This window comes from Canis lupus, chromosome 28 (assembly GCF_003254725.2).
Source record: "Canis lupus dingo isolate Sandy chromosome 28, ASM325472v2, whole genome shotgun sequence".
NCBI lineage: Eukaryota > Metazoa > Chordata > Mammalia > Carnivora > Canidae > Canis > Canis lupus.
In genome coordinates, this window is record NC_064270.1 from 30,343,050 (window position 1) to 30,602,769 (window position 259,720).

The window sequence follows — 259,720 nt, forward strand, 5'->3', positions numbered from 1 at the left end:
ATATTCTCAGACCATAATGCCTTGAAATTAGAACTAAATCACAACAAGAAGTTTGGAAGGACCTCAAACACGTGGAGGTTAAGGACCATCCTGCTAAAAGATGAAAGGGTCAATCAGGAAATTAAGGAAGAATTAAAAAGATTCATGGAAACTAATGAGAATGAAGATACAACCGTTCAAAATCTTTGGGATGCAGCAAAAGCAGTCCTAAGGGGGAAATACATCGCAATACAAGCATCCATTCAAAAACTGGAAAGAACTCAAATACAAAAGCTAACCTTACACATAAAGGAGCTAGAGAAAAAACAGCAAATAGATCCTACACCCAAGAGAAGAAGGGAGTTAATAAAGATTCGAGCAGAACTCAACGAAATCGAGACCAGAAGAACTGTGGAACAGATCAACAGAACCAGGAGTTGGTTCTTTGAAAGAATTAATAAGATAGATAAACCATTAGCCAGCCTTATTAAAAAGAAGAGAGAGAAGACTCAAATTAATAAAATCATGAATGAGAAAGGAGAGAGATCACTACCAACACCAAGGAAATACAAACGATTTTAAAAACATATTATGAACAGCTATACGCCAATAAATTAGGCAATCTAGAAGAAATGGACGCATTCCTGGAAAGCCACAAACTACCAAAACTGGAACAGGAAGAAATAGAAAACCTTAACAGGCCAATAACCAGGGAGGAAATTGAAGCAGTCATCAAAAACCTCCCAAGACACAAGAGTCCAGGGCCAGATGGCTTCCCAGGGGAATTTTATCAAACGTTTAAAGAAGAAACCATACCTATTCTCCTAAAGCTGTTTGGAAAGATAGAAAGCGATGGAGTACTTCCAAATTCGTTCTATGAGGCCAGCATCACCTTAATTCCAAAACCAGACAAAGACCCCACCAAAAAGGAGAATTACAGACCAATATCCCTGATGAACATGGATGCAAAAATTCTCAACAAGATACTAGCCAATAGGATCCAACAATACATTAAGAAAATTATTCACCATGACCAAGTAGGATTTATCCCTGGGACACAAGGCTGGTTCAACACCCGTAAAACAATCAATGTGATTCATCATATCAGCAAGAGAAAAACCAAGAACCATATGATCCTCTCATTAGATGCAGGGTTTTATGTCTGAGTATCTGGGAGGAGATAGGGCAGAGATCAGGAAGCTTAGACGTGCTGTTTGAAGGGAAGGCAACGAGCTGGGCTTGCATAGATCAAGTTTAAGGGCTGAGGAAACATTGGGAACAACTGTCACTGGGTTTCTAGGGAAGATCTAAGGCAGTGGGAGTGAACTAGGAGTGAACTGGGAGAGTCCAGTGAGAATGATTAGGTCCATGGTCAGACCTAAGGTAGAAACGCCTTCCTGTAAAAAGCAGGGCAGGGAAATTGAATAATAATGTGAAGGAGAGAAACGGTGCAAAGAGGTAGGAAACCAGCTAGCAGAAGAGGAGAAAATTTCCAGAAGCATGCACACGTGTGTGCACGCATATGTGTAAATTCTTCCAAATGCCGCTGAAAGACTCAGGAGGGTAATGGTGGAAAGTGGGTTTTTGAATTGAAGTTTGGGAGATCTCGGGGGCTGTCTTTGGGGAGCTCAGTTGCAGAGGGTGAGATAGGGAGAAGCCAGATTAAAAGCATTGAGAGAGAGTTGTAAGTCTCCTTTGGAAAGTATTTTTTTCTTATCTTTCCCTTTAAAAATGTCTTCCATTTTACAATATCATTAAAAAAAATCTGAGTAGCATATTGCAATGACAAAACCAGGCAATATAATATCCTAAATGTGAATAAGTGCACTTTAGTAGATTTGGGAGACTGTTTAATGTACTGGAGAATTATTTTTCAGGCATTCCATGCGGTCCAAATTGGGTTAATGTGCCCCTGAAAAGTAAATCAGTTACTCCTCGTTGACTAGTCAGGTTAGACCAACTGTTCCTGAAACCTTAGGACACATTAGCTGCCTAGATACTGTTTTTCATAATGTGTGTTTATTGGATCAGCACTCTATAAATCCTGAATTTTCAGCCAAATAGCTCTTCACAGCAGCAAAAATATACCATAACTTATAAGTGGTCATTAGTTTGATAAAAGATATTGAGTGCCCTGTCTTGTGAAAGCAATTTTTGATGTAAGAGTAGCATCAGTGAACAGCCTTCAATGTCCCATGGCTCACACACCAGAAGACATTTGTGTCTTGTAATTGTCGGCCTGTCAATTAGCAGCAATGCCTTCTTCAAGGAGGCATATTTTGTGGTTAACAGAGTGTACCTTTCTTTCCAGGCCATAGGAAAAAAAATCTAATTATGGGATTCTTGAGCCTCTGGTAAAAAAAAAATCAGAGAGAGACGTATTTTTTCCCCTTCTAATTTTGTTCTGATCTCTATATAAGTGAGATCTTTGAGGTTTTATGAACATATTTGGTATAGTGATAATATTAGGTAACCTTCATTCCTGATCCTCCTCCATTCCAGTCCTCAAGTTTATAAAGCAGCTGCAGTTTTAACTCAGAAATGCAGGGGAAAAAGTTCAAAGAGGCAGGGGAAGATGTGAAGAAATAGGATTGAAATGGTCCCTACATTCTAGCCATTGGACCTGGCAAGGCTGGCAGTGCAGGTGAAGGATGGAAGTTTAGTCTCTAGTTCTTCACACCTCTTCCAAGTGAACCCTCTTCTCCCACCAAGAACTTGGTTCCATATGGTTTCCTCCCCTGGAGTGGATTATCTGGCATGAACTGTTGAATGCCCTCACAGCAGAAGTCCAATCATTGAATGTGTGGTCCTGTATTTATGCTTTAAAAAAAAGAAGGTGTTGTCCTCCAAAGACTGAACTCAGATAAGGGGATTTTAGTCTGTAAAGAAACCCTTTCTTGGGGGTGGGGTACAATTTAGAGGGCTCTTCTCTAATGAGAATATGTCAAATCCATCTATGGATATGAGTCCTTTCCTACTTTCTAGCACTTGCTTACATTGGATGTTGGAAGGAGAGAAGAAGGATGTGTGTTTCAGAGAGAAATTTGTCTTATTAAATGGGGTAGAGTAGAATTAAAACCATAAAAGAAGACCCACAGTTATAATTTGCTTTCTTTGTCCTGATTTCAACAATGTTGTACAAGTTTGATTAGACTCTTCCTTGAATTCCCATTTAGTTCTTAGGAGAGAATGTCTTAGTGAGATATGTCTAGTGGTTTGCTGGTAAATGTTCAGCAACCACCTCCCCTTCCCCCCAAAAAAAGTGCTTCTGTCAATTTCTATTATGTAAATACTTCCTCTATGACTGATTTCAACCTACCACTGAGATATCACTGAATGAAGAGATGGGAAAAGCACACATTCATCTCTTAAGAGCCAGTGCAAACTGGTTCTAGTCCACTACTGGGTATATGGCTTCTACTGCAGGTCTCAATGATGGAAGGAATGTTTGCAAATATCCTAGAGAGGAATCTCATGGTCCTAGATATTCTCAAAAGATAGAAATGTAGCTTTTTTTGATAAACATGATCTAAATTGCTAAGGGTTGTTGAAAATAAAGCATAAAACATAAGGTTATCAGCATAGCTCAGATATTTTCAATTTTATGATGACCATAAAATACCAAAGAATGATATTTAATCATTAATTTAATTGGTTTAATTTTTCACAGGGTTTCACCATCTCCTTAGTCACACCTAACCATTCATATTGCCCGACCATATCTTCCTTCTGCCTTCCATGCCTTTGTACTCAATTTCCCTTTTGCTTGGAATGCCTCTCCTTTCCCTTTCCCCTTGCCACCTAGAAGCCTGTGCTCATCCTTCAAGACCAGCTCAGGTGTCACCTCTTCCTGTAATTCTAGCCTCAGTGGGCCAACTTATTCTTTTTTTTCTTGGTATTCCCATCACACCTTCATCTTATTGCATTGTAATAGTTAATCTTTGTCTTTCCCACTGGCCTGTGAACTTCTTGGGGCTGGAGGTTGGGCCCTTCAAGGACCCATGATAAGTAAGGCCTGGCATGATGTCGGCTTTGTCTGCTTCTCCAGCCTCAGCTCGTGCCCTGATCTCCCACACTCTCATCATTCTGGGCATTTTGGACTTTTCTTATCTTATACATGCCATGCTTTCCTCAACTCTGGGCCTTGCTCCATATTGCCACCTGCACCTGGGATCAGCTTCTCCCTTGCTTTTATTCAGCTCACAGCTGCTTATCTCTAGGTCTCTGTTTTCAGGAAGGCCTTCCTACTTTCTCAGACTAAATGAGGTCTCCTGGATAGATGTTCTTGTAGCAATCTGTTCTTCTCATCACTGCATCCAACACACTGGCGGGCATTTAACGTTGGTCTTTCCTGCTAGACTTGCAACAGCATGAGGACAAGAACCTGTCTCTTTCATCTTTTTTTTTTTTTTTTTTCAAGCCTAACATATCTTAGGAGCCCTGGTACTTGCTGAATGATTGATTGCTGGAAAAATATCCAGTTTGGCTACCTGAGAATAAGAAGCTAAGAAGTAACTTGAACATCCAAGGAAGATCCAAAAGTAAAAGTTAAATTAGGAAGGCAACTTTGTCAGTGGAGAATTGGTGAATCATGTCTATGAGACAAATTTATTTAATTACCTGGTGTGACTGCTTCATTTGCAATGATTATTCATTCACCGAGCTGGCTAAATTATGCTTTTATCATTCACCACCTCGTTCTATTACCCTAGAGATCAGCGATGTAGATCTCTTGTGTGTTCATAAGAATGAATTAAACCGCCCTTCTAATATAACACAAGCCTTTGTGCATGGAACGTTTGTTCAGTTACTCTCTCCACCCTGGAGGCCGTTCTGGAAAAAGGAGAGCAGGCACTTACCTTGCTTTCTTACGTATTTTCTTTGTGAGTTGAAGATTGATGTCTGGACTCCCCTCCTTTGGTTGTTCCATTTAAGTAGTAAGGAAAAGATTCAAGGCACTGAATGTAAATTCAAATATAAAATTTTGACATTCTTTCCTCTGAGAGCAGGGCTGCTCTTAGATGTTAGGAGCCCATGGGCTTTGCACATAAGGGGTGGCATTTTCTGAAGTTATGCCCTTTGCATTCTGTACCCGCCTTTGCAAGCACCTGTCTCTGCACAGATAGTGATGGTTGTGCATCTTGAACCTGGCCCCTCCAGGTCCGTAGTAGTACCACGGCTTGATTTGGAAAAGGTAGAAAGTGTCACATTATACAAACTTGGAATTAGAGGAAAGCTTAACTGTTTCTCAGTCCCAGCGCCAATCTGTGGGATGAGTCTCCTGCATTTCTGGCTCTTGACTCTCACCCATTGGAAGCTAGGCCAAACCGTCAACAGACTTTGCACCACTGAAATGCTCTAACACTTTTGTGTCTTAGCTGCCTCCAGTAGCTTATTAATTCCAGTAGTTCTTCAGAATAATACACATCTTTTCTTGGCTGTTCTCTCTTTGAATCAGTGAGAAGTTTTATTGATCCCCATTTGTCCTTGGGGGCCTCTGAATAAGGTCACAGGGGAGTACATTGCTTTCCCCCATTCTTAAATTTAACTAACTACTCTGAACCCTTCCAGAACTTTACATGTACCCTTATTATAGTTCTAATGCAATGTGATTTGGCTCCCTAGGGGACATTGTCAATTTTGGGAGACATTTTTGGTCGTCACAGCTGGGGAGGCACTAATGGCACACAGTGCATAGGAGCCAGGGATGCCGCTAAATATCCTACAATACACAGGGCAGCCCCTACAACAAGAATGATCTGACCCAGAGCATCAGCAATGCTGAGGCTGAGAAAGCCAGCTCTAATGTTAGGTCATGGATGTGTCAAACCATAGTTTAGCAAGCACATGAATATGAACATAGCAGCAGAGCTGCTTCTAAGCACGTGGAGTGTCCAGTGCCTAGCACAGAGCTGAGTGCCCATGGCATCCTTGGGGATGTTTTCAGTGAGACACAATCACTGCCTTCTGGGATTCCACAGTCACAGGTATGACTTGATCTGTTCTTCTGATCCTACCAAGACAGCAATGTGAATCTTTTGGAACTGATGTTTTCCCAAATTTTTCAATGTTAGTTACTTCTCATGCCTATGGAAAAGGAAATAAGCTATTTTTTTGTGCAAAAATGAGGAAAACAAGGCAAAATAGCTTTTTTTTTCTTTTGTTAGTAAAGATGTTGAGTTTTGGGGTACCTGAGTGGTTTGGTTGGTTAAGCAGCTGACTCTTGATTTTGGCTCAGGTCATGATCTCAGGGTCCTAGGACTGAGCCCCATGTGATGTGGGGCTCTGTGCTCAGTGGGGAGTCTGCTCAGAGATTCTTTCCCTCTGTCCTTCTCTCTACTTGTGCTCTCGCTTTTAAATAAATAAATCTTTAAAAAAAATGACTGAGTTTTTACAAGTCAGTAAAACTGAATAATCTTGTTACAGAAATCTATATTTCCACTGTGCAAGCACTTTCTTTCTTTCTATTTCCAAGACTTCCAGAAGCTTTTGTTTGATAAGACACAAACACACTGTTGTTGGAGTGTTTGGGATTCTTGTAGGGCCTTGTCTTGTCCTCTCAGAGAGATGGGGGTGGCCCATGTCTGTAGATCATGCTAGAAGAGTAAAGAGAAGAGTGTGATGCAAAGCTGTTATTCTGCTCGGGTCGATGTTAAAAAATGTTACAGAGGGACTGCAGAGTGCAGAGAATAGGAAGGTCTTACAGGGGTTTAGGTTTAAGAGTTACTCTGCATTCAAAAAAATAATTAATGTGGTGGTGTTATTTTATTGCTTTTGGAAACTTAGCTGGCAATGTGACGGTTGACAACATTTCATCACTTGCTCACCAATTGGATTAGAGATCAAATTAAATTTTCCATGTGCTAAAATGATAATGCTTCCCTGGCCAGGAAATTCTAGGTTTCCAAGAGTATCAAGTCTTATGTTCTGCATTTCCTTTGTGACAGTCAGGTATAAACATATTACTCTTATGTTGGAGATGTTGGGCTAGCTCCTATCTTTCAGGTGAGGGAAGGGGAAGGTGAGGATACGGTGACTCACCTGAGGCAATGATCCCTGGCTGGAGCCATCTCATGCTTTGTGGGATTGATGAGAAGAAATGAGAGAGTGGTTGAAGAAATATACTGTCATGAGCACTTCTATTAGTATGGTTTTCCCAGAAAAGGTAATCTGATGGGAGGTGGGGTACAAAGGAAGTCAGGGGTTTTGTGGGTTTTGTGTGATGATTAGGTCAGATTTATTATTTTTATAACAGCTTTATTGAGATATAACTCACATATTATATAATTTGACCCTTTAAAATGTACAATTCAGGGGTGCCTGAGGTGTCTCAGTTCGTTAAAATGTACAATTCAGGGGTGCCTGAGGTGTCTCAGTTCGTTAAGCATCCAACTCTCGATCTTGGCTCAGGTCGTGATCTCAGGGATCATGTGTTGAATAAATGGCTTCATCTTTGCATCCAGGGAGCACTCATCAGGCCCCTGGGGATTTTGGCCCATCAGGGTCATGAGACTGAGTCCCACTTTGGGTGCTGTAGGGAGTCTGCTTGAGGATTCTCTCTTTCCTTCTCCCTCTGCCCCTCCCCCTTGCTTGTGGTCTCTCTCTCTCTCTCTCTCAATAAATAAATAAATCTTAAAAAAATAAAATATACAATCCAGTGGGTTTTAGTCTGTACACAGAAGTACGCAACCATCATCATTGTCAATTTTAGAACGTTTTCATCAACCTAAAAAGAAACCCTGTATCCTTAAGTCAATATCCTGTATCCACTCAACCCCTCAACCTCTCAGCACCTGGAAACCACTCATCTAATCTACTTTCTGTCTTTATTTTGCTTATTGAGGGCAACTCATTTAAATGGAATCATATAATATGTGGCCTTTTGAGTCTGGCTTTTTTCACTTTACGCGATGTTTTCGATGTTGATCCGTATTGTGGCATGGATCAGTACTTTGCCCTTTTTTTTATAACCCCCAAATATTCTATTGTATGGATATACCATATTCTGTTTATCATTCATCAGTTGTATGCGAATCACTTAGCAAAATCCCCAGGGGCCTGATGAGTGCTCCCTGGATGCAAGGATGAAGCCATTTATTCAACACATATGTATGGATGATCCAGGTGGTAGCAGTTGGGGATTTTGAAGTAAACAAAGCAAAGCTTTTACTTTTCTGGGAATGAACAGGGCGCTGTGAGATAGACAGGAGACAAATAAACATGTGATATGGCAAGTGCTATGAAGAACATAAGGCAGGGAAGGAGGACCAAACTTGACAGGGTCACGATTTTACGCATGAAAGTAGGTTCCTTTTCTGTACATTGCCCCAGCACCCCCCAGGGAAGTGGTGGCACAGCTGGGAGAGAAGCCAGGTCTCCTGTTTCCTGAGTGGTAACTCTGACACCATAAGATTTTTTAAAAAAGATTTTATTTATTTATTCATGAGAGACACAAAGAGAAAGGCAGAGACACAGGCAGAGGGAGAAGCAGGCTCCTTGTAGGGAGCCCAATGCAGGACTCGATCTCAGGACCTTGGGATCATGACCTGAGCCAGAGACAGATGCTCAACCATTGAGCCACTCAGGCATCCTCAGAATTTATTTTTTAATTTCATAGTTTTTTATTGATGGCATTTATCCCATGGTTTAACATGTTAATTATACTGTAACAAACATGGGTTTAATATTAAACTTTTCCTTATTATCCAAATTTATCACAGTCCACTTCAGTAAATATAAAAATATATGCTTAATACTTTGTGCAATACAGGTTTTTGGTCCAAACAAACTGGATCAGAAAAGGCAATAAATTCACTTTAAGAATTCTCTCTCTTTTTTAAGATTTTCAAATGGATTTAGGCAACTTTGAATAATGGGATTTACATAATAAAATCTGAGACAAGACTAAACAAAGAACAGACAAATTTTCTAACACAAGATTAAAATTTCAAGTTCACAGATTTTTGTTATACCAAAAAAGCACAGAAACAAAATTGTATTTACACAAGTTTCATAATAAAATAATGAAAAAGGCAAGACAGGTGATCGGCAGGAGATGAAAATATAGAAATAGCATATAATTATTAAATGGAGAACGCACTAGATCTAATAAGTCCTTAGCATGGTTCATTCCATCAGGCTTCCTCTATCAGAAAATTTTAGTGCACAATACACCCAACTCACTCACTTCACACATACACCAGCACAAACTCGGAGAGCAGTCTGGGCCGTATTTCTATGCTTTAAATACAATTTCAGCTGTCCCGGAGAAGGTGCTTTCTTCTCTCATTCTCTTCTCCACCTATATTCTTTTTTTGCTTTGTTTCATTTTAAAAGAGTTTTTGTTTGAGAGAGAGAGAGAGAGAGCATGAGACGCAGGGGGAGAAGCAGACTCCCTGTTGAGCAGGACCCAGAAATCATGACCTGAGCCAAAGGCAGTCGCTCAGCCAACTGAACCCCTAGATGCTCCCCCCCCTCAGCTCTATATTCTGAACTATAAATATTATACACAAAATACTCCCTGTAATTTTGCCATTTGGTGTTTTTGTGGTCATTGAATATTTCCTTTTTGTAATCAATGGGGTTTAATTTTTATCCACGGACTGTGAAGGAAGCTTGCTTATGGGGCTTCCTATGGAACTGGCCTTCCTAAGGGCCTGGGGGGTGCCTGGTGCTGCAGGAGCCCGCCTCACACCTGCATGCACAGGAACCTAGCTGCCTACTGCCTGCACTGAGCGTGCCTACATGGCACAGACTTGCCAAGCAACACTCACCCACATGCCTCAACGGATGCTCCTTTCCCTTTAGCTCTCTTACCTTTCAAGGCCAGCAGTCTGGTTTTTAAGAATGAGAATGGGACTTCACAAAAACTATGAGGAATGATTGGCTGCAAGCAGGGAGTTTTCAAAAAAGTGATGATTTCTTCTCTATTTTAGAAACGTGTGTCTGAGCTAACTATCACTAAGGGGTTGAAGCCCACTTAGGAGGAAGCCACTTTGTCACCATAGCATCCCTTTTCATGAAATTATCTCTACCTCCTGGCTGTCTAGGGCAGAGTCCCTGGGTCTTCATCTTGTACCACAGCCTTTAGGACTGAGGGGATGTGGTAGCTGACATTTGGAACCACCGACAAGACCTCCCTCCTTTTTTTTTTTTTTCCTAAGACCTCCCTCCTGTCAGTGGAGTCAAACTGAGGGCTCTGCTTGGTGGGTATAAAATGCAGTGGAGAGACTTTCTGCTCTTGCCTTGGAGGCCGCACACTTTCTAGAAAACAACACTCCATGGGGTAAGTTTCTGTCCAAGTAAGACCTGCTTTCTGCCTTGGGAGTAAGAGTGGAGCTCACAGAAAATGTGACTTCTTAGTCTCCGTGGGCATTTTCTTCTTATCTAACTAGTTAGGGTCCTCGAATGGGAAAGTAAAACTGTCTATTAGCAGTCTATAACTGAAGATCATGCTCTGGAAAGGGATATACCCCTAACAAAAAGAAATAAAATCAGCATACTTATAATAATTGGCATTGCCACTATTACTGCTAAAGCACTCAGGTTGATAAAAGTCTATTTACTAAAATTGTGTATTGCAACAATCTTTATTTTTAGTTTAGTTTTATTTAAATGAAAAATATGTAGGTTACCCATGAACATTGTTTTTTTTTTTAAGATTTTATTTATTTATTCATGACAGACACAGAGAGAGAGGCAAAAGCACAGGCAGAGGGAGAAGCAGGCTCCCTGCGGGGAGCCCTGTGTGGGACTCGATCCCAGGACCTGGGATCATGACATGAGCTGAAGGCAGATGCTCAACTGCTAAGCCACCCAGGTGCCCCCCATGTACATTGTTTTTAAGAAAAATCCAAACAGTACAGATGAAAAATAAGCAATGAAAAGTAATTCTCCCTGTCGCCTCTGATTGTCAGTTCCCCTCTAAACACAAATGGAGTTCTGTGTGTATTGTTCAAAAGGTATTTGATGCATTTTCAATACTATAGCAGTTTCTGAATGAGAGCTTGTAAATAGTATGCAACCAGCCAGTCCTGGACCATCCCTGTTCTTTAGCTCAGCACTCTATCTCTGGAAGCTTCTGTCTTTTCCTCCCTACTAAGACTGTTAGCATCAAATGAGATAATTCTTACAAATTCTAGGCAGTGCTCAGTAAGTGGTGGCTATAGTAAAGATTTCTTATCATCTATCCATTAAATTAGGATATCCAGATAAAATACAGGACTCTCAGTTAAATAATGATTTCTTAAAGTATGAGTATATCCCAAATATTACATGGGACATACTTATACTAAAAATTTTTTGTCATTTATCTGCAAGTCTAACTTAATTGATTTTTCTGTATTTTTATTTGTTAACTCTGGAAACCATATACTAAATGCCAAAATCTGAACCAGGGTATGTGGAGAAAAGCATTCTAGAATGTTGGAGTATTAGCATGAGAGGAGCACTCTGGTCCGATGCCCCCAGTTTACATGCTAGAAGGCCCATCCTCAGCACTCTGAGTTCTAAGCACCCTACCCAGATTCTTAACTACAAAAGCAGTATGAAAGTAGAAGATTCTGTTCCAGATTCTAATCTCAAGCCCAATCTATTGCCACCTACGTTCGTGCATTCTCTGCTTTTCTCTGTCCTTCCCCACCCCACATCCTTCCTTTGAAAGTCAGAAGCAAGAAAGAGTCTTCAGTCATGGCAGTGGCATTACTATGGTGAGGGAAGGGCAGTGAAGTGTGAGGAAGTCCATTAGCATGACCTGGGCGACTTGATGGGTGTTATGATGAGTTGGGTGGGCATGGGAGGATAGGAGGCAAAATATTTACCCATTGACAAATGTCTGGACACAAAGGGACATTCTTGGTCAGTCTTCCAGGGTTTATTGAACTCAGGACTGTCTCTGACAGTTAATATTTGGATCCACCTCAGTGGCATTCTCCCCTTCTTTATCTCAGATAGAATAAAATATGAATTGTTGAAGAATGTTACCCGTTGAGAGGAGGAAGAGGAAGTATTTGACAGCAGTAGATAACTCAGCTTATCCCTCTCTTAAAAGCGTATTGTGATTATGGTTTCAGGAATAATATGGACATAGGTAAACATCTTGAAATGGGAAAAATGTAAGTAAATTTCCCTTTTCTAAGAATACACTAACCTATAATTTAGATTTTGAAGTGTTCCAGGGGTCCGATTTTAATGAGAAGGCCATTCTCTTTCTTGTGCTGTCTGCCTCTATCTCACTCTTGATCTCCATTCCCTCTGCAAGGCCTTCCTTTCCTCTCCCTCACTCCACCTGAGTCATTTCTGGAGCACCTCTGGGATTTCCAAGCTTCAGTTTTCATACAGCCCAAGAGAAATTCATGTCATTGCATTGAATGTGGGATATTCTTACCAAGTGGCAGCCCAGGGAGACAGACAGTAGTAGGGAAAAATGATTTGGAGACTGTTGTCTTCCTCATTCTCTCCTGTAGAGAGGACACCAATGGTCGCCCAATGGAAGCTGTCATAATGAATATATCTATGACCAGAGGGAAAATGTTTTCTCAGCAAGTGGCTGCCCCAGTTGCCTGGGAGGTACATTGATGAGGTGGAATAAGAAGAGAGGTCTGATTTAGAGCATGAAACAGAAAGTAACGCTAAAAGACATTTCATGACACTAAGAAGTCTGAGAATGTTCAGCAAAATTAGATTTTGTAAATCATTTTGAAAGCTAACTTGTTTTTTGAGACATTTGAGGTTTTTCTTCCTACTTTCTTTAAATTATAATGATCAAATTGATCATTATAATGATAAATTATAATGATAAATTATAATGATCTTGGAGAAATTCTTTCTATACAATGATTAATGAAATACCAAGGTCAGTTTGGGCTTTTAAAACAGCTTTGAAATTTTGGGGGTGGGTTTATTTCACTCTTTACATCAGACTTTTTTAAGAATGAATAAGAAGGAAAGAATTCCTTTTAGGAATGGTAGATGCAAAGATGATGCAAAGTGAAAAATGCAGTGAAATATAACCTGTCTTTGTGAATTCTGGAAGAAAAATATGACTGATCAGCATGGGATTGATATGTAATAAAGCTTCTAAAGGCCTTTAGGTGAGGAAGACATAAGAATCATTGGCCTGGAATATTATCATCAGTAAGTTCGGAGTTTAATGAAGTGAAACATGGTCTTCACTTGAAGTGAAACATGGCCAGTTAATTAATCTTTGTTATACTCAGTAAATTTAACTATTGCCAAGTTGTGATTTCCTTCTGCAAAAAAGCAGAACAAAGTTTGATGATCTTGCTCTCTAATTTATTCTTTTTCTTAAATATTTATTTATTTATTATTTTAGAGAGAGAGAGAGAGAAAGAGAGAGAGCGAGAGCGGGGGTCAGGGCAGAAGGAGAGGGAAGGAGAGAATCTCCAACAGGCTCCTCTGATGTGGGGCTTGATCCCGCAACCCTGAGATCATGATCTGAACTGAGATCAAAAGACAGCTGTTTAACAAACTCAGCCACCCAGGTGCCCCCTAATTTATTTTAGATTAAAAAATAAAATCAAGTGGAGAGCATTTTTTTTTTGCATATTAGTTATTAGCAAAGCAGAGAAAGTGTATGCATATTAATAACAAACTTATTTATTTGTTTCCAAGTGATAACTACTAGTTATGTGGCTGCCAATATATCATTGAAAGAATAAACAAGAGTTATGTAAAGGAGTTATGAGCTACTTTTTTTTTCTTTTTAGTTATGAGCTACTTTATGTGATAAGACATGAGCTACCAATTCCTTGTAAATGTGGGATACAGAGATTATGGGTTGGGCATATTTCTGTTTCATTACAGTAATTTAGGTATAGTTGCATTAGGTCCAAATGTTTTTACTTTAAAACTTGTAAAAATATCTAACTTGTATACCAACATGATTTAAATCCAGCATACATAATTTTCCTTGACTTCTTAGAAATGTTTGCTTTTTAAAATTAATCTTCAAAATACATAAAATAAAGAAGCTGATTTAAGTTAAAGAGAAGAAAAACTATTAGTGAGAGATGATGAAAAGCTGAAGAATATTTGTATGTTGTCTACCTGGATCCTTTGGCATTTGTAACAATTATTTTAAAGTTTATGTCTGACAATTTCACTTGCTAGCTTATTTCTCTATGTCTAGTGACTATTTGTCTTTTGTTCATGGATCACATTTTCTTGCTTCTTTGTGTGTATTGCATTTAAAAAAAATGTATTCTAGATATTTTGTGTAAAAAGAACAGTAGAGACCAAAGTAAATACAATTTACCCCCAGAAAAGGGCCTCCTTTGTTGTTTTGGGTTTCTAGAATGGGATGGTTGAGTCAATTTCACCTGTACTTGAGCCAAGTCTGGGCTTTTTTGCAACTTTGATTTAGTTCACCACTTGTTTTAAATATTTTGAGAGCAGGACTAGGGCATTCTCTTTTCTAGGTCTTGGGACCGGACCACTGTTGAGATTCGGAGATCTCTATGTTTACTATATAGCTGACCTGCTCACTTTCCTAGTTGTAGGAGCATTCTCTCTGTTTTATAATTCAGTCCAAGTGCTTCTAGATAGCTCACTTTCTTCTCCAGCACTACCCTAGGCATTTTGCACCTAGGGAGATTTCTTTCTGCTTTAGGGAGATTTCTCCCAGTTTCTCTTTCCTGCCCCCAGCTCTTTCTAATGGAAAACAATTTAGGTCTTGGATTGCCTTTTCTATGCTACTCTGTTCTTATTCCCACCTTTCAGGGATTGGCCCTCTTGCCTTGTGTGCCTTGAGGGAAATATATCTCAGTACTCTTCTGCCCCCAGCTTTTGGTGTACTGCCCTGAGTATACCACTCACTAAAGACCTGTGTAAAAGAATGGGTAGGTTGATGCAGACCTGCTTTGGGGCTAGGGCTCCTGGAATTCTAATCTGTCATTCTGGTTTACACATGCCTGTTAGAAGTTCATTCAAAGTTTGGCCGGTTCCCCCTTTTCCTATCCTTGTAGGATTCATTTTTCTCTCGCTGCTCAGCCAGAGAGGGGAGCAGCCATGGGTTTCTTTCTTATCTGAAAGGCTGGTCATTATCTAGAGTCAAAGTTTAGTTCACTATGTGTTGATAGCTTATCCATCTAGTTTGGTTGTTAGACAAAGAGTAATGGTTTCTTACAACTTTCTACATAGCATCTAGAAGCAGAACAGCTCAATATTATCTTCAAATATACCAAATAAATTCCCACCTTGACCTCTTAGAATGTTTTGGTATCTGTGTTTAATGTTTCTTCTTTTTTTCCTATTAACATACTAGGGGATTTTGTGGAACCAGGTTAAGTCCCATCTCTTCGGTGAAGCTTCACCTAATTACTTAGGGCAGTGTCACTCTCAACTCTGAACTCCTTTAGTATCTAATGTCTGTAGAACTCCCTTGGCATTGAAAACATGTAACTGTGCATTGCAAGTTATTTTGCCAGAATATGTCCTGTTTCTCACCCAGCAAGTCCCCATTTTGAAAAGTTGGGCATATTCACAACAGCAGAATTATTTGACTTACAGTCTCATTGATTTAGCCCTCAAATGAAAATGCACTAGCCACTACTTAGTAGAAGCCAAGAAGAGCAGTAGAAATCGAAGAGGACTGATAAAAAAAACTTGTCCTTTGAAAAAGGAAAGGAAAGGGTGAATCTGGAGAACAAAAAACTATGTATTTTATCATCAGTTGTTCCTAAGAGCATGGTAAAAATCGGAACAAAGTTATTAATTTAACATGCAATCAACGGAGATTGCAGGAAACAACAAAGCAAGCGATGTGGTTCTGTGGAAAGCAAGCCAGCCTGGTCTATTTCATTTCCTTTGGAAATAATGGCCAGTCACAGAGACAAAGAGAAGAGATGAGTATAATGTATTCGGAGTTAGTAATATTCTCTCCCTTTAATTCTTTGTGAATCTAATGAAGAGGTTGTGACAGAGGTTGAGAATGAAAAGTCCCCATACTCTTAAAAAAAAAAAAGACTGACAGTTTTATAGCCTTGGTAACCAGTAAACACCAGAACTGACTTTAAATCAATCAACAACTCGCTTCAGTGAGCATATCTCTAAAAGCCAACCAATCAGTGACAACCTTATGCTATGAAAGTCAGTCAATTGACAATGGGCTCACCTCAGTGAGCATACTTCTTGGACTGATGTCAATCCACTCCAGCATCTGCAACCAGCTCACATTTCTAAGGCTGACATCTTCTTACTCTTACATCTTCCCCAAACTATGGAAGATCAATAGTTAGCTTTACTCAATGAAGTCTCATGTGATTAGCATTAGTCTCCCTTACATAAGTAGGTAATAAATTCAGCATTCTAGATTCAGATTTTAAATGATGGGTCTCATCCTTTGACGTCCTTTCTCAGGTTCTACTAAAATAATGTTGAAGATCTTCACTTGGCAGCCATTCCATGGGTTCCTTGGGCCTAAGACATATTTATTGGGCCATGTGTGCTCAAATTTTGTTTGTCCTTTGCATTTGCTGCCAGGTAAGTCTGTCTTCACAATAATTTGGTTTCTAACACATTTCAGTGTTCTTTTGCTCAATTAATTTTATCCTACGATTTGTAACCAATCTCTGACTTATTTCAGTTAACTTTGGTTACTGATTTTATTTTGATATTCTATGATTTGTATCTTAGGATTTATTTAAAAAATTAATTTAAGAAAATGAGACCTTTGGTTTGTAGGCACATAATTTGTTTTAAAAAGTCAGACTTAATGGTGCTGGCACAAAAATAGACACATAGGTCAATGGAAACAAATTGAGCCCAGAAATAAACCCATGAATATATGGTCAATTAATCTATGACAAAAGAATCAATAATATAGAATGGGAAAAAGACAGTTTCATCAACAAATAGTATTGGGAAAACTGGACAGCTATATGCAAAAGAAAATCGGACCACTTTCTTATACTATACACAAAAATAAACTCAAAGTGAATTAGAGACCTAAATACAAGCCCTGAAACCATAAATTCCTAGAAGAAAACATAGGCAGTAATCTCTGACATTACCAATAGCAACATTTTTCTAGATATGTCTCCTTTGGTAAGGAAACAAAAGCAAAATTAAATTATTGGGACTACACAGAATACAAAGCTTTTGTACAATGAAGGAAATAAACAAAACAAAAAGATAATCCACCAAATGGGAAAAGATATTTGAAAATGATATATCCAAAAAGGGGTTAATATAAAAAATATATAAGAAACTCATATAACTTAACACCAAAAAGACAAATAACCAAATAGAAAAATAGGCAGAAGACATGAATAGATATTTTTCTAAGGAAGACATACAGATGACCAACTGTTACATGAAAAGATGCCTAATCATCAGGGACATGCAAATCAAAACAACAATGAGTATCACCTCACATCTGTCAGAGTGACTAAAATTGAAAATAAGAAATAATGAGTGTTGGCAAGGATGTGGAGAAAAATAACCCCCATATACCACTGATTGGAATGCAAGCTGGTATAGCCACTGTAGAAAACAATATGGAGATTGCTCAAAAAATTAAAAATAGAATTATTATATGACATAGTAATTCCACTACAGACTTTTTAACCAAAGAAAATGAAAACACTAATTTGAAAAGATATATATGCCCCTATTGTTGTGTGTGTGTGCATATACACACACACACACACACACGCACAGTAGAACATTACTCAGCCATAAAAAATAATGAAAGCTTTTCATTTGCAAGAACATAGATGGATCTAGAGGGTATAATGCTAAGTTGAAATAAGTCAGTGGGGGAAAGACAAATACCATATGATTTCACTCATATGTACAATTTAAGAAACAAAACAAACAAAGAAAAAAAGAGACACAAATAAAAAATGAGACTCTTAACTATAGAAAACAAGCTGGTAGGAGTGGGTGGGTGAAGTAGGGAAAGGGGATTAAGAGTATGCTTATTATGATGAGCAGTGAGTACTGGATAGAATTGTTGAATCATTGTACACCTGAAACTAATACAACACTGTTGTTAATTATACTGGAATAAAAAAACACTTCAGATTTAAGTATATGTATGAAATCATAGGCAGTCTTAGGTTGTATTTGCACTATTTCATAAATATTTTTGTCATTGATATGCTTCTTCCATTGATTGTGTTACTTTTGCAATTGTTTGACTATTTTTACAGTAATGTCTAATGTGTTTTTGTTACTTCCTGGATTGTCTTGTGTCCATTGAATACATAAAGATTTGCTCCACAGAGAATGGGCATGAGTCCAGGCCCAATAAGTTTCCTATCCAATCCAAGCCAACCTTGAAAACAAATGTTAGAGGTCTCTTTGATCCGTGGGCCAGTTTGTGCAATGGTGATTAAACTTTGCCTTGGAAATCCTTAAGCATCTTCATAAAGATGCTATCAATTGGTGATCACTTAGTTTATATTCCGGCATCAATAATGATAAGGTAGTTATTGTATGAGCTCTTCCTAGGCCTCTTCCTCACTAATCTATGTTGAAGTTTCACACCTCTTTTTTTTTCACACACCTCAGAGAAATGTTTTATTATTTATATTTTATTTATTTATTTTTATTTTTTTATATTTTATTTAAATTCAATTCACCAACATATAGTATAATACCCAGTGCTCATCTCTCATGTGCCCTCCATAATGCCCATCACCCAGTTACCCTAAAAGTTTCCCTCTTTTTGAGAAGAGCTGGTTTCCTACATGAAACTGCTCTGTAATCATAACTTTTGCACGTACCATGGTAAATGGCAAACATATTTCTGATTTAGAATAACAATGGTCATTTGGGGAAACTTTTGACATGTCAGTATTAATACATAAGAACTCTAGAAAAATGAAGAAATAATAATAACATTCAAAGTTTTAAGGGTCAGCTTCTTTAAAATCAATAAAGCCAAGGAGCCCACACAACAGAATGCTGAGATTATTCTCTCTCAAAGAAGCTCTAGATCGCTCTCCTATTCAGGACAGGTGGGACCCATCCTCCTGACACGTCCTGATCTCTGTGTTATCTTCAGCACTGACCTTACAGTCTTTTTCTTCCTTCTGTTCTTTCCCCTGGCCCCCTAAATGAGTTATCCTTTCCTTTAGGCTTTCTTAGGAAAAGAACATTCACATTTTATCACATTATGAAATTCCTAAACCAAAAGATTAATGTATAGAAGCTGAATTTAAACCATGGTATAGAGCTGAATTAAGGACTATAATTAAACAGTTTTTTTAAAAAAAGATTTTTATCTGTTCATGAGAGACACAGAGAGAAAGAGAGGCAGAGACATAGGCAGAGGGAGAAGCAGGCTCCCTGCAGGGAGCCTGATGCAGGACTCTATCCCAGGACCCCGGGATCATGCCCTGAGCCAAAGGCAGATGCTCAACCACTGACCCACCCAAGTGCCCCTATAATTAAACAGTTTCAAACCTTAGTGCAACAGATAGAAATTTACTACAGAATTTGAGATTTTATTAGGTACTTGCTGTTCTGGACAATCAGATCTGTATCAACCAGTTCAGTTGATTGTTAGCCTCCTCAGATGGGGAAAATGTGAAAACACGGGCCAGGAAAGACAAGGAGAGAATTTAAATAACCTGGGGGTGTTTATGTATATATGTATGTATGTAACCTTTACACTCAAAGTGGGGCTCAAATTCACAACCCTGAGATTGAGTCGCCTGTTCTTCCAGCTGAGCCAGCCCCTTGGGGTAGATAATTTAATAGCGGCTTTGGGAGGGCAAGAAAAGTAGGCAGCATATTCCATTAGGTCATGGCAAATGCCTCCAAAAGGAGATTTGACAAAAATTCAAAATTGCAAACCAAATGAGGGTGAATTAATAGGAAACTTAAAATATAGATTCCAGGACATCTTCAGGCACAGTTCTGGCTGGACCCAGTGACCCAAGTAAAGAGAGCCTTGTCCTCCCTCTTTGTAAATGGATTTAGACCCAAAATAAAGGATTTAGTCATAAATAAATTGGAATGGATAACTGCCAGTTTAAAAGATCTCCTACATATGGCTGAACATCTTAGAGAATAAACAAGCTAAAATTGAAAACAAATTTCTGGATCTCCAGGTACAATAATTGAAATAAGGACAAAAAACAGGACTGAGAGTTGATGAATAAAGATACCCGTAGGGATTTGCCAGCAGAAGGGCAATTAGAAGAACCAATGTTCCATATTAGCCAAGGAACAAAAGCTCAAACATGGTGCCACCCGAGGGAAACATTAGCGCCCACATTTCTTCTCCTTCCTCTAAACCTCCATGGGGAATTATCTAAGGATTTCAAGATCAAAATCAGCTTTCTTGTTAATACAGTTACCACTAACTGTATCTACCATTGATTCTACTGCTGTAGAACATCAAATGCCCCAGAGTGCAATGTTAAAGTCTGAAAAGCACTCATGGTGCAGAGGAGATGGTGGGTGACACTGCTGGGGCTTTAGCTGGAGCCAACGTGGTGGCACCAAACTGTTTAGCAGTCGTATTCTTCGCTGTCACGCATGCTGCTAGAAAAAAGGTCATTTTCCCTTGAGTCTGTACTTAAGTGGAAGTAAGAATGATAAATTTTATCAGATCTCAGCCCTGACTACACATCTGTTTAATATTCAGTGTGACAAAATGAGAAGCATGCATTTTTGCAGTTCTGCTGAAGTAGAATGGTTGTTTCAGGAAATGCCTGCGCATGACTGAGCTGTGAGTTAACTTAGCTGCTTTTTGGGGGGAACATCATATGTAATTAAAAGAAATAACTGGTAGAGAAGCTGTAGTATTTTGACTTGGGCATTTGGTATATATTTGCTCAAAAACAAACTAAAGGAGTTTGTTTCTTAAGGGAAAATGAACAGAATTTTCTATCAGTGACAAAATTTCAGTTTTCAAGCAAAAATTAGAATTTGGGAAAAGATGTATCTGTCACCTTGAGCTTGCCAGCTTCCCGAAACTTACAGACTTTTTTTTTTTTTTTTCTTTTTTTTTTTCTTACAGACTTTTCTGATGGGATTGGTGGAGATATTAGTGAATGTGATTTTTTTTTTTGGTATTGTATGATTAAATGTGCTAACATTTGTAATATCTGTATTACTCAGTGAACCAATGTTTTCCAAATTACCAATACATGAAATGACAAGATCATGTATAAGTAAAATATTCATTCAACATTTGAATAGATCAATGAGTTTTAATGCAGGAGAGTATGAAAAGTTTATTGATATGGTGTCAGATTACACTGCAATTAACCTTTAAGAAACTACCACTTTTTAAGTTTGGTATATCAAAAAAGAAAGCCCACAATTATATGAAATTTTTCTTCATATACTTTAAGTTTTTTTGTATACTTTAACGTCATATACTTTAAGTTTCATATACTTTAACCTCATATACTTTGAGTTTTTTAAGTAAGAAAAACCAGATTTTCTTCATATACGTTAACTAAAACAACATATTGCAGCAAATTGAATGAAGATGCAGATGTGAGAATACAATGGTCTTCTAACATGCGAGTCATTAAAGAGTTTGCAAAAGTGACAACTAATACCACCCTTCCTTTTTTTTTAAATAAAGACTTTATTTATTTATTTATTTATTTATTTATTTATTTATTTATTGAGCAGTGGGAGGGGCACAGAGTGAGGGAGAGAGAAAATCCCAAGTAGGCTCCATGCCTAGCGAGGAGCTTGATGTGGGGCTCAATCTCATGACGCTGAGCTGAAAATCAGGAGTCAGACGCTTAAGCAACTGAGCAGCCCAGGAGCCTCCTAATGCCACTCTTCTTAAATGTTTTTGTCTTGTAAAATAGTTATTTTTTTCTTGAAAGTAAATTATTTCTATTAATATGTAATGAATTCATTACTGCTATTTTAAATCAACACGTAAATATTTATAAAATTGCTCAGTTTTAATTTGTAATGCAATAAATACCAATGGATATAATTCACATAAGCATAAGGTCTTTGGGGTCCTTGATATTCCTTAAGAATTTAAAAGTTTTGAGAACCAAAAGTTTGAGACAAATTCAAAGACAAAACCAGAATGAAGTGGTATTAATCAAAGACTAAAAATCAGACTTCACAAACAAACTTAGTCTTAGGAGGCCTCAGCAACAGTGTTGAGGGTCTGGACAACCCATGGTGGTCTCTCATGCAGCTTTGGCTCAAGAAGGACCCAAATGGAGAATCTGCAAACTTTCTACTGCCAGGAAAAGATTTAGAGTTTTATATTGTTGCTGGGAAGAGGACACTACATCTAGTTTTAAATCTGTTTAATCGGTTGGTTTCAGTCATAAAGCTATGATCAACTGAATACCAAACTGAATCTAAACCAGTCTGGTCAATGATACCTTGCTCTGGTGACTACACCTCAAAGAGTCAATTAGCGACAGTCTTATACTTTAAAAGTCAGCCAAGTGGTGGTGGATTCACCGCAGTAGACACAACTCCAAGGCTGACACGAATCTTCCTCTATGGCTTTAATCAACACAAAACATTTCTGTGGCCCACAGCGACCCACTTGTGCCTTGGTAAAACCAACACCAAAAACACTGCTGCAAACCATTCTGGCACATGCTGCTAAGGCTGATGTCATCTCACAGGTTTTCAAAGTAGGCTGGGAACAGATTGATGTCCCCATTTTGCAGAGAAGACAAAAATTAAAGCTAAAGAATATAATTATTTCTATGGACTCTCTTGGCACTTGGGGTATATCAACTTAAAAAACAAAATACAATTAAACTTAAATGGCCAATTGACACAAACGGTTCTGAGACTGTTCTTCCCCCAATGATTAAGACTAGGGTGGCAGGTATTGGGGATAATGTTCATTTAGCCTTCTGAACTTTCTGGGCAGACTTGGTAACCTTGCCAGATCCAGCTTCCTTCTTGTCCACTGCTTCGATTACACCCACAGTTAACTGTCTCATGTCACGAAGAAGGAAATGGCTCTGAGGAGGACAGTCCTTGAGAAAAGCTCTCGCCATACATAGATTTGCCAGGAATCATATTAACAATGGCAGCATTGCCTGATCTCATTGTAAAAGCTTCAGAAGGAAAGGAGAATGTTTTGTGGACCATTTGGGTTTTTTGCGTGTGGCAGTTTTAAGTTATTAGTTTTTAAAATCAGTGCTTTTTGATGGAAACAACTTGACCAAAAATCTGTCACAGAATTTAAGACCGATTAAAAACAAGTTTAATGAGAAAAATAGCAATAAAAATCCTGAAATACACCAGTTTGGTTTTTTTTTTTTTTTTGATAGTTGCAATTGACTTTTTCACTGAGAAATTTCTTTTTTTTTAAAAAAAGGTTTTATTTATTTGAGGGAGGATAGAGAGAGAGCAAGCATGAGTGGGGGGAGGGTCAGAGGGAGAGGAAGAAGCAGGCTTCTTGCTGAGCAGGGAGTCTGATACAGGGCTCCATCTCAGGACTCTGGGATCATGATCTGAGCCGAAGGCAGATGCTTAACTGACTGAGTCACCCAGGCCCCTAGAAATTTCTGATCCATTCTATTATTTCCCTTAAATTTCTGGTTTCATCATCTTTTCCCCTTGAATATCTTTCATTTCTTGCTTGCACAAATATTTCCGGCAATTAACTTTGGAATGCAGCCTCTTTATACACAGAAATTCAATATTATTTTATTTTTATTTTTCTAGTTTTTTGGATTTCATTTACCAACTTTGCTCTATAACTCTTGTCATTGTCTCTTCCCAATAGCAATAGCATGCTTATCTAAGAAAGACATTAATTACTAAAATACTTATGATCAATTCGTTATAATCTCAGGATGTTCTTTAGAAAGTAAATCAAACTCTATAAAAGAAGCAAGGAAAGGATTCTTTGTACTAACAAAAGCCATAATTCATTGTCTTCAGATTGCCTTATGAGTGTATCATTATACAAGTAGGAAGCAGAAAAATACCAAGGGTAGCCACCTGTGTTTGAGATCTGATCCTGTTCAGAGCATCCAATACAATCCTATTAAGGCTTAAAGATCATGAACTTTTACTGTCTGGTAGAACTAGATGAAAAATTATGGAAAAAATTATTGCAATATTAAAAGCTACTTATTTGGTTCCATACTTTGGATAGATAGAATTCTGTTGTGATTGATTTTGGAAACAGGATGGAGGATAATACAAAATGCCTGAACATTTCATAAAACCTAGTAACTTTTAAACCCTGGAAGCATATGGTCTTTTTAAAAAAAGATTTTATTTATTTGAGAGAGAGAGCGAGCACTCATGTGCTTAAGAGAACAAGTGGGGGGGATGAGAGGCAGAGGGAGGGGGAGAAGCAGACTCCCCACTGAGCGGGAAGCCTAATGCTGGGCTCCATTCCAGACCTCTGAGATCATGACCTGAGCTGACGAACTGACTGAGCCACCAGGCGCCCTAGAAGATATGGTCTTGAACTTGTATTACAAAAACTAGTAACTGTGCATCTCAGGCAGGACTATTCAGTGGTTTCCATATGTTATAACCCTCTTTTCCTGGTTGAGAGCCTGAAGATCATATTATTGCTTGTGTTTGTGACTCAATTAAGTGTCCATCATTGGCTTCTTAGTTCAACATCTTCCATATTCTTGGAGGAAGATGCTGATTCATTCTCCTGAGAGAAGAATATATAAAAAGTATAAATAATTCCACATTCTCCAGTGGAAACTGGCACTTCCTTCTTCTATGTTGATTTAATGTCAGGACAATAGAGACATTTGGGCCATAATCTGTTCTCAGGTATTCCTAATAGCTGTGGTCTTTCAATGGCCATTAAGCATTTATGGTTGTTTATTAGACTGCTGTGCCCGTTCCATTCTCTATACACATGATATATTTCCAGTTGAGGACTTAAGTCTCTAAAGTATGGGATCAATCTGGTTCCTACTGACGAAGGCTCTGATTCCTAGATCTCAGAATACAGCATTAAGTCACATGGCCAGGGTCCAGGACTCTTGTCTTCCTCCATGTGATCCCTGCTGGCATATTCCAGTCTGGTAACTTGGTTCCGTCTTGTCCCATATGTCCATGTCTCTGATAGCTGTTTTCTTCTGGTGGTTCTATATAATGGTATTATATGCAGAAAGGTACAAGGTGCTTTTCTATGCATTGTCTAATTTTGTTAACTTGCTATGTGCCTAATTTTGAGTTTCGAGTAGGGTATTAAGAAGGAGGGATAAAAAGATGAGGACAACAGTCTCTGCTCTTAAAGAGCTGAATTTAGGAGATACACATATAAATGACACCCCATTCAAAGAGCACAGAACACTAATAGTAGATATAAAAACCAACGCAGGGGAGATCCCTGGGTGGCTCAGCGGTTTGGCGCCTGCCTTTGGCCTGGGGTGTGATCCTGGAGTCCCGGGATCGAGTCCCACATTGGGCTCCCTGCATGGAGCCTGCTTCTCCTTCTGCCTCTCTCTCTTTTCCTCTCTGTGTCTCTCATTAATAAACAAATATAAAAAAATCTTTAAAAAAAACCAATGCAGGTTTTTTATATATTAATTGTAATTATTATAATCAACACCCCCAGTTTCTGGGCAAGAGATGGGCTGCTTTTCTAAGATCATGGAGCTTATACAGGTCAGAGTTGGAACTTGAACCAAAGCCCCTGACTTCAGTATCCCCTTTGCTCTAACAGTGAAGTCCTCAGGTTTTCTGATCTTCTCTGTCAGGGAGAGCAACTTTCAACTCCAGATCCTGGGTGTGCCTGGTTTTCTGCTTCCAAACTGATGCTAACTGGGGGCTTCCACTTACTGCCAGAGTCTTTTGTCACCGGGCTCCGCCTTACTAGAAAGACACACCTAGATGCTGCAGGAACTTGCCAATGAATTGGCCTGGTTCTTTATTTTCCTGAAACTACAGAGCCATTTGGTTGGTTTCTACCTGGGGATTCCAGTTGCTGCTCCCATAGTGGCCTTCCCTTTCTTATTCAGGAGCTTAGATGCAGGCTATGCAATGTTTTTTTTTCTTCAATACCAGGTCCAGAGTATAGCTCCAAGTAGCTCTGCATTGGGAACTCTTTAGGACCACCTTGGTGTTGATCACAAATTTGACAGAGGACAGATCTTCAAGGGCTTCCTGAATTGCCTGGAAACCCCACTCAGTGTTTCATCTGAAACAGCTCCTTCAGGGTCCAGTCTATGGTACAAGGGTCAATTTTATATTTTGGGTTGTAAGTAAAGAAAACCAAACTCAAATTGCTTAAGCATACAAGACATACATTAGCTCTCATAACCTGCAAGTCCAGGAGTGCATCTACCTTCAGGTCTGGTTGGGTCCAGAGGCTTAAATAGTTACTAGGAATTGTTCTCCCACCCCTTAGACTAGCTCTTCCACATGATGGGTGAGATGGCCATCCACAGCCTGGAGACGCACATCCTGTTGGCTTAGTGATCCCCAAAGACACAATCTTCCCCTACAGCACCAGCAGCAACATTCCAGGGAAAACCAATTGCCCCAACTTGAGTTCATGTCACCAATTGTGGTGAGGTGGGTTGGGAGGGGCTGTATCACAGTGGGTTCCACCCAGAAAGGGGCGGTGGGGCGTTAGTACTAGAAGGAGGAGGCAGTGGGGCTGGAGAGACAAAGATACAGGGGTTATCTCTGTAGCTGGCATCCACAGGGGAGCGCTCAAACACAAATCTGAGGGCCCCCGTGTGGGAGAATCATCATTCTCCTTGGTAGGGCCTGAACTCAGTTTTTGAAAAGAGCACAAGTCCCAGATTTTAGTTCACCTATTTTCTTGCCTGATCCTCCTTCCCAACGGATAGGTCTCAGGGACACGTATGGGGTAGCATATAAGATTCAGGAATAGTCTGGGGTGCCTGAAAATCCCCCAAGATTGATATGCAAACAAAATCCTAGCACCGACTGCAGATTACATTTGTAACTTTATCTCTACTATGCCTCTACCACAGCCTATTCTAGAATGACTTCACAGAATGTGAAGTAAATGAAATTTTTTTAAGGAAATAACCCAAGTGTGGTAAAACAGGCACTTCCCTTATTTTGCAAAGAAATAAGATCCTGTCATTCACTTGATCTATCCATGAGGAATTCCTTTGTATTTCATTGTGCAAGATACTGGTTTCACTTGGATTTTAAAATTTATATGCTTTCCAACATTCATTTTGTAGCGGGATGAGTACAGGGCTCACGGTTGCAATCTGCCAGCAATTTCTTCCCTCCATTGTTTGTTATTAACTTGATGCTTTTAAATAAGGAAGATCCTGCAGAAGCTGCCCCTCTGTGGTTTAATTCAACACTGACAAATAATACGGACATCATTGAGAGGGCCTGATGGCTCTCACCTGGTCAAGACCAGCATTGGAAAACACAGGTGCTGGCAGGAGATGTTTCTCTAGATTGGTTAACCTCACTGCCTAGGAGTGCAAAGTGAGATCCTGGTGCCAGTAGGATCTGGCGTTGAGTTCTATGAAACGAACAAATGCAGAAGGGTTTTGTGATGGGAAAGTCTCTGTGGTCTCCAGTGTCCTCTCTGCTGTTTCCACCTTCCCATCTGGGCGTGTCAGGATCTAATTGCATAATCCTGCCTCCAACTTCCTAATTAGGGGGTGGGAAGGTTTCTCAAGAATTCTTGGAAGTGAGGGAAATGGGAAGTAAATGCTAACTTTCAGGGGGCCAGCAGCGTAATTGGGAGTGGTGTATTCCCATGAAGAAAGTTCTGCTTAGGTCTTCAGTGTAGGCTTCCTGGTTAAATTTAAGATGTTTTCAGGGTAAGAAAGAGCTCACTGTGGTCTGAAGACTTGCTTCCACGTTAGCCCTTCAGCGCCAGCACCAACGGCAATGATAAACAAACACACCACTGTTTGCTGGAGTTCACTCTGCACCTGGCACTCTGCCGGGCATGAAGAGTTCATTATTTTTCAACCTTGCTTTGCATAGCTAATGCCAGGGGGTCTCTTCACCTTCACCCGCCTCAAAATGTCTGCAGAAAGAGGGAAAGGACAAGTTAACGTAACCAAAGAGGAATCACCTTTTACTGAGCAGCTATGCTGTCCTGGGCACTGTGCCAGTTCATGGGTCCTCCGGTCCACACAGCGACACTGAGAACTGATGTTATTATTCTCTTTTAATAGAAGAAGAAACCAAAGCTCAGCCAGCTGGAGTCACCTTGTCCAAGGTCAAACAGCTGTCCAGCTCCACGTGCAAACCCAAGCTTGTCCGGATGTGCAGCCCTCCTTCCTTCCGTTGTTGTGCATCTCCAAGGGGTCCACGGGGCTAAGCACCACTGCGTCTATGACTAATCACAGTATTGCTGTCAGGACTATTCTTGATCAGCTGTGCAGATGCACATTCCTTTGTGCTAACAAGTAAAGGGCCAATGGCTTGTTGGTACAGTTACTCTAGCCATCATTTGGGGGGAATGTTTTTGGTGGCTAAGGAATAGCGGTGATGTGGGACATCTCTGGACTTCCCTCTGCAGTGATTTCTCCCCCTGTTGTGACCTCCATTAAAAGGATCTCAAACATGCTGAAGGGACTCTGGAGCTTCAAAATTGAGAGGTTACGATTCAAGGCACTTGGATCAGGCACTGTCCCCATCAGGTTGTCATTGGAAGGGAGAAAAAGGATATGTGGAATGGCTGGCTGGGGAGAGGTGGCTATCCTTCCAAAGCGCTCTCTACCTTTGGACCCAGTCTGAGTAACTGGGTCAGTTTTTCCTTCCCTCATCTGTGTTTCTGCCTCAGTGCAGAGCTATCTCTGATCGCCGATTAAACACAGGGCTGTGTTCACTGTCACTGTCTTTCTCCCCGAGAAGACAGTGACTCTCCTGTCTTCTCCCAGCCCTTCCCTAAGACCTCCCTACTCCCCTCTGCTCAGGCTTGAGATGACCTCATCTTCTCACTGTTACTAGATCTGCTCCTTTTACCTATTTTCAAGTTCAAAGCACCTCTGCACAATCTTTCATGAAATCCCAAGTGAAGGAGTTGGTATGATCCTCTGCTTGGAAACTTCTTCAGGCTGCCCACCTCACTTTGAATAGTCTCAGCTCCTTACCATAGTCCATACCTCTCCTGACCTGGCTGCTACCCCTGCAGAGCTCATCTTATTTTCCTTCCATCCTAGCCATCCTGCCCTTCTTACAAACCCTCCCATCTTGACCTTGCTCTTTCTTCTTGTGGCTTCTGCCTTCAAGATGTTTACTTCTCACATTTCACTTCTTAGCCTTAAGATAACCACCTCGAGGAGGCCGGCTTTTAATCCAAAGGAGCCCCACAATCATCTGCTGCCCTATCATATCCCCCTATTTAATTTATTAATAATACTTACGAATATTGAAACTTATTCCATTCCTGTATCTGCCTTACACCCGTGAGCAGCACACTGTAGCCAGGGCCAAGTACAATGCCTGGCATGTGCTAAAGCTCCAATAAATATTTTCTTGAAGCAATAGTCAAAGAGGTGCCTGGAAGACAGTAGGTTTTCAGTGTATGTTGTTGGATAAATGATTACATCTCTTTCTAAAATCATAGCCCTGGATACCCAGAGGCCAGAGATTCCCTAACAAAGCGGACATAGATCAAAAGAATCTTGAGAACCACACATTTAGGACCTCTTTCTCCTTCAAGTCAGAGAGGTTCTGTGATACCAGAATCTCCTGAGTTTACTGGACCCAGCTTCTAAGTTTTGAATTATCCTGAGAGCAAGTGTGATGAGCCCAAACACTTCCAATGAGAAGGAATTAAGAGGGGGCCCCCTTAATTTTTAGGCAACCTGACTGTCAGAGAGCTGACCTCAACAATCCATTTGCTGTCCTGGGTCAAGGGATGATGCCAGCTGATCGCTGGGACTCTGAGTCGGTAAATTTGTGTTTCCTCATCCACACTTTGGTCATTGACATATATTACTTGAGTTTCACTCTGTATCTCCATTTACTTAATTTTGCCTAAAGTGAGGTAGACATGAGTGAGTTCACTTTGAAGGCGTGGAAGCCATCTGTTAAACACAGAAGGCTTGGATTCATAAATCTTTCTGATTGCTTGACTAGAACAGGATTTCCTTTGAAAATTCGTTCCCCCCTTAAAGTCTTTTTCCCAAGTCAATGCGTTTTGAAGCCACTGTCATGCTATTATGCTGGTTAGTTGTTTCTGATCAGTTGTCCACATGGGAATTATTTAGAACATATGTTCTTATTACTGGCATAAGTGAAGGACGTTTTTAAAAAGAACCCAAGGGAATGCAAATACAAAATCTTGCATTTGGTATAAAACTTTTATTCTTGTTAAATTCATGCCAACAGGGAATAGCTCACAAGTCGATCAATGCCAGACTGAAATCTTCCCTTTAGGATTTTGTGGTCTTGGTCTTTAAAACATTTTTTTTTATTGATAGACCAGCACATGTCAAAAGCACCTGTTATCATCAGCACTCACACGTAGCACTGGATAATTCATCAGCGCTCAGATGCTCAGTCTACTTCATTGCCCCTCTGGAGCTGATTTGGGAATTCTGGCACAAAGGAAAGAACAGAACATGAGGTGATAGAGACTCTTGGCTTCAGTTTATTTTCATTTGTGAAATTGGAGTGGCCCCATATCCACCCTTGCAACACAAGGCCAGGCTGAGATAACATACTTAAGTGCACGTTGATATAAATGGAATATGCTAACACATTGTTAATAACTTTTTTTTTGAATGGGAAAACCTGGGCATTTAAAAAATATTTATTTAGGGACGCCTGGGTGGCTCAGCTGTTGAGTTTCTCCCATTGGCTCAGGGCATGATCCTGGGGTCCTGGAATAGGGTGCAACATCAGACTCCCTGGGGGAGCCTGCTTCTGTCTTTCTCTCTCTGCCTATGTGTCTGGCTCTCTCTCTGTGTCTCTCATGAATAAATAAATAAAATCTTAAAAAACGAAAAAGAAAAAGGCTTGCCAACACTAAGTGGGGCAAATTGGATTCCGGCTAGAATGGCATTAGCCAATTGCAAGGACTAAACTTTGCTTCTGGGGGGAAGGACTAGCAAGGGTTAGGGTCAATATAGAGATGGCGGCACTAGAAGGGGAGTCCTTGATGGTACTCTCACAAGTTTGCATGGATTACTGGGGACTTTGGGTAAGTGGCTTGGCCATTCTGTAAAATGTTATAAACATGTTAGTCGGTGGTCTTGGTCTCTACTCCTGAAACCAAAGACAATGCTGGTGAGAACCCACGGAATCCATGTGCCCTTGCAAAGATCCTAGAGAATGTGTGTTGAGCCTTAAATGACACCCAGCTCCATAGTGTCACTCCACATGCAGACCTCTCTTTCTATTGCCAAGATGTACCTTGACTCTATTTCTGTGTTTCTAGCTCTCTCCTGGGTATTCCCACCCGGAGGTAATGCTATGACCCTGCACATAGCACAATCAAACCCAGAATAACTATCTGTCATCTGCCCTCCACAGAGAGCTTTTTCTCCTAAATCCTTATTTCCATCCATGGCATCACCCAGTTCAGCCAGCATCTGACTCGAAGCCCCCTGTCTGACTGTTGTTTTCCTTGCTTTTTTTCTTTTCATTTGGCCATTCTCTGATTTTTCCGTCCCAGAGAGCCCTCCTATGTCACCCTAGATCTCTTTTCTTAGACTTGGACAAATAAACTGCCACCCAAATTTCTTTTCTCAGGGTAACATCACCCTCCCTAGTTTGGCATTCAAGATCCTACCTAATTGGGCTCTCTCATCGATTCAATCCGACCTCCCACTGCTCCCTTAAAGTTCTTAACTCTAACCAGCCGAACTGGCCTCCTCCCCACTCACCGAACACACAGTGATTTCTTCTTTCTCCTCCAAGATTTCTCGCCTGCTGTCCTTTCCCCTGCAATAATTCCCACTTCTCCAGCCCTGGCCCTGCAGCTCCAAAGCCCGTCCACTCTTCAAAGTCCAGCTCAAACAGAACCAGCCAGGGAGGCTTCCTCGATGTCTTGTACTGGAAGCTTGGTCTCCCTTGCGTGGTGCCAGGGAAGCAGATGCTCTGGAGGCAGGCAGACCAGGGCTTGAACTCTGCCTCTGCTATGACAAGCTTGGGCCTATGAGCCTCAGTTTCCACCTCTCTACAACGAAGATGATAATACCTATGTAGGATTCTTATGAGATGGTGTTCACCGTTTCTAGAACAGGGCCTAGTACGTCTGTGTAGCCTGATGAGCGAGCACTTCATCCTCTCCATCCTCTGGGTATTCTTGTTTGGCAGCCTCTGCACTGGCACGTATACACCAGGCTTGAGTTTACGGTTATTCTGGAGAGGCGTCATTAAGGGGAATTCAAATTCTGGCTCTGTTGCTTGTGAGCTGTGTGGTTTGAGGTAAGTTACTTTCCCTCTCTGTGCTTTAGGTTTTTGATCTGTAAAATGGGGATCATAATAAGAGTACTGACATCACAGGGTTATGTAATGTAATGTCATATAATCACCTAATACATAGGTTTGTCAAACATTTTTTTTTTTTTGGTAAAGAGCCAGCTAGTGAATATTTTAGGCTTCATATGGATCATATGGTTTCTGTCACTACCACTCAATACTCAACACTGCCGTTGCATTGAGAAGGCAGCCAGAGACAATACATAGATGAGTGGGTGTGGCTGTGTCCCATAAAACTTTATTTACAAAAACAGGTGGTGGGCTGTGGTGTGCCAACCCCTTTGTTAATATATATGCTGCTCAGAATGGAGCCAGTACTCAATAACTGTTAGTGGTCATTATTATTGTGGAGTGTGTTACATTTGCTTTATTTGCTTGAAAGTCTTAAGAGCAAGTTTTATGGCTCATTCAACATAATCCGTGTGGTCAGCAGAATAACAGCTCCCCCCAAAGATGCCCATGTCCTAATGCCTAGTACCTGTGATTATGTTAGGTTATATATTATCCTAGTGAGTTTGAACTGCAAAAAACAAAAAGATCATGGGCTGGGTGGCTTGAACAACAAACATTTACTTCTCACAGTTCTGGAGGCCGGGAGCCCAAGATAAGGGTGCCAACGTGATCAGGTCCCACTAAGGATCTGCTTCTGGGTTGCAGACTACTGATTGCTCATTGTATCCTCACATGGTAGAGGCGTCAAGAGAGCTCTCTGGCCGCTTCATATAAGGGCACTCATCTCATTTATCAGGGCTCCACTCTATGACCCAATCAGCCCCCGAAGTCCCCACGTCCAAATGTCATCACATTGGGGGTTAGGACTTCAACACATGAATTTTGCAGGATGGGTATGGGAGGGCACATTCAGTCCATAACACAAGACAAAGGGAATTAATGTTGCAGATGGAATTAGTTTGTTGATCAGCTGACCTTAAAATTGGAGGATTTTCTTGGATTGTTTATAATCACATGGGTCCTTAGAAGAAAAAGGAAGAGGCAAAAGAGAATCAGAGAGACAGGGTCTGTTTCGTGTTTCTGGCTTTGTGGATGGAGGAGTGGGGCCATGAGCCAGGGCATGTGGGAAACTTCTATTAGCTGGAGAAGTCAAGGCAACGGATTCTCCCCAGAATCTCCAGGTAGGAGTGCACTCTGCTGACAATTTGACCTTAGCCATGGGAGACCTATGTGGGATTTCTGATAAGCAGAACCTTAAGATAATGAATCTGTGTTGTTCTAAGTCCTGCAATTGTTATAATTTGTTATAGGGGGAGTAGAAAATTGATATAATCTCCAGTGCTCCTGGTGCAGAGAGCACACCCTAACCATTTGTTGAAGGGATATACTTACTCCTGTCTCGTGTCTGGGCTAAGAAGTGCTTTGACAACAAGTACTCCTGTCATAAACACTGATAGGCTTATCAGGCATTTATCGTCAGCTGTCTATCACCGTGTCATTGCGGAACAGTAAATAATTATTGACTCCTCACAGCACTCCAGACAGAGTCTGCTCTGGGACATTCATTTTCCTTTTTTTCCCCCTCTGTTCAATTTCCATTTCATAAATTATTTTTACTAACCTCTTCCCAGGACACCATTTGAAATGTTGTTATGTAATACTTCATCTCTCCCCAGACTTAGTGATTTACCAGAAAATTACTTTTCCCTCTCCTCTCCATTTCTATGCTGTGTTTTAATTGTGCAAAAATGGAATTTGTTGATTTTTGAAGTTGCCTTGTCTATTCTGAATCCGTTTGTCTCTGCTCTTCCCTGTTGCCAAATGTGAGCACTTTTCTACCCTTCTGGAAGTTTTTCCCAACCTCTTTTCCCTGATTCCCAGAAGAGGATCACTGGTACCATCCCCTGAGTTCTTGGAGAGCAGGTGTAACGATGTTTCTTAATTTTGCTTTGGCTTAACAAAGACTAGAGTTCCCCAGGAGACAGAATCTGGTCTTACTTGGAGCTGTTTGGATATTAATGGTTCCTCCTGATTCTCACTAAATTGGCTCTTGTAACAGCAAAAGGTTGGAACACCTCTTCTCTGCTATTGACTGAAATGTAGGTATCCTGAAAGGGCACTTACTCCTGGGGCTGTTGTATCAGCTGCACGACACATGCATCTTTAGCTACAGTGAGGCACCTGCGAGTGGTTACCAAAAGGAAAAGGCTGCTCCCCGCTCCTCAAAATGTGCAGACACTAGTGAGGAATAGATTTCTACATGCAAAAGGGTTGCTCCTCTTCTCTTCCCAGATTGTAGCTATATCACATTCTTCAGCCTCTGCTGGAAGGTAAGGGCGACCACACAGCTGAAGTCTAGCCAAGGAATTAGAGTGGATATGATATGGGGGGTCTCCTTCCGGCCTGGACATGACAACCCCAGTATGCTCCCCCACGTCCTTCTCCCTTGCAGGCTGGCTGGACTGGACATGACCCCCAGGGTGACCTCAGCAGCCAGGTGCTGCAGAGGGCACAGCAGGGCTGTGTGGAGGAAGATGGTCCCGCCGTCCACTTCCCCTGCCCAGGACTTCCCCTGCCCAGGACTGTCACTCGAACAAGCCATAAAGCCCACTGCGTTGCTTTAGTATGTTAGTTGGCATTACCCTAAGGAATGTATTAGGTAAGGCATTTTGAGATGGTAAAAGTGACATGTTAAATTTTTAATAGTTTTATGTTAGTTTCCATGTTTAAGAGGAAGATAAATCTGGCACGCCAAAATCATGATTTCATGCATGTTATTTTAGGGCCTGGCTAAAGTAGGTATTTAAGTTCAGAAAGGGAGAACTCGGGGAAAAAAAAAGGTAATACGGGTATTGTGTAGCAGAGTGTCTGGCCAACGGTGGCTGACGGAGCGGTGCCTGGGGAGGCAGGGGGCTGTTGTCACACCTGTGTCTACAGTTCCGGGGACTTGTGCCAAATTGTTTCTTCAGTTTGGGCCTTAGGTTAGTTAATACATTTGGACACTTCCAGGGGTTCAGGTGTTTATTGCTTTTTTCTTGATACTTGGTCCCTTTGCAGTGATTTTCACTTATAAATAAAAAAATGATCATAAAAGAACAAATACCTTCTTATATTTTCCTCCTGCGGAGCTGCGGGGGTGGGACTTCTGAGTTGTCAATGTCCCCTCCTCTCTTTTGGGCCTCAGGTACAGCTCTGAGTTGTGTTCTTCACTGTGACTGTTGTAGACACTGCCACTGTCCGTGTTGGAAGGGCCTGCATGCTCCCACGCCTGCCTCCCCCCTCTCCCTCCCCCCTCCCCCCATTCCTTCCCATCTAGGCACTGGCTCTCACAGATTTATATATGTGATAGATTTAGATGTATCCTTGGAAATATTTAATATTATTTTGTATATGTTTTGGTTTACCTAAATGCTACCATGTCATAAATTCCGTGCTGTTGCTCACCTTTTTTCTTCAATGCTATTTGTTTGCGATCTATTTTGGTGCCAAATGGGCATCTTATTCACTGCTGGTTTCTTCAGCATAGCGTTCCATATCACGTCTTTCTATATTTCTCTTAACCATCTCCCCAAATCGTAGGTGTTGCAGAGCTGCATGTCCTTTAGTTACATGATCTAGGGCAAGAAAGAGCCTGGGCTCTGCCTTACAGAGAAGACCAGCCTTTCTTTCAGCCAGGATAAAGTGGGGCTGGCTGTGTGCTGCCTTCACCCCTAGGTTTTCATCTCTGCCTTTTGTTTGTTTCTTGTCTCCTCTGTGTTCTCAGGGATGACCCTGGGTTGTCCAGAGTGTTCTTGTGGAGGTCTGCAATCATTTCGATGGGCTTCTGGGGGACATTAGAAGTACTCTGATTCGTTGGCCAAGACTAGTGGAGGATTTGCAGTATTCTCTAAAGGCCCGTCTATAGAGGAACATCAATACTGGCACATGCTTGATACATGCAGCTACAATACCCACCATTTAGCCCTTTAAGTATTACCTTAACTTCCCTGGCATGAAGCGGTTCCTAATTCTACTGAAGCAATAGAGGTTGAATTAGTTGGGCTGAAAGGGTTGCTTGCAGGAATACAGTTTAGAAGGTGAGACGTCTTGGCCAACTGCATCATTAGATATTTAACACGTGATTCCATTTATTCTTCCAATAGCTCTGTGGGCAGGTATTCTCTCCTTTTTATCAATGAATACATTACATATCTGAGCGGTAGCAAAAACAAACGAGTGTGGGCATTTCAGAAGAGTTCAGGATATGTCACCTGGGATTGTCAGAGTTTGTTCCTTAAGACAAATGGATTGAATCTTAGAATGTGGTTTCTGATCGGTTGGTGGTAGTTGCATGGAAAGTTGTGTTGAATGGATTTGGAAATTGTAAACAGTTGGGTTTGGAACATCTGCTATCGGCATGTGGGAGAGACAAAGCAATGACTGTGCCACCTTTCTGCTCTGCAGTTGTAATTTTTATTTATAATCACAGCAGTGTAAGTTGGTGCTGAAAGCCCTGGACAGTGGTTAACATGATCTGAAAATGAAAATATTTCACATGAAATACTGAAAGCCTGAAAAATCATCTAGGCCCTAAAGTCTATAATTTGAAATCAAACTGTTCCATATCAAATTTCTTTAATTAAAAAATTTCTATTTGCCCAGTCTGCTTCTCTGAGCTCAGAAATAGGAAAGGCATTATTTTTGTGAGCTAGTAATTATAGGCTCTGGGTTGAAGCCCTCTGTAAATTCAGAGTCTACTTGACTGTATTTCATTTAGCCATGCCCTGGATCTGACAACAGATGCTTCTCAGCAAAATGGCAGAAATGGGGTTTTGTAGAAATGAACATAAAAGAGATAGAACAGAATTTCCAGTATTAAAATAGTAGAAGCAGTTAGAAAAGTAGAAAGCATAAAGACAAATGTTTTATTTATAATTTTATCAGCTGCCTTTATAAATATAAATTTAAATTTATAAATATAAAACATTTATGTTTATAAACATAAAACATAAATAATAGAAACCGAAAAGTAGAGAAGCAGAAACAGGAGAACTTTTGGCTTGTATTTGTGATCCTTTCTCAGGAAATCCTTATTTTCTAGATCTCGCAGAATGAGCCTCTTGCTTCAATAGTGGGCTTAAGTCAATGGGAGGTTGAAAGCCGAGGCCAATTGTTTAGAAAAGCCAAGAGTGCTGATTTTATACCACAGGCTGGAGAAGTCAGCTCTGTGCTCTGGCTGGAGAGGAAGGTAAATCTCTGCATGCAAGATTTCACACTGATGCAGTAATTTCTGGAGCAGAAGTGTCCAGGATTGGGACTGTGGTCTTTCAGGTACCAATGATGAAGTCTCTGGGTTGATGGATAGGGTCCACTAGAGGGGGGCTGCCCACAGGCTCTGAGTGACATGCAGGGCTCTTGCCAAGAGAGAACACATTGGTAAGGACAACTATTTTATATTAATTGAATGGTTCATTTATTTAGCATTCAACAGTGAGTTATTGAGTCCTTAGGGAATGTCAGGCACTGAGCTATGTGTTGGGATTCATTAGGGAGTAAGATAGATGCATTCCTGCCCTCCTGGAGGTTACCCTTTGAATAGGGAAAAGACAAAACAAACCAAGAAAGAAATGACTGGGCCATTTTCAGTTGCAGTGGAAATGACCACAAGGGTGGGGGTGTGTGCAAAGCCGGAATGGACAGAAGCACACCTTCTGTGTGGGAGACAATGCTAGAGGAGACCATTTGAATCTGGCAGTGGGAAGAGCAGGGAGCCAGATGAAAAACACATGGAAAATTTGCAAACCAGTTATAAGAAAAACTCGTGCATTTGGATAACTCTAGGGAATATTATGGAGGCAGCAGCAGTCTTTGGAGGTAGCAGACTGAGCTTCTAACCCATGTTGGCCATTTATTCTCTCTGTGGTCTTGGAAACATGACAGTCTCTCAGAGCCTCATTTTGTAGGGAGTCAAGAGATTAGAGGTAATGATGTAGGTTCTTAACCTAGTCCCTGGAGGTGCAGCTCTCAGCTCTGGATGCTCATTAGAACACCCAAGAAGCCTTTCAACATCCCAATGCCAGGGCTGCTATCAGGCCAATTATAGCAAAATGTTTACAGGCAGGGCCGAGGCACCGGGGATTGTAAAAGCTCTCTCCAGGTGATTCCAACATGCAGCTGGGGCTGAGAGCAGCTGGTTGAGCTCTCGGCACTCACTCTACAGCACCGAAGCACCTATACCTAGGATTTGAAAATCTGGAAGTGCTCAAATCTTCCCAAATCCTGAATTCTGCTTTATCTCTCAGTCCCTCCTGGCTTCTGGTCAGTTGATCCACTGGTCAGTTGATGTACAGTGTTCACACTGAGAATTCCCAAAGAAACTTTTTAATGAAGTATAATATGCACACATACCCTTAAGTGTAGCTTGAACAAATGTCATGGAGTGAACACACCTGTGGAACCAGCACCAAGGCCAAGAATCAGGGCATTATTGTTCCCCTAGGAGGACTTGGCAGTAATTACCTCTACCACACCCTATCCTCAAGGCACCTCCATGTTGTAGGGTATATCAGAATTCTCCTCCCTCTTAAGGCTGAATAATATTCTGTTGAATGTACATACCACATTTTGTTTGCCCATTTATTTGTTGAGAGGCATTTTGGATACTTCCAGTTCTTGGCTATTATGAATAATGATGCTGTGAATATGGGCATGCAAATATCTTTTTTAAGATGTGGATTTCAATTCTTTTGGATATATACCCAGAAGTAGGATTGCTGGATCATAGGGTAGTTCTATTTTTAATTTTTTAAAAAAGATTTTATTTATGTATTTGACACACAGAGAGAGCACAAACCGGAGAAGCAGCAGGCAGAGGGAGAGGGAGAAGCAGGCTCCCTGCTCAGCAGGGAGCCCAATGTGGGGACTCTATCCCAAGACCCTGAGATCATGACCTGAGCTGACAGCAGACGCTTAACCGACTGAGCCACCCAGGTGTCCCTATTTTTAATTTTTTGAGGAACCTCCATACTGTTTTCCACAGGGGATGCAACAATTTATCTCCCCACCAACAGTGCACAAGGGCTTCTAATTTCTCCACATCTTTGTCAGCACTTATTATTTTCTGGTTCTTGATAGTAGCCATCCTAATGGGTGTGATGTATTGATTTCTTTTGAAAAGCACACATTTCTGCCTGGCTTCAGTGCCCTCAGGCTTCACCTAGATGCCTCCTGTGTTGGATGGAAGAGGAGGGCAACTGATGACCAATGCGGCGATGTCCAGAGTGGCCACCCGAATGGGTGATGGCAGAGCTGACATTCAGCCAATGGCGGGTTTTAAAAGATGAGAGAATGCACAGAAAACTCTGTTGAGTGGCTTGGAATTGACTGCGTTACATGTTTGTGCTCAAGTTTTAAAAAATCTGCCACAGGGGAGCATCGTCAGGCAGAAACAAAAATTATCAAGCTGAGAGGCTGTTAATTCTGTATTGATGGTACGTTTCAAGGTTTAATGATATTTTTCAAATATTTATTGGGATCACATTTTTGTAGAATACAAGACAAGAAAGAGCTGCAGATTGGTTGGTATTGAGTGTGTCTGCCTGAGCCCCCAAAATGAGGAGTATTTAGTGAACGTATTTTTTCCCCCACTTACAAAAATGTATTAGCTTAGGCTGTCTTAACAAAATACCATAGACTAGGTGGCTTCAACAGAAGACAATTGTTTTCTCACAATTTTGGAAGCTGGGAAGTCCAAAATCAAGATGCCAGCTAATCTGGGTCCTGGTGAGAGCTCTGTTCCTGGCTTGCGGACGGCTGCCTTCTTGCTGTGCACTCACAGGGCGGAGAGTGAGCTCTGGTGTCTCTTCTTCTTCTGATGAGGCTGGTGCCCAATTGGATTAGGGCCTCACCCTTATCACCCCAGTTACCTTTTATTCCCTCCTCATTGGTCCCTATCTCCAAATAGAGTTACACTAGGGGTTAGGACTTCAACATATGAATATTTTTTTTCGAGGGGAACATAATTCAGTTCATAGCAAAAGGGAATAAAGGCTTTTCATAAAGAACCTAAACATTACAGAAATAAATAATGTAGAAAGTGAAAACCCCTTGTACTTATATCCTCCATATGAAACCACTGGCTAATAGTTGGTGTATGTTCTTCCAAATATCATTTATGTGTGTGTACTAACAGTTTTTGAAAACACGCACTTAAATGCTGAACATCAATGTGGTTTTTAATGACTCTGCTTTTTACTGTGACTTCCCGGAGAGAGAACTCTGCAGTCTGCTTTTCCTGTAAGAATCAAAGACTAATGCCACAACCAGGGTCACAGGAGGCTCAGCCAGAAGAAAGCCCTGAGTGAACCCAAACATGAAAGACAGTCTGAGGAAGAGAGACTAATGCACACATCAGCTGAGATTCTGCTCTCTTGAAATTCCTAGGCTTGCTCCTCTGCTTTCAGAAATAATTGTTGAGCTGATAATACATTTTCTCATGCTGGCCTCTCTCCTGCTCAGGAGCAGGCATGTGATAGACTTGCACAACGCCCACTTGAGGGACCTGGTTCTACCCAACAAGCACTTATAAACCAAGAGCCACTCACAAAGGAGAGTTCCCATAAACACTCTGCCTCATTTTGCAGATGCACCTGCCCATGACCTGGATGTGATCCTCCCACCTGCCCTGCCTTGTTTTAATACTTTTGTTCTCTGGTTCTCCTGTCCGTGTTGATGTCCTATTCATGTATACAGGCGATTCTTGTTATTAATGGAATTCATGGTTTATAAAGTTGCTGTGAATTAGCAAATACTGAACCGTGGTTCCTAGAAGAAATATAGGGTTAGGTTCCTGTGAGCCTCAGGTCACAAGACTTTTGTCAACCAATTGATATATAACTTTGTTTTATGTGTGTTTCTTTTTAAAGACAACTATGTAATATATACTGTTGATTAAGTAACACTCAACTCACTTTACCTCATGCCTGAAGGCAGCTTTTATCTGCCACCTGTATTTTCTCTGTAAGGCACACCACCACTTTCTTGCCCTTAGAAATGCTAGATGGTGCTTCAGCACTATAATGTATGACATTTTAAACAGTGAAATCACAATAAAAAGCACAAAAATGTAAAAAAAAAAAAAAGTGCATTAAATGGGCCGTAGTGAGAACTGCAGCAAGGGGACAGAGGGGAGCCTCATGCTAGGAGCATGCATGTCAGGTGACTCAATTTTTTTGCTGCTTTGTACATGCCTGGAATAATCACAAAAGTGATTAGAATAATCACAACAGTGCTGCAATGATTTGGGGGTTACAAGTAAATTTTAGCAAGTAGGTGAATTCACATATGGGAATCTGCAAATGAATCTTGCAATGTATGGCCAGCTCAGGAATGGGGAGACCTTTGAAGAGTAGCATGTGGAAACAAGGAATTCTAGCCTCAGAGGAGGATTCCCGGTGGTGACCTGGGAATCAGGCTGGCTCTGCCCCCAGTTAGCTGTGTGATGATGGGCAAACCCAATGTCTACTATGAGCCTTTGTCTCCTCCTTTATAAGCATGGGTTTGACTTAAGTCTAAGATGCCTTTTGCCTCTAAAGTTTGGTACTTCTGAGTTCTACTCTCAGGTAGAAACCAAATGGGTATAATGTGGATCACTGTGTTCACCTGCTGCTTTGAGTTAAAGAAATAATCACCTTTCTGTCCATGTCAACCCTGTGGCATTGTGTTTTCTCACATCAAGATCTTGGGCTTCAAAATAAAGTGCAGAAAAGGCTTTTCATACCTTGATGTGTAAAAAAATATCCCAGCTTGCAATTGCATCAAGAGCAAAGTGACAAACAAGACTTTGTCATATGGAAAGAACATACAATTCTAGAGCCCAGGGTGCCTTTTCCAAGAGGAGGAGCAATTGAAGGTGTTTTTAGCATGAATTCAGGTTAACATAATCAATAGAGATGAGTAGCATGGTTAGCTCTTCACAGTGGAATAGATGTAATTTTGCTCAGCAGGTGAAATGGTAAGAAAACCTGACAATGCTTTCAGAGGGAAGATATTCAAGAGTAGAACCACAATGCCATGTTTATTGTGAAGTGAAATGATTTTTTAGAGGAATTAATGACTACCCAGCATGTGAATATTCAGCCAATAATTTTTAATTAGAGTGGGACATGTTATAACACAAGTTTATTAAATTATTAGTTGACTAAAATATTATGCAGTTGAAATTTCCACTTTTCCTTTTTATAGCTATGAGGAAAGGTGTCAGAGGGTTGGGATGGAAGGGAAGGTGACCCTTCCAGGTAGGCAGGTGAGAAAGCCACCAAGGAATATCCTGAAACTCATGCTTTCTACCATGTTTTTAATTAAGTTGGCCCAGTTCCCATTGAAAGGTGAAGAAAATCCATTAATGTGTTAAGGTGCTTTATTTTTCTTCTCAAATCAGAACCCCATTTGTCACTGCCAGATAAGAAGTGAAAAGGTCATCTTCTCACTTTGAAATTTCTGAATCATTTAATAGCTAATTTGTACTGCTAATTACTACCTTTCACTTCTGTAATTATTTTGAATTATTGTCCTCCTGCTATTATTAATGGGTAGAGCAGGGGACAATAAAATTTGGCTCCAAGTTCCAATTGGTTAGCCTGGCAACTGAGCCACTTCAAAGTGACTGGCAGAGAAAAATTTGCCATCGAACTCAGCTTTGCTGGGTTGGTGACAAAAAATCAACAGCTGAAACGTTATTTGCATTTCCCCAATCTGGAACTACTTTTCATTAATATTTTGTGTGGAGACTCTTTTTTTTTTTGGCTGAGCACCAGCAATAATGAAGTTAAGCACACTTCCCCTGCTATTCTAATTGCTTTTGTAGTCCCTAGATATATCTGGGGCTTAATCAACTATCCACAGACCTTCCGGAATCAGCTCACCAGCCACGTGGCCAGAGTGCTTAGGAGAAATCCTGGTCAAAAGCTGAGAACTAATTAGATGACATCTTGGGAAGAATTTCAATGTTATGTTTCTGGAATGAAATTTCTGTGAACATAGCCCTCTTGGCCTGGATTTTAAGGCAATTTGGTGAAATTTTCTGGATTGACCTTAGACAGACAATCACGTTGGTAGGATATAAAAGGTACCAGAAAGGTTTTCCTGTCTCAGATTTCTCCCAAGCAATAGCTAGAGAGTCTAGATTCATTCTTTAAAATCCAAGGCTCTTTTTTTTTTTTTAAGATTTTATTTTATTTATTAATGAGAGGGACAGAGAGAGAGAGAGAGAGAGAGAGAGAGAGAGAGAGAGGCAGAGGGAAAAGCAGGCTCCATGCAGGGAGCCTGATGTGGGACTCGATCCTAGGTCTCCAGGATCAGGCCTGGGCTGAAGGCGGCACTAAACCACTGGGCCACCAGGGCTGCCCGGCTCTTTTGGTTCTTAAAATGCCCTGTTTATGAGAAGATATCACCAGGAAGCCCAGCATCGTAAACATTTATCAACTCCCACCTCATCAAGGCTTCCAGTTTGGATAGGGATGGGGAGGCCCCTGATGGGGAAACAGTTGGGAAACAAACTTATCTTGCTCTGTAATTTTGCCAGGGTAAACCCTTCTCATAACATTAATTTTTTTAAATTGGTGCACTTTCTACATTATATAGATTCATTGATTTTATTCAAATAGATTGAGGTGGCTACTGCTAGATGTAAGTGGAAGAAATGGTGTAGATCTGCCAGGTGGAGGTTTGGAAGTGTAGAATTTGAGAAGTACAGCTTGGATTGCCTTAGAAATGATGGCTGAAGGGTTAACATGGTACCAGGTTCGTTTGCTATGGAATAGAAGTGACAGCAGCAGAGAGCATAATATCTTCGTTTTCCAGCATTAATGATTACCATCTGTCAGCTGTGGAGAGACCTCACAGCATTGTGGAATAAGTATAGGGTTTGAGATAATAAATATAATAGCTACCATTTATTATGCTATTGCTTCTGAGTTCTTGCTGTGCTCAGTTTTGTTGTTGTTGTTGTTTTTTTTTTTTACATGCATCATCTCATTCCCCTGTCTGATGGAGGTATCATGATGATTCGATCCTACAGATGAGGTACTCAACCAAATTCTACATCGTCATGTGGCTAGGAAATGGCAGGGTTCCTGGACTCAAATTTCAGACTCAAGTTTGTCTCCAGAGCCTACGTTCCTTAACATTATGCTGCTATTTTGAAGGACCCAGAAAGTTCTTTCTCTGGGTAACAGGAAAAGGAATAGTTATATTGTAAGTAATAAAAAGAAGGCTTGTGCAGATCAAAAAAAACCAACAAATGTTGAGGAATGAAGGGCCTGAATTTGTTGCTGCTGTGACTACAGGTCCAAGTATCTGACCTTGGTCTCCTCCTGCCCCCCACCCCCTGCTGGGTGCCTCTAGTGCCCCCATCGGTGACTGTTCTCCATCCCATTCTTCATCTGGCTAATCCATGGGGTTCAGTCCCACCTGCTGCCAGAGAGACCCCCACCACAAGGGCTTAGTTATAGAAGTAAGAGAAAGATAACCCCTTCCACCTGGTCTTCTAGTGTGTTATTCCCACAACATGATCTGATCCCAGGTGTGTGCATGGTGTGCTGGGAAGTCAGGTTTCGTGAGTGAAGGCCTTCAAAAACTGAACTGCTGTGTCCTATTTCTTTTAAAATATTAATCAACAGACTATTTTTTAGAGAAATGTTAGACTTCTAGAAAGTACAGAGCTGAAAGTACAGAGTTTCCATATCACCTCCCCCAACTCGGCCCTAGTCTTCCCTACTGGTAACATCTTGTGATAGCCTGGTACGTATATCAATATATTACCAATATCGACATATTATTAACTAAAGTCAGTAGTTGACATTAGGGCTCACTCTATCTTGTAGTTCTAGGGGTTTCGACAAATGTAAAATGATCCCTATAAAAATGGCTATTCCCAAATAGTACAGTCTCACTGCCTTCAAAATCCCCTGTGCTCCCCTAATTTTTCCTTCCTCCTCCCAAACCCCTGGGAACCACTGATGTTTTTACTGTCTATAGTTTTGCCTTTTCCAGAATGTCATATAGTTGGAATCATACAGTATGTCGCCTTTTCAGACTGATTTCTTAAACTTAGCAATATACATTTTGAGGTTCCTTCAGAACTTTTTGTGGCTTGACAGCTCATTTTTATCATGAAATAATATTCCATCGCATGGATATATCTCAGTTTGTTTGTCCATCCACCCGTTAAAGGACGTCTTTGTTGCTTGGCATTTATGAATTAGGCTGCTACAAACATTTGAGTGCAGGTTCTTGTGTGGACCTCAGTTGCAACTCATTTGGGTAAATACCAATGAGCAAGACAGCTGGATTGTATGGCAAGAGTATGTATAGCTTTGTAAAAACTGCCAAATTGTTTTCCAAACTGTCTGTACCACTTCGCATTCCCACCCACAATGAATGAGAGTTCCTGTTGCTCTGCATTCTTGCCAGCCTCTGTTGTGGCCAGTGTGTTGGATTTTGGTTGTTCTAATTATAATTAGCATGTAGCTGTATCTTATTACAGTTTTAATTTGCAACTCCCTGATGACACAGGATGTGGAGCATCTTTTCATATCTTTATTTGCCATCTGTATATCTTTCTTGGAGAGATGTCCAGATCTTTTGCCCATCTTTTAACTGTTTATTTTCATTTTCTTATTTTTGAATTTTAAGAGTTCTTTGTGTATCTTGGAAGCTGGCCTTTTTTAAGGTGTGTGTTTTGCAAATATCCTCCCTCTGTCTCTGGTTTGTATTTTCATTCTTTCAATGGTCCTACTTTTTCCAAGATGTCTCTCTGGGTGCAATATCTAGTGACTGCTTTCAAGAAAGCACTGGCTTTCTTTTTTCTGTCTTTTATTTATTCTTTATAGCTGTGTATCACTTTTTAATTTTTTCTTCCAAATTTTCATTTAAATTCTAGTTGGCTAACATATAGTGTAATATTGATTTCAGGAGTAGAATTTAGTGATTCATCACTTACATAACATGTGCTCATCATAACAGGTGCCTTCCTTAATGCTCACCCCCCACCCACCTCCCCTCCATCAACCCTCAGTTTGTTCTCTATTGTTAACGGTCTCTTATGGTTTGTTTCCCTTTCTCAAAAAAGCACTAACTTTAACATTCTTTTTCTCTACATCCTCCTTGGCAGAGCTGCATCTGTTTTGAGATTTCTAGTAGGTGTTGTATTTCATAAGCAATATTGTGGTCAGTTTCTTGTATGCAGAAGGAGAGTTTAGGAGTCCAAATTAACTGATCCAACACCAACTGGTTGAATGTCTGCAGTGTGTGCTGCTCCCAGGAGGGCACTGGGCGATGGTGGTGAGCAAGGCACACACAGACTCGTCATCTTGGGGAACTTAGAGTCAAGTGGGAGACAAAGTGAAGCAATTGCAGCCTGGCGTGGAGAGGAAAATGGAAAGGGAAGGTGTTCTAGGGGTGCACAGAGCATGGACTCCTGACCAAGCCCAGGGTTTCAGAAAAGGCTTTGCACAAAAGTTTCAGGCTACAGAGGTCACTAGGTTTTTGAAAACTAGGGAAGGTAATGGAATTTGCCTTAAATTTCCCTTAAATTTCTTTAAAAATTCTACTTTAGGATTCTTTAGGGCTGATCCTAAATCAGTGGTTCTCAAACATCCTACGTTTGGGAATCCTCTGGGAAGCTCTTAACAATTATCCATGCCAAAAAAAAAATTACCCTTGCCAAGCCCCATGCCAGCCTGCTTAAATCAGTCTCTGGGGGTGGTGCCTGGGCCCCCGGCATTTGTTCAAAGCTCCTAAGACAGTCTGATGCATAGTCAGGGTTGGAAATCATTGCCCTGAAGGGAGGGGATCTTTGCCAGACACTCCACCTCTATTTTTGTGATAACCTTGTGTTTTTAAGTTCAGGCAGGCTCTGTATATGTATGTATATATACATATGCATGTAGACATATGTTTCTGGGTATACAAACCAATTGTGCTAAACAGGGTGTATTTGCATGCTAGATGAGAGTGTATCCTGCAGATGAGAATGCACCACACTTCCTTGTTTTCTTTGCTAGAGCTCATAGCCAAATCTGCATTTAGAATTAGATTCACTGCAGGGCTCATGGCTGCAGCACACCTGTGTTTTGATGGCTTGCCTACTCTGGCATGGGTCTTCTGTTCTCATTTATATTTTCTCTGGTTCTGGCTTTTGTTGGTGTTATACTTTATTTTAAAATTTTTACCAAAAATTTCATTTGGTATTATATTGTGTTGTAAATCTCTTTCATATCATTTATGGAAAATGAGGTTTGATTTGAGTAAAGAAATAGAGTAAGTTTCATAGCATCATGCCAGGCTTCTGGTAATGACTTAATAAATGTTTATGATTGAGTCGATGTGAAAACATTTTTGTCGAGTTTCCAAAGTTAGGAAGGTATGAGATAGCGTGAAGCCCAGCCACCTGTCATTACACCCCCTTTCCACATGTCTTAAGGAAGCCCTGGCCCTGCCTTTGACCTATAATGACCAAAACCCACAGGTGCTGAGGAGAGGGCTAATGAGAAATCTCTTCTAACTGATGCTCCATGCCCACCATCCAGGTAGAGAGACCAGCTAGACAGTGAAATGCATATAACTGGGAGACTAAAGCTCAACTTGGCCTTTATAAGAATTTCTAATGGGAACTTTCTGCTGATGCCAGGTTCCAATGGCTGCCTCCACCAGCCTGGAGCTCTGCGGTTCCTGTAGAGGCTGACACTTTTGAATTGATTAGTGGCTTAGAATTTTGGCTTGTTCAAAGACCAGGGTGCACTGCTGTGACTGGAGTCTGGGTGGGACAGGATCACAAGGAGTAACACATGGGTCATGGGCCAGGTAACCAGAGTCTGTGCTCAGGACAGGTGGGCATATGAGGTACTTTTGAACATAAAAGAGGGGGGATTATTATCAGTGGTGCCTGGAAAACAGGCTTAAATCATGTGACCATACTGTATAGGTCATGAATGCCTCTGGAAGATACTTTTGGCTTGATGAGCCATTGTCTATATAAACCTGCCACTTTTTGACAGGACCTCACCTACACTGCACATGTGTTTAGGGACTTTGCCTTGATGGCTGGTCTTGGAGGGGTACCTAGGTGTGTCTAGGTAAGCAAGATGTGCTCCTGCTCTTGAGGGGACAAATTGTGTATTCAGGACCTTGCAGTGGGACATGTTTCAGGATAGCACAATGACAGAGTGAAGGTATGCACAGAGGAAGATAATCAAGTTTTTTTTTTTTTTAGTGCAATGGAATAAAATACATGTTCCAAAATTTTATTTTATTTTTATTTTTTAAAGATTTTATTTATTTATTCATGTGAGAGAGAGAGAGAGAGAGAGAGAGAGAGAGGCAGAGACACAGGCAGAGGGCGAAGCAGGCTCCATGCAGGGAGCCCGATGTGGGACTCAATCCCGGGACTCTAAGATCATGCCTTGGGCTGAAGGCAGGTGCTAAGCCACTGAGCCACCCAGGGAACCCTGTTTCAAAATTTTAATATTTTAAAATTACACAAGTCACAAAAATACATTTTTATTGCCAAAACGTATAAAATAGTATTGAGAATGCAAATCGAAAATCTTGACTTTGCTGTCCCTCTCCTTCTCCTATCTCAGACCCCTCCTGAGGGGATTGGTGCGAGGACTGCCAGTCCTTTTCTCCTGTTTTTTTTTTTTTTTTTCCTTAAGGATTTTATTTATTTATTCATGAGAGACACAGAAAGAGAGAATGGCAGAGACATAGGCAGAGGGAGAAGCAGTCTCCCTATAGGGAGCCCAATGCAGGACTCAATCCCAGAACCCTGGGATCACACCCTGAGCCAAAAGCAGATAGATGCTCAACTGCTGAGCCACCCAGGTGTCCCCTTTTCTCTGGGTTTAAAGGTGGGGGACAGTGTCAGTGGTTGAGTGTGTAGACTCTAGAGTCAGGCCAACCAGGTTCAAATTCTGCCTCTGCCAGTTGCCAGTGATAGGACCTGAACTTAGAAATGTCTCAGATTTTTCCAACTGTTAAATAAATGCGGAACTAATATACTTTTCTCATAAGATTGCTGCAACTGTCTAATGAGAGAGATGAGGTAAAACTTACGAAGAGCTCAATACAATGGTGGCTGTGGCTATTGTTACAGAAAATTTCCAGACGAGTTTGTGGGATCATGAATTGGGGTGGGTTTTTTTTTTTTTTTCTGTTAAACTCATCCAATGTTTATTGAACAGTGAACCGTTGCCAATACTGCTGGATCCTACAACTCACTCACGACTCATTCACTCAGATCCCTCTCCCGGCCACCCGAGATGGAAGCCAGAAGCAGGACCACCCCGAAGGCCTAATGCCGGGGAGTAGCCAGGGGGCTGGGGGATGCGGGGAGGTGGGGAAGGGTGGGGAGGGGAAGGAGCAAGGCAGGTGGGGTGCAGAGCTACACTCCTGGAGGCTGCATGCGCGCACACACACAAACACACACACACACACACACACACAGAAGCAAAGACCAGGGGCATCAGTTGCTGCCCCTACGTGGCAGTCGCGGGGACATCAGGGAAAGAGGAGAAGAGGGCAGGATTTGAGACATGCCAAATCTGTGGAATTGAGTGATGTAGCTACCATTCAGGTGTGTGGGTGTGGGTGTGATCTGATGGCCACACTGTTGTCTTTTTTTTTTTTTTTTTGAGAAAAGGAACTCAGAAGCAGGTGGGGAGTCACCAGAAGGGAAAGGGATGGAGTCAGGGAATCTGATTTCAGACATTATAAGCTGGATATACCTGAGATGGTCAGGTGGAAAGTTCTAGAAGGCAGTTAAATATTCGGCTTTGAAGGCCAAGAGAGGGTCAGGTCTGGAAATGGGATTTTTAGCACTTTTCTAAGTAATTTACATGTAAATAGAAAATGGCATGGAAGAGTGAGATATTTCAATTTCTGTCAAAGTCATGGATTCAACAGTATTATCATGAAAACTCATCTTTAGGTGGAAGGCAATACACAGATGGCTTTATATGCAGCTAATCCGGGCAAACTCTCAAACGTACTCTAACAATATATGGGCAGCTAGTGACTGGCACCACACGTAAGATGATGTCAAAGTGCTGTTGACTCACCTTGATCAAAGAGTGTGAATATTGATAAGTCATGTGGCTTACAGTTTTCAAGTAAGTCTATATGTTTTTGTGTTATCTTACGTTGATATTTGACTAATAAGTGGGAAGCCACTTATTATTGGAAACTGACCAGTGTAAGAATTAACACAGAATATGTGCTATTGGTTCTTATATCCAAAATATTTATATTTGAGGTTTGAGTCTCCAATTTGGGTTGGTGAAATGGACAAAATTATGATATTTTTTGCCTTATGTGTTGCTGATGGGAGTAATACCAGGCAACACCATGGTTTTAATGTTACTGCTCAATTGAGGAGTATGATTAGAGCAAGACTATATCTGTATGTATACATGCCCCTATCTCTGTTATAATGGAATATGTATTATAGATAATATTATATTATGATGTTGTAATTATAGAACTGTAAGTTATAAGTTATAGTTAAATATTATATAATTATATATAATCATTACAATGTATTATATCACATATAATAATTATATAATAGATAACACAGAATAATATATGCAATATATTATATAAAAAATACATACGCCAGTTACAGCATCCTCTCTTTGGACCTTCAGATTAGGGGTTGTAACAGCTCAGCTGCTATGACACTATTCCTTTGGTTGTCTTAGCCACACCTCTGCAAGTAGTACCTTTGTAAATAAACCCATCTCAAATTATCCTATTTTAAGAATGCTCTTTCCTTGTGGGACGTTCTCCTCCTGGCGTGATTTTGGAGCCAATTTCCTTTCTGTGGAGTTTTGCCAAGGAAAGAGAAGAGGACGGTGTCTTTGGATGAACTCAGGACCCCCACGAGGTGCTCGTCTTTTCTGGACCTTGTGATGAGTCAGATACCAGGGTTGCTTTACCAGGTTTTCACACTGGGAGGGTCTGTCTCTGGAGGGCAGGACTTTGTGGGACCAAGGATGCAGTAGTGGGCAGAAAAGCCAAGCCTGGGAGAAGCCCTGATCACCAGCTGCAGACTGGAGCCACTCCAGGCAAAGGAAGAGCCACAGGGTGTGAATTAGGGTTTGGTCATGGCAGCTGCCCAGGCATTTACTGAGTCGTTTTTTGGGTTGTGTCCTGCAGTCCCTCCCGGTGACACAGATTTGGGCTGCCTTTGTTTCTGTGTTTGATGCTGGGTAGAAAGTCATTTTTTTTGTTCTCTCATCTTCTCTCAAGAGGATTGTCTTTAATCTGGGTCGCAGTGACAGTATTTCCCCCCAGAACTTTTTGGACAGTAACTTCAAAGTCAAATGTAAGTCCAGCTCCTGCTCCTGGAGCTGGGAGGAGCTCCGTGGTTGTCAGTCTTTGCCTACTGGCAGAACTGCTGGGGAGCTTCTAGAAACTCCCATCTGGGTTGATCCAGTGCAGAAGTTCCAAGGCACCTAAGAACGTGATCCCCTTAGTTCCCACCACTCTGGAAATCTGCAGAAATCTTAGGTGTAGCTTTGGATTTGACATGATTTGCAAGTAGAAAAACCCCAGCTTGCATGTGGGTCCAATCCCCCCATTTTACAGATGGGGAGACTGAGAGCCGACTGATGTGAATGAGATCACATGCTTGGACTCATGTCACAGCTTGGACCGGGGACTAGGACTTCCAGCTCCAATCCGGCCTCCTGGAGGTGTCTCAGAATTGGTGACACTAGAGGTGAGACCTGGCGAGGAGGACATCAGGCACTTTTGGAGCTCAACTTAGTTCTCCTTGGCCCAATGGATGGAATCTGCTCTCGGGGTTGCACAAAGGAAGAGGGGAACGGAATTCTTCTACTCCTAGTGCAGGTGCCCTGTGCAGATGGGGTCACCTCCCTCGTAGCCACACACACCATGGAAAGCAGCAAAAGGCCGCAAAATGGGTGGAAATGGTTCTGAAACCACCTCCATTGCATTCCTCTCACCTCTTAAAATGTATGTCATTGCTGTCTGAGAATTCTCCTTTCTAGCAACTTCTCGGGCATGTTACCAAGCAAAGCAGTACCTTTGGGGAAATAAAAAACCACCTTTGAATTAAACCTTTTGACTATATATACATATATATATTTATTTATTTTTAAAAGAATAGCAGTTCACTGGCTAACACTATGCATTTGATGAGTGAATTTTATACTGTTAATGAGGTGAGTCAGAAGAGCTATTTTTAAAAAGGGGTTAGTTATGAATATGATATGCATATTTTTGGAGATAAAAAGGCCTTATTTCTATAAAAAATTGAAATGGGAAGGGACGAGGCAGAAATGCTGATAACCCCCAGGACTCCTGATGGGGACTAAATGTTACTGCCGGTGGCAGAAAATTTAATGAGTCTGAAATAAAAATAATTTCGTTGCTTCCTGGACAGAGACCAGAGAGCATGGAAGCTCCATGGGCCACTGTGAGATTTGTCATTTAGTTGTAACCGATTTCCATAAATGGGATTTAGAGCTGGATTTTATATATTAAAAATTGAGTGCTATGGATAAAGAGCAGTTCTAATTTCAATTACTTGGGCCTTTGTGGTCCGTGCGGTGAATATTTAGCGGCTGAGCACGCAGTGGTTTCACAGGTGCTGTAAGTGTTCCCTCAACTTGCCCGCTGGGCCCCTGGGGACCCTTTTCCTTCTGGTTGTAAACCTTGTTTAGAATACAACTCTCCCGTCGTCCCCAAAGTTTGGTGTTTTGGGTCACCGAGGCTGTCATGTTCTGTGACTTGGTTGTGGCAAAGATACCTCTTGGCGGCCTGAGATGAGGAGGGAGATGTGGTGCTTCTGGGTGCTTCCCATTAAATAGGGTATTTTTCCAGGAATGTATATGCCCCTGTCCACTGTTTCATTATCTGAGCAAGCTTTAAAAAATAAAAACAAAAAGAAAACAAAACAAACAAACAAAACCTCTCATGCAAATAGTTTTAGCATTTTTCTGATTGTAGAAATAATGCTTATTGCAAACATTATATATATTATATATTTTACCACCTGTAAAATGTATATTTAAAGAAACAGCCATGGAGGCACCTGGCTGGCTCAGGAGGTTAAGTGTCTGCCTTTGGGGGCAGGTCATGGTCCGAGGGTTCTGGGATTGAGACCTGCATGAGGCTCCCTGCTCAGCGAGGAGACTGCTTCTCCCTCTCCCTTTGCCCCTCCCCTCTGCTCATATTCCCTTGCTCACCCTCTTGCTCTCTTTTAAATAAATAAATAAATAAATAAATAAATAGATAGATAGATAGATAGATAAATAAATAAATAAAATCTTAAAAAAAGATAACCATGAACACTCCACCCAAAGATGTCTTCTGTTCATATAATATTTTGATGGAGGGGCATCCAGGAGTCGTTTTTATGCTTAAAGATATCCAACTCTACACATATATATTTAGAGATAAACATGGTGCCACACCATAAATGTACTTTTAAAACCTGCTCTTTCTATTTAACAACACGTTGTGGACATACTTTGTTAATGCTAGGATTTTTTTAAATGCCTGTGTTGTATTTCATTGTATTGATCTTCTGTAATTTATTGAATCAGCATCTTATTGGTGGACATTTGGGTGATTTTCAGTTTGTCATTATTAAAAACGGCCCTGAAATATTTATACTCATACCCTGCATCCTTATAGATGTCCTCAGGACAAGTTCCTAACAGGTGAATTTTTGGGAAATAGTAAGCGATCTTTGAAGCTTCTAAAATGTACTGGCTCATCCACTTGCCCCACAATCTTTTAAATCTTTGCCCAGGAAGGTGGGAACTCATTATTTTAATTTGGGTCCCTTAATAGTTAAAGTTTTTGTTTTCTCCTCTTGTATTTATTCTTTGTTTACAAGAAGATCAGCTCATGCAAGTTGAGACTGTCATCTGCCCATTTTCCATCTCCTGTTCCTAGGCGAGTGTTTGAGACATAGAAGCAGCTCCAATATGTTGAACGTTGAATGAATTATCTTTCCTCTCCTTGACTCATTTTCCCCCCTTAAAGGTGCTTGTCTTTTTATCATTGCTTTTGAAGAGCTTTTTATATAGATATTAGCTTTTTGTCATAAGAAGTGCAAATATTTTTCCCAGGTGGCTCTTTATGTTTTAACTTTGAGAATTTTTGTTTTACACGTGGAATTTTTTGCCCAGGGTCACTGTATCAATATTTTCTTTAGCTTTACCCTTCCTGTTCAGCTTGAGAAAGGGCTTTCTCGGTCTAGAGTGGTAAAACTGCAACCTTGATTTTTTTATTCTAGTTAGTTTTAATCATTTCATTTCAACTTTTAGGTCGTTAATTCATCTGAATGTGTTTTGATGAAATATAGGGATTTACCTTGAATTTTTTTCTTCTCCCAAATGATTTACCAGTTGTCCCAGTAATCTCATCTTTCCCCCCACGGTTGTAAGATTTTTGCAGACAGGGAGCTGGGGAGAAGGAACTAACATTTATTGGGGGACTGCAGTTTCCCAGACATGGGCTACCTGCTCTGTATAACAGTTCTGATGGAACCCTGCAAGGTGGAAGTCACCTCCAATTTGCGGACCAGCAGGTAGAGGCTTAGAGAGCCAAGAAGTTTGACCAGAGTCCGTGAACTCAGGCCCGCAGGCCCCCAACCCCTTGCTCTTTCAATGGCATTCTGCTGCCCTTTCCATCCAGCCTCTGTGTATCTCAGAGCCCAACCTGAGTTCCACCCAGTAGTGGGGTTGCAGGCATTTAATTTGCTAACGCCAGACCTTGCTAAGGCAATAAAAAATGAAATTCTTGAGTTAAGAAGTTTAGCGAAAAGTAGTATTTTGGTGGAGAAAGCAAAGGTATATTTATAGCCTCCTTTCTATTCCTAATAGCTGAGCATATTTTTCTCAGCTCCTGGACTTGGAGTTTCCAAAGAAAGGTGCAGCAGGTAGAAGCAGAGAGTATACATTTTAAGCACTTACACGGAAGGAAGGTTATAGTGTGGGAAATAAGGATAATGAATGGTATTTAAGATGTGCAAAAGGCATTCAAAGTCATAAATGTTTGGTGATTTTAGGATGGCAAGCATTATTATTTTATTGTTAAGACACAATTTGCTCTGTTAAGCTGAGGTCCGGCACTAAAAGTGATAAAGTTATTAAAGAAGGCTGCTTTGTTCAGTAGCTAGCTGGGCTTTGTGTGTAGTTTTGAGGCAACAGCAGTATTTTACCATAATGCTGTTTCTGAATCGTGAGCTAAATATGAATAATCATTTGAGCATACTTTTCATGATGCCAAGAATTTAAATTCTGCAACAGTGTTCATCACTGACAAGGCGGCACGCTAACACCTAGAACAATGTAAAACAATTGTGCATTTTTAGAAGCTTGTATTTATGCATATTGGCACATGAATCTGCATTTTTATGTTCATTTATTTTATTAGGCCACAGTTAATCTGAAACAAACTTGGACAAAATAACAAAGATTTTGTATTTTATAAAGCTAAAATATAATATGTGATATATTTTGTTTTCATAATTATAAATAAATGTTTCAAAAATAAATAAGAATAAATATGATGTAATAGATAATAGAAAACAAATGCTACATAAGTCACAAATATACTCTCTATTACATATATTCTGTAATTATTATAGATTATATGAAATATATTATCAATAATACATTTGGGAATTGAAAGATGGCACGATGTCATCTTTTTTTAAGATTTTTATTTATTCATGAGAGATAGAGAGAAAGAGAGGTAGAGACACAGGCAGAGGGAGAAGCAGGCTCCCTATGGGGAGCATGATGCAGGACCCTGGATCAGGCCTTGAGCCAAAGGCAGACAGTCAAGTGCTGAGCCACCCAGGTGTCCCATCATATTTTGTATATATTCTCTCCTGGTGCTGCTGGCTTGCTTGTACATTTTCTTCCCAGTGTCTTTTTTTTTTTTTTAAAGATTTATTTATTTATTTGGGGGGGAGAGAGAGACAAAGAGAGGGGGGGGGGAGAGAGCGGGGGGAGGGGCAGAGGGAGAGGGAGCCAAGCCAACTCTCCACTGAGTGAGGAGCCCAATGCCAGACTCAATCCCAGGACTTGAGATCATGACCTGAGCTGAAATCAAGAGTTGGACGCTTTAAAAGACTGAACCACCCTGATGCCCCTTTATGGTGTCTTTCTAAGAGCATACACCTTCATTCTGAAGACGTTTATCATTTGTTTTCTTTGTAAATGCCTTCTATGTTCCAAAAATTGGTTGGCTATACCAAGATTCTGAAGATTTTCCTCCTATATTTTCTTCTAAAAGTTTTATGGATTACCTTTTACCTTCAGGTCTCTGATCCATTTCAAATTAATGACTGTGTATTGTGGGAGGTATATGTTAAAGTTCATTTTTTTCCATAGGGTTATCAAATTGTTCCTGTGCTATTTGTTCAAAGATTCTATTTCCCCATTAAATTACCTTGGAGCCTTTACCAAAAACAAAAAAAAAAAAAAAAAAAAAAGAAAAAGAAAAAGAAAAAAAAAGTTATATGTATGTGCAGCTCCATTTCTAGAGACTGTATTTTGTCTCCTAGGTATGTCTTCTATTCTCTGAGTCTGGTACCACATCTTAATTACTGTAGCTTTATAATAAATTTTGAAATCAGGTAGGGCAAGATCTCCAAATTTAACCTTCTTTTTAAAATTGTTTTGGCTATTCTTGGTATCTCTACATAAATTTTTTTTTAATAATTAAGAGATTTTATTCTAGTAGCTATAATTACAGTGCTTGTTTGTCGAAATGAAAACTGAAAGCAAGTATACAAAACAGTTGATTACTAATCGTGTATTGAAAGCAGTAAGAGGTTCCACGACACCAAATAAACCAGTTCTGAGAACTTCCCCAAGATAAAGTTGAACAGCTCCAGCTTCTTCAGTGTTTACCAAAATACAAAAGAAGACAGTAGAGGTTGTTGTTTCGATGGCAGATCTGACCCTTGCAGGCTGAGGGAGTGAAAGCACATGTAGACAGGGGCTCCTGGGGCTCGGGGCTGAGGCCCTGGGATGACTGGCCTGCCCGCCCGCACTCCTGCTGGTGAGACCCCAGGTGGCCCAGAGGAAGCCAGAGTGCCCACACTGCCTCCAGGGAGGCTTGGGTCCCTCCAAGGGGTCCGTGAGCGGTAATGCAGCCCCCAGCCCATCTCCTGGGCGGCCGTGTAAGCACAAGTACAAGCACAAACACTAGGGGGATACAGGATGACCCGAGACAAGAGCGATCACAGGGACCCTATTGTGACCATGCAGAATGGACTGTGGCTGGTTCTGCCCCGTCTCATGTTCCCAATGGGAAATGGCCCACTGGTGGACTGGACTCTGGCCGCCCCTGCAGAACCTACACTAGGCACATATCTCCCTTCTGTGTGTTCAGGTGTTCTCCTTTTCTTGTATTTGTAACGATTTTAAAAATGCACTGAGTTTGGGTTAAAAATCAACCACCAAAATGGATCTCAACATAGACCTAATGCCCAGAGGAGGCCGTGCCAGGCTGGTCCCACACAGCGACTCCCGGAGGCCCCGTGTGCCCAAATCCCTTCTCAGTATTGAACGGTGGGTTGATTCTCTTTGTACAATAGGAAAAGCTGAGTAATATTGCATAGGAGTACCAGAAACTGCCTCGTTGGGAACACAAAACTATTTACATTAAATAAAAACCCGGCTGCAGGCTGCGTCTGCACATTTACAGCGTGGTGGAGCACACTGTGACCGACCGTGGAGACAGCTTCTGGCACTCACACCACAGGAGAGCAAAGCAGGGTGGAAGGAGGGAGTGAGGGCAGGGGGCGCGGAGCGGGTTGGACAGCCAGGCCAGTCCCTCATAGAGCCCATCCCCGCTGGTGGCACAGGTGGCCTGAATGCACCAGTTCCTGTGGCGCAGGGAGTGCAGCCCCAGCTTGTCCGTGATCTCAGCCACATCTGTGGCCTTCGGGAGGTCCTGCTTGTTGGCAAGCACCAACAGGACGGCATCCCTGAGCTCATCCTCCGCCAGCATCCTCATGAGCTCCTCACGGGCCTTGTTCACACGCTCCCGGTCATTGCTGTCAACTACAAAGATGAGACCTCATGTATTCTGGAAGTAGTGGCACCACAGAGGCCGGATCTTGTCCTGGCCACCCACATCCCACACGGTGAAGCTGATGTTCTTGTGCTCCATGGTCTCCACGTTGAAGCCTATGGTGGGAATGGTGGTCACCATCTCCCCCAGCTTTAGTTTGTACAGGATAGTGGTCTTCCCTGCAGCATCCAGGCCCACCATGAGAATGAGCATTTCTTTTTTTTTTTGCCAAAAAGGCCCTTGAAGAGGTTAGCGAAGATATTTCCCGTGCTGTAGACTGGTGGGAGCAACACTGGCCAGAGAAACCCTCGGTGGCCGCAGCGAGGCTACTGCTCCGAGCCAGGTGTTGGTTTTGCTCCCACCTCTACATACATTTTTGAAGCAGCTTGTTGATTTGTATAAAAATGCAGTCTGGTATTTCTATTTTATTGTGTTCATTCTGTAGACCAGTTTGAGAGAATTGATATCTTAACAGCATGGAGACTTTAAATTCATGAACACGGTGTATTTCTCCATTTAAGACTTATTTAGTTTTTCTCACCAATATTTTTGAAATTTCAGTATATGGGTCTTGTATATCTTTGTTTAGATTTATTCCTAAGTATCTTATGTATTTGATGTCGCATACAAATGGTATTTTTAAAAATTTCATTCTCAATTGTTTTTTGCTTATATCTAAAAATAGAAATGATTTGTATATGTCAATCTTATATTCTGGGGCCTTATTATATTTATTCACTCTAATGATTTTTTTTCATTCTAATGATTTTTAAATAAATTTCTTAGAAGTTTTCTGTATATATATATAGTAATTATATATATAATTATATATATGACATATATATATATATATAATTATGTTGTCTATAAATTATGACAGTTAAATTTTTCCCTTTCCAATCCTTTGCCTTTTATTTTTTTATTTTGGTCTTATTGCATGGTTAGAACTTTCAGCACAAAACTGGATAGAAGTGGTAAGAGCAGGGGTGCCTGGGCGGCTATTGGTTGTATTGACTCTTGGTTTCAGCTCAGGTCATGATCTCAGGATCCTGGGATTGCCTGTGTCAGCCTCCATGCTCAGTGTGGAGTCTGCTTGAGGATTCTCTCTCCCTCTCCCCCTTCCCCTGCTTATGTGCTCTCTCTCAAATAAACACATCATTAAAAAAAAGAAGAAGAAATGGTGAGAGCAGACACCCTTACCTTGCTCCTAATCTTAGGAGGAAAGCACTTATCATTTTGTCATTAAATATGATGTCAGTTGTAGGTTTTGTAATATTCTTTATTCCACTGAGGAAGTTCTATTTGTAGTTTGCCAAGAATTTTAATCATGAATGGTTGTTCAATTTTGTCCAATTTATTTTCTGTTAGTATTGAAACAATCATATTATTTTTCATCTTTGTTTTGTAAATACAATGAATTATACTGGTTGATTTTCAAATATTGAATTAATATTGCATTCCTGGAATGTACTCTACCTTGCTGTGATACTGTCCCTTTCATTAATTGCTGAGTTTTTCCCTTCCAACATTCTGTTGAGGGATTTTGCGTTTTGTTCATGAGAGATATTGGTCTGTTGTTATTTTTTCTTGTAATGTGTATGTCGGGATTTGGTATCAGGTTTATGCTGGCTTCATAAAATGAGCTGGGAAGCATTTTCTACAATTCTGTGTTCTGAGAGAATTTGTGTAAGATGGACATTATTTTTTTCTTAAGGTTTGACCATGTCTGGGAAGAACACGAACGACTCTTGCTCATGACTAGGAATAAAGTTGCCGAATCTCCACTGGGCATTGACAATGAGACTGGTGGATCAGAGGCAGGTTATTACCTACAGTACAGCAAAAAGCAGGAGAATTCCCTGCCTCAAGGGAATGTGGTGATATGGTGCCATCAGAGGGTGGTTATGCATGTGTGAGTTGTGCTGTAGCTGAGAAACCCAGGACCTAGAGCTCAGCACCTTCTTTTAGCAACCAAATAAGCTGGTCTTCCTTTTCTGGGGAGAGAGTAGGCCCATGGTAGTTACTCTGTGGTTGCTTTGTCCTATGTTAACTGCCCATGTGAGGGGCACAGACCCTCTCAGTGTTAGGGGATGATCAGGTCTTCACGTTGGCATGATCACCAAGGACATGCAGGGATGCAGCATGCAGGCTGCCTTTTCAGCAAAATCATCTGGGCATGAGGTTTTCTTTACAAGAAAGTTTTTGGTTATAGGCTCAACTTCTTTAATAGATATTGAGCTTTTCTGATTTTTAAATTTCTTCTTGAATCAGCTCTGGTAATTTGTGTCATTTAAGGAACTTACCTATTTCATGTAAGTTGCCAACTTTTATTAGCGAAGTATTCATGATATTTCTTTTGTATTCTTTTGATATCTGTAGGGCCTATTGTCATTTCTGAGAGTAATAACTTGTGTTTTGTTTTTAAAATTTATTAGTTTTGCAAAGAGTTTATGAAGCTTGTTGACTTTTTTCCAAGATCAAACTTTTGACTGTATTAAATTTCTCTACTTTTCTAGACTATTTTTTATTTTACTGATTTCTGCTTTTACCTTTATTCTTAGCTTGTGTTTAATAAGTTATTTTTCTAGCTTCATAGTGTAGAAACTTCAGTCTCTGCTTTTAAATCTTTTTTCTTTTTTTCTAGGATAGGCACTTAAAAAAAAGATTTTATTTATTTATTCATAAGAATACACAGAGAGGAGAGAGAGAGAGAGGCAGAGACACAAGCTGAGGGAGAAGCAGGCTCCAGGCAGGGAGACTGACATGGGACTCGATCCCGGGTCTCCAGGATCATGCCCTGGGCTGAAGGTGGCGCTAAACCTCTGAGCCACCCAGGCTGCTCTAGGATAGGCACTTAAACAATAGTTTCCCTCTAAGCCAGTATATCCCACAAATTTTGATATTTTGTGTTTTTATTACTATTAAGTTGAAACACTTTCTAATTCCCTTGTGCCTTCTTTGATTCATGGATCATACAGCAGTATATTATTTAATTTCCAAATATCTGGAGTTTTATATTTATATTAATTTTATTTATTTTTGTTAATTTCTAATTTAATTTCATTAGGGGTAGAAAACTAAGATGTTAACCTGTTGAAATTTATTGAAACTCATTTTACTCTGGAGTACATTCTCTGTGCACTTGTAAAGAATGTATATATATTTTAAGATTTTATTTATTTATTCATGAGAGACACAGAAAAAGAGGCAGAGACATAGGCAGAGAGAGAAGCAGGCTTGCTGCAGGGAGTCTGGTGCAGGACTTGATCTCAGGGTCCTGGGATCAGGACCTGAGCCAAAGGCAGATGCTCAACCACTGAGCCTGCCAGGTGCCCCCCAAAATGTATATTTTGATGTTGGTTTTGGTGTTCTAGATATCAATAAATCCGATTGGCTTATAGTATGGTTCAAACCTTGTCTGTCCTTAGTGAATTTGTATTTACTTGTTCTATCAATTACTAAGAAACATATCAAAACCTCCAATTATGATTGTGGGTTTGTCTTTTCTCTTTTGGTTCTGTCACTTTTTGCTTCATATATTTTGAAGCTCTGCTCTTTGGTGCATTCATGTTTAGGATTGCAGTTCTACTTCATGCAGTGATTCCCTTATTGTTATAAAATCTCTCTATGTCTTGGGATATTTTATTCCCTGGAGTTTGTATTGTTTGATAATAATACAGGTACATCAGCTTTGTTTTGTTGCTGTTTGCATGGTATATTATTTTCTATCCTTATACTATCATCTTGTGTCTTTATTCTTATGTTCATAATAATTAACAATATCACTTTAAAAAATTATTTGAGACCGAGCAAGAGAGAGAGAAAGCACACAAGCAGGGGGAGTGGCAGGCAGAAGGAGAAGGAGAAGCACACTCCTTGCTGAGCAGAGAGGCTGACATGGGGCTCGATCACGACCTGAACCAAAGGCAGCTGTTTAGCCGACTGAGCCACCCAGGTGCCCCAATAATATCACTTTTAAAACATTATTTTTATTTTTAAAGATTTTTATTTATTTATTTAAGAGAGCGAGGGAGAGAACATGAGCAGGGTGGAGGGGCAGACTCCTGGCTGAGCCCAACACAGGGATCATGACCTGAGCTGAATGCAGATGCTTAACTGACTGAGTCACCCAGATGCTCAGATAATATTGCTTTTTGTATACTCTCTGTCATTTCTGGATTTTATTCCTTAGTTACTTTTTTTCCTGCCTCTTTTGGGGAGTAACAAATATTTTTTAGTGTTCTCTCTTATTTCCTATAGTGACTTCTTGGCTATATTTTTTATTGTTTATATTATATTTTGTGGTTGCTCTGGGGCCAACAATACGCATCCTTACCTGATCTAAGCCTGGGTGCTAATATTGTTCCACTTCCTACTTCAGTTTTTACACTCTCCATTTCCTACTTCACCTTTTCCACCCAACAAACCTAAGGACTTTAAAACACTTTAATTTCTTTTACCCACAGCCTTTCCTTTGTGCTCCAGTGGTCATACATTTCACTTTTTCATAATTATGATCCACAGCTTACAATGTTTTTATTTACTTTAAGCCATCCTTTTAGGACTTTTAAAGGGATCAAGAGAAGAGAAACACAGCCTTTTATGTTTATCCAGAAATTTGCCTTTGCTGGTATCTGCACTTCTTCCTGCACTTGACACCCATTTCTCTTCAGTCTGAAGAACACCCTCTAGCCTTCCTCCTAATGCAGGTTGCTAGCAATGAATTCCCTCAACTTGAAAAAAAAATGGAAGTGTGTTCATTTACTCTAATGTTTGAAGGTTGTTTTCTGTGGGTATAAAATTCTCAGTTGACACTTTATTTTCTTTCAGACTTTCCAGGTTGTTTGTCATGATACTGAGTTTATGCAGGACTATTTGTCTATACTCTTCTTTTTCCCAGGCTGGTTCTCCCACATGTGCATGTTCTTTGTCTGGTTTCTCTGCATTCTCCCTGTTTGGTGTGCAATTCTTTGCCCTCCTGGCTTCCTGCTCTTCTGTGCTGATTCCTATCTTGTTACTACTCATCTATACCTGAACATCTCTTTCTTTTCCACATCTCTACTGAAGAATAGTTGGGTGTGGTAGTGGCAGTGACCCAGGAGTCAACTTCAGAAATTACTTTAGGATGATTCTCTTACGTAGACACCACACTCTGTTAAGTTTTCTGTCCAAGGGACATGTTTCTTTTCTATTTTTGACATTTAGGGGAAACTGTACTTGTGATGGAGACCCTCAGTCATAAGCCTTCTGGGTCATGACGTGGATGGACTTTCCCGCCTTCTCCCTCTCCTTTCTCAGCCCTCTGGAAGAAGCACCCTTGGCCAAGAGGCTGGGTCACAGACAAACAGTACATCACATCCTTCTTCAGCTCTCACTTCACTGCTGTTCTGTACTGGCCTAGTAAGCATCTACAGGAATATCATTCCTTGCTTCACACAAGCCTCACCAGGCTCTTTCCATCTTGGTGTTCAATAGGTGAATCTTTCAGTAAATAACATTTTTCAGGAGGCTTGTGTCCTGCTATGGATCTAAGGTGTTATGTATTAACTCATAGAGTTCTGTTTCATTTTGGCCTATAATTTACAATATTTGATAGCTTTTATTCAAATTTTGTGTTTTGGGGTTATAGCCATTACTGTATTTCATTGACAATGAGTTTTTTGTTCTTTAAAAAATATGTATATATAATGTATATATGTAATGTATATGTATATAATGTATATGTGTATATATAATATGTATGTATATTTTGTAGGTTTCTATGTGAGTTATAAAGAACAAAAAAAACCCTTCCTTTATCATATCCAACTGAGAATCCACACACTGTTTCAAATGGCTTTCATCTAATTGGTTGATGTAGATAACTTTGATAAATAAAATGCCAGGGGAAAGGGCAAATCTGTAGAAGCTTCTGAAATGAAGAATTTAACTCTATGTAACTTTGTTATTTGGCCAGGATTATCTGTCTCTCATTCTAAAATTTGCATTGTGACAATTCTAACTATAATCAGTTCTCAATAAAAAGTGTTACTCATGCTCCATTTTATTTATTCAGAAGATATTTATTTAGCACTAACTATATGTCAAGCACTGTGCTTTGTGCTACTTCAAAAGGGCAGTATCAGGTTGGGGAATGTCTGGATAATCTTTACAAATGAAAGTAGCGACTCAAGGTGATGGTCTATAGTACCTTGTGTAGAGTTGACTCTCAGCACACATATGACAGATTAATGTATATATTTCAGTTATCAGTTTTGGGCCATGAAGGATGATATCTTCCATTGTCCTTGGGGTTCTCACTCACCATTCATAGTCTGATGCTAAGACCTTATTTTCACTTGATCATATTTTGAGTTAATTTCTGAATTTTGAACTTCTTGACACTGCCTTAAAATAATAGAAATGGCACACTCCTAGAGACTCAGGGGAATCCAATACAGCTTTAAGATTGATGACAAGGGGACAGAAAGACTTCTGAATAGATGCTAAATGACTTATGTAAATAAGTGTTTATAAGCTCTTGACAGTTTTGCATGGTGAGATGGGTAGCATAGGGACTCCTTCTCAGCCATTTCATCTTAGCTCATTTATCCTTTTGCCAGTCTTGTTTTTGCATACTTTCATTTGTTTTCATTATTTCTTCTGGATGCTTTCCATATGAGTCTTAAACTTTTTGCTCCAAACTTTGTTGATACCCCCCTGATAATAATCTGAACTCAATCAGAACCCAAGTGAAACATATACTCCACATTCAAAGGGGAGAAAAATCAGATTCTGGGGATGCAGTTGGCTCCTAAACAAAATACTGAATCATTTCCCCAAAAGGGGAAGGTAAACAAGTCACTTAAAACCTTTAAATGGGGCAGCCCTGCTGGCTCACCAGTTTAATGCCGCCTTCAGCCCAGGGCCTGATCCTGGAGACCCAGGATCGAGTCCCACATCAGGCTCCCTGCATGGAGCCTGCTTCTCCCTCTGCCTAAGTCTCTTCCTCTCTCTCTCTCTCTCTCTCTCTCTCTCTCTGTGTTCTCATGAATAAATAAATAAAATCTTAAAAAAAAACCCTTTAAATGGGTAGCTCAGCTTTCCATTAAGCAGACTGTACATGTGAAGTGGGAGATAAGAGAACCTGGAGCAGTATATCTTGAGATGTGTCACTGATTTGAGTTAAATGGAGAGGTGGGATGCTGTTTACCCTCCCAGTGAAGAGGCGGTGTGGTGAATGCTTGGCTGTTTAGAACACGGAAAGGCTTATGAGTTTTTCTACACTAGGAGGTAAGGTGAATGCTTAAAATGGCCGATGTAAAGCCTAGCCAATTACAGAACCCAAAAGTGAGCAGCTCTGGTCCTCTGGTCTGTTGCATTTGGAAGAAGAGCTGACAATTAAACTGTCAGGCCAGGCAGATGACACACTGAAATTTAAAGCTGCATCAGTCAAAAATATAATATTTATAACCAACCAAATTTGAAAGAACATTGTTAGGCCTAAAATATCTGAACATGTAATCTCTCAGCACAGAGAACAGACTTGATAGGATCTCATCAGACAGCTAATGAGTATTTGAAAAATAGAATAGGAACACGAGCGTGGTCAGGAGTGATTTGAGCCTAAGTTGCAATGTGGAAAGGAGAACTTTTGGATGCTCACATAAGCCAAATGTTTTGGAGAAGCAGCAGTTGCATATATTAAGAGGATCAGTGATATTTTCTTGAAATGTAGCAAGTCACAGGGAGTCCTCTCCAAGCTACATACTGCAAGACTTCATCCAGGATTTGAAGGAGCCCTTTCCAACCAGATTTGATTTGATTTTTAAAGATTTTATTTTTTTATTTGAGAGAGATTTTGAAAGAGAGCATGAGTGGAGGTGGAGGTGGGGGGAGAGGGAGAAGCAGATGCTTCACTGAGCAGGAAGCCCGACATGGGGCTCAATCCCAGGATTCCAGGATTGTGACCTGAGCTGAAGGCAGAGAAAGCAGATGCTTAACCCACTGAGCCACCCAGGTGCCCTTCCAACTGGATTTTAAATTCCATGAGGAACATGGTAACTGGCCTTCTCTAAATGAATGCTCAGGTTTTTCCTTTTGGCCTTCTGGAGCTGCCAGACTTGATTTTCTTGTTTCTGATTTGCCCATTTTACATGACTTCATTGAGAACCTTCTTGCATTAAAATGGCAAAGATATTCAAATCCTGAACAAATGTCACTTGGGCATGCAGGGCAGGTCTTCCATAGATTATTGGTAATAACTTAAATTTCAAAATGAGTGCTGCAAGCTTAAGGGGACTTATGCTGCACTTGACCTCTGAAGAGCTCTCATTTTATGAGGTCTCCTGGTCCCTGAGATGCCTGAAGATAGCACAATTTTCATAGTTATAAAAAAAAAAAAGGTTTGTACCTAAGCCTGGGGTGGATTTGAGTTTTCTCAGAGGTAAATTTCAGAAAGAACTCTTTCCATCCTTTTTTCCTCTGTTCTCAGGAAGAACCCTTGCAACTTGATTCTTCAGGTAGGATGTGCTACACCAGGAAATCAGCAGTGGATATGAGTTTTGCTGGCCCTGGTCCCATGTTTTCCTACTGATTATCAAGGATGCTGAGGGCAGATGGCCAAGGAATCTGATGTTGGGACTGAAAGGGGGCTTGGAGACAAATAGTCTGAACAAGTGCTTGGGATACGAGATCATTTTGCTCCATTGTGTTTAAGATTTCATTACTGTGTTAAGCTTGGAATCACATCTGTGGCTTTACATTAGCTCAGAGAATTACTGTCATCTTGCAATGGAATAGTTTTTTTTTTTTTTTTTTTTTAAACAAATGCCCCTAATAAATCTCTTAGCAGGTACTCTAGCAATGGAAATCTTATTTGAAAAATCATCTCAATGAAATCTGGAGCTTAATATGTATTGGAATTATCTATTGATTTCACTATACACTGATAATCTTTTTCCTACTTTTCATAATAAAGCTAAATACAATTGTTTAGTTAAAAGTTCTCTTTCTTTACATTAGGTTTAAATTAAAAAAAAGTTTTCTAATATTTGCATCTACAAAAGCAGTGTTTTTCATAATTTCTTTAGCTTCCCTAGCTGCTGACAATCTGTCTCTCTGCATAGTGCTGGAAGGCTTTCAGGCCTGGTGTCTGATTTGAGGTTGACAAGGAACCTTGACCTTGGCAGCCACAACAGAGTGGGTTTATGGAAAATTCTAGATACTGTAATAGTCAGGATCTATTTCATTTTTATTCCTATTTCCATTCCAGTGACTACAATTACTCATCTTTCTTAAAAATGAAGACATTCCCATAAAAAAATCCTAGAATATGATAATGTATAGACATAGCCTTGGCAATAAATTAAGTGGAAAATGTGAAGACTCAGGCAAAAATTTGGCTTCTGTATTAGTCAGGGTTTTCCGGAGAAAATAGAACCAATAGGATGGATCGATCTGTCTATCTATCTATCTATCTATCTATCTATCTATCTATCTATCTATCATGAAGGTTTGGCCCAAGAGATTATGGAGGCCGAGAAATCCTACAGTCTGCCATCTGTAAGCTGGAGTCCTAGGAAACCTGGTGGTATAAATCTTAGTCTGAGGGTGGGAGAAGATAAGACATCCAGTTCAACAGTGAGGCAGAAAAGGGGGGAATTCTTCCTTTTGTTCTATTCAGGCCTTCAAAGGATTCGATACCCACCCACACTGGGGAGCACAATCTACTTTACTGAGTCCAGCCATTTAAATGCTAATCTCATCTGGAAATACTCTTATAGACCCATCCAGAAATAATGTTTACTGGGGGCATCCCATGGCCAGTCAAGTTGGCAGATGAAATTAACCATCATAGCATCTTTTCGATAGTCTAAAATAGCATTTTTTGATTTCATTTTTTTTCTTTTATAACCTACCATCAGCCTCTGTTAGTATTGAATTTCTATTACATGGTAACTGGCAAAGCCTTGCTACTTATATCAGGTGGATCATAATGAAGAGTTGGTCTCTTAAAAATTGGTTCTAGGTTATGTGCACCAGGCATAAAAAGAAATAAAGCACTGAATACTTATCCAGTTAATTAGGTCATTGTGGACAGCCAATGTGAATAATCTAATATGGTGCTGAGGCAGAGGGCGAAGGAGTTTAAGGGTTCCTGGGATCAAAAAAGAGGCAGCCACCTCAGTGACCTCAGTGTAAAGGCACATTTCAAGTCCTCCCATATGCCTCATCCAGCAGGTTTATTTGGCTGAAGATTTAGGTCAGCCAAGTCCTGGGAAATGAGAAAAGGTTTTTGGACCAGGATGGATTCCCTTAAAGGAGCCAGGAATCCTCGATGCTGATAACTCACATTTGTTCTCTGAACATCTTATCTTGGTTTTGTAGCCTGGAAGGAATTTAACTGTCTCCTTCCTGCCCATCCTAATCTCATATCCCTTTTTTATTTGAGACCCATTGCCCTGGGCAGGTGCTCAACTTTATTTGCCCACTTGGATTCTGACTTACTTCTCCAGGAAGATTGTTGATGTGTGTGTGTGTGTATGTGTGTGTGTGTGTGTGGTGTATACATGCCCCTTGTTAGGGCCATTTGTCTATTTGCTGACCTGCTAATTTAGCCCTCCTAATTTTCCTTATTTCTCAATTCCCTGTTTTTGTACCTTCCAGGCATCCTAAGATTCCAGGGGAGATAATGGGAAAGGTGAGCAGCTGTGTGAGATTATGACAGCCCTCCCATGCCAATGTCCTTTAAAGTACTTCCACTCTTGGCAAGGCAAGGGTCTGAACCATCTTTCTCTTTTCTAATTGGACATACTTCCTTCTCTATCCCCAGGACTTATGTCTTAACTCATAGTCACTGGATATGTGGCCGAAGTGAGACACTCCAAGCAAAGTGTGAGTTTTAAACAGAGAAAACTTCATCCCTCCATTGCTGGAGACAAGCCACTGAGTCCCTGTCCTGTCTGATGAGGAGCAGGTGCAGAAGAAGCTGCTCTAATCAAAGCTAAATGCACACATCTTACTGAAACCTGAGTTTGCTGTGCTTTATAATACCTTAGTTTGATGGTAAATGCAAATGATAAATAGACCATTATATGCACTTCATTAAAAAGTGTGTTTTAGCTCAGTCATAACTGATGATAATGGAGTGCCAGCTGAACACTAAATGGTAATACACGATTGAACTGGAGAGTCTCCAGCTGTCTCCATGATATTCTGGATACAATAGAAAATAGATTAGATTATCCCCAGAGCATGCTAGGACTCTACACTAAGAGCTCTTTGTTGAGATATATGATAATATCCCTGGAATGGTGTGGAGAACATCTTGGTTTGATGATGTGTTAATGTTGAAATATGCATGGATGTTGATTTTTTTTGAAGAAGATGTTATTTACTTATTTATTTTAGAGAGAATGAGAGAGAGAGAGAGATAATGCACGCACACAAGTAGGGGGAAGAGCAGAGGAGGAGGGACAAGCAGACTACCTGCTGAGCACGGATCCCAATGCAGAGCTTCGTCGCAGGACACTGAGATCATGACCTGAGCCAAAATCAAGAGTTGGATGCTCAACCAATTGAATCACCAAGGTGCCCTGGATGTTAATTTTGATGGTGTTTTATGAGGCATCAATGCTATGGGGTTTTACCATTTTCCTATGAACCATTCCTTGGTATAGTTAATTTCTGTTGGAGATTTTAGTGATTTGATTAGAAGTTTAGAAGATGAGATTAGATAATCATCAAAAAAGATGATACTATAGTGCCAACATTAAGGTATGGAGGATAGGGATCAGAATTATTTGAGTTTGAAAGGCAGCCCTACCACTTTTTTTGTTGTGTGATATTAAACTTTAGGCTCCTCTGCTGTGAAATTGGGATAATAGTAGAACCTTCCTCCTCTAGCTGTCATGAACATGAAATTAGACAATGACTCATTCCTATAATGATTGAAATAGCCAGATGAACTGTACCTCCAGAAATGGATTCTTCTAGTCTATCTAAATATGAGGGAAGTGAATAGAGGCACTGGTCATTTAAATCTAGGGAGACTTTACAAATGGTTTTCATGTCCCAAATGATGTCCAATGTGGTTGAAGGTGATCATAACAACTTCAGACTCAGTGAGTTTTTGGACTGTAGACTCAACTGTTTTTGCTCATGCTCACATTGCCAGGACTTAGCACAGTGCTTGGCATATAGTAGCCATGAAAAATATTTGTCTCTCTGCTCTCAGTTTTGCCTTCTTCCCAACTTTCCTTTACTCTTCTTCCCAGAGTTTTCTTTCCAAATATGGATTTAAACCTGTCTTTTACTTGCATACAGAAATGAAAAGAGAGGTTCCCTCTTTTTAAAATTATTTTTTATTTTTTCTATTGGAGTTCAATTTGCCAACATATAGCATAACACCCAGTGCTCATCCCATCACGTGCCCCCCTCAGTGCCCGTCACCCACTCACGCCCACCCCCCACCCATCTCCCTTTGCACCACCCCTTGTTCATTTCCCAGAGTTAGGTGTCTCTCATGTTCTGTCTCCCTGTCTGATATTTCCCACTCATTTTATCTCCTTTTCCCTTTATTCCCTTTCACTATTTTTTATATTCCCCAAATGAATGAGACCATATAATGTTTGTCCTTCTCTGATTGACTTATTTCACTCAGCATAATACTCTCCAGTTCTATCCACATCGAAGCAAATGGTGGGTATTTGTTGTTTCTAATGGCTGAGGAATATTCCATTGTATACATAGACCACAGCTTCTTTATCCATTCATCTTTCATTGGACACCGAGGCTCCCTCCACAGTTTGGCTATTGTGGACATTGCTGCTATAAACATTGGTATCCCGGTGTTTCACTGCATCTGTATCTTTGGGGTAAATCCCCAGCAGTGTAATTGCTGGGTCGTAGGGAAGTTCTATTTTTAACTCTTTGAGGAACCTCCACAGTTTCCAGAGTGGCTGCACCAGTTCCCATTCCCACCAACAGTGCCAGAGGGTTCCCCTTTCTCCACATCCTCTTGTTAACTTTCCCCATTCTCACTGGTGTGAGGTGGTATCTCATTGTGGTTTTGATTTGTATTTCCCTGATGGCCAGTGACGCAGAGCATTTTCTCATGTGCTTGTTGGCGGTCTCTTCAATCAAAGGTTCCCTCTTTACTGGGAGCATCAACAATTTGGAGAATCTCAGTCTAGACCTGCCAGGGCCCTGCCCATTGGTGGAGCAGAAAGCAAGAAAATCAAGGGCTCTAGCCAGGGTCCCAGCAGGAAATGGACAGTACAACCCAACAGGAGCAATTTGAGAAGAATTCAACCAATGGATTATATGTAAAGGTATATGGAATGGACTTAGGGAAACCAGTGAGGGATAAGACAGTACTCCAGGCTGCTGTCACCATCCCTATACCTAAATAGGCAAGGAGGGGACAGTTCCTGGAACCTGGGAGCACCTCCTGATGGGAGCCATGGCCTTTGGCTGCAGAACCTGACTGGGGGAGTAGCTGAGAAATAACCTCCCTGATCAATCTCATTTTCTTTCTGCTTTAATCTCCTACTGGTGACTCCCCCTGGGACCAGGCCAACCAGAAGCCAGAGTGCCATGCAGAGGTAACACAGCCCAGAGCTGGGCGGGAAAGGGTGGATATGGGGCTGGAAGAGCCAAACACGAGATACCCAGCATCTTATGGAAGTAAGTTTGCCATCTTGAACCTCACAGAATGAACTCCTCTCAATGGAGAACAGAAAAGCATGCTGGGCAAACAAAAACTAAGGGAATCTTCATTCTCCACATTGAGAAGAAGCTGGAACCAACGTCCGTTGACATTGAGCCTTATTTTCTTCTCCTATGGTTTCCTGAGGTTTAGAGCTTGTTGTTGCTGTGACCACCGACACCATATTTTATCAAAACCTTTCAAAACTTACACCTGAAACTATATATGCCTGGCTTTTAAGTGTCTATAAATAGTTTCTTTAATTTGAGCATTCCTTACAAATCTGAGGACATTTTTAGTTATTTTTCTTCTACCTCCTATAGGTAATTTATCTTATGTAGTATTTAAAAATTACCTATAGAATGCCATGGCTCTTAGATCAGTCTCAAATGAATCTCTGGGTATACTTTTATATCTCTGGTGTTAGATTTATACTTTTCCCATTGGGTCCTTGCATATCCTCTTCTATAAAGTTTTCAGGTCACAACTGATGGGCTTTTATAGATATTCAATTCACTCAATCAATTTCACCTTGTGTAGAGAGAATTAGTCTTCTGAGTTTTCTGACATTAGCAATACATAAAAATCCTATAACAAAGTATGCTCTCATCTCTTTGAAAATGAGTAATGAGGCATGACAATTTCTTTCTGAAGCAATAATCAAGAAAAAGAGCCCTGCATTTAATTCATTATGTGAACCCATAGAAAGAGCAAAGGAAAAATAAATATTTTCACCCATTTGAGTCAACTTCAAGCCTAAAATTATAGGTTCTTGCTACTTGGACTTAATTGCTGTGACAAAGAAGCACAAGTTGCTGTGATCAGATCTCTCATGGAATACAAAAGCACGAATCCTTGACATTTTGGAGAGTAATATAATATAATCATCTTTGCCTTAACCTGAACTGATTTTCTTTCATAGTGTTTTTTTTCTTTTTTTAATATTAGAAATGAAGACAAACCCAAACCTCAGGAAATTTAAGTGAAAGTCCTGTTACTGAAAGATTGTCTGTAATAGGTGAGAAGAACTTAGGTCATACCATTTTGCAGTACTCAAATTTATAATAAGTAGTGAATATTCTTATGAACATCAGGATTTGGTTAATTTGAAAGTTGCACACTTTCTTAATACCCCCAATTTAAATGTCAGTCTTTGTTATCAGCATCAGTATGGTGGTTGGAACTGGGTGGGTCTCAGAAACAGTCGCAGGTTGAGGAGAAGAAAGGCCCCCTTACAGGGTCATGAATAACACTCCAAGGAGGGGCAGCAAGGAGTGTGGACAGTGGTGTGGGGAGTGGAGTTAGTCTCTCCTTGCCCCCTCCAAGTCTGTCCCAAGAGAACCTGCTTTTGCATCTTGGGGTCCTTTTCTGACTCTATCCTTGTTTTTAATGTCAGAGTTTCATTCTTTTTTAAGCTTTATAAAAATTGTGAAATAGTTCAAGCATGCAGAAAATTTCAGAAAATAAATGCATGTGCCTACCACACAACTCTCTCAAATATTATGATTTACCATAGTTGCTTCAGGATGTTTTTCTTTTATTAAGAGAAAAAGCCTCATTGTATGCCTGGTGTGGGGTGGGTATGTGGAGAGAGTAGGGCAGGACTTCTCTCCCCTACTCCTAAGGCTTTTTACTCCTGTAAGGGGCTTTTTCCTGCTCTTGTCATTATTATTACTTTGGGGCTCAGCCAGCCCATGATCTTAACCACCCCATACCTCTTGGATGCCATCTGCCAACTCCTGGTCAATCGTGAGGCTGAGCATTATTCATTTATTTTTGGCAATTCAGGCTTTTCCCGGGTTGTCTTTTCTCCTTATTGATTTGTAAGGATAAAGAATCTTTAATCCTTCTGTGTGATAGGTGATAGATATTGATCCTTCGTCAGTGAAACAAGCTGCAAATATCTTCAGCTGCAGTTCGCCTTCTAACTTTATAGCATCTTTTCTTACCAAGACCTTTAAAGTTGCAGAGTGCTTAATTATACCAATCTTTCCTTTTATGGCTTCTTGTCTGCGTGTTCCTTCACAGGCTAGTGAGGGAAAGGCAACAAAGGTGCTGAGGCCGAGACCATGGTTGGGTCTTTCCGGGCTTGGGTCAGTGGGCTCACCTAGTGGCAGGAGCAGAGGGGTGAGCTCCATGCTGTCCTCAGAGCCCGGGCCTGCCAGGCATCAAGCTCCCAGCTCTCTGGCCACCTGCTCTGGGTCCCCAGCACCCCAGTCTGCTGGGCACGTGAGCACAGGAGTGGCTTGGGGGTCAAGCTTGTCCTTTGGGGGGTCCCTATGCTGTGCAGCCAATAAACTAACAGGCAGGCTGCACTTTTGGAAGCAATAAGAAAGTTGGATTCAAATGTCCTTGGGAAAAAGCCTTTATAAAATGCAGCCAAAGAATCTATACTGACAATATGACTTTGCAAGGCAATCCTAAGAAATCCATTTATGTAATCAGAGCATGAGCTCTCTCCTTGTCCCAAGCAGCTCCAAGCTCGATTCAGTCTGCACAGTGAATCGAGAATCCCACAGCCTCAATTTACTGCTTGCAGCCGAGGCCAAGGCCATTTTTCTCTCTTCAGAAGCATTCATATGGCCTTAATATTGCAGAGGTGAGGGGCTTTCTCTGCTCCCCCTGCCTGGTGGTGGATCTGTGTCAAAGCAGAGATTTCATCTCTTATCAGCTGCATGTCCCCACAGGCCCAGCATAGGCCTGGGGTGGGCACGTCGCAGCTGGCAGCCCCGCCTCTGGTCAAGCTTCCTGTTGCATTTAAGAGGACAAGTGGCTCCTTGGTGTTTGTAAATAATATGTGGCCTTGGGAATTGGTGGGACGCTCTGTTCTGTATGTGAATGCTGCCAGCAGTGTGACCTGATCAGAGACAATTTGAGCCCGGGAATAAGGGGTGATCTCTATAGTCACACCCTGTAATTTGATTTTGGTTTTCAACAGGTAAGAGGACCCTAACATTGCTTTATTTATCTTTTTAAGAAATTATTATTAGCTGATGTATGGGTGACCTGATGGAAACAAACCTAAAAGCGGGTGCTGGTATCGAATGTAGCAGAAGGAATGGGACAACATGGGACAAATAAGGACACATCGAGGAAGGCCAAAGTAGCAAGCCAAGGAGGCATCCATTCAACTAGCATTTGTTTCTGGAACTTTCAGCTAAGTTATCTCACTGGCTTCTTAAAGGAACTGACCTTTATTGAGAGCCTTGTACCTGCCACCTACCTCCCACTTACTCTCCTCCAGCCCTCCAACAGCCCGGTGAAGGAGCAGATGTGGTTCCATTTTTAAGATAAACTTTTAGAGCAGTTGTAGATTTCTAGGAAAATCACTAAGATAGTGCAGAGAGAGCCTATGCACCCCAGACCTAGTTTCTGCTATTGCTAACATCTGACATTAGTATGGTACGCTTATCACAATAAACGAATCAATAGTGATCTATTATTGGGATGCCTGGGTGCTTCAGTCGGTTAAATGCCTGCCTTCTGCTCAGTTCATGATCTCAAGGTCCTGGGACCCAGCCCTGTGTCGGCTCTGCAATTAGCAGGGAGTCTGCTTGAGATTCTCTCCCTCTTCCTCTGCCCTCCCTCTCGCTCACTGCTCACTTGCGTGCGTGCACTCTCTCTCTCTCAAACAAATACATACGCACATACATAAAATCTTTTAAAAAATATTGTTGTATTATTTATTATTATTATTTTATTATTGACCAAGGTCCATACTCTACTCAGATTTCCTTAGTTTTTTACTCAATGCCCCTTTTCTGTTCCAGGATCACATGCAAGACACCACATTACATTTAACCATCATATCCAGTTTAGGCTCTTTTTGGCTATGATAGTTTCTCAGATTCTCCTTGTTTCTGACATTAATGGATTTGAGGAGTATTGGTCATATATTTTTAGAATGTGCCCCTCAATTGCAGACGGTATGTTTGTCTGATGTTTTCCTCATGATTATAGGTTTTTGGGTGGAAGACCACCCAGGTAAAAGGCTGTTCTCATCATGTTGTATCAAGGGCACTTCCTTTTGCTGACAAAGAAACTGAGGCAGAGAGGGGGCAGTGGCCTGCCCAGGCCTCCAGGAAGGTCCAGAACCCATTTGAACCTGGCTTTGTCTGGTCCTTTTACTCCATGACCTTGTTCTCTTGCAGGGCTCGAGAGGGGCATCGAGATTCCAGGAAGGTGGTCCCCTCCCTCAAATAGCTACCTCTTCCCATGCTGAGCCCTTGCTTCTTCATCTAGCCACTATAGGTGTTTCAAGTCTGTGAAGGAGGTGGAAGGGTGGGGAGGTGTGTCCTAAGTGGGGATGGGGTGACCCGGCCAACTGAAGAACCCAGATGTCCCCTCTGCCCTTAGTGAGGGCCCACCCCACCTTCAATGGTGTTTGAGATTAAAATGTTTATTTCCTTCAGGTTTTCTTTGTTTTTTTTTTTTTAAGATTTTATTTATTCATTAATGAGAGAGAGAGAGAGAGAGAGAGGCAGAGACACAGGCAGAGGGAGAAGCAGGCTCCAAGCAGGAAGACCAATGTGGGACTCGATCCCAGGTCTCCAGGATCATGCACTGGGCTGAAGGCTAAACCACTGAGCCACCCGGGCTGCCCTCCTTCAGGTTTTCAATTAACTTGATACACTTACAATCATAGTCTGACAGAGTTAATAGCCAAGGCAATGTCTTCCTACTACCAGTCATCTGGCAGGAGGAGTTCTGGATCAACTTTCTAGGCTGCTAGGATTCAGCTATGACTTTGAGAATCAGCTACAATGACTTCTAGTCTGTCTCTCTTCTTTCTAAGTTTCCAGTTCTTGAGAAAAACCATTAAACTGGCTTGACTTTGATAAGCTCCAAACAAGTGGCAGAGTCAAATGGCACAAACATAGCCTCTGGGGGCCCATCCTGTATACTGGGACCAGAGAGGGTTGGGGAATTGCTCTATGCTTACGTTTCTGATGTACAAATAATGGTTTTCAGAGCATCATCCCTGGACCAGCTGCATCAGTATCATCTGGAAACTTGATAGAATTACAAATTTATCTGCCCTGTTCCAGGCCTGCTATGTTTCAAACTCTGGGGGATGGGATCCAGATGTAGACATCATCGTGCTTAGCCTGTATTTGACTTTTTCATTTCGTGTCCCTGGATATTGCAAATAGAGTCTCCTTCAAGGCAGGTGCTCGGAGCCTTTGCGTTAGTAGATGTGCTGTTAGGGTGTGCTTGGTTGGCAGGAGTCCAGCCCTGCTATCTGCTCTGCTCCTTCCCATTCCCTCCTGGCAGGTAGCTGACAGTTTTTACTTGATAAGAACAAAAACTAAGCCAGAGCCCCACGGTCTACTTAAATCCTACTTGGGATGGTATGTAGGTCATATCTTTTCCAGTTATGGAAGGACCGAAACAAAGGACTTAAAATTTGTCAGGCCCCAAAGGGATTTTTCCACCCATGAATCTGAAAACTCCAGGAATTGGTTCTCATTTTAGGAGAATCTGGAGCACGGTGCTCAAATGATGTCACCAGTGCCCCTGCCTCTAATTTCCTTTTGTGCAAATTTCTCCTTCTGACAATTCCCTCCATGTGAAGATCCCCAGCAACTTCAGGCTTATATATTCGTCTGGCTTACGATCTCAAGGAAAGAAAGCTCCTAATGCTGCCTAAATCCACACTAGTCTTCTGGTCAAGCATCTCTGATTGGGTCTGTTTGGATTATGTGACCTTCCCTGGGACCATCACTGTCTCCAGGAGCTATACCCCCTATGTGGTGGATGTGGGACCTCCTGCTTGACAACTATGGAACCATGCCCACTGGAAGTGAGTTAGAACCAGTGGTGTCCTAAATGTCTACCAGCCCACACTGCTGAAGGGAAATGGAAAACCCTAATTTGTGTCATTGGCTGATTTCCACAGTGTAGTTGTTCTTACTGTGGCTGATTTCAAGTTACCAACATGGTATCACTGAAGGTGGGTTGGGAAGAAATGCACTACAGCACGGTGTTGTTATAGATCATTTTCTCTAGGCAGATACCTAGAGATCATTTTCTCTAGGCAGATGTAAACCACCTCAAAAGCAAAGATAATGAATTGCAAACTGTAGTAAAATAATTAGGAAGTGATGAGTTTGGAGGTACTGTTGCCTTTGTTTTTCCATAATTTGTTCAATTGTGAATCTACATAAGTTAGTTTTTCAATAATAGCAGTGTTTAACAACTAGCTCACAGAACTGGAAATTTAACGGTCACCTCTCTCAAGCTGGTACAAGCCAGGTCCAGCACACCACTGGTCATAACCCAAGAGAGCAGATAAAGAATGGTGTGACAACTCTACTAGCCATTTTTTCCCCTTCTTCCAGATGGGGACAATGTCAGATTTCCTCCTGGCAGGTGACTCATCAAGGTCAATGTGTATTAATAATTTAGCGCCCCCAGGTCCTTATAGATACCCTGGCCTGTAGCCAAGTGGAGCTCAGGTGTGAGAATACAGCATCAGTAGCTTTTGGGCATAAGGTACAGTTCAACATAAATTTCTCAGCAGAGAGAGACAGCATTACTTTATTTAAGTCTTAAATGCATTTCACAAAGTTTGAACTAAGCAGAAACCTAGTCTCTTGCTAGTGCCTAGCTCATCAGAATGATGAAAGTTGCCAAGATTTTCACTTATAAAAATTCACATGTGGAGGAAGGAGTATTGAACTTGTGCCTGCTAATCTTCTCATTGTTGGCAGTCTTGCTCTTCTTGAATTTACGGGGAAGGTGCAACACTTCATATCTCCTGTTTACTCCACCCCTCAAGCTTCCTCCCGCTTAGAGGGGCTGAGGCCAGAGGCCAGGAAACCAGTGGGAAGCTACTGCATTAGTCTCTGCAAAACACAACAGGGCCTGAACTTGAGCATGCCAGAGTGGATGGAGAAAGGTGCCGGATGACAGGCTGGGTCAGAGCAATGACCTAGTGACCTACCTTCTAGCCAGAAGAGAGCACAGGACACAGATTCGCATGCTTAAAAGAAGTAGATCATGTGAGTATGAATGTACTCTGTATTCCAATAAATTTAACACATTTCTTGGAAAAAGCTACTTACCAAGAAGAACTTAAATTATTTCATGATACAAATCAGATCCTCTCCAGCCCCATCCCCTGCCTCCCATGCAGCATAAAAATTTCACTTGTACATCAGGTAATGTATAAGATTTAGAGATGCAAAAAAAAAAAAAAAAAAAAAAAAAAAAAAAAGAATGAAGCACTATTTTACTGGGGATATTTTCAGTAGGTAAAATTAAGAGAGTTAAAGAACTAATGCATACATAGTATGTGGTATATCTCAGTAAATATAGGACCACTTGCAGATGATTTATTATCTACAAGATACCTGGTAAAGGTCAACAGTAGACATTAAATCAAAGAAAACGTGTGATCAAAGAAAACTCCTAGGGCAGCTTGCTTAAAAAAGAGTATTAATGTAACAAAGCTGTGTTATTTTCCCTTGAATTGGCTGAAAGCATCAAACCATTTCTTCTATGGAAATTGAATCACCTCTTCATCTAGAGAACAAAGTGGTCAGACAGGGACCAAACTCAGGTATAAACTCAGAAAGGGCACTGAGTGTTTCTGCCAGAAGCAACACGGCTCCAGCTAAATCATGGTCGCATGATCTCTATTAAAGAGAAGTAAAAGGACAAAAGAATAATCCTTTAGTGCCTTTGAGAAACTGTTGAAAGTCTTTCTAATGTCAATCAAAAGCCCTGCAATGTACGTCACTGTACGCCACCAGCAAACACCCTTCCAGTGCACCCTAGAACAATCTTTATAAAGTGAAACCTTCTTGGGAATATGGAAATGTACCAGCAATATCTAACATACCAATAACTGAATTTTTAAAAAATGGCAGGTACATCTTTCCTTGGATCTTATTTCTAATACGTTAATGAATTAGTGTCAATTTGTTTATGTTCAGATTTGGCTTTGGGGTTCTAGGAAATTCTGCTTCTGCAGAGACCAGGTAGGATATTAGAGCTCCTTCTTTGGTTATGCCGCAGCTATTACTGGTTGCCACTGGCTGGATACCAAGTTTTATAAGCATTTTCTATGGGAGATATCTCATATATGTGGTAACTGGGTCCCAGAGAAGTCAGGTAACCCCTGAGTCAAGAATTGATGGCTTTGGGCTTTGAACTCACATGGATCACCCTAGAATTTGTCCTCATAATTACTACCTTATATATATTATACCTTGGTTTATACTACCTTATATACTAGTAAATAATAATAATACCTAACATAAATGGTGTACTTTATAGTTTGCAGAGTGCTTTGCCAAAGACGCTCAAATTTGAGCATAATTCCGTGACTGTGGTGATTTAGAATTAATTGCTGTAGCACTCATTTTAATTGTTAACTTCACTTCATCCCTGGGGGAGAAGGTGAAATGATTGGGCTCCAGAGTGAAGGGTGTGTGTATACTCACCCTGGGATGACAGGATTTTGGTGGGGCTCTCTGTGTCTCTTCCCTTATTCCTGTAAAGCTACCTCTCTTGATATCACACCCAGCTCTTAGGCATCCAATTGCTGGCTGACTGCTCTACTGTTTTCAGCATTGCCCTGGGGCATTGGTTGCCCCACATCTGTTCCAACTTAATTAGGCCAGGGCTAGTTTTGGAGGCCAACCTTTGAGGTTTGTTCTGTCCCCTGTAGGCTCTTCTTAGCTGCTTCTTTCCTTGGTTCTCTCTGATGAAGTGGCCGGCCTGTGCTTTAGCTTGTTTTCCTTAATTAAGAGGAGCTATCATCCCTCTCTTATTTTCATAGGATCAACATCTCCTTTGTTTCCAAGATGACCCTTAGGCTCAAACTTTCCCTTCAAATAAGGTCGGTTCCTTTGAGGACTGCCCCCCCCACTCCCCATTCCTTGCCCTTGCTGCCCCCTCCGCCCAGGCAAATTCTCTGAGTCACACTCCAGGCACTGGGTGGGCAGGAGCTCCTAGTCTTCTTGGCTTCCCTCTGTCAGCATGGAGCCTCTGCTCTCTGAGTGGGCTGAGTAAGGGCAATGGGGGCCCCACTATTCTTGCCCGATGAGCCCTGAATAGTGTCCATCCTATGAGCAGGGGATTTGTGGAGGAAAGAAAGACCCTGATCTTTTGACTGAACTCACCAGGAATTTAGCCTCTTCAGTTGGAATTGGAGAGGATGAGAAATGCTGGCAACCTGCTCCCCCTAGTGAGCTGTACCCTTGTTTAGAAGCTAAGGGGGAGGGGGAGTTCTCTTTTTGGCCACAGTGGACCAGAGTGGATGGGTTGGAGTAGGAGCTGAGATGGTGGGGGAAGAAAAAGGGTTATGGCTCAAGTACTATGGTCTTTTACAGTTCTTAGTAAGTTCCAGTAGATTTTCTTGAATAAATGTTTATTTGCTACATGCTCCTAAAACAATTTTCAGAGATTTTAAATAGTTGTCTGTTTTTAAAATAGTTTTTCACCGGTTACACTTATTTCACCAGGAAGCAGGTCTACAGAGTTCCTCACTTTGCTGTCCTGGAAGTGGGACTCCCCAGTACTACTCTTGTCATGAGCATTTTATAGATGAGAAATCTGAGGCACAGAGAGGTTAAGTGACTTGCCTAAAGTTACACAGTAAATGGCAAAGCTGGACTGCAAGACCATGCAGTCCAACTCATAAGTGGGCACTGGGCTGAAAGCAAGGAAATTTCTCCAGGAGATGGGACACCCATATCTTCAGGTGGAGGAGAGGCTTGAGAGCGAGTAATACATGGAAACTGTACTGAAACCTTTGCCCACTCCCCCAGCACATCTGTGTGTTGAGGCCTGTGTCACATCAGGCTGACTTCCTTTGATCAGCCTGAGGCATCCTGAGGGAGGCCATGTGCATTCGTTTCTAGCAGGCTTTTCTTTTCTTTCTTTTTTTTTTTAATTTGAGATTTATTTATTTTTATTTATTTATTTTTTAAAATAAATTTATTTTTTATTGGTGTCCAATTTACCAACATACAGAATAACACCCAGTGCTCATCCATCAAATGCCCCCCTCAGTGCCCGTCACCCATTCACCCCCACCCCCCGCCCTCCTCCCCTTCCACCACCCCTAGTTCGTTTCCCAGAGTTAGGAGTCCTTATGTTCTGTCTTCCTTTCTGATATTTCCCACACATTTCTTCTCCCTTCCCTTATATTCCCTTTCACTATTATTTATATTCCCCAAATGAATGAGAACATATAATGTTTGTCCTTCTCCGATTGACTTACTTCACTCAGCATAATACCCTCCAGTTCCATCCACGTTGAAGCAAATGGTGGGTATTTGTCGTTTCTAATGGCTGAGGAATATCCCATTGTATACATAAACCACATCTTCTCTATCCATTCATCTTTTGATGGACACCGGGGCTCCTTCCACAGTTTGGCTATCGTGGCCATTGCTGCTATAAACATCGGGGTGCAGGTGTCCTGGCGTTTCATTGCATCTGTATCTTTGGGGTAAATCCCCAACAGTTCAATTGCTGGGTCGTAGGGCAGGTCTATTTTTAACTCTTTGAGGAACCTCCACACAGTTTCCAGAGTGGCTGCACCAGTTTCCATTCCCACCAACAGTGCCAGAGGGTTCCCCTTTCTCCACATCCTCTCCAACATTTGCTGTTTCATGTCTTAACTTTCCCCATTCTCACTGGTGTGAGGTGGTATCTCATTGTGGTTTTGATTTGTATTTCCCTGATGGCCAGTGATGCAGAGCATTTTCTCATGTGCTTGTTGGCCATGTCTATGTCTTCCTCTGTGAGATTTCTGTTCATGTCTTTTGCCCATTTCATGATTGGATTGTTTGTTTCTTTGGTGTTGAGTTTAATAAGTTCTTTATAGATCTTGGAAACTAGCCCTTTATCTGATATGTCTAGCAGGCTTTTCTTTAACTGACATCTTTGTCTCTGCAGTCAGGGATTCGGGCTGAACAAAAGCTGGTTTGGTTCAGGTACATGCAGGCCTTCATTGACACTCCTCCTGAGATACCTCCCACTCTGGCCACTTCCTAGGGCTGGCCTCAGACTTGTCTCTGGTCACCAAAAATGTCCCATCATGTGCCCTCCTCCCTCCCTCCCTCCCTCCAGGCTCACAGCCTCCTAAGGAGAAAGCTTCAGATCCCATCACCTGAGCTATAAGTACCCTGTGAGTCCTAGTACCCCCCTGGAGATCCAAAGCTTTTCCCCAATGACATGAGGCCAGCAGTGAGAATTTCAAACCATAGCAACTGCTGGAAAAGTCTTTTGGGGTGGGTAGAACTCTGTGGCATCATCCTGCCTTTCAAATCATACATGGCCTATTTTGCAGAGCTGTTTAGATACCTAATAGCCACCTTAGCAATGTTGAGCTCTTGAACTTCAGCCCCAAACCTGTTCTACCAGGTTTCCTTCTACCCTTCACACCTCCCTCTACCACTTGCCAATCCATCGACCATCTCCTCTAAAACATGTCTCGCATCTCCTCCTTCCCTCCGCTGCTGACCCCATCCCCACCATCGTGCTTCCAGAAAACCAGTCACCACCTAACTGGTCTCTCCACTTAATACACTTTTGCCCCTCCCCCATCCATTCTCTACCCAGCTGCTAATCATTAAAAAAAAGTGAATCAGGCACATCTCCCCTGCTTACAAGCCTTTCACAGCTTCTCATAGCCCTTAGAACAAGATCTCAACTTTTTTTTTTAAGATTTTATTTATTTATTCATGAGAGATACACAGAGAGAGGTAGAGACACAGGCAGAGGGAGAAGCAGGCTCCATGCAGGGAGCCCAATGTGGGACTCGATCCCGAGTCTCCAGGGTCACACCCTGGGCTGAAGGCGGCACTAAACCACTGAGCCACCTGGGCTACCCAAGAGCTCAACTTCTTAATGGCTAGCAAAGCTTGTGGACTCTGGGCCCTGGCCTCCCTCCAGCCTGGGCCAGCCCTCTTTCCTCGCTGTGCCATCTTGCTCTCCTCTGGCCACACTGGCCTTCTTTTAGCACCTGTGCCAGTGCCAAGGCCTTTGCATGCTTTGCTCCCCCTGCTTGTGAGGTAGGCAGAGGGGCTTCCAGAGACAACCTCTTCCTAGTCCCCAAACCTGTGAGATGTTTTTTGGATGGCAACAGGTGTTATTAATGCAGATGTTATTAATAACAGGTGTTATTAAATGTTTTGTATTTAAAACAGTGGCCTCTCTCATCCAGGTGGGTGCAATATAATCACGTGAGCCCTTAATAGCAGAGAACCATGTGGAGTTGGGGGTAGAAGGGATGTAGTATGAGGTGGAGATGATCATCGTGTGCAGACCCCATGTTCTGCTGCTGGCTTAAAGCTGGAAGGGGCAACAGGATGAGCTGAGAGGGGCTGAGCACTAGTGAAAAGAAGGGAACTCGGCCCTCTAAGCACAAGCAAGAAAGTTCTGCCACCAACCAGAATGAGCTTAGAGGCTCATTCGCCCCCGGAGGCTTTAGATAAAGCTCAGCCAGCTGATGCCTGGATTTTGGCCTCGTGAGATCGAAGCGGAGAAGCCAGTAGACGCCTTGGATTCTGACCTACAGAACTGTGAGATGGTAACTTAGCATTGTTTTGAGCTGCTAAATGTGTGGTCATTTGAACAGCAGCAATAGAAAACTCAGTTTTCTGGAATGTTCTCTTCCTATTTTCTGGAGGTAACCCCTTCTCATGCTTTAGGGCACAACCATTCTCTGATAAACTTATCTAGTGTGGGTGCACCTGTTTCATGCCCCCCTACTCCTTTTCTCCCTAACGTTTTAATCACATTTGGCCTTTTGAGAGGCAGTTTGGTACAGGAGAGCTCGTGTGGTGCCACGCAGCGCCCTCCTAGGTAGGCTCTGGAGCTGCAGGGCTCAAACCCTAGCTCATCCTATTTGCTACTTGTTTGACCTTGGTTTGAGTTATTCACCTTTCTATGCCTTGGTTTTTCCCATTTGTAAAATGGGCATAACACTAGCCCAGAGGGTTGCTGTGAGGATTGCAGGAGGGAAAATCTGCAAAGCATGTCCAACAATACTTAGGACACAACAGGCTCCAATCACTGTAGTTACTGTGTGTCTGATGGCCTTCTAGACCTGGGGTGTGACAAACCTACTTAGCCTGCAGGTCAAATCCAGCCACCACATAAAGCTTTATATGCCTGTTCATTTACATACTGTCTTCATTTACATATAGCACGTCCAGGTCCAGACCTGAGTAGTTGTGACCATGTGGCCTAGAAAGCCTAAGTTCTTCTTCTCTGACCTTGAACTGAGCCGGGAGGGTTGGGGCCACGTGTCTTGTTCATCTCTGCGTTCTCCGTCCTCAGCACACTACCAGGCACACAGTGGGTGCTTAGTGCTAGGGGCAGAGTGATGACTGGGGTGGGGGGTGGGGCTGGCGTGCTAATCCAGTATTCCCCAGCCAGGTGTGAAAGAACCTGAGCTGTGCAAATCTCCCCCCCCCCCCCCCCCGAAACCAGCCAATCGTGGCAGGAGAGCTGGTTAGGGCCTCGCTGACGCCTAGGTGGTCTCTAGGCTTTGGCAGCAAGCACCGTCCCTACTTTCTAAATTAAAGCCGCTCTGTTGCTCCTAGTTAATAAGCTCTGTGTCCCTCGGCCGTTCATCTCCAGGATCCCTACCTGAGTTTCTGGGACGTTTCACAACGTCAAACTGGCCAAGTCCTAAATCGGTGGGAGTCCTGGAACATGAAGCTTTAATGAAACTCTGATAAGAGCTTTCAGTTGCCTGTTCAAGAGCTTTAAATCGCCCCTGTAGAGGCCCAAAGATAGCACCTGCCTTTGACCTGTGCTGCTGGAAGGGTGTCGCGTCTGAAGCTTCCCTCAGTCCCACCCCCCGCTCCGTGCAGCTGTGTTTTATGGGGCTGGTCGCCTGCCACCCAGCAGGGTCCGTTCAGGTTTCTATTCTCGTGCTCTTTCATTTTCCCCTGGAGCTTGGAGAGTTTTTAATGATCAAGTATATTCGACTCGCAGGGAAATCAGGTTAGAGACGGAGAAACCGCGGTTACTTAATTGAGTTGTTTGCCACCAGGATCTGTGGGTTCAACAACAGCCCCGTTGGTTTGAGGGGGTGGAGGCTGGCAAGGCCCCTTCTCAAGCATTCCCTCAGCTGATGCCAGAAAGGCTTCCCCTGCTTAATAATGATCTTGCATTATTCATTGTCTATTTATTTGTTAATAATGCTGATCTATAATAAGGCTTCACATCTTTCACTTCTAGAAATGTCTGCTCACACACAGATGGGTGCTGTCAAATACTGGTAACCACCCATGAGCCTCGGCTTTTCACTGAGCACACGCATTGCTTGGAAGGCAGATCACGTAGATAAATTAGGCATCACTTCCTCTGAGAAGCTGTTCCTTGTTCTCATGCCCCCCACTCCTCGGTGTGTCCTCACTATTTGCTCCTGTGTTTATTATTGTCTAGGGAGATTGCTCTTTAAAGATTCTTGGCATAACCCAGGGCGAGGTGTTTTAGAGTGTCCGCTTCTGGCCTGGCCCTGACAATAACTTGCGGTGTGACTTCAGGCATGTTGCTTTACGTCTCTGTGCTTTGGTTTCCATATATTTACAGCCTGTATGGCTTTTAGGACAAACGAAATAATTTTTGTATACCTTTCACATACACGTGCTGTTCTTCCGTATAATTTTATGTTGAATTAAGAAACATGATCAAGTATGCAGGAGGAGCTAATTTCCAACCATTAAAAAATGGTAAAAACCATTTTTTAGCTGTGGATCATATGAAAACAGTAAAAGGGGACACCTGGGAGGGTCGGTGGTTGAGCAGCTGCCTTCAGCTCAGGGCGTGATCCCGGGGTCCTGGGATTGAGTCCCACATCAGGCTCCCAGTAGGGAGCCTGCTTATGTCTCTGCCTCTCTGTGTTTCTCAGGAATAAATAAATAAAATCTTCAACCGAACAAAACAGTACAAGGCCAGATTTGCTGCATAGTCTGTAGTTTGCTGATTCCTAGTCATGGAGATGTTGGGATTGTGTTTTTACTGTCATATGAGATTTATATATACATTTCTATATACGTAAATCTCAACATGTACATGTTTGTTGGAATTTGGTATTAGCGCTAACTTTGAAGAAATAACTGGGAATTTTTGTCATCTATTTCTGTACTGTCCAAACTTCAAGCAGATATTGCTTATAAGGTTTACTAGAACTTGCCTATTAAACATATTAAGCCTAGAGTATATTTTAGAGTATACCTTTGACTACTCTCTGTTATAGTTGCTACCAGCAATTTGTGATAACTTGAATTTAAATTACAATTAAATAAAAATTCAACTCCTCAGTTGTACTTGTTAGTTAGCAATATATCAATTACTCAATAGTGGCTTGTGGCCAGTGGCTAACCCTTGACAGTGCATGTAGAGAATAGTTCCATCTTTGCAGAAAGTTCCATTGCACAGTCTTAGAAAATTATCATTTTAATTGGGTTTCCCAGTTTTTGGCATATAATTATGGAGTATTAAAAAAATCTATTGAATCTATTTAGGTGGCGTTGTTCCTTTTTGTGTGCTTAATGTTTATTTCTATCTTCTCTCTTTGCCAGTCACAAATGCCAAGTTTCTTTTCTCTTTTTTTAAAAAGATTTTATTTGATAGCACCAGCAGGAGGTGAGGGGAGGGGCAGAGGCAGAGGGAGAAGCAGACTTGCTGCTGAGCCCAATGTGGGGCTCAATCCCAGATTCCCAGGATCATGACCTGAGCTGAAGGCAGACACTTAACTGACTGAGCCACCCAGGCAGCCTGGGAATGCCAGGTTTCTTTACTGACTTTCTCAAAGAATGTTTGGTTTTATTGACTACTTAAAACATTTAATTCATATTTTAATTTTTAATATGACTCTTTTAGAATTTGGCTTATTTGGTTCTTCTTTTAATCTAGTTTCTTGAATCAAGTGCTTTGTTTTCTTTCATTCTTTCCTGGTTTCTTTTTTTTTTTTTTTAATTAAACTTTTTTTTTTTTTTTTTTTTTTTTTACGATAGTCACAGAGAGAGAGAGGGGCAGAGACAGAAGCAGGCTCCATGCACCAGGGAGCCCGATGTGGGATTCGATCCCCGGTCTCCAGGATTGCGCCCTGGGCCAAAGGCAGGCGCCAAACCGCTGCGCCACCCAGGGATCCCCTCTTTCCTGGTTTCTAATAAATAGTAGGAACTAATAAGCTAGGAACATTCCTTAATTTGTCTGCATGCTATGGACTTTGATATGTAGTGTTTATACTCCCATTCATTTCTAAATAGTTTGTAATTTCAGTTCAGTCTCTTTAACCAGGAATCCTTTAAAAGGTTTGAATAGTCTAAGAATAATTTGTTTTTGTCATTAATATTGTATTTATGGTCTGGCAAAGTAGTTTGTATAAATGTCAATTTGGAGAAAAAATGTTTTCATGGTTTCTATTGGTGGCCTGTTGTCACCTAACAAATTGCCCCCATACCTTAGTAGCTTAAAACATTTGTTATCTCTGTTTCTGAGTGAGGGTCAGAAACCTAGAAAGAGCTCAGATGAGCAGTTCTATATAAGGGTCTCATGAGGTTCCAACCAGGTGTTGACAGAACTCCAGACGTCTGAAGATTTGGCTGGAGATGGAACAGGAACTTCCATGGTTCATTCACTAGGCTGTTGGCAGGAGGCCCTCTGCGCCACCCCATACACAACCTTTTCTCACCTAGTGTGAGTCCAATGCCATCACATCTACCTTATCCTGTTCATTAAAAGGAAATCTTCTATTGTATTCACTAGAAGGGAATCACTAAGTCCAACCAGTATTTAGTGGAAGGGGACCACAGAAAGGCAGGATTCTAGGGAGATGAGGGTCACTGCGACTCATCTTGGAGGCCGCCTGCCATAGCCAGGTAAACATTCAATTTTGGATATTCCTAAGGTTTGAAAAGAACTTTTATTTTGGTCTCTGTTGGGATGTGTTCTGTGTAGGTCTGTTGGCTCCAACTTGTGTTAAATCCTCAAAATTATTTCTCATTTTGCTGGCTGTATCAGTTGATTTTGGTCTAGGATGAATATTTACCTTGTGGTACCTTTGAGAAGATTGTGCATTCCAGAAATGTTAGTGAGGTGAGTTGTTAGCTAGTATTATTCAAGTGTTTTCCATTCTTCCTGAGTTTCTATACTGCCCCCACCCCCACCCCTGAACAACCACAGAATGAGGAATGGCAAATTCTCTAACTAGGATGGTGGATTTATTTCTTCCTTTAGTTCTGTCCACTTCTGCTGAATGTGTTTTGAAGCACTATTATTACATGTGTCACATTTAGAATTCTTGATGAACTGACTGCCTTATCATATGAAATGATTCTCATTTCCCTTGTAATATTCCTTGTCTGCTCTGGCTGATTCTTTTGATCACCGTTTGCATGCCATATCTTTTTCCATCTTGTTATTTTCTACCTGTCTGCATTTCAAAAATTTAAATTCTGTCTCTTAAAGCATGTAGCTGGAGCTTGCTTTTTTTTTTTTTAAATCCAAACTGATGATTTTTGCCTTTTAATTGTAAAGTTTAAGATCAGTTGACTTTTAGAAACAGATATATTGAAATCTCATACTGATGATTGCTTTTTTTTTTTCTTTAACAAATTTTGTGCATCTTTCAAAGCTAAATAGTTATACACCTTTTGAATTAGAAATTACATTTTGTTCCAGGTTCCAGGGTAATGGTTTGTTTTTCTTTCCTATAGAAGTCTGGCTGTCCAGGCCTGGTATGGTGGCTCTGTAAAGTCAGGAGGGACCTAGGCTCCATCTGGCTTTCTGCTCCACCAGCTCAGGATGTGACCTACCATCATCTCTTGAACACAAGATAGTTGCTGGAGCTCCACCCATTACACCCAGTGCAGAAGGGAAACGGCAAGGGACTAAAGAGAACAACCAACATATTAACCTCACCTAATGACTTTCATTTAAATGTCATTGCTGGGAATCCCTGGGTGGCTCAGTGGTTTAGCACCTGCCTTCGGCCCAGGGTGTGATCCTGGAGTGCTGGGATTGATTCCCATGTCGGGCTCCCGGTATGGAGCCTGCTTCTCCCTCTGCCTGTGTCTCTGCCTCTCTCTCTCTCTTTCTATCATGAATAAATAAATAAGATCTCTTTAAAAAAAAAAATGTCATTGCCTAAAATGTGGCCACTGTAGCCACACAGTCAGGAAGTGAATTTTAAGGTCAGGAAATAAATGTTAAGGGCTGGGTATATGATAAGTGATTTCTTTTCCTCCTTTGCTGTTTCACCATACACTTTCATGGACCTACCTTTAAAAAAATAGAACTTCATGTATTTAAGGAATTCTGTACATTTTTTTACTTGGATGTTTTACTTCCACTGGTTTGATCTAACCTAATCAATCATGTCGAGATTTGTGTGGTCTTTCAGGTTTTTTTCTTGCTGTAGTAAAAGAAGTTTATACAACATATATTTAATCATTTTATATAGGAGTTATTAAATTTTATATAACTTTTATATAACTTGCATCGAGTTGTAATACCAAGATTATGTAGATCTCCTCCACATCTCTGGTCTATCTGCTTCTAGCCTCGAGGTCTACACTGGGAGCTGGCCAAGACCTGTCCCCAGTTGGGTTTTAATTCAATCTGGTACTGTTTCTCAGAGAAATTGGCTGTAAAGATACATGCTTTGGAATATTGCTGAGATTATGATGCATTTCTATCTGTATTATTGTCTGTCAATGTCCTCTACTAACTACTTAAATTACAAAATTGGGTAGTTTCCCCTTGTAAAATTTTTCAAGTGTTTTCCATGGGTTAAAAATGGTGGGTTCTTCAAGAGAAGGTAAAATAAGGCCTGACCTTCTATGGCATGATCTCCAAGGCAAGGTATCTCGGTTCATATGCCAGCACCCATTTTTCAGTCTAGAATGTATTGGGGAAGCAGGGGGCAGAGGGGAGGCCAGCATCCTTCCTATAGGGGCCCTTTAACAGTGGCAGTGATCATAGCAATCTTGCTTGAGGGATGCCTTGGGTTGCTCTGACACCAGGAACCTCTGACATACCACGCATGGGACACCACCTGGGAGTTGGGGGTGGGGAAGGAGGTGGATTTTCTTGGTAATGGACCTCTCTCTTTAGTTCCCGAGGACTCTCCTTTGGAATATCGCTTAACCCACTGGAAACAATTTGGATTGCAAAATTTAGGAAACATCCTATTGAGGCCATACAGTGCCTGTCAGTTGGCAAACAGGCCTTCTCTGAATAAACCCAGGTGACTGGAGGAAACATATGCCATCCCTAGCAAAGGATTCTCGGGTTCTCTCTCCCTGTTCTTCCTGATAGACCCAGGTTATGTAGCCATACCCGAGGGGCTTCTCCCTCATTTCCTGGGTTGATGGCTATAATTGGATAGCCAGTGGTCTTTTATCAGTCTACCTCAGGATGGGAACTTTAAGGAATATTCCCAAGTAACTGCTGAAACTCCTTTGTTTTGGGGAAATTCCCGGTCTTCTCCAGCCTGACATGGACTGCCCAGTCCCCCTTGTTAGCAGGGAAAACATGGTGTCTGCTCATCTGAGCTGACGAGGCTTAGAACCTGGAACCCTCTTTCTTCTGCCTTCTAGCAGCACCCCTCCTCTTCCGCCTCCCCCTCTGTTTCTCCATGACCTTGGATGCAGCCTGCATAACTGACTTCTATACCATCCTTGGTGTCTTCAGCACCACTGGCTCCTCCTCCTCCCCTTGCTATCCAGGAGCAAGAAGAGCACCCCCTGGACTTAACACTGCCCACTCTGGATTTCCCTATCAGTGTCTGAAGTAAAAATTAACCATGGGGAACAAACTGACTTTTAAAGTGGATCCAGGTGGAACATAGTTCATATTTAAACTAGTTTAGTTTGTTGCTTTAAGTTAGACCAGTCTTTAAAGTTATCAGCATTAAATGTGAAACTTATTCTACCAAGATCTACTGCAGGTCAAATAAGCCCATATTCTCTCTGTTGCAATTTGTTAGTAAAAAGATGACTCAAATGATGGTTGTCTGTCTCTAAGTTTTCCTGGGTAATTGTTAAGGTTGTTTCCAAAGTCTTTGGTAACCTGAAACTTTTTCTTGGATGATAAATGGGATCGAATTCACTGGACAGAAGTCTTTCAGAAGTAGGATGAAGAGCTAATGCATTGATTACTGAACAAAGATTTGTGCTTTTGGCTTCTTATTGCAGAGAAACTAAGGATATTTGAGTCTGATGGAAAACCTGCTTTGTGCTTTGCCATCTAAAGAATTCTGGTGTAGAAGTTCACATTGGTTACCTAGCTTTCACTAGAGACTAAGTTTTCTAAGAGTTAAAATTCTGCTAAATGTTATTAAGACTGATTAAAAATAAGGGAAGCAACACTATGTGTAAGAAAGATCTAAGGAGGGACGCCTGGGTGGCCCAGTGGTTGGGCAGTTGCCTTTGGCTCAGGTCACGATCCCAGGATCTGGGATCCAGTGTCGCATCAGGCTCCTACGAGGAGCCTGCTTCTTCCTGTGCCTGTGTCTCTGCCTCTCTTTCTCTGTGTCTCTCATGAATAAATAAATCTTAAAAAAAAAAAAAAAAAAAAAAAAGGAATGGGAATACATCTTTGTTGAAGGTAAAAGAAGGTAATTTTGTCCTAAATAAGACTGGCTGTTTGGAGAGAAAGGACTTGGGATAAAATCTGAATGCAAAGGAAAGTTGTAGAAGGTTTGTTGTAGGGAAATCTTTGGAAAGGAATTTTATGTGGTTAGAACAGACTAAGATTAAAGTGAAGGGATTCTAAAAGTATGTTGGTATAAGATTGAAATCCTGCTTTTCTCTGTTAAAGACAAAGCTTTCTTGAATTATTGGTCTACTTTTGATAAGAAAATGTAAACAAAGTTTTTTTTTTTTTCCCCCCTCTTTTGTTTGCCCAGAACACTACTTTCTGTTTTGTCTTTATCAGGTCTCTGATCACTTAGCTTCATTGATATGGAGTTCTTTTTTTTTTTTTTTTAAGATTTATTTATTTATGAGAGACACAGAGAGGCAGACTCCCCATGGGAACCTCGATGTGGGATTTGATCCCAGGACTCTAGGATCACGACCTGAGCCAAAGGCAGATGCTCAACCACTGAGCCACCCAGGTGCCCCAGCACTGAGAAGTTCTCTTTTTTGAGAAGTTCTAACTGAATTTTGCTAAGAACTGTATAACCCTACATATTTGCCTGTGGAATCTCTTATTGTCACTTTGGTTAAATAAAAATGAATTTTATAATAATCTGTAATCCTATTCAGGCATGTGCTATAACTTTGAGGTGTTTTTTGTTTTGTCTTGTTTTGTTTTAAACAAACCTCCCAAGATTTCAGTCGTAAATGAAGTCTCTGACTCATTAGGTCTTTTTATAGGGTATGTTAAGTTAGTCTGGAAGCATTATTAAATAATAAGCCTTAGTTGTATTGCTTGGGTAAACACTATAACTACTCTAGAGATGATTTGCAATTCCTAAAGTTTTAATATTTTCTAATATAAGGTTATCACTTAATCTTTTGATGATTGAAAAGTTATGTGTCACAGAAATAACTGAATTTCCTTGTCAATTGTTTCATAACGACCCCTCCTATCAGCTCGTTAACAGGGTCCATGGTCCATTTCTGAGTTCTTGTCATTTATAATTGCTCTTATTCTCTAGCAAAATGAGTTTCATCTTCAAGGAGATTCATATAAAGGACTTTAGAACAAATACAGGTATTTGATATCTTGAAGATCAAAAGAAAAATGGGTAAAAATTTCCAGAACTAACTAAAGCTGCATTCAAACTGAACAAGAATAGTAATTTGGGATTAAGTGAATTGGGAAAAATGAGTTGTGTTTTGTTTTGTTTGTGACTCTAGTTTGAAACCTTTCTGGTTCCTTAATGTTTGTTCTTCCAGATTAAGGAAATTTTCTCTTAAGATAAAGTACTTTCTCTTAAGATAAAGAACTGTGATAAAGTATTCATTTGTGAACAAATTGAAGCATTTAACTTTTCTCTCTACCTGAACCCTCTGAAATTCAAAAGGTCTCAGTAAGTATTCTTTCTTCCATGGCAAGCAGAGTCCTTTGCATAAGTTCAATAAGAATCGGTTCTGCTTGTAACAGGACACCATTAGAAACTGGTTATTCTGTATGTTAGTAAATTGAACACCAATAAAAAATAAATTAAAAAAAAATAAAAATAAAAAAAATAAATAAACACACACACACACACACACACACAAAAAAAAAAAAAAAAAAAAAAGAAACTGGTTATTTTACCAAGGCTTGACTGCAACTCCTATTTGAGAGAGAGAGATGTGTAGACTCAGATGTGACCAACAGCTTTAAAGAAGTTAGGTTGACTTTATGAAACCTGGAGCCATAAAGCGACTTGGAACTGTTGGGCTGATATTACTTAGAGTTCTCAGCAACCTCACCAGGGGAGTAAAGAATGTCACTTCCTGGCAGGTGCAGGAACCTCAGGATATATTGGGGGGTGACGGAAGAGGAATCCACCCCACCCACATCTATAGGTATTGTAGGCATGTCTGCTGGCAAGCATTTGGCTTGGCCTCTGGCCTGGAGAATTTACTCAAAGTTCAATCTAAATTGCTTATAAAAAGTTCCAGCAAAGATGATTTGAAAAGATCTGTATGGTCAACTGCTCTTCTTGCTGAACTATAAGCATAGCAGTTGTAATAATTAGGCCTAATGTAAATAGGCCAAGTTTGTTAAAACTGCACTTGTTTCACAAATTAGTCCTGATTTGGCTGTCTCCGATTTAAAATGAGGGTTATAGAGAGAAAATGTTTCAATAACACATCTTTGTAGATAATTTTAATACTACTATAAACTAGACTAGATCCTGAATTCCAGTTTCCTCAAATATTTGGCTATTGCTCTCCAACTAAGGTTTCCAGTCTTATTCCATTCTCTTGACTTAGTCATTAAAAACTAAAACTGCCTTTTTCCCTAAAGCCCTAAACAACTGATGCTGGGCAACAGGGAAATTGCCCCAAGAAGTTTACCTCAATAGCTCATGTTAGATAGTTGTCTTGTTTCTTACTCTGTAGGTATAATAACAGGACCCCATGGGCATAGAGTTAAACAACTGGAAAATTGGGTCGATTCCCCAATGACCGTATAATTCAACTAGAACCTTGACCAATTCTGTGTAGCTGGGCTGATGAAGATTTTCCTTAAAAATCAGGGCATACCACACCCCATAGGGTTAACTATGGACTTGTGGAGATAATGGATGACTCCACTTTCTTCCTATTTGGATTTAATGATGCACTTGGGTATGCCCTTATCCCTTGAGACAAGTCTTCTCCCACTTGCCAGTGATTTCCTCCTTAATTAGTGTACTCTTAAGGCTAGACTTCAAACACAGAGGGCTTCTTGAAGTTTTTATCCCTAAAGCATATTTATTCCAGAAGCTACCTCTGAGTGCAAAACTGTGAATAGGGGTTTTAGTCAAGCATACAAGGACTACCTTTAATTAAGCCTGACATGCAGTCACCCACAAATAAAAAGGTGGCCCTCCAAAACTGAATAGCCCTTGATAATCCTGACTGCAGTTCAAGGAGACCTAGTCTTAGATGGCTGACTCTAATGGGACCCATGGCTATGTGGCTCTAACTTGTGTCCATAACTTTCCTCAGGCTGGATAGGCTGCTGTACTCTGGGCTTTGCCTAGATGCATGGACACATTATTAAAACCATTACCAACCAGCCAATCATCCATACTTGGAACAATGGTGGACACATGTTGTGTTACATTGGTATAACCACCTAGCATCCATCTTTGTTCCCTCTTTGAGACTGAAGATGTTTGGCCCATGAAGGCTCTTAGTAAGAACATGGTCAAAGCCCTAAATGACACGCAAAATAGCATTTCTTTATTAAATACTGAAGTAACACAAATATAGAAAGCAATTTTACAAAATAGAATGGCAGTAGATGTTTTAACTACTGTACACGGTGAAATGTGTACTATCATAAAAATGTGTATACCTTCCAGACTATCACAAAAATATTTCTGGGTTTCTGACCTGAATACTCAAAATCGGTGCTTTAAATAATCGCTCTTTCCTTCAGTGATTGCTTTCCCTTTCTGGACTAGAAGAAAGTCATGGTTAACTATTGAAGGCCTTTTATTCAGGCTTCTTTGTCATAATAATATTAACCTTACTTTGTTGTCATTTCTGGGGTCTCCCTGCCTGGTGCCCAGACCTCTTCACTGCCATAACTTCCTGCTGACAGATGATTCTTTCCACTCAAGGGGGTTCATATATGTTGTCTGTGTTGGGTTCAGCTGCCTCTGCCTTTTGTAACTAACTCCCTTATACGTTCCCCAACTGACCAATGGTGACCCACAGGTAGGGACATCTCTATACCCTTATTCAGCAGGAGGACGTTACAGAAGGTGACACCTTCTACCCTCAGCAACCTTAAAGATTTAACGATCCTAACTGTTGTGGGGGGGGGGGGGGAGAAGAATGACATGGGAAACCAAGGCAGAGGGAAGTGTAGATAGGATTTAAATGTCCTTATAACCAGCAGCCCATTGACAAATATTTGAGGCAGGCAGAGTATAATGCTCCTCCAGGAAGTTCCCAACTGTCTCAATGTTAATGCCTCACTAGATGGAAAAACAACCTTGGTTTGACAACAGCAAGGCCTTCTCCTTCAGCATATGAAAATCCTTTTGGAACTTCTCTTATCTTTCCTTCCCCTGACCTCAAAGATATAATCAGTTGCTCCTCACAATCCTGGGACAGCAGCTCCTTCTGCCAATAGGTTCTGTCCTCAATCTATAATAAAACCACCATTTTGCACCAAGAATTCTTTTTCGGCCAGTGGCTCCAGACCCCACCCACCTCACCTACATTTCAAAACTATATCTGGTGTGTTGTAATATTTTAACTAGTGTTCAAAGCAGAAGAGCATTAAGTGTAAGTGTGGTGTGAAGTTAATATTCTTTTAAATTAGAACAAAATCACATGGGACCAAGAGTATGAACTTCCCTCTTCCTTAGTTTTACTCAGGCTGTATTTGCTAAAACCTGCTCTCAGATCCCTCTGCTAATAAGGGTGACTGCCGTCTGTTTTTCTTCTTTATAAACAAAAGTTTTGTGTGAGAGTGCTGCTGTAGACCTTGTTGGAAGTGGATGGGCAAAGTGAATGCTGGTGGCACTGGAGGCTCCTTTCCTATAAGTTGGAAGGGTTCTGCTCCCCACTCTGGCTGAGTTCTTAGTGCTGGGCTTACAACATGGCAGCCAGCTTATGCTTGGCTTTTAGATCTAGAAGGGAATGATAAGTCCAGTTTATTTTAAAATCTTTCTCTTAATATGAACAACAACCACCCCTTCCCCCAACAACTAAAATGTCACCAACAAATGAAGTTGAAATGGCTCAGAGGAAATGGACCTACTTCAGTAGAAGATTGTGTGAGTCACTGACTTAGGGACTCTCAGCTCCAAATTCAGACCTTTTACCTTCCCTGTAAAGATGGATCTGGATCCTTTAAGTTTTTTTTTTTTTTTTTTTTAGCCAGCCAACACTGACAGAGACTGTCCACAGTGGCTGCTGGAGAGCCTTTGCAGGAGGAAAGGATTTTGCCCCCTGGATCTGGTGAGCTTGCTTGGCAGGCTCCTGTAGCACGCACAGCTTTCTCCAGCATCCACGAAGCTTCTGCAGCGTTGGCAGCTTCTGCAGCTCAGCTCAGTAGCACACAGCAGCAGGGGGGCTTCCCAGGTGTCCCCCTTGGGAGGTTTTGTAGCCGAGGGGCTTGGACTCTGCCACTAGTCTGCAGCCAGCAGCTTCCCCAGCACCTGGTGCTGGCACAGGGGTGCCTCTGGCGAGAACAGGTTTTCCCAGCACCCTAGCAGCCACCCCCCCATGTCTCCCCTGCCACCATTCAGCTACAGCTCTGCCCTTCCTGACAAGGTTGGATCTCAGCCCTTGGGGGAGCTGGGGAGAATGCTTCTGTCTCCTCTCCAGGGGTTGTGGCTCCTCCTTACATCTGCTATGCCTGTTTTCTTAATAAATTTATTTTATTTTTTATTTTTAAAATATTTTATTGGTGTTCAATTTGTCAACATATAGAATAACACCCAGAACTCATCCCGTCAAGTGCCCCCCTCAGTGCCCGCCACCCAGTCACCCCCACCCCCCACCCACCTCCCCTTCTACCACCCCTAGTTCGTTTCCCAGAATTAGGAGTCTCTCATGTTCTGTCTCCCTTTCTGATATTTCCCACTCATTTTTTCTCCTTTCCCCTTTGTTCCCTTGCACTATTTTTTTATATTCCCCAAATGAATGAGACCATATAATGTTTGTCCTTCTCCGATTGACTTACTTCACTCAGCATAATACCCTCCAGTTCCATCCACGTCGAAGCAAATGGTGGGTATTTGTCGTTTCTAATGGCTGAGGAATATTCCATTGTATACATAAACCACATCTTCTCTATCCATTCATCTTTTGATGGACACCGGGGCTCCTTCCACAGTTTGGCTGTTGTGGACATTGCTGCTAGAAACATCGGGGTGCAGGTGTCCCGGTGTTTCATTGCATCTGAATCTTTGGGGTAAATCCCCAACAGTTCAATTGCTGGGTCATAGGGCAGATCTATTTTTAACTCTTTGAGGAATCTCCACACAGTTTTCCAGAGTGGCTGCACCAGTTTCCATTCCCACCAACAGTGCCAGAGGGTTCCCCTTTCTCCACATCCTCTCCAACATTTGTGGTTTCCTGCCTTGTTAATTTTCCCCATTCTCACTGGTGTGAGGTGGTATCTCATTGTGGTTTTGATTTGTATTTCCCTGATGGCCAGTGATGCAGAGCATTTTCTCATGTGCTTGTTGGCCATGTCTATGTCTTCCTCTGTGAGATTTCTCTTCATGTCTTTTGCCCACTTCATGATTGGATTGTTTGTTTCTTTGGTGTTGAGTTTAATAAGTTCTTTATAGATCTTGGAAACTCTTTATCTGATAGGTCATTTGCAAATATCTTCTCCCATTCTGTAGGTTGTCTTTGAGTTTTGTTGACTGTATCCTTTGCTGTGCAAAAGCTTGATGAAGTCCCAACAGTTCATTTTTGCTTTTGTTTCTTTTGCCTTCGTGGATGTATCTTGCAAGAAGTTACTGTGGCCGAGTTCAAAAAGGGTGTTGCCTCCTCTAGGATTTTGATGGAATCCTGTCTCACATTTAGATCTTTCATCCATTTTGAGTTTATCTTTGTGTCTGGTGCAAGAGAGTGGTCTAGTTTCATTCTTCTGCATGTGGATGTCCAATTTTCCCAGCACCATTTATTGAAGATACTGTCTTTTTTTCCAGTGGATAGTCTTTCCTCCTTTGTCGAATACTGGCACAAGAACAGACACATAGATCAATGGAACAGAATAGAGAATCCAGAAGTGCCCGTTTTCTTTAAGCTGCCTTTCGCTTCTTATTGGCTGGTCCCTTGGAAATCCAATTGCTTTTATTGTTACCATTTATTTATTTAGATTTTATTTATTTATTCATGAGAGACCTAGAGAGAAGCAGAGACACAGGCAGAGGGAGTAGCAGGCTCCATGCAGGGAGCCCGACGGGGGACTTGATCCCGGGTCTACAGGATCAGGCCCTGGGCTGAAGGCAGTGCTAAACTGCTGAGCCACCCGGGCTGCCCCATATTGTTACCTTTTAACATTAACCTTTTATTGTTGAAATTACTGTATGATTTCCTCTTCCCTGATTCTACTGCTTTGGAAATCTTCCTAGTTAGATGATTAATCCCTGATCATTGTGCAACAGATTTCTGGGAAGTTGAAAAGGGAAGAAAACAATGACAAGAGCATGGAATGGGAGGGAAACAAAGAACCGGGCCTCTTTCTTTCTCAAAGTCACTGTTTCTGATTTCGGGTCATTTGTCACAGGATGTTGTTAGTCACTTTTATTGAATTCTGATCTGCAGTTGAAACCAAACAAAGGACCAGCGAAAGATCTGTCCCTGGATTCCACCCTCCGCTCTCTGCTTACCTCTCCTGAGCTGTCCTCGTCGCTCCCAAACTTCTGTCTCTAGCTCTGATTATTCTCCTAGGTCTCCCAGCCCCACATCATGAGCCTCCTGTTGGCAGTTGCAAAGTAGACTATAAAACTGTGATCTCCGTTCAAGTCCCTACTCTGCCACTCCTGAAGGTGACCTTGGCCTCTGTTCTCCCACCTGTAAAAAAAGGGATGCTGGGCTTCTCTCCTGGAGCTTCCTTGATGATTGCATGGGCTAATATGCACAAAGGGCGGAGAATGTAGTTGGCCCATGGTGAGCTTTGAATAAATGAGTGCTTTATTGCTGGACATTTTTCTTCTAAAATTTGCAATCATCATATTTACTCTGCTTGAATCTGAACTGTGTTGATTAATGACCCCAGTCATCTGGGTCTAAAAATACAGTGTCTGCTTTCTTCCTGTCTCTGTCCTCCCTATCCAATCTGTCTCCAAACCAGAACATTCCTTCTTTTCAGGATCTCTTAAACACCTCCTTCCTCCTAGCCCCTTTGTCACTGCTTTGGCTTACGCATGATCTACTTTAGTAGAGTTCTATCATTCTCCCCCCTCCACCCATCCTGTATTTCATGTCCCCACCCCTGCATTTTGTACAGTATAGGAACATTACTCCTTCTAAATCCTGACTAAATCCTCCTAAATTCCTTTGCTCAGCCATCTGCTTTCTTGCAGTTGTCTCCAGGACACTACCCAGACTCCAGCATGGTGTGAAGTGTCCTTCATTCTCTTGTGTTGACTTGTAGCTCTAGTCCCTTTTCCACCAAAGTTTCACTCCAGGTAAAGCTCTTTGTTCTGTTCTCCATATCATTGTACTTTTTGTTTTCCTTATTCCCTTTCTCTCCAATGAAGCTTGAAAACCTCTCTCCAGTTCCTGCCCTTTCCTATTCCTGCCCATCCTGTCATATCCAACCATACCCACCTCCCTTCTGACAACCTTGGAGGAAAAGGATCATTTATCCCGTATGCCGCTTTCTGTGGGTATCTTTTTCCACAGCTTCCTTATTTTCCCAAGTTTCACTGAGCATTCAGCAAAGATTTTACAGACCTCTGGCAGCAGAGACAGCTTTTCAATTTTGTTGTCATTCTGCAGTGCCTCACCCATTCTAGGTGTGCTGTACAAATTAGGTTGAATTAAAATTTCCTCTGTATCACATTGAATTTTAACCATTGATTGAAAGTCATTCCCCTCAGTATATATTAATTAGGTAATTTTACCTGCTGTCCTTCAAGCAATACCCATTACTACAAGTTGTGGAAGAAAATGAAATGTGAAACTGGGAAAATTGTACCTGTTTTTGTTTTCCCTTTACAAGTTAGGGAAAGGTAGCCAACATTGGAAGCATTTTAGTCTGAATCGCAGCACACCTGGGCACTAGAAGGCAGAACTTGGAAATCCCTGGTGTTAGGTACAGATTTTTAAAAAGTAATAAAAAAGGAGGGATCCTTAATTGCAGAAAACCTATTTAAAGTTATGAGGTAAAATGAAATGGTGCCAAAGAATTTTGGACTTGTGGTAGCAGAATCCTTTACATTCCTAATGAGACAGTAGGGAAGTTGTGTCTAGAGGGCTTTACATTTGCATCCAATAAACCATTGACTTGAGGGCGTTCTACATCTAGAAAGTTCCCATTTGTAAACATGAACATAATCACTGGCAAATGAGAAGCATCTTGAGCAATATTCCTGTAGACAGGAGGAAAGGACCCTGGGTTCCTGCTGGCTGTGAACACAGTGCAATGAAAAGTATTCTTAGTCATTATTTCAAAACAGATAAAGCCTGGGGTAAATCCCACCTCTATCAGGCCCTTGGATTTACTCTTAGGCTGGCAGACCGTGTGGATCTTCAACTTCCTAAAGGGACAGAAAGGTACCTGTGGTGATTTTGATTAATGAAATAACACCAGGTAATTTCCAAATTGAGTTTCATTAGAGGCTTAAAATTTTCATAGGGAAGTCTAGACTTGAGTGATTATTTTGCAAATCTAAATTACTTACTTTTTGTTTTAAATGGCTTCTGTGCTCAGTACGTACCAATGATGATGCTGACAACTGAGTTTAGAAAAGTTTTAAAATTACACAGATATTTGATAAAAAGTGGGGCACTCCAGAGGCCTCTGAGTGGCTCAGTCATTATGCCTCTGACTCTTGATTTCAGCTCAGGTCTTCATCTCAGGGTCATGAGTTCAAGCCCTGTGTTGGGCTCCATGCTGGGTGCAGAGCCTACTTAAAAAACTTTTTTAAAAGTGGGGCACTCCAGTGGAAATCCCAGCATGTAGCATTTGTTTACTGGACTAGGGCCATCTCTTTGGTGCTGGGAGGCAGCTGGAGCATCTACCACCATGATGAGCCCCCTTCACTTTCACCAGAGGAAGAGACCCAGATTCTTTCATGTATTACCATTGAACTTTATACCTGTGGGTATTGGAATTATGAATGGCATGGCAAGACTTATAAAAGTCTTACTAAAAACCTGATGACCAAGGAGAAGATATCTCTAGCAGGCATTTGAATTTTTTTCAAGTATGGATACGTTGATCATAGTCATGAAATTCAAGCATACGCGTTGTCAAAGATGGCTTTTGGAATAGGACTTAGGCTCATTAAATAGATAAAACAAGTAAAATATACACCGAAAACACCTAAAGCACTCATAAAATGCAATCTTATTGCTAGGGATATTCAAGGAAAGGCTCCTGCAGGATATGTTTGGTTCTAGGACTCTGGTGCTCAGCCCTGTCCTGTAACCTTTTCATCCCTTAGCTATGTAGGGTGAAGCTATTACTTTATAACAACTCATTATTTTATCTGCCCATTTGATACAGAGCTGAGCACTAGAGATAGAGGACTAAAAGGAGTTCTTCCCAGAAGAATATGGTTATGGGGACCAGTCACTAGAGTACAGTGAACTAAACACTAAAGAGGAGACATGTACCAAGAGCCATGGAGTATAGAGAAGGGAGGTGAATCAGAGAGGGGCTCCCAAAGGAGATGACACTTACGGAGGCGATGTTAAGTCAGTGACGGCCTGAGGACTTCTATGAAATTAGCTTAAAATTAAGTAAAAGCTACAGAGATTTATAGAATCACCTGGAAAGACTTTAGAGGTTATTTCTTTATTTTACAAATGGGGAAAGTAACTCATAGCCACTTATCCAAGGTCACATAACCACTCCCTCTTAGATCTCTACTGAGACTTTTCTCTCTAAATTCTATGCTTAGGAATCCAATAAAATGACATCTGTTCTCTCAACAGCTCTATTTCACTACCAAATATTTTCTTTGTAGAAGAAAATAACTAAATTCAGTAAGCATTATGGACAGAAAACAAATGTAGTCTTGGGTTGTATATTAGTTTTCTCTTGTTGCTGTAACAAATTACCACGGACTGGGTAATAACATAAATCTATTCTCCCATGGTTCTGGAGTGCAGAAATCAAGGTATCTGTGGGGCCATGCTCCCTCTTAAACTCTACACTCTTCATTTTTCTAGCTTTTCTGTGACTCTAGGCATTCCTTGGCTATATTGCTCTAATCACTTCTACCATCTTCACCTTACCTCTTCTGTGTGTAGAATACCCTCTGCCTCTCACTTATAAATACTCTGGTGATGGCACTTAGGCCGCTCACATGATCTGGGATAAACTCATCTCAAAGTTCTTAATTCCTTAATTTCATCAACCTCTGTGAAGACCCTTATTCCAACTACATTAACACTCCCAGGTTCTGGGCTTTAGGATGTGAATATATCTTTGTGAGTCCTTCTTCATATCTCATAGGGTGCCTTAGTGGTTGTGTGTGGGGGAGTAGTGTGAGAACAATGCAGGTGCTAGTTCTACTCTCTTTTCCTCAAGCCTAGACATCAGCATGATTTATACATTCACTTCTGAGCCCCACAAACTTGAAGAACAAGGAGAACCTGGGGATCATTCAGAAGTAAATAGGATGGTAAAGGGCCTTTCCAGGAAAGGACAATGGGACATTTAGTAGGGAGAAGTGAAGGCTCAAGGCAGCAGGATGGGGCACATGAGTGGAAATACTGAATGCAGGTTGAGGGATGACCTCTGTGAGTGAGGCTGGAAAGTGGCCCGTGGCCTTTGTGTTTTTGCCGAAGTGGCCTTGTGAGGTAGAGTCCAGAGGAGAAGTTGGAGGAATGGACTTTGAGATTCCCTTTGGTCTCTGGTTCCTGTGATTCCAGAGGGTTTTCATCCATTAGGGAGCTCAGCTCATCACCTTAGTTTCAGGACAGGGACTGCATGCTGGCAACTTTTGGATGCAAAGGTATTTTCACCTGTTCTGGGAGAGTTATGGAGCCATCACAAATTGAGAAGAGAAAAGCAACAGTATTCAACATATTTTTTGCAAAAGTCTGTGACCATTTAAATAGGTGTATTCACTGAAGAAAGGACTCCAACATGAAAGCATTAAATACATGAGGAAGTGCTTCTGTACTAAGAACTGCCTATGGCCAAAAATGATTTTTCTAGCATCACTGGAGAAGTTTTAAAAGAATGCTCTCCTGAGAGCATAAACACTTTCAAATAACTATAGAATAATTTACTGAAAACCTATAACTAGACATAAAAATACAACTATATAAAACTATATGTAACTATATATATGTGTGCACATACTTTTTGCTCTAAAGATCCTCAATGTAGGTCTTTTGTACTGAAAGCTGCACAGATGTTTCTGCGCATCTATCTTCTCCAAATAGAATGACTCATTCGCCATGTGCCTGGCACTTGGTAGGTCATGGTGTCCCCTGTAGCAATAATTTGGAACCATTTCTGTGTTGTCATTCTGGCCACAGATTGGAGGACAATGGGGAAGTAAGAGGTCTTGGATCTTGGCTAAGAGACTGTTTCTGAGTGCCCCTGGTCTTGGTCTAGAGGCCAATTTCCTGTCCCCAGCTGACTGCATATTTGTGTGGTTGTATTGGATGAGATTGGAATTTTAGCTGTGGAGAGATGAACAGAGAGAGGAGCAGCTGTCAGCAGTGGGTAGACGGTCTCCTAGGATTACCTGGGTGTCCAGCAGTGTTCCAGCAGCATTACTATATCTGCACAAGAGTCACCCACCCCTGGAAAAGGTGTAATCTCTGAGCCCAAGGAGTCCAACTCATTTATTTGCTGAACTTCTTAGTGAAGGATTGCCCACTTTCAGGTAAGTAAATAAAGTCTAAATGTACAGCCTGAGCTTTTCCTAAGTGTACTCAGCCTTTCCTGAGCACACCTTCAAGTGAGAGAACACTACCATCACCCCAGAGATTGTTTTGGTCTCCTCCAGTTCCTGGACACCAAGAGTGATCAGTTTTTTGACTTTCTGACAGAGTATATTAGAACAATCTTACCTGTTTTTGTACATTATATAGATGGAATCATGCCCTAGGCACTCTTGGTTGTCTGGCTTTTCTGCCCGTGTATGCTGTGACATTCAACTGTGTTCTAGTGGCTGTTTGCACATTCTCCTGCAGAAGAGGAATCCAGTGGTGAGTATACCACAATTTATCCTTTCTATTATTGATGGAGTGGTCAATTTCTCTGTTGATGGCCAAGTACTGTTCGTTCTACTCTTTGGGTTGTCTCCGGTTTGGGGGATATTACAAAAACTATAAACATTCTTGCACATGGTAAATGTCTATACACATATCTGTTGGCTACATACTGAAGAGAGAACTTGCTGCCATGGTGTAGGACTATGGTCACCTTTAGTAGACATGGGGGCCTTACAGGGAGACCCCTCAGCAACACTAAATGTAAAGGATGTGAGGACAAAAAGTAAGTTTGATGAACTAACTGCATTCTTTTCCTTTCTTCTTGCACAGAGCTTTCCATCCTTTCTGCTGCTCTGATTTTTGGGCACTTACACACTGTGTCAGGGGCTGGACATGCAGTCATCTTGTTCAATCTTCATGATAATCCTAGGACTCTGGTACTACTTCAAATTTCTATTTTACAGATGAGAAAGCTGAGGCTGCTAATGACAGAGCCAGATTCAAATTTCACTATTAACTCATGTATATGCTACTTTAAAAAACCCCATGAGTTTAATTCCTTAAGACAGTCCAGGGGGAATAAGCCAGTGGGTTGTCATCTGTATACTTTCCTCCCTCCATTCTTAGACGTGTTTATGTAAAGATGAAATAGGATTAGATCAGTAATTAAGGCACATGTCAATTTTTAAAGAGAATTAAAACCATGACGTGAGCCCATTGGGACTTTTCTATCAGTCTATTTTCTTTCCAGCCACCATCCAGTTTTCTACAAACACTTTAGGATGATGGACATTTAATTATCACACCAATTTTATTGCTCAACAGTGCATGGGTGAAAGGGAGCCTTCACCTGCCCTTTGCACCTTTTAGCAAATTTGCCTTATGGTGTTTTGAGCTGGGAAGTGAAAAGATAATTACCTATCTAATAGAGTTTATAAGAATGAGTGCAAATATTTCAATGGCCTGTTTATGAAACAGGCCACTGAGATTTCAGGAGTCAGGGAAAAGTCACACTTTCCTTAATGCAATTAAAGTAGAATTATGCTTTAAGCTTGTTTTCTGTTAAAAGTTTATAAAATTTAACAGGTTGTAGTATCCTGCAATGTATCATACTGCATAGTAGCACCCAGATATTACTTACAAATGGAATGTATGTAATTTAAAAAGGTCGCCGGGGTTTATAGGAGAATCTTATGATAGTATAGTCCAGTTAATGGACTGCCTGGGTATGGTATAACCCAATCAGAAGAATGTCTCATTTGGCAGATGTGATCTAATTCCCTGGCCAAGAAACAGTTGTGGGCCTGCTGTATACAAAGCCCTATACTGGGAGCCCTGGAGTCTAGAAAGTGAAGAAGAAACAATCTCTTCCTTTAGGAGCTCATATTGCCTTTAGAAAGATAGGTGTGCAAACAACTAAAAGTAATATGAGGTACAAGAGTGTTGTACTAATGGAATCCTAAGGATGTTAGAATTTCTGCCCTTCCAGCACCCCTTTCCAGGGGAAAATGCCCCACTTGCATGGGTAGGGTTTTCTAGCAACAGATCTTGAGAAAAGAGTGTGACTGCAGGTAGTTCATTTTGGAAGGTGATCCTAGGACCCTGCAAGGAAGTAGGAAGAGAGACCTGGAAGGCAGCCAGTAAAGGGTGTTATTAAGCAAATAAATGATTCTGCTGGGCAGGTCTGGGACAGTGTGATAAACAGCCTGCATCATTATCCCAACAGAGCTCTAGAGCTGGGCTAGTTACTATTAGTCATTGGTTGAAAGTTTTGATGGGGTACCAGTTCCCCAGCACATCTGACCTTCTCTATGAGGCAGCCAGAGAAAGCTCTCAGGACAGTGCTTTAGGTGCTGGCAATAGGGCACCATTGGATTGGTGTGCAAAGGAATGGTGGGAGGAAGGGAAATGAGCAGGGTGTCCCCAGCAGATGGGCTTGTCTTAGGACACCAGTCAGTGGTGTACCTAACCTAGGAAGAGGCAACATTGGTGGGGTGAGAAAATGGGCTTCTCTCGGAATGTGAATAAGTGGCAGAGACCTGTTGAGGTGGCACTGGACATTAGTCTTCCAGAAGGGTGGGAGCTAGAGTAGGGACCACAAAAAAGATAGAAGGCTAGGAGAAGGTAGAATGTGGGCAGAGAGAAGAGCTTTGCTGAGAATGTCAGTCTATGGAGGGAAGCAAGTGATGGAGGAGAGAGAAGTAGAAGGGACATGGGGAGAGTCCAGGAGATCTTGGGGAGCCAGCAGCCTTGAATCCCCAGTTGATGGCTTGAGTCTTCATGTGGCTTGGCTGCCCTTTATTTCTTGTCCTAAGAAGCTGTGAGACTGAAAACAGTGTCCCCTGGTGCACATCTCCTTTACCTAAGCTACCTGGGGAGGGTTTCTGTTTTTTGTAGCTGGTCAGTCTCTAACTAGAACCATAGTGCCAACGCTGCCAGCACAAGGAGTGGACTGGAAATGATGTTTGTCAGTGTCTGACATCTTGTAAGTAGTCAATAAATGTTGTCATAATTTGATATCCTTATCTAAGAATTATGGTCTAAGAGTAGCTAGCTATTCCAGGAGGATGTAGAATGAATAGGATACTGTTGTTACTCAAATGAGAGCCTGAACTATTAGTGTGACTGAGAAGGAGGGAATGAGTTTGTTTTAGGATTACTGGATTGGGAGGAACAGAAAACCCAATTCAAATTAACTTAAAATATAGAGAGATCTAGGTAATCTAAGTGGAGTCCAGCGGGAAGCCTTCAGGCAAGGCTTGATCTATCAACAGTGTCACCTGGCTCCCTTTTCATATTTCCAATCTTCTTCAGGTGGGTTTCCTCCTAGACTGGCTGCCCATGAGGTCACAGGATGATCACTGGCAGTAACCAGTGGATAAGTGTTCTCTTATCCATCTAACAGGAGAGAAAGCATTCATTTCAGTAGTTCCCATGGAACACTGAGAATATTCCTTTCCCTGGTGCTTTCATCAAACATCTCACATTTCATTGGTCTGAACTGGATCTTGTGCTCACTGTTTATACTCCTTCCTGGGGCTGGTGGTGGCCAAATCCACCTAACTGAACAGCATGATTGGGAAATTCAGGGTCCTGTTGGGAAGGGGAAAGTGAGGAAGGGGAGGGTGGTGGGATCACAAACCATTCCAGGAGTTAAGACACATTTCCGAAGGATCCTCATGAGTATGACATGGGAACAGATTGGCTGGGAGGGAAGTGAGAGAGAGGTGGAAGACAAAATGCAAGTTTCCAGCATGGGCATCTGGTAAACAGATAGGTTATTGACTGATGATAAAAACAGGACAGGTTTTGTGGAGAGCAAGTAGGGAACAGGCTACTTTGTTTAACTTTAAATGTATTGATTTCTAGTTATCAATTGATCACTCTCCTTGGTCACAAAATATCAGATTAATTTTAATCAATGGAATGGACATACAAACCACCCTGAAGAAGTGCTTTGTATCACTTTTGAAGTAGAAATCATAAATATATGAAGAGATGAGGTGTTCATGTGCTTTCTATTTCAAGCTTTCAAGGGCTTGCAATTTTAGAGCGAGTGTCCATTGGCACCTTAGCGTGGTGTTCCTCAGGGGCTTTTTGGCTTGCTCCTGTCAGGATTGTGCACACATTCTCTGAAAGGCTCAGGCTTTACAGAGATAGCAGGAACAGAATAGGTCCTCTGGGCGGATCTGTCCCCACAGTGAGCATTCCCTCTATGCCAATGGAGCTTTGGTATGGGGCTTTTGAAAACTGAGTGCTTAATGTGTTCTCATAAATCCTTATGTGGCACCTGAATGGTCTGAAAAACAGATTCTGCTTTGTAAAGGACCAGAGAATATATTTTTTTCAGTAGGTTGAAGTCCAAGGACATTGGACTCAAGTCATGCGGGGCAAAGAGCCCTGAACTAGGAATCTGAAGTCCTGACTGTAGCCCTGGTTTTACCACTGACCAGCTTACTGGTTTGGGCAAGACAGACGAGCTCTCTATGCCCCACTTTTACTGCAACACAGCAGCAACGAACTGGATTTCTACCGTATTCTATCTCTCAAGTGTGAAGGTCTATAATTCTAGTGCTTTTCTTAGACATAAAAACCTCACCTAGGAGAAGGTGAGTGATAAGTAAATGGGAGATATGGGCTGTTTGACACATATACCACCAAAAAAGAATGAAAGGGCAATATGGAAAGACATAGCCCTTATGTTCTTGGTAAGTTAATAGCACAGCAAAATTACCATGTCTGTATCTATCTAGACATAAATAGATTCATCAGCCAGCTGCTAATGGGTCTGAAACAAATTTTCAAAATTGCGTACCTGAGAAGCATGTTATTTCTGAGGACACGGAAAGGTGCTCATTACGAAACAGTGATGGAGGAATTATTACTAGTATGAAGTCCATCTCAGAGACCACACTTTTTTTTTTAAGATTTTATTTATTTATTCATGAGAGACACAGAGAGAGTGAGAATGAGAGAGAGAGAGAGGCAGAGACATAGGCAGAGGGAGAAGTGGGCTCCATGCAGGGAGCCCCACGGGGGACTCGATCCTGGGACTCCAGGATCATGCCCTGGGCCAAAGGCAGAGCTAAACCACTGAGCCACCCGGGCTGCCCAGAGACCACACTTTGATGCAATGTGCTTACAAGGCTCTTGTTAAATCACTCAGATTTCAGGTGTTATGTAGAAAACAGTCTCTTAAGTTGTTTCTTCCTCCCTGTTTTTTGATTATAATATGGCTCCTGAATGGCTAATCTTCCCTGGGGAGAGTCTCTCATTACATACCCAACTTGAATGTTATGCAGATGGGTATAAGATAGTTAATGGAAAAAACATAGGTTGCCACACCCTTGGGCATGATTAATCGAATAACACTAAAGACATTGTTGAGTTCATGAGTTCATGAGGTTATGTATAATTTGGATGTTCATTCTTGCCAACAACAAAAGATATAGAAAGTAGAACTCTTCTCAGGCGGTATAGCTGGTTGAGATCAGAAGCATGCATTCTGCAAAGCTCGCATTCGCAGTATCAGTAGTTCTAGACATCCTTGCAGTTGTTAGGTGAAATGAGGATGCTAAAAACTAGAGAAAATTCAGTTCATGATGATTTTGTACTTGAAGCCTAAACTCTGAGCAACTGAAGTCAAGACAGCGCATTCCTGACAGCTATCATGAAAAGCCCAGTCTGAGGAAGAAACCATTGGAGCATTGACCAGACTGATGATGTAGATCTTTTTCTTTCACTCATTCACTCATTTATCCAATTTGATGCATTCAGACGTACTAGGTTTGAGTTTTCCCTACCACGTTCAGAGGGAGATGACACATAGCTATAAAACAGCTACTACCCTTTGGTGAGGGCATGTCCAATGGCACAATGGCGTCCAAGCTTCTTGAGAGTTTATCCTAGGCTAAGCCATGTGATTTCCATTTCTCAAAAAAGGGGCAGAAACTTACAGAGTCCTAATTGCTTGTCCCAAATCACACAATTAGAAAGCTGGCAAAGCCAGGTATTTTTTTAAAAAGGCTTTTTGTAACATTCTTTAACAAGATTTTTATTCATGAGAGACAGAGACAGCAGACTCCCTGCGGGGAGCCTGATGCGGAACTCAATCCCAGGACCCCAGAATGACGCCCTGAGCTGAAGGTAGATGCTCAACCACTGAGCCACCCAGGCGTCCCTGTAACATTTTATTATAGAAAATTCCAATTCTCACAAAAGGAGAGAAATAACCCACGTTATTTATATAACCCATATATTGATACTAATGTGGTGTCACTCAGCTACAGCAATGATCAGGTTATCTTGTTTTATTTATACCTACCATTGGATTATTTTGGTAGCAAATACCATTTCATATATAAATATTTCAATGTGTCTCTAGAAGATAAGGGCTTCAAAATCCCTCTAATCCTATCTCCCCCCATTAACAGTAATTTCTTATCAGCAAAGGTCTAGCATATGGAGTCCCCATTGTCTCATACTTTAAACTTTTGTTTAAATCAATCTCTAACAGGGTCACATATTGCAGTAAATTGATGTCTCTTGTCTACTTTAATTCATGGTTTTCTCTTTTATAAATTGTTGAAGAAACCTATAGAATTTCACTTGTGTATTTCTCTTATTTTCTTCCCACAGGGAGCCACTTTCAAGAATTATTTAGTCTAAGATCTTTTCATGCCTTACATATACACATATACAAAATATGTGCATTTTATGTGTAAATGTGTATGCCTTGACAATCTCTGTGTGTTGGAGGATACAGATCCATATAATTCTTTTTAAAAATTTTTTAAAATTTTATTACTATTATTTTTTTTACATTTAAAAAAATTTAAATTCAATTTGCCAATGTATAGTGTAACACCCAGTGCTCATCCCATCGAGTTCCCATCTAATCCTTCTAGGTGCTCTATGGTAATTCCATGGGGTGAGGTCCTATGCTACAGTGTATTCCAGTGAGGCACATTTGAAAAAATTTTTTTTTTAATATCTCTAACTCTGGCTATGGAGCATAGTGGGCAGGCTCAAAATCTTTCTGTTCTGTTGTCATGGAAGTAATAGAAATAATAACTGTTAGAATTTGTAGAGGGCTTGATTTCTTTACTAAATAATTCTATACTAAATATTTTCATAACCCTTTTCTTGTAGAACTTTGTAACTTAATTAAAAATATTTCTCTTACTCATTGGAAAGTAGGTTTGGTATAGGAATGAAAATTCTATTTTGGAATTATTATTACTCCAATCTATTTTAAAGCATTTGTCTGCCCAGCTTCCAGGGGCAATATTAGCAAGAGTACTATTGGTGGGGCCCTCTTGTGAGAAAACTGTATTGTCACCCAGGAGCATGGAGGGCAATGGGTCAGGCAGTGAGAAGTATGAGCCAGAATCAAGGGGACAGAGGCAAAGGTTGGTCATTTTGGTAAGAGTCAAGGAAGGAAATAGCTCGCCCTTGGTGATTATAAAGACGCAGGAAAGTTTATCATTTCAGAAGCCCAAACTGGGAAACTGAGGCCGGCCCTGCCTCTCTTCTACTCTTACTGTAGAACTGTACCCCCATTGTAATCCCCATAACCCAGAGTCTCCGATGCTATCACCAAGATCCTGACAGTACCTTCCATGTGCTAAGAAGAACAAGAGAAGTCAGTCTAAATTACTGAAAACTCTGAATGGCATCCTACTAATATAATAATGTAATAGATTGAACCAGATGAGATGGTAATATGTCTATTTTTGACCTACAAAAATGCCAAATTTGGGGGCATCTGGGTGGCTCAGTGTGTTGAGCATCTGCCTTTGGCTCTGGTCATGATCCCAGGTCTTGATCTCAGGGTTGGGAGTTCAAGCCTGGAGTTGGGCTCTATGTTGGGTGTGGAGCCTACTTAAAAAGTTAAAAAAAAAAAAAAAATCTGTATTGCCCTTTAAAGAAATTACCATGGTATCATTATATTGTACACCCAAAGCTAAAAAAGTCTCCCACTGCATATTAACTATACTGGAATTAAAATAAGATTAAAAAAAAAAAGAAACTGCCATAGACAAAAATCATTTAAATCAAACTCCCCCAACAGTTGATGGGAATATAAGAGCATTTTAAAAAAATTCTTTTGAATAGACAAAATTCTTGAAAATGATGGAAGTATGCTAAGTGGAGTAGTATTCAGACTTTTTTAGAGACATGATTAAAAATGTTTCAGATGATGATAATGTTGAGGCCTGAAATTGCAGAAGAGGTGAGAGGCAGTTGATGTGAAAATGGGACTTGTGTATCAGAACACATTTATGTCTTAATGACGTCTCACAGGTAGTGTGAGAAAATCTACCAGCCTATTGTACTTTTTTTTTTTTTCTTTTCTTTCAGGTTCTGGTTTCCAAGAGCTGTTTTTATCCTTCTATAGACCCTTTAAGTCTATCTTATGTATATGGAGTAGCCTCAATCCCCTGACTTCGTCTCTTTCCCTTTCGACCTATTGTCTATGCTACAGTCAGAATGACTTTAAAATACAGTTCTGATCACACTACTCCCTGGTGATGAGGCTTATCCATACCCACACAATAAGGCCTAAAGCCTTAATATCTGAATCCAGGCTTTTCATCCTTTGCAGTAGAGAGGTATGAAAGAGCCTGGTCTCCAGAGCCAGACGGCCTGTAGTGTACGCGTGAAGAGCTGAGGAAAGTGCTGCACACAAGGAACACTTAGCTATGAGGATGATCTGGCTCTGGCATATTTCCCATCTCCTTTCCATCCTCAACCCCTCATGTCATCTGTCTTTCTAAGCACTCTCTAGACACTGAGTATTTATTACTCACCCCTCACGACAACCCACAGAACTGAGTTTTTAAAATCAACTCCTATTTATAGTGAGCTCTGGGGCTCATATTGTATTGGGATCAGTTGGTACCCTTTTAAAAATGCTGATGCCTCATCACACACCTATTGATTGTGGTGTAATTGGTTTGGAGAGGGACTCAGGCATTGGTTTTTATTTTTTTAAGCCTCTGATTGATGCTAATATGTGGGTAGAGATGCAGCATTCTGGGTTACTTTAGAGAACTGGCCCAGTTCTTTTTCCCTCTGTTGGACTTCTGGGAAGAGAAGTTCTAAAGTCTTGTTCTGAACATGACCTGTATTATCCTCCACTTGATATTTTGTAGGTCAAATCCTTAATGTAGGAAATGAGTCTGAGTTTTCATTTTCCTCTGGGTCTTTGGAGGGAGGCATGGGTAACAAAAAATGTAGTTTCTTACCATGTCCTTCAAGAAAAAGTCTGGCTATTTTTCTTTCCTGAGAATTTCAGGGTCTCTGAGAAAGATAGTTGAACTTATGAAAAGCAGCAGTTCAGGAGAAGGAGAGATTGGACTTGTCCCTTGGGAACAGAAGACTGTGTTGTGTGGGTGCTCTACCCTGGAGTTACTGTCCTTCATCTCCAGCCACGTGAGAGCCGATGGTGTCCTGTGGTTCTAAGCTTTGGGAAGGTTGCTGACATAAGAGCCTTGTGCTCAGGGGGGGGCCTTGTGAAATTAAGATGCCAATTCTGCTTGGAAAATGCAGTTAAGATACTCTGTATATCCAAAATAAGATTCCCCAAGTCAACAAATTGTTTTTCTTTCAACTGTAAGATTTATTATTTTATAAAAAAAGTTGAAACAGGGACATGCAATGATGATTACTTACTGTATCTGAAAGAGAAATTACATTGTTTTCAAGTTTATATCAAGAGAAGTTGATTCTCTTTGTGTGTGTGAAACCGTTAGGGATTATAGTTTTGGCATGGTAAAGAATATTTTCTTACTGTGTTGACTATTCACGTTAAAAAATTACCATAAACTATGAATAAACATTAACGGAGATGTTAGAATGTTATCCTTTCAAATCCTCAGGGTGTATTTGTGGAAAGCTGATTATTTTAACCCACCTTAATAAGTTCTAATTCTTCTAATAAAACAAAGGTGTTGAGAAAGAGTGGCTCGAGACAAGTTTTAAATAAATGAATCAGCTTTCTGTGAATGTTTTAATAGATAGTTTTGTGGGGTTCAAATTTTAATAGTGTTCTAGTGCCACTATGGATTTCTTTTCCCTCATTAAGACACTTTGATTTTTATAAAGCTTATTGGAGAGGTTTGTAGAGCGGAGAGACACACAACTTATATTGATGTGTCTATATAGGTAGAGGCATTAAAAGTGGCTACCAGGTGTAGAGATAGCTGAATTTTGGGTGCCCAGCCATCTGCATTATCAGCTATGCAATTTAGGCCTGGGTGGACACATTTGATCTGAAAGGTTCTCCATGACCTATTTTGTAGTGATTGTTTTGTTTTGTTTAATCTTTTTTTTAGCGAAGTTGACAATTATTCTTAGGTGGGTAGCAATCACTTTTTTTTAAATAATAAATTTATTTTTTTATTGGTGTTCAATTTGCCAACATACAGCATAACACCCAGTGCTCATCCCGTCAAGTGCCCCCCTCAGTGCCCGTCACCCATTCACCCGCCCCCCCCCGCCCTCCTCCCCTTCCATCACCCCTAGTTTGTTTCCCAGAGTTAGGAGTCTTTATGTTCTGTCTCCCTTTCTGATATTTTCCTACCCATTTCTTCTCCATTCCCTTCTATTCCCTTTCACTATTATTTATATTCCCCAAATGAATGAGAACATATAATGTTTGTCCTTCTCCGATCGACTCATTTCACTCAGCATAATACCATATGCCTCTTGTGTTTCAGTGAGTTAGTATTTTACCACCATCAGATTGGGGTCAGTTTTATTTCAACTTAATGGCAAAAGCAGAGTGGTTGGTTACCTGAATCCCCCTGAAAGACATAAGACACTCAAGGAAGAACAGTTTGGCAAATATATTCTTCACATGCCATAAACAGGGATCCAAAAAAGTATATCTCCCTCCTGCCCAGTGACTAATGTGCTTGCCAGCAAAGATTGTCTCAGGATGGGGCTCTTGTATTTCTATCATAAATTATACTTCTCTTGGTAACCTTTTTCATACCAGACTTCTTTTTTTTTTTTAAAGGCCAAACACCTAATCGAGGCACTCTTTCCACCTTAATTACCTTAAGATGGTAGTTACAATAGCATCTAGAATTTCCTTCTAGAATTTTCCAATCTTTAATCAGTAGGGTAGAAATAAGTGTTTAATGATATTTTTAATAGAAAACTTGGTTCCTAACCATTAGCTTTTTGAGAGTTTCTTTGGTTTCTCCATGCTTCACAGAGTTTCTGGGGTCTTTAAGGCACCTAACAGGTGTTTGTTAAATGAACAAATCTTTTTGCCTGGCTTAAATCATAGGAAAAAAATAACTTTAAAAAAATTTTTATTACTTGACAGAGAGAACACAAGTAGGCAGAGTGACAGGCAGTGGAGTGGGAGAAGCTGGCTCCTCGCTGAGCAGAGAGCCCAATGGGCTCCATCCCAGGATCCTGGGATCATGACCCAAGCCAAAGGCAGATGTTTAATTGAGCCACCCAGGTGCCCAAAAAATAACTTTTTAAAAGCAAAAAATAGAAGTGGGATGGAAGTGTTATAAATATGGGGATTTTCTTTTATCTGCAGCATGATACAATCTGTGGTAGAAAATGTGAGGCAGGTCCTATATGATTCCTTGCTCCTTCTTCCCACCCTGTTTTTTCAAAGTCATGCCCTTTAAATTCTTTGGTAAAGAAGGAAATTGTAACCATTAGTTAGAAGTTGACCTATTCATCCCCTTTAGAAGTGCTCCTGTGAAATACAGACATGTGATTAGTTCACTGGTTCAGATTTAGCATGTGTCAGATCATGTTCCCTAGACAGAAAGAGCCTAAGAATGTGGCAGTTGCCTAGGGTTTGTTGTGTTCCTGTGAGAGGTATTGTGCTCTGTAATGGCATTGTGGGAACCACAGGGAGGAGAAGGGAGGTTACTTTCTGCCTTTCAATGGCAAATTTTTAGACCTCTCCATTTTTTTAAAAGATTTTATTTATTTATTCATGAGAGACACAGAGAGAGGGGCAGAGACATAGGCAGAGGGAGAAGCAGGTTCCCTGCTGGGACCCTGATGTGGGGCTCGATTCCAGGACTCTAGGATCATGACCTGAGCCAAAGACAAATGCTCAACCACTAAGCCACCCATGTGGCTCAACCTCTACTTTTTAGAACAAGCAAAATTCCTTATAAGGACTATCTAAGCTATTTTAACCCTAGAACTTTGTATTAGTTGTCTAACCTATCTGGATTGAAATTTCTTAGTTTCTATGAGAGATATGTTTATATGGCTACATTAAATATTGTCAAAATTAATGCTTAAGTAGTTTAGAAATATGAATTTTTGTAAAAAAGACACGAACTCATTACATTTAAAACTCAGAAAAATATACAGATGCAAGGTAAAAAATTCTTGCCACCTAGAGATAACCAGCTTTTAAAAATATTTGAACATATGTATACACAGAGTGACAGATGAGCAAAAATGGCTTGGGAAAAATTGGATTATAGTACATTTGCTTTTCATTAACAGACTATTAAATTACAATTGTTTGAATTTAATTGAAGAAAAATAAGTGAAATAAAATGAAAGGATTGCTGGATTTTAGAAAGATGTCTCTGTGCCGCTGTTGGTGAGATTCTTATTGCTCTCCATTGTATCCTGCAATACCGTGTCTAAAGCAGTGACCTTACAGATGTTTGTTGAAAGAGTGTATGAATATGTTTCTGTATTGTTTTTTGAGAATTGATTTTTTTCTCAAGACAATAATTCAGCCTTGCGTGGCTTTGAACTCGAGGTTGATTTTGTGTTTGTTCATGGTTTATTATTTCTTTTGTGAACAGTTATGGAGACCTTATTTCTCAGGCACCATGCAAAGGACTGGAATGCATGTTAACATGTCCCCTCCATCCTCGTGTGATTTATTCCTAGATCCCCAAACTCCTGCTAGACCTGCCTCTGCCCCTCTTCCACCTCAGCTGTGGTTGCCCGGCCCCGCAGTCTGGTACTCTGGCCACGCTGACTTCCAGTCTTCTTAAATCCTTCTCCCTTGAGGCTTTCAAGTAGGTTACTCTTTTCTTGGCATGCTCTTCCTTATCTTCTTGCTGAGAGTGAGGCTTAACTATTTGCATCAGCACGACTGGGTGCCTAAGTATTTGGTTAGGCATTATTCTGAGTGTGTCTGTGACACTTGAATCAGTAGACAGAGTAAAGCAGGACTGCCCTCCCCAATGTAGGTGAGTGTCCTCCAATTCATTGAGAGACTGAATAGAACAAAGATCAAATAAGGTAACATTCACTCGCTCTATCTTCTTGTTGGGACATTGATCTTTTTCTACCTTTGAACCTGGATGTGAACTTATGCCATTGGTTCTCCCAGGTCCCCAGCTTGTCAACTGCAGATCTTGGGACTTCTCAGCCTCCATCACTGCATGAACCAATTGCTTATAATAAATTTCTTTGTCTATGTCCATAGATCTATAGTTAGATACATAAATTTATATATAGATATATATATATTGCATATGTATTTTCTTCTTCTCTGGAGAATCCAAATATACCCAGCTTCTCTCAATCCCTCCTTTAACTTAAACATTTTTTCCTGAGGGAAGCCTTCTAGAACAAACCAAATCTCTTTGTGGTACACCTTGTACTTTTTGTGTATAGGGTTTTCACAATGTATAATTGCACAATTGTTTATGCGGTCATTCCATTGTCTTTCTCCCTAACTACATGCCATGTGGGCAGGATGCCAGGGTCCTCACATTGTAGTCCCAATGCTCAGTGAGGCTTGGCCATGAGGTAGCTACTCAAACGTTTTATTTTCTAAAACACATGAGAGTTAGATAAAACGTGGTTCTTATCCTCCAAGAACTTATACTCTGCTGAGATCAATGAATTAATTATTGTAGCAGATGTGAAAAGTGCTAGAAGAGATGTGTATTTGTAGATATTGTGGATTGGGTAATTTGGGTGTTTGAAGGATAGCTAGGGAGGTGCTGGATAATGAAGTGTTTGTGTGGAAGTGGAGGTAGAAGTTGTGTTGGGGGGAGACATGGGATGAGATCATGCAGAGCGAAAGCACTCTGGCCAGAGCCACTGTGTGAAAATGCTCAAAAGCACTGAATATGTCAGGGGTCTGCAGGTCATTCAGCACTGCTGCAGCCAAAGTCAGGGAGTTCAAAGGGATGAAGGTAAAGAGGATCATGGGGCAGAATATGATAGACTTTAAATGCTCCTGGAAACTTATGCTTCATAATAAAAATGTTTCCAAATGGAAAAGAATCCTTGCATTTAGGAAAAAAAAATATGCATAGCATAAGAAATTTATTTATAGGTTACAACAGGTCACTTCATTTGTCTCACTAAAAATTAAATTAATTTCTTATAATGTCAAGTTTTATTTTGGTATTTATATGAAGCCATGGAAGTAACACTTGTTATAAAAATTAAAACCATAATTAAACCTGTGGGTGATGGATTTAAAATTAAATGTAGGGAACTTAATAGAGAGCTAACCTGGATGCCTAGATAAAAGAAGAAAGGAGAAGGTAAAGATCTCTAATTTTTTTCATGTAGGACTTTTAAGAAAAAAGTTTCCCTTTTGTGTCAAATTAGACTCTTTCTGGTGATAATTTAGAGGATTCTATTCTTGGAAAAATGGAATAGTTGGATTAGAGATTCATAAGAGGAAACTTGTTGTAGGGAGGGACATTACCTAAGAAAATGATGACATGTAGTGTGTGCTTGCAGCTTATTACTTCTAACAGGTGGACTGTTAAGCTATACTTGTTCTGTTTATGGAGAAAGTTTCTTGAAAATACTAAATTGCTTCCCTGTTAGAGTTTCTGACACTAACATTCTCTTAGGAAATAGATTTTCAACCTGTCTTTGCCAATAACTAAGGTAGTAAAACCAGGGAACATAATCAATTTCTGGGCCCCACACTCAGACTTTGGGTTCAGAAGATCTATGATGGAGCCCAGGAATAAATTTTTTAAAAAGATTTATCTATTTATTAGAGCGGGGAACAGGGTGGGGGTGGGGGGTGGAGAGAGAGAGAGAAAGAGAGAGGGAGAGAGGAAATTCCCAGCAGACTTCTTGCTGAGTGTGGAGCCTGATGCCGAGATCAATCCCAGGACCCTGAGACCATGACCCAAGCTGAAATCAAGTCAGACGCTCAACAACTGAGCCACCCAGGTACTCCCAGGAATCAATTTGTTAAAAGCTCCTGACTGGGGGCTTGATGCCTTAATCTTAAACTATAGGATAGGAGAAAAAGTCTCAGTGCCATGCAGGACAGAAGTCTGTGCAATGCTGGGAGCCAAGAAATGGGGTATGAGAAGTTCCACTGACCTGCCTGTGGAAGGAACAAGAAATTAGGGGCTATGTATGGAGTGATAGAAGGAAAATAATCTACTATGAGAATGTGGACACTGACCAGAACATTAGGACTCCCGTGAAAAATGATGTCACTTAAAGATAAGCTCCCCATGTAAAAAAATTAAAAGCTCACATGAGAAAGCACCATGAAGGAGGAAAATTATCACCCTGGGAATTTACATCATAAGAACTAGAGATAGTAGCACAATAAGATATCAAGAAGACAAAAGAAGAGCTAGAAAACAAGGCACGAACAGGACAGGAGGATAAGTGAATAGACAAATTTGAAAAGGAACTGAATAGAAAGGATAGAAACCATTACAGGTAGAAAAAGTCCCTCAAATGAGGAGTCTAAGTATAGATTAGACACAACTACAAGAGATTGGCTTACCTGGGAGAAAGATCTGAGAAAATTATCCAAGATGTAGCACAGAGAGGAAAAGAAAATATGAAAGAGAAATTAGAAGACATAAAAGCAGAGATTGAAGGAGTACATGGAGTCTCCAGTAGGAAAAGAAAACTCACAGGCAGATGTCATACATAGGGAAATGGCCGAACATGAATATCCAACAGAAATCCTAGATGCTGCCAGAGATAACACATAGATTATCCACAAAGACTGACTATAAACTGTGATGGTAGGATTCTCATCAGAAATAAGATGCCAGAAGACCACAGAATGATGGCTTCCTAATGGTGAACATGACACTCAATTAGAATTTTATACCCAAACTATTCAGGAGAGATGATTGAAAAAAAGACACATATAAACCTACAGAGCCTGAGAGTTTGTCTCTTGCAGACCCGGTGGATAGGGATGCCTGACAGATGTTTCCCTCTTGCTGAAGCACAACACAGAAGGAAAGAAAAGGATGCAAGAAAAACTTGATGGGGATTTTGTTAAGAATGTTAGCACTTCTAAAAAAAAAAAAAAAAAAAAAGAATGTTAGCACTTCTAAATAGAAGTTGACTTAGGAAAGACCAATTTAAATGGGTTTTAAAACCAAGTGAATTCAAGAGCAGGCTATGGTAACAAATACAGGAAAGAAAAAAGAGCCTTGGTAGTTAGGAATTATTCCAACCTTGTATTAATGTAAGCAGGATTCTTATTAACTTATTAACTTTAGATCTGTCTAAATGTTTATGGAAAATATGAGTAGCCACAAAGAGAATAAAAATGGGAAGCATGACTTCTAAACCAGTATGTTTAAAGAGACAAAACTCAATAGAAGACCAAAAAAAAAGTAGCAAAGAAAAATCAAGGTAAGTAAACACAATATAAGATTGTAGAAACGTTATGTTATTATTCACAACAATTGTAAAATTCTTGATTCAAAGACAGCCTCAAAAGTCATGAAGTTAAAAAGAATACAGCTTAAGAGATATATCAAAAATACAATGACCATTTCAATGAAAATAAATGAAATGCATCTTTATGTATCATGGATAAATTTAGAATAAATGTTCAGTAAAAAAAATATGTACAGCACTATATGTATATTTTAAAACTCAAAACCTAAAATAATATGATATGTTAGGGACATACACATTTATACTAAAAATCTAAAAATACATATGAGAAGGGAACATACCATCTTCAAGATAATAGTTGTCTTGGGAGAGAAGCAGAAACTATGGAGGGATGTAAAGCATACTTGAAACGTATCTACTGTAAATGTACTGATTTTTCATGTAAAAAAAAAAAATCCTGAGAAAAACCTGGAAAAGGGGACAAAGTGTAAGTGATCAGTGCTGGGAAGTTGATTACATATACTGCACTTCTGTATGTTTGAAATGACCAGGGATATTTCAAAGCTCTAGAGTGATTCTTTTGTGCTACTAGTTTGGGAATGAGTAGGACCAATGACCCTGTGTCCTTTTCCAGTTCAAATCTTGTTCAAGTCCACATGTTATTTGAAAAGTGCCTTGTTGGTGCTTATGTAGACCCAACTGTCTGTTCCTGGAGAAGCTAATAAGGATAGGGCCACAGAACTGCTGAAGACTTAAAGGGAGCAATTTAATCGTGGGCTGTCATGTTGAATTGGTGGCTTCTGCTTGAGCCATCTGTTCCAGTCATAGTGCGTTGAATCCCATCCTGCGTGCTTGGCAGGGTCTCCTTCCCATCATTATCCTTCAAAGAGCTCCAGATTGGAATTTTAAAAAATTTCAAATTGGATGTGAGGGAGAAATCGGTGGGTGAAAGGCTCTAGATGACATGTTTTCACCCCTGGCATTTTGCATGGGGAAGAGTAGGGGGTGTGTAAAAGTATATAATTAGATGGCACTTCAAAATTTTGTCCAATAGAGCTCTGTGGGCAATTCCCCCCCTCCCCCAACCAGAATTATCTCCATTTCTTGCCAATGTGTTCTTTTCAGTTACTCTTAATATCCAATCCAGAATTAGAAATGGAGAAAATAATTGGGTCGGCTCATTTTTGCTTTGCCAATGCAGGTGTTTCCCAACAACATGTTTTTCATGGTGCTGCCCAGTTCTTAATAGCAAGCCTAAGCACTGTGCAATTATTGTGAAAGGAGATGATAAAGCAGTGCCTGTTTTTGTTCAGAGAGGGTGCTTTCATCACAGCTGTTGTACGTAACATCGTTGGGGAGCTGATGGATTTCCATATCTGCTTTGAAGGCCTTTGACAAACTCCCCTGCACATCAGGAGTGAGAAGGATCTGGATGTTTGAGATAAGCAGAGCTTCAGGTTGCCTTATTTTTGAAGTCTTGCTCTAGCCAGATATGGCCATACTCCTAGAAAGTAGTATGACCCTAATCTTAAGTATTTCAAGACAGCCTTGATTTGACAGGATCTGTCCCATGGTTCTTTTAGTACTCGACAGATGATGGTCGTTTTAAGTATAATTCTTTCCAAAATGGAATCAACCACCTTCAGTGATAGACCTATCATTTTGTGTTCTGGTGATCTATCTGCCTCTCCCATTATATTGATAACAGAGATTGTGTCTTGTTTGTCCCTATTTTCCTAGGACCCTAGCACAGTACTTGGTACATAATCGGTATTAGTAGATATTTTTGAGTGGACGAATTAAGCCTTAATTTTAGACACTCATGAAAGGGAGGTGGTTAGGATGCCCTGATCTATTACGGGTTACCATGGTTACATAGTTAGTGCTGGCAAATAACTTCAGAAAATATACAAATTTTACTAATCACAGTAAGAATTTGAGTGTTTTTGAGCTAGTAAGATAAGGTTTTAGAGGCCATGCAGGGTATAGAGGAGACCTCTTCCCTCTCCCACAGGGAAGATAAGACTTAAATAAAAACAAGAGTAATGAAGTGATGCTAATTGGGAATGTTGACAAGAATGCTTCAAAAGGCTAGAAGGTGATAGGAGTATTGGGCTAGTTCAAAATAAGTTGGTATCATCTCTTTAGGTACTGCAAGTTGGAGTTTCAGGTGGACAAGAAGTGGCATTCCTTTTTCCCCATTTACATTGTAAAAATATTTTATTGTGAATATGAACACTTTTATATGACCACAAGGCAATGATTATCTCAAAAATTTAAGATGGCACACAAAAATATTATCTAGTATAACATCCATATTTCTAGTTGCCCAATAATGTCCTTTATAGCTGACTTTCCCCCCCCCATATATTATATTTATTTATTATGTTTCTATAGTTTCCTTTAATCTAGAACAGTTCCCTTAGTGTTCATGACAGGATACTTGGGAAGTCCTGACCTGGGTGTCTTGTAGAATATCCATAAACTGGATTGGTCTATGTGTTTCCTTATGATCTAATAAAATTAAACATTTTTCCTAAGACCTCCATGCAGGTGATATGTCCTTCCTATTGCATCACATCAAGAGGCACAAGCCAGAATTTTGTCCCAGTGGTAGTAATGGCAAATTCTCTCACTTAGTTCTAGTATGCCTCTCTAGATTACTGCATTGTAAGAATTCCCTAATGAATTCATAATCTGCGGGGTAGTGCTTTGAGACTATCTGAATATCTTGTCCTCGATGAGCTTTACCTGATAAATTTTACAAAAGGATGTTAGCGTTCACAGATGATCCTAATTGCCTAAATCAATTATTACATCAGTGGTGGAAAAACAGTGATTTTCTAATTCTTCCTTTTACATTTCCCAGTTGACATTGTTCAATAAAGATCTCTCTCACTAATTTTTTAAGTAGTAGTTTGGATTAATGGGTTTGTTTTTAAAAACCATGTCATTATTCTTTTTACTCAATTTGTTTCAAATTTGGCCAATGGAACCCTTAGAACTGATTCTAGTGTTCTTTAGATATGCCTTCATTCTTTAGGCATTTCCTGGTTATTTTTTGCCCAGCAGGATGGTCTAGGCTCATCTTATACTCTCCCTGTCCCAGATATGGAATCAGCTATTTCTCCAAGGAGCCCTGGCTCCTTTTTTTTTTTTTTTTTTTTTGAGAATAATATTTAGAACAAGAACTGGACACCAGGTATGCTTATTGCTGCTAAGGTGTATTTGATTCTAGACCCTTTCAGTGGACAGAGCTAGGGGAAAAATGTTTATTTTAACTCATGAGCTTGTATTGATACCTCTACTTCAAGAAGACTACCATAGAGGGCTTTTTCACTGTCACTCAATATTTCCCTTCTCCTTTTGATAACTGGTCTTATCGCAAGTCACTATTTATGAATTTGTTCTATCTTTTTTAAAAAAGATTTTATTTCGTTGAGAGATAGAAAGAGAGAGAGTGTGCACGAGAGAGCGCATGAGAAGGGGGATGGGCAGAGGGAGAAACTGACTTCCCACTGAGCAGGAAGCCTGATGCAGGGCTCTATCCAGGGACTCCAGGATCTTGACCTGAACCCAAGGCAGATGTCCAACTGACCCAGGCACCCCATAGTTTCAGGATTATTATGCTAATATCACTGCCTTTGACAAACCACCAACTAAAGTCCAAGACTTTGGGGCAATTCTTTTTGTTCTTAAAATGTATCCTAAATCTGTGCAAAGGATTGTGCTATAAAAAAATTGAATTAATTCCTTATCTTTTCTATATGGCATTGTTGTCAACTTGATACACAGTTATATTAATGTGTGTCTGTGTTCAGTTTTATAATTTGTTTTTCATTCTGTTTAATATTAGTTTTGAAAAAGAAAAACAGCTATATAATTCAAAAGTCAAAACTACACAAAAGGTATAGTTAGAAGTCTCCTTGCCATCTTTATTCTTTCTAGAACTCTATTCCTGCTCTCCCCCTAGATAACTTTTATTAGATTTTGAGCAATCCTTGTGTTTGTGAAAAATGAAGTAAAATGCATACATGTGTTCATGTATGTGTGCATTATTTTCCTTTACTGTTATGCAAAAATGATGCTAAGTAATTATTTTGAACTTCACATTTTTCTTTTTTAAGATTTTATTTATTTATTCATGAGACACACAGAGAGAGAGGCAGGTTCCATGCAGGGACTCCATCCTGGGTCTCCAGGATCACGCCCTGGGCTGAAGGCGGCACTAAACTGCTGAGCCACTGGGGCAGCCCAAACTTCACATTTTTCATTTAATAATACATTCTGGAAGTTATTCCATATCATTTTGTAGAGATCTTCCTCATTTTTTTTCAAGGGCTAATATTACTGTTATGTATATGTACCATAGTTTATGAAACCAGTGTTCTGTGAATAAGCATTTGAACTGTTTCCAATATTTTGCTATGTCAAACAACACAGCAGTAAATAAGTTGTGTGTATGCAGTTTCTCACTTGTAGAGGTGGCTACTCAGTGTAAATTCTAGAAGTGAGATTTCTGGTAAAAAAGTTACTCACTTGATTTCTGAGTCAATTTGAAATAGAGAAATCAAGCAGTTTTAAACGAAAATGTCAGCTCCATCATTCTTAGAGCAGTTGAAAAGCCATGGCTTTGGTCCTTTCTATTGCAAATCCCCAAGTTGGCAGACTTAATCATCTAGTCCAGCTCATTCTGGAAAACTGTGGATTGGTCCCTGTGGGCAAAGTTTCTACTGCTAAGCCTACAGCTTTGCCCAGAGGAGACCAAAGCACTTAACACACTGCAGGAAGGCGATGCTAAGGGAAAGCAAAGAAGCAGAACCACAACACCCAAGTCTTTATTCCAACCTCACCCATCAATGAAGCACCTCCTCCTCCCATAGATAGGGAAGGTGAAGATCAGAGAGAGGAAGACGGTGTTACTCTGACAGATTTCCTTCTATGTGGAAACAGGGAGAGAGAGAGCGAGAAAGAGGAAAGTCTTCCTTCTTTCCCAATACCCTCTAGCATCAGAGTCCTTTAGGTGGACTCTGGTAGAGTGAATGAATGCTAGGAACATCTGAAGGATGGATAAAAATGAGTAAAACCTAGGAAGCATAGAGACTGCTATTCACATACTCAGTTGAATGGCCTAAGAAGCTCTGTGCCAATTTCCCTCTGTTTGCCCAGGTGGTATAATTAAAATGTAAAATTCTCTGCCATAATGGCACCTGTAGGGTGGGGATGGGACATCTTCATGGACACCACCATGCTGGAGGTTTAGTTCTTTGCTTGCATGTCATGTGCTACCATGATCTCAGGGAGGATTTATCATGGTACCCATGGGTTCTAACTGAAAATTTCCTGCATAGGTGGGTGGGAGGTGGGTAGGAGGGGAGCACTATTCCTTCTTGTCTATAGAGTGTTGCTGAGGCATTTTGGATGCTGGTGTGGGGGAGGGGGTGATGGTGGTGGCATTTGGGGTTTAAATTCTCCAGAGGCTGTTTGGCAAATAGCTATGGCTTTTAAATATTTTGTATAAAGGAGGGCAGTGCTTTAACTTGTCACAGTCACACTAGTACATTGAAAAATATACTCCAAAAAAGTTTAAAGAAAACATTTCCATGTTTTCTTTTAGATGATTAAAAATTAAACATTTTCAATAATGTTTCATTGCAAATATGAAAAATTCATACCTGGAACCTGATGATAAGATTTTGGGCTTTTTTGAAGTTTTATTTTGAAATAGAGGAATTTTTTCTTACTCATGTGGTAAACATTGAAACCCTAGAGAAATGTGTAAAGGAGAAAGTGGGAATTCTCCATAGTCCTGCACTATGGAGACCATCTTCTTTATAGTTTGGTTAGAGCCCTCCAGCTTTTTGTCTATTTTCTTGCTAGTTATTTTTTTTTCTTACAGTTGGATTGTTCAGTCGAGTTCCTTTTTCTTGGATTATAGGTACCAATAAACTCCTTTTCTCTCCTAACCTCATTTGGATTGTGTTTCTTGCTACTTATACTCAAAATTATCTTTACTGATACATATTTCTATGCTAATAAAATTTCTATGCTATGTCTGTTTTCCTCGGTAGATTTTCTTAATATATAAACTCCTATTTTAAAAATCTATGATTTGTATTTTGAAGTTTTGACTTTAGACAATGAGGCAATAAGTAGTTTTATATACTCACACAGTTGTTGAATAGATCTCTAGAGAAAAAGCTAGTAGAAAAGTAAAAAGGTTCAGACATTTTGGGGATAGATTATATCAAATTACCAAAGAAGAAAATGGCACCAATTTATGTTCTATCAATAGGGCAGAGAGTGCCTGTGTCTTCCCAGCTAGATGGTAGTTTAAATCTTTGCAAATAGAATAATAATAATAATAATAATAATTAATAATAATAATAATAAATAATGTTTTATAGTTTTTACTTATATTTTAAAATTCTGGAAGAATACCTTTTAACATACTTATTACATATAGTGGGACAAAGACAAAATGATAGCAGATTTCTTGTTGAAAATGATACAAACTAGAAGACCATGGAACAATATCTTAAAGTACTGAGAGAAAAACCAACAACCCAGAATTCTTTTTCCATTGAAACTCTACTGGGCTTTTTTGGTTATCATATAAATCGGTAGGCTGATTCAATGCAATTCCAATAAAAATGTTAATAGGCTTGATTTTTAAAGGAACTGACAAGTGGATCTCAAATTCATATGGCAATGCAGTGTCTGGCATAATTAAAACAACTTTATTGAACAAAGTTGGAGGACTTACACTATCTGACTTCAAGTCTTATTCTAAAGCTATAGTGATCAGGGCAGTGTGGCATTGGGATATACAAATGAATGGAATAGAACAGGGTCTAGTAATAACCTATGTGTAGATGGTCAACTTATTTTTTGATAAAGCTACAAAGGCAATTTAATGAAAGAAGGATAATTTTTTTCAACAGATGTTGGAACAATTAGACATCTCTCTGTAAAAAATTAACTTTGATACCTGTCATACACATGTACAAAATTAACTCAATGGATCACAGACCTAAATGTAAACATAAAACTACAAACCTTCTGAGAAAAAATACTTGCGACTTGGGATCAGGCAAAGATTTCTTTAAAATGGCATCAAAAGCAAAATCCATAAAAGAAAAATTAGACCTTATCAAAATTAAGAACTAGGGCAGCCCAGGTGGCTCAGTGGTTTAGCACCACCTTTGGCCCAGGGTGTGATCCTGGAGTTCCCGGATTGAGTCCCGCATCGGGCTCCCTGTATGGAGCCTGCTTCTCCCTCTGCCTGTGTCTCTGCCCCACCTCCTCACGAATAAATTAAAAAAAATTATGCTTATAAAAATTAAGAACTGCTCTACTTTGGTGGACACTTGTAAGAGTGAAAATACAAGCTCTGGAGAGAAAACATTTGTGAATCATTCTGACATAGTATTTATGCCCAGAGTATAATTTTCAAACTCCTAAAACTCAGTAACCAGAAACAATGTGTGAAGATTTGGACACTTTGCTAAAGAAAATATATGGATGGCAAATAGATGTATGAAAAGATACTCAACATTATCCTTATTGAGGAAAATGCAATTTAAAACCAACAGAGGCCATCACACCTTGTAGAATGTTCAAAATTAAAAATGACCATCATATCAACTATTGGCAAAGATATAGAGAAACTGGAATTGTCTGATACGCTGCTGGAAGGAATATGAAATAATGACAGGACTTTGGAAAATAGTTTGGTAGATTCTTTAAAAGTGAAGCATGCATTTATGATCCAGCCACTTCACTTTTAGGCATTTACTGAAGAGAAATGAAAACATACATCTACACAAGTATGATGGCAACTTTGTATGTAACAGCCAAATCTGGAAACAATCCAATGTTCATCAATGGATAAATGGAGAAACAAATTTTGGTTGTATGTATGTAATGAAGTAGGCAATTCATGTGATGCATTATTGATACTTGCAACAATTTGTAGGCCTAGTGACAGGAACCAGACCACAAAAATGACATGTTATGATTCCATTTATGTAAAATTCTAGAAAATGCAAACTAGAGGGATAGCAAGTTGTGGAGAGTGGGAGAGAGGGCAGAAAATGAGGGGAGGATTATAAAGGGATAGAAGGAAACTTTGGTTATGTTTAATGGATACACTCATTATCTTGATTGTGTTGTTGGTTTTATGAGGGTGTATATGTCGAAACTTCTAATGTATTCCTTACATTGTGTAAGTACAAGTGTATAGTTCATTATATGTCTAGTATATAAATTATATACCTCAAAGTTTTTTGTTTTATTTATTTTAAAAAGATTTTATTTATCTATTTGAAGGAGAGGGGAGAAGGGGCAGAAACTGAAGCAGGCTCCCCACTGAGCAGGGAGCTCAATGCAGGTCTCATTCCCAGGACCCTGAGATCATGACCTGAGCAGAAGGCAGATGCTTAATCTAGAGAGCCACCCAGGGATCCCAAGAGTTTTTTTTTGTTTTAAATATGGCACCAAAGAAACCAATATTAACCACAGGTGCATTGATCTAGAACATAGACTTAGAGGCTGATACACTGGGGTGACAGACCCAACTCTGCACCTTGGACAAATTTCCATCTGTAAATCTCCATTTCTTCATTAGAGAGGATAATGGTGAATTAAAAATGTATTCTCACAGAATGGGCATAATGCTTCAACAGACTTAGGACAAAGATCACTTGTACTAGTGTATATAAATCTTATGTAATTATAGAAGTGGGAACCCAACCCCACTGTTGGTGGGAATGTAAATTGCTTTGGCCACTATGGAAAATGGTGTGGAGATAACTCAGAAAATTAAAAGAACTGCCAGATGATCTAGCAATTCTATTGAGTGTGTATCCAAAGGAAATGAAAATATCAAAGATACCTATACTCCATGTTTATTGCAACATTATTCACAGCAGCCAAGATATGGAAACATCCCAAGTGTTCATCAGCGGATAAATGGATAAAGATGACATGGTATATGTACATATAGTAGAACACTCAGCCACGAGAAAAAAGAAAATCCTGCCATTTGCCAGAACATGGATGGACCTTGAGGACATTATGTCAAGTGAGATAATTCAGATATAAAAAGACAAATATTGTATGAAATGGTTTATAGGTGGAATCTGAAAAAGCCAAACTTGTAAAAAGCAGAATGGTGGTTACTGGGAGCTTATAAGAAAAGAGGAATAGGAGTGGGAAAAATTAAAGAGGGAGACAAACCATGAGAGACTTCTAATTCTGGGAAACAAAGAGTTGCAGAAGGGGAGGGGGGTGTGGGGGTTGGGGTAACTGGGTGACGGGCACTGAGGGGGGGCGCTTGATGGGATGAGCGCTGGGCGTTATATGTTGGCAAATGGAATTAAAAATAAAAGTTTTTTAAAAAGAGGAATAGGAGAAATGTTGTTTAAGGGTTTAAACTTGCAACTGGCAGATAAGTAGGTCCTGGAGAGTTAAAGTACGGAATAGTGATTATAGACAATACTGCATTATAAACATTCAGCTTGTTAAGAGACTAGATCTTAATTACTCCTTTCACAATGAAGTGAAAATTGGGTGATAGGTCAGCTAATGGTACAGGGTGATCATGCATTATTTGGGTGTGTTGAACCCCACATTTGTACACCCTAAACATACACAATGATCAGTCTATTACATTTCAGTAAAAAATTGCCTGCACGATAGTAACTACTCAGTAATTAGCCTTTTATTGTTAGACTGGAAACTGAGGGATAATTCTTAAGAAATACACTTTTGGATCAGTGGGGGACTGAGGCCATGCAGTAAACACAAATGCAAGTGTCCGTGAAGTTGGTGTCTGTCTTTGCCACATAGTGAAATTCAGCTGCCTCACTGCTGCAAGCTTGCTCCGAAGCTTTGCAGAAAATACAAGTTGCTCTTGTACCAGGAGCCAGTCCCTTTGGAATCTGCATTGCTGGATTGATCTTGAGAATTCTATAAAATAAGTTATAAACAAACTCTTTGCGTGGTGAATGCTAATCAGCTGAAAATGAGACCAGTGTCTAGAGCCTGGTTTAGAGATCCTGTTCCTCTGCTGCACAAATCCTGCCTTGTTCCTACAGATACATCCTGTAAGGATGGATTTTGAGGGTGGACGGAAGTGGCTTTTAACACAGATGGCAGAAAGGGAGATGCCAGTCAATTTAAGCCTGACCCCCAGGGGCCTCATGAAGGCCGTCTGTGCTTTCAGATTTTAGAAATTGTAGTACTTGAGGCTGCACTTTGGATAGGGTAGCATTTGTGCTGGATTTGTGGGAATCATGATAATATGTTATTTGTGAATACTTCACTTTGGGTGCACTGTGGTCAAATTTTCATCCCAGTACCAAGGAGCAGTGACTGCTAGTGGGGGAGAAAATAAACTTAAAAAAAGTGATAGACTAGAGTTGTTTATAATTACCCCATAATGCCTTCAGTTGGAGTGTTCTTAAGACCAGTCAGCCTTCAAAACCGTAATGCATCCATCATCTTGTTACTCTTGTGTTTTTTTCCACAGATAATTGAGCTGATGACACATATCCTGCTCAATCCACATCAAGATGGCAGTGATTTGAGCATGTCCAGTACATGGAGACTTCATGCTTTCTTGGAAGACAGCACTGAGGGCTCTGTGAGACTAAGAACCCAGTTTGAATGGTTGTGGTCATAACCATAGCAACAGGCCCAGAGCCTGCCTGAATTTCCTAGGTGTTGAATCAATGCTTGTTGAGTGGCTGATTGATCTCTGAAGCCTGCTACTCTCTCAATGACTTATTTTTAAAAATCTATTTATGCATCCTCTGTCCACTCATCTACTATATTCCTTCATGGAATAGAGGTGCTTTTCATGTATTCATGCATATAATTCCCACAACCCTATGAGGTGGGTACTATAATCATATCCACATCTCACAGATAAGAAAACTGAGACACAGGGAGATTAAGCAATTTGAGGTCACGCAGCTCATGACTTGTGGAGCTTGTACGAATAACTTTGCAGCATTTTCCATACCTTGATTTCATTCATTTGTTCACTCATTTATTTTTACAAAGACCATCTTTCTCCAGAGGCCAAAGACAAGGTCCTTGGGATGTAGGAAGAACTGGAGTAGGATAGGTTTTCTCCCTCTCTCTTAAAAAAACAACAACAACAACAACAACAACAACAACAACGTTTATTTATTTATTTATTTATTTATTTTAAGAGAGGGCACTTACAAGTGGGGTGGGGAGGACAGACAGAGAAGGAGAGAATCTCAAGCAGACTCTGCTGAGCCTGACGCTGGGCTCCATCCCATGACCCTGTGACCATAATCTGAGCTGGAATCAAGAGTTGGATGCTTAACAGACTGAGCTACCCAGGCATCCTGAGATTTTTCTCTTTTCACACTTATCCTAACCTATGATTTTAATTTATACTGAAGGTAGAAAAGGCAAAGGCCCAAAGAAATTCAACTATGTGTATGTGTATTCAAATGGTGCATGAGTCCACAAGGTATGCCCTGTTTGGGGGCGGGGGTTGGGGAGGCATGGTGGAGAGAAGTATAGAGACTCAGAGTAACCTTAGGATCCTAGTGAGAACTTGGCAATGAATCTTTTTGGAAACATAAGAGTAAGACTTTTCTGACATTAAAAATTTTTGTTCTCATGTCTTGGGTGATGACATTCGCCTTGAAGAGAAGATTAACATTAACATAGCTGAAAATTCTCTTGAAGCTAAGAAAAGTAGCATTTAATAACAAATTTTGACCCTTGAGCCTTAAAATATGTATCAGTGACTATACATAATCAATTAGATTTGGCTTTTCTGTAACATTAACCATGGTGATGTTTGGATTTTAAGGAAAAAATAATTAGGCTAAAAGCAGCAGTAGTGATTGTAATCCATATTCCATTTTCTAAAACTTCTGTGGGTAAACTTCCCCTAACAGACATGGTTTGGTTTTGCTGATGGCATAATCTTAATAATGAATAATTCAAAGAAGTACACAGCAAATGTTAGCTGAAGACAGGAAAAAAATACCTTTGAATTCCTATTCCTTTTATGGGTCTTTGGAAACCACTGCCTATCTATATAGAGCTTCTCTCTAAGGGGGAAATGGGCGCCCTTCTTAGGCTTAATGAGAAATAATGGTGTGATCTGTGAAGCTCTTTTCCTGGAAGCCTAAAATAGAGATAAACCTGGATCTCTCCACATCTCTGCTCTAGCATTTGGAATATTAGCAAATGAGGGATGTCCAAGTGGCCTGCTTTTTCCAGGGGAAGCCAACAATCCACCTGAAGTAGTGCTGGTCTCTGGTGTGCAGGTCTGGGGGGAAAACCAAAATGAAAACGGATCCTGTAAGTGCAAATTCCAGCTTGTGCTGTTGTTTTCCAGTTTCTCCATGCCCAGAATGAAAATCCTTTGCTTTCTGAATTCTGAGACTGTTAGGCAGCCGGCTCGCGGAGGGGAGCCAATGGGATTGCATGCGGTCAGTCAGAGAGCCTAACTCCCTCCTCCAGTCATCAGGGGGCACGAGGCTGCTCCCGATTTAGCTGACCCCCTCCTGTAAGTGATCTTATACTTTGTTGGTCACATACATAGAAGCAGACATCTCTGCAGAGGCAAATGTGTTTAAGTGAATCAAGTGGATGAATGTCTTTCTCTCCATATACTCACTGTTTCTACCTTTGCTATGGAGCCCCAGTTTCTTCTGGACGTGTTAGGAGCCTTTTAGACTGATGAATTGGCACCGACAGAGGAAAAGGCAGGGGTGATGGAAGCTTGAGGAATTGGGAGCAGGAAGGAAAACTTTGCTTGTCCCCTGAGCAGTTGTGCTCAGTGGGCTGGATGCTCCCTCCCCTGCAGTGAGCATTTGAACATGTGGGGGTGTTTCTGGTTGTCACATGACTGGGGGGCGCTACCAGACCTTTCTGGTAGGTCCTGTAATGTGGAGACAATTGTATAAAACAAAGACAGGCTGTATCAGTTTCTTATGGCTGCAGTAACAAATTGCCACAGACTTACTGGCTTAAAATAACATAAATTTGCTGTAATTCTCAGTTCAGCCTGGGTCTCTGGTTGGGCTAAGGTCAAGGTATCAGCAGAGCTGACTCCTTTCTGGAGGCTCTAGGGGAGAGTCTCTTTCACTGTCTTTTCAAGCTTCTAGAAGCTGCCGGCATTTATTCCTGGATCCTGGTCCCTTCCACCATCTTCAAAGCTGGCAGGGTAACATCTTCAAATCTCTTTGAATTCCACCTTCCATTGTCACATTTCCTTTTCATGCTCCTGTCTCCCTCTTTCCATTACAAGGACCCTGTGATGGCACTGGGCCCACCCTGATATCCCAGCATTATCTTTCCATTTCGAGATTTTCAACTTAATCACATCTAAGTCCCTTTCATTGTATAGGTAACATATTCAGGAGCCCCCAAAATTAGAGCAGAGAAATCTTTGACAGAGGGCATTACTCTATCTACCACATATGCCTTCCCCCAGTGCCAAAAGCCATGTTGGACTTGATTTGCCAAGAGTTGGGTGGTGGTCTTTTCTTTTTGGTGATCGCAGGAGTTTTGTTTCCTTCTGATTTGATAGACCCGATGCTTTGGCAAGGGCTTTTGAGTAAATGAGTGGGATGCATGAGTAATGAGTGGGATGTTCCAGGCCAAACAAACTTTCTGGCCTCCTAAGACCAGTGCTGGGCAGTACTGATCATACCCATTTACCCCATCTTTCTCTGAACTATCAGTATGAGGTCCCAGATATTTTTCAAGTCTCAACAACATATCTTTGACTGGAGATTCCATAGTATGGCCAACTGAATTACTCTTTCTTCCCAGAAGCAACCCTCATGACTTCCCTTCATCGCCTGGCGCAGCTATGTTGGCCAGTTTCCTTACTGGTTTCACTTCCATCCCTGCTCAACCACTTCCTCCACACGTACTTAAATTTGTCAACCTAGATCACTGGTGGGTTTTGTATTCTTCTCTATGCTCTGTGTAATGTCCAGGTTTTTTTCCAATAAGTATTTAAATAATTAGAAACCCCTTTAACAAACTCCCTGATTAAGAACCATCAAGGGTGTCTTCCCTGTCTTCTAGGATTTGACTTTCCTTTCCAGTATGAGCTGTGTTTTTTTCTCAGGGCCCCTCTGGATCTTGCATTCCACCTCTACTATAACACCCACTCATTTCATCCATTTGCAGCAATTATTTGAGTATGGGCTGTGAGCTGGGCCCTGTGTTGTCACACTGCAGAATGTATATAGTTTACACTTCTGTCTCCCTTGTAGACTGAGTTCCGTGTGATATATAAATTTATGCAGACGGAATCTCTCAAAACTATACTGACATAAAGATATCAAGTTGACTACAATGCAGGAGGAAACACATTTTCTAAGAGGAAGACAAAGTTTTACAGCTGCTCTAAGCTGGCATGCTATTTTGCTGTATAGTAGCTTGACTATATAATTGCCAAGTGGTTGGTATGAAGTGTTGGGCTCGAGAGATATCCATCTTGAGATCTCCATTTTGGTTCCTTGGCCTAGATATTCTCATATCTTTTTCTGAGGTTAAAATCGCCAGAGTGACCTTGAGCTCCTAGTCCAAGGCCAGCTGATAAGACCTTGAGGTAGCTCTGGGGATAGAAGTCGAGGTTAGAAATTCAGTCAGGGGTCTACCCAGCCTTGATTCCAGCCCTGCCCTCCCCTGGGACAGCCCTTCTACTGGAGTGGACAATGTGTAGAAAGGCCGTGCCCAACAACTCATGTAAGGGAGCCATATTGGGCACTTGGACCATTTGGAACTTAGACTGAGACTTGTCAAGGGGAGTAGCTAAGGTCTTAAGACTCCCAATCTGTGACAACTATTGTATCCCTGGCTTTGTCCTTTCTTTATTCTACATGTTTCACCCTCCCCAGATCTAATGAAATTCTTGATCTGTGGCTTCTCATCAACCAGTTTACCACTTGTCGTCTAGTCCCTTCCCGGTGTCCCTGTCTTTCCTTATCTCATCTCTCTTCCTCTTCCTCAAACATTTAATGAGAAACTATTCCTGTGTCAGGCAGGCAATTTGATAGACAGAGAATGGCCTCATAAATAAATGGTTGATTTCTCTCTTTACCAAATATGGGTATTGAGGAATTGCTGTGTGTCTGACATTGGGACTAGCATGTTCAGAAGGTGAGAGATGAGAGATGATGACGAATTTGAGGAACTAAGACAGGTCCAGCCTGACTAAGCACAGAGTAGGAAAAGGGGGGCAATCTGAGCAATGATGCAGGAGGGGTAGCTAGCAGCCAGGGCATGCAGGGTCTTGAGAGCCATTTTGGACACTGGCCTAAGAGCAGTGGGAAACCATGGGAGCATTTAAGCTGAGGAGCGACATGGTAAGATATGTATTTTGTTGGTGTTTCTGTGGACAGCTGAGCTAAGAGGTGGGCTCAAGGAAGGTGGGGCAGTGGGAATAGATGGGAATGCAAAGATTCATGACATGAACAAATACTCAGGAGTGGGGCCCACCTCCCTTGGGAACTTATCAAATGTGGAGCCCCCTGCATTTAATTCTGTTATGTGCTGCTTAAATTTTGGTAACAGATCTCTCTAGTTTCTGAGGCTGTGTCCATGATTGGGGATTGGGCAGATAGGGGATAGCTGGGGTAGGATGGTGAAGTAGGTGGGAGGCAGTCAGGTGTGCCAAGTGAGAAGCTGGGGGTGAGTGGAGTGATGGACCCTGCATGTCCTTCTGGAGATGTTCTTGGGAACACTGATAAGGATATCTTTGGTGGTGGTGCAGAAGGGAGCTGAGGTTATTATTACTTGGCTATTAAAGGAATAGTGGTCTCTGGAGGGCTGTGAAACTCAGTTCTCACATGTTGTCATAGAGGACTGACTCTCATGTGACAAGAGGAAGGAGTCACCAACTCTTAGGATGCATTTTGGTCCCAGAATATTTGTGCATTTTCTGGCTGTGCCCCACCTGTTTGTTTTTCACTGGAATGCAGAGCCTCAGGACTGACTCGGTCTCACAGCCTTTGAAGACTGCCAGCCAAAGGAACTGGAATCTAGTTCGGAAGCAATAAGAGGTGATTATAAAATACGGAGAACTTATGGGCATGGAGTGCTTCTGTTCTAGGTATTGTGCTGTGGATTTTCATAACTTTTCTATAGGAGAGGGGAGGCTCAGGAGAGGTGAAGGCTGCCTGGCTGCTAGGCAGGGATCTCTCAGATCCTGAATCAGGTTTCAGTCAAGTGGGCTGACTGTGACTAAATGCTCAGCATTTGGAAAAGTGAACCCAGGCTGGGTGGGCTCCCACCCCAAACCTGTGGCCAGTTCATCCATGTATGAGAACTGAACTCCAGCCCCAGAGCCCTCTGCTGGGACCCCTGTGATCCTCACCTTCTGTCTCCACTACTGACCAGTGGCCCGTCTGCCCAGGGGAAACCCTGGTCAAGGCCAAGGTGTTCCTTAGGTGGGCTTCCTGCCTGCTGTCTAGGAACCCCAATGCACTCAGCTAGCTTGGTTCTGCCTCCCAGGCTCAGGAGCCACAGGTGTGCTGTGCTTGGCACAGCCCAGGTGAATATTGCTCCTGCAAAGCAGGTGCTCCACAGAGAGTTTTCTGGCTTCTGCATGAAAACAACAAATCACAGTCCTCCTTAAGGATGTAATAAATCAGATCCCTTTGGCACCTTTGTGAGGTAGACCAGTTGGCAAATCGTGCTGTGGAGGAGTTGATCAGCACTTAGGATGCTTATTGCAGAATGAATGGACCCAGTCAAAGGATCTCCAGGAAATAGAGGACCGTGGTCCCAGGGGTGGAGATGGAAAGTGATCATCCTGGCTGCAGTATGGAATTTCTGGAAGGCTATGGGTTCACAGGATGCTTTGTAGACTGTGTAAACTGTTGAGGCTCCTGGCCCCAAGGATTGCAGGCCTCACCAAGACCGATGTCATTGAGGATCGAAGTTCAAATATACTGACAACCTTGCGAGATCGTTACCGGAAATACTTTAGACAGAAAGGCTAAAGACAGCTGTTGGCTTTGAGCAAGTGTTTAAAGGAGATTAAGAATGATGAGCTACGAAGAAAGGCAAAATGTTAACTTAGAGTAAAAAGGAAACGTCTGTATGTCTTGAATGCCTCAGAGACACGGAGCTATATTAAATGTCAAATTAAAAGCCAAGTAATCAATGATAATAAATGCCAGCATCTTTAAAATGCAGCAGAAGTCGGCCATGGGCTCAGTGAGGCATGGATCATTTCTGTTCCACTGATCAAATTACCTTGGTTATATCTTCTCTGGGGGCAAAAGCCTCCACATTTGGAAAGATTGTGGTCAGACATTTAGGTGAACCTCCTGGCATGAAGTAAGAATTTGAGAACAGGGAAGGAGAGTGCTTAACACACACATCCTTGTAGTGAACACACACCACTGAGCTGCTTTGCTAAGTCTGATAAATTATAAAAGGCCCCTCCTGCCCCTCCTCACTTCCACACCATCTCCCTTCTAGAAGTTTTGAAAAATTAGCACTTGATCACGCATCATCTGGTAGATGTGACACATCTTTAAGTCATGTTGTAAAACCTCAGAACATATTAGTTGTGCCTACCATTACCCGCTGAAATCCATGTTTCTGTTTTGAAAGCTGCAATTTTCCAACAAATGTGTATTCCAAAGGATAGGCTGGACCGATAACTCCTGACCTCACTCCAGCTGAGCTCTCCAGTAGGTGGGGAAAAAGGAAAAAGAAAAGCTTCACTTGGTGCTCATTAGCTTAAGGAAAATGCACATTATGTTTTCCGGGCACAGGGTTTTATGCATCGCCCATATCCTGCCATGTTGAACTTTGTGCTTCCAAATGAGTCTGTGGAATTGGAATCCTATGTTTCTGCAGTTCTGAGTGGAAGGAAAATAGTCTGGCAAGCAGTACCTGGGCTGTGTCCTCCCCTCCAGTGTGAGCGCTCCTGGCTCTGACATTTGGAGGGCCAGTGCTGGGTCCCCCCAGGGAAGTCCTGAAGGTGGTTCAAACACTGTACAAGACTCTGGTCACTGGGAGGCTAACTGGCTGCTGGTCAGAAGTGATCCTGTCTACCTTCCCTCCTCCTCTCTCTTTCTCTCTTCTCAATTCTTTACCCCTATTTCCCTCTTTTTAAAATACCACAGTTTGAAGGGCAGGTTGGATGGCTTTGGGACTCCCCTCAGTTGGCCTTGGTCCCAGTATGCCCCCGTCACCTGATGTCCAGGGGGCACCATAGCACAATGGCAGAGAATGCCCTGTGTGCTGGTTGATTTTATGTGTCCCCTTACCTGGGATAAGGAGTGCCCAGAGGGCAGGGAAAATAGTTCTGGGGGTGTCTGAGGGTGTTTCTAGAAAAGATTAGCATTTGAATTGGTGAACTGAGTAAGCCTGGCTGCCCTCTCCCATGTGGGTGGCCCTTCAGATCTATGGAGGGCCCCAGTAGAACAAAAAGGTGGAGGAAGGATGGACTCACCCTGCTTGAATTGACCTCCCATTTTCTCCTGCCCTTGGACACTGGTACTCCTGGTTCACAGAGGCCTGTGAATGACACCACCAGCTTTCCGGGTTCTGACAGATGGCAGGACTTCTCAGTCTCCATAGTTGTGTGAACTAATTCCTGCAATACGTCTCTTCTTATATATCCCTGCACGTATTCCATTGATTCTATCAAGCCCTGACTAGTATACCCTCCTGACACTCGATTGTTAGTTGGTTTTCGGACCTACGACCCAGTACAAATCTCCCTGGTAAGCAACATTTGATCTTTGACCTTTGTTTCCTTTCCTTTTTTATTTTTTTAAGATTTTATTTTATTTTATTTTATTTATTTTACAGAGAGAGAGAGAACGAACAAGCAGGAAGCGTGGCAGGCAGAGGCAGAGGGAGAAGCAGAATTCCTGCTTCTTGATCCCAGGACCCCAGGATCATAACCTGAGCTGAAGGCGGTCACTTAACCAACTGAGCCACCCAGGCATCCTGAGGCCTTTGTCTCCTACACCTGAACAGCTTCAGAGGAAAGCCACCTACCATTGCCACCATCTCCAGGGACCTCATACACAGAAGCAGATAGCAAGAAAGAGCCCTATGTGTCCCCACGCCCAGGGCTACCATGGCCCGGCTCCTGTGTAGAAGACAGAGGAGCCCTCATACCCCTGCAGCCCTCAGCAATAAGTGTGGCTCACCTTGGCCTGGAGGCCAAACAGCTGGCCCTAACAGGGCCTCGTCTCCACCGCGGGCAGACAGGGATGGAGTGTGATGGACAACCCTTGAGCTGCTTTCTCTAGAGGCCACTGAAAATCACCCGTCGGAGGATCTCTATTACTTCCACCGTGCAGAATGGTGCCGAAGTAAGGATTTACACAAATCTTAAAAAACATGGAGTAGTGTGTATTTTAGATACTGTTGCCACATCTAATTAGCCATTGAAGTCAAAATGTTTCTAACGAAATAGGGAGTTCGCAAACGATTAAATGCGAGGTCCCATTTTTCCTTTTGTACATTAGAAACAATTGTACTAGCCCCATAATGTCGTCTTGAGATGTTATCTGAAGATGAGATTGCTTTATCAGGATTGTTCTAAATAGTCAAAAGAGCACACAGCTTCATTTTCCAAAAGCTGTGAATCAAATCTGTTTTATACAATCAATAATGAGGGCGCTGACCTCATTTCTTTGAATTTGCACCAATGTAGTGTTTGTGAGACTTCGAGGCATGGATTAATGGTGAGAAACCAGGTGTTTGCTTTCCTCCCTACTTCTTCCAGCCAGCTGGGTGGTGGCTGTGCCCATCTGACCCTGAGACACAGGCCAGAGCAGATCCTGTGAGGCCGCCAGGGCTTCTCTGCAGAGAACCTGACCTGGGCCCTGCTGCTGCGAGCCTCCTGTTCATCTGTGGGACAAGTCACCACAGCTGAGGGCCTTACAGCAGCAAACCACCCACATGTAGGAGCTCCCAGTTCTGTAGGTCAGGGGTCCTGCTGGGCCTCACTGGGCTAAGGTTGAGAGGTCAGCAGGGCCCGCCCTCCTTTCTGAGGCTCTAGACAGGAATCTGCTTCCTTACTTTCCCGCTTCTGGAGGTTGCCTGTATTTATTTCCCTCTAACAACTTCAAAGCCAGTGACAGTAGGTGGAAGGGCGTGTCCACGGGAAAACCGAGCAGGGAGCCTGATGCAGGATTCGATCCCAAGACCCTGAGATCATGACTTGAGCTGAAGGGTGATGCTTAACCAACTGAGCCACCCAGGTGCCCTTCTCTTTCCACTCATAAGGACTCAGGCAATTAAATGGATCCCACCCAGGGAATCCAGGATGACCTCCCATCTCCAGGTCAGCTGGCCAGCAACCTGCATCATGGCATCTGAACCCTAAGTCCCTTTGCCATGTGACACTCATAGGTTCCAAGAACAGGATACGGGCCTCTTGGGGAGGCATTATTTTGCCTGCCATGCTGACCGCAGGCCTACGTTTCTGCGTGCTCCGTGCTGCTCAGTCTACCTGCTCGGGGCCTCCTGGATTCTTTGCTTTTCACATGTAGGTCAGCTTCTCTACCTGGAGCCCGAGTAGCTGCAGCTTTGGGGAAGCTGGGCCAACTGGAACACAACCCGGAGACTGCGGGGTGTGGGAGCTCGGGGCCTTTACAGAGAAGGTGGGAGGACCCGCAGAAGGTGTGGTCCTGTCTGGTCTGGGAGGTGACCCAAGGCCATGGTGGAGGGGTGGGGCTCTGGGTAATCTGCAGGGCCAAGAGCCCACTGCCGAGTAGTGAGGCCTTAGCTGTGCTCGCCTGGACTCAGCAATGCCAGACAACCCGTCTCTTCCTGGGGACCACGCCGCGGTGTATACAAACCATCACAAAGACACAGCAAACAGGGCAGCCCGGGTGGCTCAGCGGTTTAGTGCTGTCCCTTCGGCCCAGGGTGTGACCCTAGAGACCCAGGATCGAGTCCCACGTCAGGCTCCCTGCATGGAGCCTGCTTCTCCCTCTGCCTGTGTATCTGCCTCCCTCTCTCTCTTTCTCTCTGTCTCTCATGAATAAATAAATAAAATCTTTAAAAAAAAGACACAGCAAACACTGGGATTATGAGGTGCAGTCTGACAGCAGCTTAACTCAGGAGAATAATTTACTTAACTCTGGATGACTAGGGGCTGGGTCTCCCCTTTCCCACTTACCGGAAAATCTATACTTGGCTGAAATTGATGTTTGATTTTTTTTTTTTTCTTCTGTATTCTTACATTCCTGAAGGTGACAAATAGTCTTTTGGCAAATACTGAATCTCTCTGAAATCCTGCTGACTGTGGCCTAATTTTCTTCCTCGTGCACATTGACGAGACTCCCTGCAGAAGAGATTGATCCAGCTTGTTTACAGTGGGGGGAAGCAATTGATTTTAATTAAATCCTCTTTTTAGAAATCAGCAGAACGTGTCCATTTTGGGGCCCCCTCTTTTCTCAACATTAATCAACTTGTTAAATAATTTCTTCTAATTTATGGGCCCCAATTAGCCTCTCTCTGGAGACCTGGAGAATTAAGTGAGACATACCATTCATTTCCAGTAACCTTGAGTCATTAATTTTGAATCCTCACATTCAGAGTTCAGGGAAATTATTCAGTAAGACTTTAGACCATTTTCTAGTTTTTCTTTTTTTCATTTTGCATTCCATGTGTCAATAATTGGCACACAGTGGGTAAAAGTGCTGTGGATTAGAATCCCTTTGTTGAAAGGGGTCCTACTACTGGCTCATCTGTCTCTCCACTGCTGGACTTCTCTCTGGTGGTTTCTCTGTCAGGGAACCTCAAACTTGAATGTACATGAGAACCGCATAGGGATCTTGTTAAAACAGCATTACAGGTCTCTGGTTCTGCTTTACTGGGTGGAGGTGAGGCTTGAGAATTTGCATTTCTTATTTTTTAAAATAAAATCATATATTTGAGGTGTATAATGTGATTTGATACAGTGAAATGATTACTACAACCAAGATCATTAACACATCTATCTCCAGTTAACCACTTTTTTGTTTTTTTTGTCATGGAAAGTATCTGAAATCCACTCAGCAAATTTTCAGTGTTCAAATTTTCAGTGTATTAATTATAGTTCTCATGCCCGGACATTAGATCTCTAGACTCATTCATCCTACACAACTGCAACCTTGTCCCCTTTGACTTCCCCCCACCTCCTCACCCCTGGTAACCACTGTTTGACTCTCTGGTTCTTTGACTTCAAGTTTTTTAGATTCCATATATAAATGAGATCATGCAGTTAAAAAATATTTTTAATGATTTATTTATGAGAGAGAGCATGAGCAAGTGGGGGGGAGGAGCAGAGGGAGAGGGACAGCAGACTCCATGCCGACTGGAGAACCCAACACAGGGCTCAATCTCAGGACCCTGAGATCATGACCTGAGCTGAAATCAAGAGTTGGATGTTTAACTGACTGAGCCACCCAGGTACCCCTGAATTTTTGGAAAAAAATTCTGTCTGCCTTATTTCACTTACCATGATGTCCTCCAGGTTCATCCATTCTACAAATAGCAGGATCTTTTTTAAGGCTGAATGATCCATTATGTATACACCACAATTTCTTTGTACATCTGTCTATTTACTTAGGTTGTTTCCATGTGTTGGCTATCGTGGATAAAGCTCAATGGACGTGGAATGTAGATCTCTCTTTGAGGTACCGATTTTAGTACCTGGAGAATTTGGATTTCTTTTAATTTTTAATTTTAATTCCGTTTGCCAACATATAACACCCAGTGCTCATCCCATCAACTGCCCTCCTTAGTGCCTGTCATCCAGTCACCCCATCCCACCACCCTCTTCCCCTTCCACAACCCTTTGTTAGTTTCCCAGAGTTAGGGATCTCTCATGGTTTGTCTTCCTCTCTAATTTTTCCCCATTCATTTTCCCTCCTTTCCCTTATAATCCCTTTCACTATATGAGTGAGACTATATGATGATTGTCCTCTGATTGACTTATTTAACTCTGCATCATACCCTCCAGTTCCATCTGTGTCAATGTAAGTGGTAGGTATCCATCTTTTCTGCTGGCTGAGTGGTATTCTATTGTATATATAGACCACGTCTTCTTTATCCATCATCTGTCAAAGGTCATCGTGGCTCCCTCCACAGTTGGGCTATTGTGGACATCGCTGCTATGAACATTGGGGTGCAGGTGTCCCATAGTTTCACTACATCAGTATCTTTGGGGTAAATCTCCAGTAGTGCAATTGCTGAGTCACAGGGTAGCTCAATTTTTAACTTCTTGAGGAACCTCCACACAGTTTTCCAGAGTGGCTGCACCAGTTCCCATTCCCACCAACAGTGCAAGAGGGTTCCCCTTTCCCCACATCCTCTCCAATATTTGTTGTTTCCTGTCTTGTTAATTTTAACCAGAGAACTTGAATTTCTAACAAGCTTCCAGGTGATGCCTATGCTTCTGGTGCATGGCCACACTTTCAGCAATGCTGGTATATCTAGACAGAATGTTTTTGGAGATCTGTGTAAGGAGGAACTTTGATGGGCTATGGGGAAGGAGGGCAAGGTGATTCTGTGTCATCAGACATTTTAATGCCACAAATGGCTACTTCTGAGGGACTCTAGGAAGGAAACATAAGATACTAGGTCTCCAAAAGGTAGAAATTGAGTAATGGAGGTGAGCTAAAAAAATAAATCTTATCATTCTTAACTTTGGTAGCCCAGTTTTCTCTCCGTGTGATAGTATACATGAAGAGTTTCTGTGTATTATCCCTCGTTACTTCTTAAAGTTTCTTTTGAAGTAATAGTTGCCACTAAATGCATCATCACTTTTGCTCAGATCTTTCGTGGTAATCCAGATTCATTGAAGTTCATCTGTATGCATTGCCTTTTTCTCCAGACTTTTCCGGAGAGCATAATTTGGGGAAGAAATGGAACTTCATTTGAGAATATAAATATCTTACGAAATTGCCTCTAAGATAGGTAAAAATTTAATTGGCTTAATTTTCAGAGGTGCCTTAAAAAATCATTCTATCACCAGTTGATGTCAATGAATAAGGACACCCCTCTGAGTTTGAGATTTCCTGCCTATACTTTCCATGTCTTATAAAAAAAATTTGGAGACCGATGTTTTGCCATGTTTGGGGAAGAAGCAATGATTTTGACGGAATGAAACTCTTTATAAGGCTTATTTTTAATGAAAATCATCAATGACTATAATAGGGACACACAAAAGTTAAAGAAGTTAGTGAAGGTAGCATCCTGATTTTTTGATACTTAAAATATGACTTATAAAACAGATTTGTGAGGGTGCAAATATTTATAGGACACTCTGTGTAGTCTGTAAACTATTTTAGTTAAGGGTTTTCCTTAAGTAGAAAGATACCCATCTGTGACGTAGGGTCTGATTCACTTTTCAAAAATTGAATGGCACTATTTTTGGAACAAAATCATTGTGAGACATGAGGTAAAGATGTGCTGGGCAGTTGGAGAGAGAAGGGGTGAACAGATAATCATAATTAGGAATTTGTGGAGTGTCAAGGGTTTCAAGTTTTTCAGTTACGTTGGCCATGACTCAGCACTGTTTTTTCTCCTGGAAGTGAGAGGAGTTTGAAGAGACAAAGCTTAAAGAAAGTCCCTGGGCGACTCAGTGGAAAGTGCTTGGAAAACCTGCAGATGATCTGGGGCCATAGTAAGGAAGAAACAAGAAATACGGAGAACCGTCAGAAGGGAGGAGTATGTGGAAGAGGACACGAGCCGGATTCATTGCTGCAAGTTAGTGATCCACACTCTGAATTAGGCTCTGGTCTCTTGAATTTGCAGCCCAGTTTTAGCTTTCCTTCCATATGTCCTTTTAATCGTCATAGTTGGTTATTTTTAAGCATAATTCCAGATTTTCAATGCCACCTCTACAAGGCTTTGTATAAATGCCAGGAGAGCCAGGCCAAGGAGGAGAACCAAGCAGGATTCTTCAGTTCACAAGGTGACTTTGTCAACTCCTGCTGGCTTACTTCCATGTTTTTTTAGTTCTCCTTTTCCTTTTTTTTCAATTTATTTTTATTTTTTTTTTAGCAGTCCTATCAGGAGCAGAGAACTGCTCCTGGGCTCCAGAAATATAGAGTGACAGAGAACAATTCCTGTTAGAATGTTTAAAGATTTTATTCATTTATTCATGAGAGACACACACACACACACACACACAGAGAGAGAGAGAGAGAGAGAGAGAGAGAGGCAGAGGCACAGGCAGAGGGAGAAGCAGGCTCCGTGCAGGGAGCCAGACGTGGGACTTGATCCTGGATCTCCAGGATCACACTCTGGGCTGAAGGCAGTGCTAAACCACTGAGCCACCCAGGCGTCCCAATTTCTGTTAGAAGGTTAAAGGCTCACCGACCCCTCTCTTCTGGACTCTCAAAGAATAAATAATGACTGCCCCCTTGTTCTGGGACTGTGTGTTTTTTGACTTGCAGCTGGAGCATAGAAGAGCTGTTATCCATGCTCCATTCGTTTCACGAGCCTGGAGGCCTCCGGTGCCTCACCTCCAGATTGCTAATTCAAACCACACTGCAGAGAAGGAGAAGGAGGGTCAGCCTTGCTTATTAAAGAGAACTGGAGCATTCCTAACAGGAGCATTCCTAGCGCTTCCCCTGGTTTCCTCAGGTTCCTCTTAAATACAGACCTTTCTCAGTAACCACCTCCTACTGTGCTTTGAGGCTCGGTTCAAAGAGTGCTTCCTCTGAGAAGACTCAGCAAGCCACTCAAGCACAAGCTGGCACTGTCCGTCTGCGTCACCCTCCAATTTTCACAAGTATCTCTAGGGTGCAGTGGCCTCGTTGTTTTAGGTTGTTTGCACTTCTGTGTTTACAGCTCCTAGCGTAGCACCAGGCGTGCAGCACTTATTCAGTATGTGTGACCAAACATGCTCCTTCATCCACGTTCAGCGCACATAACACGCATCTCAACACACCCCTTCAACTGGACCAAGGCCAATGTCCAAGGATAGAAGTATGCAAACTGAAACTTTTCCTCCAACTATGTTGGAGCCTTCATAGGATGAGTCCAATTCTCTTTTTTGAAAGGGCCAGTGTAAATAGAAGGACAGAGGTATCTGGGGTTAGACCTGGATGCAAGTCCTAACTTTTCCTAATAGCCACGTGCATTTGGACAAGCATTACTCCTGTCTGTGGCCATTTCTTCATCCATGGAATGGAACAGAAATAGCATCCATTATGAGTTTAATGGGAGGATGACATGAGATAATGCATGTCATGTGCTTGGTCTAGTGACTGGGATTTCTCAGCAGGGAATGGTGACTATTCTTAATATAGAGGCCATGGCACTTGGATGCTTGCTTTCCCGTCTTAAAATTTCTCCACAGAACACACACAGGCACACTCACACTCCTGTTTCTTTTTCTTTTTTTTTTTTTTTAATTTTTTGGGTATAGCTCAGTCTGTTTGCTTTTGTACCCTGATCAGTTTAAACCATTTTGCTTTTACCCCAGTCCTGAATATGGTTGTCAAGGACCACGTGCCCTTTCATTGTTTTTCAGTCTCAAAATTTGCTCTAGTCTTAAGAATGCGTTTCCAGTAGTATCCTTTGTGAAATGAATCTGTCTCCCTGGTGTAGGAAGGGTTTGAGGTGACAGGTTCCCACTGGGAATCATGCCCTCTTGGCTCTGTCCTGCAGCACAGATGGACTTGTGATTTATCCATCTGGTGGCCTTAAGGGAAAATGACAGAATAATGGTGTATCCAGATGACTCTATTCCTGAGACTGAAGGAAACATGATAGAACAAAAATCAGCTGGAGCACAGCAGTGACAGCATCCTTGTTTTGCATCTAGGGTATAATCTCAGGGAGGGCTAAGACTATTCCTCTTTGTGTGAAAAAGTCTAGTGTCCTAGAATGCCAGATTTAGAACTAGAAAGAAAACCTGTTGTCCTCAAGAGCACCCCATCCATCCCTGACCACTTCTTCCATTTTACAGACAATTAGACTGAGGCCTAGAGAAGAAAGGGAATGGGCCGCCCAAGGAATTAGTGGGAGAAACAGGAAAACAGGGCCCAGGTCTCATGACTCCCCTAAACATAGTTTTTCCATGGAATTTAAGGCTCTTTGGCCAAACTTAAAAATATTTGGAGATCCCCCCATAGACCTGGATTTCTGTGAATACCAACAATGAAAAGGAAAATAGGCTTAGATGACATTTTTCTTCCTTTTCTAAACTCTCCTTTACTCAATCTTTCCATTTCTTAGAAAGTCTGTCTACCTTGGTTTTTAGGAAAATGCCACATCCACTCACTGAATGCTTTATCTCTGCTTATAGACTCAACACTCTCAGGTCTTAGTTTATGTCCCATAGACACTTCACCCATACAGTGCTCCTAGCAAATATTAGCTAAAGGTGTGAAAGAATATGTGAACGTACATTTCTCTTACCTCGTCTTTATAACACCTCATCTGATTACTTTAGCATTGCTCTCCTATCCTATATGAGCTGAATATAAATAATTTTCAATCATAATGCTTTTAAAACTAGTACTGGAATCTTATGCTCTTCTGGGGATTTGAAGCAAGTTATGGTACCCCTAAATTAGCATAAGTATTAAATTTAGATTTTTATGATTCCAAATATTCTTTAAAATGTTCCCTTCAAAACCAAATTCATAGATTCTATGCTTTTCATTTGTGAATGATTTAGGATATTTGAATCTTGTTTGAAGTTAAGGTTATTACAGCTTAGTGATTAAGAGAAAGGACAAGGGAGTCAGATTGACTGTTTGGATGCCTGCCCAGCCTCTTACTCTCTGTACAGGCCTGGAAAGCTATGTAACCTCTCCGCAAGCTTTAATTTCCTCATTAGTAAAATGGAGACATAATAGGACCTACCCCATAGGATGATTGTGAGAATTAAGTGAACTAAAGATGCAAAGTATTTGGTTAATATCTGTCATATAGTAAATGTGTGATGAAGATTAGCTGTGATGATGATCATAATAAAACATAATAATTGTAGTCAAATGAGTATGAATGTCAAAGAAAAAAAAGTGACATTGACTAGGAAACTTATTCCTGAAAAACTGTTCCTAGAGGTTCCCAGCAATCTAAGGAATGATTTCCATCCTTGTGTTGGCTTTATATCATGTCAATGTAGGTGGAACTTTGTTTCCCAGAATTCCTTGCCATGTCTTATTCTTGATTGAGGCTGGTCATCAAAGGATTTTGCACAAGATTTACTAGCAGAAGTGAAGTGGCAGCCACAACCCTCTGAAGGTCAGTGTAGCATGCCCCTGCTACAACAGGCCCGTTGCCTTGTTGATAGTTCACTTTATTGGTGCTGGTGAGCTCACAACTCCTCCACCTTTCCTAGGACCGCTTCCACCAGCTTGTCCAGGTCCTGGGGCGGGTGCATGTGCAACTCAGTGGCAAGGGACACCAGCTTCTGCCAGTTACATCATCGGGTCTGATGATTAGATAGATACCTGTTCTAATCTGTGTGTGGGTTCCAGTTTGTCAGTGTGTGTTCTAGACAATATTTATAGTTCCCATTATATCCTTACCTCTCCCTCTTCATTTTTCTTTTTTTTTTTTTAATTTATTTATGATAGTCATACAGAGAGAGAGAGAGAGAGAGAGAGAGAGGCAGAGACACAGGCAGAGGGAGAAGCAGGCTCCATGCACCGGGAGCCCGATGTGGGATTCGATCCCGGGTCTCCAGGATCGCGCCCTGGGCCAAAGGCAGGTGCTAAACCGCTGCGCCACCCAGGGATCCCCCTCTTCATTTTTCTTCCTGACTTTCATCCCTGTCACCCTACAGTTACTTCACCCTACAGACCCATCACAAATGTGAAGTCAGCAACCTTCCATAGATTTCTTTACCTGCTCCCATAGTTTTACAGGTAACCAAGTAGTTGCTGCCACAGAATATTTTAGTGAAAATAAGGAGCACTGGATAACTTGAGGCAAGTTATCCAACTTGTGTGTGTTTTTCTTGTTGCTGTTTTATCACAGATATCTGCAAGTGCTACTGGGCAGCACCAGATATTTAACCGCAGGCCATTAAGTGAGCATGTGACCTGAGCCACCTACCATAAATTGGATGTTACCCACCCACCAAGCCATAAGGTTGGGTGTACCTAGTAGCATTCCATCATCCAATATAAGCAATGTATATGAGATTAGGATAGAGCAGATAAAGTGTCAGTAGATGCATGCTCATGGAACTTACTCATTTAACCATATCCACATTGCCCTGAAGCAGCTAACCTGGTAGACCCTGAATTGCCTTTTAGAATATCCATTTACAGTGCCAGTTGGGCAAAAACACCTTGTAGGGCTGGGATCATATGCTCTAAGTCAGGAGCCAATATATGGTGCTGTTTTCATTACCTTCTTGGGACTGGGAATCAAGGAGTGAATGTCAGAGTGGCTCTTCTTATCCCTAGTGACCTAAAAGTTTTACTTTCCTGTCTGAGGCTTTGGGCCTGCTTGTCTAGAAATCTTAGTTCCCAACGGATGATTGCTTCCACCAGGAGACAAAGCAATGGTTCCATTAAATGGGAAGCTGAGGCCACCAGCCAGCCACTTTGGGCTCCTTATCACAGTGAATCAACAGGCAAAGAAGAGTTTTATACTGACTGGACTGAGTGATCCTCACTGTCAAGTGTTGCTTCTATGCAGTAGAGGTAAGTACCTTTTGATACCTCTTAAAATACCCATGCCCTATGAATAAAGTCAATGGAAAAGCACAATAATAAAATTCAGCTTTGACTTCTAATAGCCTAGACCCTTTAGAATCAAAGGTTTGGGTCACCTTGGCAGGCATCATGACTAGCTGACATACTTGCTGAAGACAAAATGCATATGGAGTAAATAGTGAAGGAAGAAAGTTATGCCAGCTATAACCACATGGTGACTTGCAGAAATAAGTTACAGAAGCCATAACAGTTATGAGCATTTCCTTGTTATGACATGTCCATACTTGTGTATGTATTGCTTTGTTCCTCTCTTCCCCTTCTCCCACCATCCTACATAAGACGTATTAATAGTAGTTAACTTTATATCTCAGTATTTAAGTTACAGGATTTCAAAAGGAAAGTATGACTCAGAAGAGGAATGAAAATGACCCAAAGATGCATAAAAAGATTCTGTATCCTCTTTTTTGGGGGGACTGTGTTTTCAATGGTTCAAGGAATATTTGCTTGAGGGCAAGTGGAAGCATGATTTTGCTATTGTCTCTATTTGGAAGTTAAGTATGGTTTAGAAGAGGTATGTACGGATGCTTAGCTGACAAAGGGTGGACTGTGGTGGTTTTATACTCTGTCAGTTGACCTAAGCTAAAATGATCAGTGAAATTTCAAGAAATGAGATGAAATTACTATACAACACATTAAGCTGCTGTAGATAATTTTTGCAAGGAAATAGAGTTTAAATAAAATAAAACCTTTAAAAATCCCATCACACGTATTTTGCCCAGAGTCTCTGAAACATTAGCAAATGGGGAAAATTGTAATTCTGATTAATAAGTGTTGTGGAAAAGTTGGGATTTGGAGCAGTCAAGAAAGAATTCTTGAGATGTCTTTGGGTACAAAAAGGTGGTTTTATCAAAGCATGGGCGCAGGACCCATGGGCAGAAAGAGCTGCACTGGGGTTGTGAGGGAATGGTCTATTATACATTTTCAAGTGGGGAGAGGGTTAGGGGTAGCATAAATCTCCAAGATATTTTGAAAACAAGGCTTCCAGGACCCTCAGGGGGCTAGCTATTGTTAGGAAAAGGTCATTTATTACTGTTTAGTAAAAACTCAGTCATGGGACCCTTCAGATGTATCTCAGGGGCCATATGGTTGCAGGGTGACTGCCAATGTATATCTTGGGGGGTTGAGACAAAGGAAGTTTTTGAAGGAATTTCTGTATGTTTGAAGAAGACTCACAGGATCCTCGGGGGGTCGGACTGAGATTACCTTTTACCTTTAGCAAAGTGTCAGCATTGAGGCAGCTGAGCAGCAAGAGGAAGGTCACTCTGCCTATTTCAAGGACTTATCAATGGGCTGTTAAGTAGTAAGGAGATTCAATTTTTTCTTTTGCCTTTGTTTCCCACATCGATAAGCACTCAGGAGATAAAATGAAACCTGGCGAGTTTTGGCAAAAGAAATTGGCTTCACTGGGTTGTGTATTGAATATAGGATTTTTTCAGAAGTCTTGAGAAACAGATGAAGCAAACCTGATTCCCCATGGTCAGAAAGCTGAGCTGAAAATAGTTGAATATCCAACAAACTGAAAGACACAGCAAAGTCAGGGCTGTGTCTGCAAGTGCAAGATGAACAATGACCGTGAAGCAGGCTCACATGAGAGAGGTGTGAATTAAACTCCTCTCTTCCTTGGCTGGTTGGGGTGTCTTGAGTCTGTAAGAAGGAGGGCATTAGCAGCCCTACTGATCCACTCTCATGATATGAAAGTCAAAAGAAGGTGAAAGAATCTTTTCAACAAATTGTGCTGGGAAAACAGAATTTCCTAACACAAAAGAATGAAGTTGGACCTTTTTCTTATACCACTTACAAGAATTAACTCAAAATGCATTAAAGACTTAAATGTAAGACATCAAACTTACACAAGAAAATGCAGGGAAAATCTTCACAACATTGGACCTGGCAATGATTTTTTTTTTTTTAGATATAACATTAAAAGCATAAGCCACCAAAAGTAAATAGATGAATGGGGCTATATCTAGCTTAAAATCTTTTGTGCATCAAAGGACACAATGCCTAGAGTGAAAAGACAATCTTTGAAGTTGGAGACAATATTTGCAAACCCCTTTCTGATAAGGGGTTAATATCCAGAATGCATCAAGCAGTCCGGCAAGTTGTCAACAAAAAAATCAAATAACCCAATTAAAATATGGGTTTAAAACTGAATAGACATTCCTCCAAAGATTATATACAAATGGCTAATAAGCATATGAAAAGATGTTCAACATCACTAATCATCAGAGAAATGCAAATCAAAACCACAATGGGATATCACTTCATACTCATTAGGATGGCGACTACGGAAAAACCCCTGCAGAAAATAACAGGGTTGGCAAGGATGTGGAGACATCAGAACTCTTGTGCACCGTTGGTGGGAATGTAAAATGGTGCAGACACTATGAAAGCAGTATGAAATTTCCTTAAAAAGTTAAAAATATGATCCAGCCATCTCACCTCTGGGTATCTATCCGAAAGAATTGAAAGCAAGGCTTCAAAGAGACAGTTGCACACCCCTGGTCATAGTAGCACTGTTCACAACACTTGAGAGGTGGAAGCAACTTGGGGCACCCAGGTGGCTCAGTCAGTAGAGCAAGACTCTTGATCTTGGGGTCATGAGTTCAAGCCCTATGTTGGGTGTAGAGCCTACTCAGAAACAAAGGTGGAAGCAACCCAAATATCCAGAGATAGATGAATGGGTAAATAAAATGTGGCATATACAGACAATGAAATATTGTTCAGCCTCAGAAAAGAAGCACTGTCACATGCTACAGCATAGAAGAATCTTGGCATTCTGTTGTATGAAATAAAGCAATCACAAAAAACCAAATACTGAATGATTCTGTTTATATGAGGCATCTAAAGTTGTGAAATTTATAGAAACAGAAAGTAGAGGGGTGCCTGGGTGGTTCAGGAGGTTGAGCATTCGACTTAATTTCAGCTCAGGTCATGATGTCAGGGTTGAGAGATTCAGCCCCTACACGGAGCTCCACACCCAGCAGGGGGTCTTCTGGAGATTCTCTCTCACTCCCCCCTCCCCTGACCACTTGCAGGAGTATGAAACAGAAGGGCGGCTGTCAGGGGCTGAGGAAATGGGATATGAAGATGATAAATTTTACTGTGTTTACAACAGTTTTTTAAAAAGGGAGAGATGGTGTTCAGTGGAGTTTTTTTTTCTTTCCTGCAGTATCTCCTAAAGAGAAAACTTTATAAAAGTCTTCCTTCTGCTAAGCCTCAGGGAAACCTGATCAGAAATGCAGCAATTCATATGCAAAACAAGTTGCCCTGGAGCATTTCACCTTCCTTCTCCAGCTGTTGCTCATCTTGAAGGGCCTGTGTACCAGGTGCCATCTGCTAGCTCCTAGAACTCTTTTGTCATCTGTGCCCTAATAAGACTTTCACTACCTCAGAATTAACCAGAAGTAGCTGTTGCTTCTTTGTACTGAGGCCAGGGAAACAGCTGGACCCCAGTAGTTCCCAATGATCAAAGCGTTTCAAGATGTTTTGATACATTCAAGAGCCAGTGATCTCACCTCCCATCCAGTTGAGTAGATCCTGATGAACGTAGGTATAAGTCTTCTGTAATCTAAATTGGAAAAACGATCAAATGGTGAACCCAAATATAAGATGGAGTAAGCCTTGTCTAACTGGTATCAGTACCAAGACATAATGTCTTGGAAGCCAACTAACTGGATATACTAACTGACCAGAAATTCCCCCTGCATTCTGTTTCATGTATTTAACAAATTTAAGCAGTAGTTACTGGGTATAGGTGCCACTCTGTTTTGCAAATACTAGTTCATTTAATCTTTTACAAGAGTCCTAGAGTTCACTACAAACATGATCCCATTTTATGGATGAGGAAATTGAAGTACAGAGAGGTTAAGAAACTTGCTTGGGTTCACCCAGCTACTAAGTGGTGAATCTGAACTCAAACCCAGGCAGTCTTGTTCCAGAATCATGTCTCACAGGGGAAGAAAAACAGAAGATCTCAAGGAAAGCAAATATCAAGGAAACAGACATACTTTAAAAGTAAATTTCTGCTTTAGGATTCGTTTATTGTTTCCTTTCCCAGCTAAGGTATCCATAATAATGACTATTAAATTTCACTTTAGCTAATATTGCTTGAAGCCCTACTATGGACCAAGCATTGTGCTGTTTCTTCCATGCATTTGTTCACATTTTATGCTACAGCTGTTTAGTTACTTATCTTTATCCTCCTTTCACAGATTACAACACTGAGGCTTAGAGAAAGAATAGAAAGCCCAGAACCACATGGATGTGTATGAAGAATCATGATTGGAACTACCTGCTTTTGGACCTCATGCTACTTACGTAAACTCTGTAAGATATCAAAGAGAAATGGGCAGTCCTGTGCTTTTATATATATGAATGCATTCTTTAAAAATAGGGTGTTAGAGAGGGGTGACTAGAGTGCTGGCCCCATGAGAAGAACAGGCTCTGGCAAGCACTGGGCATGTATAGGGTCTGCAGTCTCCAGTGGAACACGGCACTAAGGTGAGTGCCACCACCTGTGCCAATCATCACCTGCCATCCTGGCTAAAATGGTTGTCAGTGGTGCCACCATTTATCCGTTCATTTGACATTTTTGGAGCACTTGCCATGTTGCAAGGGATCAGACACAGGAGGTATCTGCTTCATTAGTCTCTTTGGAGGATTAAATGGGATAATGCAAGTACAAGTGTTTGGCTCCTTGTAAGTGCTCAGTAAATCTACTAAGTAAAAGCGCCAACCCTCATTCCAGATTATATATGTTCTAGATCCACTCAGTGTTAGACAACAATCCAACGGCAGATCTACAACAGCTGCTTCAGCAGGTGCTGTGACCATCTCCATATCACAGGTGAGCAGACTGAGGCACATAGAGGTTAAGTAACTTGCCCAGGGTTACACAGCTTAATGAAAGACACACCCCCCTAATTGACTGATCCAGGGCTGGAGATACCTTTCTCATCAGGCCAGTCCAGTAGCTCATTTCCCTGCTAGCAGGGGAAGGGAAGGGAGATAGAGGTGAGACACCTTGAAGCTCTCAGAAGGATCTTGGACACCAGCTGGGCAGTGGCACTTTCCGGGGTCCCCCCACCCCATTCTGCTTTTCCCAAACTCTGGCTGTTCAGTTCTGCCTTTGATTCTGTAAGCATCCTACTATCCTTCCAGAAAGCTTTCCCCTTTTGTTTTTCAGTTAGTTATAATCAGATTTGTGTTTTGTTTTGTTTTTTGAACTCATGAACCTGAGGTAATGTGGGGCTTGAACTCATGACCCTGAGGTAATGATCTGAGCAGAGATCAAGAGTCAGATGCTTAACTGACTGAGCCAGCCAGGCGCCCCTGTAATTGGATTCTTTATTTGTACCCTCAATAAACATAATGTGCCTATGTTGAATTAGAAATTTGGAGGGTCAGCCTGGACATTTACTTTTGGAAAAGGCCATGGGAATGACTCTGCTCAAGGTTAAGAAACACTGCCCAAAATGACTGAGAAACTATTTCATGCATATTTAAAGATTTCTAACTACACTATGATCTCTCTGCACAAATGGACTCCAACTAATTATGTCCAATGGAAACAGATTGGTCTTGCTTATAAAGCTATGCATCAGGTATGGGTAAAATTTCATTTACACGACTCTGTTCTTTTTGGGAAGAAATGCCCTTTGAATCAGTGGAATTTAGCTGGCTGTGTCCTGTCTACTGCAGTTCATAGTTCAATCCTACCCAGCAAAACAGGCCTTAGGGACATTTAGAGATAGGAATTATTGGCTGTGGTAGAGGCTGCTATAGTAAAGTCATTCTTTGAGGTTAAGAAACAAAAAACAAAAAGCACCTAGGTTCTAGGTGACTGACTAATGCACTGCACAGGATATCATTGGATAACTAGCCATGTAATTTCGTCGCGGCGCAGGTAGGTTTCTGCATCTAATAGAATATAGCATCACTGGGCCATATGAAAAGAGTGGTAGGATTATTTACTCTTCAATGTCTGTTGCATTCCCCGACCCCCGCCCTCACCCCCTGGCAGTTAGATTTCCTGTTCTGGCCAATGGGTCATGAGTTAAGGTGAACAAGTGTCACCTCTAGTCTGGAGTATTTAAAAGATTGCATGTAATTCTCCAGCTCTTGCATCCCCTTCCTTAGCATCCTGGTGATGTCACCTAACGGGAAGGTCTGGATTGCCAAGTCATGACAGAAAGGACAGTCACCAGTCCGCAGTAGATTTGCAACAGCAAGTTGCAAACCTTTGATAAGTGTTAAGCCATTGAAACCTTCAATTCATTTTTTCCTTCCTTCCTTCCTCATCTTCATTTCCATCTTCATCCTTTTGTATTACTGCCTGGTGTTATCCTAATGTGAAAGATAACTCAATTTTCTCTGAATCAAATTTTCTAAACCTTGGTGCTATTATTTTGGGCCAGATATTTCTTTATCATTGGGGGGCTGTCCTGTGCACTATAGGATGTTCAGCAGCATCCCTGGTTTCTACCCTCTAGAAGCCAGTAGCATCCACCCTAACACCTCTACCTGTTGTGACAACCAGACATTGCTACGTGTCCTTTGGGGGCCAAAATTGCCCCAAGTTAAGAACCACTGCCCTAGGTAATAAACTAGCTTTTTATTTATGGTATTAGTCCTGCCATCTTTTCTGTGCTGGGTAAGATATTAATATCACTACATCCTACCGCATGGCACAGTACAACCAACACGAGTGATCTTTGTTCAAGACTGAGAGCTTAGGCAAATTGCAAACATATTGTTAGGTTCTTGGTCATAAGCAACAAAAACTATGATTAACTCAAAGAAGAGAAAACAGATCTGTTGGGAGCAGACTGGAAGTGTTGCAAAAGAAAAGAAGATTTAGGCAATCAGGTCACTCCAAGGATCTTAGGCATTATGGTCTGTCCCTCAGTTCCAACAGCCTTGTGCCTTGAGTTCTCTGCTTGGTTCCAAGTTGTGGGAGACAGAAAGTCTGATTGGCTTTTTTTATTATTATTTTTTAAAATTTAAGTGACGACCCTCTCAACATAGGTGACATAGGAAGTAGCAGCAGTGTCTTGTGATTACCAGCCTCATGGAAACCAAATGTGAGGTGGGTGGAGGTTTTTCCTAAGTGAGAGGTAGACCTCAGTATTAGAGAAGGGAAGGGAGGTTTGATGAGCAGAAAAGTTGTCTACATAGAGCCTTTGTTTTTGTTTTTAAGATTTTATTTATTTGAGAGAAGACAAAGAAAGTAGGAGTGAAGGAAGGGGCAGAGGGACAAGCAGACTCCATGCTGAACAAGGAGCCCCAATGTAGGGCTTGATCTCAGGACCCCAAGGTCATGACATGAGCCAAAGTCAGACACTTAACTGACTGAACCACCCAGGTATTCCAGGAGCCTTAGTTTCTGTATCTCTAGGATGCAGATGATAAAAACAGCCCTTCTTGCTTCATAGCATTTTAAGGATCAAATGGGATGAATGTGAAAGCAGTAAATATCAAACAGAAAACTGGACATGTCAGAAATGAACATGATCCACAGATTTGTGTTAACAGGATGTTGCCATACAATGGTAAGTCAGGAGTCTGGGACATACTAGAACTTTTTCATTCTCAGTGCTTGCAGATAGCCAGAAGTTTTGGTTTCAGGTGAAGTTTTATGAGATTTAGGGTTTCTTAGGACATCTGTGAGAGTAATGAGGAGTATGAGAAACTTGCAACTGTTCTTTCCCTTCTTTGGGCCCCAACATCAGACCGAGGAACTAGGCTATGGGGAGGACACATTATGAAAGCAATTCTATCGTCCCTTCTGTTTAGAAAAAACAGTATCCCATCCTGTTCTGTGTCCTTCCTTTCTGTTGAACAAAGCATATACATGGTGTTAGAGCAAAATGAGAGATTTTTAGAAACATACAATTTAATCCCTTGAGGTAAAAAAAAGGTAAAAATAAACACAAATGCCAAAAGGAGAAAGTTAATTTATACTCAACCCCAAATCCTGAAAGCTATTAGAATCAAATGAAGTCATGAGAAACAAGAGAAAGGGCCGGGGAGATTGTAGGATTGGAAGGCTGTGGCCTCTGCAGGCTGATCGTGGGTCAGTGCAGAACAAAGAATGTTTACCTGAGATCTATTTGGCTCAGGATTTAGAGGGAGTTCTATTATTTATTGACAATGATAAAATTAAATAAATGAAAGTCTCTATTGTTGTCTCCAAGATAGGAGAGGTGGAATTAAAGTTAGCATCAGCTTTGGGGTGCCTGAGTGGCTCAGTTGGTTAAACATCTGCCTTTGGCTCGGGTCATGGTCTCAGACTCTTGGGATTGAGCCCTACATCAGGGTCCCTGCTCAGTGGGGGAGTCTGCTTCTCCTGCTGCCTCTGCTCCTCCCTGGTGCTTGTGCTCTCTCTCTCTTTCAAATAATAAGTAAATAAAAATTTAAAAAGAAAGCTAACGTCAGTTTTTCCCAAATCCTAAATGTATTTGCATTCATTTGGAATGACCACTTTGATTCAATTGTGCTCTGTCACTGATTCATAATCCCATCAGCCTAATTTCATGTACAAAAACCTCAATCTGAGCTCCAGGGAGGATGTGGTTTGTAAAAATCCATTTAGCCACAGAGGCAGACAGGAGACCATGACAGTAAAACTATGTGCATGGAAGAATGACAAACATCACACTTTGGATATTTGATCAATTTGTCATGGAGCCAAAGAACAATTGTTAAAAGAAATCATGATTAAAATACATCAGAGATTGAGACCCTCTAAGCATTAGGACTGAAGATGGTTCCTCAGCACTTTGATCCCTCAGGTGGGAAGTTTCCTGAGGAAGGAAGAGTAACATATCCGGTGAGAGATGAGAAAGCTAATATCCATTTTGCAGTCCATCATATCACTCCTATCACTCATCACACCTGGGTTACCAGGCTGATTGTTACCCATTGAGTGAATGCCTATTGAGGGCCAAATCAATAGGCATTCACTAGATGCTGAGGACACAAAAGTGAGACAGAGTACTTGTTTTCAAGAAGTTTAAAGTCTAGTGGAGCTCAACACTAACCTCAAAAACCGTACAATGAACACAATACTGTCATTGTGACAGGGACTCTGGAAGGGCAGGCACGTTTTGCTCTTGGAAATTATAATGGCTCATTGGCAGGTCAGGCAGGGGTGACCTCCTTGAGAAAGAGGGAATTTAACTGAAACCCGAAGGAAGTGTTGGAATCCACTAGGACTAGAGATTTGGAGGTTGCGGGGACAGAGAGGACTGTAAGGCTGGGAATTGAGAGATGCTTAAATGGAAAGAGGGTGTAGAGCCCATGTCTGACATTCAAGGAAAGGCAAGAAGAGAACATCTTAGAGGTGGAACAGCATGAGCAAAGACAAGAAGGGAGAGGAGTAAGAGCTGTCTGTGAAATGGCCAGGGGTCCGATGTGGGATTGAGAGGCAGGAGAGTAGTACCTATGGGCACACACTGTGGACCCAGACTACCTCAGTGCCAACCTCTACTATAACACTCCTGACCTTTGTGACCTCAAAGAGATTCCATTACTGCCTATGGCTCAGTTTCTCCACGTATGAAATAGGAAGAAAACCGTTCACTTTATAGAATCATTATGAGCACTAAATCTTCACAGATAAGCACTTGTATAGGTTTTAGCTGTTATTATGGCAGTAGAGACAATATTATTATAAATAGTAGTTGAGTCTATATTATGAAGGAGTCAAAAGCCAGGCTGCAGAGTTTGCGAATAGTAAGGATTTCCCAGATATTCTGTTATTTCTAATTCAAATCATTCAAAGTATATTCTCTCATCAGACTGGAATTAAATTTAAAATTATTGAGTCCTTTATGGCTGAGGATATTAGAAAATGTTCCATTTTCATTTGAGATCAATGTGTATTCTATGATTGTTGGATAGAGTGTTCTATAAATCTTGATCAGGTCAAGATGGTTGATAGTGCTATTCAGCTAGTCTATTATCCATACTGATCCTCTGTCTACTTGTTCAATCAGTTGTTGAGAGTGGAATTGAAATCTCTAACTATAATTATGGACATGTCTATTTCTCTGCACATTTCTATTAGTTTTTGCCTTATGTTTTTTAAATCCCTGCTAATGGCAGCAGCATGAATATTTATAACTCATATTCTCCTTGATGAATTGACTCCTTTATCATTGTTAAATGGCTTTTAAAAATCACTGGTAATATTTTTTTGCTCTAAAATTTAAATTAAATATGCCACTCCAGCTTTTTTTTTCTTAGTGTTAGTATATATTTTTTTCATCCTTTCAATCTTTTAGTGTCTGAATATTTAACGCATGTTTCTTATACACAGCATATAGTTGGGTCTCTCTTTTTTTTTTTGGATCCAATGGGATAATCTGTACCTTTTGGTTGGAGTATTTAGACCATTTACATGTAATGTAACTATTCATATGATTAAGTTTAAATAATTTTGCTGTCTTCTATTTGTTTTGACTGTTCAAACTATTATTTTCCTGTCTTCTTTTACATTAGTTAAATTTTTTTTATTTTTATTTTTACTATTTCATCTTCTCTGTTGGCTTATTAACTATACTTTGTTTTCTTGGTGGTTACTTTAAGGGTTATGGTATGCATTGTAACTTATAGTCTATCCATACTAAAGTGGTATTATGTCATATAAGAACTTGACAGGGGGATCCCTGGGTGGCTCAGTGGTTTAGCACCTGCCTTTGGCCCAGGGTGCAATCCTGGAATCCCGGGATCAAGTCCCATGTTGGGCTCCCAGCATGGAGCCTGCTTCTTCCTCTGCCTGTGTGTCTGCCTCTCTCTCTCTCTCTCTCTCTCTCTCTGTGTCTATCATGAATAAATAAATAAATCTTTAAAAAAAATCCCCCCCCCCAAAAAAAGAACTTGACAGTAGTTTACTTCCATTTCTTTTGTCCTAATACTTTTGCTGTTTTGTCATAATTTTAGTTTTACATGTTATAAATATTATTGTTATTGTTCTAATAGTCAGTTATCTTCTAAAAAATTTAACAATAAGAAAAAAATCATTTGTTTACCCAGAAGTTACCATTTCTGGTGTTCTTTACTCATATTTCTTTTCTTTTCTTTTTTTTCACTCTTATATTTAGATCCATATTTCCAACTTTATATTTTTTCTTCTGCCCAAAACACTTTCTGTAACATTTATTGCAGTGTGATTTTGCTGGTTATATACTCTTCCTACTTTTGTATGTCTTAGAAAGTATTTCACTTCTGTTTTTAAAAGATACTTTTTGCTGGTTTACAGTATTTTCTGTCAGTACTTTGAGGATTGTTTCTACTGTCTACTTGCTTCCATTGTTTCCTTCAAAAAAATCTCAAAAGGATTGTTGATCCTTTATATTTAACATGTCTTTTTTCCCTCTGAATGCTTTTAAGATTTTATCCTTATCATATCCTTATCATTGGCTTTGAGCAATCTAATTATGATGTTTTCTTCATGGTGTGTGTGTGTGTGTGTGTGTGTGTGTGTATGTACGTACGTATACACACGTGTGCTTTGGGTTTATTGAGATTCTTAGATCTGTAGGCTCTAGTTTTCATCAAATTTGGAAATTTTTAGACATTATTTTTCAAATAGCTTTTCAGTCTCCTCTTCTTTTGTCTCTTTAGGAATCTCCAGGAACCACATATAGTAGGCCACTTGAACTTTTCCTGCAGTTCACTGATGCTCTGTTGATTGTTTTAATTCTCTGATTTTGGAGAGTTTCTACTGTGATATCTTTAAACTCACTAATATTTATTTCTGCCATGTCTAATCGGCTATTAATCTCATCCAGTGTATTTTTCACCTCAGACATTGTAGCTCCTGGAAGGTGCTTTTCATCTATTCCTTATCTCTACATAGTATTTGAACATATGAATTATCATTGTAACAACTATTTTAATGTCTTTGCTAACTCTAACATTTATGTCTGCTAAGTGTTAATTTTGATTATTTTTTTTCTCCTCTTTGGGGGTTATATTTTTCTGCTTCACTTCATGCCTGGTAATATTTGAATGTATGCTAGACATTGTATATTTTATTTTGTTGGGTGTAAGATTTTTTTTTTTTTTTGCAAATTTTGTTGAGCTTTGTACTGTGACAAATTTAGGTTACTTAGAAGCAGTTTGGCCCTTTGGATCTTGCTATTGATGTTTTAGGTGGGACTAGAGCTATATGCAGCCTAGGTTTAATTATTTTTCATTAGTAAGGTAAACTCTTCTGTGTACTCTACTGAAGGTTTCATGAATCATGGAGTTTTACAGTCTGACTAGGAGAGACATATTCTCACTCCCATGTGAATACTAGGCACTATTACCTCTAATCCTTCCAGATGATTTCCTGGCCTCAGGAAGTTTCTGTACACACATGTGCTGACCAGGATTCAGCTGATGAATGAAAATAAGGAACACTGTACAAATCCAGAGTTCTTTCTGTGCATCTTTTTTGTCCCTGGCACTCTGTCTTGTGAACTATAGCTGTCTTGGTCTCTCTGGACACTCAGCTCTGTCTCTTCAGTTCAGGGACTTTGCCAGGCTCTGTCTGGTATCCCCAGCCTGTGTTGTGGCCCAGAAACTCTCTACAGTATAGAGGAACAATTGTAGGGCTCACCCTATTTCCTATCCCTCACTGTTTTTCATTGGCTAATGCTCAGTGTTTTGGAAACCATTATTTCCTATATTCTGTATTTTTTTTTTTTTGTTAGTTTGGATGGGAGGGTAAATCCTCCTGCTACTCTATCTAGTCCAGAAATGCAGTAAATTCCTTGCTGCAAAACTTCAATGTCATTCTATAGATGATGTGGAACCATCAAACTTAGAGAATGATGAGCAGTCCTAGGTATCCAGAAAGTACTTCTAGCAATGTTTGGAGGAGGGACTGGAGAAGAGAGTCAGAGGTAGGGAGGCTTTGCAAACCTTAACTACAGGCAGTGAAGACCTAGAGAAGGTATGAATTTGAGAACCCCTGAAATCCTATATGGGAAATATCTATCCTAAAATAAAGTGCACAGGTCCAAGCTTGCATAATAGAAACATTGCATATTTATAGCATTTTGTGTGCCCTGACAACACATATTGAAGGCTGGATTAAGGCAGAGATTGTGTTTTCCACAGTGCCTCCCAAATGCTAGGTACTTAACACCCTTAGAATTGGAGATTGAAGGGAATCATCAGAAGCAGTCCCAAAGGCTCCTGCCGATTTGGATGGCTGGAGTATCTGTGGACTTATGTAACCTCAAAGGGCTTCCAAGTGGCTTTTCTTGTTTGGACAACATTTTAGGCTATTTCCCATGAGAAATCATGATGTTTTATTCATGGGCACTTATAAACTTTGTGAATAGCAGAGAATATTTTCAGATTTTAGAAGGCAAATCTCCACATGTGCTTATCACAAAGGCTTTGAGTTTTCAAATCACATTGGAATGATAATATTTTTCTTCCAAACCACAGTCTAAATCCAGCTGGGATCTTTACATTTGAACATTATGTTTCTTCAAGTGACTAGTGTGCTAAATGCTAAAATAATATATTTAAGATAATAAAATGGGCAATAAAAAAGTACAAGCCACAGTCAGATAAAATCAGTCTTGAGAAAATGTGCCTGCCCTTCCCACTTTGAGAAAGCTTGGGTTCACATGGATCGTCCTTAAACTTGAAGCAGGGAACGCTTGTCCAAGAAACAAGGATATGAGAACATTAGGAAATTAGTGATGGAGAAAAACCATTAGTAACATTTCAGCATTCATTGCTTTGGGGGTAAATCAGTTCTAGTCCCAAAGATGCTCTCTCTCTGTTCAGAAATGAGGATGGTAAAGAATATTGGGTGCCAGCAGCCTGTGGTGGCTGTGTGCTGGCTTCCTCTCCACTTCAGGAGCCTGGGGCCAAAGCCACACATGTTCACCTTGAATTCCCATAGCTTTCAAAACGATTCACAGACCATCCCCCAAGATTCTTACTGATAACACCACAAGAGGACCTCCAGGAAATATAAACACCCTCATGCACAAACCCTTTACAAAGAGAAAACACCAACAAAAATAGTTCCCTTTCCAGAAGCTTAAATTTCAGGAAAGAGAACCTGCTATTTCTCAGACTTTTAAATTTTTTTTTTTTTTTTTTATGATAGGCTCACAGTGAGAGAGAGAGAGGCAGAGACACAGGCAGAGGGAGAAGCAGGCTCCATGCACCGGGAGCCCGACGTGGGATTCAATCCCAGGTCTCCAGGATCGCGCCCTGGGCCAAAGGCAGGCACCAAACCGCTGCGCCACCCAGGGATCCCTATTTCTCAGACTTTTAAAGATAGTATAGCCATCAAATAACTTTTCATTATGAATAGGGAAATGGGGGAACAAGGCAGCAGGAGAAAGAAGGAAGAATAACAGAGAACCTGGATACATCAGTGAACATGGTAGAAAAAAAGTCCTAAAACTTCCTTTAGCGTGGTTACTGATAATATACACTTGACGACCATAAGACAAGGAACATGCTGTTAGCTACTTTACAAGATTGCTGCAAAACCGTGGCCCCCTGTGTGGTGCTTTTCAATGCTGGGGTGGTGGAAATACCACCCCCGCCCCACTTTTAATGGGAATGTCTTATTTCCTTTCCCATCCTTGTTGATGCTCTTGGAAGCATCATGTTTGAGGGCTGGCGTGATGGTGGCAGCTACAGTTCCCACTGAAGGTTACAAAGCTGGCAGGATCTATGAGTCCAGTTGCTGGCTGAATGCAGTTGAGGGAAAGAAGGATGCCACCAGGGAAATGTAGATAGTGGAATCAGAACCTGTTTTTATAATTTTGTTAAATACCCTAATGAAGCCTGTTTTGTAACAGATGTAACAGGATTTTAAGGATTAATGATTTTTTAAAATAGCTTTATAATTGCAGACACTTATTTTTGATACAAATATGCTTTCTATCACGTGGATTAAAACTATCATTCAATTGCTTTCCTGTCCACCTGTCAAGATGACAAATGACCCATATCAGAAAAGTACCAGCTGGCAGGAGCTGTCAGCCCATAATTTCACCACTACATCAAGGGCGGTGGCAGTGGCTGCTATTGGCGGGTGTTGGTCCCTCCAGGAATTGATTTCTCTGTGGAAAATTATTCCCTAACATCCAGTGTACATGGATAGTTGGAACAAGAAGCAATCCTCTTACATAATTGGTAAAGTTTAATAGAAATTGGCTGCCCTTCTAGTGGTTGGCTGTTCTTCTTGAATTGTGTTAGCTGAGAAGAAGGCAGAAATCTACAATTTCTGAGAAGCTAGAATTTAAATCATCCACTAAATGCAGGATTGGCCAAACCCACTACTGAGCAAAGCAGTGAGATTCTTTACAGTTGGTTTCCATTTTGAGTATGTGCAAGGGTGCAGGGACCATGGGCTGTGTTTCTAATACTTGAGGAAGAGAGAACCTGTTTGGTGTCATTTGTCAGGTTGATACAGGATGAAAGATGCAGATTCATTCTCTTTGGAGGCCCATCCAAGGCTATGAACTTTGCTCTGTTCCCCAGGAATCTTTCTTTTCTTGGTTGGCTGAGCAGTCATGGGAAGTCTCTCGAGGTACACCACAACTCATTATCTGTCATTGTCATGAATGAGAAAGGTGCGTCTTTTCCCCTCTTGTGAACACACACACACCCATTGGTAGCACATGCTTACTCTATGGCAACCTGGGGAGGAGTCAGAGAATTTGGAAGATGTCATAGAAAGGAGTTAGTACTAGGATTGGCTAACTTTTTCTGTAAAAAGCCAGATAGTAAAGAAGTGACATGGCCGTGTGCCAATAAAACTTTATTTATAAAAACAGATGGCAGCTGGATTTGGCCCATAAGCCTTAGTTTTCTTACCCCAGCAAGTCCTATGCCCTAAGTAAGGAAACTGAAAGTCAAAATGATCTACTTTGCCACATTGCTAGTAAGAGGTCCATATTTCAGACCCCTGAGGCCCAATCAATTCCATTCCTACTGTCTTATATAGCAATTTTTGTACTTAAATCCAAGCAGGTGAGTTATCTAGGCCTTCTTTCGATAGAGAGTTAAACACAGGTGTGGGGGATGAATTCTCTTAGGCTAAGCACTGCCATCTGGGTGCTTATGGCTCTGTTCCCATGTATGTGCCGTGTGTTGGAGGCTGGCCTGTGTCAGGTTACAGCACAGCCTTTAAGGGAGACCCAAGAATCAGAAGGTGTCTCTAATGTCATCCCTTCCTGGTGAGTGGGGACTAATGCTCTAATACACAACTTGTACCTACTTATATAGGCCAACCTCAGAAACTGCACAGTTACTTCTGTAGATAATTCTGCAAATTCCTGCAGAGGGATAATTTTGCCTTCTAATGGAATTAGCAATATTCACATTTTTTTCTGAACTTTCCTGCTCTCTTCTTACCTACTGTGCCTCTACACCACCCCAGAACCTCTTCACACAGTTGTTTATTCCTTTTAGGTAGTCAGACGTGCTTATCTCTACACCTTTACTCTTTATTTAGCTTGGCTGTAGCATTAATTATTTTAATCTTGTCTCATGAATCACACTCCCCTGATTTTGAATCACTAGCCTCTCTTTGCCTTGAATATTCTCTGGTTCACTTTTATTCCAGAAATGGAATTTGAACTGTAAATAGCTGTAGGAAAATACATGAAAGTCCAAATCTTCCTTCCACATACTAGAATTTTGTCTTACGAAAGACTGAAAAATATTTTATTAATTTAAGGATTTGCAGATAAAAGGAATGCCAGGATTGTTTTGGCCCATTTGATGTCTTTTTTGGCATGAGCTGAAGGAGATAGAAATGTCATTAAACCTAATTCTGCTAATCTGTTTAGGGATCATTTGGTCATAAGGAACAGACACACAGCCAAGCTAACTTTTAAGCAAAGGTCAAAATCAAAATGAAGTTTACTAGAAGAAAATGATACAGACCACACAGACCAGCTAGGTGTCCACAGGACCCAAACCAGGATTTGGTATGTCATGGCCAGGATCACCTTCTACGTATCTCTGGGACTTTATTTAGCTCTTGCCTCCTTATATCTCTGCAGTTTACAAAGAAACTGGAAGCAGCCTGGTCTAGAGCTCAGGTCTCTAACTTTGAGCCCCATCCTCTGTATTCTTCACCAGTATTTACCAACTGAGTTCTGCAGGAATGCCACAGAGCATCTCCAAATAACTCCAGAATCTCCAAACCAGTGAAGATGCAGACCACCTGGAGAATCCCTTCATCACTTCCCTTAGCTTTATATGTCTGGGCTCTATGTAAGAGAGGCATTTGACAAAGGGGTTCTGCTACCTATTTTGTGCTCCCATGGAATCAGTACTGGAAAGAATTGAGTTAAAACAAATAAAACAATCAAGAGCTATAATTTATTGGGCAACTTTTTTGATAATTATACTTGATGGCAAATGAGCTAGTTGTCTTGTTAGCCTTTAGAATGTGTTTCCTTTTAGTTTCTTAGGGCAAGAGTCCATCAGTTTTCTGGCTCTCTAAATGTAGGGCAAAACATGACTAAAGCAGCACACTATAGTCCTCGTATGAAATCCGATAGCTGTCTGTTGACTAAGTTTTATTAAAAGACACCATGGCCATTCATTTACATACTGTCTATGTTTGCTTTTTGGGTGACAATGGCAAAGTGGAATAGTCGTGACAAAGACTATCTGGCTCACAGAGTCGTAAGATATTTACTGCCTGGCCCTTTACAGAAAATTCATTGGTCTCTGGACTAAAGACATAAAAACAAGAACAACTTTTTGCTTCAATATATCAGACAGAGAGATGTCTCAGATGGCTCTGGAGCCAAAAGACAAATGGTGCAAGAGTCTCCAGGGAGGAAGCCATGGACCCAGCATCCCAACTTCATGGTGAAATCTGGCCATGGACTTGTTTCAAGAGGTCTGCCTAGGTGATGTGCTAGATCAAAGTTTTTCAAGTACAGGCTGCAGTTCAAATGGTTTGACCAGCAATAAATAAGCTACAGGGGAGTGTGAATTATGACCAGATTCTGGGTGTAGGTTATTGTAACATCATAAACTGTGGATTGAATAGTATCATCCCAAGCCTTGCTGAAACTGAGATGTACGTTCTAAGGTAAAATCTGACAGAAGGTACAAAGAAAACATGATGGGTAATGAGAATACAACTTTTAGGTGGCAAACTGGATGATTCAGACAAAAATTTTGATATTTTTATTTCAAGTGTTAAGGAACAAACTTTGCTTGGGGCTGGCAGGGATAGACTGTGTGGGCTTCCATGACAAAGTACAGCCACTGCTGTTCTTCTACAAGTAGAACCTCCACGAGCACATCCAAAGGAAAATGTTGTCTGGATCCCCTCTTCCTTCTGGCACCTGGTTAGCACCCCCAGTCTCTTACCTAAGGGAAACTTTCCTCCTTATCCAATTTACCTCTCTATGCCTTCATTTTAATCTGATAGATTTCCCACATTATTAAGTATTTCCCAGAGGTCTCTTTATCACATGGTTTACCTTTTTAACTGTGTTCTCATTTTAGTTTTAATATTTGAATAAATTAGCTTGTTATGTCCATAATATCAATGATAATGATATTAGTTATTAGTTATAACATGGCATTCGTCTCTCAAACACCTTTTATGAGTCAAGCATTTAAAAAATACTTCATCTCATTTGACCCTAATGTTGGCCCTTGGGAAATGAATATAACTATAATTTTTATTTTACAAATGACAGAGGCTTAGGGAGATTAACATCGTATTCAAACATTCAACCTATATATACTTACCATCTACACGTGCCTGGTATAGTGCTGGATGTACTGCAGTGAGCAAATATTCATAAAGCAGGAGGTTGTACTGGAGAAGAACAGAAAGATAATAAAGAAAAAAAAAAAACCCACACAATTCCAAAGTAGGATGAGGGGTCAGTAGGAAAGGACAGACTTACTTATTTGAGAGAGCATGAGTTGGGGTGGGGCAGAGGGAGAGAGAGAACTCAAGCAGACTCCCCACTGAGCGTGGATCCTGATGTGGGGTTTAAGCTCATGACCCTGAGATCATGACCTGAGCTGAAATCAAGAGTCAGAGTCAGACACTTAACTGGCTGAGCCACCTAGGTGCCCCTCTGAGATCTCTATTCTTACACACCTGCCTGTCCTTCCTCCTTCAGTGGAACATTCTAGCCTAGAGTCAGATGGGATCTTGAGATCCCCTGGTTCTGCCTAATTAACTCACAAGGTGAGTTTCTCCATTATCTGTTTTTGTCTCTGTCCTCTTTGCATATAGAGACCCTTAAATCTTCCCAGAAGACTTTTCTACTAATTTTTTCTTTCTCATTTTTGAATGAGCAAGTTCCTTCCTTCCATTTACATTATTTTATTTCTACCAGGGAGTGTAAGGTATTTAATTCAATTCAGCCACTATGAGAGATGCCTGGGGCTTCTCGGAGTGCTCTCCATAAATATTTATTGAATAAGTGAATGTATTAGGCTTCAAACAAATTTAAACCAGATGGGATCCCTGTCCTCAGGGAGTTGACCACTGGCAGAGCAGACCGACCCATAAACAGCTCCTCATAGTCTAAGGCAGGGAGAAGCAGGCATTGATGTGGTCCATTTAGGGTGGCTGTGCAAAAATTGTACTCTTCACAGTTCCAAGAGATTGAGTTTGTCTTACGATTCCATTAAGAGCTCACTTCGATGGTCAGCATTGATTTGTCTTTTGTCCCTGAATTGTGTCGAATGATCTTTTGACTTGAAAGGAGGACATTTTTTCAAAACTCAGATAAGGCTCTGCAGGTCATTGTCCAGGATGGATTTAATAGCACTGTTCTCAGTGGCATAAATTTGTTCAGGTGACATTGCTGGCAGCAGTGAGCAGAGAGGTAGTGAAGGGGAAGGGGAATGTGTACATGTGAAACTCCCTCAGCTATGGGTGATCGATTTGGTTACACAGGGCTCCAAAGGTAGGGGTTTTCATTTGCATCATCAGCGCTCCAAGGAAGGGGACGGGGAGCTGCAGCTGGGTATGTAATTTATGGCCACAGAAAGTTCCTTCCATCATTAGGATATGTGTTCCCTTTGCTCTAGCTCTGCAGAACTCCATACCATTCTCAGAAAGCGTGCTCTTCTCTCTCACAATCTTGTACTAATTTCCCAGGGCTGCCAGAACAAAGGACTACACACTGGGTGGCTTGGAACAACAGACATTGAATCTCATACAGTCTGGAGCCAGAGTCTGAAATGAACGTGTCACTAGGCCCTGCTCCTCTGGAGGCTCTCGTGAAGAACCCATCCTTGCCTCTTCCAACTTCCAGGGGTTGCTGGCAATCCTTGTCTTGTGGCTGCACCCATCCAGTCTCCCTCCCTGCATTTCTCTGTGTCTTCACATCTGTCTCCTGGTGAGGACACCGGCCATTGAATTTCGGGCCCCATCCTAATCTGCTGTGACCTTGTCTTGATTGTATCTGCAAAGGCTCTACTTGCAAAAACGATCGTGTTCATAGGTATTGTGGGTTAGCACTTGAACATCGGTTTCTGGGAGACACAGGACAACCCACACAGCCCTTCCTCCTCTGAAATGTCTGGAATCTGAGCCATTTCTCATTATTTCCAATGTGACCAGCCCGGTCACCACCACTGTCTTCTCTCTCCCAGGTCAGGCACCCCTGCTTTGTCTCCGGTCTCCCACAGTCTGTCCTCTGCCCCTCAGCCAGTACAACCTGTCTAAAGTACAGATCACAGTGTTTTTTTTCAGGGACTGAAAACCAAACTAGAACCACCACCACAAACAACCCTGTAGTGACCTCCTGCTGATACTGGAGAACACCAAGTCCTTCCTTGGCCTCCCATTGCTCATTGCTGCTGGCCACTGTGGCCACTTCTGCTCAAATGCCCTGAGCTGCCTCCTGTCTCCAGTCTTGGCACTTGCCATGGCTTCTGCCAGGAAATCTCTGCATGACTTCTGCAAGTCAGGCTCCACCTTCCAGATCTCATTTCACATGTCACCTTCAGAGAGATCTAGAAGACTTGTCCTGCCCCTGATTCCCCACCGACTCTTCTCATCCTTCCATCACTTGGTTTTCCACACAGCAGTTATAACCGCTGCATCATTTTGTTGATTTAATTAGGTGTTGTCATCTCTGCTTTCCACCAAAATGTCAATACCATCAGACAGGAGCCCAATCTCTCAGTGCCTTGATGTCCCCAGTGCCTGGACAGTGTCTAGCACAAGCAGATGGTGGAAATCATCCGTTGAGTGACTGAACAGAGGAATAAAGTGTGCCTTTGTTTTGCTCACAAAAGAACTGTTCAAATAGTTGGTGACATTTGGTTTTCTGATTTCCTAGACAGGAAGATCCAAAGAAAGCAATGAGGAGAGGAGAGCTGTGAGAGGGGAGTGGATGGACCCAGCTGGTGAGGCAGGAATCCAGGAATAGTCAGCACCACCAGAGCTCACATGGATAGTGTGATGGGACGTTTCATGGTGGGGGGTGGGGGGTGGGGAGGAACTGACCTCACAACAGCCCACAAAAATGTGCACAGTGAAGTTGCAGGCATAGTGGGGACCATGATGCACCTGTTCCTGTCCTCACCTTGCTCTGCAGTGACCCCCCTGTTATGGCCGGCCGGCCCCATGCCTTCCTGGTTTCCACTGGAGTTGCTCTGTGGGATTGCCATCTCTGTGCTGGAGGGGTCCCTCTCCTCACCACCCAAATCACCAGTCCTTGGGGGCCCCTGTGTCCTGGGTCCCAAGTGGAGCTGGAGGGAAAGATCTATCAGCCATGGCAGACATGCCCATGGCTCCTTCTCTGTGCCAGGCACTTTATAAACTCAACACATTTCACCAAGTCAAAGACCCTTCCCCTTCATTCCTCACATTTTAACATCTTGGCATCTGCAATGTGGTAGAGCCAGTGAAATCCAGCCTTCTGTCCTGCCAACGGCCCTGTGAGGAGGGCACTATTACTGCCTCATTTAGGGAAGGTGCCCAGGGATCTAATGTAACTTCTGGTATGTGGCGGAGCTATGATCGAGTTAGAGCCCAGGCTCTTTCTTCATGGTCACACTTTCTGCCACACCTGGACACCAAGCCACACAGTTACCTGCCCCTCCTTCCTACCCATCATCTTTGTGAGGCAGATGCCTGTGAGTGAACATCTACACTCTCTTTCATCATTCATAGTCCAACGAAAGATCACCTTGAATATCAACTTGTGCAGTTACTTGGAATGGCTGCTGGGTCACCTGTTCCACAAGTAGTCTGGCTCTGAACCCCAATTTAGCCTCTCCTGGAGACCTTGCCTATCAGCTAAGCACTTTTAGATGCAAGAAAAGGATCCTCCTGACTGCAGTGACTTTGCAAGAGGATATTTATTTTCTCACCTGCCCAGAAATCCTGGGTCCTATCCAAGCTTAATTCAGTGGTTTAGTGATGCTTCCAAGCACTCAGGTATCTGTCATCCTCAGGGTGCTATTCTGGCCTCCCTCACTGCGGGCTGCGACTATGTACAGAAGAGCATCTTTGTTTCCTTCTCATCTCTTTTTGTTTGGACCCCAAACAGTAAAACCCTCAGTTACTCCCACCTTTTCCTAATGTGCCCCAGAATGTTCCATTGGCTAAGTTTGGGTCACATGTTTAGGGTGCAGCTGCAATGCAGGGAAGGCTAGTGCCTGACCATATCAGCCTGGACAGTGGGTATTCAATAGTGCTGAACTTGATTTCCCAAAAAGGTTTAATTGAGCTCATTCTCAAGATAAGAAGACAGGGAAACAGGGCTTATATTTTGGAAAGCATCCAATCCTTCAGGCTTAAAAAGAAAGTTTTCATCTTTGTCAGTTTTCTGGAAAAACCGTAGAATCCCTCAGCCTCTGACAATTTCATATCAGTTAGATATTACTGTAAGTGAACAAGTTGCTCTTCCAATCGGCCAATCACACCAAAGAAATCCTAGTAAGTGATTGCAGATTTCTGAGCTCTGACAAATTTATACAGTCTGGTCGATTGTTAAAACAGACTTCACAGATTGCTTATAAGGCTTCTCCATATTCTCCATTCTTTCAACTTTTCTAGCAGAGTAGCAGAAAATGGATAAAAACTGAAATTTAAGTAATGCCCAGACATTTTTGCTCTGGATGGAGTATTGATGGAGTGGAATACTTGAGACTCATGGTTTCAGAGAGTTTTGGGCTTATTCTTTAGTGATTGAGTAAAATATGTCTATTTTTTTCTTATTCTTAGATGCCTATTATCAAGTAGATGAACCATTGTGCTTTATTTAACTTTAATTAAAAAAAAAAACCATTGTGTTTTAGGGTGATAATGCACACAAGTTCAGAGTTTTTAAAAGATGAATGATTAAAAGTACACCAACAATGCTTGCTATTTATATAATCTTGAATATTTTTTCTTGCTGTTGAGGAAACTGAGGCCTAGATGACTCATTTGAAGTCATAGGTGGTTGCTGGCAGAAGATTATGAACTTAACCAAAGCACATTGTCACGCCTCTGCCTGATGGGAACACGTAATGACCATTGCAGCATGATAATGTTTTCTTAGCCTTTCTCTCATTTCCTTCTTGTGTTCTATCTGGAAATTCATCTGAGAAGCAGAAACACCAAGAGCCAAATAATATTTAATTATGAATAAGAGTCACAGTGGCCTCCTTTTCAGTGAATTTGTTTTCTTCTAACCTTCTAAATGTACTGCCCAGAATAAATGAAGCTGGATGGGCCTGTACAATCACATTTAGTTCCCTTTGTGACCTTATACTGGAAGACCTTATGAAGGGGTGTTTTTCTAAGTAGTGTGTATGGGGAATGGTATAGGATACAAGATTTCTGTCAAAAAGCCCTCAAATGATTTTTAAACAATTGACGTTCAAATATGAACTGTTTAGGATCATAAATATTTACAAGCCTGACATTTGATTATTTTTTATGAAAATTGAGAGAGTGCTTTAGCTGCCACTTAAACTTTGGAGAGAAATTTGCCTTTGCTTTTCGAAGATAAATGTGTTTGTAGTAGCCTTTGTTATTGATTGTCTCATTGGTAACCTTCTTCCGGCTTAAGGAAGACACTAACATCATTAACGCTTTAGAGAAATGTGCCAGCAGAAGCCCCCCAAGTCAGACCTTGCAGCACTTAGCACTCTATCTAGTTAGCAAAAATTTGTATTGAGCCCCTTCTATGGGCCAGGCCCTATGTTATACTCTGGAGATAGGGATGAGGGAGACACATTCCCAAACTCTCAGACTTCATGGGCCTCAGCATCCAACATAATGTTGACCACATCCCATCCAATTCCTTATCAAAGTCAGTAAAGGAATGAAAGCCTTTTTTCCTTTGGTTGTAATTTCATTAGCTTCCATAGCTTAGACAAGTGGGATGGAGCTCTCACTATCATCGGGTGCATTATTGAGTGCTTATTACTCACCAAGCACTATCTTACCTTATTTTATTTATCCACTCAATAACTCTAGGAAGAAAGGACTGCCAGTTACATCCCCACTTTGAAGATCAAAATTAGAGGCACTGCATAGTTATATACCTGGGACGAGGTCACAGAGCTAGCAAGTAGAGGAACTAAATTGAAACTCAGGTGGTCTGACTTCTGAGTTATCAGAGGTATAGCCACTGGACTATACCACCTCCCATTTTATCTGCTGTGTTCTCTTTTCACTCATTGTCTAGCTGTTCTTCTCAATGTTTGGCCATGTTTTTACAAACCTGTGTTTTCTCCTTTGTGTTATGGTTGGGTGTTCAATTGCTGAGGAGGCCTGGAGAAGGTTGAACAGGAGAAGTATATGAGCAACAGATCCCTTCAAGGTCCTTCTGGGAAAGCCTTAATCTGGAGACCTCTCCATTGAATGGGACATGATGATTTTAAAGGATTTAAAGGAGCATCATAATGGAGAATGAGAAGCCAGGGTGTACTAAGCCAACTGCTACTGGCTCGTTTCCCAGATCTGCATCTAGTGGCTTCCTGTAGTTTGAAATTGGCCATAGTAGGCGTACTTATGCCAGGAAATTTGTAAGCTGTACAGATTAGGCCCTCCCCACAACCAGGCCAGTAAACGTTTACTAGAGTACCCCTGGAAAAGACTGAAAGTCCCCCCAAGTCAGTTTAGATTTAATTTCTTCCCAACCAGCAAGATATCCCTTCTCTGGAGGCAGGCTACCAGATTCCCAACCACAGCTACCCCCCTGGGACTCCTTCATCAGCTTTGCTCTCCTCTGTCTTCTGAAATGTATTCTGAAGGTGCCTTAGTCCTTTCCATCTCCACCCCAGTGCTTCAGCCCACTTTTGAATTCCCCTCTAGAGAGTAGTCACAGCTTCCTACCTTGTGCCTCTGGACCAAGTCTTGCTTTGTCTAGCAACTGTCAGCCCCCTGCTTAAGCAAGGGGGTGGAAGGATGATCTTTCTAAAACACCGATTCCATATATTGCCAGTCACCTATTTTAAAAGAAGATCTTGGCTCTTGTTGAAGACTTTTCAGAATCTGTTCCTGCTTTTTCTGTCCAGTTTCATCTTGAGCTAATCCTCTACTCTACCTTATATTTCAGCCTCACTGAACTCTGCTGATGGAAGGGGTCACTCCCATAGGATTTTGTGCAGACTGAGATAACTACACTCATCCCCTTATGTTGAAATCTGTGTATTTCTGCATCTTCCTCTGGTCTGTGTGGCCCTTGAATACCAGGGCGATGCCCTACTCAGTCACTGTTGTAGATAACTAGTCACTGCTTACTCATTACCATTCCTTCACCTTTTTTGGGGAACTGCTTACCTCACTGTTACTCCTATACCTTTTCTGTGGCTCAATGTGGCAGCCTCTTTGAACCTCCAGCTAAGATCGTGGCTCAAGATGAACCAAGCAGTGTTGTCTATGATATCTTGGAACTAGAAGAGAGTAAAAGCAAGATAGAGAACAAGCTCCCTTTCTTGATGTCTGGGATGTAAGATATAACATTCCATGAACTGCTGGCAGCCATATTCTGAAGCATGCATCCAAAATAAAGGTACTTAGTCTTCAGTGGAAGACACAATCTGCTGATGTAGAGCAAAGCGCAGATGAGAGGCTGGGAAGGAGGGAATCCTGGCTGGGTTCTGTTCTTGAGGCTAGGCTGCCTTTAAATTGCTGTGATATCATGGCATCTTTATAAAAAAGAGACCTGTTTGCTTAAGCTAATTTGACTTGAGGTTCTCTAACAACCTTGATGAGGTAGAAAGAATAATGCCCACTCCAAGATGGCCACATTCTAATCCCTGGAATCTGTGAATATATTACATTGCATAGCAAATGGGAATTGTGGGAGCAGATGGAATCAAAGTCGCCAATCAACTGACTTTAAGATAGGGAGATTATCCTGTGTTATGTGCATGAACCCAATGGAATCATAGGAGTCCTTCAGAGTGGAAGAGGGAGGCAGCAAAGGAGGTCAGAGTGATGTGATATAAATAGGATTCTGGGTGTTGCTGATTTTGGAGATTGAGAAAGGGACCATGAGGACATAGGTGGCCACTACAGAATGGAAAAGGCAAGGAAACCGGTTCTCCCCAAAAGCCTCCAGAAGGAACACAGCCCTGCATTCCTTGATTTTAGCTTCAGAAGACCCACGTTGGACTTCTCACCTACAGAACTATAAGACAGTAAATACATTTATGTTCTTTTAAGCCACTAAGTTTGTTACAGCAACACTAGAAAACTCAGACTCTAGCATCCTCATAATTACTGAGAACATCTCTACCCTCAGTATCTCTAACTTTAAAATTCCTTTCTCTGAACTCCTGTCTCCATTTTTTTGCTCTATAGTCTTAATAAGTTCCTTAACTATTACTATGTTTTTCAGCCTTTGTGTCCACACACACACACACATACACATACATTTCCTTCTCATTCTTGTGCAAATCTTCTAGCAGAGCTGCTGGCACATGGAGAAGTATCCAACAGAGTAGCAATAGTAATAGTGGTTTTTACTGTTATTACACCAAAGGGACTTACCTCTACAGAACCTAGAAAAATGCTTCTCATAAATAATTCTTTGGGAAAACTTTGTTAAATTGAATTGAAAGTGTGTTGACTAAAACAAATCAAAACAAAGCCCCATAAAAACATAAAATAATTCCTTATAATTTCTGGCAAATTTTAATTTAAAAAACTTAAAAATATTAAAACTAGTCAACGCCCCCCTTTTTAGTGTAAATTATAAAAACAATTTCACTATAAATGCCTTACATCTTCTGTTAATTTCTTTTTGAGAATTCAGATGTTTGATCTTTATCCTTCTCTGGCTTTTTGTCTTTTTTTTTTTTTAAGATATTATTTATTTATTTGACAGAGAGCGAGAGAACGAGAGTGTGCACAAGCAGGGCGTATGTATAGCAGAGGGAGAGGGAGAAACAGGCTCTCTGCTGAGCAGGGAGCCCAACATGGGCCCAATCCCAGCTTAACTGACTAAGCCACCAAAGTGCCCCTGGCTTTTTGTCTTTAAATACAAGCTACATTGGTTATAGTCTTGTGATGTCTCAGTGACAAAGTGAAATCTATGTTTCTTAAAGGATAAAGTGAACCCATCAATACATTATGCAAATTGTTTGAGAACTGCTTCTAGCTTATATTCAGCCAAGGTGTATGTCTTGAAGACCTTCATATTGATCTTAATTTTATTTTCTTCAATATTTTAAATATTGATAAGACACCCCTTGGCTCAAGAGATTTACTAACTAGTTTTTCTTTCTCTAGGATTTTTTTTTATTGCCCTCCTGAAGCTCGTCTCTAAGATCTTTGTTATTAGTGTGGGACCATCATATTAAGAGCTTGTGAGTAGGATGCCTGGGTGGATCAGCTGGTTAAATGTATGCCTTCAGCTCAGGTCATGATCCTGGGGACCCTGGGTTTGAACCCCATGTTGGGTTCCCCGCTGAGCAGAGTCTGCTTCTTCCTCTCCCTCTGCCCTGCTTATGCTCTCTCTGTTTTTCTTCCTCTCTTAAATAAACAAATAAAATCCAAAAAAAAAAAGAAAAAGAAATCTTTAAAAAAAGAGATTGTGAGAACTCAGAATATAATTAATGTAAATAGCAACTAAAGTTGTAATGCTAAATGAGCTTTATTTAAATTTAATTCAGAGCTCTGCATGAACATACTATAGATGGGATTAGGTTAATTTGCCTGGGTTTTAATTAACAGATCACTGAAATGAAAGGACACATGGTGAAGTTTATAGCCAGGCTTGGGGGCTGGGTCTGAGATCTCAGTTGGATATAATTTGTGATCTTACAAAAATTACTGGACCCTTCATTTTTATGTTATTGTTAGTCTAACTTTTTTTTTATTGTGGGATGCTGCAAATATATAGCATAATATAGAAGACACACCATCCAACTTTAATTTTATTTACCATATTCGCTATGAAATTTTTTTGGTAAGAAATAAAACATTGCAGATCTCTGTAAACCCCATTTTTGCCCCCTCCCTTACCCCTGTTCTTTCCTTCTTTCTAGTGAATAACTTCTGTCATGAATTTGGTGTCATTCTTATGCTTTAGATAATCTTACATGTTTTTAAACTTTGCATAAGTAGCATCCTACTGTGCATATAATTTTTCAACTCCCTCCTTTTGTATAATATTTGAGGTTTATCCATGTCAATGTAGTTCTTATTTATTCATCTAAAATGCTTTGTCATTTTCTGTTATACAAATATATGACAGTTTATTTTTCTATTCTCCTTTCAATGGATTTTGAAATTGCTTCCAGTTTTTCACTTTGAGAAAAAAATGCTGCAGCAAACATTTTCCTACGTGACCTTTGGGGGAGAGGTTTCCTAGACCAGAAACAGATATGTAGTTGTTGGGATTTAGCACACATACATCTTAAACTTTCTCCAGTCTCGTCATATTGTTCTCCAAAATGATGGGCACAGCAGCTGTGTGTGAAAGTCCTGTTTCCCCACATTCTCACTGCTCCAATGGTCCCCAAGACCATTGTTGGTTCAGTGATTTCCTAGAAGGATTCACAGAACTCAGAAATAGTTTCAACTCATGGCTATGGTTTATTACAGTGAACAAGTACAAGGCAGGATCAATAAAGGAGGAAGGGCACATGGGACCAAATTTGGGGAGACCAGGTATGAGCTTCCAGAAGTCCTCTCCCAGGGGAGTTGTCTAAGACATGCTTATTCCTTTGGCAACTAACTGCAGCAATACTTGTGAAGTGCTGTCTGTCCAGGGAAAGCTTACTTGAGCCCACGGGTCTGGAGATTTTAATGGAGGTTGGTCATACACACATGTTGCCTTTGTGACTAGTGATAGTTACTGAAACTCTAGACCTGCAGAAGGAAAGTGGCTGTGCACTAAAAATCACAGTGTTTATACAAATTACCTAGAGAGCTGATAGAGCATAGTTAGGGTATATAAGATGCTCTATCGCTTAAAGCATAAAGAAGATTCCAGCAGCTCAGTTCTCAGGAGCCAGCCAAAGGCTGGTCATGTAAACAGGCCCTCCCAAGAATGTATAAGATTTGAGCAGTCAGGCCTGCTGAGTTAATTTTTCTGCACACTTGCCAACTTGATACTTTCATTCTAAACTTTTAGCCAATTTGATGAGCGTGAAATAGAATCTCATTAATATTTTAATTTGCATTTTCTTGATTACAGGTGAGGCTGAGTTGCATTGTCTGTTCTGTGAAATGTTCGTTTTTAGTGCCCCCCCTTTTTTCCATTAGGATTTTGGTCTTTTCCTTATTGACTTGCAATTCTTTCCACATTTTGAGTATTAATCCTATGATGGATATGTGTTGTGAGAATCTTCGGCTCATCTGTAAATTGACTTTCCCTTATATTCCTAGTTTTCTGGAAGTTATTTTCTATGAACTCATGTTGAATACTACTGAATGTATTTGTTTTGTGGCTGCTGTGACACATTACCACAAACCTGATGACTTGAAGCAACAGAAATTCATTCTCCTCCTCTCTTCCTTCTGGTGCCCAGAAGTCTGAAATTAAAGTGTCAGCAGGTTGGGTTCCTTCTGGAGGCTCTAAAGGAGAATCCATGCCATGCCTCTCTCCTACCCATAGTAGCTGCCAGCATCCTTGACATTCCTGGGTTAGGAACTGCGTTTCTTTAATCACAGAATCTATTTTCCCATTTTCCCATCACCTTCTCTGCTCTATATTCTCCTAGGGTTTTTTTTTTTTTTTTTTTTAAGGACACATTGAATTTAGGGCCTGGATAATCCAGGATCATCTCCTCATCTCAAAATTCTTGATTATGCAAAGACTTTTTCCAAATAAAGTAACATTCACAGGCTTGAGGATTAGGGCAAGGACATAGCTTTTGGAAAACCACCATGCAGCCTACTATAATCGAAATGATCCTTTCACTTTGCTCCTTTAATCTGCTAATATAGTAGGTTATATTTATAGATATTCTAACATTGAACCATCTTTGCATTCATAGGACAAATCCTATTTGGCCCTAATGTTTTTATAGTCTCTCTCTCTTTCTCTGTGTGGGATAGGGTCAAATTCAATTTTCCTATATTTGATCTAGCATTTTTGCCTCTGTGTTCATAAAGAAGATTAGAATATAATTTATTTTCTTGTCCAGTTTTGATTTCATAGTCTCATGAAACAATTCAAGGCACCTTCCCTTTTTCTTCTAGTGTGTAGAATAGTTTGTGTAAGGCTAGGAAGCTTGCCTGTCAAAGCCACTTGACTTTACTGAGGCTCAATTTCCTCTTAGGTCAAATGAGGATAATGCTGGTACCAGCTCTGGGGATGGTTGAAAAGGTTTAATGAGATAAGGCTCGTGGTGAAGGAGCCACCAGGGAGTGCTCTGTAAGGTTGGCTGTTGGTACTGAAGGGGACACCTGTTCTGACTTGGCAGTTGTTGATGCCTCCTGACACAGTCCTCTCTGGAGATTTCTCTGATCTTAGCCCAAATTCAAAATGGAAAGTGGCTGGTCGAGAGGAAAGAATATGGGACCAGAAGTCAGGAAGTCTGGTGTGGCTGGACAGTCCTGATAAAAACACTTACCCTGTACTTTTCTGCCTTTGGACAGTTTTCATTTTTCATTTTGAGCAGTTTTATCTTTACTGCTTCCGGGGGGTCAGCATGAGTAAGTTACAGGGAGATTTTCTTTTTACAAAAATAGCTCTAAATCCACAAAATGCTCCCAAGTGACTTTTGTTCTCTGGTTCTTAGTGCATTCTCTTCCTGCCCGAGGAGCCAGCCTTGCAGGTCACTTTGTCCCCATCATCTCAATTCCTTCCACTCAAGGAAAAGACTTATCTTATCTCAAGGTGACAAAAAACTTTGTCCATTAGTGGACCAAGCAGATTTGTCCTTCAAAAGTGTTCAAGTTGCATTAAAAACAATATTTAATGAATAATAGCTGTTTATTGAGATATTATTCTGTTCAATGTACCCCACTGAGGTTACTAGATAAAGTCCACCAGCCCCCCTGAGTACTCATTTTATCAATGGGACACCAATACTTGAGAAATGAAATAAGTTGCCCAAGGTCACAGAAATGAATACATTTATTTAATTCTTACATTTATTCCCCAAATCTCACTAAGCCCACAGACTTGCCCAAAAGTAGCCAATGGAAATCCCAGAAAGTCTCACTCAGAGAAGAATAATCTGGGTGCTCCAGGCATCTCTGAGCAGCCAATGTTGTGAGCTGGGGTCTGACTGGGTGGTGGCTGGAACATCATGGGGTCTGCTAGGTGAGTGTCCTACTTACTGATCGCTATTTACTCTGTGCTGTTTGCCATGCAGAGTGCTCCCGTTTGCATTAATTCACTTGATCTGAGCATCAGTGCTAAAGAAATAGAGACAACTGAGCTCATCCAGAAGGATCCAAAGCACTAGTTTAGGCTATTTGTCTCAAATAGTCACCGCTCTACTCAAAAAAATGGGAGGAGGGGCACTGAAAAACATGAGCTTGCTGCTAGTAAAGCATGAGTGCAGATTCTTTCTTTTCTCTTTTTTTTTTCTTTTTTATGAGTGCAGATTCTAACCACACCTAGCTTCATTAGAAATCTGACGTGCAACATATGACAATGATGGCTCAGCCAGCTCCAAAGGTCAACAGACCCTTCACTGGTGGCCCCAAAGCTATGAGGACTGATTAATATGCTTCATTAGGTGGTGTAATTGGGTGTTATGGAAGTCACAGCTTCTGCCACAATGGGAATAAGAGGCACCCACTCAAATGTGTGGATCGACCCTGTTATTAATGAGGCTCATGGAAGTTTTAAGGCACTTTCAAAAATTGCAACCTACCTCCTATTTGGTTGGTTCAAGGAGACATGAAAACAAATCAGACTGTCAGATTGGGTAGCTCCTTACAACTGGTGGAAAGAATTCAGAAGGAGTCATTATCCAGTTGCAGAAGCCTTTCCTGTTCCATTTCTTAACAATGGTAATGGGGGAAATAGATGCAAAAGGAATGGCTTAGTAATGATGTATGTCATCTGAAGCCTTTTTATCACAGAGTGCCAGGATGTCTGAGAGCCTGGCAGTATTGCTTCTAGAAGGCAATTCTTCAAGGAGTCAGGATACTTTAATTGCCATTTGTTTAAAATAACACCTTCTACTTAAGCTAATTTCTGGGGCCATGTCTTTGGCCTTTCAGAGTGACGTGTACAGCATTTCTTTGGGATCATCACTATGATATATGCTTTCATCAGAGCTGGTTTTGTAAGTGTTTATTGAATGACTCTAGGATTCTGGAAGTTGTAGGCCACGTTGGATTTGGTTCTGTATTCCCACATGCATGGGGGAAGTGTGCTGAGTGTATATTAAAGTTCTAGAAGGGAAAATTCATCTAGATTGCTTTCTGTCTCTGAGACAGGGGCTATGTGGGATGCAAAGATGCAGAAGACATGGTCCTGCCCTTCAAAAAGTCCAGCGTTAGAATTAGGATGAAAGACAGGCTTTGTGTCACATGCCACTGCCATTCGGTTGGCTGGTTGGTTGTGGATGCCTGGAGTGCTATGTTGAGAAAATGTTGAAACCTAGTCTGGTGTCAGTGAGGAAAAAACACTACGCTCAAATATAACATCCATCATGAGCGAGTAGGTGGCAGATGTCACAGTGCAACATATTTTCCACCCCCCAGTTCAGGGAGCATAAATAAACCTAGTGCAATGTAGCAGGTGTCGAGGAGCACAGAAACTATATGAATAATCCTTGGTGGTGGTTCCACTGAGGGTGGGAATACCTTCCCCCTCCAGGACCGCTGGTTGTGATGGTTCTGGCCCATTATGGGCAGACTGCTTGCACAGCTGGGGGCACGATGCAAGCTTCCCTCACAGCTCAGGCACACAGAAAGGCAGCTGGTTAATGGAGATGCTCCCGCAAGCCAGGCAGAATGACTCTGTGGTCACCTTGCAACTGGTCACACACCTGCTTCCCAATGCTGACAACACTGCTTGGTCTTTATAACTTTATAGAATCTGTCGCATAGAAGAGCTTGCCTTTTAGAATCCGACGAAGAGGTTCTGTTTCTTACATCCTGAATGCAGCTTTGAGAAACCCTCTGGGTTTGTTGATGGGGCTGGATTCTTATGGGGACTGTATATACTGAAAAGCTTACCGCCCCATCCAGTGTATGGAATTCAGAACAAGACTGACATGAAACCATAAAATTATTTATGTTTCAAAATGACATGCTGGAATTTAAATGGTTTCTTGCTGAATTTTATTTTATGTTTATTTTTTAAAAAAGATTTTTAAAAAAAATTATTTATGATAGAGAGAGAGAGAGGCAGAGGCACAGGCAGAGGGAGAAGCAGGCTCCATGCAGGGAGCCCGACGTGGGATTCGATCCCGGGACTCCAGGATCATGTCCTGGGCCAAAGGCAGGCGCTAAACTGCTGAGCCACCCAGGGATCCCCTCTTGCTGAATTTTAAAATCTCCTTTCTGTCTCCATGCTTGGCTGGTGCCCTGGACATGTACTTGTTTTGCTCTTTGGATATTTAGTCCTGGCTGTGGACGTCCCTCTCAGACAGGTTTGGGGGCGGTGGGGCAAAGTGCAGCACCTCTGTCATTCTTGTGGTCTTGCCCATATTCACCCTCTGCTTTGGCTGTCCTCCCTCTGATCTCTGAAACCCTTATTGATGCTGTTCCCAGTGGCTTTTTTTTTGCACTCCCCTACCCCAGACAGCAAAAGGACCACCAGCAGCACTGACAGGACAGGATCAGGGCCATGCTTGGCACCCAGAAGGAACGTGATTCATCCTGACACCTCTGCTTCTCAGACAGCTGAGGCTGCCAGAGTGGGGCACCTCCGGGTGGTCTGGTGGCTTCTCAGGCTGCCCCCACACTGCATTAAAGCTGTCTTGAGTCCTCAGAAGGCCCAAAGCAGCATGTCTGCTTGGCTGAAACTAGGCATTGGGGGAATTCCTTAGCTCTAAATAATTCCTATTGTAATACTTGGAAAAGACAGATTTCTCCCCTTATGTTTCAACAAATACAGAAAGTTAGTTCCATCTGCCACTGCATCCTTGAATAAAGAGGTCATTTGTAGCCAGCACTTCTCACGTCCACCTGTGCAAGCTCAGAACGTACATGATGTCTCGTGAGTATCCATGCAGAGAAGAGAACCTAGAGGGCTGGGTAGAGATGCCCTCCTGGCCTGTGACTTATTTTTTCCCCAAGTGATGTCAAACAGCTTTTCTCAGCCTTCCTGTTTGTTAATAAAATTCATGGCTGAGATACACTCAGGCTGACCATCAGACTCAGCACACATTTCTTGCTCGTGGGTCCTGCCCTAGGCTGGATGTTGGGAATCCAGCGGCAGCTTCTGTCCTGGGCATCTCGCAGTGCAGTAAGGGTGGGGGGGGGGGGGAGGATGCATAAACACTTCTGCCCCAGTGCAGCAAGGAGGGATGGATCCCAAGTCATCCTTTACTTCTTTCTCTTATATTTCATAATCCATCCAGTAGGAAGGTCTATTAATTTCTAAAATATCCTGAATCTGACACCCTGTGCTCAGAATCCTCTAATGTATCCCTGTTTCACTCATCAAAACCCAACGTTCTGTGAATGGCCAACCCGGCTGCTGCGGCCTGTCTCCCGTGTTGTCTCTGCACATGTCGTCTTGCTCACCCTCTCTGCTCTGGCCAAATGCACCTCCTGCCCTAAGCCTTGTCACTCTCTGTTCCTCAGCTTAGAATGTTCCTCCCCAACATGGGTAGCTCCTTCCCCTCCCTCAACTTCCCCTCAGCTCAGATGTTACCTACTCGACAAGGTCTACCCTGTTCCCCTATTTTAAACTGGAAGCTTCTTTCACACTTCCATGCCCTGGACCCATCTTTCCCTGCTCTGTTTTCTCTATTGCACAAATCACTGGCTATATTTCCTTTATGTGCTGTGTATTTTGTCCTTTGTTTCCAGCTGGAGTGTAATCTCCACATGGCAGGCACTTTTTCTGTTGATTCATGGGTGTCTCTTAGGGCCTAGGGTGGTGCCTGGCACATGGTAGGTTGTCAGTGAGGGTTTGCTAGAGGAGTGATCGGAATGATCACATGAATGCAATGTTGTGTAGGAACAGGGAGTGACCATTAGAAGGGACAGGTAGGGATGTCGGAAGGGTTTCAGTCGTGAGGACATGGCTTCTGAGCTGGGCATTTTACAGGCAGATGGAAGGCAATGACAGGGAACAGCTGGGTTGTGTTCAGACAGTGGCAACAGCACTCAGAAAGGCACAGGGGCGTGGAAGAGAAAACTTAAGAAAGCACACCTGTGGGGATCCCTGGGTGGCTTGGCAGTTTAGCACCTGCCTTTGGCCCAGGGCGTGATCCTGGAGTCCTGGGATCGAGTCCCACGTTGGGCTCCCGGCATGGAGCCTGCTTCTCCCTCCTCCTGTGTCTCTGCCTCTCTCTCTCTCTCTCTCTCTCTCTCTCTCCCTGTGTCTATCATGAATAAATAAATTAATTAATCTTTAAAAAAAAGCACGCCTGTGATAGTGACAATTTTATGACCTCTAAGTAACCTGTCTCCAGACTCTTTATCTTAAATGACTTATCATATTCTTATAAAGTTTTCTGTAGGCTTAGCTTAATCTGAGCCAAACTATTATCAGAAGATTGAAATTTGAAACTTGAAAACGTGGGGGTATTCTCATCCATTCTAGACAGATTCCTAAGATATTCAAAGGCATAAATCTATACACATAAAGCTGTATAGCTGGAAATCCAGAGACTCAGATTTGTTGGTATTGATTCTTACAGGGATAAGGGAATGAAAATGTCAGTTAAGGCAGCCGGCTGGTTGGGGAGGGTCTCCCCAGCCTCAACCTGACACCCCTCAGAGGGGAAACTGGTTGAGTCTGATAGCGTCCAGGCTGAGTCTCCACATAATGGGATGAGGTGCTATACAAAATGTTGGCTTGGCCTTTCACTCCACAGGGACTCAAATATCATGGATGAAGTGATACCATTCAAATTCCTTTAGGATTCTTAAGAAAACTAAATAAATTGTCAGGAATTCAATGTACGATATTTAAAAAACAACAAAACTCTGCAAACTTGTCACATAGCATGGAAGACAAAGTATTTGATTTTGAGGTCTAAACTCGTGGTTAAAATCCTGGCTCTATCCCTCGGACTTTTGACCAAATGACTTTCTGAGTCCAGCTTGTCTCCATTACAAACAATAGGTCTGGTGTGTGAAAAGACTCAACACAGTCCTCAAAAATTATTAGTGAAATCACACCCTGGAAGTTATAATTCAGGCAGACATGCATGAACATTTTGTAAATAAAAAGGCAGCTAAATCTAGAAAATATTAGTCAAAATGATGGAGTGCAGAGATTACAGAAAGAGATGCCAATGGCTGGAGAACAGCATTTTATATTTTCTAATGTTATTGATGAAGTTGGTGTTCATTATTACAACATTGATTCACTTGGGATTGAAAAGGGATGCCATATGCCTTGCTGCAGGAGCGAAGTCATAATTCATTACTGCTAAAATGAAATCATTAGAATGACATATTGTCAACATAAGGAACATAGTCACAAAGCTCCAGAAAAATAAACAATTCGTGAACGAGCTCCCATTGGTGGGAATGCCTGACCAATTATGGTCCTGTGGCTCATTCTTTATCTCAAACTTGCCACCAAACACTGGAAGAAGAAAACAAGAAGGGGAAAGGTTATGTTTGGGGAGAAAAGACAGGAGCCCTGTGTCCTTAACTGCCCTATTATTTATAACCTCTGTGCTGGACAACTTGTCCTGATTTTTGGCTGACAAGTATCCAACCCCCTTTCCATGTCTCAGGAACCCCCTACTTTCTGTAGCCGGGGAGGAGGCAGGGTCCCCTGGGAGAGGATGACAGAGCCATGTCCTCCTCTTGAAGATCCCAATGACAGAGATCCATCTCTGGTTTCATCTGCTTCCCTGGAATATAGGATATTCTATGATTGACCAGGGTTTGGAAAATTTGGCGGGGGGTGGGGGTGGGAATACTTGCTATTGGCAAGACACCTATATCCATATGGAAGTGTGAAGCAGCATGTTGAATTTAGAGAATGAAGCCTGCTGGCTTTGAGTATGGTTTGCAAGGGAATGAGTGATAGGATTTGGCCATAAACTGAGGTAGGTCATGCAGATGAGAGTGCTTCCCAAATTGTAAAGTACTAGAAACATGCTGGCTTGTTTTCATTTTCTACCTTCCTAGATTTTTTACAGACCAAATGAGACAGTACCTACCTAGAGTTAGTTGGCTTAATGATGATATGATGTCCACTGCTGGCAAATGTGTGGAAGAATAAATGGAAATCTTCATTAACTTGTAGGAGGATGAGAAGTTGGAGAGGATGGGAAATCAGTGCTGCTATTTTCGGAGGGCAGTTTGTCAGCCTTTAGGGAAACGGAATATGCACATACTCAAAGACCCAGCAATTCCGCTTTGGGGGAAGTTTCTTCCCTATACCAAGACCCATATACAAAGATGTTTACCACAGCATTGCTTGTAATAGCAAAGGGTTGGAAATAAGCTAAATAGCCATCCATAAGAGGAATTGATAAATATGGCACATGTGTAAAATCTCCGGAGTATCATATAGCAGTTAAAAATAATCATCTATTTACTAATCAAACCCAAGAAAAAGCCCAACAGAGAAAAAAGACTAAAGACTTCAACAATCACTTCACTCAATGATTGATAAATGTATTAAAAAAATATTATCAAGTTCATTGGTTATCAAGGAAATTCAAATTAAAGCCATAGTTTAGGGATGCCTGGGTGGCTCAGTGGTTGAGCATCTGCCTTTGGCTCAGGTTATGATCCTGGAGTCCTGGGATCGAGTCCCATGTCAGACTCCCTGCACGGAGCCTGCTTCTCCCCTTGCCTATGTCTCTGCCTCTCTCTGTGTGTCTCAAATGAATAAATAAATAAAATCTTAAAAAAAAAAAACATAGTTTACAGTTATAATACTGACAGAAGTTTAATTCTGACAGTATCAAGCCTTTGAGAGCTCGGAGTCATTGGCACACTTATCCTCTGCTGGTGGAAGCTCCAGTTGCCGCAGGCCCTTTGGACGTCAGCGTGGCATCAAGTGAAAGTTGGAGATGTGTGCACTCCTCACCCAGCAATTCTGCTTTGTGCTAGAGAGAAGCTCCTGCACATATGCTTAGGAACATTCATACAGCTTTGTTTGTAAAACACTGGAAACAATCCAAATGTCTGAGGCTGAAGAATGGATCGATAATGATGCACAGTTATGAAAATTAATACACAAGACTTATAAGCATCTGTAGGAGGGAATTGTGCACATAATATTGAATTTTTAGGGGCACCTGGGTGGCTCAGTAATTTGGGGTGTCTGCCTTTGGTTCAGGTCATGATCCCGAAGTTCAGAAATCGAGCCCTGAGTTGGGCTTCCTGCTCAGTGAGGAGTCTGCTTCTCCCTCTGCTCCTCACCCCACTTGTGCTCTCTCCCTCTCAAATAAATAAATAAATAAAATCTTGTAAAAAATATTGAATTTTTAAAAGTTATATAAAAATGTATGTAATTCCTTTTATGTAAAGTTGAAAACCATGAGAAACCAGACAATATATTCTGAGGAGTAAATGATATGTATGGCAAAACTAATAAAGATAAGGAAGCAATAAAATTTGGGGTACAGTTACTTATAGAGGGAAAGAGGCTGGTTGAATCTGATGGGTCCTCTGGGTGTCCGTGGTACGAGCAATCTAACAGCACGTGGGGGACCACCAGATGTTCATGTTATTGTCAACCTCAATACTCCTTATATATACATAGAAGAAACATTGATAAATCTCAAACATAACATTCAGTGAAAAAAAGTAAAAAGTCAAATGAGCTACCCAGCACAATCTTGTTTGTGGGGAAAAAACCCACACTAGTAAAATATTGTTAATTCCTTTAGCTATAACTAAGGTCATTCAGGAAAGTTAAATGTGAGATAAGAATTTTACATATAGTGGAATGGGATTAGGAGTTAGGTGAAGGGGACAAAAGTAAAATTTTGAAATATTAAGGATAAAAATGGGGATGTTTCTGGACTCTTGATGCTAATATGCCATAAACTGATTTGAGGTGGTGGTCAGATGAAGCACATCTCTCCAATTCTATGCACCTGAAATCCCAAAGGAACGAAAGACTGATTTGCAAACTGCAATGATTGAAATCAAACTTGAATTCTTAAAATATGTTGTGCTTGTTGGTAGGTTAAGGGCCACACTAGATAAAAAGCAGAAAGTAAAGGTGTTTGCTATTTTGTCATGACTCCTTTAGTCACAGATCTGTCATAAACTAAGCTGCATACTTAATCTCTTTCTCTTCTCTTTTTAAGATCTCAGGATTGAGTCAAACAGAGCTCTTTTCATGGTTTTGTGGTCAAGGAAACCACTAGCATTAGGAGCCATGGTCTATGTTGGCTTTGTCTTCTCAACCCACCATTTGTTCATCTAGACCCTCTCTCAGATAGGATTCTTCTGCTTCTCAGTTACCACCAGCCATTGTCCCATCACACCCAAACTACTGACGTGGCCTCTGCTGTTTGCTCTGGTGACAGCTGCTCTAACTAACTCTTATCATTTTCAGCCTGGCAAAAAATTCGACACCAGTATCTTCTTTCTAAAGGACATTAAAATAATTTCATAACTGTAAACGTGATAAGGCAGAAAAAAATCTGTTATAACAATTAGGAAAACATAAAAATGTCCTATTTTCAGAAGATATGTATTTAGAAAACCCTGGCAAATTAACGAAACCACTATCTTAGAACAAATAAGACAATTCATTCAATGGGGAGGGGTAGACACCAAATATATATGTAGGTATCAAAGTCTTCTGTAAATGCCAGCAGTAGGTTAGTAGGAAGCTTGATAGAGAAAGTGCCATTCTTTTCTTTTTTTTTAAAGAATTTATTTATTCATGCGAGAGAGAGAGAGAGAGAGAGAGAGAGAGGCAGGGACACAGGCAGAGGGAGAAGCAGGGTCCATGTGAGGAGCCCGATGTGGGACTTGATCCTGGGGCTCCAGGACCACACCCTGGGCTGAAGGCAGGTGCTCAACCACTGAGCCACCCAGGCATCCCCATTCTTTTATTTTTTTTAATTTTTGACTGCTTTAATGATAATAGCAATAATAACGATTGTTTAATGTTTACTAAATACAACATAAATACATGCTAAGCACTTCACTTGTATTCCCCCACTTAATCCTCACATCAACATCGTGTGGTTATTATTCCCATTTACAGATGAGCAAAACCAAAGCTCAATGACATTAAGTCATTTGTCCAAGGCCACACAAGTAATCAGTAGCAAAGTCAGCCTACAGGGCCATATTGTCTTACTCAGAACCCTCTGTTCATTTTCTTTTTTTCCCCAAATAGTATTTTTTTTCTTTAACTTTTTATTTAAATTCAATTTAGTTAACATATAGTGTATTATTAGTTTCAGAGGTAGAATTTAGTGACTTATCAGTTGCATATAACACCTAGTGCTCATTCCATCAAGTGCCCTCCTTAATGCCCATCACCCAGTTACCCTATCCCCCCACATTCTTTTTATTTTTTATTTTCTTTTTATTATTTTATTTTTCCCCCACATTCTTAATAACCACCTTTGCTGAGGATGCTTGTCTGAGTCCAGATTGTCACAAGGTCCCTCATAAAAATAATCCCTTCTACTTTGGGCCACTCAACCCCTAACCCTGGATGGCTGGTCCCTTTCCAAAGGGCTCAGGGTGGAGGCAGGTGCTAGGGCAACCCCTCCGCTGTCCTTCACATGTTTTTTTTTTTTTTCCTTCAGTGCCTAAGAGCTGCAGCCCTGCATCCAGCACAGAAACCTTTCAGATCCTCCCAGTGCAGTTTCAGTCCCTCAGAGTCACATTTCCATCCACTTTGTCAATGCAGAAGGCTGTATTTGCATTGCTAAAAAGGCCCCTTTGGCTGGCTTTCCTAGGGAAATGGAACAGTCCCCTCAAATGGACAATTGGAGTCTCTTCCTCCTGCTATGCTGAAATGGATTATTTAGAGCTCTCAATTGACAGATAAAAAAATTTTTTTTAGCCTAAGTGTTTCAAAAAGCAATAGTTCTGGGGAAAATTCTGTATGAACATAGAAACTCAATAGTCTTGGCTTTTGGGGGTGGGGTTGATTGGAAAGGAGCAAGAGATGATTTTCTGGGGTGATAGAAATGCTCCTGTTTTAAGGTAGTTTCACAGGTGTACACAACTGTCAATTTCTAAACAGGACACTCTGTACATTTTATTGTATGTAAACCATACCTCAATTTAAAAATAGCTGTAGTTCTCAAAAACTAGGGTACATCAAAATTGGCCAGCGGGCCATGGATGGGGTGAGGAAACTGTTTCTTTAACGAGAACTTGCAGGTGGTTCTTTTGCCATTCTATGGGAAAAACGATCTTGGACTCTGAGTTTCAGTTGGGGCACCCTAGGTATGGCTCTTGGAATTGACAAGCTCCAGGGCAGTATATTCGCGTCAGGTGGGCTGGCTTCATTTCCCCCACTGTACCCTTGACCTGGGCATCCATCCATACGGAAGCATCTATGGGCTCATTCTATTGACGCAGGCCTAGAGAGTCATTGGCCACCTATACTCCAGGCAGAGGAGAAGCACAGCCTTAGCTAAGTCAGAGGAATTGAGTTACCTGCAAGAAAGATCATGTCAATTTGCTTTAAATTTCCAGAAAATGATGATGTCTCAGCAGATGTCCTCACCATTCTTCTGAGTGGGTTTTGAAGTTTGCCCTGAATCACGTCTTCTTAACTTTTCCTTCACCCACAGTGACACATGGCAGGAAACTTCTACATTTAAAGTCAGTGCTGTAGGGTGAGATGCAGTTTCTTTCCAGTAGATCTCTGTTAGGATGCAAATAGGAAAGTGGCAAGGAGCAAGACAAGGCTATGGGAATCGGATGCAGGAAGAGATGTCAGGTCATCTAAGTAGAAGATAATCAGCACAAGCAAGGAAGAAGTTTGCCCCACAGTGCACCAGAATCAGCAACAGGCCCAAAGCATAGGAAGAAAAGAGCCCACTCCTGTTGGGGAAACACACATGTCTTGGTAAGAAGAAAAGTTTGTAAACTAAAACTCAAGTAGCCCCAGAAGCTCAAGGCATTATACTAGGGGTTTCTATTAGTTATGCATTGCTATATAAAGAATCATGCCAACATTTTTTTTTTTGTCTTAAAAACACTCAAGCATTATTTCATTGTTCCTCCGTGTCAGGAATTATTGAGCAGCTTAGCTAGATAGTTCTGGATCTGGGTATCTCATGAATCTTAAGGCTAGAGTCACAATGTCAGCCAGGGTTACATTATCTGCAGATGTGACTGGGCTGGAGGATTCACTTTCCAAGATGGTACAAGACTTGTTGGTAGGAGGTCTTAGTTCTACGTAGACCCATCTCTAGCGTGCTTGGGTATTCACAACATGACAACTGGGCTTCCCTCAGAGCGAGTGACCCAGGAGAAGACAGCAAGGAGAAAGCCATGGTATCTTTTGTGACACAGTATTGGAAGTCACACATCATCATGTCTACCACATTCTATTTATTAGAGATGTGTCACTAAGTACAGCCCACATTCAAGAGGAGGGCAATCGGGCTTTACTTTTTGAAAGGAGGAGTATCAAAGAATTTATCAGTATATTTTACCACTGGGACAGGATCTCACTCCCTCCTCTGTCCCCCACAAAGAAAGGAGGAGAGGAATATAAGTGAGAAGAAGTTACCTACAGTTTAGAGAAGTAAATATCTGAATTAACCCTATGTGTTACACTTACTCTGAATGAATTGATAAACTCTCCTCATTGTTAAAGACCTCTGGAGTTAGGTTTTCTGTCCCCACAGCTGGAAAACATGCTAATGATACAGAGTGCAACAAGTTAGGGATCATCCTGCAAGTGGACAGGTAGGGTAGAGGTCAGCAAGGTGAGACCCTTGTGCTCAGGAGAGGTGGCTCCATACCCAGCCCAAGGGAATGGATCAACAGTGGTCATTCCAACCCCCTTGTCAATTGATTGGCTTAGGCCAGTGGTTCTCAAACTGGAGCAACAGAAGCAGCCTTATCCTGAGACAGTAGGTCCAGGATGGGCTGAGAGATTGCATTTTGGAGGTGCTGCTGGTGGTGGTGGTCCAAGGACCACACTTTGAGAACCACTAGATCAGGCCTATAAGAGGGTAGAGGGGGCAGTCTTCTAGGGGGCTCCTGGAGGAACTTCCTACATTTTAAAGAGATTGAAGAAGAGGCAGGGTTTTATTTGTTTTTCTGCTTTTGGATGTTAATGTGTGAAAATGTGCTGCTGGGGCCATCCTGTGACTGACCATGGTAGGAGTGAGCCAACGAGCTGATGTGGGCAGAGCAGGAGGCTAGTGAGGATCTGGGCCCGTGAAGACATTATGGGGGACCAGCCCTGAAGCTCTCTACAACCACACTTGTGTTGCAAGATAATGAGTTTCCTTATGGATCAAGTCATTAGGAATTGTGTTTTCTGATTTCTCACCTGGGAAAAAAGATCCCAAGGAAAAAAGAACGCTGGAAAAAAGATCCCAGCATTTTAAAACTTTGTACTTTCAGGGGCTCCTGGGGGCATAGTTAAGTGTCTAACTCTTGGTTTTGGCACAGGTCATGATCCTCAGGGTTGTGAGATCAAGCCCCATGTCATGCTCCTTGCTCAGCACAGAGTCTGCTTGAGATCCCCTCCCCCTCTCCCCCTTTCACTCAGGCTCTCTCTGAAATAAGTAAATAAATATATATATTTTAAACTTTGCACTTTCAAAGGTGAAAAGTGACATCTCAAAGTTAATTTGCATTTCCATGATTACTAGTGAGATTGAGGATTTTTTTAATACCCATTCTTCTTGAAGCAGATGGATTGTAGACAAGAGACTATAAGCATAATATCTCCATGATAATCGCCATTCATTACTTTTGCTTACTCAGGTGGGACTGAAAATATGTGGCTTAGGCTATTAACTCTGATGCAATCTGAGGTACACTGTGGCACTTGGCAATACCTGTGTTTGGGCAGAGGCTTCGAATTGGTCCTGAAAGAAGCGTTTCATCCCTGAGTTTTATTTTCTTCCTTTGGATCTTTTTAGCTTGAGAAATGTGCTTCTGTGGATACCATTTCTCTTCACCAAAGCAGGCAAGAGTATAAACCGTGCTGACAAAGGCTTCCTTTTCAGATTTAAAAATTCATTCTAAAAGCAAAGAGGAAATCCTCAGACATTTCGCTGCCTCATGAAGAAATGGCAGCAGATGACTAAGAGCCGACACATGCCTCGTTGAAGATCTTTACAGCATGCTACTAATACCCCATCTTGCCTCTAGTATCATGCATCAGAGCAATTGAGCTTTAGAAATGACATTTCTGACTAGGATGGGCAGGGGCCCAGACATTGTTGGACAGTTCCTGCCAGTTCCTGGAAACAAAACCTTGTCAGGATTCTTGTTCACTGTCTCTTCCTGTTGCACCCTCTTATATGTGTGTGAAATTGGAGGCGGCTTGTTGACTAAAGACTAAGAAGTACTCTTCATTGAAGAAGCCAAAGTGTCAGGTTTGATGAAGCCACTGTGAGAGTGTAAATTATATTTTCTTTATTAATGTCTCTCAAACTCACACTCTGCCTGGAACACATCCAGTGCATAAAACTATATATACAGTGAAAAAAAACCAAAAAGTTCATGGATTTATCTTTGGGCATTGCCTTTTCTTGATCTATTGTCGGGTGAAATTTCTGTTATTGGAACAACTGGAGTGAAGCTCCCTGGCTTGTCAAATAATTGAGTTATTGAGCTTCCCATGATGACAGTGGAAAGCTGAGGCTTCAGCCTGGCTGAAAGAATGGTACTGGGGTGGTTTGTTGCCCAAGGATGAAGGCTACTTGGTGGGCTGTTTCAGTAGGGCTCACAGGATGGCATTTACTGCTTTTGCCACGATGGAGAAATTGGGCATCAGCTGTGTGAGTGAGAAATTTCTCATGTCAGAGACTTCTGGTATGACTCTGTCTGTCCGGGGTGACTCACAGGGACCAAGCATACAAAGGCCGACTTATAGAAGCAGAAGTCTTTACTCATTTACACTGAGGAGTGTTAGCATGTACGTGTGTGTGGGGGTGGTGGGGGGTGGTGGGTGGTATGCAGTTGGATTATGTGGCCAGATTGTTCTTTCTGTCCATGAAGTTCCAATGGAAAGCCAAATTATCATCTGAAAAGTTATTCTTCAAATACGAAAGTTAAAGAAGGACATGTCAGGCAGAGACGAAGGCACTCAACACAAAGCCATGAGGGAGCTTCTCCTGTTTGAAAAGCTATAGTTACCCAACTACTATTGGTGGGTGAAGGACCAGGGTGGAAGTGGCAAGGAACGAAGCTGAGGAGGGAGAGAGGGGCCAGATCCTGAATAATGGATCAAAAAGTTGGGAGTTCCCAGCTCCCCTCCTCACAGAAAGAAATTCCTCTGTTTATATCTTTATATATCTTTATTTATATCTTTATATATCTTATTCCTTTATTTACCCATTGTAATGAATGGGTAAAAGCAATACCCATTTATTTAAAAAAAATACAAGCAATTTAAAAATTGCCAACCATGCCTTCCAACCAAGGAAGACCAATCTTTTTTTTTTAAATTAATTTGTTAATTTATTTTACATTTTTAAATTTAAATTCAATTTTCCAACATATAGTATAGCTGCCACGCTCATCCCGTCAAGTGTCCTCCTCAGTGCCTATCACCGGGTCACCCCATCCCACCACCCACCTCCCCTTCCACAGCCTTTTTGTTTTTGTTTTTAAATAAATTTATTTTTTATTGGTGTTCAATTTATCAACATATAGAATAACACCCAGTGCTCATCCCGTCAAGTGCCCACCTCAGTGCCCGCCACCCAGTCACCCCCACCCCCCGCCCACCTCCCCTTCCACCACCCCTAGTTCATTTCACAGAGTTAGGAGTCTCTCATGTTCTGAAGGAAGACCAGTCTGATGCCTTGATACTTGTTCTTATATGGTGAGTGATAAAATACTACTTTCTAATTAGCATTTGCACTTACCAACATATCTCAAACATATTTTATATCAGTTTATATATTTCTGCCACATTTTATAAAATGAAACAGTTATTGTCTATAATCATTTAAATCATTACAGCTCTTTCCTATTGTGAATAATGCTGAGATGAATCCCCTTTTGCATATGTTTTTGGCACATGACTGCGGCTTCCATAGTATAAATTTCCACAAACAAGACTGGTGTGGAAAAGGCGTGAACAGAATTCAGACTTTTTGTCATGTCCAGATCTTTTTAATGTTTTCTCTGAAATCCTCATGGTCCATTCTGAAAGCTGAGTCCAAAGTGGCCATCCAGGTATAACATTATTTTAAAGTCTTGGCTTTCCACTCAAAGTTTTATATAACTTTTGCATGTAACCCTATGTTGTGGACACAATTAAATTGTTTTCCCTCCCAAATCTTTGAGTAAAATTATAGCTTCTGAAAGACGTTTAGTGTTTGTTCTGCAGCTTCCTGTATTCTTGGCATAACTCTTTGCACCTAGTGGGGAGGTGCACCCCGATATTATAGAAGCTAAGTGGAGACACTGAGGAGCCCCAAAGGATGTCCACCAGGCAATGATGTGATCAGATGGTTGGACTCACAGGCCAAGAGAGGAATCAGAAGGACCTGGGAAGGGAGGCTTGGGCAGAGGGTTCCTGTAAGAGTGAAGGTGAGCCACCTGACACTGAGCAGCAGTGGCCGTGTGGGAGTGCAGAAGACAGATGGAAAGAGGGAAGTACCATTATGAGGCTTTACTTAACCAGTTGTGAAGAACAAAGGACAGTGAGGAATCTAGGATGAAGGTGTGTTTCCTGTCTTTAGTCTGACAAATGATCAAATGGAAATTATGTTCCCATCATGTTTCTTGTTTTGTGTTGACCCACAGGAAGCTCATAGGTCAGTTTGTGGTCGGTGACAGTATTTGTATTGTTTGTTGTGGTGGTTGACGCCGCTGGTTCTAATTTTTTGTTTCCAGAAGACATCTCTGATGTACAGCTGAAACTAGGCAGTACACAGTCTGTGGGTAAATAATAAGTACCACCTGGCTCTTAATCTGGGCAAGTCCTTTCCACTCATGACTTGAACCCCAAGGGAGAGGAGTAACCAAGCACTTGGATTAAAGCCAGGTTTAATGAGGGGTGGGGGTTGTTGTGATGGAGTGGATGGATCCCTAATATCAGATAAACTGGTTTGACATTTTTTAAAAAGATTTATTTATTTATTTTAGAGAGAGAATGAGCATGAGTGGTGGGAGTTGGGGCAGAGGGAGAGAGAACCTCCAGCAGGCTCCTCATTGAGTGCGGAGCCCGATGCAAGGCTTGACCTCGTGACCCTCGAGATCATGACCTGAGCTAAAGTCAAGAGTTGGAAGCTTCATGGATTGTACCACCCAGGCACCGCTGGTTCAACTGTTTAAAGCATTTACATTTTTGAGACTTAGTTCAGCCATACAACTCTTTCTTCTTCCCTCACTGTTTACCATTACCGAAGAGCCAGTTTCACTAGTTTTTGACATTTCTTTAAAATATATCAGCTAAGCTCTCTGGAAATCTGCCTTTAATCATAATCTTAACTTATTTTAGATAGAAACTATCAGTGTTCTGGAAACTTGCATATTTCCTTTGATTTGATTCTCGTGGGGGCCACCCCTTTATTTACTTGTGTCTTTGTAATCTTCACCATTTAAATTTTCTCTTCCCTTTTGTCTGGAGATGGAAAGCAAGGCTTCAGCTTGACCCTGGGGCACTCAAAGCCTGGGACTCAGGGAAGCAGCTGCTTGTCCTGAGGCAGACATTGGATCTTCATTCTTTATTTCCCTTTATTAAAAAATGTTTTTCCCCTTAGTTAATGTTATCCTGGATTTTATTTTCAAAATTGCAAAAAGCAAATTGGATTTCCTTCAGTGATCATGTAAAAGATGCTTCTGTGCCTCCCTCCCTTCCTCCCTCCCCTCTTTCCTTCCCCAACTTTTAATGATGTTTGCTCTGTTTTCACTTTGATCTTTCATTTTTTTTTTTCTGAGGAGGAGATAGACCGCCTGCTTTTTTAAGAACCCTACCTTTAACCCTAAAGAAATGTTGATCCAGTCACTCTGCCTTCTGTGAACTTCCCCTTCACCAGTTTTGTTTTTTGCTGGGCTCTTTTGGGCAAAATTGTTGGGATACCTGATAATTGCATTTAGTCATATCTGTTAATTCAACTGCTGAAAATCAGCAGCTAATTCATTGTAAACAGGATCTCTGTGCATTGTCTTCAAGTATTAAAGAGATTATTCTAGAAAATGTCAATCACTGCTCAGATGATCAATATACTGATATACTGATATCTACCAATGAAGAACTTTTTATGTCTTTCAAAGGTTTCCAGGAGTGTGGACAGCGCCTTAGCTGCCAAAGCGAAATGTTTTAAATGTAGGCTTTAACCAGCCTAAGATAGTGTTAACATTTTGTGAAAAAAATATTTGGAAATCATGTTATCTTTTGAGTCTCTCATAAAACAGTTCCCTGATATTTTGTTTCTGTTGATTCACTTATGCCTCTCTCCAGGATGAAGGGACTAACTTTATAATAAATGTAACACATTTTAAAATATAAGGGGAGTAGTTTGTTCTGGTTATATACTTATTATAAAGATCTCTGTGGGATTCTGTTTTTAAATTCATCTTTCAGTTATTTAATTTCTTAAGACCACAGATAAACTGGTAAATCTAAATATTGCCTTGTTGCAAAGGCTTTCATTAGGTAGATTCCAGATTGAGTGGAAACGAACATAACTCCAAATTATTTAAAAAAACAAAAAAACAAAAAAAAAAAAACAAATCCAACAAACCTCCAATTATCTGGAGTATTCCCTGACCAAGCAAAAAAAGCATTCCAAGTTCATTCTTGAGAGGTGAGGCATGCAAACTGTTTGGTCTCCTTCAAGGCCAATGAGAGGGGATCACAGATTTAGGTTGTGTCTGTGCCAGCAAATGTTGTATGTTGGTGAAAATGACCTCTGGAGGTACCAATTCAAAGGAGAGAAAGAAACAGGCTTTGGAAAATCCAAGGAAGTCAGTTTGTTTCTGAGACACTGTTGGTGTGTGGGATGTTGGCTGGACCCAAAGAGCATGTTATCTTCACCAGGTGGGAGGATGAGGGGAATTAATCAATTAATTGGTAAATGAAGATGGAAAAGGCTACGATATTTCTTTGGTTTTATGAGAGTCCAGAGGTGAGAGTTATAAACAGGCATTCCCAATGGCAGGCATTTATGCCCTAATGTTGCAATGAATCTCTGGAAGGACTGAGCACAGGCAAGTGTTATTATTAAAGCTAATTAAATCACTCTGGATTATGGTTTGTCCAGGGTATTATCTAACAGAATGATAGCCATAAAGTCTGGAGAAAACAAACAGATGAGGATCGGTTAGTCAAGGAGTCTTCCTGATTATTCTTTCACTTTAAAAACAAGCCTTCCCTCAATACCAGGAATTATTATTAAGTCTCACTGTGCTTTGAATCTTACTAGTACTGCACACTTGCAGACTGACCTGTGTTTGTTGTGGGGAAGCAGGCATGGATTTTCTGATTTTCTTATCTAGTTTTTTTTTTTTTTCTTTTTTTGGAACCACATTTGCCAAAGTAATTAAGTAAGAGGTTAATGGCCATCAAATGTCCTGCTGCATTATAGTCACAGCTTCCATATGAAGTGGGATAGCTTTTCTCTTTCTGCATCTCAATATGGCAAAATCATTGGAGGGACAGGGTAGAGAGCAGATTGGTTTTCCAGGCTCTAAACAATAACTACATAATGGTTTGAAATGAAAATGCAAGTATATCATCATCTGAAGAAAAAAAGGGAGATGTAATGAATCCAGGGCCATCATCCATAGAAAAAGTAATTTAAAATATTCACTTAAAATATAGCCAGTTTGTGGAGGAAATGAGCAAAATAAGGCTCATTTTGGAGCACACACATTTGAAAGTTACGTTGTATTAGATTTTATATATATATATATATATTTATAATATGTGTATAATTTTATATATATGTATATATATATATAGAAAGAGAGAGAGAGAGAGAGGTATAATGTGTGTTGTAAAGTGATAAGTAATGTTGGCAAAATGAATGAAATGGAGAATGTGATTAATCAAATTAATTTTTATGATCCGTGTAGCTTGCCAAATAATTCACTTGGCTGGATTGTGGCAAAGGTTTGAAATGAATTGTTGAGTTCTGCTAAGCCTGTGATGATGGTTAATTTTATGTGTCAACTTGGCTAAGTTATAGCACCCAATTATTGAATCAAGTGCTAGTCTAAGTTTTGCTATGAAGGAATTTTGTAGACATTGCTAACATCTACAGTTAGTTGACTTTAAATAAAAGATTACCCTTGATAGTGTGGGTGGCCTCATCCAATCAGGTGAAGCAAAATCTGAGGTTCCCCAGAGAAGAAATTATGCCTCAAAAGTTGAACAACAGGGGATCCCTGGGTGGCGCAGCGGTTTGGCGCCTGCCTTTGGCCCAGGGCGCGATTCTGGAGACCCAGGATCGAATCCCACATCGGGCTCCCGGTGCATGGAGCCTGCTTCTCCCTCTGCCTATGTCTCTGCCTCTCTCTCTCTCTCTCTGTGACTATCATAAATAAATAAAAATTAAAAAAAATTAAAAAAAAAAAAAAAAAAAAAGTTGAACAACATTCCTTCCTGAGTTTCTACCCTGCCGGCCCTATGAATTTCAGGTTTGCCAGACTCCACACCCACTTGAGCCAATTCCTTAAAATAAATTTCTCTGTATATTATATATATATAATATATATAATACACACACAGACACACACACACACACAGACACATACACATACATACACACATTATCTACCCATCTTTGTGTCTCTCCTGGTTCTGTTTCTTTGAAAATCCTGGTTTATACAGTCTCAGGTAGCCTTCTATATATACCAAATAATTTCAATCGTCCTTCTACATTTCCTGATTGGAATCTGGATTTTCAAAGACCTCACTGGATTCATATTGAAATAATTTTAAATTCGTTTAAACCCAAACATTAAAATATGGATGGAATTCTGAAGAAGGATTTTATTAGGAGGGAACATAGCTGAGATAACACAGTGTAATTCCATTTTGTGCTTTTTCTTCGAAGATCCAAATTTGGGATTTTTTTTCCACTTATGGTTTACTTTCTGATATAGAAATGCAGGGCAGGCATTTTTTGGTAATGCCATTTCGGCAACTCTTAGACTTCCTCTGCACAATGTCTAAGAGAAATATGGTATGGTCAAAGGAAAATGGATAGGAATCCAGGAGTTCTGACTTCTGCTAAGGGTTTTGACTTCTTTGGTATGAGGCATTAAATGAAAACTGTTTCTCTACTCACAAAACTTCTGACAGCAAATGTGTAGATTTTCCACACCAAGCAGTTCCCCAGATTCTATGGGGACACCAACTGGGTGTGCTGAAATTTAATCCAATTCTGACATTAACTGCCCAGAGTAGTGCAGTCCCCACAGGTTAACGGCTCAGTACCAGAAGACTGCCCCTCTCTTCAGATGCCAACGGCAAACACTGGGTCCCCAGGTTACCCACCCTTCTGCCTGGCCTGGCTACAGACTGGGTGTGCCTAGTTCAGGTTCCGTAATTTGCTACAACAGCTCACAGAACCCAGAAAAATACTTTATTTATCATTAGTAGTCAATTATAGAGAATATTACAAAGGATACGAATGCAAATGCAAAGCCAAATGAAGAGGTACAGAGGATGAGGTCCAGAAGGGTCCAAAGTACAAGAGCTTTTGTCCCCATGGAGTTTGGGGTACAGCACCTTCTCAGCTCATGGATGCATAAAGCAACCCGGAAGCTCTCCAAACCCCTTCCAGTAGGGTTTCTGTGGAGATTCTGTCATGAAGGATTGATGAGATCGAGCACTGGTGATTCACTCAACCTCCAGCTCCTCCAACCCTGGTTAATTTCAGCAGAAAAGGAATTTCTGGGCAAGACTTCAGGAAGCAAAATGAGAAAACTGAGAACCTACACTCAAGAGATGGCCTGGAACAGGAGGAGTTGGATACCCAGAACCAGAGATCACCCACAATTACAGGCTGGTTCAGCCCCTGATGCCCACTGGCCCTGGGGTAAAGGATGCAAGCTGTTGTCCCTGGGCTGGACTCTACCCCCACATTTTCTGTTTCTCTCCCTCCTGCTCTTGAATCACAGGTCTAAGTTTAAGTCACCCTTCTGCTGCCTCAAGGACAGTGGGAGCAAGTGAGTAGGCTTTGGGGCTTGACGTCATGGCAAGAAGTTCTTGCATCACACCAATTCTCAAGGAAGAGCATTAAAAAAAAAAAATCAGTGAAGAAAAATCAACAAATTTTCCCCCACCAGGGCTGTCTTATTGCATTTAATCTTCATAGCTGCTATTATTATACTCATTTTACAGATGAAGACATTGAGCTCGGAAAGGTTGTGTGGCTTGCCTATGGCCACACAGCTAAAAAGATTAAAAAAACAAAACAAAACAAAAACAAAGGTGGATTCAAACCCCGATCTGTCTGAATTCAAACCCCAAGTACTGAACGACTTCAACAATTACAGCCTTAATTTTCATTCAATATATTTCAGGAGACCCTTCTATGATTAAAACTTTGCTGGAGTCCCTCATCTGGGAAACAATCTCAAGCCCCAAACAGCTCATCTTCTAAAAGCTTTCCAACTATATTTCAACTTGGCAACAGCATCTTCTCACCACATAGTTTAGAAAATCTCTTAACATTCAGCTGAGGATGTGTATGTATTTTTTGTTTCTGGATTAAAAGTGTTCTGCATGTTGCTGAGTCACCTCTTCGGTGTTTACCCAATGCTCAGGGCTTGCCAGTGCGGTTGAGATGAGATTAGAAATTGTAAATCAATGTCTAATCCTACCCACTCTGGAAAACTGAGTCATCGCAAAAAGGCTCTGCACAACCCCTGAAGCCACCTTCCTCCTCTCTTGTCCCACTGTGCTTTTTACTGTGTGTCTGCAAAATTCCAGTAGTCAGTGACTCTCTGGAGCAGGTCTGAAAATTTACCAGATGGAGACAGTTATGTTTAAAATTAATTCCCCTGAAATATAAAGTAGTGTTAATTAAAAAACAAACAAACAAAAAAAAACAAGAAAAACCTGTTTTGCATTTGCCTGCGATGTGATTTTGCCTCCCCTGTGCTCAGCACTGGATGGAGGGCGAGGAGGGGAAGCCTGCGCAAGAGGCCTGCGGGGTGCGGGAGGCCCAACGCTTTGCCCTGCCCGCCTTGGAAAGAGGACAGCCTCACGGCCACCTCTTTGCCTGATCCAATGTCGTATTTCGGACCTGAAGGGCAGCTGCCCCGCCTGCATCTTGCCTTAGTTCCCACCACAAAGCATAGCAGTGAGCTCAGGGCAGGGCCGTTTCCCTGGTGGGGTTCCTGCCAGTGTCCCCCCCACCAACCACCCCCACAGCTCTGCTTCCCTAAGCTCTGCTTCCCTAAGCCGATTTCACTGGCCCGGGCATCGGAGCCCCTGGGTGTTTGTTTAAATGCAGATGCCCAGGCCGGCCGGCACAGCTGCATCAGAATCCTGCATGAGCTCCAAGTTCCCCATGTGATGGGGTGCCCAGGAGGGCCTCCCAATGATGGGTACTCAGGAGGCGGTCAAGCTCTCGGCCTCCGGCCAGCCAGCCAGCCTCTCTCAGGCTGAGCTGAAATGTATTGTTTCAGAGTAATTTTCCTAGGATATTAATGCTTGAGGATTCCCTTTAAACTTTCCCTCCCCTTTGCATCCAATTTCACAGAGCCAATGGAATGATCTGAGTTCATATAATTACCTAGGAGTCAGCAACCTGTTCTCTCCTTGGAGATGGATGTGGGTGAAGCTGTGAGTGGAAAACCCACTTTGCCCACTGCCAAGTGGTTCTCTGGCAGGTGTAAGAGTTCTGCTGGAGATCCAGCGCCTGCGGGGTGGGGAGCGCGCGCTGTTTCACTCCCACTGTGCGCTGTCTGCAAGGTCTCTTCTCTGGGGAAGCTCCTTCCTCTCCCTGTTTGCAGCAGCCTGAGACTGTTCACCTCCTAAAAGGCCCAGTCCTAGTATTTCTTTAACGGGAGATTCAATTTATTTCAATGTAATATGCATATGTTATGTCCCTACTCTGTGTGAGCATCATGCAGGGCTTTGGGGAGAAGAGGATGGAATAGATATAAAGGTAAGAAAAAGAGGCCTCTGCTGCTGGGAGCTGCCCACCGATTGGGGGAGACATTGCTGCACAACTGGGTACAGTGCCAAGGAATAGAGTCAGTGCAGAGTGGAGGTGTGAGCAACAATTGCAGGGGGATTCATTGACAGAGGAGGGAGGGCTGCTCGCAGGCAGTGCCATCACCGTGGGACAGGATGGAAGAAGTTGACTAAGAGTTGAGGGAATTGTCCAGGGGTAGCAGCAGGGATGACGAACTTGGCAAACATTCTGTGCATAAAAGATGTCACTCTGTGTTTTTTTTTGTTTTTTGTTTTTTGTTTTTGTTTTGGTCCCAGGTTTTAGCTTATCCATCTGAAAATAGTGGGACAAATGGGCTTTGAAAAGCTCCGTACCTGGAACCTGAGGTTGTTAGAGGAGTACCATTAGGAGCACCCCCAGCTGTGTTCACCAAAGCCCTGGCCCAGCTGGTTTCAGGTTTTTTCTGTCATTGTTATCAGCAGCCAGTATGCTGCCCACAAATTCCAAGTGCTGACAAATGGAGTAGGTTTAATCACACCCTGGCTTAACCCTCTCATTTGCCATAAATCAAACTAGTTCTAAAAATCACATGGTGCTCAAGTACTCTGAGTGTGCTTGGCATCAGTGAGGTATGATGTACTCTGGGGTTGTAGAAGCAGCATGAACTCACCTCTGCCTCTGGAGCTTGGGGAGTGAGAGTGACATGCAGTCGCACCATGCATGGCCTTTCATTTACATTGATGCCCAAAACCTCTAGTTGCTAGGTACTGGTCAGATTTCCTCTCCCTTTTTGGGACTTATGTGCTCTGCCTTTTATGATGAAGTTTCTTGGTCCATTTCTACCTTCTTCAATGGTATAATGTGTATTAACACACAGATGTGCAATTCTACAATCCATATAGGTGGCTCGTCTATCCGGAAAGAGACCAAAACACACCAGACTGCATAGAAGTCCATTTCTGCAATCCTAGCAATCACAGTAACATGCTGGTCAGGGCTGCCTCCCAAACCTTGAGATGTGTTTAAACTATACAGGATATCCACCACATGCTCACCTTTGCCTGTACCAAGCATTTGCAAACATTACAATATGCTTGTGTCAGTGAAGAATATTTTGATTGCAAGTAACAGGGAACTAAGATTTATTCAAGTTAAAAAAATGAATGCATTAAGATGAATGCATTAACTAGGAATAGAAGTAAATCAGTAAAGGCAATATATGAAAAGCTCACAGCTAACATTATACTCAATTGTGAAAGACTAAAAACTTTTCCTCTAAGATCGGGAGTGAGATAAGGATACTTGCTTTTGCCACCTCTGTTCAACATAAGTCAACTAGAAGTTCCAGCCAGAAATATTAGTCAAAAAAAGAAAAGCCATTGAAATTGAATAGGAAGAAGTAAAATTGTCTCTGTTTGCATGCAACAGAAGTTATGTATAGAAAACCTTAAAGATGGCTTGCATACACACCTGTGACAGGTAATAAATAACTCAACAAAGCTGCCAGATACAAAATCAACACATTTAAAAATCAGTTCCATTTTTGTATGCTACCAATGAATAACCCTAGAAGGACATGGAGAAAACAATTCCATTTAGAATACTATCAAGAAGAATAGAATATTTAGGAATAAACTTAACCAAGGAGATGAAAGATGTACAACTGAAAACTTGGCAAACACTGAAGGGAATTTGATGAAGGAAATTGAAGACACAGATGAGTGGGAAAACATCCCATGTTCATGGAATTGAAGACTTAATATTGCTCAGAGGTAAGTAGCACCCCAGGTTACCTACACATTCAGTGTAATCCCCATTGAAAGAAAAACAGTGGTGTTTTTTTGTCTTTTTTTTTTTTTTTCAGAAATTGAAAAAGCTATTCAGAAATTCATGTGGAATCTCAAGGGACCTTAAATAGTCGAAGAGGTACTGAAAAAGAACAAAGTTGGAGGTCTCACACATTCTGATTTAAAAAAATCATTTTACAAGGCTGATTTCTTATGAAGTTTCAATAATCAAAATAGTGTTGCATTAGTACAAAGACATACATACCAACCAGTGCGATAGAAGACAGACCTGAGAAATGAACCCGTTGTGTATGGTCAAATGATTTTCAGAAAACTATGAGACCATTCAGTGAGGGAAAGAAAGTCTTTTCAACAAATGATGTTGAGAAAACTGGATTCCCCATGTGAAAGGATAAAATTGGGTCCTTATCTTACACTATATATAAAAAAATCACATGGATCAAAGACCTAAATGTAAGAGCTAAAACTCTAACACTTAACCCCAGATAAAGGGCTAGTATCTATGATGTATAAGCAACTTCTCAACAATAATAAAACTCAACAATAATAAACTCAACAATAATAAAAAAAAATCAAACAACTCAATTAAAAAGTGGGTCAAGGACTTGATTGGACGTTTCTCCCAGGAAGACATACAAATGGCCAATAAGCACATGACAAGATGTTCAATATAACTAATCATCAGGGAAATGAACATCAAAACCATAATTAAGTACCACTACATACCCACTAGGATAACTACTATTGAAAGGAGCAAACAGGTGTTAGGGAGATGTGGAGAAATTAGAACCTTGTGCACTGTTGGCAGAAATATAAAGTGGTATGGCCACTATGGAAGAAAACAGTATGGTGATTCCCCAAAACGTTAAAAATAGAAATATCATATTATCCAGCAATTCTACTTCTGAGTATATACCTAAAAGAATTGAAAGCAGGGTGTAAACAAGTTGTTTCTCCAACCCTGCTCATAGCAACATTATTCACAATAGCCAAAAGATGAAGCAACACAAATGTCCATGGACAGATAAATAGAAAAACAAAAAGTGAGGTATATGCAAATAGTAGAACATGATTCAACCTCAAGAGGAAAGGAAGGGAATTCTGAGACATGCTGCAACATGGATGATGAACCTTGAGGACATCATGCTCAGTGAAGTAGCCAGTTACAAAAAGACAAATACTTGATCATTCCACTTACATGAAGTACTTAGAGTACTTGGAATCATAGACAGAAAGTAGAGTGGTGGCTGCCAGGGGCTGCATGGAGGAGGAAATGAGGAGTTGTGTTATGTGTAGTTTCAGTTCTGGAGATGCTGGTGGGAATGGTTGCATGACAGTGTGAATATACTTAATGCCAGTGAAATATATCCTTAAAAATGGTCAAGATGGGATCCCTGGATGGCTCAGTGGTTTGGCACCTGCCTTTGGCCGGGGGTGCGATCCTGGAGTCCCTGGATCAAGTCCCACGCCGGGCTCCCAGCATGGAGCCTGCTTCTCCCTCTTCCTGTGTTTCTGCCTCTCTCTCTCTCTCTCTCTCTGTGTGTGTCTATCATGAATAAATAAATAAATAAATCTTTAAAAAAATGGTCAAGATAGTAAATTTGATGTGCTTTTCACAATTAAAAACAAACACAAAATTAATACGTTGGTTTATGTAATACAGAATTCAGAAATAGATCTGGGGTTTCAAACAATGGCCTTGGGACTTTGAATCCCTCAGCCCTACTTCACCTGTGTCACTTATTCTCAGGGTGGTTCTTGCCATCCTGGCAGCTAACCTGGCCAGTGGCATCTCTGAGCTTATATGTTCCTCCTGTCAACCAGTCTTAAGCATATAAAATATCATGGGAGGACTCTGATTGGTCCTGCTTGGGCCACGTGACCATCCTTGCGACCAATCCTGGTGGGCAGGGAAAGTAGACCTGAGTTACCCCATTCACTATGGAGCAGGTGAGGCCGTGTAACACACAAGGTCATCAAGTAACAGAAAAGAAAGGATGCTCTCCCAAAGAAGAAGTGTTGGATAGACACCCCGTGGCCTCTGTGATGTCTGTGCTCTATCTTCCAAAGTCATTTCCGCCATTTGAGGCAGGGCATGGGCACTTTGCCTGAGTTATGGAGACTGGCTTTCTTTCCAGTCCACTCTCCTTCTTTTCAAGTGACTAAGCCCTCCAGAGGGTCCCAGGTTCATAGCACACCTACCCCCAAGAGGAGAGGGGTTTCCAACCCAAGTCTCTGCACTGGCACTGAAATTGGGTGTGACTCTGAACAGGGCAGGATAGGCGCTCTCCTGATGGTCTGATTGATTGTTCAGCTTTAATCCTGTTAACCTAATGCTACCTCTCTGGACATTGAGTAATGCCCACCAGAGTCTTACATCTACCCACTTAATTTCCATTTGAGAGATTTATGTGTGAGTTGAATACATTATTACCTTTGTGTAGACAGCGGTGTTTGTGAATTAAGATTGATTTCATGGGTAGCCACCTACACAAATTGCTAAAAAGTCGTTAATTTGTGGTTGGCATTAACATGTTTGATGGATGTCATCAGATACAAATCAGAAAGAACTCTCAGCTCATTTCAGGGAGGATGGAGGCCTATTGCTCCTAGCATTTCTGCATGATGGATTACCCAGTGAGGGGTTACCCCAAGTGTGGTCCCCTTTACCACCCACTTTCCAGGAACCTGAAGAACCGGTTTAAAATACAAATTCCTGAGATTTACTCAGATAAAGGGAATCAGACTCCATGGGGATGGAACCCAGGAATCTGTATTTTTATCAAGCTCCCCCCAGCGAAGTTTGAGGGCCCTACTCTGGAGTTTCCTTATACTGTTGTGTGGCTATTTCACAGGCAAATGTAAGAGGAAGCTTTTTTTCACACTGAGAGAGACCAAGAAATTGTTTTGCTGAGTGCATAGCCAGGCAATTGCAAAATCATGGAATGAGGAAGAGCAGAGAGCTTTTTGGCATTTGGTTTTTCTCAATTGTCTTAGCTCAAAAAAATCGTTTTGCCAAAATGGCACATTTTGGGGTGGCATGTTCTGGTCTTCTGTAAGGGCTCTTTATTATTCTCTCTCAGACCCATCTCTTGGATTTTCTTTCTCTGAACTCCTTGTGAGTAGAGACAATCTGGTGAGATCACCCCCTCATTCCCTGCTTCCTAAGAAACTGTGTTCGGATTGGGGTTTTGGAGCAGGTGACATTAAAGTACATGCCGGAGCTCATATGGTGCATGGATTTTAGACACTGGAGAGATCTTAGCAATCATCCCTGGGATAGTGCCCCTGAACCCTTTGACTTTTTGGTTCATTTCCGATACTGCTGATCAATCTTTGCACTTTCCCCTACCAGGCTTGCATGCAGCTTCCCAATCCATTTTGATATAATACCAAGTTTTGATTGATTTACAGTGAAGCTTATTTATACCCTGGATCTAACCAAACGTCAGCTTTTGCTTATGGAGAAGTGTAGGATCAGGGAGGAAAAGTGCCTTGCTCAAGACCCAGAGCTAGATTTGGGAATACCAGTACCCTGGCTATAAGCAGAGGCTTTTTTTCTTGGCTTAATGAATGGTCAGTTTTTAATCATATTTTTTAGAAACGTTGGAATTGGAGTATAAATTTTAACAGCTAAGATATAAATTGGTGTGGAATATAATATTTTTCCTATATGAGTGAAGATTTCTTTCTTTTTAAAAATTTTTCTAATTTTTTAAAAAACTTTTAAAAAAGATTTTTTTATTCATTCATGAGAGGCACACAGAGAGAGGCAGAGACATAGGCAGAGGGAGAAGCAGGCTCCCCACAGGGAGCCTCATGTGGGAGTCAATCCCAGGATCCTGGGATCATGACCTGAGCCAAAGGCAGATGCTCATGAGCCACCCAGGTCCTCATGAGTGAAGATTTCTTAAGTGTTATGGAAATTGTGAAGAACTGAATATGTAAGTAGCCATTGTTAAGTGTCAAGTCTGAGGACCGGCAACCTGCTAACTTCCAAGAATAATTGGCAGATTAGTAGATTCCGCACCACCTATAACTTAGAGTTGTAGCCAGTGGTTCATGTACTTCATAAAAAAAGGGAGCACAAGATAGCTTAATTTGCAAATACTCAAGTACCTGGCATTTGCAAAGAATAGAAGATGTATCACATTGTTGACTCCTCATCTGTCACACCATATGCCAACATCCCCTAATGGGTACACTTGCTATTATTCCCACTGAATTTAGAGTTTTCACACTGGGGAGCTGTGTTGTTATAGCCATTAACCAAAAGGATGCAGCGTCATATCCAAAATGGCAGAGTGGCTGAGTTCAACAGAGAAATCAGAGGTCTGTGGAAAGACCTCTTGTTACTATTGCAGTCCAGTGGGCTCAGCTCTTTTATGGGATGCTGTGTTGTCTACGTCCATCATTATTAGACATTAGAAGGAGAACTTTAGACTAAATCAGTGGAGGAGAGTCCTGTTGGAGGTGACAGCAAGTTGTAGTTGAGAATCCTGCCACAAGCTCAACATCAGTGCTTCTGCTGACAGCAGTCCTTCCTCCTCATTAATCCATCTCCCCCTCCCTCCACCACTTCCTAGTTGTTATTTCTTTGCCAAGCCCTCAAGCTGGATTAATTTATAACTTTAATAATGTGGTAAAGAACCCAGAATTATTTTGCCTGGAGAAGGTGTATAAAGTAGGCTACATCATTTTCTCTTGTGCTTCCTCCATAAGCAGCCCATCTGCTTCCTCATCGTTGCTGTTGGAATTTTAGCCTTTGCATTGGAAACTACTCAGATTAATTTGAACTTCAGGGATAATTAAATGTATAAAATGCATGTTTGTTGCTTTTTAGGTGAAAGTAGTAAGAAGAGAAAACTGGAAAATGTTCTAGAAAATTAACTCAAAGTAGATTTCTTTGATGTAGGGATGGGGTAGGGAGCACCTGGCCAGCTCAGTCAGCAGAGCATGCAACTCTTGATCATGGATTCATGAGTTCAAGCCCCATGTTGTATGTAGACATTACTTTAATTTTTTTTTTTAATTTATGATAGTCACAGAGAGAGAGAGAGAGGCAGAGACACAGGCAGAGGGAGAAGCAGGCTCCATGCACCGGGAGCCCTATATGGGATTCGATCCCGGGTCTCCAGGACCGCGACTTGGGCCAAAGGCAGGCGCCAAACCACTGCACCACCCAGGGATCCCTGTAGACATTACTTTAAAGAAGTATTTTAAAACTCCCCAAATTCCGTAGGGCTATTAAATACAGCTTCCCAGGGCAACTTCTGAATAAGAAAAATAGAATAGATTACATCAATTTCAAAAAAAGAATCTGAATCTTCTTGCCAAAGAAAACATAATTTCTGTCTTTATTTATTCTTCGCTTTCCAATAAAATGTCATATATACTTCCATATATATGTTTCTCTCTATATATGGCATTATATATATTATATATACATATACATGTATATGTATATACATACCCTACCAGGCTTGTATGCAGCTTCCCAATCCATACATGTATATGTTAACACACACACACACACACACACACACACACGTATACACACACTGAGAGACCAACTGGGAAAAATTTGTAGGCTAAGGCAGTTAGGATCTTATAGATAGTATGTTAAGATTTAAAATTCACATATGGCAGAGATATGTTAATAGATGTAAGTGGATTCTTTATTTGGGCTTGAATAAATTGGAAAGAATTTAGAATTAAAATTGGAAAACCATGCTTTTTCTTCTCTTTAGATCAAATTCAGACTTGCTATGAGTTGAGTGCTGACTAGTCCCATAATGTATATATTAGTCTATGTCTTACAAGTTACTTTCCTATCTGTTACAGCCTTGGATATTTCTGTAATTCTAAGTCGTATAGTGATTATTTTTCTTCATGTTACAGACAAGGAAACAGTGCTCCAGAGAAGTTGATGACTATTCATCATGGAGCAACCGATAGTGTGGCAAGGCTGGCCATTGTCTCCAGATCATCATCACATTTATTAGTGTTGAGTATTGAGCATAGGTTCTAGGTTTGGCACCAGCTGGAGCACAGGTGCCAAAGGCAGTAGAAATAGTCCCTGCTACACAGAGCCAGCAACAATGGATGTTCAGAGTAAACAAACTATGTGAAACTGTTGGCTTGGGGAAGATTTATGGATTGATTCTATCTAAGGGGAGCAAAAGGTCTTACAATGCCTCTCAGAGTGAGAGTCCACCTGGTGGTTGATGATAAGCATGATTGATGGGGTGAGAAGTTCGAGGACAGAGGGCAGAGATGCGCATGCCCAGTGGGTGGGAAGACAAGAATGGTCCATCCGTCGTGGCTCAACCCACCGTTTTGTGCTTTTGAATACTTTTATTCATTAAAAGACAAAATTATTATTAAATCTGTTTTTATTTTTTTTAAGATTTCATTTATTTGAGAGAGAGTGAAAGTGAGGGAGATCACAGAGGGAGAAGGAAGAACTGAGCAGAGAGCCCAATGTAGGACTCCATTCCAGGACCCTGGGATCATGACCTGAGCCAAAGGCAGATGCTCAACCGATGGAGCCACCGAGGTGCCCCAGAGATCTGTTTTTATTTTGTTCCAAACTCTACGGTGGAACAGGAAATCTCTAAGAATTGGGATTTCTTATTGATTTCAGAAAGACTAATTCTCATGGAGCCTAGCTGTATGGTTAGACTCCTGGCTCTTACGGATGCTGTCAATGAAGAAAACTTGTCTCTTTGCAAAGTTTCAGTTCAGGTTATGCATGACTTTCTGTGACATGAAAGGTAAAAATCAATCCAGGAAGAATATTGGCAAGCTCAAATCTGTCCTTTTTATTAGTATATCACTTTGAATAACATGTATTTATAGATTGTTTTGTGACAGGACCACAAAAAAGTTATAAATGATATTCTTAAGTTGTAATGAAATTGCCATCAAGTTTTTGGGTTCAATATTTCCTAAGCATCAGATGATAAAATTCGGAAGACCAGTATATTGCAGTTTTTCTGGGCTCTGCTGGAATGATTAATAGTCTGGACTTGATTTGAATTGGGAAAGAGGTGCAAGGCAAGATCAATTTCGGGTGAACTTGGACTTCATTACCACAGGGCGATCACTAATGCAGCACTCTTCTCTGTACATACATGAAAGCAAAGGCTGGGGGCAGAGAGTGAGGAAGGCATGATCTGGGCCAGTGGGCTTTCCGTGTGCAAACAGTGCTTGCGGTGAGGATGCCTCCTCCTCCTTCTCCTCCAGAGGGGGGGGGGGAACGAGCAAGAGCATTCGTGTGAGCAGCGGGAGGGGTCAGGGGCAGAAGGAGAGAGAGAATCTTAAGCAGACTCTGTGTTCAGTGCTGAACCCCATGTGGGGTTCCATCTCACAACCCTTAGGTCATGACCTGAACTGAAATCAAGAGTCCAACGCTTAACCGACTGAGCCACCCAGGGACCCCAAAGTGAGGATGCTAATTGAACCAATACTACAACATAGATTCCTGGCCTTCTTAGCAGCTTCATTTGTTCATTTTTCTGGTTATACAAGTTTATATCCTCACTGCTAAAAAATTCAAATATTATGAAATGTCTGACTTGCAAAGTGAAGGTTCTCTGGAATCACCCCCTTTTCCCTTATTTCTGAGGAAAACCACCATCAACACTTGGATATTCTTCTTGGAATTGTTTTTGGTTCATTCTACCACTTATTTATTTATCAGTGGTGAAAAGATCGCGTAACATATTTTGAACTTGGTTGACAATTTAATACATCTTTATATTAAAACAACCATCACCACCTCCGTGGGCCTGGGCCTGCCTTGCTGTCTCGCTGTATCTCAGGCCAGCAGCTGGCCTTGTCCTTGCTCTGTGGTCCTCCAGTAAGGGCTTGTTCAGGTGCTAAAACAACATCGTTCCAGGGATAGTGTTTTCCTCAACTGAAGCCACTTACAAGCTCTGGGCACGAGACAAGAAGCTCGCTCAGGGGCTAGCTTTTCATGCTGTGTGTGGCTTCTGAACTGGCAATTTGTCTTTTTTTTTTGGAGGGGGGGATCTTCTTGCTTAAGGAGACTGAATGGCAAAGTAGGTCAGAATATGCCTCCTGGAGTTGGGTAGCATCTGTGTTTCTTACCCTCACTAAGCCTCCATTTCCTTGTTTGTAAATGGAGGTAATAATAGTACCTACCTTATAAAATTTTTTCTGTGGGGATTAAATGAAATCCTTTACACAGAGCGCTATCCCAGTGCTTGGGATATTGTAAGTGACTGTAAATGACATGTCCTCTTACTAGGTGTGCAGGCCCAGGAAGACAGGGACTGGCTGTCTTTTTCCTTCTGTATCCCTAGTGCTCGGTCCATGGAGGAACCTGGATAAATATTTGTGAAGAAATGAATTCCCTCTGATGGCCTCCATTGACCCCAGTGACTAGGCCAGTCCTTGAGGCTGGCAAGAGAATCCAGAAAGGAGAGTTGGAAGGTCAGAGAAAAGTCGTTAACCAGCCCTGGGTTGGAAGCACGACCCAGGTAGAAAGTTGGAGCCTGCCACCCAAACTGGGGAGCTGCCACACAGGTCCCTCTACTGAAGGGGCACTGAGGAGGCTGGGGATGAAGCCTGTGGAAGTCTTTTCTCTGTGTCTGAGGCAGGCCTGAACGCACAGGTGGTCAGCAGCTGGCATTTAGTAGGAAGAAGAGCTGGGTGTGTTTTGAGGGGGAGAAAAGGAACAAGCTGGAATCCTACACATGTTTTCACCTCGCCTAACTGTGATGACCTTCCAAAAGCAATGGCTGTTGCTTCATCCCTGCCTGCCTTGTAGATCTTTAGCAGATTTCTCCTCTAGTTAACTCCCCCCAGGATCTATAAATGCGGTCCCAGCTCAGCCAAGTTGACTGAGTCAATGGACCACTATCTGAAACCGATTCCTTGTGTCGGTCAGAATAACACACAGCACTTCAGTCATCTGGCTGCTAACGAATCCCATGGCTTTCTGCCAGCATGTTCCAACAGCCAGCTATGCCACGCTAGATCTCTTTACCCCTATGAATGGAAGGCCCCACTGAACAGGACAGATATGCGCAGACATCCATTGCATGGCGCCACCACTGAGTATAATGATGCTGAAGCTTATTAGCTGTTATAGTAGGCAAGGCCTTCTGGGATTTCTCTAGCCTATAATTGGCTTTTACTGTTGTGGATTCTGTGAGTGTCAGAAATAATGAGATGACATTTGGATCTGACATGGCATCATTAGAGGACTGGTAATGCAGATTATGAACATGCATTCATATGAGGGAGAGGAATAAATCAAGTGGGAAAACGCTTGAGGAGTCATGAGGGTTGTGGCCAAATATATGCTCCTTTGCTGTATATTAACGCCAGCAATTAATGATCCACAGCCCTGTCCTCCAGGGGCTTGTAGGCAGGCACCCAGCTAAAATAACATTGGCCATCAGGAAACCCATGGCAAGGGGCTTTGTGAGCAAGTCTGAAGATCATCTGTGCCATGCACAGGGTTGAATGGCATGCCGATTAGTCCAAAAGGAGTGGGAGGGAGGCCCTTGTGATGTGATGGCCCACCTTTCCAAAATGGAAACATCCCGAGCACAGTTTTATATGCTTCTACGTGATTCCAGTGATATTATGGCTTTTGAAAAAAAATTGTTTAGCAATTTGTAACAGTCATTAAATTGTTCTGACTTATGGGTGAGTGGCATTACCTTCTCCTTCCCCCTACACCAAGAAACACTGCAAGCTATATATTTTACCCCACACTCAGGAACAAACCAATGCAAAGGTTTGTCTCTGGCTATAGAAATCCTTTCCTCATGCATTAGGTGTTCATGAGAATTTGCATAGCTCTTCACATTATAAAATTCAGAAGCCTTAGTGCTATTGTTCATAGGCAGCAGGTGATCAGAAGGGAAGGGGAGGGGGGCAGCATTTGTGGGTGACCTGTTCTGGGCCAAACTTTCCTACAAACAGTCGGAATGCCAACCCAGGTCTTGTAGTTTGAAACATCGTATCTTGTACCTCCGACCCTCTAGCCCAAGCCAGTGTGTTTGGTACCCCAATGATGGCCACATACCTCCTGCTTTTGGAGGGGGTGGAGTGTGTGTTAGTGCTGTCCCTGCCTGTCCCTGTCTGTCTTTGTCTGTCCCAGCATAGCTTTCTTTGTCTCTGCCCAGTTTGTCTGAAACTCTCTCCATACCTTAATTTCTTTTATATTGAAGGGAAATAAACATGCAGAAAAGTGCCCATATCATAAATGCTCAGCCAAGAGACTTCTCATAAACTCTAACCAGCATCCCACAAACCCCTTTATGCCTGCTTCTAAATCACTGCCTCTCCCCAAGGGCAGCCATGCCCCTAATTCCTAACAGCATAGAGGCATTTGCCTGTTTGTCTAGTTTATATGAACAGAATTCTGTGGCTTCTTTCACGTGACGCTCTGTTTGTGAGCCTTACCCACAGTGCGTGTAGTTGGAAACCCATTCTCATCGCTGGGCACCTCATTGTGTGCACGGACTGCGGTTTATTTATCCATTCTGCCATTGACGGGCGTTGGGAAGTTTCCAATTTGGGGCTGTTATGGCAAGTGCTCCTGGGAACATTCTAGAAGACGTCTTCTGTTAAGCGTATGCCCATATTTCTGTCATGCATAATTCAGAATAAGGAATGCTGGCTTCCTTTTATTTTTAATTGTAAATTTTACCTGCCCTTCAACGACCTCCGCCTTCAGTGAAGTGGAGAGGGAGACTGTGCTTTGGCCATAAACTCAGATGTACAAGAAATACTCCAGTTTTTAAAAATTTAAACCTATGTTTTAGCTCCAAGTGCTCATCCCACCAGACTAGGAGAATTCCATCTCAGTTGTTGTGGGATTCCCCTCATCCCCTGTGGTGGCATGACCAGAGCCAAGGGAAGGGGTCTCTGGCCACCATTCTGTGCTGTGCTGGGGGCTGGAGTTGTGGGCAGCCTGGGACCCTCCAACCATATCCTTCAGAGTCCTCTGAGTCCAGCTATCTCTCGGAGGTGGAGGAAGAGGGGAGGCCAGATCCCTGCTGTTCTCCTTTCCATCTCAGGGAAGTCTCTTCTTCAACAGGAAGACGTTCCCTGCACCTCCCTGCTTCTCAGAGCCCCACTATCTCTCTGCCAGCTCTGTCCGCCCAACATGATGGGGTCAGGATTTGGAAACCAAAAGCCAAGAAGTTTTAGGCTGGTAGCTTTCTGCCTGGCATGTTCTTCCCCTGAAGCAATGAAACACAGAATCTGCTTCAATGGGGGAAAGGCAACAAATGGGGAGAAGAATAGAAATCATCTTAAAGTATCACAGTCTGCTTGACTAATATGTTGGAAGCATGGTGGCCATAGGCACATGTGACTTGTGGGGTGACAGTTGACATGATTTGTCTGTGACCTAAGAGGCCATTGGGCACCACCTGGGCATGGTGGTTTCTCTCTTATAGGATTCTGGTGACCCCTGTTTGTGGAGAGGAGTGAGGCATGAGAGAATGAGGGTGGAGAGAGATGCATGGAGAGATTTTTGGGGAGAAGACACATCGTCAAAACATAGCAGTTACTGATGTGAGACGTGCTAAAATGGCTGACGTCCTGACAATCTGACAGAATGAGAGTGTTGTGTCCTAAGAGACGCCAGCAAGCTCATGTGACAGGGGAGCACTCACCCCCATATTCATGTCCTAGGGATCTTTGGGACAAAGTACCACAAATTGGGTGGCTTAAAATAACAGAAATGTATTCCTTCACAGTTCTGGTGTCTAGAAGTCTAAAATCAAGATGTTGGCAGGGCCATGCTTCCTCTGAAGACTTGAAGGAAGACTCTTTCCTTGCCTCTTCCTGGCTTCTGCTCATTTCCCACAGTCATTGGTGTTCCTTGGCTTGTAGATATATCATTCTAACCTTTGCCCCCATCCTCACATAGCCTCTTCCCTCTACATGTATCTATGTTTTCTCTTTTTATAAGAATACCAGTCATTGGAGATATATAGATATAGATATAGATATAGATATAGATATAGATGTAATTTTTTTCCTCCCCAGTCCCTCAATAGATTCAATGGATTGAATAATGCACACCCCCATTGGGGAGGGCTATCTGCTCTACTCAGTCCACTAATTCAAACATTAATCTCTTCTGGAAACACTCTAATGGACACACCTGAAAATAATGTTTAATCAGATATCTGGGTATCCCATGGCACGATCAAATTGATGCAGAAGATTATAATTATACACATAGTTATATAATTAAATTAGTGTTTTTTATTACATGAGAATCTTTATTTTGACAAATGAAGAATAAAAAAATTTGAACAGAAAAGCAGGTAAAAAATCAGTATGTTTACAAATTATTGTAAAAAGAATACAAAAGAGGGTTAAAATTCTTCATGAGGAAAACCCAAAGTGTGTCCAATTATACAAAGGCTTATCCTTGCAAGAAACAGGGATAGAGCTGAAGACCCAGTTTGCTTTTGCTGCTGAAAAATGTACAGTTATCTAACTGAGAAAACCCAACTGAGGTGGCTATTTATAAAAGTGTGGGTAGGTTAAGAGGAAGGATGGACGGATGGTGCTGGGCCCTGGGGATGTTCCTACCTCCCCTTTGGTTGAGGAGCACTTGCTGGAAACTGGTGGGAATAGTTGAAGTGGGAGGAAGAGTACCTCGGAGCAGGAGCCTTTGGTAGAGAGACCAGCCCTAACTGCAGTGACCACAAGTGAGCCAGGGGACATAGACACCCCAGTGTCACCTTCCTCCCTCCTACTTCTTGGCAGTGTTAGTTATAGGGAATCAAGTAGAAGTGCGGTGGATCCATTGAGAAGCTCCAGCACACAGCGCAGAGTGGAAGAGGATAGAGGGTAGAGCAGGAGGGTCAATGGAAACCACCCAGACATGAAGCTGGGGTTCCTCTTGTGAGATCAAGAGGGTTCGCCTTGCCAGTGTCACTGGCTGAGGGAGAACAAGCCCAGAGAGTGGGTGGAAGTCCATGCCATCGAAAAGACCCACCTATGATGAGTTACATTTATTACAGTTTCTATAGGGCAATTTCTAGTTTTCAATCAGGAGAGTTAGTTTTGTTCTTTCCATAAAGGAAAAAGCCATCTAGACCTTTTTGGGTAGAGACTTAAGAAAACACTGAAATCTTACAGCCATGACTGGTTGTGCCAAGAGCTAGAACAATCCTAGAATAGTGATTGACAAGACCCTCAAAAGATATCTGATGTGATTCTATTACATAAGGAACTAAACTTCAGATTGGTTCTAAAAATCTAAATATTTCAAATGGGTATTAATTTCTTTTAAATTATCTGGATAATTAACTCAAAATTTCTCCTCAAAGCATAATCTCCTTTTTTTTTGTATAAAACATCTCATTTATGAGAAGTAGAATTAAATCAATAGATTGTTCAGGAATATGGCACATCATTTTTTTTCCTTTTCTCCTCTTGACAAATGAACTCAAAGGTGACATACATAGATATATATTTTTTGCTTGTAGGCATTTAAAATACATTTTTCTTGTGTAAATCAAATGAAACATTACATATTAATTTGTACAGTGAGATTTATTGAGGTTTCTGGAGCTGTTAGGAGTTTTCAAATATGTGCTTAAAAACTTCCTGGTCATTTCTGTGATTTATTGTGAGGTAATACATAAATACACATTTAGGTGTCCATTAAGAATAGATTTGAGTTCCATAATATGGAAATTACTCAGGTCTTCATACTTCATAATATATCACATTAGCTGGCAGTATGGAGCCATTATGATATTAACATAGATTTCAGTGTAATAGGAATATACTTACAGGAAGGTTAAAAGAACAAGATCCTCTTCTAATGGCTCTTGGAGCCACTTGGAACAAGGTAATGCTTTGTTGGCATATTTGTAAAAATTTGAATAATAAGATGTTAAGATTTTTAAAATATAGATTTCTGAGTACTATTTTAAAATACCATTTCTTGTGAAATATTTTTAAAAATGTAAGCATTCAGAATTGCCAGATGGGGCTGTTTTTCCTCTTCCACTTTGAAGAAGACTAGAAGTCTGTGAAACATATTGAGGAAGGCTCTCAGAGAGCCTGTTAAGGAAGATCTCTTCTGCCTTTCTGGAGGTGGATGGATGCTGGCTGGATGTTGGCAGTTGCATCTCCGGAAGCTGTGTGTGAACAATTGCACGGTGTGCAGTGCAAAGACCAATGGGCCATTTGGCTAGAAGATGAACAGCAGGGAGGAAAAATTTTGCCCTGAGGGTACCCTAAGGTTCTAATAGTCTGCTGGTTCACACTTCAGTTAGTCTTCACCGTGTCGGTCACATTAGTACTATTCCCGCAGCTGAAGTCTTTTGTGGTGTGTCTCCATTTCCAGTTTCTTCGTTGTGGTTGAAGCGATGGGTAATACAATGTAGAAATTCAGGCAAACACTCTGAATCTGAAACACTCAAAAATCTAATTGTAGATTCCTTGATCCCTGTGTCAGGTTCAAAACTATTTAAAGATTGGAGTTATTGGGACCCAAGCTCTCCTGGGTCTTGAGAAGACGTTTAATAGTTTCATACGATATCTCATTGGTTAAAAACAATCCTTGGGGGCCCCTGGGTGGCTCAGTTGGTTAAGTATCTGATTCTTGATTTTGGCTCAGGTCATGATCTCAGAGTCATGAGATCAAGTCCTGCATCTGGCTTCATGCCCTGCATGGAGATTGAGTCTTGAGAGTCTGCTTGAGATTCTCTCTCCCTCTCCCTCTAACCCTCCCCGTGCTTGCACTCTCTTTAAAATAAGTAAATCTTAAAAAAAAATCCTGCATATTTATAATATTTTTTTCTTTTCCAGAGGGCTTGAGATGATAAAATATGTTGACTTCCTCCTGGCAGTTGGAAGCACCTACACTGGTTCTTGAGTTCAGATGTATGTTGGCATCTTTAAAGATGTTTGGATAAACAAATATCAGTACACAGCCATGCCTCCAAACCTATTGAATGAGAACCCTCTGGACCAAGGCTTAACTGACCTGAACTGAGCAGCTGAGGCTGAGCATCTCCCACCCCTTCCCCCTAGGTCTAGGGCTTCAAGTTACTTCTTGGGGATTCACCTTCTAACAAACTGCCCCCAGGAGGCCATTTCCCCGGATGTGTTTAGCTGAGGGGATAGGTGTGGTGTGGAGAAAATAGGATTGGGCTGGGGTTGGTCTCTGACATTGGTGGTGCTGACTTGACTTTCTGAACTGTCTGAGGCCTGTGGAGAGAAGGAGGCTCCAGAGAGAGAATGGAACAATGAGAGACTTGCATGTCATGGAACCGTGACAATGTGGGGGGGTGAGGATGTCCGTTCCATCTATAAATGGGGTACAGCAGCACTTCAGAGCAGGAAAAGCAGTGCACTCTGGCTGGATGAGGCTAGTGGCATTGGGAAAATGGAGTGTCTGCTCCTTTGACTTGGGCATTAGTGTCAGCACTGTGCGCACTGGCCTGCAGAATGGAATAGTGGGCAAGAGCTATTGTGAGCCTACGTGAAGATTCCTTGGTGACTCTTCAAAGTAGGGGTGTCTGTGGGGAGGTAGCGGGTGGGTGCATCATGCACATGGGGAAAGGGCCAGGGATACCTGGGCTGATGCCCTTCCTGTGACCCTTCACTGTAGCCATTGGCTGGGATACTGGGGTCACATCTAACCTTGGCTCCCATGTCATCTCATGAGTGGACATGGCCCACAGTGACTATGGGGTAAAGCAAAGAAACTATTAGCATTTACACCTATCTTTGGAGTCCAGTAAGTCCATGTTTCCTGGAATGCATATAGATCCCAAATCTCAGTGTTCCACTTTGCCTAAGACCTGACTCTCTTGTCTACCAGCAGCAATAAGAAATAATCTTCTCTAAAGACCAGATCAAATATTACTTTCTTCAGGTTGTCTTCCTTAATCATCTCCAGCAGCTACAAATTTCCCTTCATCTTCTGGTTTGTGTGGCACATGATTTTGTGGTTCTCTTGTTGGAGTTCACTACCGCCTTCTTTGAGTAACTGCTAATTACATGCATATGTGGGCCATGCAGAGGACACTCATCATTTATATTCTCCCAGCAGATGGAAACTCCTTGGGTGCAGAGCCTAATTGTCATAGTCCATTCGGATTGCTACCCCAGAATGCCATAGACTGTGTAGCTGAACCAACAAACTTATTTCTCATAGTTTTAGAGGCTGGGAGGTTTAACATGAAGGTGCCAACAGGTTTGATATCTAGTGAGGACACTGCAATAAACTGTCCTTTTGATTAAATCTCATGGTCAAGGAAGAGCACCATGGAGGATCTGGCCAACAGGAGGACCCACAACCTCCTAGCTTCCTCCAGTTCCTGTTCTTTTTTCCATGTGTATTTTATTTTTTGTGTGTATGCACAGCATAGAGCCAGCCCATCTGCAAAAAGAAAAAGGTGAGATGATTGTGTCTGTCTGAAGATAAATCTCACCAATGGTATCGTGTAGCCTAAAGCCAGAATAGAAACAGTGCCTTGCCCCTGCCACAGCCCGCCCCCCCCATACTACAACTGGGACTTTCTTCACTCTGCTCCAGGATGTACTCCTTACCTCTCCCAGCTGTCCAACCTCTTGACCAGCCAACAAATCACCGAAGTTGTAAAAAGAGAGACCTGATGTTTAGTCCTCCAAATTAGAATGAAGGGGAAACATAGAGAGTCTTATGTAAATAGAGGATTGAAAAAGAAGCTGTTCAATGCTCATTTGTTTACTGAGTCTGATGGGGATCGTAGAGGTCAATGTTGGACAAGCCAGTGGTCCTAGGGGTACTTCATGGGCATCAATCTTTTCTTTCCAGTTGGGCTTGACAAGTTGGAAAGGGGGAAGTGTGTCACAAACCTAATGTGATCCTGAGCATCAAAGTGGGTTTTTTTTTTTGTCAAGTTGTGTCTAAAAGGGAAACGCTGCTTCATATCAACTCACCATGCAGAGCAGTTGCTGTGGGAATAAATGATTTTAACATGAGTCAAAAGCATAAAGAATGTCTTGACTTCCAATCTTAGCACTTTGGTGGGATTTCTCCATCCTTGGGTGGTATTAATCCACTTCCGTGTGCTCAGGCAGGACAGTGCCACTGTCACTTGCAGCTCTCCATGTCATCAAGTCACAAATTTGTTTCAATAGTTCGAACATACCCGATCTCTTTATCTTTCATCTTTAGCTGTTTTGAATTGAGTCAGTATTTCCCTTTATATAAATTTTTCTGAAGTTATTTTATAAAGTGGAGGACCTAGTATAATTTCTGAACATCACATAATCAATACGTTCCTGCCATTGCTATGGCAAGATTGAGGAAGGTTTCAGTTTGTAGCGTGTTGGTCGGAAGTGCAGGTGGCCTGGGGACCCCTGAGCTTGTGGCCAGTGTATGAAGGGCGAGCAGTCTTGTTGGGGCCTGAGCCCTTAAGCTGGAGTCTGATCCAGATGGCCGGCATCAGAACCACACTGCAGTGTTGCAGGTCATGCTAAGGGAGGACCCGGAGAGAGAAGGCTGCAGGCTCCTCAGCTATACACCTGCCCTCGAGATACTCCAGTATGTTTCTGAGAATTCCTCCCCTTCCCTGAAATAGCCAGAGTGCGTTCATCGCTTACAAATAAAAGAAACGCTAGTAGTTTGGGCAGGGAAGGGGGCCATCAGAGGCCTGTGCTACCCTCTTCCAGCTGAGATCTTAAGTCCTACAGATCCCTGGCTCCCCAGAACTTGCTCCTGAGAGGAGGCCTGCATGATCTCATCCTGTCATGCATCCTCTGCCCCAAGGTTGGTTTAGAGGTGCAGCCTGACCCTGCATCCCCTCCTGGACAGGTGAGTCCCCACCTGGACTGCGGTGGATGCTGCAGAGGACTCAGGCTGGAAGGGGTGTCAGGCTGCCTCTCCCAACTATGACCTTGAGAGGCTGTTTTGGGCAACCTTTTGCATTAGGTTCTTCTGTTGGCCAAAGGTAGAATTTTTCCTTTGGCTACCATTTGGCCCATGTGTTCATGTCCTTGGTGTTTCGGTTTTATGCAATAATAGGCTAGGGATCTTATAGTCTCTTATTGCTGTAATTTCTAAATATTGAAGACTGAATTATGGGTTTCTAAGGGGACGCCAATGACCTATATCTCCAATATACACTAATGGATGGTACAGTTAATATTTAGTTAGAATATTTTCTGGAGTATTTTCCAGAAAATTTTAACTTAGTTTTAGGTGTTAAAAAGGTGCAGCCTTTTTTTTCTTTTTCTTTTTCTTTTTCTTTGTGGCATTCATTTTCTTCCCTGCTCTTTCTGGTTTCTTATGTTATTGCTGGAATGTGATTAATTGGACTGTCAGTACTGGTTTAGTTTTCATTTTGGTGAATTTAGAAAACCTTCCAGTGATTTCACTCACTTAAATTACATGTGAAAAAAATGTAAACGTCACATGGAAAATGTTATCTGGATATACCCCAACGGCAGGAATGTTTAGAGATGGGGACTTTTGAGAGCCTTTGAGATATTCCTGATGACTACCAAAGCTGGAACTGCGGCTCAATGCTTTTGTAATTCCCGAGTGGATGTTTTTGTAATCCCTTATCTCTCATAATTGGCAATAAACATCTTCAAATAAAAAAAGGAGATGGTAGTGTTTTGTTCTAAGAGGCGGGAAGTAGAGGGATAGTATTTTATTTCAGAGCCAGGCTTGGGCTGGAGAGGGGAGCCCGAGATGGAGCTGCTGGAAATCACTGGAGAGAACAGGACAGAGTGGAGTTCACCTTGTGGACTGGGGACTGGGGTGGTTGGGGGTGAGCCCTTTTGAGGGTTTAGAGAAGATGAAAAAAAAGACAAAGGAAGAAAGAAGGAGACTTAGGGTAGTTGGCAGAGCCACCAATGACTGCCTTGGATGGCCTTCTCAGCCCCGGCCACGGTCCGCTCTCTGGACCTCCCAGGGAATGAGAAGCACATAACGTTTACACCAGAAGCCCCTGTCCACTGATGTAAAGTCTATGCAACTGTGCAACTGTTGTGGTGTCAATCACCCCAGAGTTTCCTCTCGGAACCAGTGACTGGTAACCTTACATGACTATCTGCAGTTAGGTCCAGTGAATAATTTGATTTCTGCTTCTTCCTGCAAAGCGATTGGCCCAGGCTCAGCCTTGTGTTTTGTAAACCTCCATCACGGCCCCTGCCTGCCCACCACCCTTGTCCTGTGGCCACCTGCCTGGGCTGATGTTCAAACCCGATCCCTAGGGGTGCCAGAGAGATGGATCAATGCCAGGGAACTTCAGAGTATTGGAAACTTAGAAGCTTATACAATCAAGATCTCAAATATAAATATATAAATAATTTAATAATTAAATAATTATTTGATTTAATTTAATTCTCAACAAGAGGCAACAGACTGGTTTTGTTGGCATTATTGATATACGTTTTAAATTGCAAAATGGGTAGACATTGATGGCTAAAAATTCAAACTCAGCAGAAGACTATATAGTAAATAGGGGATGTTTTCTATTCCAAAGCCCTCTCTTCTAGTCCTCCCTATGTAGAACATGGCTCACAGTTTGCTGTGTTTTCTTCCACACTCTTAGCTACGCCCATGAACACACACACGCACTTCCCAGACTTTTGTTCTTTTCATTTTGATAAAAAGTCGGATAATGCAAGACATTCACTTTGGTGTCAGCAGTATACCAAGGATGTCTTACATGTTGATATAGGCTTACAATTGACCTCTGACCTCTGTTCCATAGTCTTGCTCTGCCTTAACTCATTGGACCATCCTTATTGATCGATACATGGGTCACCTCTACTTATTTGATCATTCAATAAATATTTATTAGGTATTTATTAAATGCTAGCTTCTGGGGTACCTGGGTGGCTCAGTCAGTTAAGTATCTGCCTTCGGCTCAGGGCAAGATCTTAGGGTCCTGGGATCGAGCCCCATGTGGAGCTTTCTGCTCAGTGGAGAGTCTGCTTCTCCCTCTTCCTCTGTGCTCACTCCTTCTGGGCTCTCTCTCAAAAAAATAAATAAAATCTTAAAAAAAAAAAAAGCTAGCCTCTGTTCTAGACCAAGATTCCTGCCTTCATGGGATTTCCTGCAATGGACACTCATGTGCCCTATCCTGATCATGGGACAGGCTTTGGGAGTACAGTGTGTCAGAGAGCATGAGGCTGTCACATATTGATGCATCCTGCCCAAATACCATATTCCTACCTTTATTTTATTTTTTAAAATATTTTATTTATTTATTCATGAGAGACACAGAGAAAGAGAAGCAGAGATACAGGCAGAGGGAGAAGCAGGCTCCATGCAGGGAGCCTGATGTGGGACTCGATCCCAGATCCCGAGATCATGCCCTGAGCTGAAGGCAGACGCTCAACCACTGAGCCACCCAGGCATCCTTGTTCCTACCTTTAGATCATATCTTTAAAAATCTGATAATTCTTTATTTCTGTGCAGAAAAAATCAGTTCTTTTCCAGAGTCCTGTCTCCTGTGGACCCGGGTGAAAGTGATTATATTTTAATCAGAAATGCTGGGAGAATAATTGAAATCATAATGGGAGAGCCCTTCTGTCAGGGAAACACTGATGGAATTCCTCACTTGTATTTTGACTACTCTCCTTTCTCAGCAGATGTAATTTAAACTGTGCAAAGAACCATCATCCTGACGCTTCCTTGGGCTCTGAAGTGCCTGGGGACTGTCGGAGGTCTCCAGTGAAATCTGACCTCTTTCTAGAATTTCTGAGGAAGGAAGGAGTGTTTTAGAAATCTGGAAGTCTGTTTCAGCCTCCCAGCAGTGGAGATTTCCATCAACTGTGGTGGTGGGAAAGCAGCTTCGGAGAAAGAATCCTGTTAGGGTTTCTGAGCTTTCCGAATAAACAGACTATAGAGCATTAATTTAAATCAGACCCGTGATGTTAATCCAATGTCTTTCTTTTGCTAAGTGATCTCCGACTTTATGTTTCAATGATTTCAGCATCTCAGGAGGGAGAGCAGAGTAATTATTGCCATCAGCACCTGCCATGAGTGGAGAGAAACCAGGGTGGCTTTAAGAGAAGCAGGTATCAGGTTCTCCATGGACCCAGGTCTCGGTTCTCTAATCCCTTTTTCTTAGGTGTTCTCCAAAACCTCTACTTGGGGAGGGAGGAGAGGGATTCCAGCTACAGGCAGAAGAGGGGAATGTTCTACTGGAATGTTCTATGAGAGAAGGGATCAAAGGCACAGGAGTCCTGCAGCCAGAGTCTTGGGTTCAAATATCAGGGTGGGCATTTACTAATGACATGACTGCAGGCATGTTACCCTCCCCAAGTCTCTGTCTTCTCACTTGTAGAAGTGGGTAACTAATACTGTGCTCCATAGGGCTGTTGTGAGATTTTCCAAATCTCAGCCACACCATGGGCATTCGGCTGTGGGTTTGGTTCACTGCGTTTAGCTGTAGGGCCGATTTGGCTGGAGGAGGGGAAAGCTGGGGCTGGAGGTATGTGATTTGTTCCATTAATGGTCCACGAGGACACAGGCCGTGGGTTGAGTCCTACAGACCTAAGTCTCAGACCCTGGACCATGGTTTCCTTGATGTGGACTCTGGCCGAGTCATGTAACCTCTTTGAGCCACTCATTCCCTGGTCAGTCGTGAGGAGATGGTGATGGCACCCACATCTGGAGGGTGTCCGTGAGGCCATGCAGGAGAATGCCTGAAGGGTCTGTACTGTGCCTGGCATCGGGAGAGAGCACCGCAGTTGGTGGCCCCCGCCCCTTGGTGTCATTCCCATCGTCACTCCTGCCACCCCCTTCTTTTCCCTGCTGCCTGAATTCGTTGAGGCGGACGAGTAATTTTAGTCAGACAGCCACACGCCCATTTGGCAGAGTGAATAAGGAAAAACTTGGTCCTTTTCCATTGCGTAGACATCAGTTCTCTGTCTTCAGCCTGGAGAGGCAGCCAAACCGATGGGGCAATTTTCTCAAGAAGAAACACTACCTTTGCTGAAAGGGAAATGATTATTCTTGGCAGAGATCCCTTACTGTTCCAGTGGACAAATCAACTCAAGAAACTTCACTGAATGGTTTTATCTAAGTTGCTTTGGGAGTGTTTTGAATTAGTGTCAATGGGGCTGCAGGTCCATGCAGTTTGCTCACTCACTGTCCTCGTGGCTGCAGCAGTGGCCTTACCGAGGTTATTTTATGAAAGGCTGGGTGACCGGTAACACTTTCCTTTGCACGTTCCCTAATGCAAGTGGTCTTCCCCTTGCCCTTTGGTGCAGGATGCTGGAATTTCAATTAAGTGCGTGTGTGGGCAAGTACAGAGGCATGTGTTCCTTCCTTCATTCCTCATCCATCCAGCAAATGTTTCCCATGCACCTGTTACACGCCAGGCACTGACCCAGGTCATGAGAACACAGGAATGAGGAAACAGAGTGCCTGCCCCAGGGAGCCTAGAGTGCAGCAAGTGAGGACCATGCATCAAATAATCACACAGTGAACCACTAAAATACAAGCAACAATAAGTGCTAAAGAGGAGAGGCACATAGTATGAGATATCTAACCTACTCAGATCTGCCATTTATGGTATGGGAGAGCTGACCTATTCAGAAGGGACAAGGAAGGCTTTGCTGGGGAAGTGGTACTTGAATGGAAATCTGAAGAATGAGGATGGGCTAACCTGGTTCAAGATGGAAGAACATTCCAGAAGGATGGAGCAGCAAGTTGAAAAGCCCTGAGCTGAGATAGCATGCATGTTGCAGGCATTGAGAAAAGGCCCGTGTGGCAGTGAGTGAGGGATGAACAAGTCAAGGTGAGTCTGAAGAGGAGACATTCATACAGGTTGTGCAGAAGAATTCCAGGCGTTGCCAGGAATTTCTCTTTTATTCTAGGACCAAATGGGAAACCACAGTTAAAAGGTTGTATGAATGGGTGTTGGTGTGTGTCTGAGTGTGTGTGTTATATGTGACTTGATTTCCATTTTGGAGGTGTGGAATCAGGAATAGGAATGGGGGAGCAGTTAGGGAACCAGGGAGGGATGGTGGACAATTGGCCTGAAATGATTGTGGAAATGCCTGGGCCTCTGATGCATTCAGGAGAGAAACCGGACAGGATGTAGTTTTGGATTCAGAAATGGAGTGATGGAGAGGTTAGGGCTGACGTTGAAGGAGCCAACCTGTAGAACAGGGTGGACAGTGGAGCCCTTCATTGAGTTGGGAAACACTAGGACAGAGCCAGGCAGGCAAAGGAGATGGGGTGGGGAGCTTGTGGACAGCCCGGAGTCCTTCCTCACGGGACTCCCTGGGCCTTGCCCCTGGGCCCCCTGTAGCTCATCTCCCCACAGGACGAAGCTCCTTCTAAATTCTGTGCCACTCTCACCTCTACCAACAAGCTTCCAGATTTCTCCTCATTTAGCATCACCACTTTTCCACATTTTCATACTCAATTCAACCTCTGAAAGAAATGCAATTTCATCTAGGCCAAGTCTAAGTTGAGTTCAGTCTCCATTTGGTAATAAATGACAGCATCGAGAACCACCAGTCCTTGCAGGATGCTTTGCTAGGTGCATAATACTTCATCTGAGCTTGGGACTAAGTCAGATCTCCAGCAAGCAATGAGCCAGATTCTGGTTCAGTCAAGGAATTGATTGAACAGACCCTCCTTGCCAAGAATGTACTACTGTGCTCTGCTTGGCCCTTGGGATACAAAGACAGAATATGGATCTCTCCTGAGCGTGGGGTGAGGGAAGAGGGGAGACCTATGTGAGCTACTGTGTCCTGGCTTGAAGAAATTATCTGGCAGGGAAGACACACGTATTGAGATCTAGCTATAGGCAGAATGAAGTGATGTAAGGAGTAGGTCCAGGATTACAGAGGAGGAGGGATTCACTTATAGGGAGGATTGTGGCAGGCTTCCTGGAGGAGGTGGCACTTGTTTGGGGGCTTGTGGGATGGTTGAGTAGGAGTTCAGGATGGAGGTGGATGAGGGAAAGACATCGTGGGGACAGAAATCAAAGTCAAAGTGCCAGCTATGTTTGGGCAAGGGCAGATGGTAGGGGCTTTTGGAATGTGGGGCATATGGATGGGGAAGCAGTGAGAAAGGAGGCAGAAACTAGCAAGGGCCAGACAGCAGAGGCCCTCCTATGCTAAGGAATTTGGATCTGATTCTGCAGGTGGCCACCATCCATCCAGCAAATCCTATGCATCCTATCAGCTGTGATAGGTTCCTGAGCAAACGGAGTGGGAGGACATTGCCTCTCATTTAGAAAAACGACCTAGGTGGCAAGGGGAACACTGGGCTGGAAAAGTGAGATGTTAGAGGCAAGTTTTCAGACTTAGGCTGCTATTATGGGCTGCATTGTGTTCCCCAGACACCCTAACACCCTGTACCTGTCACTGTGATCTTATTCGGAAATAGGGTCATTGCAGATAAAATCAAGGTAGGATGAGGCCACTGGAGTGAGCCCTAATCCAACGTGACTATGTCTGCATAAGAAGAGGGAAATTTATTTTTATTTATTAATTTAATTTTTTGGGAAGATTTTATTTATTTTTTCATGAAAGACACACAGAGAGAGAAAGCCACAAAGAGGCTCCCCTGGGGAGCCTGATGCAGGACTCAATCCCAGGACCCCAGGATCATGACCTGAGCCAAGGGCAGACAGACACTCAACCACTGAGCCACGCAGGTGCCCCAAGAAGAGGGAAATTTAGACACAGACTCACACAAGGAGGGTGCCGTGTGACAGCCACGGAGGCCGGGATTGTAGATATTCAGCTACAAACCCAGGAGCGCCAAGGAGCACTGGGCACAGAGAAGCTACTTTCGAGAAAGGCATGGGACAGATTCTCCCTTGAGCCTGCCAACGCCGGGATTCTGGACTTCTGGCCTCCAGAACCATGAGGGGGTCAGTTTCTGTGGCTGTAACACCCCCTCCCCCCGCCCCTGGGTGTGGTGATGTGTGCCGTGGCAGCTCCTGAAAACCAGCTGGCCTGGGCCTCGGCCTCAGCATCTCACAGAGGTGCGGTGCCCAATCGGAGGCTGAATTCAAAGCTCCACCTTTCTTGGGCAAAGGAGACCATGAGGACCCACAGCAGCTCAGGCAAGTCCCCAGGAGTGGGCTTAGAAGGTGGTGGGGCCAGATCATTTCCTGCCTCAGCAGATTCCCAGAGGTGCCTCCAGAATGGAGGCTGGGAGAGAGGATGCTGGAGGCTGCCCTGTGCTCCCCGGAAACCCCAACTCACTCCTGGTGCACAAAGAGGCATTATAATGGCAGGGGCCAAAGGGGCAGAAGTTAGCACACACTCCCACTGCTTCTGAGACTCCAGAGCCTGAGCGTTGGTCCCTTTGACAACTGACTTGGAGCTGGGAGCTGGATTTTGCCATGAGCCTTGTGTGGGGAGGCCGCTGGCGGAGTGGGAAGCTAGCTCTCGTCCTGCCTCTGAGTTTAAGCCGCTGCCTCCTGTCACTGACTCAGTGACAGGTTAAAAATGAAAGTGAGAACCTCACTCCATAATTAAAGAATGCAAATCAGAGCAACAAAGAGGCCATTGTTCGTGCATTGAATTGGAAAGAAAGGAAATTAAGTGTTGGGGACAGGGGAGGGAGGGGCTGTGTGGCAGTCAATCTCAGATTGTTGATGGGAGTAGAAATGTTTGCAGCCTCTCAGGAGGATCATCTTGTAATGTCTATCAAAATGCTTAATGCCTATATGGGGTCCTGCACAGTGCAGGTAAGTTCCTACACTGGTACGAATCTACCCTATGATCGTGCTTACAAAAATTTACTAATTTATATGTGTAAGGATGCTCACTGTAGCACTTTTGGTAATGAAAAAATAGAAAAATAAAATAAAATAACTGGAAACAACTTGTGATGGCTCATTTTAGGGGTCAACATGGCTTGACCAAGGGATGGCCAGGTAGCTGGTAAACATTTTTTTCTGGGTATGTCTGTGAGGGTGTTTCCAGAAAAGAATAGTCTTTGAATTGGCAGACTGAGTAAAGATGTACCCCACCAACGTGGATGGGCAACATCCAACCTGATGAGAGATTGAATAGAATCACAAATAAAGATGGATTTGCTTTCCACTTAACCTGAGCCATCCATCTCCTACCCTCAGACACTGGCATTCCTGCTTTTTGGGCCTTCAGACTCAGACCAGGACTTACACCATTTACTCTCCTGGTTCTCAGGCATTGGATTTAGGTTGAAAACACACCACCAGCTTTCCCAGACCTCTGGCTTGCAGACAGCAGATGGGGGGACAGCCCAGTCTCCGTAACTGCATGAGCCAAATCCTCATAATAAATTTCTTTCTTTATATCTGTATATATCCTATTGGTTCTGTTTTCCTGGAGAACTCTAATACACAACCTAAATGTAATACACAACCTAAATGTTGTTCAGTAGGAAACTAGATAATTTTATTATGTACATCTACATGGTGAATTATTAAAATTAATTGGGAAGTCTCCCAATTAAGTTACCCAGAAGTACAGGGTAACTGTACTGCTGGATGGAGTATAACTTGGTGCAATCACTTCTTTATGTTTTAAACTAAAATAACTGTATTTGAATTGAGAACACAACTCTGTAGCCTGGAAACTGTTTATCAGCATCTACTAAGATTGAACAAATGCACACCAATATAACCCCACAGGTCTACTCCTGTGTGTATTCCCCACAGATTTACACCATAGAGACATTAAGAATATTCCCAACAGTTCTATTTATAATGCCCCAAACTGAAAACAGTGCAAATATCCAAATATTATAGACTGGGTCAATAAATTGTGGAAAAGTCATATTACTGGAATAGTACACAGCAATGAAAACAAATTGCTTCTCTATGCAACAACATAGGTAATTCTTGCAAACATAATTTTGAATTAAAGGAGTCAGAGACACAGAAGAGAATGTACACACTATATGATTCTAGGGGTCTGAAGCTCGAAATCCCGTAAGACTGAATGAGTGATAGCAGCCCAGGAAGGGATGACCTCTGTTGGGGTTAAGTAATGACTGGGGTGAGGCATGACGGAGTCTATTTCTTGGCGTAGGTGGTGATTACTTGAACATGTTTACTTTGAAAATTCATTAAGCTCTACACTGATGATTTTGGCACTTTATATAAATAATGCTTGAACTAAAATTTATTTAAATATAGATACAACTCAACAACAAAAGAGAACAAACAACCCCAAAAAGGGCCAAGGACTTGACTAGACATTCCTCCAAAGACATTTGAGTGCCCAATACACACAGGAACATATACACAATATCACTAATCATTAGGGAAGTGCAGATCAAAACTGTAACCAGATACCACTTTGTAGCCATTAAGATGGCAATGACTTAAAAAAAAAAAGAGGGAAAGTTACAGGTATTGGTGAGGATGTAGGGAAATTGGAACCCTTGTACATGTCTGGTGGAAATAAAAAATCATACAGCTGCTATGGAAAATGGTCTGGTGGTTCCTTAAAAAGTTAAACATACAGTTACTATATGATCCAGCACTTCTACTTCTAACCATATAAGGAATTTAAGGCAGGGACTCAACAGTACTTGTATACTAAGAGCCAAGAGATGGAAGCAACCCAAGTGTCTGTCGAGAGATGAATGGATAAACAAATGTGGTATGTCCACACAGTGGAATATTATTCAGCTATAAAAATGGCTACAACAGGGCTGAGCTTGGAAAACATTATGTTAAATGAGACAAGCCAGACACGAAAAGACCAATATAAAAAAAAAAAAGACCAATATAGTATGAATCCCCATGTATGAAGTAACTGAAATAGACAAATTCATTGAGACAGGAACTAGAGTGGAGGTTACCATGGGCTGATGGGAGGGAGAATGAGGAGCTAGTATTTAATGAGTGTGGAGCTTCAGTCTGGAATGATGAAAAGTTCTGGAAATGGATAGTGGTGACGTTGCATATGGTTATGCATTCGACACTTCGAATGTACTTAATGCCACTGAACTGTACACTTAAAAGGGTGAATTTTATGTATATTTTATCACAATAAAGTGAAATATGATATAATTAAGAAATGGAGATCGATGTGATATGAAATGATCATTAACACATATTAAGGGAAACGTCAAGAACATCATATATAAAGAACATAACTCTGAATATTTTAAAAGTGTATGCAAATAGATGCAGTTACTTTAATATTTTAACAAAAGGATGTGCTAGAAAAGTCGATGGTGGTTATCTCTGCAGAGGGTTGGAAGAGGGGAGAGCGAGTGGTCCTTTTTTATTGAAGACTTTTTTTCTGTATCATTTGAGATCTTCTTTCCCCTCCATGAATGTGCATTGTCTTTATTCAAATAACCATAATATAACAAGGGAGGAGGGAGTGGGGGGAGGTCCCCTTGTCCGCACCTTCTCCAGTTTGCAGGCCGGTCCTCTGGGAAGCAGTTTTGAGGTCAGGGTGGAAAAGAAGCCAGCAGAGCCACTTGCTTTGAGCACCCCTGCTCCTCCCAGGATGGCATGACACAGGGCAGGCTGACCACCGCAGTTACATCCTGGAACCCGCAAAGCCTGTTAGCCTGGGGCTCCAGTTTATGGGAGACCTGGTCCGGTTCATTTTTATAGGCCAAATTATAGAACTCTTCGTCTTTGTTTTATGTAGTTGTTTCGATAATAGAACCTGAAGTACTTCCCCAAGAGAGTAAGGCAGGGGGAACCAGTTATGTCTTTGAACAATAACCTGCTATATACTTAATGCCTGCAAATCACTGATGTTAGCAGAGTCATTTCCCAGAGGAAGCGTCATGCTCCTGGATGGGTTTTGAGCTTTCTAGAGACTCAGTGGAGCTGTTTGCATTAGTATCATAGCAAAGTACAGTCATTATTCCATCTAATCTGTGACAAGTGTGACAATGGAGCAGGGCCCTTCTGTCTCCTACCTGCCTTCTTGGTGGAAAACAAATTCCTTGGGCCTGAGCTATTTATTGGTCCAACAAGTTGTTTATTAAAGTATATCACAAGTGAACAGGAAAGAAATCCCACATTTTCCTAGAACTCAAGGAACATGGTTGTCACTTGTGTAAAATAGCTGGAGAGTGGCTGTCCCCAGGAGCTTTAGAGCATTTTCACACTGTCAAGTGGCACTGAGAGACATGAGACAGACGCCACTTCAAAACCACAGGGACAGGGTGTTAATGAAATACCTCATCACTGAGAAGTTTCTAGTTGCTTCAAAAGTTTAACTTCCCTTTGGAGGAACATCGCTAGTTTAAAAAATTAAAGTGTAATCAGATGGGACAAGAATCATGGTTTGCAGCAGTGGATTCCAAAGCTGGGCTTAGCAAGGCAAAGAAAAACATTTTATTGCTTAAACAGAAAGTCTTCATTGCACTCAATCAAGGGCATTTCACAGCGTAATTTTGCCTCTGTTTTGTGACAAAGAAATCTTGAGGGTATGATGTGGTAACTTCCCTGCACAATCTCACCATCAAGTTAGTTCCAGCAAGATCCCACTGTAGTCTCCAGCCGGGGTTCGGTGGATGCTTCCATTAGGTTGGTCAATAACAGAGCTGACATCCGCTGAAATCCTAGGCTGTGGCTAATGCTCAGAGGTGCAGGCTTTCCTGGGAGGAAGGATGTGCTCATTCGTTACATTTGAGAAGGCATAAACACCAAGTAATTACCACTTCTCCACTTCCACTCCACAAGGAGGGTGTCTAATCATCATTAATCCCTCTGGGGTGTGCACTGTGCCACCAGCCCTGTGATGAGCAGGTCTGGAATTAATCTGGACGTAACATGGCATCCTTGTCATTGGCTAATCTCTCTCTCTCTCTCTCTCTCTCTCTCTCTCAATCAGAAGCCCTGAGCATACTTTCTATGGTAACGTGGGACACAGAGGGAATGGACTAGGATCTATATTTGGGTGAAGCCTGGAAGATGACACAAACCAAATTTGTGTGATGCCCAGACTCTGAGGGAGTCCCAGGTGCAGGCTCAGGCTTCTGTCATCCCATCCTTACGAGTGGCGTCAGGCTGAGATGGAAGGAAGGTACCTGATGACGGAGGTAGATGGGGGAACAGACAGGTGCTCCTGCTAACCAAGCCTAGCCAGGCCTTCCCTGCCAGAGCCATGCTGTATGGAGTTGATCTCATCTGGGATGAGAATGACACAATGGGCCTATTAGCAAGTATAAATTAGACTAATGTGATAATGATTGCCTGCCAGTTCTTTTAGGAATTATACCAAGACAGATGTAGTGTATCCTTTTTTCTAGTAGAACAATCTAGAGACAAATCATGATTCATTTTCTTGTGCAGTTTTATCAACCCTGAGGTTCCCCTGACCCTATGCATCTGATAAGCTATAATTTGCATCATTTCCTTGTTTTTATTGCCTTGTTTTAGTTTAGACTGAGCAGTTTTGTTTGCTCACTGATTCAACATTTTCCCAAAGAAGAAAGATGGAAGAACGGACACTTCCAAGGTTTAGATCCACAGGCTTGTGGCGGGAACAGGTTCTCATTCCCCATCAGGCAGTGTCCAGGGATCACCCTTCTTTATCCTACCCAAGTGCCTTTGCACCTGCAGGTTTCCTGAACAGCCCTATCCTCACTTTGCCCATCTGGGGACCCTGTGCCTTCTGATGTCTCCCCTCTGAGCCCTCCTCTCCCAGTCATCTATTCATTCAATAAACATTTGAAATTATGTGATGGGCACTTGCTAGGGCCCTGGAGTACCATGGTGGACATAGCAGACCTAGCACCTATCCTCCTGGAACTTAGAGTTTAGTGAGGACATAAGATAAAAAAAAAAATGTAAATAAGCAAACACAATTATTTAAACCGTGGTAGATTATATAAAGTTAACCAGATACCAAGACTGGAATGACAGAGGAAGTCCCGCGTAAGGAAGTGAGAGAAACGCTTTTTCAGGAGGTGACCTGTAATCTGACCCTCGGAGGATGAGCAGCCAGTCAACCCTAGAGCAGGAGAAGAGCATTTCAGAACCTGGGAAGGCCAAAGGACGGAAAAGGGCAAGTTTGAGGAACTGAAAGAAGCCAGCAGGGCTGGAGAGAACATGGATTAAGGGCCCTCGAAGCCTTTTGTGCATATTCCCAATTCAGGGCGCCTTGTGGTTCTCTAAGCTGGATGTCTAGGTGTCTGCCTCCTGTCTCTGCTCTATTTTTTTTTTAATTTATGATAGTCACACACACACACACACACACACACACACACACACACAGAGGCAGAGACACAGGCAGAGGGAGAAGCAGGCTCCATGCACCGGGAGCCCGACGTGGGATTCGATCCCGGGTCTCCAGGATCACGCCCTGGGCCAAAGGCAGGCGCTAAACCACTGTGCCACCCAGGGATCCCCTGTCTCTGCTCTAATCATCTGGCATCTCCAGCAACTTGGTCCCTACTGGGCACGCGGTAGGTGCACAGCAGGTGTTTGTTGAATGTCAATGACTCCGGTCTTGTGTCTGCTGGGTGCTTGTTATGTGCATCTGTGTAACCATGATTATCCTTTCTCTAAACTCTATTCTGGAGTCAGCACAAGCTCAGCACACTTTTCCAACAATCCTTTCCTTTATGCATTTGTTTTGTGTTGGTTTTTTTTCCTTTCTATTAGCTACTGAACTGAATTTTATTTATCCATCTCTCCCCGGGCAAATGTCTCCACTGTTGGAAAATTTATAAATCCCAACCTATTGTTTCCTTATTAAATTTTAGAAAATGACACCACAGTGCTTATGATACACTCTTGCCCAACACTGACAGTGTCAGGAGGAGGCTTATTCTTAGATTAGAGAAGTTAATTAGTCATGTGCAAGCCATGCAAATAGCGTGGAGGAGGGAAATGGCTTGAATTATGGTCTTAAAGTTGAAATTATAAATTATAAATGAGACAAGGGATTTACATGCATAAAATACATCCTGATAAAGAGAAACCAAGAAAGTGCAAATGAATGAAAGAGTTTGAAAAGGCTTCAGTTGTCTAAATGAAACACTAAGCTGCATGCCTTATATTTATCAGATGCCTAATGAGGATTTAAATGGAGGGGTGGGGGTGCCTGGTGGCTCAGTCGGTTGGGCGTCTGAATCTGGGTTTCAGCTCAGGTCATGATCTCAGCGCCGTGAGATCCAGCCCCTGTGGGGCTCCTCGCTCAACAAGGAGTCTGGTTGAGGTTCTGTCTTTCTGTCTGCCCCTGCCCTCCCCACTCTCTCTCAAATAAATAAATAAATCTTTTAAAAATGTCTTAAAAATTAAATAAATGGAGGGATATATGGGTGAATAGCAGGTAGATAGGTGGACAGACAGGTGGACAGGTGGAGGGTGGGCAGCTGGATGCATGGGGTTGGCTGGATTTGTGGGTGAGTAGATGCATGGCCAGACAGACGGATGGGGGATGGATAGATAGAGAGGTGGGTAGGTGGGCTGGTGGATTGAAACAACAGGTTCACCTGATTTTTTGCATTAACTCATCCAGAGCTCCATGAAGTATTACAATAATAAGTTTATCTGTAGGAAGTTACACGTTTTATTTCCTCAACTATCCATAAGACAAAAAAAAAAAACCAAGTACAAATCAGCCTCATGAGGAAAGGCAAGATTTTTATTCTCTGTATAGAAAATAACACATAATTACTGTCACATGAATAGGAAAAATAAAAGGTGGGAAAGAAAGTAGCACAAAGTTGTATCAGGCAGCTAATTAATACTAACTCATGTTACTTCTCTGGATCTTGTGGTGTTAAAGTGATGATTTATTTTCTCATTCTTAAGAAATATTCACTTTGGTTTTTAATTTTATTTTTTGTCATATTGTAAGCTTTTCCTTAAAGGGAGCACCCAAAACTATTTCCACATCAGGCCCCACAAAACCCGTGTTCCCCGTAATGCCGAAGCCTAAATTTTAACTTTCTGGTCCCCACTCTGCTCTTCACTCACACCTGCCAACTCACACCTTCACTCACACCTTCACTCACACCGGCCCCTATTAAACCAGACCGTGGCTCTGCTGACGCCCAAGCCCCTGAGTGTGGCTGGAAGGAGACACGTAACTTGGATGGTGGTCTCGTCTGTCATCTCAACAGGGGCGCTTGGCACTGCTCTACTCTGTGCTGTGTTTTCTCAGGTAACCCACCTTCCCATAGTTCTCCACGACTATGCCATGACTGTGTCAGACCTGTACTTTCCTCAGAGCTCCAGCATCTTACCCTGTCCACTTTCTAAGCTTGTGACTTCTATTCTTTCACTGAGAAAATAGAAAGGAGCCACCATCCTCCCTCAATCTACCAGTCTGAGTCCTCTGCGCTCCTTTCTCTCTCTTTGGTCACAGTGGCAGGTACAGGTTACTCTCTAAGGCAGCCACTTCCCCAGGGCCACCAGCAGCCCCATTCCTTCCAGAAGATGCAAAGATCTGCGAGTAACAGGTGGTTGGGTGCCCCACCAGTTCTCCGTAGCCCACCCTGGAGGTCACCGGGGACAGTTCTCTTTCATGCCAACATTCTCCTGGTTCTCTGGCCAAGGGGGTTCTTTGGCCATGGGTGTGGGGGGATCTGGAAGACCAGAGGGGCTCCCCAACAATAGGGGGTGGGAGTGAGTGGAGCATGCGCACTTTCTACGGAGCAGTTCTGATTCTCAGCAGCGCCAGATGGATGCAGCCCCAGTGTTCACAGCACCTAATGCACCCACTCGCTGTTGACTGTCTTCCCTTCCCTGTCTCTTTCCTACATCCTCACTGGATGCTTCTTGGGATCCGCCTCCCAAGTAAGCTACTTGCCCCTGAATCTTTGCTCAGGGTCTTCTTAGTCTTCTAACTGCATCTCGAACACTCTGGGTCCTTACCCTCTTCACCAGCACCGCCCCAGTCTAAGCCACCCTCACCTGTAATATTGTGGGAGCCTCTTTCTTTCTCTGCTTCCATCATTGCCCCACGTGGTTAGTCTACACAGCACAGCCAGAGGATCTTGATCTTTCAAGTGCATAAATCAAATCATGGGACTTCCCCGCTTAAAATCCTTGGATAGCTGCCCACCAAATGTTGAGTACAATCCAAGCAGCTCGCCACAGCCCCTCCACCTCTCTGGCTCCACCTCATTTCCTGTCCTCTCTCAGCCAAGTCTGGTTTCCACTGGTCTTTGCTCTTGAGCATGCCAAGCTCGCTCCTGCCTCAGACCCTCTGCTCAAGCATTACCTCCTCAGAAAGGTCATCCGTCTGTGATAGAAGGAACAACAGTCCCCTAACGATGGAATATCAGGATCCCCAGGCCCCTGTGAATATTTACCTCATGTGGCAAAAAGAGAGTTTTGTGATTAAATTAAGGCTCTTGAGATGGAGGTATTATCCTGAATTGTTCGGATGGGCCCGTGTAACTACTATGGAATCCTTGTAAGAGAGAGGCAGGAGGATCAGAGTGAGAAAAGGCAACAGAACAAGGGGGTGAGAGAGGGAGCCAGAAGAGAAGACAGAGGAAGACACTATGCTGCAGAGGATGGGACCAGGAACCAAGGAAACGGATTCTTCCCTAGAGCCTCTGGAAGGAAGACAGTCCTGCCGACACTCTGATTTTAGGCCTTCTGCCTCCCACAAATGTAAGCAAATAAATTTGCTTTTATGGAAGCCGCTAAGTTTGTGTTCATGCCTTCTGATGTGATTTGAAATTTGGGTCTGAGAGTGCACAGCCAAGGAAGAATTCTGGAGATGTTCTTGGTGCAAAAAGGTGATTTTATTATAGCATGGTGACAGGACCCGTGGCCAGAAAGAGCTGCACTGGGATTGTGAGGAGGGACTGATTAGATACCTTTTAATTACTGCGAGTGAGGGATTGTAAGTCTCTAAGGAATTTGGAAGCAAGGCTTTCAGGACCTTGAGGGGCCGGCTGCTGTTAAAATAAGATTACTCTTAATCTTTAATAAAACATCAACATGAAGGGCATAAAGGCCGCATGAGTTCCTTGAGCAATGCCTTGCTATGCATGTTTCAGGCATCTGTCAGTGGGCTGCGAGCTGTAAGGAGATTTAATTTTACTACATTTCTCTTGCCTCTGTTCTCCTCATCAGTTAGAGCAGCAACAGCGAATGAGCACACACCCCCTGAATCTTTACCTGGTGCTTTTCTTCCCAGCACTGAGCACAATCCCATCGGTTCCCTTCACGGTTTGTCTGTTTACTGGTTGACTCCCTGTGACCCCCACTAGGACATAAGCTCTGCAAGGGCTGGGAGTCTGTTGGTTGCTGCTCTAGTCCCGGCAGCACCCAGAGGTGGGGCTGCAACTTTGCAAAGTCTGCATGGTCCTACATCGGGCCCTGCCCATCCCGTGCCTGATGCTACTTGTTGAACGCATGATGAAGACTGTTTCCTGTCATAACCACTGAACTATGCTATTTTTTTACCTACAGAGGCAGACTTTCCCTTGGCTGCGCATGCCACTTGAATAGTTCTCTCCAGCATCGATGTGTTTGCCCTGAGCCAGCCATACCTGCCACCTACTCTCCACATGGAACCAATGGCACTAGAGCGGGTCATTTGCTTGTCAGGACATATTTGGGTTATCCCCAATAATGGGAATGATTGTAAGCATACTTCCCAATAAGATAAATCCTCCTAGAGTGAGTGGGGAAAGCGTTTTCATGCTCAAGGCCCCATTATTGCATTCCCCAACTCAAGGAGGTGTTCACTGCTCCCTTCCGGAGCTCAACCCTCAAGGTGACAATGTCTTCTGCCTCTTTTGGCTCCCATGAATTTCTTTCTACTCTATCATTTCTGTTTTCTCATAGCCTTTTTTTTTTTTTAAGATTTTATTTATGTATTCATGAGAGACACAGAGAGAGAGGCAGAGACACAGACAGAGGGAGAAGCAGGCTCCCCACGGGGAGCCTGACGTGGGACTTGTCCTGGGACTCCAGGATCACGCCCTGAGCCAAAGGCAGATGCTCAACCACTGAGTCACCCAGGTGTCCCTTCCTCATAGCTTCTGTGCCCATGGAATTTTTACCAACTCATGGTTCCTACCAGCTTACGATTACCACACTCTGCTTTCCGGAGAGAAGTAAGTGCTTGACTTACGGACACCAGGTTGGTTCCTGTTGCCAACAACATAGGTAATGCAGATTTTTTAGGTTTTCAATGAAAGCTACTATTGATCAAGTTAACACATAAATTATTGAGGCTGTGAACTGAACACCAAACAGTTTACACTGGGAGTCAGAAATTTACCAAGTCATTTCCTCATTAAAAGAGAAATCACCGTGAGCAGCCACCACAGGCTTGGTGATATTAGCATTTTAAAACAATTGAATGCATTCTTTCATCTTTTATGCTGTTATGGACTTTAATGGAGTAAACATAGCAGGAAAAAAAGTTAGTAAAATATGAAAGAGAGAAATTAGGCAGACTGCTAATCCTTTAGCAGAATTAAACACAGACGCCTCAAAGGTATTTCTGGGCTGCTTTACAGAAAATAGCTAAATAATTAATTCACTGTATGTATCCTCCTGTGGCAGCAAATGCCAAATCTCTTTAAAATGTTGTTACATTCGTTTTTGGGTTTCTCTGGAAAGTCACATGAGGAAGGGCTTTTTTAGGTGGCAATATCCAGATTCTCTGCAATGTTTTAGGGCTGTCATTTAGAGGAAGTAAAAATTGTCTTGGCTGACTGGGCAGCCAGCCCTGGCCCTGGGGAAATGCTAGTCAAGGAGCGGGGAGCAGATTGCCATCATTCTGGTTTCTTGGGAGGAATGTCTTCCAATGACAGAATGGCCAGGTGTTGAATCTGGGAAGCTATAAGCTTAGCTCTGGACTTATGGGTCTGTAGATCTGTAGATGAGGAAATGGGAGAGTCATCAAAAGCAATCCTGGGGAGAGGGTAGCTCCCCTTACCTGACCCAGATTATTTACCTAGGGAAATGCATCCGTTCATCAACATATGTCTCTGAGCACCTACTGTGTAGCTGGTGCTGTGCTGGGTACTGGGGCAATTTGGTGGTCCGCATGCCAGGCCTGGTCCCAGCCCTTGGGGGAGTGCATTCCAATGGACAGTAATCGAGCCCCAAAACACATTTTGAGAAGAGCTGGAGCAACAAAGTGTGTTGTGACAGACATCAGAAAAAAGGAGGCAAACATAATACCAGCAGCTGTGAAAGAGCTTTTATTCACTAAAAGAAGGAAACCTCTCAGTTTTTTAAGAATTCAAATTTGGATGAAAGTCATCCAAAATAGGCAACTCCATGAGGTTAAAAGAAAGGCCTGGATGAAGACATATTGAGCAAATATCAGCAAACGATGCTAACATCACAGGAAGTTGAATTCAAAGCCTAGGATTAAAATAAGGCAGAAGTGGCACTTTGTTATGAAGGGTATCATCCAAAATCAGATCATAATGATCACCCATCTAGACCTTCAGGTTCTTAGCACACAGAGAAATGGGCCCCCTAAGGATGGTCAGGTACAATTTCCGGAAGCTCCAAGAATGTGACCATGACAAAAGGGACCTTGTAGATGTGTTTAAGGACCTCGAGATAGGGAGGTTATCCTAGATTATCCAGGGGTCCAGTGTAATCACAAGAGTCCTCTAAGTGAAAGAGGAAGGCAGCAGGGTCAGAACATGGGATATGATGTGAGTGGTGGAGTTTCTGGATTTGAAGATGGAAGAGGACCACAAGCCAAGGAATGTGGGCAGCCTACGGAGCAAGGAAGGCAAGGAAGCAGATTCCCCACTAGAACCTCCAGAAAAATTGCAACCCTGCCAATTCCTTGATTTTACCCGGGCTAGTCTTCCAACCTCCAGAACTGTAAGATAATACATGTTTGTTGTTTAAGTGACTACATTTGTGGTCATTTGTTGCATCAGCATAGAAAACCAATACATGTACCAAATAACAAAGCATCAAATTATGTAAAGAATAAGGAGTAGGGACTGCAGTGAGAAATATACAGAATCATAAAAGAGATTTTTAATTCATTCCTGTTAACACACAAAACTAGGTTTGAGATTCCTAGCTGATCATCAGAATCTGTGATCTCTTCTTCCCAAGTACACCACTGGACTACATTCCCCAGCTTCCTTTGCAGCTGGATATGGCCATGTGACAGTTCCAGCCAATGTAATATAGGACATTTCTGGGCCAAGACTTTTAAGAAGCTCACTCTGTCTCCACCTCCCAATGACAATGATGGGGCCTTGGGAGATGGAGGAGTCTCAAGGTGGAAAGAGCTGGGTCCTTGAATCACTTTGTGACCAGTATATTTTATAAAGGTGAGAAATAAGCTTCTATGCATTTGAGTTATTGTATATATTGGAGTCTTTTTGATACAGTAGGCTAGTTTAAGGATTAGGAGATATAGAGAAAAATATATAGGAACTGAAAAGATCTGAAAGTTATAATTAAGCAAAGGAAACAGTCCTTTAGCAACCTAAAAGGCAACCTATTGAATGGAAGAAGATATTTGCAAATGACATATACAAAAGGATCAGTATCAGACATATATCAAGAACTGATACAACTAAATACCCAAAATACAAGCAATCCAATTTAAAAATGGGCAGAAGACATGAACAGACATCTCTCCAAAGAAGACAGACAAATGGCCAACAAACACATGAAAAGGTGCTCAACATCACTCATCATCAGGGAAAAGCTGATCAGAACCACAGTAAGATATCACCACACACCTGTCAGAATAGTTAAAACCAAAAACACAAGAAACAACAGGTGTTGTGAGGATGTGGAGAAAAAGGAACCCACTTGCACTGTTAGTGGGGATATAAACTGGCGTAGCCACTGTGAAAAACAGTATGAGGTTGCCTCAAAAAAATAAAAAAATAGGACTACCCTATGATCCAGCAATTGCACTTGCTGGGTATCTACTAATTCAAAGGGATATATGCACCCCTATGTTTATTGCAGCATTATCTACAATAGCCAGACTATGCAAGCAGCTCAAGTGTCTATCAACAGATGAACAGATAGAGAAGTGATAGATACATATGCAAGGGAATATTATTCAGCCATAAAAAGAACAAAATCTTGCCATTAGGAGCAACATGGATAGAGCTAGAGAGTATGATGCAAAGTGAAATAAGTCAGAGAAAGATAATACCATGTGATCTCACTCACGTATGGAATTTAAGAAACAAAACAAACAAGCAAATGAAAAAAAGAGAGAGAGAGGCAAACCAAGAGACAGACTCTTCACTATAGAGAACAAACTGATGGTGAACAGAGGGGAGGTGGTGAGAGGGCGGGGGAAATAGGTGATGGGGATGAAAAGTACACTTACCATGATGAAAAAAATGGGATTAAATTAAAAATAGAAGATCTGAACGTTATAATTAACCTATAATTATAATTAGCTAATAGTAATAAAAATAGAATTAATACATTTTAATTAATAAGATTAGTAATTTTAATCTAATATACATTGTCATATCAGCTGATGGAGACTACTCCTTATTGTCAAGTAGTTATTCCACGTTTATAAAAATTGACCATATAACTGGTCATGGGGAAAATCTCAATAAATTCCATTTGGTCAAAAGTTTAAGACTACATTTTCTAAACACAATAGAGCAAAAATAACTGACAAAAAAAAAAATAGGTCTTTGCTTTTCCTCCCAAGTCCAGTATCTTCACAAAAAAAGAGGAAAAAATTTCTTAAATTGCCCTTTATTTCTCTTTTCATCATTTTCTATAATATTTGAAATTTCTTATTTGATTCTTACATTATTTCTTAAGAACTTTAAGGCAATACCACCGCAGGGGTAGAAATCAGATCAGTGATTGCCAGAGACCCGAGAGAGAGGAAGGTGACCCACAAAAGGCACGAGGGAACTTTTTGGGGTGATGAAACATTCTGTATCTCCATCGTGGTCCCACTGCCTTACCAAATGCACTGAACCACAAGTCCCAAACAGCGTTCATTCTCCTGATTATAGATTACACCTTAATGAACCTGAATTTAAAAAACTAAAGTCAATATCAATTGAGATAATAGAGTATATTTATGAGTAGTAGAACCCTGGATTATTATTTTTTTTCTTTTCTGGTATCAAAAAAATGCACTCATGTTTTGAGACTGCCTGTCTGCAGCGAGTGGTGCCCTGAATCATCTGGCTTTCCTATCTGGCTGTGTTGTACTTGGAATTACCACGGCAAGTTGGAAAATCGTCTATCACATCGGTATCTGTCAGAACGCTGCTGCACCAGTATCCAGGCTGTACCGCAAAATTCTAATATCAAGGAACATCTGGTTGTTCTCTCATTTGAAGAGGGAGGCAAATCACCTCTGCATTACCACATTCCAAGCACGAGGTTCAGCAGAAGGAAGTGAAACCCTGCAGGGCACATCCTGAGACTGGCACCATCTCCAAGCTCTGCACGTACCTCCTCCTGACTGTAAGCCAGGCCAGCACGCAGGGGGCTGCCCTTGAAAAGCAACCATCCTGGTGCTCATTATCTAGAACTTTCTAAAAGTGGACCATTTTATTTTAGAAAGGAATGTCAACAAGAGTCAGATACAGTTTTAACCAATATTTAACAAAGATGACATCTCCCTCCCCCAACATATTTAATTATGATACGAGGATGCTAAGATACCACTCAGTGCTTTGGAGGGTCAGTAGGGAAACGCCGGCTGGTGTGTCGGAATGCCATGGAAATGGCGTGGCCTGGTGGTCGGGGCCTCCGTTGCTGGGCCCCGCCTGCCCCTCCTGTGCCATCTCCTCCCACAGCCACTCCATCATCGCTAATGCTTGAGCAGTGCCAGTCTGCGGGTTTCTGATCTCCAGGGTGGTGCATTGACTCATGCTCTTCCCTTGGCAACCACATCTGTGCCTCGATACCCTTCCTCATCTGTCTGTCGCCTCCAGGAAGCTTTCCCAGAATCTTCTGGCTCAGCAAGGACCCCTCATTTTTGTGTTTATTTTCCTGTGCCTGTGACTACTTTATCACTCACCAAACGGCACCAAGAGTATGTGTCCCTGTGTCAGTCTCCTAACCTGATCTGGGACCTCCAAGAAGGCAAGTTCTCTGTCTCACTAGCTTCATCCTTGAGTCCTTCATGCAGGTTATAGCTCTCCTTAGGACTTAACAGCTTCCTGAACTGAAACAGGAGAAGCTTCTCTCCGGGCTCCCGGTCTTTGCTCTCTTTCTCTCCCCTTGCTGACCATGTGGGCGTGGCACAGAGTACCAGGTGCAGTCGCAGATGCTGCTGGGACAGGTGAGGAGGGCAGGGGTCAGGACCCCGAGGGAAGGATGAATCTGAGAAGCAATCGTGGCTTTGCTCCAGCACCCTGTTAGTGAAGACATCATTTTACTGATGTCACTACCTACAAATTCAACCAACCAAACATGACTTCGCCCCCTGATATGTTGAGCTAATCTATTTTAGAATCCTGGAAAGAAAATGAACAAATAAAAAGGACAATGTAGCATATACAACAGATTAAGGGAAATTCCAACATTAAGCTTGACTATAATCCTGTCACCAGCTATGACTGTGCCCCTATCTGGTCTATAGAAATGCTGAGCTTCTTTTCAGCTGTGAGACCAAGGGATTGAGGAGGACGTTTTACCTTACTTCCTGGTGAGGGTTAAGACCTGTGGACAAGGGGGATCCCTGGGTGGCTCAGAGGTTTAGCGCCTGCCTTTGGCCCAGGGCGTGATCCTGGAGTCCCGAGATCGAGTCCCATGTCGGGCTCCTGGCATGGAGCCTGCTTCTCCCTCTGCCTGTGTCTGTGTCTCTCTCTCTCTCTCTATGTCTATCATGAATAAATAAATAAATAAATCTAAAAAAAAAAAAAAAAGACCTGTGGACAAGGAAAACAGAAGTACATTGGTTGGTTGAAAGCAGGCCCAAGGTCAAATAGTGGATACACAGGCAGGTATTCTGAACCTTGGATAAAGCTCAAATGCCGAGTCAGTAATAAGCCGAGAGTCAGAATCCAAGAACCACTGACCCGAGTGAATGAGAAAGCAAATCAAGGCAGGCTGGAAACTCTAGGAAGATGGCCCAGATGGAGCTGTGTGGCTGGTGGGGTTTTCAGCAGGATAGGTCATCAGAATCTTCTTTCTACTTCTCCTCCTCCCGAGATATCATGGATAAGAATTAGCTGAGTGTTCTTTCAAAACAACCCAAGCAGTTCAAAACATGCATTTCTATTTGGGTGTGTACATGTGTGTATTGTGTGCACACAGGCATAGCTTGTTTCTCTTTTTAAAAGATACATAAATAGAATCATTCTTGATGCAGTCAAGTGTTACTGGACATTTTTTCCCCCCACTGGACACTATGTCTTGTGGATCTTTTTTTTTTTTAAGATTTTATTTATTTATTCATGAGAGACAGACAGAGAGAGAGAGAGGCAGAGACACAGGCAGAGGGAGAAAAAGGCCCCATGCAGGGAGCCCGACATGGGACTCGATCCCAAAACTCCAGGATCATGCCCTGAGCCGAAGGCAAACGTTTAACCGCTGAGCCACCCAGGTGCCTCTGTCTTGTGGATCTTTATATGCCATTACAACTTGATTAAAATCATTAAAAAAATTGTTCCAGAATATACCACATGATATGATGGTACCAAAATGTATTTAATACATTTCCCTATTGATAAATAATTTTTTTATTTTTTATTTTTTTTTTAATTTTTATTTATTTATGATAGTCACAGAGAGAGAGAGAGGCGCAGAGACACAGGCAGAGGGAGAAGCAGGCTCCATGCACCAGGAGCCCGACGTGGGAATTCGATCCCGGGTCTCCAGGATCGCGCCCTGGGCCAAAGGCAGGCGCCAAACCGCTGCGCCACCCAGGGATCCCAATTTGTTTTTTTATTATTCAGTTTGGGGCTATTTGCACAGCTACCTTTCTTATTACATATACTTCTCTATAGATGGACAAGTATATTGGTAGGAAAGACCATTAAAAATCATTGCATTGAAAAGATATATTTTAAATTCTACAAGTTGTTTATGGGTAATTCTGCAAATTAGACCTTTGAAAAAACTTACTAATTTTTGTTCCTACCTTGGTATATGGCCTGTCTGTCCACAACATCACAAAGAGATGTTGTTCTGAACCTGAGGCTTGGTACTTGTGTTCAGCTTGCCTCTGTTTCCTGGGTCGCCAACACATTATCTGATGAATAAATGACCCTTTTTTCCCGCTAACTCCCATATTCCCTCCACACTGTCACTTAAATTAGTGTCACTTCTTCAGGCAGGTCTCTCTGATGCTCTAAACTAGGCTTGATCTCTCTATTACATGCTTGCATTGTAGACTTTATTTCCTTGTGTTTATGTAGCTTTTAAACAATTATTTGTTTACTGTTTGTATTCCACCCTAGATTCACTCATTTATTGTTATGTCTTTATTCACTCATTCATTCAAAATGCTGACTGACAAAATGGAGGGCTGGTCTAGTGTAGGGATTTTTTTTTAAGATTTTATTCATTTATTCACAAGACACAGAGAGAGAGAGGCAGAGACATAGGCAAGGGGAGAAGCAGGCTCCCCTTGGGGAGCCCGATGTGGGATTGATCCCTGGGCCCTGGGATCACGACCTGAGCTGAAGGCAAACACTCAACCGCTGAGACACCCAGGCATCCCTAGTGTAGGGATTAAAAGCACAGCCACTGGAATCAAACTTCTTGGGTTCAAAAGTCAACCTTGTCTCTTTTCACCCTGTAAGACCAAGTTATACAGCTTCTCTATGCCTCTATTAATACCTGCTTTATAGGCTTGTAGGGGTGATTAATTGGGAGAGTGCACATAAAACACTCCAAAGGGCAACTGGCATATAGTAAGTGCTAAATAAATTCTATTATGTCTTATAATAAGCCAGGCAGTGTGTCAAGTGCTTGGGATCCTGTAGGGAAGAAGGCAAAGAGCTGTCAAAAAAAAATCAGAATAATTTCATATCACCTATAAGGGAAATAAATGCAGGGCAGGCTGGGAAGGGGTGATTTCTCTTAGAGTGGTTAATGGAAGTGACTTATGAACTGAGGCTAGAAGGATGGGGGAGGCATGCACTCTACAAAGAGTCAGGGGAAGATCATTTTAGGCAGAGGAAACACTAAGTGCAAATATCCTGAGGCAGGAACATGGTGCATAAGAACACAGCCTATATGATGGGATAACGGAGAGCAAAGGGAAGAGGTCAGGTCTGGGGCCTGTTCACCATAGTATCCCAGTGCCTAGTAGATGACATACCAATGTGTAGGTCTTTAACAAATTCATAGAATAAATAAATGAGTAATGAATGAGTGAAGAATGGAAGAGATGGTATGAATGAGTTAGAGGCTTTGACCTACTCTCAGGTACCATCTTCCCATTTTTGTTCATTCTAGCCTCTAGAGAAGAAGCAAGTGAGTATGATCTTTGGTGTCCTTACTTTTGGAGACTGAGACAGGTGAGTAGACACTTTAGTTTGGATGGGACTTGAAAATCACACATGGCACCTGGTACAGTCATTCTTACCAAGAAACCACGCTGTCTGGAAGAAGGAATTTCTGTGGGTCCTGTGTACAGAAAAGGTGACAGTGGACATTTTCACCAGACAAGCCTGGAAGGGTTTCCAAAGAAAATTTCCATTTCCAAAAGTGAAGTCATTTGCCCTAAAGCAAACTTGATGCTCAGAGTTCAGTCACCGGGCATTTCTCCCTTGTGCCAGCATGGCCTGGGGTTTCCCCTCAGTGACTGGTGTGCTGTGCTCACCTCTGCATAACTGTGTATAGCCAAGTGTCCATAAACATTTGTACAGTGGGTACACTGTACAAATCTCACCCTGGTCTGATCCTCTGGTGCATGTGATTCCCTAAGGCAGCAGAGGAGGAATATTAAATATCCATGTAGAAAAGAAATAGGGTCCAAATGAACGGAAACATAAAGACCTGGATCTATGGGATGCCTGGGTGCTCAGTGGTGAGCATCTGCCTTTGGCTCAGGTCGTGATCCCAGGGTCCTGGGATTGAGTCCTGCACTGGGCTCCCTATGGGGAGCCTGCTTCTCCCTCTGCCTATGTCGCTGCCTCTTTGTCTGTCTCTCTCATGAATAAATAAATAAAATCCTAAAAAAAAGTAAAGACCTGAGATGGGATTAAAGAAACATGATGAACACTGCTTTAGCACTTTTTCAAATTGTTGTTAAGTGTAGACTGTCTGATTTATTATCATGACCATATTAAAATGAAAAAAAAAAAAAAGCTTACTAGTGGCAAATGATCCTCAGCTGAAATCCCAAGCTTTTCCCACGAGTCAGTGTTGACATTCTAATCATAAATTACAGTGCACTGGAAAATCCAATCTTCAGAGCCACTTTATTTTTCTAGGCACTTTTATGGTGCAATTAAACACATCTATGTCTATATTATATTTATTTATGAGAGAAGTTAATTTTATTTAAAAATATTCCTTTCTTCATTCAGGTATTCAAAATATATTTTTCAAACCAACTGCTTCCCAGGGCAAAGGTTTTTGAGTTTAATAAATCCCAAATTAGTGCAGATGAAAGTGGTTTTCATTGTTCTCCTGTTCATATTTACCAGACTTAGAGCATTTTTATCTTGTGACTGGCTTTATAAGAGAAGTACTCCATAGAAAGTACACTCCCCTAGGGGCTGAGTTGGCCTGTTTTTGTTTTGTTTTTTGTTTTTTGTTTCCATGAAAAGGGTGATCTTGTTAATGAAACTTTCCAAATTTAAAGGGTGAGGTTGTCATGGCAACTAGAGTAAATGGACAACTCTAATACCTGGATGAGCAGCTGCCTGGAACATTCTCCCCACTGGGGGCTATCTCTGCACCCCCATCCCTGCAGCCTTTGCCTTACTGGTGCTTTGTGACTTGTTTAGTAGAGACAGTGCCCTGGAACCTATCGTGCATGGTGTCCTATTCACAGTAGGTCCTCAACAAACATTGCTAATGACAGTAATGAGGGTGGGGAGCAGAAGGCTGAGATAGAAGGAACAATGAATTTCGAACTGGGAAGACTTGGGACCCCAGGCAAATCACATTTGCTTCTCTGAGCCTGCTTCATTATAAAAAACAAAAAATGGGAATAGTAACATCTCTCTTGCAGAGGTATTGAGAGAATTTAATAAGATGATGTCCCTGAAAGGATCTAGTGTAGTGGCTGGCAGGGAGGAGCTCTCTGGTAGAAAGTCTTTAAGGCTAGAGCAGGTGAGGGAGAGGAGGATGGAGAACTAGCAGGGGCCAGATCATGCAGATTGCCAAAAGGGCCATACTAGCCATTTTGCACTTTCTCCTAAAAACAACAGGGAACCCCCAGAGGGTTCTAAGTTACAAGGACAGACATGGCTCTGCTGTTTTAGAAACACCTTCTGGCTGTAGCCTGGAGCTGGGTGGACAGCTGGTGTGTTGAGGTGTGCCCCAGGAGGCGGAATTTGCAGGACTTGGTGTCTGTTAGAGAAGACCAAGATGGAAGAACTGCTCCAATGCAGAGGAATCAGGCTGGCATCCCATGTTTTTGCTTCTACAACAGGCTGGAGAGTGGCACCTCCAATCCCAAACATTGAATAATGGTAGAGGAATGAGACTGTTGGATAAAATGTAAAAATTAACCTTTGAACACAGAGTGTGAGGGGTCTGCAGGCTGACCTGAACAGGAGGGCCAGCAGCTTGCACCAGGCCAACAAGCCCCAAGGGAGAATGTGTTTCTCTAATGAGTCTGGAGTCAGCTGGCCTGTTCTTGTGTCTCAGCCACATGCCTTACCCATCATATCACCCATGGTTCCACAGATACTAACTGAGCACCAAGCCCAGGGACCCATGGGTGAAAGAGACAGATCTGGACCCACTAGACTTTCCATTCCAGTGTGGGCGACATAGAGCCAACATGCGACCAGATGTAGACAGGATAATTTGCCCCCCATTTGAGAAGTGGAGGTAAAGAGGGTAGAGTGTTTGACAGTAGCTGGTGTGGGTGGGTGGTGGTGTGACTTAATGTAAGGTGGTTAGGGAAGACATTTAAAATCTGATGGGAAGAATGAAATATGCTGGGCAAGTCACAGTGTCCCCTGAAGCCTCAGGTTCAGCATCTTGCAGATGGGAATGATGGTGCTTTCTTTTAGATCAAATGATACCCTCCATCAATGCAACTTTAAGCCCCACAGAAGTGACATGCTGTTACCAGGTTAACAGTGGAGGAGTGGGAAGGTTTGGGCTCTGTCCTCATGTCCTTGGTGGCACTAGAAAGAGAGAAGGGTGTTTGCTTACTGCCCAGCATTTTCCTTAGAATCAGAGGTCCTGGGATGGTGAAGGAGTCAGGCCTCATGCTCAGCCCCTGGACCCCAACCCCACCTCCTCTGGGACTGGGGATGGGGACAAGGGTGGAGGGGTGGCAAAGTCCTTGGCTGTCCTGTGCTTTGTGGCCACAAGAGGGCTTACAGCCCATAAACTTTTCTTCCAATAACTCTTGCATGTTTTTTTTTTTTTTTCCACACAGTTTGACTGAATGGGGCCCGACCCAGTAATGTTTGAAATTGCTGTTTAATTATGCACAGTTGCCAGACAATCATAAGCATTTCTGTAATAGCTAAACATTAATTTTAGCATCTTAATTTTATAAATGTTTAAATGTGTTTTGCATTTGCAGAGTTCTTCAAATGCAGAAGATTAAATCAAATGATTGCATTTGCAATTTTCTAGAGGTTTTTCTTGTGAAATTAAATTTCCCTACTAAAAGTTTCCTTTTGTTGTACCCTCGATCATCTGTTGGGTTCACGTTCACAGTGGTAATCGTTCTCTCCCGACCATGTGCATGGCTGTGCCTTCCTTTCAGCCACTGGATTTCTTAGGCACCGACATGTGCATAGAGCACTGCTCAGTGATTCACCGTGTGATCTTCCAGTGTCAGGCTGGAAATATGCATGAACAGGAATCTGCAATAGTGGGAACTTTGGGAGCTTAGCAATGTGTATTACTGTAAAGTTTATGGTGAGATTTTCAGGTCCTCACAAGTATTGGCAGGGATATTTGGATGCAGTGCCAGCCTTCACTCAGGTGGGAAAAAAAATCCCATGTTCATGATGATGTCTCCTGTTGCTAGGAGGTCAGCAGATAATCGTGAACTTCCCTCTCTTGAGCACCCTGTCCTGCTGTACTTCCCCTGAGCATCAGTCATGCCAAGAAGGGGAGGCTCAAGGCAGTCACCAGGAGGAGAGGTTTCCAGCTACTGACTCCAGGAGCCTTCAATCATCATTATTAGTCACAATCTTGTGACTTGTAATATCCATCACTTAGATATCTGGATGGGGTTGGGACCTCACGTTCCCAGAAACCTCCTGAATAGAGGGGAGCCTTTCCATAAGGCTGGTGATACCCCAAAGAAAAAGATTTCAAGAATAGATGTCTTTTTTTTTGAAGTATCATTGATGTTAGTTTCAAAGGTACAACTCGGTGATTCTACAACTCTCTATATGATGCAGTGCTCACCACCAGTGTGGCTCCCATCTGTTACTATAAGATGTGTCAATACATCGACTCTATTCCCTATCCTGTACCTTTTGTCTCCGTGACTTATTTGTTCTATAACTGGAAGTCTGTACCTCTCATCCCCATTCGCCTATTTGGCCCATTCTCCCACATCCCTCCTCTCTGGCAACTACCGGTTTGTTCTCTGTATTTATAGGTCTCTTTCTGGTTTGGGTTGGTTTGTTGGCTTCTTTTCTCAGATTCCACATATAATGAAATCATGTGGTGTTTGTATTTCTCTCTGACTTCTTTCACCCGGCATGATACCCTCTAGGTCCATCCATGTTGTAAATGGTGAGATCTCATTCTTTTTTATGGCTGACTCACGTTCCCTTGCATAGACAGCATCTCTTTATCCATTCATCTATCAATGGACACCTAGGTTGCTTCCATACCTTGGCTACTAAGAAATAATGCTGCAATAAACATAGGGGGGAATATATCTTTTTGAACTAGTGTTTTTGTTTTCTCTGGGTAAATACCCAGTAGGGAATTCCTGGATTGTATGGTATTTCCAATATTTTGAGAAATAATCTCCATTCCGTTTTCCATGGTAGCTGCACCAATTCCCATTCCATCAGCAGAGCACAAGGATTCCCTATTCTCTGCATCTTGCCAACATACGTTTTTTCTTGTCTTTTTGATGACGGCCACGCTGACAGGTATAAGGTGAAAGCTCGTTTGGTTTTGATTTGCATCTCCCTGATGATTCAGGAGCAGATGTCTTTAAAGCTAAAGTGTCTCACATAAGAGGCTTGCTGGCTCTCCTCTCCCTTGGACACCTGGCTACCTGTTTTTATTTTTTGGTCTCCAGACTAGCTGGTCTTCAGGACCTCTATTGACCTGGTGCAGTGGCATACTTGCTCAAGTTGGCTTCAGCAGCTGTTGTGGATGTTGTGGACTTGGGAGGGGAAGGGGGAGCATTGTGTGAATCTTGGTGGTAGAAAAGAGATTCTAGAAGTTGAGAGAGTCTTGTCCCTGGCCTAGACTCAGCCAATCTGATGCCCTCACCTGAAGTTGTGACACATGGATGAAGGGACGCTTTGACGTAACTCTCAGTGAAAGGTAGCTCAGTCAGGGACAGGGTACATTGAGGATCTAAGGACAGTGATTAGTCAGACTGCCCTTTGGCTGTGTCACTATATTTTCTGTTGTTTGGGTCTCATTTGTTATTGCTTTTTTTTTTTTGGTCTGGTTCTTTATCTTTCCTGTCAATGTTATAAAATCCATCCAAAGAATTGCTTATTGAGCTAGCTAATTTTGGTTTCTGTTCTTTGCAACCAGGACTCTTGATGTAGCTCTGGATAGAGTAGCTCATCTTCTTTACTTGTCACTTCTTTTTTCTTATCTGAGACCGAGAGCTCTTTTTCAGCACCTGCTGCAGACTACAGGTTCCAGCTTCTTTTTGTCTCATGCAAATCATTTCTGGACATGGAAACCACAACACTCACCCAGCACTTAATGAACCTTCCAGCCAATACCTGCTCCCTGGCTCTCCCTGGATAGCTGTTCATCTTCAGACCTCTGTGCTCCCTCTTTCTAGAAACACAGCACTCAGGAGAGTGGATTTTCATGTCAGAGTCTCAGGGTTCAACTGTGTCCTCTTTGGTTACTTCTGTGTGGTGTTGTGCCCAATGCTTAATCTTTTTGTGTCTCAAATTCCTCATCTGAAAGATGGGTGTAATACTGTGTAGCTCCTACAGTTGTAATAAGAATCAAATTCATGAAGACCTGCAAAGTACCTAGGACAGTACTTGGCACATGGGGAGTGCTCGATAACAATAACTAGTATTATTAATATTACCTTGTCAGTTTGCTGTGAGGATGAATGGAGGTGATGTGTGTAATGGGTTCAGCATAGTTCCTACTGTGGTTAATTATGATTGTCCTTTATCTGATGTATCCTTCTCATCCTTCAGACGTGGTTCAAGTCCTCTCTATGCAAACTGTCCTGACTTTACCTGCCACTGGTTGACCTAGTCCAAAGGAGCAAATGGAAAAAAAAGACAGATGGTAGTTTAGGTCAGAAATTCAGATGCTGTAGAAAAATACCCTGCCCATCAACATGGCGTGGGAGCCCATCAACATGGGCTCCCTTTGGTCGATGACATTTGTCTTTAGGCAGCCCTGTGATTGCATGTTAATGGAAAGAAACCAATCAGCAGGTACTTGTTAAGCTCATCAAGTTGGTTTTTCTGGGGTTTATATTTTTTCTCTTATTCTATCATGCTTATTTTCTTTTTTCTCCCATGTTCTCTCTTCTTTGGTTTTAGTAGTTTTGACTGGAAAATTCCAGCCTGCATGGGAGGATATAAGGGAAAGGTGTGTGTCCAGGAACAGGAGGACATTTTAAAGGCCTAGATCAAGGTGGCTCTGGAAGGGCAAAGGTGAGGATCCAGGATTTGAACCCAGGTAGCTCTTGGAAGTCTAACTGATGGCAAAGAGCAGACACAGTTTTTACTGTGGTGTGTACTGTATCTGGCTACTCTTTTCTAGGACAGTTTTCTCTAACTTGGAGTGCTTGTTAAGACACAGAACCCTGGGCCCTAGTCCACAGCTTTAGATTCAGTAGATCTGGGGTGGGCCAGGAAATGTGCCTTTTTCATGTGTCCTCAGGTGACGCTGTGCCTGTTGGTCCAGAGACCACATGCTGAGAACCACTGTCCTAGAGCAATGCCAACCTGTGATTTTGTGTCGACTGGAAATATGTGACTATAAGGACTGTGTCAGTTTGGGCCCAACTTGTAGAGATTTTCCAATCATGTGACTAGGGCTAAGATGTCATTTTGCACAAAAAAAGGTTAGGTCTTTTCAGTGAGTAAATAGTACACATGATTATCAAGAAGAAGCCTAAACTGTGAGAAAAAAATAAAAAAAACAAAAACCCTGCCCTTTACTACTCCTAGCCTGGGTGTGCTAAGCACAAAGCAACAAAAAACAAAACAAAACAACTCCCTCCCAAACCCACCACAAAACAAGAAACAAGTTATTTTCTTAAAAGGAACCTTAACTGTGCCTTTTATGGAATTAAATAACCTTGATCCACAAAGTAAGAAAGTTACTCATTTTACAAATCTCTCAGTTCTGGTGATGTCAGCAAGGAAGATTCAGCTTTGTACTATTTCCTTTGACACTTTCAAAAACTGCTCCTGAATCTCCTCTTGCAACAAAGAGAGAGTAAGGCTGAGGACGGGCAGCAGTGACCAGAATTTAATATACTGTTTTTTACTGATGTCCTTTATTTTGGCATTAAACTCATCTA

At 41.7% G+C, this 259,720-nt stretch overlaps 2 long non-coding RNA genes and 1 pseudogene across 2 annotated transcripts; 1 reads left to right on the forward strand and 2 right to left on the reverse strand.

Moving 5' to 3' along the window:
- Positions 1-58,020: 58,020 nt before the first annotated feature.
- Positions 58,021-113,848, reverse strand: LOC112672562 (ADP-ribosylation factor 1-like; annotated as a pseudogene).
- Positions 113,849-140,525: 26,677 nt separating this feature from the next.
- On the forward strand, positions 140,526-214,478 carry LOC112672606 (uncharacterized). Its single transcript, XR_003144382.3, has 7 exons — positions 140,526-141,065; positions 145,583-145,665; positions 146,287-146,457; positions 151,215-151,367; positions 155,654-155,768; positions 156,206-156,288; positions 213,920-214,478. It is a non-coding gene; the product is annotated as an uncharacterized LOC112672606 (long non-coding RNA).
- On the reverse strand, positions 188,316-194,387 carry LOC112672607 (uncharacterized). Its single transcript, XR_003144383.3, has 3 exons — positions 193,582-194,387; positions 189,147-189,296; positions 188,316-188,560 (listed from the first exon to the last, which is right to left on the reverse strand). It is a non-coding gene; the product is annotated as an uncharacterized LOC112672607 (long non-coding RNA).
- Positions 214,479-259,720: the final 45,242 nt, after the last annotated feature.